This window comes from Crocuta crocuta, unplaced genomic scaffold (genome assembly GCF_008692635.1).
Source record: "Crocuta crocuta isolate KB4526 unplaced genomic scaffold, BGI_CrCroc_1.0 scaffold19, whole genome shotgun sequence".
In the NCBI taxonomy this organism is placed as follows: domain Eukaryota; kingdom Metazoa; phylum Chordata; class Mammalia; order Carnivora; family Hyaenidae; genus Crocuta; species Crocuta crocuta.
The window spans coordinates 2,818,562-3,106,919 of NW_027551565.1; the positions used below are offsets into that span (position 1 = coordinate 2,818,562).

Here is a 288,358-nt window from a genome sequence, read left to right on the forward strand (position 1 = left end):
GTCAGGGACTAAATGTGTTCTTTGTAAAGAACATTTACTAGTTGTGTAGTTGAGGAAGTTTTACCTGAATTTTCTGTGCCCCAGCTTCCTAAGGTATATTTGGAATATTAATACCCACCTTACAAAGATTAAAATAATTAGTACAGGTATAGCACTAAGAACTAGTGACTGACACATGGGAAGCGCTCAATAAATGTCAGCTATTATTAGAAGTATTAACATTAATTTAAATACGAGTTAAGTCTCTTAACCATTGTTACCCTGACCTGCAAGGTAGAGTTTTTTAATTCATATATTTTTTTCTTCTTCAATTATACAAAGAAACATTGGTTTAGGTTAATAACTTTCATCTCTGGCTGTAAACCACTCACTGACGTTTGGCTCACCAAGTGACCATTTTCAGAATGTTGTCTAACCAGTTAATAGATACCCACATCAGCAGTAGCTGTAATTGTGAGCTGTAAAAATAAAAGTTGCTCTTATGACTAAAAATAAGCTATCACAAGTGTTTGTTCCTTTTTGTTTTTATCTGTATTCATGTTTCAAATTATTGCTTAGTCAAAACCTCAAAGTATTAGTCATTGATTTCTGTGCTTACAAAGGAAACCACTGGAGCAAGATATAAAATTCACCTTTGACGTTGTCCAAAGTTCAGAAGGGTGAGTTTAAAACTTTGCTTTATGATGGTACAGCAATTATTTGCTTATGAACTGCCTTAGGAATCTTGTGTGAGTATGTAGCCGAGCCTCGTCTACTTTTGTTTGGATCTTTAGTGATATATCAAAAAACAAAATTGTGACTGATCATGTCAAATGCATTGGCTCTCTCTTCTTCGATTTCAGAATCAAAATCCTGACCTTCAGCAACAACAGAACTTGATTTCTTACTTAAAATGAATTAGCCTTTTACTTTTATTTAGCCACATTAGCATTTGGAAAATTGTACATATATTTTCTCTTCTTTGTATCTGTTTGTTAATTTGTTATGGGTAGTATTTAAAGACTTAACAAATTTTTTTTTTCCAGAGTTTAGGTGATGGGCAAATCAGAAAGTCAGATGGATATAACTGATATCAACACCCCAAGGCCAAAGAAACAACGATGGACCCCACTGGAGGTCAGTCTGTCTGTCCTCGTCCTGCTCCTTACCATCATCGCTGTGACAATGATCGCACTCTATGCAACTTACGATGGTGAGTTACTCCCACACTTAGGCACTCATAAACGCTTAGGAGGGAGAAATCTTCATCTTATGCTTTTTTCGTCTACCAAACGATTGTGTTAAGGAAGAGAGACACTTAAGGATGGCGGTATAAAGATTCCTTCATAAAATGTTAACATCAATATGTCGAAACAATTAACTCTGACTAAAAGTACAATGTCTTTTATGTTAGAGCTAAGTTATTAATTGCCAAGTATATTTAGTGCACTCATGCTTATTTTATAAGGGTTCTAGTGTATAATTTTATTTGATTAAAGTGTACACCATTTTATGGCCAACTTCAATTAGCGAAAGTTGTTGTGTCATTGAAATTCTAAAGGGCTTCACAGGAATCTAAGAGGTCTAATTTGAGTCTTAGAAGTTTTCACAATAAGGATTAGAAAAGATTGGTTCCTTAATAGGAAAAAAAAAAGATTACCATACTAAAACAACTGATTATTTCAATTTAATAGATCTAGGGCTTAGTGAGTAGAGATAAAAGAAAGTGCTTCATTTCATAAAAAAAATTTTAAACTTAGGATTTACCTATTTTATTTCCCTATATTCTTTCTAAGTATTGGCAATGATATACAATACTCAGGTTTTAGTTTTTGCTTTAAGGAATTGATCATTTAATTGGCATTTTTTAAAAGGACAAACGATAGGGAGAAATTAGAAAACTGTATTGCAAATACTTATGCACATACCCTTCTTTTTCTAGATGGTATTTGCAAGTCATCAGACTGCATAAAATCAGGTAAGAAGATGGTTTGTAAATTTAATAGTTTTATATGTAACATATTAACATTTAAAAATCAAATGCTAATAGAAAAATATCTCTATATTTCCTTTGTTTATACTTGTATTTATTATAGATCATTTATTTATAGTCAGGGAAAATCTAAATGGCACTTAAGTAGTAGATTATTAGCTAGTTTATTCTAAAAAAGAATTTACTCTTTTCAGCCCTGGACTGTATGGTAGGGGTGATAGAGAACTATATCTCTAGCTTTATGGAGCTTGCCAGATAGTTGGAGAAAGACAGTCAACACATTGAAAAGGTGAGCATCATATCATCATGGTAAATTCTCGATGCAGGTCAGCAGAGGGGTCTGAACTAAGAAGGGAGTGTCATGTGCTCTGTAAAGCTAGATGGAGAAGGCAGATTTGGGAAGGGCCTTGAAACAGGACTAACGTTTGGAAGTGGAGGTACAGATGAGGAAATTCCAAATAAGAAGAAAGAACAATGGGAATAAATCATGTTGTTGAGAAGGAGTGAATATATAGGCCTGATAGCTAGGGCCACATTATGGAGAGCTTTGGAAATCCATGCGTTAGCCTTGATGCTGTCATGAAGGAGAAATGGATATGTTCCAGGAAAGATCATTCAATAAGGCAAAAGCTGAAAGATGATTCTGGGAATGCTAGGTTGGGTGGGTTGAGTAAAAAGTGATGAGCCAGAGAGGGTAGGCAGGTAGGGGCTGCTGCTGTAATACAGTTGTGCCTTGAGGAGCAGCCTGCAGTGGTACGAGAAAGCTGTGTGACAACGGGAAGGGAGAATTGGATGACCAGTGGAATAGTATTGCTAAATGAAGAATATGAATGATTTGAAAATAATGCCAAGTTTTGGGGCACCTGGGTGGCTCAGTGAGTTAAGTATCTGACTCTTGGTTTCGGCTTTGGTGGTGATCTCAAGATTTGTGAGTTTGAGCCCCGCATCCGGCTCTGACCATTGGTGCAGATTTTTTTTTTCTCTCTCTCTCTCAATCCGTCCTATGCCTTCTCTCTCTAAGTAAATAAATAAACTTTAAAAAAAGAAAATGATCCTAAGTTTTAAAATCTATGGGACTCAGGAGAATGATAGCAAGGTGCACAGAAATAGAGAAGTTCAAAGGTACATTTGTTTTAGGGAGAGATGTGATTAATATGGATTTGGACAGGTTGGGTCTAAGCCAGGGATGCACAAGAGGGTATAGACAGCAGGAGGGTAGAGATGGAGTGTAGGAAGATCTCTCGTGGGACATTTAGGATCTGTCCAGGGGTGATAGGTGAAGCCTGGGAGGGTATTTGGGTTCTTCAAAGGAGATGAGCTACAAGGACTGAACTTAAGAGGACATCGAGAGTTAGAGTAGAAGGAAAAGAAAACTCATAGAAGGGAACTGAGAATGTGTGTGGAGTCATAAACTGTCACATCAGTTAGAGGGTGGCGAAAAAGAGAAGAGCATTTGACAAGGAGAAGTAAGCTGGTAGCTGGGTGTGACCACCTGGGATATGAACACAGTATTTACCACCTGTCTCCTTTGTCAGGAAATTCTAGACCTCTTTTCTAATGTCCCCATGTCTTCCAAGAAATAACCTGTCCCGATTATTTTGAATCATTTCCTATTAGATGGTTTTATCTGGATTTTGTTATGCATTGACCTTTGCAAAATAATGATGAGAAAATATCTTGGGATTTTAGGTGATAGTCTAATGTTCTGAATGTTGGCCTTTTTCTCTTCTGTATATTGCTTTTTGAATGTGTTTTGATCCACATTCTGGATCTCATGTGCAGTGATGGGATACCCGAGTTATGATGGGGGTGACTGGAGGGAGGCCTGACTGGGACATCAGTCACTGGCTGCTCAACATACTAATAGGCACTTGCCCCTCTAAGGGCTTTCTAGAAACATAAGAGGTTTCTTTATTCTCCAGGAAATGGCTGCACAGATACCCTGGCTGGGAGATGTCCAGGGTCACTGTGCCAGAGTTGGTATGTGCCCAAGTTGTCAAAGTGACCATCTGCTCGTCCCCCATTTTTCTCTTATTATATGCTCATTCCTATCCTGTTTTGAGAAACTCCCACTTATGTATCGACCTTGAATTGTCTCCAAGTTTCTCTGTCCTTAATACACTTGACATGTCTTCTAAGTCTCTTAATCTATAGGTTCTCTTTCACACTTACTATCTCCTTCTCACTCTGTTTCTCTCTCTGTGTTTCTCTCTCTTTTTTAATTGTTTTTGAAGAAATGGAATTTTTTAACTAGGTAGGCATAGAGATCTAGGCAGGTTCCTCTAGTGGTACCTACCCCAATTAGCAGTGTGCTATATGGAATCTGGAATCTCAGATGTGACTTTACTGTTTAGGGATAGGGCTTTGGCTTTTTTAAAAATAGTGTTTGGGGAGGTGCCTGGGTGGCTCAGTCGGTGAGCCTTCGATCTAGCTCAGGTCATGATCTCGCCCTGCATCAGGTTCTGTGCTGACAGCTCAGAGCCTGGAGCCTGCTTCCGATTCTGTGTCTCCCTCTCTCTCTGCCCCTTCCCTGCTCACTCTCTCTCTCTCTCAAAAATAAATTAACATTGGGGTGCCTGGGTGGCTCAGTCGGTTAAGCGTCCGACTTCAGCTCAGGTCATGATCTCACGGTTTGTGGGTTCGAGCCCCGCATTAGGCTCTGTGCTGACAGCTAGTTCAGAACCTGAAGCCTGTTTCAGATTCTGTGTCTCCCTCTCTCTCTGACCCTCCCCTGCTCATGCTGTCTCTCTCTCTCTCTCAAAAATAAATAAAATATTTTTAAAAAATAAAAATAAATAAAAAATAAATTAACATTAAAAATAAAACAAAATGAAATAAAATAGTGTTTGGGAAATCTCAATTCATTAAGACATGTTTAACATGTATCCTTTCATTGTAGCTTTGAAATCATACCAAATGTAAAACACCTTATGGAATTGTATCTTGGCAGAGAAATGTATATGATAGAAGTAGTGTCAGTGGTAAACAAAGTTGCTGAATAACTATGTGTTTTTCTTTATTTGGCTCTGTTCATTTACAAGCTGTTAAAATACTCTCATATTTATAGTCTAATACTATCCTTCCTGGGGGAAAAAATAAAGATGAAACTCATCCTTATGGATACAGTATTCACACTCATGCCTGCTTGCACACCCACAGTTCCCTACCGGTTAGTAAACCTTTTCTGCCATGAAAGATATAACTACTGTTTTTAGAAGTTGCTGCAAATCGGGGTACCAGGGTGGCTCAGTCGGTTAAGTGTCTGACTCTTGATCTCGACTTACAGTTTTGTGAGCTGGAGCCCCATGTGGGTTCTGTGCTGATAGCACAGAGCCTGCTTGAGAATCTCTCTTTCTCTGCCTCTCCCCTGCTTGCACTCTCTTTGTCTTTCTCAAAATAAATAAGCTTTTAAAAAAGTTGCTGCAAATTAACAAAATTCTAGGGGAACTCTTAGACAGAAAAAAGTATTAAAGAAAGAGAATGAGCAGTGAATGGAAAGGAAAAGAAAGATGGGGAAAATGTTGAGAAGAATATAGATTGCTTTAAAAAAAACTGGGAAAGGGGCACTTGGGTGACTTAGTTAAGCATCCGACTTCAGCTCAGGTCATGATCTCACGGTGCATGGGTTTAAGCCCGATATTAGGCTCTGTGCTGACAGCTCAGAGCATGGAGCCTGCTTCAGATTCTGTGTCTTCCTCTCTCTGTGTGTCTCCCTTTCTCTCTGCCCCCCCTCCACTCACACACACTCTCTCTCCCCCTCTCTCTCAAAAATAAATAAACATTAACACTTTTTATTTAAAAAAAAAAAAAGACTGAGATAGGGGTGCCTGGGTGGCTCACTTGGTTAAATGTCTGACTTTCTTGATTTCAGCTCAGATCATGACCTCATGGTTTATGAGATTGAGCCCGACTAGGGATTTGTGTTGATAACATGGAGACTGCTTAGGATTCTCTCTCTCCCCCTCTCTCTGCCCCTCCCTCTGCTTGCACTCTCTGTCTTTCAAAATAAATAAGCATTAAAATACATACATACATACATACATACACACATACAAAAACTGGGAGAATTCAAATCTGAGCACAAAGATTCCTAAGAGTTAGAAAAGTAGGTATTGATAGCTGGGGTGCTTACTATAAGTGAAAATTGGTTCTAACTTAAGTCTTTCTCCTGATAGATGAGGATGTTATGGCAAGTATACTTCTCTGATCCTTTGAAGCAAGGGATAGATATCAAGTCATATGAAGGCAAAAATGTAGATCATCTTGAAATTTGTTTGGTCTTTGATACTTTAAATCTGAGCATCTATGAGTTTTATTTGTAATATACATAAATGATGTTTATAATACATCCTTAAAGATAATTTATGTGTATATAAAATACATTAGTATGAAAGATTATACCAAACCTAAAATAAAACAAACACTACTTAACAAATAACAAGTTAAGGCAGTATTCAAAACCCTACTACTAAAGCATGAGTAATATTATTCATCTCTTATTTACTATATCAGATTGTCAAAACAGAGCTTGCTTGTGATTTCTCAAACTTATCCACATAAATCTAAATCCTGAAACTGGCTTCCATTGCATTGCAACCTTAGTAGCTCAGAAGATTTCAAGGAATCACATGCTTTAAGCCAGGGTTTCTCAACTTCATCACTGTTGCCATTTTGGCCTGGATAATTCTTTGTTGTGGGGAGGAGGCTGACCTATGCATTATGAGATGTTTAGTGCCATCCCTGGCCTCTTACTTACTAGATGTCTAGTACTATTCCTTTCCCAACTTGTGACAACCAAAAAAATGTCTCCAGATACTGCCGTCATCCCCTCGGGACATCAGAGTCACCTCCAGTTAGGTACCACTGGCTTGAATGATCTCAAGGATCATCCAGTGCTTTTCCCATTATGGTAGGTGGAATAATGCCTCCCTAAAGATATCTACTTCCTATCCCTGGATCCTGTGAATATATTGCCTTATATGGAAAAAAACGGGGGGACTTTGCAAATTTAAGTTAAAGATCTTGAAATGGGGAGATTGTCCTGAATTATTTGGATGGCCTTATGTAATCACAAGCGTTCTTATAAGGGGAAGGGACCAGGAGGGTTGGAATCAGAGAAGGGGATGCGACCACAGCAGTGCAGGAAGCAGAGTTTGGAGTGATACCACCCCAAGCCAAGGAATAAGTGCCGCCTCGAGAAGCTGGAAGGGGAACGGAACAGTTCTGTCTTACAGCATCCAGACAGAGCAGGTGCTGCCAACCCTTCTTCGAACTGTGTGACAGTAAATTTGTGCTGCTTTAAGCCATTACGCTTGTGGCAATTTGTTATAGCAGTGAGAAGGAACTTCTAATATGCCCTCCCTCATTCCTTTATTTTCAGACTATCTGTTAGGAATTAAAACATGCACATACATACATGCACAAGTGTTTCCCACCAAGCTGCTGCTTTATTACTAAATGGGGGTGTGTGATATAGAGGTACAGGGAAGGAATGTTAAACAGATATATAGAGGAGTATAATAATAGAATGTAGGAGAATAATAATAGAATAGAGTAGAAAGAGACGATAATAAAATAAAGTAATAATAGTTAACGCTGAAGCGTTATGTGTCTGATGCTATTATAAGCAGTTCATAAGTATTAATACATTTGATTCTTACAATGACTCTGTGAGGTAGGTACCATTATATCTTATTTTTATGAATGGACAAACTTGGGCTGGAATGCGAGCCCAGGTAGCCTGGTTCTGGAGCTGGTCCTCATGGCCATCCTTCATGTTGCCTCAAAGGAGACTAGGAGTCTGTCAAACTTTGAATACCCAATGTCTGTACATTGTCTGAAAGCAGATTGCCTCCCCTTCGGCTAGAACCTGATGCTAAGAGGTATAAGATGACTCTCAGAGAGTTGAAATAATTAAATGCAGACTGAGAAGGAGAAGAACAAATTATCTCTTCAATCCAGAAACCAGCTCTTCCACTGAGAACAGTGAGCAGCTTCATCCGAGATTTTAGTACAGCAGATACAACCTGGAATTGAGGGGTCTTAAAAAAGCAAATATTAACAATGTTGTCTCAGACTCCTCAGGGGCTCAAGAAGCCAAGTAAAGATACATGAGGAATATAATGCATAAGACAGAGAGAAAGACTGTACAATTGTGCAGGTTATATACTGCATAATCATGGTAGCCCTGAGAGACACCGAGAGACAGGTTCATGGAGCATCAAGGCTTGGATATAACCCCTCAGAACTATTCATTCCCTTCCCTTTAATTCTCTACTCGCCAGGCAAACTTTTTTTTGCAAACTTTTGATAAGTATTTAATTATTAATAGAAGGAAAGGAGGTATTCTGTTCACTTGAAAGATATAGTCAGCATGGTGAGATAATGTATTCATATTCTGAGTATGAACCTTCAAATTTCTGCTCATTTTTGTAAGGGTCAGATTCTGTTAATGCTCAAAGTGAAGAATTTTGGCACCAACTGGCCTTTTCCTGGCAGCAACAGGAAAAGGTCTCCCACTATTGGCCATGATCTCTCCTTTCTTGCCTGTTAACACCCCATGAAGACTCCATGAAGAAAAATGGCACAACTAGAGAACTACAAGAAAGACTGCAGACTGACTCTTGAGGGCTACCAGGTGTGTGGCAACCTTTCTGAGTAGGAGATGAGGCTGTTTTATTATGTAATTAAGTTTGAAAAAAATCCTTCTGGCTAGCAGGTATCTTAGTAGAAAGCTGGCTGAGGACACCTTTGTTAATTTAAATGTGGCATGTGACAGCTTGCTTTGGGCAGGTTTCCTGACACCATTCTCCTGACAATTGCTTAGCAATACTTGCTTGAAAAATTCTCCAGTCAAAATTAGCATCTGTCAGTCAAAAATCCTTTCCAAGAGGAGAATCAATTATGTGATAAATACAAACATATGTAACATATTTTTCTTACCTTCTGGGTAGAATTTAAGCAGTGGTACACCATTATTTTATTTTTTTTCCTTAATGCATGGCCAAGGTATGGAAAACATAGATGATTTGAATGAAATGCTTAAAGGGAAGGAAATTTAGCAATGCCTGGTAAGCTTATTTGGAATCCTAAGGTTTGTTCTACTGCTGTGAACGTTACCAATCTGTAAAGAAACGTGGATATGAACTGTAGCTTAGGCTAGGACGAGGACCCTAGCTTTGCACTTAACATTGCAGAGTGAGAGGGAGGGGAAGACTCCTCTGTAGTTCAAGGGTCTTGCTTTGTTCTGTTCATCACCAAATCTGTGGGGGTAGCAAGGTGCTTTGTAATAAGACTTTGATGTAAACTGAAGATCAAGTTGATAATATTAGTAGACTGTTTAAGGGAAGTTGAAAATAGAGAATTAAAAATTCATAAAGGGAAAGTTCCCAAACCCTTGAATCCTGAAAGATTTCATTCTCTTTGGTTGTTCAGAAAAGGAGATACAGTTGTGGTCGTAGAGTAGGGGAGGGGGTGGGGGGCTAGTTTTTATCCTATTTCTGCCTGACTGAAAACCAGGACATATTCTCTCTATTCAACATACCTTCATCTTATACCCATCAGAAAGACAGTAATAAAAAAATATAATAAGGGCTCTTGGGTGGTTCAGCTAATTAGGCATCCAATGCTTGATATCAACTCAGGTCATAGTCTCACAGTTTGTGGGATCGAGACCCGTGTTGGGCTTAGCACTGATGGCATGGAATCTGTTTGGGATTCTCTCTCCCTTCCTCTCTGCCCCAGCCCTGTTCACTCACTCATGCACGTGTGCTTTCTGTCTCAAAATAAATAAATAAACAGTAGGAATAAAAAAGAGTATCAAGTGAAGATATGGAGACTGGAGCCATCATACGTTGTTGGTAAGAATGGAAAATACTTCAGTACATCTCAGCCAAATATGTAAATACCATTTTGGAAAGCATTTGGTCATTTTCATAAAAAACTAAACATACTCTTTGCATATGACCCAGCAATTCCACACCTAGGTATTTACCTAAGAGAAATGAAAACACATGTCTTCACAAGAATTTTTCTCTGATTGTTCATTATGGCATTATTTGTAATAGCCAAAACATGGAGACAACTCAAATGTCTATCGACAGGTGAATAAATGAAATAAGGTATAGCTATAAACAGGAATACAACACAGCAATAAAAATAAATCAACTATGACACATACAACAGTATGCATGAACCTCAAAGACATTATGTTAAGTGAAATAAACCAGAGACAAAAACATGCATATTATACAATTCCACTTACATGACATTTTTTAAAGAAGGCAAAATTAAAGAGGCAAAAGGCAGAATAGCTATTGCCCAGGGCTGAGAGTGGGGCAGGAATTGCAGCAAATGGGCCCAAGGGAGGCTTTTGGGTAATGGAAGCATTCTTAATTTGGATTATAGTGATGGTTTTGTACAACTGTATACTTTATAATTTATTAAAAAGTATTGGTGGCTGGGACGCCTGGGTGGCTCAGTTGGTTAAGTGTCCGACTTTGGCTCAGGTCATGATCTCCTGGTTTGTGGGTTCCAGCCCCATGTCGGGCTCTGTGTTGACAGCTCAGAGCCTGGAGCCTGCTTCGGATTCTGTGTCTCCCTCTCTTTGCCCCTTCCCCAGCTCATACTTTGTCTCTCTCTCTCTCTCAAAAATAAATAAACATTAAGAAGTTAATTTAAAAAGTATTGATTGAGTTTTTGGTATGCAAATTGTAACTCAATAAAGCCATTGACAGACAAAACAAAACCATCCTCATCCCTTTTTTCATCTCTCCAGTGTCCATCTGTAAATCATTATTTTTTTTAAATTGCTTTTAATGTTTATTTATTTTTGAGAGAGAGAGAAAGCGTGTGAACGGGGTAGAGGCAAAGAGAGAGGGAGACACAGAATCTGAAGCAGGCACCAGGCTCTGAGCTGTCAGCACAGAGCCCGAAACGGGGCTCAAACTCACAGACCATGAGATCATAACCAGAGCCGAAGTCGGACGCTTAACCTACTGAACCACCCAGACACCCCTAAGTAATTATATTTTGATCTTCTACTTGCCATTAAGTGTTTAATCCCATTTTTGCAATTAAAAATGATTATCTGTCCTTTTAAGTGTCTGCCAAATCTTCGCTAAATAACATGAGCTTCTCGGTTTGACTATCTGTTATTGGACTTTATTAGGTTAATATTGATGAAAGTCTATGGAAACAAAAAATCCAAGCAGGAGGTTAAAATTCAAAATTGGACATTGGAAACATGGTTTGCATGTGCCCTGGTTTCACTTTCAGAGGGAGTCAGAGCTGCATGGGGTGTCACAGGGCAAGGTAAACCAGACATTTCTGAAACAAAGTCAGAATATGGGGTGTACTTCAGAGCAATTACCCTGAATAATCCTCTTTTGGAAAAATTGTGTTGGTTTCACATCTGGGTTCTGTGCAATGTGTCCCTTTTCACCTTGCCTGCTAGTAAGTCAAGAGTCAAATTTGTTTTCACTTTGTAATTGTAAGACCTCTTTGTATACCATTTGATTCATTAGCATTATTCCTATCTTCGTTTTTCTTTCTCATCCGATGTATATGAGTTAGTTTATGTATCCCTGTAAGGCCACTTTGAATTCAACAGATTAATAATGGGATGAATAGAACATAGACAAATTCCAGCAGTAGATATGAGCAGAAGAAAGGCTGTTAAATAGTAAGCTTTATTTCAAAGAGATACAAGTGTTAGGAATAATTAAGGTACAATCTTTTGAAAGATTACTGCTTTTTTTTCCCATTAAACCAACTTAGCGTGGGAGAGCGAAGATGTAAGTTTTGGCCACATCCTGTGTTGTTAGCATGTGATCTTAATTAAGTCAGTTTAGCTTTCTGCATTTTATTTTCCTTATCTACAAAATTGGAATTACAGTGTCTCATTTTACAGAGAAACAGCAAAGACTAATGATAGCCCATTTCACATTACACATCTTTCGTGGAGATGCACCATAGGTATAATGCACAGACATATTCCATTTAATGTGTTTTTTTTTCATGCAAGTTACAGATGCCCTGTTTAAGCTATTTATTGAGAATCAAAAAGCAGTCAACATATTTTTTTAATTTTTTTAATGTTTGTTATTTATTTCTGAGAGAGAGAGAGACAGCATGAGCAGGGGAGGGTCGGAGAGAGAGGGAGATACAGAATCCGAAACAGGCTCCAGGCTCCAGGCTCTGAGCTGGCTATCAGCACAGAGCCCGACACGGGGCTTGAACCCACAAACCGTGAGATCATGACCTGAGCCTAAGTTGGACACTTAACCAACTGAGCCACCCAGGTGCCCCGTCAACTTATTTTTAAAGATGAAAGCATGGTCAAAAGAAAGGAAAGGAGAGGGAGAGAGAGAGAACATTCTATATAGTCTATATATTCTCAGGTAAAATTTGTCATCCCTTATTAGCAATTTTATTGACTTCTGTGCTCTACTGTAGCACAAGGGATGACAGGTCAGCCTGTGAATAAGTTAAAATGTGCACAATCAGAAATGGTCACTTAGATCCATGTTTCCTATAGAGCGAAACCTACCAACAGGCACACTGATTTGAATCCATAGTTACTCCATGCTTGCCCTTGCACACTCTCTGTTAGCCCTTCCCTCACCACTGATTGACCCCTAAAAGTAAATAAACCAGAGACCTGTGGCAATAGGAGAAACCTAGATCCTTGCTGTTTCAAGTGTGGGCCACAGACTGGCAGCATCAGCATCGGCATCAGCTGGGAAATTTGCAAAAGTGCAAATTCTCAGGCCCCACCTCAGACCTATTGAATCTGCAGCTGCATTTTCAGTGTGGTCCCCAGGAGAACAGTGTGCATAGTAAAGTCTGAGAAGTGCTGAAGAATGGTGATTCTCAGCTATGGCTGCTTATAGGGATAATTTGGGAAGCTTTTAAAATATGCTCATGCCAAGCGATCTCTCCTCCCTGACACACAAAGTTCCTGTCCTTTCAATGGAGTGGTCTCTGTTAGGCGTCAGAAGAAAGCATGTTAAATACATCGGTTGACATTAAGGTATATAGGAATTACTTGGATGTTTGCATTTTTAAAAGAAGTATATATATTAACCAACTAACTACTTTAACAGGTGCAATTTCAGGATGTGCTACCCAGTGAAAACTAAGGTAGAGTGGGTGAGGCACTGGCCTCTTTGCTAGTAATGGAGAAGCTGAACCTGGAATGTCCTCCAGAATTTCCCTGGAATAATGTGGGCAGGAATGTTTTCACAGAGAACAGGACAACTTCTTTCCTCATCCATCCATTCATTTATTCATTCACCTCTCCATTCATTTATTGATTTTTTTCCAAAAACACTAAGTGGGCACCTTCTAAATGCTGAGTGCTTTTCTAGACACTCAGGAACGTGAACTGATACCCCCTGTCCTCAAGAAAGTGGTAGTCCAGGAGCGCCTGGGGGCTCAGTCAGTTAAGCATCTGACTAGAGCTCAGGTCATGTGATCTCATGGTTCATGAGTTCGAGCCCCATACTGGGCTCTGTGCTGACAGCTAGCTCAGAGCCTGGAGCCTGCTTCCGACTCTGTGTCTCCCTCTCTCTGACCTTCCCCTGCTCTCTCTCTCTCTCTCTCAGAAATAAATAAAACATTAAAAAACAAAGAAAGTGGTAGTCTAATCAGCATGACTGAGCAATAAACAAAATGATCATATGGTGTGGATAAGTGCTATGACGGAGATAGCAGACTATTCTATAGGCACTCTGAGAAAGGAACACCTGAACCAGATCAGTCATGGGGATGGGCAGCTAGCGTGATTGTGATGGGGCCAGGAAATCATTATCAAGAGGAAATGTCCCCCACTAAGTTCTGAAGGATAGTCAGAGATTGGAGACCAGTGGAGCAGAGAGCGGCATGTGCATAGGCTAGCTGCAACATGCAGGCAAAGGCTTGATGGAGTTTAGGACCTGCATGAGATTCATGATGGCTGGAAAAATGCATCAGGCTTGCAAAACATGACCTTGGAAAAGCTAATGGGGGTAGGTCATATACTACATGGGTTGTAATTCCTCCTAAAGTCTATAGAAAATAAATATGTTGTAGGTAGAATCTGAAGGATTTAAGTAGAGGTATAGTGTTCTCAAGCTTGCCTGCTATCTAGCTCACACCCGGTGAAGTGGAGGCAGAGATTTACCCATACATACAAGGGAAGAACATTTCTGCATCTCAGATGTGAGGGAGAGCTTGGCCATATGGAGGAACTGAAGGAATTGCTGTAAGGCTAAGACATAGAGGGTGTGTATGAGGATGTGAAAGTGGGGATGAGGAGGGGAAGTGTTGAGTGTTGGCCCAGAGATGAGCAGAAGTTGGATCTTGTAGCCCCTGGTAAAGTATTTGGACCTTTTACTAATAGCCTGGAGAAGTTACGGAAGGAACAGTTTTAAATGAAGCATGACTTGATCAGAATTGTTGAGAAGGATCGCTGACTATCACTAAAGAATGGCTGTAGGCAGGAAATTAGGCTACTGCCCACTTATCTGGATGAGAACGAATAGTTGCTTGGATTTGACTGGTAACAGAGTGGAGAGAATGGATAGATTTTAACATGCAGTGAAAAGTCCCTTTTGAGGCAGTGTAGATTTGAGATACTCATAAGTCTTGCATGTGGCAGTCAGGGTTGGATATAAGGATTCAGGTACCATCAGCATATGGATGGTGTGGTTGAGATTTCCCAGGAAGGAAAGGAAGACTTCCAAAAGGGATGGAGGAGGAGGATCAGGGAGGTAAACAGTAAACCTCAGTGAGGTATAAAATCACCAAACCAAAAGGAAGAGAGTATGTTAAACATTAAGATTGTTGGAGTTAAATGCAGTGGAGACGTTGATAAGAAGTGAGAGCACAGAGGAAGAAGTTGAAGTTTCAGGTGGAAAGTGGGAAAACTGGAAAGTCTAGTTCCTGGGGACATAAGAGAGGATATATCCAGGGAAAGGGTGGTAAGACTCCTGAGACAGAGGAGGGGCGCCTCTTCCTCTCTTACCGGGAGGAGGAGGCAATGGTGGTTGAGGAGGCTGGGAAGGATAGGAAGATGTGTCACTTATCGTCCAGTTGCTTCAGGTTTCTCTGTGAAGTAAGAAGCAAAGTCTGTTTCTGGGCGTGTGTTGGCAGAGAAAGACTATTGAAGGCTGTAAAGGGGCAGGGGACAGAGGGTAAGGGAAGGCCAGCCAGGGCCATGTGTGTAGGAAGACTGCACAGGGTTGGTAACCCTGTTGAAGCTTAGGGCCATTATTTGAAATGCTATTAAACCAGGTAGTTTTGGGATTTTCCCAGCATCACTGATAATATCTTCAACAGATGTTGAGCACTGCTCTAGTTGCTGAGGGTGTAGAAGTGTTTAACACAAAATCTCTGTTCACGAGAAGCTCACAATAAAAAGGAGACAATCGGGGCGCCTGGGTGGCTTAGTCGGTTAAGCGTCCGACTTTCACTTGGGTCATGATCTCGTGGTTTGTGGGTTCGAGCCCCGCATCGGGCTCTGTGCTGGCTGCCAGCTCAGAGTCTGGAGACTGTTTCAGAGTCTGTGTCTCCCTCTCTCTCTGACCCTCCCCTGCTCACGCTGTCTCTCTCTCTCTCCTAGAAATAAATAAAAATATTAAAAAAAAAAAAGAAAGGAAAGGAGACAATCATGTAGCAAATTGGATGGAACTCGAGGGTGTTATGCCAAGTGAAATAAGTCAAGCAGAGGACAGATACCATATGTTTCCACTCATATGTGGAACAGGAGAAACTTAACGGAGGACCGTGGGGGAGGGGAAGGGGAAAAATAATTGGGGAGAGGGAGGGAGGAAAACCATGAGAGACTCTTGAATACTAAGAACAAACAGGGCTAATGGGGGTGGGGGAGAGGGAAAGGGGAGTAATGGGCATGGAGGAGGCCATTTGTGGGGATGAGCACTAGGTGTTATATGGAAACCAACTTGACAATAAAGTAGAAAAAAATAAAAGAAAATAATTTAAGAAAAGAATGGCAACAAAACTTACCTGCAGAAAAAGATGGGAGAAAATGCTCTCCAAACTGTTAATCCTGACTCTCTGGGTGGAAAGATTATGACTGGTTTCATTTTATTCTTTTTCTAAATGTATTTCTCTAATTTTCTATGATAAAAAATGTGTAAGGTTTTTGAAATTTAAAAAAAAGGGAGACAATCAATGAATCAATATATAAAATACATTATTTTTATGGGTTTTTTTTTTTTTGAGAAAAAGAGCATGAGTGGGGGAGGGGCAGAGAGAGGGAGGATGAGTACAGAGGATCCAAGGCAGGCTCTGCACTTACAGCAGAGAACCCCATGTGGGACTTGAACTCATGAACTGTGAGATCATGACCTGAGCCAAAGTCAGGTGCTTAACTGACTGAGCCATCCAGGTGGGCCTACAATACATTATTCAATATCTTAGCCTAGAGTTAGTTGTAGGGGAAAGGAAGGCAGCTGGATAGATTCAGGGTAGGCTTATTTGCAGGGGGCAAGGGAATGAAATACTTTTAGGAGATGACGGTTTAAATGATAGCACTACAGAATGTAGGCTGGATAGAAGATAAATACAAAGGGAAAATAGAGTGGGTGCAGGGTGAGTTCTCAGTTAAGTTCAAAAGCAGGTATAGAGGGAATAAAGAAATGGAAAAAAAAAAAACTTCTAAGGATCAGAAGGTCGGCGCATAGGTTACTCAAGTCTAAGATTTCAAAGGTAGAACTGTTCTGGGTGATGACAACCTCAGGATGTTACCATCAAAATGCACGGACTGATGTGGAGTGAAGGAGAAGGTCATGACAGTTCAGAGAGTTAAGAAATTCTAAAGCTGGAGAGCAGCAGAGGTGATCCCTATAGTCCCTGATGTTACCTGGGAAGATGGTAGAACTTTCATGGAGGGGAAGACTGAAGAAGGTGTTCATCTTTAGTAAACAGTGAAGAATGTCTAGACAGTTAAAGAGGTAAGGTAGTTGACAGAATGGTCAACTGGCAGAAGCCTAAACAAGTGGTGTGGAGAGAAATGATGTGGATGCTACCTGTAGTGATAATAGAAGGCTTATTTTGTCTCTCAGTGCCCCAGAGGGCCAGAGAGCCAGGGGGCTTCTGGAGAAGGCTTTCTGGTTAAAGCAGAGAGCTGTGACTGCACTCTGTGAGGAGGCTTAGAGTTTAATACTTAAATACTTAATTTAATACTTAAATACAAAAATACCTTCCTGTTTCACATCCCAGACCCTTATCTTTCCTTCTCCAGAGAAAAGTTCTTAGGAGATACCCTTTTGAATAGAGGTAAATGTTTACTGACAGGAGTAAGATTCTAGAGTCTTAGGATGTGCCACTTAATTAGAAACTAGTTCACACCGGTTAGGGCTTTTGGCTCACGTGTTGTCATATGTAATTAAGTGGATAAGCAGCCACCAGCAAGAGGACATGGTGGAGGACCACCTGTCTGGCATGTTGTTGTTGAATTCCATTTGACAGAATTACTAATGAATTCATTTTATTTATCTTTCCACTAGCCTAGGTAGAAGACTCAAAGTGAATCAGTGAGTTCCTATCTTAAAACAAAATGTTTGTTTAAATGTTTCTCAGAGGCACCATCTTCCTTCAAAATTAAAGAAAAAGGAATTGTCACATTTTTAAATTTATTTATTTGGAGAGACAGAGAGAGAGAGCAGGGTAAAGACAGAAAGAGAGGAGAAAGATAATTCCAAGCAGGTTTCGCACTGTCAGTATAGAGCTCTATATGGGACTCGAACTCACAAACCGTGAGATTATGACCTGAGCGGAGATCAAGAATCAGATGCTAAACTGACTGAGCCACCCAGGTGCCCTGTGATTGTCACATTTTAGAAATAAAAATATCTTGTTGAATTTTTATTTATTTACTTGTTTTCTTTAAAGATTTTGTTTTTAAGTAATTTCTACACTCAATGTGGGCCTCAAACTTAGAACCCTGAGGTCAAGAGTAGCATGCCCTACCTACTGAGCCAGCCAGGCACCCCAAAATATCTTTCTTAAAAACTTCAGTCAGCAGGAGTCTAACAGTAGCAGGACTTTACCTGTGAACCTGAAAACAGGGATTTGGTCCACAGCACAGATTAGACGATTGGGAAGTCCAATTAAAATCAGTTAGCAGACAACCAATAGCCTGCAATGCGTCTGTTCCTCTGGGCTTGATGCTTAAAGCTGAAATAAGCACGCTGACTCTAATATGGTGGATATGGCCTAGGCCATATCCTTATAAAGTTTCTTTGGTTAATCAAGGCTTTCTGAACTTCAAAGAAATTCATATTTAAAGAACTCCCAAATCATTAAAGACTTATAATAAGATGTCCTTGAGGATCCAATAGTTACTTAAAAATAGTCCCAGAAAAGAAAGCTTTTGTTAAATCCATGGACTTAATTTTCTGGTATAATGAAATTAGCTGAGTGAAATTAAGATGTTTTGATACCTCTGCCTGTCTGAAGCCAGATGAATTCATTATCCCCAAACATATGTATATAGCAATTAATGATTTCACTAACTTAGATATTGCCAAGAAGCAAAATATTAATAATTGTATTTGTTCAGAGAAATAATTTAATTATATTTGAGGGGATTAGTGAAGGAAGCAATATATAAAAAGTCATTCACTGAACAGAAAATTTCTCAAAGCCCTGTATACACTATTCCGTAGCGAGGATATAACAACATGTTGAGAAGAAATGGCACAAGTGAACCCTTGAAAGTCCCCTTAAACTCATATCCATGCAAATAGGAATCTTTTAAAAGAGAACATAAGATGGTAGCAATAATTACTATGAAACTTGACATGATGTATTTTAACTATGATAATAAAATGAAAACCAAGAAGAGAGCTGAGAAGATTTAAAAAGTTTACAAACTCGTTGGGTTCCAGGCAGGGTCTCTGTTGCAAGGTCAGATCCATTTCAGGCCCAGCCACTCACGAAGGTCATGGTCAGTGGCTCTGGCTCCAAATCTAGTCTGTCTCATGCCTGGTGAGCTGCCTCTGACCCCAGCTCCAGTTACGTAGGTTCCTACCTTGTCCCTTGGGACCTCATTTCTGGCTTGTTCCCCGCTTCTGGAGTCTGAGTTTCCACTTTTCCTTTCCTGTCTCCTGAGACTGAAACCTAGCTTAGCTCCTAACCTCGTTACTTTTTGCCAGACCTTGCAGAACTTTTTTGGATTGGCACACTGCTGGTTTCAGCTCCTTTTCAGAACTGCCTGCGGGTTCTCATCCCTGCATTGCTCTTAGCTGGAAACTTCCTCTGTTGCTGACACTTGTAGTCTATCTAAAATAGGACAGATACCATATGTTTGCACGTATAGGAGGATTAGGAGGAACTAAACGGAGGACCGTGGGGGAGAAGAAGGGTAAAACTAGTGGGGGAGAGGGAGGGAGGCAAACCATGAGAGACTCTTGAATGCTGAGAACAAACTGAGGACTGATGGGGGGAAGGAAAGGTGAGATGGGCATGGAGGAGGCACTTGTGGGGATGAGCACTGGGTGTTATATGGAAACCAAATTGACAATAAACTATTAAAAAAGTTTTTTTAATAAAAAATAAAAAAAATTCAATAGGATTCGGTCTCACTGGACTGGCTCAGACCACTTCTACCTGAGCCCAGGTTATGTACATGACAAATATTTTATATGGAACAAAACTGTTTCTTCGTTTACTGAGGGAGGGACAGGCCACTAATTTTGTATATCAATACAGAAAGCCAAGGATCCTGCTTTTTCTCTCAGACATCAGCTACCGCACGTATTGATTTTAAAAATTTAGCAGGAAGGAATCCATTTATTGTCTTGTTTATTTAATACAAGAAAATCTAATTATGTGTGAAAAGTTAAATTTTTTTCAGATATTGCCTACTTGACTTTAAATGAACAATAAAAATCTTTTTTTTTAATTTTTAATTTTATTTTAGAGAGAGAAAAGGAGAGAGAGAGAACAGGGGAGGAGGACAGAGGAAGAGAGAGAGAATCTCAAGCAAGCTACGTGCTCAGTGCAGAGATCATAAAAGTCATTTTTAAAATTTAATTAATTATTTTTAAAATTTACATTGAAGTTAGTTAACATATAGTGCAATAATGGTTTCGGGAGTAGATTCCTTAATGCCCCTTACCCATTTAGCCCATCCCCCCTCCCAAAACCCCTCCAGCAACCCTCTGTTTGTTCTCTATATTTAAGAGTCTCTTATGTTTTGTCCCCTCCCTGTTTTTATATTATTTTTGCTTCCCTTCCCTTATGTTCATCTCTTTTGTATCTTAAATTCCTCATATGAGTGAAATCATATAAAATTTGTCTTTATCTAATTTCACTTAGCATAATACCCTTTAGGTTCCATCCACATAGTTGCAAATGGCAAGATTTCATTCTTTTTGATTGCCAAGTAATACTCCATGGTATATATGTGTGTGTGTGTGTGTGTGTGTGTGTGTGTGTGTCTCTGTGGGTATATATATATATATATATATATATATATTTGAAAATATATATATTTGAAATTGAAAAAAAGATTTTCAAAGCTTTTAAATAACAGATAGTGATAATTTACTCTGAGGAGACATACTTCATTGAGAAGGAAGGATTCTTTTGGAATGTTCATTGTGGCCTGGTTGTGCAAAGTGTTGGGATTAGATCCCTTGCTCTGGGAAGAGCGTGTACCTACAATTATTATTTCTTCCGTATTTTGTGGGGTACCTGGAAATATACTTTGAGTTATTTCTCAGGAATTGCACATCTCATACTGATATATCATTGTTGATGATCTGAGTCTCCATCTCTCATCTAACCATGTCATCATACAAAGGATACCATGATGTATGAAACTTACAGAAGAGGTCAGCCCACAGCTTAACATCTGTAGTCCACAAAACTCTGGATTCATGCAGAAGACCCATCTAAACTAGGGCTCATGAAAGCATAAGTCCATTTGGCAGGGCATGTGTCCAAGAGATGCCTGAGAACTTTGTGACCAGCCATCAAGGTAAAAAATAGAGAAAGCTGTCTCCACGAGATGCTCATAATGGAAACTTATAGGACAAAGCTGGCTGTTTCCTGCAGCCTCAGCAAGAGTAAATCCTCTTTCCCATCATCATATATCCCTCACCTTCACTGGACAGAGTAATAAAGGCCAAGCCCTTGCATATTAGTTCCCACAAGTCTGCTTCGACCAATCAAAGACAGGCAAGGCTCTTCTGGGATGCTGAAGCTTTGGGAATATAGCTCTTTATCCTTTATCCACCCTTCATCCCTTCTTCAGAGGTTGGCCTACCTTTACACACCTACAGACTCTTACACTCCACTCCTCATTTGTCAAGGCCATCACCCACTGTCTCAACCAGGAACACACTTGGTACGTGACTCAAATATTTATTGGTTAAACAATGAATGAATGATTGAAATGATCTTCTCCTCACCTTTGCCTAGCTAATTCTTCTTTCATTCCCTACATACCCATAACTCCCATCTCACTTGTAGTTAGTTGTCCAAACTTGTCTAATTTTGCCCACTATGGTGAAAGTTTCAACTTTTTCTATCTTATTTATCATCCTATTTACAGCATGTAGCAGGATGCATGGTACATAGTAAGTTGTCCATACATATTTGTTGAGTAAATAAAGTTTTCACTTACGTTGTATATTTATTCTTGGATTCCTTATCTTGAGGTCACAAAACGACTGTTGTCTAGGCAAAGTGACCTGTCAGGGCACCTGATCCACAAATATGGCAGCAAAGAACTGTTTTCATTCTGGCTTTGTCCTGCTTACGGAAGTCAGATTTCTCAGTTCTGTGTTTCTCTGTCAAGTGTCCTAAGTTAACCCATTTTCGGTCCGATTCATCTCCTTTGCTGGGGGCAAAGCCAATGACTGTCTTCTCAGCTGTTTAATTTATTTTGCTAGTTCTGCCCTCCTAAGCTAGAATTAGGTTAAAAAAAAACTGTTTCTGGAGGTATTTCAGGGAGAATTTTCAATGAATTTCTTACTCAGGTGAGCATAACAGCTCTCTAGGACCCAAATCACCACTAGCCTGGCCCTTCTTGTCTGACTCCAGTTCTCTCCGAGCTTCTCCCTTCTCCATAACCCATTTCCACTCTCGTTTAATGAAGCCCCTGTGCATTCCTTCTCTTGGATGCCCCGAATTAGCTAAGTGTTGCTGGTTTTCAACCATCATCTCCTCAGGCTCCCTATCCCTGGTCGCTTCATTCACAGTGTGCTCATTCAAATTCCTGGGCAGCTCACATGTGCAAACACAGGCACACAGAAACACCGCATGTGCCTCCTTATCTCAGGTTGCATGTAAAATAAGAGCTTTACTTGTCAGCTGAATACTGGCGAAGTTTAGCAATTGAGAATGCATGTCTAGATACAGTGCCAGTATAGTTTATGTCCATTATGAAAGAACCAGTCTCGTTTCAGAGGAAAGCCTGCAAGTTCTCTCAGGGCAGGTGTGTGATACCCGTTTATTCAGCCTGGTGTATTCAGGTCTGAATAGTGTCAGATATGATAGGGATACTCAAAAATACTTGTCAAAATGAAATGAAAAGTTTTCTTATGCCCCACAAGGAGAACATTTTTTTGGAAAAGGCAAATGACTTAGCATGAGCCTCTGTGTCTTCGATACTATAAAAGAGCTATTCATTAAAAAAAATTAAACCTTTGGAGCCAAACACGACCTCGTGTCCACTAAGTGCTTAATTTGTTAGAAATACAGATTGATGAGTGCTCACTAGAAAAGAGCTGTTTTATGATTTGGACTTCAGTATTCTACAAGCACTGATGACTGGCTTATCTTCCTGCTGTAATTGTTTTGCAACACCCGCCCCCCCAACTAAAATTGATGCAAAGGCAGAATGGTTTGAGTTATTCTCAGTAATTACCTATTAGTGAAGTTGTCTGGTCATTCTTGTTCAATAACATGGTCTAAATTAACACAGTGTTTCAGTGGGAGAAACGGGTATGCAAACTCACTGATTTCTCTTCAGAGACCTCTACCAGTGTTTAGGGAGCTTGGGATCAACCTGATGAGAGTTACTGAGGGACCATAACCTTCTAGATCTTTCCTCAAAAAGGAGCATTATTATTCATTAACATTATAATCAACATGCAGCCCTGATAACTTATTTTAAGTGATATATTGTATTTAAATTGCAGTTTAATCTCTAATAGCTTTTTGTTAGCAAAGAATCTTTCGGGATTCAAAATGCAAATTGAACCTGGGAACGAAAAATTATTTTTAGACATATGGCACTTTAACTTAACAGTAACACAGTGTCAGGGCTTTTGGTTATTAACAGAATATGTTTTGGGTTTTGGAAAATTATTGACTGTCCTCTCTTGTCTGTGGGCCATTCAGTTAAATGGACTATAAGATAAGGCTGATGAATTTCACTAATTTGAGGAGAACCAAAAAAGAATTATTATTCTGAGACTATTAGTCTTGAGATTTCTGTGATTATCTTGACAAATTCTAAAATTCAGGGCCAAATGAGGTGAAAAAAAAATTCATGTAACTATGCTCCCATTATAGAGCAATCAAAACCTTAATTTCGCATCAAAACCACCCTCCGCCGCCCAACCTGGTTGCTGTATAATTTAATTTGGATTTTCTTCCTCTTTCTGTGTAGCTTCTGAAATTTCTTTAATATTATTTGGTCATGGCAGAATGATACTGTATAAAAACCAACAGCCTAAAATTAGACCAACACTCTATCGAAAGTCATCTTGGTGATCTTGGACATGTGATGACTCTGTGCTTAGACTTCCTTAAAATAGTACTAATATTTCTTACTGTATAGAGTAATTATAAGAAAAAAAATTAACCAAAAAGGCAATTTAGCATTACTGCTTGAGGTCAAACCTTAGCTTTGTTGCTTCGCAACCATCCTCAATTTCTATAGCTCTAAAATGGGGACAAAAATGTAGTTACCATATACAGTTTAATGGAAACAAATTTTAAAGAATTAAAAACAGTACTTTTCACGCAGTAAGTGCTTGGTGCCTGACACATGTCAACCATTGGCTGCTATTACTATTACTATTATTATTATTATTATTATTACATAAGAATCTGTGGCTGAACCCAAATGAAGTCCTACAGTTTACATTCTGTATGTGAATCTGATAGTGAGTTTATCTGTAAATCTGATAGCAAATGGATACCAGGTTAACTGTTTGCATTGCATGCATGCACAAATGTGTGTTTTTGTGTGTACATTTAAGGTAAATTGATCACATGCATATATAAAATATATTTATAAACTAATTACATCTCAAGTTAAAACGCAGAATAATAGGTCTCCTTTCTTGAGAGTTGCAGCTCTACAGAGTAGATCCCCTGTGCTTTCTTCAGACTTACTCGTATAAATCCACAGTTTCTGAACAAACGCATAGTGATGGCTTTTATTGATGCTGATCAGTTAGACTAGTGTAAGACTTGACCTTGGCTTAGCTGGATCTTAACCAGTGATTGACAGGGAGTGGCTGATTAAATGATAGACTGACAGTCTGGATTACATTCAGCATCAGGTATTTCCCCATCACGAAGGTATTGCAAGAGCAATTTGGGGACAAGGATTTCATTTAAAAGCGCAGAGTGGACTGTGGAAGAATCCAGAATGTTTGCAATGAAAACCATTTGGTTTTTATTAGCATGAGTCTGTGTGCTTGCTAATTTTCAGTCATTTTCCCTTCAGGAATGGTCCTCTAGAATCCAGTTTCCACGTTACTGCCTTTTGAATGGAGTCCTTTGTGACCCGTTGTGATTACATTGCATTTTCCTTGTGTTCTTTCAAAACGTTCTGACTTTGCCTTAATTTTGGCTGAGGGATGGTGGGAGGAGGGTGGCAGCAGGGGAATAGGTCAGCAATACTTTCAGAATGTTGTCAAAAGAGATTGTTAAGTTGTTAAATTTGCCAAGTAAGTAATATCAGGATTAGTGTCTATTAATAAAGCAAGCACTTAGGACAGAAGGTTGGGTCAGAAATGGGTGTCCTAAGGTCTGTATAAGAACATTTGCACCTCTGTACACTAACTTTTCTCTGACCTCTTCTGGACACTTCCAGAACAGTCATAAGCCAGGAAGATTATAGTGGTTTTAATATAATGAGATGACAATGTTGTGTGGTTGGGGTCAAAAAGCCAACCAGTTAGGCTGATTTGGAAAGAACAAGCTGAAAGCAGTTTTGCTCATATACCATTCCCTGAGCGGTAGTCCCATGCAGGGTAAGAATGGTCAGGGAAGACATTTTTTCATAGAATCAGATGTGTGGCACTTAACATTGTAAATAGATGCCTAACCTATTCAAACTCTCTGACACTAGGATGCAAGTTTGGTAATTGAGGATGAAATTATTTGACTTCATTCCCACTTAATTTTGTTGCCTGTTTTGTACATTTTCTGGATAGTTAAAAAGCCTCAAAGAAAAAACAGACAAATGTATAGTTGATCTGAATTATTCGAGAATTCCCCTTTGCCAACTCACCTACTGGCTGAAACTTATTTGTAACCCCAGAAGTCAATACTTGTGGTGCTTTTGAAGTCATTTGCAGACCTGAGCAGATCGGCGAAAGATTTGAGTTGCCCTACACGTGTGTACCTGGCTGAGGTCTAACAAGAACTGTAAGCAAGGGTCCTTGGTCTATTTAGTGTCATATTTGTCATTTTTTTGTACTTTTTGTTGGTTATTTTCCTGTTTAAAATGGGTCCCAAACACTGTGCCGAAATGTTGTTAGTGTTTCTAAGCAGCAGAAAACTGTATTGTGCCTTCAAAGAAAATACCAGTGTTAGATAAACTTTGTTCAGTCATGAGTTATAGCACTACTGGCTGTGAGTTCGGAATTAATGAGTCAATGATATATATTAAATAAAATGTCTTTCAATTAAATAGAAACACATATAACAAAATTATGTATTGATCAGTTGGTGAACATGCTCTGTGGTCAGAAGCTGGTGAGAACCTAGCCCTGTATTTCGTCAATTGTCAGTGACTCTGTACTTGATAATTCAGTGATAGTTGTGACTTTAGAACAAACTCCATCAAATAAAAAGAATAGACCATATTCATAATTCCTCTGAATTCATTCTTATGGGAAAGCATCAGTGATTACTAAGTAAGGTAACTAATCCACAAAAAAGTGCCACAGCGCAAAGCTTTATGCTCTCCAGTTTCTTTATTTGCTTCTCATGGCAGTCTTATCTACTTCAGGTTTCCCTTATGTTCCTGAAAATTTCCCCAAGACCACTTGACACATGTCGATTTTTTTTTAAACACACACACACACACACACACACACACCAGAAAAATAGTCTCTAGGGAATGTACATGTATAAACATTGAAATAGTTCTTGTGCATAGTGCCAAAAGTCGTATTTTCAGTTAGCAAACTACAGATATTGTTGGAAAGCAGGGTATATAGGTAGGAAAGGGGGGACGTGTGGCGTGGTCGCCATTGGTGACATGTAGTGGAGTTCCGGTGAAGCTGGAGCTTCATCATGTCTAATCCTGTCTGGCGACTGGTGGAGTAGTTATGCCTCAGGTCTATTGCCCGAGAGGTCCGGGAGGCCCCTGAGATTAGAGAGAGCTCATTTTATAGGAATAGAAAGTCAAGCTCAACAAAAATGTCCCTTGAACAAAGCCTTGCCTGTCAGAGAAGAGAAATAATTCTGAGTAGAGTGAAGGTTTTGCTATTATAGTCTCCCCCAAACCAGACCTGTTGGTCCGTGTGGTTCTCAGGAGAGGGAGGCATGACGGTAAAATGTCAGACAGCTATTTACCTGGAGGCCCGAGGAGCCTCTTTGGGACTCCTCCAAGACAATGACAGATGAAAGAAAGGCATTTTCACACAGTTCCTGCACCAGACCATGGGTCATGGATGCGGTCTGGGGCAAGAGGTTGTGGAGGCCAAGAGCAATATAGTAGAGTGAAGGCCTGGAAGGAGTGGGCTTGTACACAGGAGACAAATGCATGACTTCCTGCAATACAGGGCCAGGGATTTATATAAGGGAGTGAAGTGCACATAGAAGTATAGGTTGTAGGGGCACCTGGGTGGCTCAGTCAGTTAAGCATCCGACTTTGGCTCAGGTCATGATCTCACAGTTCGTGGGTTTGAGTCTTATGTCGGGCTCTGTGCTGACAGCTCAGAGCCTGGAGCCTGCTTCAGATTCTGTGTCTCTCTCTCTCTGCCCCTCCCCTACTAGTGCTCTGTCTCTCTCCCTTACTCAAAAATAAATATTAAAAATTTAAAAAGGAAAATAAAATAAATATAGGTTGTCATGATAGGAGCCCATTTACATAGGCTGGAAAAGTGAGAAGAAATATATCTGATTTATCTAAGTATAAGACCATCTTTACTGCCTGACATTGGATTCTCTTGTCCGCATTTTCTATGTTCCTCTGTTGTTTAATCGGATGAATTTCCCCTTGCTGCTTATTAGAACCACTCAGGAAGCCTTGAGAAAATGCCTGGACCACCTCAAAGATTTCAATTTAATTGATCAGAGGTGAATCCTGGGGACCTGTATGCTTAAAAGGCTTCTAAGGTGATACATATGGTTAGCCAGTTGAAAAATACTGCTTTAAAACATATTACTGAGAATTTTCACTCTTCATAGCCCAATGGATTATATCCAAAGATCTATTAGGCAGGAATCCTGCTACATGCCCACCTCAAGAAGATGCACTTCTTAAGGGCCACCTGGGTGGCTCAGTCGGTTGAATGTCCGACTTCAGCTCAGGTCATGATCTCACAGTTTGTGGGTTCGAGCCCTGTGTCAGGCTCTGTGCTGACAGCTCAGAGCCTGGAGCCTCCTTTGGATTCTGTGTCTCCCTCTCTCTGTGTCCCTCCCTCACTTGCACCCTGTCTCTCTCTCTCTGTCTCTCTCAAAAATAAACAAACATTAAAAATTCTTTTTTAAGGGGCGCCTGGGTGGCTTAGTCGGTTGAGCGTCCGACTTTCGCTTAGGTCATGATCTCACGGGTCGTGGGTTCGAGCCCCACGTCGGGCTCTGTGCTGACTGCCAGCTCAGAGCCTGGAGCCTGTTTCAGTCTGTGACTCCCTCTCTCTCTGACCCTCCCCTGCTCACGCTGTCTCTCTCTCTCTCTCTCCTAGCAATAAATAAAACGTTTTAAAAAACATTCTTTTTTAAAAAAGATGCACTTCTTGAGTACACATGGGCTCCATGCCACTTTCCTGTCTGCTTGCCCTGCTGTGAGGAATTCATCTGTTTGTTTGTTTGTTGGGGATTTTTTTTTTTAATTTTTTCCTTCTTCCTGGCCACTGCAGACCTTCTAAGCCCTGGTATTTTCTCCTACCTTTGACCCAAGGCTTGTTGCTGGTGATAACGTTAGGAAGCTGTGGTTACAGGGTGGCAGGAAGGGCAGGGGGTGGAGGGCAAGGCAAAAGAAAGGGTGACTGAGAAGAAGAAAAAAGGGAGGGAATGCAAGTCACTGCTTCTCACACACCTCCCTCTGGTCTATCCAAAATACAGAAGGAAGAGGGTGGTGAACCCGGGGCCCCAACAGCCTAAGTGCAAGGCCTGTGGCCCCATTGTTTACTAGCTGCTTGATCTCGGGGAAATTTCTTAATCTTATACAACTAAAAAGTGATGAAGCTCAGGGATTCAAAACAGGTCTGCCTGATTTAAGGACCCCAAACATTTCCCCAGCTTCTACAGCATCTTCCAGTCCATTCCCACACAGTAGACCCTCAGTAATGAATATAGTAATTAATAACTTCCCAAATGGTAGTTGAGCTTGCTTTAAAATTCCTATAGTCAAGCAAGTTAGGAGAATGTTACAAGAAGATTAGTTAGGAAAAAAATGGTGTGTCATATATTATCAGCCTAGAACATTTGGAATTGTCATTCATAAGAAATAAGCTCATTATTAATAGAAGATTACTTTTCTTGTCTTTATGTGACTATTTTCTTAAATTAAAAATGCTTTTTTTCTTCTTATTGCAAAAGCAATGCATGTTCATCTAATACAAATTGGAAAATAAAGATAAGCAACTAATACAAAATTAAATACACTCATAATCTTCCAACTCATATGTAACTGCTATAAATGTCTTTAGACTTTCTGTGCTTTTATGTAGAGTTTTAAAAGTAGCATAAATACTGCTTCTTTCGCTTTACGAACATGTGGTCAACAACATTTGCCTTTACTACATCGTTCTTTATGTCTACTTATGAAGATGAATAATTTTATTTGTTTTTAAATCACATTTGTTTACTCAGGAGTCAGAAACACACAGATAAGGAAACATCTGAAGAGCCCAGGTGTGGCTGTGTGGAGAGGTTGAGTAATTCAAAACAAAGTGCAAAATATAAAAACAATTATGACCAGTTTGACAGTTGAGCGTCTGTTTCCTACAGGCCTTCTACCCGCAGGTCTACCGCTGACTTCAAAGAAAAGTCAGCACAGAGGAGGTCTGGGCGGTAAGGTGCAAAACGAGAATCAAACCCACGATAAGAGATTAAAGGAAGCTTGATCAAAGACCCCGCATAAAAGTGCTAGCCCATGACTTGCCTTGGCCCATGGCCCCAAAATATTCAGCAGGACAGAAAGCTCTCTTTGAAGTGATTGGAAGCACCCATGCTCAGATGCGCTCTCTGGTCAAAGGGAAATATAAAAAGTGTCACAGGAAAGGGTTTGCAAAGTTGCCTCTTCCTATCTCTTGCCTGCTTGGCCCTCACAATTGTTTGAATTCTGCTTCTTTGGGTTGTTTTCCAGATGTAAATAGTTGAACTGAGTGTCAAGCGACGAAATGCCACCTAACAGGGGAAGGATCCTACTTTTTTCCTTTGTGGGAGAAGTGAGACATATAGAGCCATTCATGTGGCAGTGGGTTTGTGCTCATGAGCACAGAGCTGCTCTACTGCTCCTCTTCTTTGTTCAAGGTGTTTAAAAGAGCATGTGGTATTTCCCAACAGGCAGTAAGGCCTGTTCATCCTACGGACTCAGTACTTGTTCACTGCTCTTCCCCCTCGGAGTTTGTTGCTTGCTCCTTGTGATGTTGGGGACATAAACCTTCCATTTCCCCAGGGAGGGGAAGAAACTAGAAGTGCTCCCCAAATGGCAGTTACCTTTACAACATTCAGTTTAAATAGTTAAAAGTATGTTAAAAGACAAAAGTTGCATCAAATTGCTAAAATGTCTGCTTAGAACGTGGTTAGCTCTTTCAGGCTCCCAATTTTCTGGTTTTTCACTCTGATAATTCTCCAGGCATTTAGGGTCTTTATTTTCACCTCCCCTATTATATTTTCATTTCCCTCAGCATTTAAGGGAGTTATTTTTTCCATCTTTTTGAAATCAATTTCCACATCTTTACCTGAGGTTTTAAGTTAAGAGTTTTTACTGAGAAATCTTGACTGACTGCAACATCAGAAAACACGTCCCCTTCTTTACCAGGCCGCACAGTCCAGGTGAGGAGATAATGGTTTTTTTCCAACAAAAAAACTGAATATGATGGCAGCTGATGTAGATTTTGTGAGGACAGTCCTTGATGAAGAAGGAGGATTTGAACTGAGGCCTTGAAAATGCCTGAAATCTCTAAACATGAAAATATTAAAAAGGATATTTTAGTAAGGCTTGATGCAACATGGTCAAAGTTACAAAAGCAGAAAACTGTAAGGTGTTCACAGCAGAAACTGACACAGCCATTGAATTGGGGCAGAAGGCGCGTGTGAGGCAGTGATGAGAGAGAAGCTTCATGAGATATAGCAGAATGAGAATGTGCTGGGGAGTCTGGATTTATTTTAAAATTTCTCCCAGAGCCATTTATGCCATCTGTGATTTTATTTGTTTTCTTTTTATTCATGTAAAATTAACGTACAGTGTTACATTAGTTTCATGTGAGGATTTTATGATATATTCGTATATATTTATATATTTTTCAAGATTTTATTATTAATGCAGATGGAGTATTTTGAAAATCTCAGAGAGGAAATGGCATGCTGAAATATGATGGCAACATTAATCTGACTGACCCACATGATGGATCGGAAGGGGGAGGGGCCTGGGACAACAGCTTTGGCAAAAGGGCATGGGTAGATCTTAAGAGGGCCTGAAAGAGAGCAGAAACAGTGGGCGTTGAAAGCATGGGATGGACTGGAGGCCAGGAGATGAGAACTGGTCTGATGTGCAGGAGCGGGGGAGGGGGTGTGTCAGAGGAAGGAGTAGGGACTCACAGGTGACTCAGTAAGGTCATCACACATAACCATTTGTGCATGTCTTTTATGAGGTGCTAGGTGATGGGAATACAAAGAGGCTAAGTTCATTGACAGAATGATTAGGAAGACGGTGTAGGTGTCCACAATGAGCATTAGGAGCTGAGGGAGGCAATGAGCTCTCAGGAAAGAGAAAGAAATATTTCCTGAAGTATGGAGTCACTGGAGCCTCAGGGAAGAGATGGGCCACATCCTGAACCTTCAACAGTGGGCAGCATTTGGGAAGAAAGGGAAGAGAAGTTAGAAGGGTAGGGTGAGAAGGCTGCTTCTCAGAGGGACTGAGAAGCACCAGCACCCAGTGGAGAAACACAGGAGTGTTTGTGGCACATGGAGCAAGGCTGTCTGGTTGGAGCAGAGTTTGTGTAAAAACACAGAGAGGAAAAAAGAGAAGGTAGAGACTTTTGATTCGTAAAGATTTAGAGGCCAAATTAAAGAATTTTGTATCTTCCAGTGAGAGAGTGGCTCCCAAAAGCATAATTGAGAAAGTTTAATCTATGAAAGATGTGTGGAATATATGCAAGTAGGGAGATGGTACTAGCAAGATGAATAGTTGGATGACTTCTAGTCAAAAGAGAGTGAAAGGGTAAACTGATAGTGGCGAGTATAAGAAAGAGGCAAAGGAGTTACCAGTAAGCCTAAGCAGGAGAGAAAAATAGAGAGTGTTACCCAAGGCTCATACCCGGGAGGCCATGGTAGGGGGTGTGCTGTGTACCAAGGTGCACGAGTCCAGAAAGGACTGGTCTGGAGACGACCCATAGTTCAGCATTAAAGAGTTGGAGTCTGAGGGGGCAGCCAGGCAGACACGTCCAGAGGATGGTCAGAAGTGGGGGCTTGAGATTCCGCTGGAAAACAGACTAAACCATTTGAGGTTGGAAGACTGTCCACACAGCTCAGCAGTTGTTTGAAGTTTTTAATTAATTAATTATTTAATTCAGAAAGTGAAGTCTTTTCAAAAGCTCATTTGAGAACTTATACTCTCCTGATACAGATGAATGCTCAATTGCTCTTTTGTTTTTGCTGCAGAACAGTTCAACTTGGATGAGAAAGAACGTGGGGAAGACAGTGGGCGGGCTTTCTCTCTCTTCCACATGTAGGAACTGTGGGCGTTGGGCCTCCTGTGCATAATATCCTTTTCCTCAATGGCAGTAATTCATATTTTATACATCCTTCTGTCAGCTGCAGCACCTAGCACCGTCAGGGTTTTGCTCGTTGCAAATACTCAGTGTTGGCTCATTTGTATTTTCATCGTCCATTCTCAAAGATAAAAGAGTGGATGTAAGAAAAGCTAAGAAAAACTAACGAGCTTACAGCCAATTTTGTAATGACAGACTCTACATAGACAAATGCAAATCGGATGTCACATTTGAAGTGCAAAAATATTGTAAGCAAGGTCCAAGAAGTAATAATGGTAAAGTGATAAAATGCACTCACAATCCCACAGGGGCACCTGGCTGACTCCCATAGGTGGAGCATGGGACTCTTGATCTCAGGGTCGTGAGTTCACGTTACGTATAGAGATTACTTTAAAAAAACAAAAATCCCACTTCCCTTAGAGTCTCAGAGACATTCAAAAGTCACAGACCCTTGAAAAGTAGAGTCACCGGCTAAAATTAATAAAGTGAAAAGCTACCTGTGTCAGCCCCAGGTTCAGGCCTGCTAAGGCAGACCTGTGTTCTTTGTTGTCATCTGAGATAGGAGTTAACAAGGACCTCAGTTATTTGGAGGTGGGGGTGGGACGTAGGATGGGAAGACCAAGACCTGTCAGAATAAAGCTAACCAATGACAGTAAAGGAAAGGAGGTCTATATATAGCTAAGAGTCTTCATCCCTCCTCAATTGACCGTTATATAAGAAAAAGGACCATCAGTCCAGTTGACTTGACCATAAAGGAGAAATAACATGGCTCTTTCCCCTGCTTCCAAACTACTTAAGACATGCACCCTTCATTTGATCTCGTTCGTCCTCTGGTCTTTCAGCCGCTCGACTGATCCAGAACATGGATGCCACTGCTGAGCCTTGTACAGACTTTTTTAAATATGCCTGTGGAGGCTGGTTGAAACGCAACGTCATTCCTGAGACCAGCTCCCGTTACAGTAACTTTGACATTTTAAGAGATGAACTGGAAGTCGTTTTGAAAGGTTAGTGGAGTTTGTGTCTATGCATCAAAGATTTCTCTCTTAATATATCCATTTTTTAAAGATACAACGCTTAGCCATTACAGAGAATGTCACAGAAGATTAAAGTTGATAATCCCTCCAACTTTTGTGGCTCACCACCAAGCCACTCTGAGGGTGGTAACGCTGAAATGGAAATGTTGGCATCTCAGCATTCATTTGCGGGCACACATACAAAACACCCCTGTCATCTCTAGAGATGGCATCTTTATGCCATTTCACAGAATAAGAGATTAATTGGGGCACCTGGGTGGCTCAGTCAGTTAAGCTTCTGACTTTGGCTCAGGTCAGGGTCTCGTGGTTCAAGAGTTCAAGCCCCATATGGGGCTAACTACTGTCAAAAGAGAGCCTCCTTGGGCTCCTCTGTCCCCCTGCCTCTGCCTCTCTCTTCTCAAAAATAAATAACATTAAAAATATTTTTTAAATAAGTTAATTGATTGCCACTAACCACCACCTCCATTGTTTTCCCACCCTAGCCTTGGGTTGATGTCAATATTGAGCCATTACTGTGTTGAAGATGTTACTGACATTTGTATCCCTAAATGGGTATATTTATTCTAACCCAGCTAAGATGCTCTCCCTGGGAAGTTGAAGTCTTGTCTAGTCTTCTGCTATCCTCCATCTTCTGTTCCCCTCTTCTAGAAGTTACTTTGTAGAAAAACAATTTTTGCTATTTGCAAACATGCAAACAAGTACAATTCTTCATTCAATTCATTTGGAGCATGAACGGTACAATCACACAAAGATAATTATTTCCAGCTACCAAGAAGACTTATCATCTTAAATTCTGTATTCCTCTGCATTATTTCTTTTTAGTCTTAATTTAAAAAGAATAGAATTTATGTATGGCAGAGCAGAACACATCGCTGTTCACAAAAAAAGAGAGTCTAGTCAAAAAGACTTTCATCTAACTTGGCTAATGAAATCAACTCCCAGTTCTGCACTAGGAATAATGATCTGGTAAGGGGTTTAGTTCTTCCTGGAGGGTTTTAGCGGGGAGGGAGTGAACATACATACACAAAAGCAAGCTTTTTTCTGAACCTGCATTGCAAATGTTAATTACAGCTGCAAACGAGCAAGTGTATTGATGGGTTGTACTCAATGATCTATTTCAGATGTTCTTCAGGAACCCAAAACTGAAGATATAGTAGCAGTGCAGAAAGCAAAAACACTATACAGATCTTGTATAAATGAATGTAAGTGCTCTTCCTTGTACTCCATTAAGAGTGTGCCAAAATATGCAAAGGTTTCATAAGGAATGTGTTTTCTTTGTTTCCAAAAGCTGCTATTGATAGTAGAGGTGGAAAACCTCTGCTCAGTCTACTACCAGAAATATACGATTGGCCAGTAGTAACAGAAAACTGGGAGCAAACCTATGGTAAGGCGATTTTCATTCTTTTTTAAAAATATAATTTCCATGTAGAATCTGTGTTATTATAGTATCGCATTAATGCACTAAAACTTCTAAAAGTATTCTTCACCTTTCTTTGCTTTAGGTCCTTCTTGGACAGCTGAGAAATCTATTGCACGGCTGAATTCTAAATTTGGGAAAAAAGTCATTCTTAATTTTTTTGTTGGCACGGATGATAAAAACTCTGTGAACCATATAATTCATGTAAGTTTGTGTGGCTGACAGCCAAGTTATCTTTAAATTGTTAATAAAACTTCTGCGTACATTGTTGTTGATATTTAGAAATGATGCATATTCTCATTTGAATTGCATGAGCAAGATAGTAATAAAAAAATCTGTGCTCTGTTCCTGATACCTGCATTCCCAATTTTGAAAGTATTTTCTTAATGCTGTGGTCATGTGTCCCTTCTGCTACCTTAGGTTTGATACTGCTTTCTTCATAAAATAAATTAAAGAAATGAAAGGGCCTCCTAATTTGAAACAGCACCTGATTTCTCTGTATGTTCATGAAAGGAGTGTGGTTTGGTTTACATTAGTAATGTAAATCTGGAAACCAGAAATTTCCAATTGCTTCCCAAAAGAACACAGAAAAGGGATTTGGTGGGAGTGGGGGTGGGGTGGGGGAAGTGGTTTGGTTTTTTTTTTTTTGCTTTTTGAGAAAAGGATTTTGAATACAGTTTTGGCTGTTACTAAAGAATATCTGAACTTTTATCTCAGTGAAAGTAAATAAAAATGCCATCCTTTTAAAATCAATTCTTTAGAGTTTTTTCCCCTCATGTAAGCCATTCATTTTAGGTTTACTTAAGGTGTCACCTAAGATGAGATTAATACTTAATGAGTATGTTGGGAATGGACTAAAATATTTATAGAGCTTTTATCTGGTCTACTGTAAAAGAAAGTACTCCAAAGTTTACAAGTCACAGATTCATATTTATGTCACTATTGCATATATCTTTATGGCCATTTTTAGTAAAATCATGAAAGAGATTGAACCTAGCTGTCTTCTACAGTGGACCCGCCCCGCCTTCTGGAATTCACTCCTTTGGCTCTTCAGTGCTAGCTATCCTGTATGATCACCATGATCACCATGAAGAGATTTCCTAGGGAGAGTTGGGAGGTTGGAAAAGGGGCAGAGCCCTACCTGTGGTGACACCTTCTGGCACTTTCCATACCAGTCTTCTGGGTTCTGTTTCTTTTGTACTGTCCTGGGCTCTTTACAGCTGCTGGGGTTCTCACTTACCCCATACGTGCTCCAGTTTGCCCTGTACCCATCAAACCATGCGGTGCCTAGGAAGCAATCTCCCAAAGCTGCACTGGTGTGCACTGGCTCACTGGAACACAGGGACCAAACCCACTCAAACAGAGCCTACTTTCCTCTTTCACACAACCAGTTGTCAGCTGGATCTACTCAAGTCCTGAGCAGAGTGGGAGAGCCGGGAGGAGGAGTCTCTCCTATCCCCTCCCCCTCCGCCCCCGCCCTCCCACTCAGGATAGGGCATCTCAAAAAAAATCTCTGGCAAGATTTTCACTAGAAAAACAGTTCTAGAGTTACCACAGAAGTTCCCACTTTTTGTTTTTTTCCCATCCCAGTTAAGGGTGGGAGAGGAGAATGTCCGCCAGGAGAGCATATTAGAATCTCAGGAAGCTAAGTGTCCTGTAAGTGTATAATTTTAGAAACTTCCAAGTCCTAGATTCCAACATGTTTTTGTCCACCTGCACCTTCTGTTTTGCATTAAAAAGTTCTTCCCGGTGTATTTTCATTCAAATTTCTTTGGCTTTCTTCAAATACCTGCAGCATATTCTTCCAGATTACCTAACCACCCATCCCTGTAACACTTCTAAGTAATGTGGAAACCATTGCTGAATTTGTACTCACTCATTGTCTGGATGTTACCCTTATAAACAGCAAGAACACTAGGATCTTGCTCATACATACGTAGACTTGCTTGTACTTTGTCCCGATGTCCCACATCAACTGAATGGTTTATTTTCTTTGTATATGTTTTACAGATTGACCAGCCTCGACTTGGCCTCCCTTCCAGAGACTACTATGAATGCACTGGAATATATGAAGAGGTAAACAAACAAACAGCAACAGAAAACTATAGAAACAATTGGTGTAAACTTATAAATACTGAAAAAGACTAAGGCCAAATTTAAACTTAACCTTCTGTATTCTTCACACAGGACAGATACTTATTATCGTATATACTAGTGAGCTTCCTTGGACTGAATGCATATTCTCAGAAGAATGAATGAAAACCTTTTTTGTTTTTGTTGTTTGTTTATTTTTGAGAGAGAGACAAGAGTGTGAGCGGGGGAGGGGCAGAGAGAGAGCGTGAGACACAGAATCCGAAGCAGGCTCCAGGCTCCAAGCTGTCGGCACAGCACAGAGACTGACATAGGACTCAAATTCACAAACCATGAGATCATGACCTGAGCCGAAGTTGGACGCTTAATTAACTAAGCCACCTAGGCGCTCCATGAAAGTCTTCTAAGGAATTAGGAAACTTGAAATTTCTTATTTGTGTCTTGATTCTTACTATTTAAGTCATATGGCCCATTTTGAAAAGTGAGTTTTAAGTGTTTCATTTCCTCTTTAAATTGAGCCATTTAAAAAATAAATGGAACTTCCTGGGTGGCTCAGTTGGTTAAGCATCCAACTCTTGATATCAGCTCACCTTGAAATCAAGGTGGTGAGTTCAAGTCCCATTTTGGGCTACATGTTCCATGTGGAGCCTACTTGAAAAAAAAAAAAAGAAGAAGAACAGATTAATCATGGTCTAGGGCAGTGCTAGTGAGGATCAAGGAATGGTCCAGTGTGGGAATGAGACACATCATACTTTATAGTACCCTTTCAGAACCTTTGGATGTGACTTTCAGAAGACTACTAAGGTAGGAGCATCAGGTTCAGACAAACGTTTGCAGCCACTTTCTGACTCTAACATTGATCGGTGAGCCAAGCAGCCTCATACGCCACAGAACAGGGGCCAGTCTAGAATGCTCTGTGCCATGTCACGGCCTACTGCCCTCGCACTGATGTTTGTGCGCCTGTGCTTATGGATGTAAAAAACAACACAAGACAAACCCAGCAATGGGATGTATGATTAGATATTTGGGGAGGGTGTTAGTTATAAATGTTTTCCTCATAATAATTTAGTAACTCAGAAGTAAGTTTACATTTGATGATCCTGATGGGTTACAATGTAGTGATGTGGCTGACATTGCTTCATAGCTAAAATTATTAGCTAAATGTGTTTGTGCCAAGCATTTATTTTGCCCAATTATTAAGTTCAGATAACATGGAATAAATTCACTGGAAAGTATCTTTTTGAGTGACTACGCAACATTGAAATGAAAAAAGATATTATAAAAGGCCACGATCAGTAGCACAGACAGTCAAACGGAGGTAGGATATTTGAGTTCATAATAATCTAGTTACTGTGTGCGCTGCAGCTCCTATAGGCTTTGCACGCTACTTCCTGCTGCAGAGTTGAGGGTGATTGAGGAATTTTGGCTCATGATGTCACACTGTCATCATCATGAACTGGAATGTTTTTGTATTTAGGATTGTGTCCTAAAAAACATTAAATTTTTCCAATCCTAAACATATGTCTGTTTTTCTGTACTCTTACGTCTCTGATATCAAGGACTACCTGGCAGTCAGTATATACATTCCATGTGGCAAAGTTTATTTTCCCCCCATAAAAGTGGTTCTTAGGATGATGGTGTATCTGTGCGTTTATTCAATGCTGTCTCATAGTCTAGAACAAGTCACACCCTGGCCATCATAAGCTTGAGTGTGATAAGGAGGCATTTTTGTTTAACCCTCAGGTAGTTTTGGATTAGTTGCCAATATTTATAGCAACTGTACGACTTGCAAACCCAGATTTTCTTGATAAATCGGTAGGGCTGGAAGCCCTAGGCCTGTGTTCCCAGGGGGCAGCTGCTGCGCAGAGCCGCCGTGGCTGCTGCTTCCCACTGCGTACTTGTTCTTCAGCCTTGAGCAGTTATTTAGATGATTACTGGTTTATATTGACTTCCTGGTCCCTGTATGTCCTTGAGTTTGTAAATTAGTTGGGTCCTGGCTACAGTAACAGAGAGACCTAAAAATACAGATGCTCCAACCAGAGAGAGGCTTATTTCTATCTCCTGTTTTAATACGGAAGGAGGCAGGCAGTCAGGGGAGGAAGGAAGTGCTGCTCCAAGGGAACTGCTGAGACCACAGCTTCTCTGACCACTCATTGCTCTAACATCAGCTCTTCTCGTGTTTTATATTAGTCTATTTGGTCACAGTTGGTTCACCAGTGCTCTGTTCACATTTCCTGCCGTGAGAAAAAGAAAAGATTTCTTTTTATGTAGGTGATGCAGAAGTCGCATACATCCTATTGGTTAGAATGCTGTCATGTGGCCACAGCTAAATACTAAGTATTCTGGGAAATGTAGTCTTAAGCTGGGTGGCATGTGTGTGCCTTTTAACATTTGGTTGACAGGGAGGAAAGCTCTGTTACTAAAGAGAAGAAGGGAATCTTGGATACCAAAGACATTTAGCAGTCTTGCCACAGTTTGCATCTGCTGGCCTGGGAAATACTATGTTTGTAGTCAAACAACACATTGGTGACCAGATCTAGAATCAGTAATATATTTATAAAGTTTATGGGAGAGAAATCTGAGGCCCAGAAGTTTGCCCTAAAACAGTCACCAAATCAACAGTAGAACCTGCGGTAGAACTTTTGTCCCTGTCTATTGCTCTTTCCATTATATCATTCCAACTTCATAAGAGTAGTACTTTATACTAGGAGGGTTCTTTAAATGAGCAAATGATAGGGAAAATCCAGCAGCACTGGCATTTACAGCCAGGAAGTCACTGGTTCAAATTAGGTGCCCTTCAGTGATCTGGATTAAACAAGCAAACACACAGCGTGCTTGCTGCCTTGCCTCGCTTCCATAAATAGGGCTGTTGGTAACTGTACCCTTTCCTGCTAACCTCAGGCCTCAGAATACTTTCTCAATTTGGTGCTACAGCTCCAACCAACCTGTTGAAGGAGGTTGGCATATGGGATAAAATCTAATTGCATCCTGGAAATGGGTAATTACTAGAATATTTGTGGACCCTCCCCTGTTTTCAAATCCATTAACTGCAGCGGTGGGGGGAGGGGGGGCAGGTATCAGGGGGAGAAGTGTGGCCACAGAAGAAATTCCAAGTTTTTCCTTTTTGCCCCCATGATATCTGCTACTCTTTCCCAGTCACTCCTACCTGCAATCCCTCACTTAGTTTCTATTCTGCATCCCTAGCCAGCTATCAAGTAAAAGTTAATTCTAGTTTTTCCACTACCTTGCTATCTCTGAAAAAGTTAATCCCTATGAAAACTTTTCTCTTAGTGGTGTATTGCTTCATGAAAAAAAAATGATGAAAAGGATAGAGTAATGAAATAATATCTAGTAGAAAAGTTATAAAACTGGAAGAAACCTTAATATCATTCTATCTGTGTATCACTGGTCTTCATTGATTTTCTTACTTCTAGGCTTTGATGTACCTTTTCCCTTGCCTGGAACGCTCCACACATACATACCACCTGCCCAGCCATCTTCCTTGTCTCCTCACACTTTCAGTCTAAGTTTAAATTTTACTTCCTCATGAAGGCTTTCCCTGGAACTTGTAACTAGATGAAAATACTTTTATCTTCCTATAGTACATGGATTTCTGGATACTTTTCTATTTAATGTCACCTCCCCCTCCTAGGAAACTGTAAAGTTGGTGGCAACGGTGGCACGTCTCACTTATTCTTTGCTTTATTTCCAGTATCCAGCTTGGTTCCTGACCCTTACTAGTTATCAAATGAATACTAAGTGAATCAGGAGATGAACGGAATCAGTAGATGAACGGTTGAGGTGGAGAAAGGCAGGAAGAGAAGAAAGAAAAGGAAGGTAGAAGCACCCAATCTCTTAGAGGTCCCTCCTAGTTCCTCACCTTGATTTGGGGGCAAGTGTGAGCTCTAGAACATCAGTGGCTAATGGACTATATTTCCTAAGCATCTTACAAACATCTTATAAACCATGAATCCCTCCTCTTTTTAATGTCCAATTCTTTCTCTGCTACATTCAGTTTGCCTGAAATATATTCACATAGTCAGTGGGTCCCATACTTTTGCATTTCACATTATTTTATTGGAAATAACCAAGGGAAATTTTGAGGATTGACATGAGGACACCAACTTTTTAACCAAGAAAGGTGCTCCATCTTTGACTAGAGACGCCTGGCTTCCTTGACTGTCACTCTAACCGATGATTTTCAGACTATAGGGTGGAGTCTGATTCTGCAGCGATGCCTTAGGGGCCGGGGTTGAGGGAGGGTCACATCCCCTCTTTGATCAAAAGGATCCTAAACATAAATCTTGATCAGATCAGTACCTAAGTCCATTTCCCCAGATCCTTCTTGACTCCTCTTTCAAGATATCCCGCTCATTCAGGAAGTCTGCCTCATAATCCTAAACTAAACTTCTCATGAACAATGAAGACAGCACCTACTATGAAAGCTCATTCTGCTTCATAGAAGCGTGCTTCTGGTGTGTGTGTGTGTGTGTGTGTGTGTGTGTGTGTGTGTGTGTTTGCTTCTGATACCTTCCAAATGGAATTTTTGTGTTGTGATAATTGTATAGCATTCAAAACAGTAAAATGCCTTGTGTCATTACACTGCTAAGTAATGAAAATAGATGATGCATTTCTCTCTCTCTCACCTCCCTCCTCAAAGACAAAACCTATTTTTCTCTTGTTAAAAAGCCTTCTGGCTTTCAAACTTATTATGTGCTTTTATTCTGACAGTTTTAAATATTATAGTTTGAGAAATGCATGAAATGCATATTATATTCCTCTGGTTATTGTTCTGAACTTAACTACCTCCGTTCCTTTTCATTTTCTGTGCTTTCCATCTCGCTTAGAGAAGGGAATGTGCTTCATGACAATAGAAACCAAAGATTTATATTCTTATATTTCGTACATGACAGGATCATATGTTTTCTTAATAATTAAGGTTACTCATGCACAGACTTTAAGAACTAAATGGGACATTAGAGGATTTAGTCCAAACTCTTCTCTTACAAATGAGGAAACAAAGACTCAAAGAAGTAAAATGACTTGAGTGAGCTTGTTTAAACTCACTAATTAAAAAATCCATGTGTCAGTTAAGAACATTAATTGTAAGTAATAAAAACCTACTCTGGTGAACTTAAATGACACTCTATTACCTCAAAGGACCAGCATAGTGAGAGTTGAAACAATTCTGTCCATTCCAAGGGTGTATGTTTCTGTGCAAGGAAAACAATAGGAAAGATATATGTTAACCATAAAGAATAATCATCCTATTCATGAAATTTTTCATTGGAACCAGACTTATGTGAGAAAGCTCTTGTATATTGATTGAGTCCCTGAAAGGAATGATGTCCTGAATTTTCTTAAGAAACCACTCACCTTCAGAAGAGTCTCTGGACTCTATTTGGGGATAAACTGGAACTGTTTCAAAGCTTCCTTTTCTTTACCTCTTTAGATTATCAAGGCTAATTGTTACCTTGTCCTGTTTTGTAAAGAAATCTGTAGGTTAGCCACCCCAAATATTTGAACATAATTGGGTTATAGATATGTTTATACTCTGTGCTTGTCTGAGAAAGTAGAAAAAGCCAGAGTAGCGATTTTCCAAACCTAAAACCTCTTCATGCGTGTCAGTAGCGCTCTGTGTAACTACACCTTCACGTCCACATGCTTCAAGACAATCCATCATGATTTGTTTTACTTGCTTACACATCAACAAAATATTTATTTGAACAGAGTATTTCAGGGCTTTTAGCCCTTTTCTTTTAGAAAAGTGAGCAAACCGCTGGACTAGCGGATAAGAACCAGAGGAGGTGGGGCAGAAATTGGAAATTAGAAGCCATAGGGTGTAGTGCTATGGGGCCATAGCAGGGAACAAGGAGTCCGGAATCATGAACAAATTCAACCTTCTTAGAAAAACTGGGGGCTCATAAAAATGGAGATGTTTGAGGGATGAAGTTGGAGGACTTGGAACATGATCAGGATGGTTGGAAGCTGGAAAGACATGACCTAGGGTCTGTGTGTCTGAATAAGAGAAAATGCAGACTAGGAAAGAAGAAAGGAACAAAGCTGAGATTTCCAGTCCTTTCGATGAGCAGGTACAAGCTGGAATTGAGTGAAACCTAGTGAAGATTTTGTTTACCCACTCACCCAAAATACAAGCAGAGAGAAACCGTGCCAGACTTGGGCTGGGAATAGAAGTCTGATGACATAGGAAGTGAGGGAAACTTACTTAATATACTTAAAATTTAACTTCATTTATAATTTATTTTTTAATTTTTAAAGTTTATTTATCTATTTTGAGAGAGAGAGAGAGAGAGAGCACATGAGCAAGGTAGGGCCAGAGAAAGAGAAGAAGAAAGAATCCCAAGCAGGCTCTGCACCATCAGTGCAGAGGCCGACGCGGGGCTCAAATCCATGAACCATGAGATCATGACATGAGTGGAAACTAATAAGAGTTGGACACTTAATTGACTGAGCCACCCAGGCTCCCCAAACTTCATTTCATTTTTTTAAATCAGAATTTATTTATTGAGCTTCTACTATGTGACAGATATTTTTCTAGGCAGCAGATATACCAACAAATAAGGCAGACAAGGTCCTGTTCACCTAGAGCTCATGTTCTAATGTAAGGAGATAGAAAACAAAGACATAAGTAAATAATATAAGAAAATAAGAAAAATGCAGACAAGAGTGTTATAGAGGAAACAAAACAAGGTGATACAAGGTGAGTGACTAGGGATAGGGGTCGGTGGAGAATTTAGATGTAATTGGGTTTGGTTTTTAAAAAGATCACTCTGGCCGATGCTTGGCTGACTTGATAAAACAGATCGTGCAAGGGAAACTGCTGACCTCATTTTGTCCTTTCTGGGCACCAGGTGACTAACAGTCAGGAGGTTGTACCCAGTCCGGGTGTCTGTATTTAACAAAAGACAAAGGAGCTTTTAAACTTGAGACTTAGTGACTATGACAAGACTTGTCTTGGCATGTGTGGCATTGAGGAGAGAACTCTTTGAGATGGATCGAACTTGGTTTATAAAAAGAACTACATGCAGCTTCTCAAACATGTGCAGTAACCTTAGAAGTTACATAATAAGTGCTCACATCAGTCTCTAAGTTCTCCCCATTAAGAACCTGATGAAAGCCCCCAAAGAGCCTCCATGCTGATCCACAGTGGATCCTCTTGAGTCTGATGTTTCTCCTGCTCCGATTGGCTGCTCTTTCTCAATTTTGTCTGCAGTCCCTGCAGGGGAACGGGTCTCCAGTGCAACAGGTGTGTGCTCCCTGACAAGGATGTTTAAGCTGGAAAAAAAATAACAAGACTTTTGATAGGAAACCTATCTTTCCCACTTGGTGTCCCCTGTATGTTCCTTCAGGAAACTTTCTGTGTAACATTATTAAAAATCCCTGGGCATCAGTGGCTAGGAATAGCTGTTCTGTGACTTCTCAGTCACCTCATGCTCCACGTGCCTCCCCTAGAAAGGGAAACGCAGAAAATTGGTAAGAGCTGGGTATCCTGGGACAGAATCTTTGGAAGTGAAACCCTGATCCTTAGGTGGTCGTTGCACTGAGGTACCCAAATATCAACCAATCTAACTAGAAAGCTATCTCTTCCTCCCTGGGTCTTGCTGTTGTTCATACACAAAGATGCTAAATTTTGAAGGACAATAGTAATATGTCATTGCTCTTTTTCTCTTTGGCAATCAACAAATACCAGCTTTGTTCGAAGCAAGAGAAGCCCAATTTCTATACAGAGCTAATTTATAAGTACCATTTCTTGGTCCTGCAAAATGAAGATAGTTCTAATTAAAGTGACAATTCATGGTCTTGGATGTTAGTAAATATCCTCCCACTGATAGTATGTAATTTAAGATTTCACAAAGCTGTAATTATGAATTTTACCATAAAACCATGTAAAACCAGTGATCATCTCTGAACTTGCTATTATAGGAGTTGGGATTTACGAAGTTTGTTTGTTTTTTTTAAAAGAAAGGCTACGTAGATACTTAGGTGGATTCTTTTTCACATAAAGAATTCACTGTGTGGAGACTTTGACAAGGCTACCTTATGACTATTGGCTCTGACCCTTGTCCTGGTAACTAATTGCTCTCTGAGTGACCAAAAAGAAAACTTGAATTTCAATTTGAAAAATATCCTGGCCAATGTACTATTTAAATGTTAAAATATATGTTGATTACTTTCTCCCCAAATCATGACAATTACTATCATTTGGCATATTATGTGTCTATAAGTATATCAGGGAAGAAAATTAAAACCTTAGGGTAGAATCATATCTTGTAAAAAGGATTTAACAGCAGGAGTAAGCCTGGGTTCTGACAGCTACTAGATAAATTTGGAAGCCAGGAAAGATAATCAAGATACTAAGACACACATTTTAATCAGTCACATTGGAGTAGTTGCCAGGTAATGGAGCTCATTAAAGGAAGTGGTATATTCCATGTAGCTGTATGAAATAGTCAAGCATCCCAGAAATTGGTGATATCCTATGCTTCCAGTGTTCTGGGAAACCTTAACAGCTCAGCAGACTGGAAGCACCATCCAGAGTTCATGTGCTTGCCTTATGCCAAGTTCTAGAGTCTTTAAATGAACCTGTAAAGACAAAGATATTGGAGGAGAACCAGTTTGCTGCATCAGTCAAGTGCAGGAGAGCGTTCTTGTTACTGCTTTCTTACCTCATTAACAAAAAAGCATCCCACAAAATAAAGAAATCTCAGCAGACTGATACTGTAAAATTCAAATTACCATTTCCTTCATAGGCAGTGGTAATTCCCTGCTGAATGCAGATGAATTTATATGATTAGAAATACAGTAATTCAAAACACTGCATGCTTATACTTTGGAATAGTTGGTCCCGTGAGACATGAACTCAGACATATTTGTTTACTTCAAAGGGAAACAAGAATTCTGATTACTTTTTAATAGGAAAAGAATGGACTTGGTGAGAATATACATAAAAACATCCTTTTATCCCTGTTACCTTAGTGATTATGGTTTTAATACAGGTTTAATACAGGTTTTTCACAGTTGAAAAAATAGTTTGTTCTATTGAGTGGCAGTTCCATGGATAGAGGCCCTAGCTGGAGAGCCCCAGCATCATGGGATATCCATGAAAAGACAAACCTGGGGAACTGTTTACTTAGCTTTTAGTGAAGGTCATGGAATGCCAGTAGCTAAACCTTACTTTACGTGGTCCTCTTGATTTTCAAATTGATAATACCTGTTCATCTTGCTTGATAAAATATTTTTTATTTGCCTATAGGTTTTATGTTTAATCCTCTTACTGAGTCACTATAAAGTCAGATGCGCTTTTCCTACTCACAGTGAATATAAGTGTGCCCCTTTCACTGATAATCAGTAAGTAGGGATATAAAACCCTCTTGAAGCTACAAAGCATTAAGCACTGTATAACCTTCCTTCGTATTTACCCTGTGAGTGACTATGTGAAGCACAGAAGTGCCCGTTACCCTCAAACTTGTGTGGCATGACTTCCCTAATCATGGTTGTCTGTTTGTCGTTAAGCTGGTGCTGAGAACTTGAATTTTGAATAAATTTTAAGGGGGTGGGATTATAATTTATTTTAATTGCTGATAGATAATAATGGCTGAATAGCAATAGGTTGAAATTTACATAAGTGGTATTCAATTTCCTGGTGTTGATGCCACTCTGAATTTGAATAAGGCATTTATATATTCTGTAGAAGGTTGATAATATAACTAGTTTATGGCTTACCTTCTCAAAGTTAAAATGCATGTGAGGATAAAATGGAAGGAATTTAAGTCTTTAGAAAAGAGCAGATATCCAAACCTAGAAATTTTACATTGTGAGCCAGCTGTGGAATTAACTAAAACCCTAGGTTTGTGGAGCTTATGAGCACAGTCTCATCTGCAAACAACAAAAAAAATAAACAAAAAACAACTGCTTGGCCAGAAGAGAAGATCTAAAGATGTTCTGATCATGTTATATGTTTGTGGCCACCACTTCATGAACATTTAGACTGCTCGGCCACACTACCACACTCACCTCTTCATGAAGATTTAAAAAAGGCATACATAAGCAGAGAAAACCTGAGAAATGGAATTCAGTAAAAGAATTTATTATTATTCAAGAAAAAAATACTAGGTTATTGCTGATCAAATGTTTTTGCAACTGTGTTCTTAGTAAGGCAATTTAAGATAACTTGATTAACAAATAGAAAATTATAGAATTCCCAAATCAAATGGTGATAAATTACTTAGTACTTTCAAAGTGATACTTTTTTGTTCTGCTCTAATTCAAACACTTGATGACTTTCTAAGAATGTGTGCAGGTCATTTCTTTTTGTTGTTGTTGTTAAAAAATTTTTTAATGTTTATTTTTAAGAGACAGAGAGAGAGTGCAAGTAGGGAAGGGGCAGAGCAAGAAGGAGACAGAATCCAAAGCAGGCTCCAGGCTCTGAGCTGTCAGCATAGATCCCATGTAGAGGCTCAAACTTGTGAACCTTAAGATCATGACCTGAGTCAAAGTCGGACACTTAACTGACTGAGCCACCCAGGCATCCCTGTGTAGGTTATTTCTTTTAGAATTTAGGAAACGATATGTATTTTACTGCGCTTTATGTGTTTCCAAAAATTAATCAATAAATTTTAAGTTAAATCACCGTGCTAAATATTTAGAATGTTCTCCAACAGTTCATTATTTATTTCTTGCAGGCTTGTAGAGCATATTTGGATTTTATGATTTCTGTAGCCACATTGATTCGTAAGGAGAAAGGACTGCTCATCAATGAAAACCAAATTTCTTTGGAAATGAAGAAAGTTATGCAATTGGAAAAAGAAATTGCCAATGTAAAACACTTTTTCTTTAATACACTGAATAACTTCACCACCCTTTTCTTCTTTTCTCCTCTCTATCATATTTTAAAGGTAAAAGGCACAACTTTTTAAGCAACTGGTAAGAATGCATAGCTCAGTAATGAAATCATTGACTTTATGAAGACCTTTGAAACTGTAGAATTTTGTAGTAAACTGGGTTCCTGATAGCCAGGAGACATACTACATTTGGCAAATATTAAACTAGATACACTTAAATGGATTATACCAAAAGCCTATTTGCAGTCATTTGTTGAAATGGCCTTGTGACTCAGGGCACACTTGATTGCTGTGTACAGTTTTCCTTTGTTTTATTTTAAAGTTTAAGGTGATCATAGTGATTGACTTTCCCTTTTCTTGGAAGTATTTGTCCCTGAATATGGCCACCTGACAGTGTGATGTTACTGAGTTCAGACCATCTGGTTAGCTCAAAAGATCTGACAGGCAGGGTTCAGCAGCAAAGACCATGGGGTGTTTTCCTGAGTTTCCTCTAGCTTCAGATGAACCTTTGGAGTCTGAACTGGCACTTTCTTGTCTGACTTTCCTCTGACAAGAGTCTGCAGTCTCCAGGAGTGAACTCTGTCAAAGTAGTATCAAGGTTATTGATTAAATGCATGGTCAGTTTCAGTCTAGAAACTACAGACCTCTCTGACATTGCAAACAACAACCTGTGCTCCTAAATCCCCATGTGCTTGACACTGTCATCAGAATCCTGAAGACTAAAGATCTTTGAGGGCAATTTTAGCTTTCCTTAAGCTACATGCAACCAAAAATCTCCAATCAGAACCAGACTTTGCCTGGAGCTGCAGCTAGATGAATGGCAGTTTGATGGGTTACATGTGGTTCCGTGCTGGACACAGAACAGTTAGAGGAGAATAGTTTATTGCCTTGGGTTTTCAGTACTTGGCCCTTCCCAGACCACATCCTCCTTTGATCAGCCTTAGCTCTCTGATAGTTGTATCTTACCTCAAAATTATTCGTGTCTTTGTTTTTCCTCCTCTCTTAAACTCAGGTTGGGGTGAAGTCTTAGTCTCCTTTGAATCACGTGTGTATCTCTAACAGAATCCAGCTTATTATTGCATTCAGGACATGTTTAATAAATAATTTTTTAAGGAGTGAATAAATAAGTACCTAAAGGGGAAATTGAAGTCATTGTCACTGAGAAATAATTCCCATATTAAACTTCTACCTTTTGTCTCTCCTCACTTAAAACTAATTTTTCTTATTTCAACCACTAGTTGAGGAGTTGTTACTGCAGTTTTTTCTTTTGATTCAGTGAAAAATAAATAAACAAGTAAATAAAACTGGATGCTGTTGAGTATAGAGTACTAAACTAATTAGGAGGGATAAGAGTCACAAATATAGATGGTGCTGGCTCTCTCCCCAGATGACTGTGCTGTGTACTAGGAATTTTCTCTCTTAATTGTTTTAAATTCTTGCAGAAGTCATTATGGTTTGGGGTATGTTTTTGTTTTTCCTGTCTGGATTTTACCTGTGACACTGGATGGTGGCAATGAGGAGGTAGGAGAGAGTATTTGAGAGATGCATTGGACAAGATTGTATTTGAGAAAGTTCTATAAAACAACCACGGCGACAATTGTGCTGGCCATCACCTTTAGAAAGAAAAAGGCCTGCAGACACTATCTGTGTGGTTCATCGGTTGTCAAAGTATAAAAAGATATTTGAAAAATTTTATATTCGACGCAGCAGCCAAATAGTGACGATTATTACTAAATATACTTAAAAATCTCTTAAATTTCACTTTTTTTAATATCAATCTATTTTAATCATAAAACAAGTATACAAAATACAGCTTGAATTATGTTGTACCTATCCCATATTTCTTTTTCCCTCATACAGAGTGATATTTTCCTAAGTATGCTTAGTTCTAAAACAATGATCAAAAATTAAATCCATAGGCTACAACTAAATCTGAAGATCGAAATGATCCAATGCTTCTTTATAACAAAATGACATTAGCCCAGCTCCAAAATAACTTTTCACTAGAGATCGATCAGAAGGTAAGTACTAAGTTTTATGGCCTCTGTTACTGTGCCATTTCTAAAATTATAACATTGTAATATAGTTGGTTAAAGTTTGGTGTTTATTTATTTTTTTGAAATAAATTGAATTTCGAAATGAATTTAGAGGACACCAACCATTTGACTTCATGACAAGACTGGAAAAAAATTATATGAAATCATTGTATAATATCTAGAGTGAATTTCAAAGGTAAAATTCCTTTCAAGGCAGATATGCAATGATATTAGAAACTGTTGTAGCAAAGGGTTTGTAAAACATTAAACCAGAAAATCCTTTTGAAAGACAACTATATAGCCATTGGACTTGTTCAGCCAAATAATAAAGTCACTGAATTTCTTTTTAACCCTATAAAGGGTAACTTATTTATTGAACTTGCCATATTCTCATCAAGGCCATCTGTTGAGATTTTCCAAGTAATAGTGGAGAAATAAAACACAAGAAATAAGAAAAATCTGTCTCATAGATTCCATTTACAAACAGATGTAATTCATTAGCTAGTACATAATAATCTCTTTTGGGGACTATGCATGTATCCTTGTGTGTAAGTTCATACACATGATTGGGAAAAGAAGCAAGATCCATGGGAAAATCTATAAACCATCATGTTTAGTGATAGAATTCTCTTTGGCGCTAATTACAATTAAAAAAGGGAGGGGGAATACTTTGTAAAGGCATGACCTATTATTAGGAATTTCTCACTTAAATCTGTTTAGTATAATAAGTGTTAAGGGTTTAATAAATATGTTTTGAAAGAATGGTCCGAACCACCAAAGAAAATCAAGAAAAGTATATAGCACCTCATACTTAATAAGTGATCTGTATATTTATGTACTTCCAAGTGTATAAACTTCACAAACACTGAAATGTGGTATTTCAGCAATATTTGCATAATCTCCACATCTGTGTTTTTTTCTTCTATTTATTGGTGGTTGAATAACCACAATTCCCATTTAGAGAATATTGGATCAGATTTCATCTCTTAGTAGCTCCAAAGTGTAAACATTGTATGCCTATAGACCCAGTATTGATAGTTTCAGATGTGTTGTTTGGCTTCTTTGGACCATTTGTGTTGTATATATGACATTTCTGTACCTCTGCTATGGCAATAATATGCTTTCATTTATAGCAGAATCTCCACTGAGATGTATCACTGTGTTTGAATGGATTGTTCAATATCCACTTTTAAAAGATAAACACTTTATATCCATTTAAATTTTTGTGTAAACATAGGAAGCTTCATTTTTTTAAAGCTAAATTTCTTTTTCTTTTTTTTTTTTGTTTAATATAAGTTTGACCAAGAAGATGACATCGAACTTAATTTCTGTCTGTATATTCTCTATGCTTAGGGGATTTGCTTTTGCTCTTCAATGGTTGGTTGAATGTTGCTATCTAAATAATCATGCTACAGAACTAATTTCTATTCAGGAACTGATTGAAACAATGGAGGAAAAATCCCACACAAATATCAAACCGGCCATTGTGGTAATTCCATAGTGATGCAAATGATAATCTAACCATGTCTGACTCTATAACTGTAATTGAGTCTTAGAACCTAAAAGAGAAATACAAAATGACTGAATGTTTTATGCCTGCTTTTTTTCCAGCCATTCAGCTGGTCAAATTTCACAAATGAAATCATGTCAACTGTGAATATTAATATTCCCAATGAGGAAGATGTGGTTGTTTATGCTCCAGAATATTTAACCAAACTTAAGCTCATTCTTCCCAAATATTCTGCCAGGTAGGTATATCAGAGTGCCTGTGTCCTCAAAATTTACATTTAATATCACTCTTTAGAAGCTTTGCAGCCTCATCTTTTCTGTTGCTGGGTGGTGGGTTTTTTTATACAGAGATCTTCAAAATTTAATGTCCTGGCGATTCATAATGGATCTTGTAAGCAGCCTCAGCCGAACCTACAAGGAGTCCAGAAATGCTTTCCGCAAGGTGAAGAAAAAATCTCTCTTTTCTTAAGACTTAAAGCATAAAGAGATACATGGTTATGAAGGCTTGCCATGTACACTGCTAGAATGTGGTAAACTTTGTGAGGAGTCAAAATGTTGGTTATTTCGCCCATATTTTGGTGGTGTTGCTTAGGAAAGCCAGCTTTCATGGGCTTTGCCATCTAATGATTGTCTACTCTGGCACTTTGATTGAATTGTCCTGGAAGGAGATGCATTTGGTTCTTTGAGCGGTTCGTGAGAGAATACTGGCTTGGTTTTTTTGTTGTGTTGAACATAATTGCAAGGGTGACTATCTCAATTAACTTCATTTTCAGGTGCCCGTAGCACACTAGACATACAGACAGGTGAACTACATTGATGTGGACAATCCACTGAGAGTACACCTACCTGTCCACTTAAGGACAACCTTAAGGCCTTTTACTAGGCTGAACCTGCATTTTTTAAACAATCATCCTATTAGTGCCGTGGTGAGGGGGAGAGGGCAGGAGGGATTGAGGAAGGAGAAACTCTGGCAAATATATTGATTGGTATTATGGAAAGGAAATAACTGTTTATTTGACATTTCTAGCATTTACCCTTTGAAAGAAAATGTAAACAAATTTTTTCAATTAAAGCCTGTAAAAATGGTGTTTTGCTCAATTTCCCTTACCTCAGTGAATCCCCTCGTTAGTACTTAAATTTATCTACATACAGTTCTTCTAAGTACTGGAAGTTCAGCAAAAATATTAAAAAAACGGAATGTGTTCTCTTGTATACCAGATGTCTCCCTTGTTACATAAATTGAACATTACTTCATGTTTATGCCTATGCAGTCATAACTGGATTTTTTTTTGTTTTGTTTTTTTGTGTGTTTTTTTTGGGTTTTGTTTGTTTTGGTGGGAAAGGGGCCATTTTGTTGTTGTTTTCTAAAGCTGTCTAGAAGGGTATTCACCTGTAACAGCAAAGGTTCCAATGGAACATGCTACTGAAAATATACCTTTTTTTCAGATTATTTGTAAGTAAACAGTCCAGTTGGATTACATTTTTTCTTGGGCAAGGACAACATGCTTTGTGAGGAGAAGCAGTGAATGTTTGCACGAATTTAGGGGACATGAAGAACAGAGTCCCTGTGAAATATGTGTTCTGCCTTGCTCTGGCCATCTTCTCCTGGTCAGATGCCATTTCCTTTCTCTCGCCCTTAGGCCCTTTATGGCACAACATCAGAAACAGCAACGTGGAGACGTTGTGCAAACTATGTCAATGGGAATATGGAAAATGCTGTGGGAAGGCTGTACGTGGAAGCCGCATTTGCTGGAGAGAGTAAACATGTGGTAATGTTTTCAGCACAATACTCTTATATCAGTTCATTGTTTCCATCGGTGGGCAATTATAATAGCTCATAATTGGGCTAAAGTTTATTAAGTGGCTGGGCATCTCTGTATCACAATTTGTGGTTTCTCAACGAATCTCCTCCTCCTTCCCCCAAAGGGTCTACTTATGTTCCTGATTTTAATGTTGTCCAGTCCAAAATCAATCATTCCCCTTCCCAAAGCAATGTATTCAGAGTACTTAGTCACATGTTCTGCTGATACAGTTAATTGTAAATTCTCCTATTAGCAAGATTGGCCAAGAATTAGTGTTTTCTGAAAAACTTTGAAAGTAAGATTTTAGGGTTTATTTGAAGTATTTTAAAAAGTACTCCATTTTTCATTGTTATTGTAATGAAGACCATGGAACCTAAAGATTGAAAGAAACTATTTCATTGTTATTGAAATGAAGACAATGGAACTTAAAGACTAAGTGAAAGAAACTATCAAAATGCTACTTCATGTTTAATTGAACTACTAACAGTGATGACAGCTACTATTTTATGTGTTCTTTTATGATAAAGGAAACCATTACGTTCTTTTTTTTAATGTTTATTTTTAAGAGAGAGATAGAGCATGGGTGGGGGAATGACAGACAGAGAGGGAGACATAGAATTCAAGCTGTCAGCACAGAGCTTGATGTGGGGCTCGAACTCACGAATGGTGAGATCATGACCTGACCCGAAGTCAGCCGCTTAACCCATTGAGCCACCCAGGCGCCCTGAAACCATTATGTTCTAAAGATGATTTCTTCATTAATGCACATGTAAATCCTATTTCATCATTAGGGTTGATAGTAGCAAGATTCCTTTGAAAACATAATTATCCACATATATCCATTTGTTTAGGTTACAGTTTGTCTATAAATTTACATGTATTAACATATTATTGAGTTGCATAAAGACATCTCAAAGCCCTGTTTGTTAAAATTTGTACAAAAAATTAATTTGTGGCCTAAATTTGTCTTCTGTTCCTTTCATTTTAGGTTGAAGATTTGATTACACAGATCCGGGAGGTTTTTATTCAGACTTTAGATGACCTCACTTGGATGGATGCTGAAACAAAAAAGAAAGCTGAGGAAAAGGTAAAAAGAGACACAAAGCTAACTCTTAGTTAACAGTTGCTTTACAAGATCAACTATTAAGGAAGTTCAGAAGAAAGATGTTCAAGGATTGCATAAAATTAAAGCAAGCTCCTTCAAGGTGTCATGTTTCCAGGAACAGTTTTCATGGATAAAGATTTGTTTCTATGATTTTTCACCTTTTCTTATCCCAGTGCAAGCAACTCCTGCTCTCCATGTTCAGTTCAAACTTTTGAAAGATGTCTCATTTTCCTTTTTTTAAAGGAATTTTCAGGAAACAAAAGGAAAAATCTTAGATGAACAAGTAAAGAACTGAAAGATACTATCAGTGGTTCATATTTCTCCTCTTTTCATAAAACATATGCAAGGGGACTCCACTAAAACCTAAAAATATCCCTTAATGTTTAATGCAGATTTCCAGCTCAATTTTTATTTTTATTTATTGTTATTTTTTAAATAGTTTATTGTCAAGTTGGTTTCCATATAACACCCAGTGCTCATCCCCACAAGTGCCCTCCTCCATGCCCATTACCCCCCATCCCCTACCCCCAACAGTCCTCAGTTTGTTCTCAGCATTCAAGAGTCTCTCATGGTTTGCTTCCCTCCCCTCTCCCCAACTATTTTTCCCCTTCTTCCCCCCGACAGTCCTCCGTTAAGTTCCTCTTAATCCTCCTATACGTGCAAACATATGGTATTTGTCCTTCTCTGCCTGACTTATTTCACTCAGCATAACACCCTCAAGGTCCATCCATGTTGCTACACATGGCCAGATTTCATTGTTTCTCATTGCCATGTAGTATTCCATGGTATAGATAAACCACATCTTCTTGATCCATTCGTCCATTGATGGACACTTAGGCTCTTTCCATGTTTTAGCTATTGTTGAGAGTGCTGCTATGAACATTGGGGTCCATGTGCTCCTATGCATCAGCATTTCTGTATCCCTTGGGTAAATTCCTGGCACTGCTATTGCTGGGTCATAGGGGAGTTCTGTTGTTAATTTTTTGAGGAACCTCCACACTGTTTTCCAGAGGGGCTGTACCAGTTTACGTTCCCACCAACAGTGTAGGAGTGTGCCCATTTCTCCACATCCTCGCCAGCATCTAGAGTCTCCTGATTTGCTCATTTTAGCCACTCTGACTGACGTGAGGTGGTATCTCAGTGTGGTTTTGATTTGTATTTCCCTGATGAGGAGGGATGCTGTCCAGCTCAATTTTTAAAAACATGGCTTACTTAGACTTTTTTATGACCTAAGGAGAAAAGTACTAAATTTCTGTCAAATAAATGTAACGTGATGCATTATTTGAGTATTACATGGTGATCTACAGTTAAAGGGATGTTGAAGGAGCCTTTTTATAACTATTTCTATCTACCCTCATTGTGCACCTGTTGCTGGGACTTCTCATATCTTGCATAGGAATAAAGGTGTCAGGGCGCCTGGGTGGCTCATTCAGTTAAGTGTCTGACTTTGGTTCAGGTCATGATCTCACGGTTCATGGGTTCAAGCCCCTCGTCGGGCTCTGTACTGACAGCCTAGAGCCTGGAGCCTGTTTCAGATTCTGTGTCTCCCTCTCTCTCTCGGCCCCTTCCCCATTCATGCTCTGTCTCTCTCAAAAAATGAATAAATGCTAAACAAAAATTTTTTTAAAAGAACAACGGTGTCAGACACCTAAGGAAATCTTAGGCTTAACCTTACTATGATCATTTGTCTTGATAACTATATAAAGCTAGAAGGAATATGCCAGGTAGAAATTCTATATGCTTTGGGAGCAAAATTCATATGCAACGTGATAATTCCTCTGTAGTTGAGGTGACAAGAAGAACAGACCATTTTTCAAACTGACGCAGAAAGAGTTTATGAACCTAATATCATAAGAAAAAAAGCTGCAGTCTAGTTCCTTCCAGGATTATATCATGTGGAAGGCTTATCTTACTCAGTTCTCCCAAAGCTGGGGATAAGGTAGGCCTAGAATTTAGGCACCAAGGTATATGTCTTTTATGATGGACTAAGTCCTCAGAAATTCAGGCTGGATCTACTCCTTTCATGTTCTAGCTATCTGTGACCTGAGTCTATTTGATGTAGCACAACTGGACTGTGCTAGGTTATCATGTCCCAAGGCTGTATCACAAGCCACTGGACCCACAAAAGTAGTTCTATGAAGAAAACTCCCACGGTCAAAGAATTTAGGGAACCTTTCCCGTGGGAAGGCTTCCCTGATCCCACCCTAGACTAGGTTACGTGCTAGGGGATGATTTTAAGGCACCAGGCCTGATACTCATTATATTGCCTGTCACTGATCTTTATGGTAAGCTCTCTGGGGGGAGAATTTTTTTTCCTAGCATTGTATTCTCAGCCCCTTACAAAGTACCTGGCTCATCATAGATGCTTGAATATATTGAATGAGTAAATAGACAAATTAATTCCTTATGCTTACAGTTGGGCACTTAACAATTACCTCATTTTAAGCTGCAGTAAAGAAGCCTGCTTAATGTTTTTCTCACAGTATTTACCCAAAGTATTTGACAATAAATCCTTTTTATGTAGAGTTTGTGTCCCTTAGGACACCTTTAGGGATGTGTCTTCTAGAAAATAAAAAACCTCTGAGAAGAGGCTGATGGTAATGGGGAGTGGTGTGGAAGCCTAAAAGAAAATGGGCTTGGCCTAACAGACTTATTGACGCATATCCTTTCTGATCCAATGCGGAAATCCTGTGCTTAAGAAACAGATTTGTAGCATGGTTAAATTATTTTTCTTACATTTTTATTTATTTATTTTGAAAGAGAGAGAGAGTGGGCAGGCGAGGGACAGAAGAAGCAAGAGAGAAGATACCAAGCAGTCTCCACAGCATCAGCACAGAGCCCGAAGCGGCGCTCAGACTCAACGAATTGTGAGATCATGACCTGAGCCGAAACCAAGAGTTCAACCAACTGAACCCCCCAGGCGCCCCGCATAATTAAAATATTTAAGGGCAATGTAATATGATAGAATCAAAAGTCAAACATCTGTGAAAAAATGAGAGAAATAAAAAATGGAAAGATATTGCAAGTAGTAATAATGAAAAATAAGTAAACAATTTTAAAATAATACAAAGAAACATTAGCAAGGGTAGGAAGCAAGTGGTAAACATGAGATAGTATAACAAGGAAGGCGCTGTTTTCTACTTATTTAAATATTGCCATTCATTTAACTGTGAGAAGATAGGTACATTGGCTTTGGAGACCGAAAGAGAACATACCAACTCCAGGACTCTGTATTCAGAAAGAATATTAGCACTAAACTTATAAGCCCTTATCTGTTTTCTCAGCCAAATCAGTGAAGTGGAAAGACAATTTTAAGCTGCTAGAATGGAAGCACTATTACTTATCCCTCCTATAAAATGAAAGAAAAAGCCTTTCAGAGAAAAATTCTGTAGAAGAATAATACATGTGGAACAATGACTTGTCAGTTTTCATTTTGGTTTTCTTAGGAAAGCTGGAGCCTATGAGAATAGGGTATTAGAAGCTAAATTTCAGAACTGTTTTTTGTTTATTTTGAACCCCAGGGAGAAACCATTGCAAAAATCTCTATTTAAGTACTGTCAAGGGGTGCCTGAGTGGCTCAGTCGGTTAAGCGACCGACTTCGGCTCAGGTCATGATCTCACAGTTCTTGGGTTCCAGCCCCGTGCCAGGGTCTGTGCTGACAGCTAGCTCAGAGCCTGGAGCCTGCTTCTCATTCTTTGTCTCCCTCTCTTTCTGACCCTCCCCTGCTCATGCTGTCCCTCCCCCCCCTTTCTGTCTCTCTCAGAAATAAAACATTAAAAAATTTTTTTTAAAGTACTGTCAGATGCAATTTTTGTAAACAATAGGGACTAAGTTATTCAAACTCCAGTCATGGGCAAGTTACACTGTTTGCATTTGAAAGCTGTATAATTATCCTTATATTCAATATTTTAATTTCATAGGCCTTAGCAATTAGAGAACGAATTGGCTATCCTGATGACATTATTTCAAATGAGAACAAACTGAATAATGAATACCTTGAGGTAAGTCTCCATGAACACTGTGCTAATGATACCTGGGGCTGGTGGTGATGTCATCTGCAGCTGTGGGGTGCCCGAAATTATGTGAAGTAGCCCAAGGCCAAAGGTCTTGTTATATAAAGCCTTTTCCACTGAAGCCAGAACTTGTGTTTTAGGTTTAGCCTTTTGTTTCATTAGCCTGGTTCATATTTGGTTTTTGTGATCTTGTCTCCTTATGTTCCACTGAGCAGTAGTGGGAAAATCTGGTGGCCTTTAAAGAGCATCAAGGGGTAGACATCAAAGGGATGAGCAACAGGCGGCACCCAGGCTCCTTATCTCCTGTGGGACAGGCCTGAAAAGTCACATCTTCAGTTCCCCTCCACTTTCCGATTTTTCCTCCCTGGATAAAAACCAGGTTTTGCCTCTGTATTTGAAAAATAAAACAAAAACCTACCATTTGAAAACCAGAAACGGTTTTATTCCCCTCTGGTAATGTGACAATGAAAAGAGAACAGAATTGATTGAAGTCACTACACTATTGATTTCAGACCCAGCTGAGGATCCTGTTGCTCATCTCGTGGTCCCTGCAACTACTTGAGACCCTGGTGACAACAAGGTGATCCTTGCCCAGAACTGGAGATGTCAGTGATTCATTCGTAATCCATCGATTACTGGCCTAACGTCGTGGTTTGCAAGCCACAGTGTCCTCTTCTCTCTTTACATTTGTAGAAAAGCTTGACTATTTCATGTAAATGAGCTGCCAGCAGCAGGAGTCCTGGGGCCCTTTGTGGCAGGAGTCTGATGGCTGAGAGCATAGACCCAGAGGAAGCTTCTTGGGTTCAAATCCCAGCTCCACCATTCACTAACTTGGGCAAGTGACTTAATTGTCTGCCTTGGTTTCCTCAGCTTCTTTTGATTAGCTACAGAAGAATAGACTAAAGTAGTGATTCAGTTAGAGCGACAGTGACCTGTTATATAGAACTAGGGTAAATGGAATTAAATCCTTCTTTGGTAAGTTTTAATGCTCCCTGTTAACTTTATTAACTGATAGCATTTAAGAAAATATCCCCTATGTTGTTTCAGCAAAAATTTTGACTATTTTTCCCAAAACCTTTTATGTAATATAGTTGAACTACAAGGAAGATGAATACTTTGAGAACATAATTCAAAACTTGAAGTTCGGTCAAAATAAACAACTAAAGAAGCTCCGAGAAAAGGTGGACAAGGATGAGTATGTATATTCCAGTTTCTTACATGTTCATTCAGAAAAGGGGCTTTTCCCCTCTCGTTGTTGGGTTAAGAAAAAGAACTTGACTTAATGTTAATGTTTAAAAAGTCCAATATCCTCCTTCAATGGAGTGAGTACCTCTAAGAGCATCCAAGAATATCATACTAAAGGTAGGTCAAAGATTTAACCAAAATTTAAATTTTTTTACTAACGTAGCCTCAGGCTACCTCATTTCTTTGGTTTCCTCTCATATTATTGACTATTTCCTCTACTTTTTGGACAAGTTTCTCAAGAACCCAGAGCTCCTACAAGCCTTCTCTGAGGCCACGCTTGCACAACTCAGAGTTATCTTGTGCCCACAGCCCCACCTGTTTTCGATGGGTCAGTCATCCCATAGCTCCATCCCCTTCTAGACTGCTCCGTGTGACACTCCTCTCAACCTTGTGGCAGCCAAATAGAGATAATGGGAGTCGCCTTGAAATGCTCTTAATCTCTGCTTATCAGTGGCATTGGTACTTCATGTTAATATCAGTTTAGTGTTTATTTTTCAACTAAACGGATGTGTCTAACGCAGTATGTCTAACACACTAACATGCATCAAGACGTGTGCTAGTGCACTTAGAGCCCTAGAACTGCTTATGTTCACTTTTTCTTGCTGAGCTCTTCGCTTCCAGAGAACAGGGGCTATTCCTTTTGACTGTTGAGCACCATGCTGAACACGTGGAAAGTTTTCAGTTAAAACTGAGTTAAAGAATGAGTGAGCAAACAAACAAGAGATGTGCTAACTTGATCCATGTGGTAACCAACAAAATAACATGACAGTGAGGTGCTTGGTTTATTCATGCAGTCATTTACTCTTTTATTTATTCGTTTATTAAATTAATATTTTAGAACACTGACTAAGTCCAGGTGTCATTGGGAACTGGGAGAATCGCAAGTGAACTTTGATTATATTATATTACATTACAACGGCAGATGGTAAAAAAAACACAATACAATAAACTCTATCACTAAGGGGGAGATGTGCCAGGAAAGGTACAAAGTGATGTGGGACTGTTTGATGACAGGCTGTTCTATTCTCCGTTAACTAAGTACAGGTTGGACAAAATTCTTAAGTGAAAATGCCAATACATTTTAATCCCTGAACAGCATTTTGAACCCGTGAGGTGCCCTGAAAGAGAGATTGATTTCCTTTGCCGACCTCTGGGTTTATACCGCAGTAAATGTATTGGCTGGTGCTAACAACAGAGCTGCAAATGTCAAAGAATGTTTAGTCTCCTAGCTGGCAAAGAAGGAAGAAGAGTGGGTACATATGGTTTGTGCTGTAATTGGTTGTGAAGCCCTATTTCAAGAAACCCACAAAAAAGTCATCTAAAAATATTATTCAGTGGGTAAATTTATAATCTGAGAAGTTTCTTACAAGTCTGAATTTTGTTTCTTTAAAGAAACGTATACTTACATTTAATCATTGTTAGTACTGTGTGAAATATCTATGGAGAAATATTGTCAAATAGTGTTTCTGAATATAGCTAATATAACCTGCACCCATATGACACCAGAAGATTGTTTTATGATTTTAAAAATAGTTGTTGAATTATGGCTTGATGTTTTCTTTTGGACTTAATGGAGTCCAAAGTTCTATACTTAATTATTTTGTAATATAGGTTGCATTTTTCTTTCCCTTTCATTGTATGTGTTGCTTTTCTCTTGAGTCCTTTTCCCTGACAATAATCACAAGTGAAAGCTGTGTACACCGTTTTAATGAATGTTTGGTCAGCAGGGTGCATAGCTCAATAGAACGTTTTGGGTTCTTCCCATGAGCTTCTGATAGTCATCATAAGTGCAGCTATGGCTTCTAAGGTCTCCTCTGCCATGTCGGGCTAGTTTCTTTTCCTTTCTCTTCTTCTGCCTGTGTACCAGGTACAAGGTTTCTAAACTCTGGCCGCACAGGAGAGAAACCTGGGGATCACTAGAAATAGTACTGAGGCCCCAATTTCACCACCCTTGCTTGTAATGTACTTGCCTGGGGTGGGGCCCCAGGTACTGGATTCTTTTTAAGTAGCACCCCCAAATTCAAGTGAGAACCTCTGAGTTAATGTTAGTTCCTTTTTGTTAATGATACTCTTAATATTTGGTTTTGTGCCATTTTTTTTTACAGGGTGATGCTTTAATTTGGCAGTTTAGGTTTAAAATTTATTTTTTGTTTTCCAAAATATTGGAAACGCTTTTGACAGTGATCACATCAAATCATTATGACTGTGGGATACAACATAATGACAGTTCCTCATATTTTTTTCGAGGTTTCTTGTAGTGACCATTTTAGACCTATTTTGTAATTGTTTAATAGTAATAAAGTCACTATGTTTTCCCTCCTTTCTTATGTATACCGAGTTCAAATCTTTTCTGTGCATGTTCAGGCAGACACATCTACTGCTTCCGCTTTTTTCGTGTAGTTTATAGTTACCTCTCAGAGAACTACGTTTTCAGATGCTCAAGTCCTCACTCCTAAGGTCTTGCAGGAGAAATAGGTGCCCATGACCACAGTTGATGGGATGGAGATGGGAAAAACTATGGATTATGTAGCGTTTATATTATAGGGTATTGTAGAGAAATGATGCATTAAATTCTCAAGGCTGCAATCAATTTGAATAATTCAGTCAATTAACCAAATAATAAGCTTCTAGACCTTTTTTTTTTTTTCTCGATGACAAACTCATATGCTTCTTGGCATCTTCTACCATCATCATGACCACTGAATATTTGTACCTGGCCCAGATTTGTTTCCTGAGCTTCCAACCCACATGGCTACCTATGAAACATCTCTATGTAGGTATTCCACAGACCCTATAAACACAGCATTGGCCATTTGGGACAAAATCTGATCATCTTTCTCCCCATATCCTTATATTTCCCCATATTTTTCAGCAAATTTCATCTTATTGCTATCAAGACAGAAATCAGGGACTCATCATTCTAGACTGATCTCTTTCTCTCATCTCTGACATCTATAGTAACATCTACTCCAGCTCCCCATTCAAAAACACAAGTTTACATCTACCAGCTGCTAATTAAAGATTATGTAGATATTGCCAGGGGATCTCCATCTTACCATCTCCATGCTCACTGACTAAATTCAGGCACGTCTCATTGTTCACCAAAGTTATTACTAATTTTTTCCTAATCTCATCAACAATCATCTTACTCTTCTTCAGCTCATTCTCCTTACTATCACCCTAGGGATTTTTTTTTTAAAGACACAGAATGAGTCATGTTATTTCCTGATGAAAACCTTTCAGCATATCCCTTTTGCCTGTCTCATGGTACAGGGGGCTCTTCATTCTTCCCACTAGCTCTCCAGAATTCCTTTAGATTCACCCTGCCCCATCCCCTGCCCACCCCAGCATTGCCCAAACCTCTAGCCGGAGGAATAACTCTAAGTCATTACTCCATCTTTTCTTCCTCATTTTCCCTTACCTTGGATCACCCTTTCTGCTCTTGTTCATCTAACAGAAACCTACACATTGTTGGACTCAACTAGAACATTCCTTCCTTATTCATAGCACCCCACTGCATTTTTCTCTTCACCTTGTGCCTGCACTAGCCCTTGTCAAAAGCAGAAACCACATATTTATGTCACTAGAGCCTGAACACTGGTGAACAGAATGTAGACCCTTCCTCAGTGTTTCTGGAGTTACTACATGATACAATAACAGTTTGTGATCATAGTGATGAAGTTAACTCAACTACTAAGGTAGAGCATGTCACATCCAAGTGTCTCACCATCATGATCGGTGAAGTTATATAACAGCTCTCCGCTGCTCTTTCTATTTAGCAGATTCAAAACATTGAGAAAAGCCAGAAGTCAGTATGCAATATACTTGACTTAATCATTTTGCTAAAAGAGCCTCTGCCCATTTGAGCAGTCGACACTGCAAAGGGCAGGGATTTAAATTTGAAAAGCTTGGTTCATGGGGTTTCTGAGTGCCTAGTGTTTCCAGAATTATCCCAAACATTACGTTCTCTAGGTTTTTGGTACCAGTTTGGAAACAATTTCAAATACATAATATCATCAGGTAGTAAGAGAGAGAAACTGAGAATGTGATATCCTTTGGCAAAATTACTTAGATATATATCGATAGTGATTTTACTGATTATTCACTTAGAGTCAATAGAACATAAACCTCTAAAGAGAAAAAAATGTACAAGAACAACAACAGAAAGAATAACTTTTCTTGTTTCTTAGACTTGATGTTATTTTGTTAGTTTCTCAGGACACAACTCTCTGTAATATAACTGTGACGTGGCCATGTTTGTAAATCATGACCACTGAGCCGTGGCGTTACTTCTCATAAACTACAAAGACTTATTTCATTGCTTCATCTTTCCTGCTGTTATGCTTCAAAATAAAAACACAGAGACACTGACAAGAGTCAGTTCAATAAGCATCTTATTGAGCAGCTGCAGCGTGCAAAGCACTGTGCTAAGTAAACACTGTAAAGGATATAGATGAATAAGATGTGGCCCTGGACCCAGGAGCTCACAATCTAGAGAAAGAAGCGAGTAACAGTTAAATCTGATAAAAGGCTGAGTTTGCTTGATGCTGTTACAAAGAAACAAAATGCTAGAACAGCACTTTTTTAAAACCACCATTAAACCTTTACTTATTAGTAGAAGATTCTCTAGAGGCAACATGTCAGCATTTAAATTAATATTGACATGAACAGAAGATTCACTAGAAACAAAACAAAACAAAATGGTTGGTTCATCTGTCTTCCCCTTCATTGCTTCAAGCCTGCTGTTTTTTCTAACCTGGGCTCACTGGGCGGTGGCAATCCCTGGCAGCCCAGCAGCTGTGGCTGTGTTGAAAGGCCAGCACCACCAAAAATGGCAGGGAGGTTGGTACCTTGTGAAGTGACACCATGGTTTTGCCACTGCAATGAGTCACTGACTCCCTTTCAGTGTCCCAGTTCTGCCACTTACTACCTGTGGCCTTTTATAAAAGGCATGTAGTTTTCTTATTCATAAAATGAGCAAGTTGATTTAGACTGTATGACCTCTCTAAGTTTCCAGTATTCAAATTCTGTGGGCCTAACTGTGAAGTTTTGAGAAGAGCCAAGAAGCTTCCCTCCTTGGTTGCTACACATCACGTGACTCAAAAGAAAAAGAACATGCTCTCCAGAGGTAGCGAAGTAGCTTGCTTCTTTCTAAAATATACCTTCTGATTTTTCCCCTTCACTGATATTTCCAGAGCCAGTCTTCTTTCTAATGCAGTCCTGTATCAGTGAGCTTGGTTATCAAAAGAAAAATAGTGGGGCGCCTGGGTGGCTCAGTCAACTAAGCATCCGACTTTGGCTCAGGTCACAATCTCACGGTTCATGGGTTCGAGCCCCATGTCGGGCTCTGTGCCAGCTAGCTCAGAGCCTGGAGCCTGCTTCAGATTCTGTGTCTCTCTCTCTGTCTGACCCTTCCCTGCTCACACTCCCTCTCTCTCTCTCTCTCTCTCTCTCTGTCTCTCTCAGAAATAAATTAAAAAAAACATTTAAAAAAAGAAAAATAGTATGCAGGGGTATTATATATAATAAAATATATCCACATATATAATATGCTATAATTTATATATTACATGGGTGAATGCAGTGGTATAGAGGCGGTGTTGGTAGGAACTGTCCAGGGTGGGTGTGCAGAGTGCTGGAGACTTGAGACACAAGTCTCCACGAGCGAGACGTATGAGGAAGACTTACAAAAAGATCTTTCGGCTCATCAAGCACAACTGAGCCAGGAAGATGGAATAACAGGTAGACTAAATTTGGACAAATCGTTCTAGTTCCCACATACTGCCATAGAATGCTCGTGTTCTACACGTGTTGCAATAGATGAAAATTTTGGATTTCCATATTTTATGCTCCCAGTAAACTGCCAGGCTTTGCGGTTTTCCACTGTGTTTGGGAGCTATAAACAAAACATATTAGATCAGTAAAAACATTTCTGCTTTTTTAAATTAAGTTTTTATTGCAATTCCTGTATGGTTAAAATATGACGTTCTATTAGTTTCAGGTGTACAATATAGTGATTCAACAATTTTATACATTACTCAGTGCTCATCATGATAAGGGTAAAAACATTTCTGCTTTTTAATTAGCACTCAAGGAAGGCTTTGGGTTTTTTGTTTGTTTGGTTGGTTGGTTTGGGGTTTGCTCTTTTTTTTAGAGAGAATAGGAAGTAGAGAAAGGAATTAAACAGTTTAAAGGTTGAAGTTTTAAACTAAGAGAATTTGGCAGAAGAATTCCGGAACTTTTACACTAGTGTACCGTCTTGAAGGGATGATATTTCAGTTGGCTCATGACTCTTGGTGAGCATGGCTCTCTACAGCCTGCGTAGAAGCAGAGCCTCACCTAGGCCTAGTGCCTTTCCCTTTCCCAGAGTCCCAGGAGGGGAGTTGCTCTCTGGAAGCTTGGAGGACCCATTCATATGCCAAGGCCCAAATACGCATTAAGTGCCTATCATGTTCCATAAGCCCTAGAGATACAATTAAGAACAAAGCATAAAATAACAAGTGAGACTGTATTAAACTAAAAAGCTTCTGCACGGCAAAGGAAATGATCAACAGAATGCAAAAGCAATCTATGAAGTGGGAGAAAATATTGGTTAAATCATATTTCTGATAAGGTGATAATCTACAAAATATATGAGACCTCTAAAATTCAGTAACAAAAACAATAATAAGCCAATTTAAAAATGGACTTGAATTCAAGGACTTGAATAGACATTTTTCCAACGAAGACATACAAAATGACCAACAGACATGTGAAAAGATGCTCAACATCAGCAACTGTCAGGGAAATGCAGGTCAAAAATCACAATCAAATAACACATCACTGCTCTAAGGGTGACTATTATAAAAGAGAGAGAGACAAGTATTGGTAAAGGATGTGGAGAAACTGGAGGCTTTGCACACTATTAGTGGGAATGCAAAATGGTACAGCTGCTAAGGAAAACAATATGGAGGTTCCTCAAAAATTTAGAAATAGAACTATTGTATTACCCAGCAAGCCCATTTCTAAATATATGTATCCTAAAGAATTGAAATTGGTATCTCCAAGGGATATTTGCACTCCTCTGTTCATTGCAGCACCACTCAGAAGAGCTAGATGTGGAAAAAACCTGTTTCCACTGACAGATAAATGGATAAAGAAAATGTGGTATATATGTACAATGGAATACCATTTAGCTTTTAAAGAGTAGGAGATTCTGCAATACACAACAACATAGATGAACAAAACAGAATGCTGAGTGAAATAAGCCAGACAGAGAAAGACAAATACTCCATGATTCCACTTATATGAGGTATTTAAAATAGTCAAATTCATCAAATCAAAGAATGAAATTGTAACTGCCAGGGACTGGAGGAGAGGGGTAAATGGAAGATATTAATCAAAAGACATAAAGTTTAAGTTAAGCAAGATCAATAACCTCTAGGGATCTTCTGTACAGCATTGTACCTGTAGTTTTCAACGTGTTAAAATGTGTTAAGAAGATATAGCTTCTGGTAAATGTTCTTACTATAGTTTTTTAAAAAAGGAATATCACTGCTTCCATGGGGTTACTGTCTAATGAGCTAGGCAGACAATAGACATGATGTCAAGTTATGTCATTGCTAGGTGTTATATAGGATGGAAGAAGTTTCAGTTCTTGAAAGATCCCAAGGTTATTCTAAATCAGGAAAAAAGTCACCAAAAGAAAATTCTGACAGAGCTGATTCACCTACCCATATACTTCCCCATCTGGGAATTTCTCTGAATTTGGCACATCACATAAGTGAAGGTGCACACATCTGTGCATGTACACATAGAAACTTATCAAAGACTAAAAAGATTGTGCCTTGTTGCCAAACTTAAAACTACATGCCACCAACTGATGGCTTCTAGGAAGAAAATCACGTTAGTGGTTTCTGTGGCATTTTGTTGAAAGAGAAGTGGATTCTCCCAGTTTCACATCAGAATCGGAGCCCTGGTTCCCACCTCTCAGGTAATCCGATGAGTCACTCAGAGTACTTCAGTTACCTTAGCAACTCTTCTGCAACAATGAATCGTTTGAAGAGGCTCCTTTGTCTTACTGCGTCTTTATCTTTGGGTAAAAAACCTTGCACTTTACAGAACAGTGGAAAGAAGTTGTGCTTTGCAGTCAGGGAGGGATGGTGGGATGGTGGAAAGTAGGACTCAGAATGGGCAGCCCTGAGTTAAGGTTCATGTTCTGCCACTTACTGTATAAACTTAGACAACCTCCATAATATGTCTGAGAATCAATAATTCCTTTATAAACTGAGAAAAATAACATCTACTTTTGCCTTATGGGGTTGTTGTGTTATATATTGTACAATGTGCCTGTCATATAACTTAGGTAGGTGCTTATTAAAATAGTAGCTGCTTTTGTTATAGTCTGGTCTTCCAAAATGACTTCAGTGTAGTATAGAGGACAGCATCCTAAAGTGTATTAGGGTAAGGGGAAACAGTCCAGAATGGCAGCCTAGGAAGTTCCTGAACTCCCCTCACTCCATGGACTGAATCTATAGCTACATGCTGAACAATTATTCTGATAAAGACCTGAAAACTAGCTTAACAGCCTCTTCACAGCAAACAGTAAAAGGGCCAAATTGAGATGGGTGGGAGAGGCAGATTGGTGGTCTTGCCAAACACGCCATCCCTGGTGCAGCCACCCACAACTGAGAAGGGGGGATTTCACTAATCCAGGGCTTCTTCCTGAGGACTGAGGAGTTTGCGCCCCACATCAGGCCCCCAAACCAGTGGGACCTGCAGTGGAGAGATGTGTAAACCAATGGGAATCAAATCCAAGAGACCCAAAGGGATAGAAAGGATTGAGATAATTATCTTAAAGGGCTTGCATGCAGACTCCATTCACTCCAGGGACCAGCACAAAAACAGCAGTAGACGGTGTGTGAAGGAGATTTATTTACTAATCTGAACATATCTGCCAGAAGGGCATGGGCCTGTTGGGACTCTTTGGGGATAGAGGCATGGGTGGGCACCAACTTTGCTCTCTCTCTCTCTTTCTCTACCTTGATAGCATAGGTAGGAGTGCCTCAGCTCTGTGCTATGCTGCTGCATTGCTGAAGTGAGCGAGCATATGCAGGACACACAGGGGATGCTCCTTAATTACCCGGCTCCGGTGGCCAGGGGGCTTGTGTCCCTGATCCCATGGACTGTAACAATTTGAGAATGCTTTTTGGCAGGCAGCCACCCCCAGGGCACTACACAGGCTGTAGCCTGAAACACACCTGCAGTATTTCTGTGTAAAAGACCTATTTCTTTGTTCAAGAGCTACAGTCTGAGGGGCAGACTTCAGGTTTGCCACAAATCTAGAGGCTATGGAGATACTCTCAGGGAACGTAGGCTGGGGGATACCATCTTTGTGCTCTTCCTCAGCCTCACTACATCTCCCAAGTACCTCCCAAAAAGGAGCTTATACATTCTTCAGAAGCCCCAATTTTTATAACTATAGGCCAGGGACACCTGCGGATCAATTGGTCTGGAAGCCAGCAGGAGTTACAACTGTGGTCTCTCAAAGCAATATATTTGCATACTTCAGAAGCTGCTGTCTCAGGGGCTTCCAGTCAACTTCAAACTGGCTGCTAAATGAGATTCCTCCCTCTGGAACACTGACAAGTCTTGCCACACCCTAAACAACTGGAATCTATGAAGAACAAATCAAGTTGCTTTGATACCTACAAAGGTTGAGAGACAGGAAAGACCTAGGGCAAGGTTGAAAGATAAGTTTCCTTTCCTACACAAGGCCACTCCTTTCATACTTCAAGAGGTAGTTGTTTTGCCTAATACATAGAAACAAGCAAAAAGAGTCAAACGAAATGAGAAAGCAGACAAATATGTTCCAAATGAAAGAGGATTAAAACCTCAGGAAAAAAAAAAAACCTTAATGAAATAGAGTTAAACAACTTACCTGAAAATGAGTTCAAAGTGATGGTCATAAAGATGTTCACCAAACTCAGGAGAAAAATGGAGATGAAGGACCTGTACACTAAAAAGACATTGATGACGGAAGTTGAAGAAGACACAGATAAATGGAAGGATACTCCATGCTCCTGGATTGGAAGAATTAAGAGTATTAAGATATTCCATATTACCAAAGCAGGCTATAGGTTCAATGCAATCCCTATCAAAATTCCAATGGCATTTTTCACAGAAACCGAACAAACAATCATATGTTTGTACAGAAGCACAAGAGATCCTAAATACTCAAAGCAATATTGAAAGAGAAGACAAAAGCTGGTGGCATCATGCTCCCTAATATCAAACTATATTATTAAGCTATAGTAATCAAAACAAGTATGCCATTGCCTTAAGAATAGATATATAGATTAGTGGAACAAACAAGGAGCCCAGAAATAAATCTACACATACACGGTAGTTAATTCATGACAGAAGAGGCGAAATATACTGGGAAAAGACAGTCTCTTCATTAAATTGTGTTGGGAAAACTGGATTGCCACATGCAAAAGTATAAAACTAGAGGAATGCACCATACACAAAAATGACCTCAAAATGGATTAAAGACTTGAATGTAAGACCCGAAACCATGAAACTCCTAGAAGAAAACCTAAGCAGTACACTCCTTGACATTGGTCTTAGCAATTATATTTTTGGGTCTGACTCCAAGACAACAAAAGCAAAAATAAACAAGTGGGACTACATCAAACTAAAAAGCTTCTGAAAAGGAAGGAGCAAAGAAAACCATCAACACAATGAAAAGTCACCTACTGAATGGGAGAATATATTTGCAAATCATATACCCAATAGGGGACCAAGATCTGAAATATATATATATCCTACAACTTATCAGCAAAAAACAATCCAATTTAAAAAATGAGCAGAGGATCTGGATAATCATTTTTCCAAAGGAAACATACAAGATGACTAAGAGGCACATGATATGATGCTTAATGTTACTAATCAGAAAAATGCAACTCAATCACAATGAGACATCACCTCACACCATTAGAATGATTATTACCAAAAAGAAAAAATGGCAAGTTTAGCAGGGGAGTTCTTGTGCACTATTGGTAGGAATATAAATTGGTGCAGCCACTATGGAAAACAGCATGGAGTTTCCTAAAGATGCAAATAGAAGTCTACTATATCATCCAGCAATTCCACTTCCTGGTATTTATTTGAAGAAAATAATAATGCTAATTTGGAAAGATGTATGTACCCTTATATTTATTGCAGCATTATTTCCAACAGCCAAGATATGGGAACAACCTAAGTGTTCATTGGTGGATGAATAGATAGAAGATGCAGTATGTATGTATACGTGTGTGTGTGTATATGTATACATGTGTGTATATTTATACATATACATCATATACACACACATGCACACCCAGGGACTACTACTCAGCCATAAAGAGGTGAAATATTGCCACTTGTGACAACATGGATGGAATTTGACTGTAAATGCTAAAAGAAATGAGGCAGACGGAGAAAAATAAGTACTGTATGATTTGCCTCATATGTGAAATCTAGAAAACAAATGAACAAACATAGATACATAGAGCAGAATGGTGGTTGTCAGGGCAGAAGGTGGTTTGGGGCTGGGTAATACGCATAAATGGGATCAAGAGATACAAACTTCTAGGTATAAAATAATTAGTTGTGGGAATGTAATGTATACAACATGGTGATTAGAGTCAATAATATGTAGTGCATATTTGAAACCTGCCAGAAGAGAAAAAGAAAAATGTTTTTCATAACTTTATATTGTGACAGATGGTAACTAGGCTCATTGTGATGATCATTTTGCAGTGTAAACAAATATTGAAGCATTATATTGTACACCTGAAACTAATATGTTATATATTAATTATATCTAAGTAAAAAATTAAGTTTTATGATCCATGAAAGTGTCATATCTTTTCCAGGTTTTTAAGTCCTCTTTAATTTCTTTCAATGTGTTTTGTAGTTTTCAATATACTTTCCTTGCCCTTCTTTTGTTAAATTATGCCTAAATGTTTTATTGCTCTTGGTAGTATTGTAGATGGCATTGTTTTCTTAATTCATTTTTGGATTGTCATTGCTAGTGTATATAAATAAAATTGGTTTGGGGCGCCTGGGTGGCTTAGTCGGTTAAGCGTCCGACTTTCGCGTAGGTCATGATCTCGCGGTTCGTGGGTTCGAGCCCCGCGTCGGGCTCTGTGCTGACTGCCAGCTCAGAGCCTGGAGCCTGTTTCAGAGTCTGTGACTCCCTCTCTCTCTGACCCTCCCCTGCTCACGCTGTCTCTTTCTCTCTCTCTCCTAGAAATAAATTTAAATAAATAAATAAAATTGGTTTTTTTCATATTGAAGATAAGTAAATAAAAATGAGCACTTTCTTTCTTAAAGAGTTTAGCAAGGAAATGGCATTCACCATCGTACTGAAGCTTCTTATATAATACGGACTGACAGCTCTGAAATAGAGGATTTGGATGGAAGATGAGAGGGTCCTCTTTCTCCCTCGCTTACGTATTCATGTCCCAGTTGTATCGGTTAGTTTTAAAGTGCATTAGGAGAAGGTCAGAAAAGCACGCTGTGTCTTAGTTTCTACACCTGAAAACTAGAGGTGTCATCTATCTTATATGACTGGTTTGAAAGTTGAATGAAGGTTTATAGGAAACTCCGAAGTCTTGATGAAAGAATATTAATAAATGTAAAGGGTTCCAGTGGTTATTGGAATTGCAAAATGGGAATTCTCCTTTCCACGAGGACTTGAGGAAGATAGAGAAACCCATTGTTTCACACTGCTGATCTTAAAGGAGTTGCTTTGGGACCACTAGATGCTGGGGAACGGAACACTTTCAGGGAAACGGGCATTAACAATTTTGTTGTTTTAAGCTTTAAAGTTACACATGAGTGGGTGAAAGAGGAATTAAATTCCAGGTGCTTTTGCAATCCAGTGGGTTTATTGCATCCAAAAGGCTGCAGGATCAGGCTGTCGACTTCTGCCTTTCTTCCCTGCTATAAAAATGATGTCTTTGTGCTTTCATTTCATCACTGCCTGGGTTCTTCAGGGTAATAAGAGGAGAAGAGAAACACCTGGTCCCTGTCTCAAGGGTATTTCAGTCATATTTCCCGTCCACACTGTTAGTTCAGCTTTGAGGGCTGTGCTGCTTAGAGTGACCCGTCTTTGTTCTACCGTTGAATGCCCCAAAACCAGGATCCGTTCACCTGACAAAATTACGGCTCCAAAATTAAAAATAAAGTTTTCCTCCTTCTTGCTTTCCCACTCGTCGCTTAATACCACACACACCCAAACTCCTATACCGCAGACCATTGGAGGCAGGAAGAAAAATCAAAGACCAGTGTGACTTGATCACTCAGGTCTGACAGCTGCTCCAGGACGCTGCTAGTGTCTGGACTTCACTCTGGACATTAAAGGTATTGTCAGGTAACCTGCACTATCTATTATTTTAGGGCAAGAATCACCTCCAGTTGGTTTTCTCTTCTGATGTGCATTTTCTCTTTTCTGTGCTGCTTTTCAGCATCAAATGTGTCTCTGTTCCCTAAATGGAAACTTTTACAGAAACATTGAGGCTGCATCCAAATCAAATGAACTTATGGTTTCCATTACATCACCTTTAACTTGAAAAATATTTTATTTGCCCTAATTTAGCTTTTTACATCAACATACTGAGATATTTCATGACTGACCACACATATTAGACCTTGAACCTGTAACTGTTATCATCATTTTATTTGAGATGTAATGATCCAATCACAGTATTTCAAGTTTCACTGATGTTCCCCCGGACAGTATGCCCCGTGCTTTTGAATCTTGGTTATCACCCATGGGTGGTCTGAGGATGCAGTTGTACAAGTTCTCAAGGAAGGAAAGGCAAATACTACACACTACTTCTATGTGAGCCTAACCATCATAATTCCAATTTTATTTGAGAGTTTTGTGGTTATAAATAGCTTCGTATTTTCTGGAAAGTATAATCACCATGGATGTTTTAATATATAAAGCATTCCCTCCTGGAAAGTTACAGACATGAATCAAAATGCAATCATAAACCCCTCAAAGCCATGTAACAGAACAGCAGAAAAGCACTCAAACAAAGGTAGGACATTTATTTTTACCAAAGCGGTAAACATGAGGAAGGTCTATCAACTTTATTCATCAATGTCCTCCTTCTGACACCTGTTGCTGCCTGAAACATACTCACACATCCAGCTCCTTTCCTCTGTGCTATGCTTATTTTAAGAAAACCTTTTGGATTGGCACCTTCTGTCTTTCATTTGTAGCACGTGCCTGAGTCCAGAACTAAAAAACTGGCCTATGATTCGTGATTACCCAAAAAAGTCCATGCGGAGTATACCATCACTGAATCAGTTCATAATTGAGAAACTGAACCTTAAAACGGAGACCTAGAAATGTGTTACATCAGTTTTATAACAATTAAAATGAATAATCTCAAGCTATTTGTGCATAAAACCTACTGCCATAATTGGTATCAAAATGTTGAGGACACATGAAAAATACCTTTGTAAAGAGTCGCTGTAAGGAGTGGTGTTTCTCCTTAGGAGTAGCAGGAGCACATTTTCCATTTTGTCCCTCCTGCCAGACAACTGAGAACCACACTTGAACCTAAGTTGTAATAACTATGTGAATATATGCAAACATAATCCTAATAAATCATTTTTCCTGATCATGGTTTTTACTTAATATAAATATTGTCTTTCCTAATGCCTTCTTGGTCACACAAACAAAATCAACCTGCTCTGTATGGTTCCTGATCTCTTGATTTTAGTCTTAACACTCCTGGATTTATATGTTTCTGTTGTGAGTCATCACAAATCATGTGAGAATAAAGTGGAGTTTAATGAAAACAAATACAATTATTTGCTTGTAATCCCCAGCCTGCAAGAAATTAACATACTGATGACTCACCTAGGATGAAATTAGGAAAAACTGATATATCCGTCACACCATCCTGTTTGAAAATGTTTTTCTCCATTTAAAATGACATCAAACTACAAAAATATTGACCAACCATCCCCCCTCCGTCTTTAGATTTACTTTTGTTCTAAAGAAAAATTCACAGAAGTTTTATCTGGACGTTTTTTTAAATTTCCAAATATTTTTCTCTAAACGTCTGAGTCGTGTTATTGGAGATAAAACTCATACTTAATTAGAATTTATCAGACAGTTGTTATATATGGCTTTCACTCAGTTCTTTTTAAGAGATCAAAATAGGAACTCACATCTGACATCCCACAATAGTTACTGAAATTGTAGCTAAAATGTTGATTTGGACAGCTGACTTTATACTGCTTACCTTGCAAAGCAGGGTCTGGAAACAGTTCTGATTTAACCTCATTGTACTAATTACTATAAACTCCGTCCTTGAGTAGGATAATAATTGCCGCGCTAATTGTTGCCCTGAAAGTGGCATAACTACAGTGAAACCATTAGCTAATGACATATGATTGTCTTGAGGGTATGCGTTTGTGCTGACATTAAAGGGTTATCTGAAATAAGCATTATCTATTACTCAATGACTTTATACATTTATTTATCAATCTATCTATGTATTTATGTATCTATCTATCTATCTATTTATATAGCAGTCTTTTTAAGATGGGATATTACTCCTGCTGCAAGAAAGTGTTGAACAATCATTTTGTTTTTAATTTTATTGAAGTATAGTTGACATACAATGTTACATTAGTTTCAAGGGTAGGATATAGTGATTCGCTGGTTCTATACGTTATGCTGTTCTCACAAGTGTAGCTACCATCTGTCACATACAATGCTATTATAATACCATTGATTATATTCCCTATGCTCTACCTTTCATCTTATGACATTCATTCCCTAACTGGAAGCCTGTACCTCCCACGCCCCTTCACCCATTTTGCTCATCCCCCTACACCCCTCCCCTCTGGAAATCATGGGTTCATTCTCTGTATTTATGGGGTCTGGTTTTTATTTTTGTTTGTTTGTTTTGTTTTTTTAGATTCCACATATAAGTGAAATCATGTGGCATTTGTCTTTCTCTGCCTAACATCTTTCACTTAGCATTAAGACCCTCTAGGTTCATCCACGTTGCCACAAATGGCACGATTTCATTCCTTTTTAGACCTGAATAATATTCTAATAATGATTATTGGGTTCTTTTAATGTTCATTTATTTATTTTGAGAGAGAGCACGTGCACAAGCAGGGAGGGGCAGGGAAAGGAGAGAGAAAAACAGAGACAGAGACAGAACCCGAAGCAGGTTCAGCACTGTCAGCACAGAGCCCGATCTGAGGCTCAATCTCACAAACTGAGAACATATGACCTGAGCCAAAACCAAGAGTTGGACCCTTAACGGACTGAGCTCCCCCAGGTTTCCCCAACAATGATTACTGTCATGTGGTTTCTGTAACATCAGAGCAGAGAGCCATGGGAACATTGGCATCTGTTCTTTAACTTAATTCTGCCCTTAAATTATTGTCTGCGAGCTTTTTTTTTTTTCATTTTCTCATTTAGTCTTATGGTAACTTCTGCTTCTTGTTCATCTCTTCAACTAAACTAGCCTTCTGAAGTCAGGAATTGTATTTTATAAAATCTCTAAATTCTGTATGGAGACTAAGTCATGGTATATGTAGACAAATAAATCCACATAAGAACCACCTGGGTTTCACTTTGCAGTCATTATCCAAAAATATGCCTTTGCTCAATTAGCTGGAATGCTTCATTTAAAAAATAATTTAAATGGCAGTAATCAGAGGCAGATTACCTGAAACTTACTATCTGAGAAGGGGATATCCTAGTTTCAAAATAAACGAGGAGATTTAAAAAATTTAAATGTATTTGAATCTGAAGTTTCAACAACTTATACTTCAGTATTCTGTCAATTGCTCCAGAATTGTTGGTATAGTTATCTAGTATCAGCAACATAAAGGTAAACAAACATATTTCAATGTAATGTTCATTCATTGCAATTTCCAAAAAAGTACATCTGAATAGGTTTTGTGCTGTGAGATGCCTCCACAAAATTCACACAGGTGAAATAACGGATTTGCAGACCACGGTATATTCTGATTTTTCAAAAGGTAGAAGTATTTTCAAATAAGCTGTCTTACCTAGTGAACTAATTTTAATTTGTTGATCATATTCCAAAGAGAAAGTTAAGATTCCTCTCGGAATAGTAGTGATCCTTTTATTGTGTTGAGCAGACTGAATCAGACGATAATAGCATAATTTGTAATGAGTTCTTATGTTTCCATAGGTGGATAAGCGGAGCAGCTGTAGTCAATGCATTTTATTCTTCAGGCAGAAATCAGATAGGTAAGGTCTATTCCTAAATAATTCTTTAATATTTCTCTGTTGGTACCAGCTTGTAGTGAATCGCCTGACCAATTTAAGTACTCCCCATAAAAGCACAGCAGAGGCTGTGTTATTGATTTATTGAATATACTCCTTGAAAGCAAATGCATCCATGTACCTCTTTTCACTGTAAGAGCAAATTTTAAGTTAGTACAAATTACATTAAGTGGTTTTCTTTTGCAATGTTCTCATCTATGACTAAATGGTTTATCTTATGTCTAAGTACTTTTATTTTATTTCTGAATATTTTTAAAAGTCTCTCATGTCTCCATAAAGTTATACTGACTTTAGGACTTTCTAAGCATCAGCATAAGTTTAAGGCTGCATGAACCAGCTTTGCAGAAATCCCATCCTCCTGGCAATTATGTATGCCAGCTCTGGTGGGGATGGTCCTGATCTGTATCACCCATTGTTCTAGAAGACTCCAAAGGTCTCAGAAAGTTGAAAAATTAGGTTGAACCACGTGAAATTATATTTGCTTACCTACTTTTAATCAAAAAAGTAAAAAGGAATATGTTCACTAATAGTAATATTATAGGAATATGTACAGAAATGAATACATGAGTGAGTGATATAATGATTAAGTAAACGGCTGAATATAACAAAGATATATATATTTTTTTCCTGGAAAGACTTTGAAATCTTTAAACTTTTTCTTAAGTATTACATAAATGGACCCATTTTTTCCCAAGGGTTTTAAGTATGTAGAAAGGCACCCAACAGATTCACTACTGCCAGAGGTAAACAGTACAGTCGGTGTCTCCAGGTGTACTTCGTCTAGCTCTTCATTTCTAAATGTGGTCAAGAATCAAGAGAGGAAATCATTTCAGCATTGTCCTAAAATAAAATCTCATGCCTTAAACCTCATTTTTCTTGAATTCTGTTACAAATTAGATTAGAAATAGTGGGAAATCCTGTAGATTTTTACCATTGGTTGCAAAACAAACTTTAAAAGAAATTATAGCCCTAATTTTGTTGTAAAGTTTGATTATACCTTTCCCCATCACTTTTAAACCAAGGAAGAGTTAGCTAAGAAATTATCTTCATTTTTTTCTGGTCTGTTTATGGTCTTTATTTTTGGGGTAAATAGTTAACCTTCTGGAATTTATTTTGGTATATGACATGAAAATTAATTATATAAAATAATCAGAAAAGTTGTGTGCTTTTTTGTTTTGTTTTGTGTTTTTAAAATTTATTTATTTTGAGAGAGAGAGTGTGTGTACATGAGCAAGTAGAGCCAGTGGGGGAGGGGCAGAGAGAGAGAAGAAGAGAGAGAATCCCAAGCAGGCTCTATGCTCAGTGTAGAGTCCAACACAGGACTCAATCTCACAACCATGAGATCATGACCTGAGCTGAAATTGAGTTGGATGCTTAACCCACTGAGCCACCCAGACGCCCCAAGCCTTGTTTTTTATAACATATAAATAATAAGTACGTCATGTGCACCTGCTTAAAATCAATTAGCTCAAAGTCTAGTCTAAAACATTTGCTAGCTAGTACAATGATTACCTAAACCCAGACCAGAACCTGTTTAATGATCAACTCAGAACCCATATAGTCTACCCTTTTCAATGTATTCCTAAAAACCATTCAGTCCTTTCTTAAAAGTGCCTTTCTCTCTGGAGAGCCTTCTCTTTGAAGACCTCTTTCTGATATTAACTAGTTCTGTCAGTATAAGATCTAGTTCATTATAGACTTGGACTTAAACAAGATAATTAGCTTTTATGGTATTCTAAGGCAAAGTGAGGCAGCCTGGACTTCATTCTGTATTCGAGGAGACTAAAAGATACAGGTTTATTTTAATCCAGCTCAGGAAGGACCCTGGGTCCTATCAGACCTGGTGCTGGTTCATTCCAACAAGAAGACCCAAACAGACCCTTTGTAGAATGAGTCTGGCATGGTAATCCCTTCAGCCCCTCTCTAGAGCACGTCTACATAGTTTAGGTGAAGACAGGACCTTTTTAGGCTCTGAATTACCCATATCCCTGGAGCTGGCTCAAAATTGGTTCACTTCAGAGATTCCCTGATCAGAGAAGACCAGAGAATGTTCTCAGTTTGAATTTAATACCCTCAAACCAAAGAAGCACACAGCAAAAGGAAAAAGAAGGTAAAAGTGGCCTCACATTTCACAGAGTACTCCGTCATCCTCTGAATTGGCTGCAATAAGCATTCTTAATAAGAAAGACCTTTAAAGGATTCTCAAGATAAATTCACCAGATAGAAATTCAAAATCTGAAAAATTAACATCTTTTCATATGCTTGTCTTCTAATAACAGCAGTTCAGAGGAAAGGAAAGTGTCATGCAAGAAGAGAAATCTTTGACATATGTATGTTTTCTCTTTAACAATTCATTTAAATCTTCAAGATGGAGATTGTCTTAACTAAAAATAATTGAAGGGGTGCCTGGGTGGCTCAGTTGGTTAAGCATCCGACTTCAGCTCAGGTCGTGATCTAGCAGTCTGTGAGTTCAAGCTCCGCGTCATACTCTGTGTTGACAGCGCAGAGCCTGAAGCCTGCTTTGGATTCTGTCTCCCTGTCTCTCTCTGCCCCTTCCTCACTCACGGTCTGTCTCACAAAAATGAATAAATGTTAAAAATGTTTTTAAAAAATGATTGAAAATCCAGACCTTCATCTTTCTTCTAGATAGAAGTGTGTGTTTATACATACATAGATATACAACGTTTGATTTTGTTATTGTGCATTACATTATTAGAATTGATATAGAATAGCATCTTATAAATGACCCTCCTACCCTCACACAAATACCTTAAATTAGATCACATATAATCTCTCATGGGATTGGCCTTTTTACATTATGGTAAAAAAGAGCTTGTTTTATTATCATTTAGGGAGTTATTCATATTAATAATTTCTTCTTTTTAATTCAATTCCAAGCACTTTTTGTTCTAACTCACACAGGTAGACTATATTCTAAGTCTTATGCACCCCTGCCAGTTCACATCAATTAAAAAAAAAATCAGCTTCCCAGACAGGAAGGCATACTGAAACTGTTTAATTCACTGGTTCTTATTCCCCACACATTTGCTCCACAGAGCTCCAGAAACTTTCCATGGACTATTTAGTATATTCAACGTGGGTGGTGTATGATGACCTTGAAATAATATATTTTCTAAAGTTACCTGACTTGTTCTTAGATTCTTATCTAATTTTCAGACTTGAAAATTAAGAGCAAATATTTCCAAACATATTTCAATTAACCTAAAAAATAATATTTAACTTTTGCCACTCAAAATTGATTTTACCTGATATCATCAAGCTTTATATCAAAGATTCTAAAACTGGCTTGCTTGCAGCTTTAAAAAAAAAATAAAGCAGCGAAGCAAATGCATGGGAGGTAGGGAGAAAAACAGGGTTTTTTTTTTGTTTCAGGGACCAGTGACTTATCTCATTAACTAGTTGACAATCATGAATGTAAAAAATGTACAACTAAGCAATTAGTTATTATTAACAATTGTAAAGTCTACTAGTAATAGCGATAGGCTAATGGGGAAAATCCTCATTATTGAGATTTAGCTGATAATGTATAAGGAGACATCATAATTTGCGAAACTGAACTTGAAGACTAAAGTTTAATATGAGCCATAAAAATCTTATCACTTGCCTGACGAATGACATATCAAGGTATAATTAAGGCAGCAGGATCTTTACAGTTAATGTTTAGTCTTGATAGCACATTTCATAAGAGCATTTTATATAATGGGTGGGTTTTAATCAAAGTACATAGTGTAGGAGATAGTATTCACTCTAAGTTAATAAAGTACTGCACATAATTTTAATACTTTAAGCTAAAAATAATTTCTTGGCACTGTTGCTAACTCAGGCAGCTACATGTGAGGTATAACTTTTCATCCAAATTCTCCAAGGACAGAAGTATTTATTTTCTAATTATTTTGTCATTTTAGATGTTATGACAACTTTCCAGATTTTTTTAAAGGTCTGGAGAGCACTTAAATTGTCTAGCATATTTTTAAAGTCTCCTCTGTAAACATCTAATATTTATCCTTGAAATCCATGCACGGCTATGCCGTATTTGCCCCACCCAAAAGACAGAAACAACATATGCTACTCTGTGTAACTAGATCTTAGATTTTTTAAGGTCAGGGCCCTTCTCTTGAGTGTTCTTAGAATCCCACATAGCAGCCGCCTAGGGCTTTACATGCAATAGGTGTTGATACAAAAGATTTTTTTATTATTATTACAGGACATAATTCAGTAGATACTAGAATTTTAAAACATGTAAGATAAAACTGCTAAGTTACGGGCATTATGAGGAAAGGGAGGGCATGAGGGAGATAACGTAGGAGAGGACCATGGCGGCAAAGGCCAGGAAGAAGGTGCTGTATTTAGTTAGAAAGCATTAAAGCCATCTAAGGACTTTTCGCAGGTTAGTGATAGTGACCAGAGTTGCGTTTTAATCTGGCTGCAGGATGGATTAGATTTAGGATAGATTATAGTTGGGTGAGATAGGAAGTGGAAAAATCACATAGGAAATTAAATAATACTTTTTTTAATTTTTCATAATGGCTATTTATTTTTGAGAGACAGAGCACAAGCCGGGGTGGGGCAGAGAGAGAGAGGGAGACACAGAATCTGAAGCCGGCTTCAGGCTCTGAGCTGTCAGCACAGAGCACAACACAGGGCTTTAACTCACAAACTGTGAGTTCATGACATATGCCGAAGTTGGACACTTAGCCAACTGAGACACCCAGATGCCCCGTGGAATTTAAATAATTGTTAAGACAAGGAATGATAATATGAAGTAGGATGGTGGCAATAAGACTGATAGGAGAAGATAAACAGAAGAGATACTCCTGGAAGGAAGGTACATGACCTGGTCTTTTCCTAAGTAGACTGTGTAAGACTTCATAAAACAAACAAATATATATATATATACACATATACATATATATGTATGTATGTGTGTGTGTATGTATAGAGAGAGGCATTTAAGATAAATATAAAATGTTAATGTCAGATGATTGAGATCCTTCAAATGCCATTAACAGAAATAAAGTCAAGACAGTAATGGCTTAAAAGGGAAAATGGGGGCANAAAAAAAAAAAAGGGAAAATGATGAGCTTGATGTTTGACACATGAAATTTAAAGTTTATAAGATTTCTAAGTGTAGAAAGCTAGCAAGTTAATGTAGATGTCAGGATAGACATAAAAATAGGTTATTTATTTAGTAAAGTCTTCAGTAAATTCATTTGCTCATTCATCACTGATTATTCACCTATTCAATATATTTCTTAAGCATCTGTTATGTTCCAGGCACCTTGCTAGTTTTAGGTGCTGGAGATAATGAACTCACAAAACAAATGGACTCAACAAATAAAGAAACAAATGTACCTCCAGACCCACAGATCTCTGCTCTCAAAGGACTGATACTTGAGGTGTTAGATCAGGTGAGAGTGATAAGATAAAGAAGGACAACAACCAAAAATAAGGAAATAAACCATCATAGTTGCCTTGTTAAAAATAAAATAGAGCAATGTAATTGGAGGATGCCTTTGATTGAGTGGTTCTGTTTACTTAACAAGCTATTGTAGATGAATAAAATATTAGAGATGACATTAAAGGTAATACTTGTGTTATTAAATAACTGTTTCTCCCAAATATTTGCAGGGGGGAAAAGACCTTTTGAATGAAGATGATTATTTTCCCTTGCTCTAAACTCTTTATAGCAAAAAACAATCTTAGAAGAGTTTGTAAGGTGAATAGTGATTATAAATCATAGATTACGATGCTGCTTTGGGATGAACTCTCTGTCGTCATCAATAATAAAAGACCTACATATGTTTCATCACAGAAGATTTTTATGTACAATTAAGTGAAACTGACATACTGGAAAATAGCTTAGCAGGCAGAAAGCCAGCCCCGGGCCTGCCATCACAGAATAATGCCAATAATCTTCAACCATCTTCTTTCTTTGTAGTCTTCCCAGCTGGCATTCTGCAGCCCCCCTTCTTCAGTGCTCAGCAGTCTAACTCGTTGAACTACGGGGGTATTGGCATGGTCATCGGACACGAAATCACCCATGGCTTCGATGACAATGGTAAAGTGTAGTGGACACTTCCTTTTGGCTGAGATAGATCCTAATAAACCTGATTAAGAGTTATTATACTTGATCAGTACAAGAACACATTTATTCATCAGTGTATCATTGGCTAATAATCCTCTGTTTAGTATTCCTTTTAAGTTGTTGCTTAGAAAGATCGGAAATTTCTAGTAGTGAGGTAAGCAATGTGTGCGTTCCGCTCTGACAGAATAACACAAATACTCTCATTGAGAAGGCACTGATGTTTGTCAACACCAATGATAAATGTCTGGTCTTATTTCATGAAAGTGTCTATTAAACTCAACTCAACGATTCAGTAATTTCATAGGTAGGTACTAGTATCATTTCTATTTTTTTTAATGGAAAAAAGTAGAGGCACATGAAAAACTTGCTTGAAGTTAAAAGCTAGGAATTAGTGGAATCAGGATGTGAGTTCAATCCTTTGTCTTTGTAGCCCTTTCCATATTCACTCCATCATCAGTAACTATTTAAAAGGATAAGAAAATGAAGTGTTAAAACATGACATATAAGAAATGCCACTGTAGCTCAAAAAAGGGAAAGACCACTGAATTTCGGGTTAGTGGGAAAGCCCCAGGAGGAAAGCAACTCTTTCTTTGTGCTTGGAGTAGAGGGAAACTGAGTCCACAAAGTTTCATGAGGTGTCTAAGATATGAAATGAATGCAGAATAAAAATAGTGATCATTTTAAATCTCAAAATATCAAATTACACAGACTTGGTCAATATGAAAACCCTCCAAAGAAAGAAGGCACGGTCTCCGGCGCGGCTTACCTGGTGGCGCCGGCTGAGGTATCAGGAGCCAACACTAAGGCACATCAGCAAAGCAGGCCCTGGCAGCCCAGGCTTCATTGGGGCAGGATGAGAAAGGGAGCCGTTTCTCTGATCACCTACCTCTCCAGCGTAGGATTCTCTCACATAGTAGTATTTCGGACCTTGCCTTTCAAATTAAAGATACCTTCTTTTAATTCTTGATGTCATGAGTTCCCATTTTGCTTAAATCATTATATTACAGGCAGAAATTTTAACAAGGATGGAGACCTGGTTGACTGGTGGACTCAACAGTCTGCAAATAATTTTAAAGAGCAATCCCAGTGCATGGTGTACCAGTATGGAAACTTCTCCTGGGACCTAGCCGGTGGACAGCATGTATGTCATCAGCACTCTCTGGAGAAGTTTTAGAGATACTTTATCTTTTTTATTGTGGTTGTTGTTGATGTTTTATTTTATTTGAGGATAGATGACACATAATGTTACATTAGTTTCAAGTATACAACTTAATGATCTGACAATTTTATACATTGTGCTGTGTTCACAAGTGTAGCTACCATCTGTCTCATGACGTTATTACAGTATCCCTGACTGTATTCCATATGTTCTGCTTTTGATTCCTGTGCCTTACTCATCCTGTAACTGGAAGCGTGCCCAGTCTTGTCTTCACCTATTTTGCCCATCTGCTATCACCTTCCCCTCTGGCAACCATCAGTTTGTTTCCTATATTTATAGTTCTGATTTTTTTATTCAATTTTTTTTAGATTCCATTTACGGAAAATCATTTGTTTTTCTCAGTTGGACTTATTTCACTTAACATAATACCTTCTAGGTCCATCTATGTTGCCTCAAATGGCATGATCTCATCCCTTTTTATGGCTGTGTAATATTTCTTTTTTTTTTAATATTTTTATTTATTTCTAGGAGAGAGAGAGACAGCGTGAGCAGGGGAGGGTCAGAGAGAGAGGGAGATACAGACTCTGAAATAGGCTCCAGGTTCTGAGCTGGCAGTCAGCACAGAGCCCGACGCGGGGCTCGAACCCACGAACCGCGAGATCATGACCCAAGCGAAAGTCGGACGCTTAACCGACTAAGCCACCCAGGCGCCCCGGCTGTGTAATATTTCTATGTGGTGTGTGTGTGTGTGTGTGTGTGTGTGTGCACGCGTGCAAACTTCTTCCTTACCCATTTGCCTATCCGTAGACACTTAGATTGCTTCTATGTCCTGGCTGTTGTAATGCTGCAGTAAATAAATATATCTTTTCAACTTAGTGTTTTTGTTTTCCCTGGATAAATACCCAATAGTGAAATTATTGGATCGTGTGTTATTTCTATTTTCAACTTTTTGAGGAATAGATATAGTCAATCTTAAGTGCATTGTTGATGCCTTTTTAACAACCCAAATACAGGGAAGAATCCTTAAGCATCTTTTGTTTTTTAACAGCTCAATGGAATTAATACACTGGGAGAAAACATTGCTGATAATGGAGGTATTGGCCAAGCATACAGAGTGAGTGACAATATTGTTTCCCACTTTAATGGTTGCAGTATATATTTATCATATTCAATCACTGATGTAAAACCTTTTGCAAAAGACACATATAATGTAGGGATTATGCAATGAATAGAAAGTAGAAAATACATGGGGGAAAAAGGGATTGTAAGTGTGCTAACCAGAAGGAGCAGTACAGTTATGATTGAGCTAAACACCAGTCCAGGCTCCCAAGAAGCTGAGGAGAAGAAGAAACATGGAATGTTACATCAACAGAAACAAGGGGACATGCATGTTCCACAGAGGAAGCAACATTTTTCTAAGAAATAATCCCTGAAATAATTTTTTTCAAAACGGTGCCTCATAAAAAGCATTATTTCAGTCATTAATCAGTGTACTAAACAGGACCTTCAGTTTTACAGCAGGTGAAGCAGTTGGGAACCATAATCAGCATAAACCAGTCCAGTTACAACAATACACTGAGGGAATGAAGTGATATGGCTCCAGCATGTGGCCCCGTAGTCATCCCAACTATTATACCTGGAGGGGTATATCCATGGATCATCCCTTAGAATCTCACTTAGGCTTCCATTCATTCTTGCATTCAACAAATACTTGTTGAGGACCTTACTGTTCTCAGTGCAGGAGATGTAACTGCAAAGCGTCCATGAAATATGTCATTATTTGATGGTTAGAGCAAGGTTTGAAGGATGGTCTAGTCGATGCCATGGGCACAAGAAAAAGTAAGGATTTTCACAGGAGAGTAGGGGGATACTGGTCTGGGAAGCAACAAGAAAAGGGAGAGAGGGTAGTTTTGAATGCTTCTTCCAACCCTGAAGTAGCTCACATGTGGAACAATGAGCAGCATATACTTGAGAAGGGACAAGGGACAAGGTGCTCCAGGACAGAACCAGGCTTCTTTAAAACAAAGACGGATGGAATGTCCTCTGCAATGGATGAGGATGTAGGGTTATTTTCTCTAACTGGGTTAAGGGGAGTAGGAGGGCATCAGTGGTTGGGCCAGGAAGAGGGAAGCAGTGTGGGAGAAATGACTGGTAGAGTCTATGTGTGAGGCTGGAGAGATTAAGCTGCCTGCAGTTTCCAAAAGAATGAGTCCCAGCAGAGTCCTGGCGGATGGTAGATTGCTGCTGCTTGGAATACTTGTTAATATTTTGACTGGATGCCAGGCAATGTGCATTTCACCTCTTTGGATGCTAGGTATTTTGTTTTCGCACAAATATTCTTGAGCTTTATAGTTGGACACAGCTAAATTCTTCAGAAATGGATTGATCCTTTTGGATCTAGCTTTTACAACTTGTTTGGTGGGATTAGGGTAATATTCAGCCTAGGGACAACTCTCCCCTGCGGAGACAAGACCCTGCTGTGCAAATCTCGAGGTCTCCATTTTCGTCTTGTGTGAGTACTAGGCATTTTTATCTCTAATCCTTTTTCATGGTTCCTTCCCTAGTTTCTGGTAGTTTGCTCATATGCATACTCACATACTCAGCTGAATACTTGATCTCTAGAGATATTCTTCTGTGTGGCTTTCTCCTTTTTAGCATCCTGTCCTTGGTGTCCTTGAACTCTCAGCTCTTTCTCAACTCAAGCAGTCTCTTAGGCTCTGATTGAGTTTCTCTTCTCTATGTTGTAGCTTGCAAATGCTTAAGGCAATAAACTGGGACAATTATAGGGCTTAGCCTATATGTTTACCATCTCAGAGAGGTAACTCTTCTTTTTGCCTGATGTCAAGTGTCATGCACACCATTGTTGCATGTATTTTGTCCATCATTTGGTTGTTTCAGCAGAAAGGTAAATCCAGTTCCTGCCACTCCATCTTGCCTGGAAGTGGATGGGATTGGCACTCTTAATACTCCCACGGTTATTCTAATATTCAGACAGATGATAAATCATTCCTGTAAAAATCTAGCCAAAATCTGGGTTAATGGTACTTCCATGAAGATCTTGACCTAAAACAAGTAAAGAATTATTATAATGAAGCAAATTACAAATGTGCAAATATTTTATTATATTTTAAATCATAGCATCTAATACCCTGTACCTTTGCCGTATTGGGAGCTCCCTAGGAGGAAGCAGGATCAAGTCTTCCCCATGTTCCTAGCATCTTTACAAAGGAGATACTCAGTAAATCTATGTCAGTGGCAAGGAAGAAGAAATGAAATATATCTTCTGCTTATCTAATTGATCACTTTCCTTTGTATTAAATTGGAAATAACACCTTTCAGAAAGTTGGCTGTAGATCTTTAAGTATATTTAGTCGAGGAAAACTACATTTTTAATAGTGTTCATAAGGCCTTAAGAATTAAGAACATTTTCTGACATTCAAGTAACCTAAATTCCTTCTTCCTAATGTAACTGAGGTTCAGTCTATTTTGCCCTGTCTTGCAGGGGGCCACAATAATTCCTCATCTTTATCCTTAGAACCATAGGATACTAATTTTTAAGAGATCTAAAGGAATTCCTTGACTTTGGCCATGAATCATTCAAACAAAGTATGATGAAAGTCTTTGCTAAGAGTAGTAACTGAGGTAAATATAACCATCACAAACTCCCTTAGCAATCCATTCTTCCAACTAGCTGTACCTATCCATCTATCTATAGAACAACATTTAGATAAGTTTTTCACCATTTATTTAAGTCATCCATTCATTCGACTGACATTTATTGATCATTGACATTTTCAAAGCACTTTTAAATAAATTTTGGGGTTTTTTTATTTAAAAAAATTTTTTTTATGTTTTATTTATTTCTGAGAGAGAGAGAGAAAGGCAGCGTGAGCAGGGGAGGGTCAGAGAGAGTGGGAGACACAGAATAGGAAGCAGGCTCCAGGCTCTGAGCTAGCTCTCAGCACAGAGCCCAACGTGGGGCTTGAACCCACGAACCGTGACATCATGACCTGAGCCAAAGTTGGACGCTTAGCCGACTGAGCCACCCAGGCATCCCAATAAATTCTGGTTTTCTTTCTATCCATTAAATAGTTGTAGGTTGCCATATGTAAACATATTATTATGATGATCCTGATATAAAAGGTTAATTACTTGGTTACATAGTCTTTTGCAAAGATTCATACATAAATTTCAAAATTATAAACAGCATGTTTCCATTTCATTAACTGCCTAGGCCTATCAAAATTATGTTAAAAAGAATGGTGAAGAAAAACTACTTCCTGGACTTGACCTAAATCACAAACAACTATTCTTCTTGAACTTTGCCCAGGTAGTGTATCTTTCTTGAATGATAGATATGAAAATCATTTTGAGTTATAATTTCATAGTAAGTTAAATACTGCATGCTGAGTTTTCCTGTTTTAATCAGTATGGCAGAGCATTTGACTTGACTGACTTTTCATTGTTTATAACAGACTATCACATCATATTAATGATAATTATGTTTCTGGTTGCCTATCACTGAACAATATTTGAAGAGTAAATGGTTGAGGAATGCAGAATTCCAATTTAATTTTTGCAGTAGGAAGTTGGCCTGCCCAAACAAATATTCTTAGACTGAACCTAAGCATGCTACTTTCCTTTCTCTGTTCCTATCCCTAGGTGTGGTGTGGGACCTACAGGCCAGAGTATGCTGTCAACTCCATTAAAACAGATGTTCACAGTCCAGGGAATTTCAGGTACGTGGGTTTGAACAGCAGTCAGGTGCCCCAATATTGATTCCATTCCTCCTAAATTTGGAAACTGGTTTTTTTTCTAACTCCGACTACACAATTTTGAAATACAATTTTTTTTTCTTTTGAGGGTCATAGAACAATCAACAGAACAAATCAGGATAAATGTCCTGTTTACATGAGCATAGCCTTGCCTGCTGTTATCCTCAGAACATACGTGACCTGTGCTCAGTGCTTGATGGACACCAACAAAGATGTTGCCTGAGTATAGTGGCTCTATTTCAGGCCAGCACAGACATCTTTAAGAGGCTATGAAAAGTTTAGGCCTAGCACCAATGAGTAGCCATTCCAAAGAAAGATTTCCACTTAACATAAAGAGAAATGTTCTTTAATTAGAGGTTGACTAGAATTAGAGGTTTAATCAGAGCTAATTAAAGGCTGTCCAACATAAAGTTAGCCCCCAAGCTCCAGGAGAAAACACCTTGAAGCAGAGGTCAGAGAAGAACTCATCAAACATGCTGGAGAAAAATGCTCTGTAGACTGGAGGGTTGAGTTAGAAGAAATCTAAAGTCCTTCTGAGACCAGAAAATATAAGAGAAATCAATACAGTGAAAGAGAATCAGTCTAACCAGCATTTCAGTGTTAAATCCTGGATCCCTATGTATCCAATTTAGGACTAAATTATTAACGCTCTCCCTTCCAACATACAATACCACTTCATCACTGATTTATTGATCAACAACAACACTTCTCAGGCAGGAACTCTGAAAAGCAAATTAAAAATTTTGTAGAGTGGTTGGGAAACAGTTTCAGAACAAAAGAGAATTAAGGGGCTGAGTTTTAAAAGCCCCTCTTAAAATACACATAAGCATACTGCCCCAATCATTTACTACTGGGGAAAAAGCATATTCAATTATGAAATAATAAATAGCACATTTACAAATTAAAGAATTTACTCAGCTCGCTCCAGTATCATCATTGTAATCATCATCATTTAGTATTTGCCTTAACAGTTCTTTCAAAATTCATTTACTCGGCAACTGTTTATTGTATGCCCATTATGTTTATAATCCAAGGTAAATTCAGTCTTGCTAGAATATTCAAATTAACTTCTTTTTTAGATAAAAAGCAGCAAAAGTCACTAGGTCAAGTCCCATGATGGTTTACCCAAGTAACTGTTTTCATTTCTAGAATTTTCTTTTTCCTACCTGAAGTCTTCAGAAGTGAAGATACAGGAATCTAATTCTTAAGACAACAGAGAGCAATTTATAAGCTCACATCAACCATGAAAGCAGTCTAATTGGTCAAAGTTCTTCCCTCCATATGCCCATGAACTAAAACATATATCCATAGAAACCTAAGTGAATTTAAGTAGTATTACTGTCGTACCTGATACACCTGGTATCATCAGAGCATGGGGCTTGCAAATTAAAGTTTTGGATCGCTACAATTTGTCCCTTGAGTGTTAATGTTTTCATCTTAACCACGGATTAAAATTTCTCTGTTTAAAATATATTTTCTACCCTGTTTCCTTATTAACACAGTATCCTCAACAAAACCTAGCCTTTTTTTTTTTTTTATAACGACAGCCTGTTGTTATGACTATTAGTTGGCATTTTAGCATTTATTAGTTAATGCTAGTGTGGGAAACTACTTATTCCTACAATATAGAGACACTGATGGGGATACAGTAGTGCTTTTTTTCACTTTTAATTTTGGCTTTTTATTAGGGTTTTTCTGGTTGTTTCTTTCCTAGTTCTCTTTTTCTGTTACTACATTGCCTGCCTTTTGCCATCCCATTACTTTATTCTGATTAAGTCAGAAAGCATATCTTTATACTACTCTTGAACTCTTGAGTTCCACCCATGACTTACCATTTGCAAGCTGTTACTTAATCTCTGTGTCTCAATTTCTTGATATATAAAATAGGGATTAAATTCTCATGAGAGTCATTGAAGATTAATGTTAATATAGAAGTGTCTATTACATATAGATGTTTGAAAATTAGTACGAGGATTATTTTTAGATAAGAAAAGTATAAACAGAATAAGAATTTCCAGGAGTAAATAGATGGACTTTGAAACACTTTTTATTAACTAAAGTCAGGGGCTCTTTGTTGCTTATTTCTTATGTCTGTATAGTTCAGAATGTCAGCAACTGATCACTGGTTAAATGATATGTAGGTAAATACATAACTGTTTTCTACCTTCAATTTTAAAATGAAACAATTTTATTATAAATACATAAAATTTGCTCTCTGTAAAAGCACATATTATCTTATCATAAAATGTGTAAAATTATTTGTAATTTTCATTTTCTCTGTTCTGGTGCAAAAGATGTCCCTTTGACTATTTTTCATTTAAAGCAAGAGAAGTATGTGTTGTTGTTTTTTTTTTCCAAAGGGTAAATGGAATGCCAACCCTTTGTCAAGGAAATTATTATTTTCTCTGGAGGTAAAGGGATTTCCTTGGCAAAAGGTTGAGGTTACATTTAGTTTTGGAAACAAGCTGCTTCCTGGCTGTACAGAGTAAAACATATTTTTTAAAGAGCCTTAAAAACTAATAGACACTGAATTGCTATTGAAAAATTGTGCATAGTGGGTTGTGTAGAAACATTTCTTAAATAAAGGGAGATTTTGTAAGCTTGCACTTAAATAGTCACAGTATTAACAACAAAAGGCAAAATATAATTTGATATCAAGCTGAATCTATAAAACAGTTTGTTAGGTCTGAGCTGTAATTGTTTTATTCTTCCTAACTAAAGTCTTATGTACTTTTACACAAACCTCAAAAACTTTAGTATTTAAAACAAAAACATTTCCCCTTGAGGTTCTAAACACTGAACTCACAATTTAAATGCCTTCTTTTTGGAAATTCAATTTTTCTTAGCCATCTGCAGTCACTTAGAATGGTTGTTATGCTGATATTTACCATATAAACGACAGATGTGTTTCCAAAGTTATTCAGATGTAATACTTCTAAACAGTCTAAAAGGGTCTGATACTTGTTTTAAACCAAATCTGAAGGGACAAAGTGATACCAATGTAAATAGTAAAGTAATAGTAATATAGATGCTTAAAGTAATATAGATGCTTAAATTGCTAGGGGCACCTGGGTGGCTCAGTCGGTTAAGCATACGATTTAGGCTCAGGTCATGATCTTGTAGTCCGAGACTTCAAGTGCCACGTTGGGCTCTATGCTGACAGCTCAGACCTGGAACCTGCTTCAGAGTTTGTGTCTCCCTCTCTCTATGCCCCTCCCCTGCTCACACACTGTCTCTCTCTCTCTCTCAAAAATAAATGAACAGTTAAGAAAAATTTTGTAAAATAGATGCTTAAATTGCTCGATAATTATCTTCCAGTCAGAATATAAGAGCACTTTATAAAACTAACACTACTAATAAAGCAAGAAATTTTTCCCACAGGTTAATTCCTAATACTTTTTGTAAGATACTCTTTATAGTGTTTTATGTAGACATTTCCAAGTAATATGGTGATTTTGTTCCCTATTATTCTATGATTTAATATGCAAATGTTAAATCCTCTTTGAAATACTAATATTTCCTCCATATACCTTAAATATTAGCATTGGTTTTTGATATTTTGTAAATGTCAGTTTGGATTTTGGTAAATCTTGTAGAATTCCTGTTAGCACTTGTTAATCCATAGTAGAGCATAAGCTGATCGATGTGACCTTATTGTAATAAAATCATCAACAACAGTTAATGATAAGTACTGGATAGTTAACTTATGAATGAAACTAGTCAACCTTGTAACCAAGTCATTCATTTAAAAGAAGGAACAAAGGGTTATCAGAAGACCAATTAATTGCAAAAAGTTCATTCAATAATTTAAAAATCCAGTTAAGTGTAGGCAGGAGTAGTCTTCTTGGTCACTTCTATCTCTTAAATGTTTTTAAAACAAGTGATTATTTGCCAAGGGAATAAACAACAGTAGTACAATAAAACATTTTATACAAAAAAGTAAAACTTTCAAGTAAATCACTTTAAGAAATAATTAATAAAAGTCATTTATCTTTGTTATTATAAACACATACACTACAGTTTTCATGTAGCATGAAATTCAGGTAAGTATTTTATATAGTATTAATGAAATAGGACCCCACTCTTAAGAGAAGGGATTCATTTGATTAATAATGTATCCACTTTCTGAAAGAGATTATTTATGTCATCCATCCAAAGATTTAACGTAAACAACAAGGCATTAATTAGAGTCGTAGGAAGGTAAGTGAAGTCCTGGTACATTGTTGACCTAATTATTCAGAATCAAATTGTCTAAGCGAAGCTTTGGATGCAAAGAGAAGAGCTAGAAGGGAAAGGAAGAGCTAAGTGTGCCTTAGGTTGAGTGTTGGTGCATTGCTAACGCCCATTGGTGTTTTGTGAAGACTTCCCTTTTTTGAGGTGTGTGTGTATGTGTGGGTGTGTTTAATTTCCTTAATATTTTTATGACAAATGTAGAATTAGGTCATGGATTTGGACATTTTACTGAAGTACTTGTCCCCATGTGATTATATCTAACCCACAATCCTTTTTTTAAAAAGGTTTACTAAAATGAAAACAAAAAAGAGCAACTCCTCCAGTCAGTGACTCTCAGATGATCTCCCTGTCCATCAGGGAGCTTCCTCCTCAGTTTGGGGAACAATCAGGCCACCATGATGACTGTCACTCAGCTAGGATATAGGGCTTCCTAAAGTAGAAAGGGGATTGAATTAAATGAATCAAAGCATCTCTCAGTCTCAGAACTGATGAGCCCAGAAACTTTAAAGACCAATACAAATTCCTGATGTCTAACATCCTTTTATTCTTTGGAGCACCTGGCTGGCTCAGTCAGTAGAACATGCAACTCTTAGTTGTGGGGTCATGAGTTTGAGCCCCACATTGGGTATAGAGATTACTAAAAATGAAATAAAATACTTTTATCCCTGCATATAATCACTTTAGACCACGTATCAAGTAAATTTGTTCTTAACTTTTAGATGTAAGAAATGACACATTTATTATTATTATTATTATTATTATTACTATAATAGTAAATTAATTCAATCTCCAAGCTCCAGACCTAAACAAGGAAGTAAGAAATTTAATTTCTGTAGTTTTCGGTGTACTCCTTTTTAGGATTGTACAGGAATCTGAAGACCCAGTGGTCACTGCTGATATTCCTACAGTTCAAGGGCTCCATCTGAAGTCAGGTGGCTCCATTTCCTCCGGGTGGTCACGGGCAATGGCTCCTGTGGTCACAGCTCTGGCTCCCACCCCACCTCAACTCCCTGCCCCCCAATACCAGGCAGATACCTAGTAATCTTTAGGACTCTTCGAGGAGCACTAAAAAACCACACACAGCCAGAAGAGGCTTACATTCTCCCTGAAGGATAAGGGAGTTGTGATGTTGGGGATTGAGAGACAGTTGATGTGATAATGGTTGACACATTAGGAAGTCAGACTTTCAGAAATTAGTTATCATTCAGAAATTCAGTTATCATTCAGGAATTTAGTTATCTTTCCTGGAATGGGGATAAGGAAAGCAAATGCTTGCTTTCTCACATAGTTGGTTGTAGCAAATCAACAAAAATGCCAAGCAGTGTTTCTCTTTATAATTCCCTATTCCTCATATACATGCAATCACCATGACCAGCTGACAGACTAATGTATTCAGTATGTATGTACTGAGTCCCACGGGGAGGGTCGCAGAGAGCAAGAGATACACAGTATTTTGCCCTCACATTACAGTGTAGTGGTTATATCAGGAAGTAAAGAAGAAGGACAAAGCATTGTGAACCGAGAGGGCTCCCACAGGTGGAAGGCACTAATCTGGACATTATTCGAAGGAAGTCTCTGAGGAGGGGTGTTTAAGTGGAGGCATAAAGGCTGAGAAGAGTGAGTCATGTAGTCACTGGGGAGTAAACTTTCCAGGGAGTATGGTCAGTGGGAGCAGAAAGCGCTGAAGAGAGAAAGACATTGGCTGGTTTGATGAATGGAAAGTAGGTCGGTGTATGAGAGAAACGGGAAGAAGAACAAACGTACTATGAGGAAGCCGGGAAGGTAGGCTGGAGCCAACAGAACATTGGAAGCCACGGAAAGGAAGCTGAATTTCATTCAAGACCCTGGAAAATTTTAAATAAGGGATTTAGGGGATTTCATTTAAATCTTAAAGATCACTCTGCTGTGTGGAGAATGGGTTAGAGGAGATAAGAGTGCAAAGATTTACACTTAGCACATCTGCCACGTAAGGAGATCTCAGTAATTAGAACATACTGTCTTGTCACTTGCTTGAGGTCTTCCCACCACCCTGGTCTGTTTGCCTCCCTGCCCTTCCTCCCAACCCAAGGTGGGTGTGGTGAGGTGGCCCCAGTGGGAAGAGAAGGGAAGGAGCTGGTTTGGGGTTGATGTGAAAACACCGCCTCTGCATCGCTCACTGTACTGACCTATCTCTCTCCTCAAATGTTGCTTGGTGCCGACTGTTGGGTTAGACAGTGTTGTTTTTGCCCATTGGGGTCAGAGATAAGAAGAAATTGACTTTCTGCCAGCCCTTTCCAGTTACTCGGGCTGAATCCAGTTTCTGATATCTATGGAGTTCTTTTGGAAAAAAGGAAAATAATTATCTTCCTTATTAAATCAAATCAACGAATATCTATTTGAAGTCTGCTAAACTTAAGTTATTGTGAGAGCCCTTCCAAAAGGTAACGAATACTCATGATTTTATTTTTGGCCAGACTCTTCGTTATATAACTGCGATTCCAAATATGAATTATTTATTTATTTTACAACATGTATGTCTTACCTTACATGTATACCCTCGGCAACCTTAAGATGCAGGTACTATTATTATATGCATTTTACAGAAAAGGGAAGTGAAGCACAGAGAGGTGAAATAGACACAACTTACAACCAGGATTCAAGCCATACTGTCTTCAAAATCTTTGCTCCTAACTCCTGTGCTTTGTTACCTGTCCATATAAAAATTCTGTTAATGAATAATGAATTTATTCTACTAGTCTCTTTATTATTATTATTCTCTTAAACTGTAAGTTTCAAATTCCCTCAATACAGAGAAATTTTGTAGAGGTCCTCTTATCTGGTATGGACATCAGTATCAAATGCTGATGGTGATTTTTATTTGTTTCACAGAATTATTGGGACTTTGCAGAACTCCCATGAGTTTTCAGAGGCCTATAATTGCCGCAAGAACTCATACATGAATCCAGAAAAGAAATGCCGAGTTTGGTGATCTTCAGAAAAAGCGACATGGCCTTTGGCTAGCCTTGCCAGCACCACGGAAAATGGGGAACTCTGTCCAAGAGAAAATGGGCCACCGAGGTCACTGTAATTACATGGGGGTAGTTAACAGAGATGAGAGAGCATCATTTAGAAATGAAGATAGTTTATTCTGGAAAAGGAATGGAGAGAGGAGGTGGGGGGGGGTCTGGTGTCTTATCAAATCAATCACTTCTCACTGTGTAAATAATGTTTTATGTCTATAGATATTACCATTTCTGTTTCTCATATGATCTGCCAGTTTGATGTCATCTCTTGAAAACAGTGTTAACCACTTGGTGTAGCCTGGGCTTTCTAATCAAAGGGAGAAAGAAGAGGTTGAAGACTACAGTGGGCTCTAAAAGCACAGCAGTGGCATGAGAGTTAAAAAACACATCATCTAATTACTTATTTTTATTTTTATTTGTAACATTTATGCTCCTGAAAAAATCTTCCAAAGAATTCTTATACATATTGGGGGCTTGGGACTTAATGTAATTTTAAACCAGTTTTGCCAATCATCAGTTATTCATCCTGAGATCATTGTATTTTAAGCTACTCTTAGGGCTAAAATGAATGTCTGAAACTGTTTTTCATTGTACCTGTTTTCACTGATATTGAAATTCTTAAGGCTCCCTGCAATTTTCTAAGCAATTTTATGTTCTCTCTCTCTCTCAAAACTTGATCTTTTTAAGAGATTTGTAGTAATGTATAAATAATAATTTTTATATTTAATTATTACATTTATGACTAAGTAATTATTATTATAGGTAATCATTGAATATCAAAGTTTTGGACAGTTATGAACCAAGATCTGTAAACTAATGTACAGATGAAGATTTGAGATTTTTAAACTTATAAATCATATTGATAAAAAGCTTTACGCACAAACTAGGGGGGAAAATGACCATTGGACAGTTGTCTAAAGATACATAAGACCTGTGGTTTCCAATCAGGATTTTCGGAATAAAATCTGTCCCTGAGGTGGCTCCGATAAAAGGGCATCTATATAGCTCTGCGTCTCTTTATCTTTTCGGGTTTGTCATCTGATGGAAATATTTTGATAATAAATTGAAATTGTGAGCTCATTACTCACTCAGACTACTGTGCCAGCTGTCTAGCTTTGGAAAGCGCATTTCTGAATATAAATGAGAGGCTTCCCCACCTCAGACAGACCTGCTTCTGAAATCCTAACTCACATAAGAGTTCTGGGAGGGGACTGTTTTGTCCCCGATAGGACCTCAGCTCTTGAGGCTTTTATGTTCTTCTCTTTTCCTGTCCTTTTGGCTAGTTTGGTTCATTTTGTTACTTGACAATATTTTACAAAAGAGGCATGCTTCCAACATCCTTATTCTTCCTAACAAAATGAAACTGAGGGAATTTTTGTTCAGAATATGAGTGTTGGTTTTCTTGCTTCTTGAAAGATGCCCATTGACTTTTTGGAAAAAAAAGTTACTGAAATATAACATACACAACAGTTTCATAAAGCATAAGTGCACCCAGCTCAGTGAACTTTCTGCTACTGAACACAGCCCTGTAATCAGCACCTTTAAGAAACAAAACATTACTAGTGCCTTACAAGTCCCTTCTTCCAACCACCATTTCACTCCTCCAAGGACAACTACCATCTGACTTTTAATATCATACATTAGTTTTAATCAATTAGTATGTATTCTTTGGTGTCTGGCTTCTTTCACTCAGTATTACATTTGAGATTCATCTATGTTGCTGCATTTGACTGTGCATCTTTCGTTCTCATTGCTCAGTAATATTCTGTTGTATGATGATACAGTTCACCCATTCCATTGTTGATAGGCACTTGAGAAGTTTCCAGTTTGTGGCTGTTACAAACGGTGCCATCTTTTTTAACTTGAGATCATTGTAATGGGCTCATTTCCACACATATTTCTTAAAGTTATTATAAATATTGAAAATACAGTTTTAAACTAGCCATGGATATCCTTATCTCTTCCTATATCACTACCACCTTTATCATGGACAATTCAAAGTATACTTACGGGTACCTTTCTTTAAAATAAACTGAAAACACGTTTAAGTAGTATTGGCAATTGGAGCAATAGGAGTGTTCAGTTCTGAGGAGAACAACTATCTTTGAGTCATTTAATATCTATCCCAGCTGAAGAGCAACTAGTACAAATCATAAAAAGACACTAGACTCCTCACTCTTTAAAATGTCAGACTCCCATCCCTAAGGAAGGACTTGAGTGAAATTTTATTGGGGGGAAAAAGATACCTCTCTAGTGCCTGGATCTCCTGTGTCTAGAAATAGCAGATTTCCTGAGATTAAGGGATACACCAAAGTGAGAAGGCCAAAACTTTCCCCTCCCTCACGCATGAGGATATTATTAATCTTAAGTGGCACTGTTGAGTTGTATGGATCTCTCTCAAACAATCCCAATCCTTTGGAGTTGTTCTCTCAGGTAAGGCCTATCTAATCGCACACATAAATCCAATTTCACCATGGATGAATCCTGGTCAAGGAAAGAGTTTAGAAGCTGAAACATTAAGAGTTGGGAGCCAATAGGGGCGCCCGGGTGGCTTAGTCGGTTAAGCGTCCGACTTTCGCTTGGGTCACGATCTCGCGGTTCGTGGGTTCGAGCCCCGCGTCGGGCTCTGTGCTGACTGCCAGCTCAGAGCCTGGAGTCTGTTTCAGTCTGTGACTCCCTCTCTCTCTGACCCTCCCCTGCTCACGCCGTCTCTCTCTCTCCTAGAAATAAATAAAAAATATTTAAAAAAAAAAAAAAAAAAAGAGTTGGGAGCCAATAGAACTCAGGGATGAGGACAGAAAGAGTTTCTCAGCAGCCACCCTTGGTAAGGAGTCTGCCTTCATGCTGCAGTGTCTATGTGGACTCTAGCTGTAAGGTGGAAAGGGTCCTGTCCTGGGAGAAGAATCTTCTCCTAGTCCTAGTCTTCCATTAATGACAAGGTGGCTTTGGACATTGGATCCATTCTCTTGGGCCTTTCTTTTTCCCACCTGAAGTAAAAGAAAATTAGATGCTATCTGTAGTTCTCAGCAGGAGAAGGAGAATGTATCCAGCACTTCTCTCTGTGTAATTTATCCCCCAGTTAAGAACGATTGTGTAAGAGAATTTCAAAACCCTCTTGTAAACACCTGAATCCAATTCAACCACATTATAGTTCAAAGGACAAGGACCAAAGTTTTATCTAGTTAGGGTTTATGCGGCTCTTAATTGTTTTCTTGAATGGAAGACATTTTCACAGATGGAGTTCTCAAAGTAGAGGATAACTGTTAGTTTGGAAATGAGACCCCATCCAGTCAAAGGTGGAAAATCAGAAGGTTTCATGGGTTCCAATCCCAAAAATACAAAATAAAAACAAATGTTTTTCATAGTGTTGCTTTTACACTTAGTCCAGTCTCCCCTAACCCCCATGTCAACCCCCCACAGCATTTATGTCTTAAAAAATGTTGAAGCCAATGTTAGCTTTTATCTCCGTAATCTTACACTTCCTGCCAGCTTCAAACTGGATCTTTGAAAAATGAATGATATAAGCTATTTCACCAATATTTTCTTATGTATGTCACCCCATTCTTCCAAAGATACTATCATTTTCTGATCTGATTTCTTTCCAAATATTCAGTGCAAAGGTTTCCAGATGGCATAGGAGTCACAGGCATAACCATATGACTTAGGCAGAAACCAAAAGGGTCTTTGTGCACCTTCCCTGGGCCAAAGGATTTGACTCGTGTTTAATCAGGTGACGAGAGGAGCCACATGGGACTAGTCTCAAAGTGGCACGTGTGTATTGCATTCTATTCTTTCCTTTAACAATGTTGTCTTAATTTTAACTCCTTTGTATTTGGAATTTCCTCTAAAACAGGGAGGAATACTACTGTTATTTTCAAGTTTATAGCCAAACTACTGTGCTTCTGTTTTGTTGACAAAGCAGAACATCTCGGTTGTACAAGAGAATCCTGACAGAAAAACGAGCATTGACTCCGCCAGAAATAACGATGGGCTCTCAGCTTGAACAGCGTAGGAGGATTGGAAGTCTAGCAATTGTGACTAAATTTTATATTTCTGAATTTCCTTTCTACCCAGAAACTAACAATAATTTTGTTCAGGTATAGGCATGTTAACATCTGATTCTACTCCTATAAATACACTTGGTGTCATCACTGAACTGATCATCTCCAATTATAATGCACCCTAAAAGTCCACTATGTATGCAGGAAGACAAAACTGGGGTCAAGTACGGTATCTGGATAATCAATTACCTTGGTGGAAGTCTTTCAACACACATGCTATCAATGCTCTATGTCTCCTGAAATATGGCATCAAAAATGTAATGCTAAGGTGTTCATGGCAACTTTACCTTTAATATCAAAGCAATAGGGAGGGAAAAAAAGAAATAGCATAATATGTTTAGATTTGTTCAAAGAAAATCAGAAGAGGATGGAATGTAGGTATGCATCATGATTTCAATTATGTTAAAATATTATTGCATAGAGAGGCACCTGGGTGGCTTAGTCGGTTGAGCGTCCGACTTTCGCTTAGGTCACGATCTCGCGGTTCATGGGTTCGTGGGTTCGAGCCCCATGTCGGGCTCTGTGCTGACTGCCGGCTCAGAGCCTGGAGCCTGTTTCAGTCTGTGACTCCCTCTCTCTCTGACCATCACCTGTTCACGCTGTCTCTCTCTCTCTCCTAGAAATAAATAAAACATTAAAAAAAATATTATTGCATAGAAACAGAGTTGGAAGAATATATGCCAAAAATTAAGAGGGAATATCTCTGAGTGGTAGTATTGCAGGTGATTCTTACTTCCTTCCCCCCAACCCCACTGCATTTTAAATATTTCTAAAAGGTGAAAACGTTACACTTTAAAGTCCTCTAAAAAATGTTATTTGGAAGAAAAGAGGAAGTAAAGTTGAGAAGATGGAAGGGAGAGGAATGAGGAGAAAATGGGCCCCCCAAAAAAAACCTAATTCCTGTGAATTTAAGATGTGTTCATTTACTTAAGAAGCTATTCAGTTTGGTAGCTCAGACAACTTAGACCCAAGGAATCCAAAGAAGTGGATCTTGGTCAGGAGCCCCCTTCTCCCACCACAGGCTAGATCTACTTCCCAAGGTGGCTTTGACACACTCTGCTTCTTACAGAGTCAGGGAATTTAAAGGATCTTCCCCTGACTGTGCTCCAGGTGATTTACTGAGAACAAAGCATGTGCTTCAGAGATTTTTTGTTCTTTTCTTCTCCCTAAAAGTGCTAAAGGTGGTCTGATCTTGCCACTTTCTCCCACCTGGTCTCCCCCCATACAGAACCCTAACATTTGCCAAATCCTGGCCAAGGTTAAGGTTACCGCATGAGACTGAAACAGTAGTTAGTAAATTATACAGTGATCAGACGTAAATGCTCCCTGCTCAGATGTGTAATCACAGCTTTTGTTGTAAACGTGAAGATCACACTCATGCTGGTTTAGCTAAAACTAGAGAGCTTGTTGATCCACAGTACCAAATGTGGGACATGTATGAGTAACCAGGCCTTTCTTTCCATGCGTCTTCCTCATTGTTGCAGACTCCCTTTCTCCAAAACAAAGCCGTGATGGTCAACTCTGCCCAGGCTCAAAGATCCTCTGCTTCCTTTCCAGGGGAAGGACAAGATTTAACTATAGTCCACATTTAACATCTTAGAGAAAAACCCAATGAAAATCCTAGAGAAAAAGCTTATTTTGAAAACATGACTATCCCAGCGGATAGGGAATGGGGAAGTGGTGATTGTAGAAATTGTCATCATCGATCCCCTTAGCCTACCCTCAGAGAAGAACAGTTTTCCAAAAGAAGAAAAGCACCATTCTTAATAGTGAAAGCAAAAGAAACATGTGCAAAACACTAGTAATACTAGATGCTTCTTAAACACTTTATAAAACATCTCGATTTGGATTATATTGTGCATATTACATTTTGAATAAGTGTCAACTTTAATTTTGTGTAATCAAAATGAAGACATACATGCATTTTAGTTAAATTTAATATTTAAGAAAATTGAAACTAATAAAAGAGGGGGAAGAAGAGAAATAATACCTATTATTTATAGTGAGCCAGACACATAATACAGGTTGTTTGTATAGAGTTTCCACTTAATATAACTAACCTGTGAGGTAATGTTGTACCTCTGTTTTATAGGTGGTGAATTTGAGTTTCACAAAGGTTAACTAATTTGCCCATATTCACACATGTAGTGAATGATAAGGCCGAGATATGCTGAAGCCCAAAATGCATATAAATGTACTATCAAAACTCTCTGCATCACTATGAAATGCATTCTAGCCTATGAAGATAAACTCATTTGTAGCTAATTCCCAAAATATTCCTTTAAAAAAAATTAATGAAAATGATATATTTTCCAATTACATTTCACTTTATATAAGCCTTCGTGATTTTTAAAAGAACATTAAGTATTTTGAAGTCACGTCGGTAGACGCTTAATGGAGCATCTGCTATGCTCAAGGTACTCTATTAGAAGCAACAATAAAAGGAGCTAGAAAACAAAAACAAGACAAAGGAACAGTCTTCAGCTGGCACTACACTTGTCCACTACATCCATTCACTTATTCATTGATGAAACATCAGGCACCTTTTATGTGTGATGCACTGTATCACACACAAAAGGGCCTGTTAGAAGACGGTCTTTTACTGGGCCCACCAGAAGATAAAAATAAATGAAGACAGCTGGCCTTTTAATATAGTAGAGACATCAAAAATTCACACAAATAAATGCAGCTGAATATGTGATGTGCCAAGAGATACAAGAAAGCAAAATTTGAGACTTCAGAAAACTTCTCTCCCAGCATGCCAGGCATTCTGGAAGAACTAACATTGAAGTTGCACTTGATCGTATAGAAGGGATTTTGACAATTGCAGGAAATACATTGGTAAAGTATAAAATTAGTTGACAAAAGAGCAAGAAGTCCCCAGTTACTCTGTTTAGCAATGAAAGACGCAGCAAAGTGGAGTCTGCACTCTAAGACTGACACAGTCATTCATTATTCACTGTTGGCGTTTTGACATGTCTCATAAGCATTTTTTGGAAGAAAAGCTTCCCTTATTTGTCCAGATATCAGACTATTCTCAAAGTTTATTCATCATTACTCCACATTGAAAGAGGTCCTGTTTATTTCTTGCATTTGCTAGAAGTTGTGTGATAAGGATATTAGTCATCCCAGGTCTCCTGGGAATTTTGAATCCTACTCTTATTCCAGTCCTGTTGCTAAATCACTACACTTAGCAAATAACTATTTCTCTACATCTCCATTGTCTGAGAATTAAAATCAGAGTTAAGATCAAAGCCTTTTCAAAACCAGAAGGCAGGCAGATGGAATATTTTGCAAACCAAACTCCTTGGAGATGACAAAAGATATCATCGTGCAGAGGAACTAGGGCACAGTGTTATGGAAAAAATCTGAATCCAGAGAGAGCCAGATAGACCCAGGGACACACAGGGTCAGAGCAACGACCAGCCAAATGGCTACACGGCAAGCATTTGGCTCCTCTAAGCCTCAATTTCCTCCTCTTCAAAATGGTCATAATCACAAGCACCTCTCAGGGAATGATATTGTACCCCTCGCCAGCAAATTGTATTTTCACCGGAATTGACATTGAAATACTTTGATGCTTACCTCTGACTTTTCCTTGATGCTAATTAAGCCTGTCGGTCTTTAAAAACATGAGGGGTTTTAGCTAAAAGACTAGAATTTTGTTTTTTCTTTTTACCATGTTGTCTTTCATGTTGCTCTAGGTGAATCGTTTCCTTGATCCCTTTTTAAATCGCTTTCCTCACTAGACATTCTTGAAACAGAAAAGGCACAAAACCTGCGATCCTTTAAGTAGAAGAGGATTTCGTCAAAAGTAAAGAGCAAAAGCAATAACACTCGAAACAAAATCGAAGATTTGTGGATGACAATAATTTGCAGGAAAACAATTTAGGCAAGTTATCTTCACTTTGCTTCAACCCAGACACCGCAGAGAAGCTATATAACTTCTTTGAAACATAGTTTGCTCCAGTTAAGTGTAAAAATTTTTTATGTATGTCCACATACTAATTCCCAGGACCTGTGGATATGTTAGGGTACTGGGCAAAGGCGAATTAAAGGTTGCAAGAGGATTCAAGGCTGCTGCTGACCTGAGCTTCAGAAGGTGAGATTATCCACACAGGCCCAACGTAACCACAATGGTCATTAAAAATGAAAACGAAGGGGGCACCTGGGTGGCTCAGTCGGTTAAGCGTCCGACTTCAGCTCAGGTCATGATCTCATGGTTCGTGGGTTCGAGCCCCGCGTCGGGCTATGTGCTGAGGAATAGCTCAGAGCCTGGAGCCTGTTTCAGATTCTGTGTCTCCCTCTCTCTCTGACCCTCCCCTGCTCATGCTGTCTCTATCTCTATCTCAAAAATAAATAAAACATTAAAAAAAATGAAAATGAAGGCAGTGGAGATCAGAGTGAAACCATGTGAGAGTTCCCCCATCAGCTGTGGCTGACTCTGAAGGCAAAGGAGGAGAGTCATAAGCTAAGGGAAGCAGTTGACTTCTAGAAGCTGTAAAAAGCAAGGGAGAACAGATTCTCCCCTAGAACTTCCAGAAAGAACACAGCCCTACTGATGCTTTTTTTTTTTTTTTTTTTTGGCCCAGGGTGACCTCTTTCAGGTATCTGACCCACAGAATTGTAAAATAATGGATTTTTGCTCATTTCAACCATTAAGTTTGTGGTAGTTTGTTATAGCAGCTATAGAATATACATGATATAAATAAATATTCATTACATAATACTTCAGAATTATTTAAACGTTTTGAAAATTATGCTAAGCTCAGATATTATCCTCTAATAGCAAAATATATGCAACTATTTTAATATCAACAAATATTTACTCTTGTTCACTTACCTATTATTAGGTAGTGAAGTATATGGTATGACATCAATTTGAGATAACTAGATATGAATTTTCATTATTCTCCACTAATACAAAATTGTAACTGATTCGGGGCGCCTGGGTGGCTCAGTTGGTTAAGTGTCCAACTTTGGCTCAGGTCATGATCTCATGGTTTGTGGGTTCAAGCCCCACATGGGACTCTGTGCTGAAGGCTAGCTCAGAGCCTGGAGGCTGCTTTGGATTCTGTATCTCCCTCTTTCTCTGACCCTCCCCTGCTCACGTTCTCTCTCTCTCTCTCAGAAATAAATAAAAACATTAAAAATTTTTTTTAATTAAAAAAACAAATTGTAACTGATTCACACACAAGAAGACTAAAACATTGGTCTTCATAAAATAAACATAATTCATCTTAGCTAAGGTTAGGTATCTGACACTTAACAAGCCTTGCCTATCACCCACCTTTCATCTCAGCATGCAAACTAATTAACCAGCAACAGGGCCTTCCCTATCTAAGCACTAATATGTCAGGAAAATATTTATGGCTTTATCCACCAAAGTAGCTAAAATATAAATTGTTTAAGCAAAGCTTTGAGAAAATAGAAACCCAGGACCATGGAAATACTAATCATAAAGCAGCCTTGAGATTTTACTGTACTTGGCATATTGCATTTTCCTGAAAGGTTATTTATAGGTATTATTTTTGCCTTAGGGCAAGCTAATAAATTGCTGTGTTCTCAGGAACTTCTGTACTTCAGCCTCAGGAGTATGTCATAAAAAAGACATATTGCCCTAATGCAACATTAAAAATAAAGAGGAGATAGTCACCCTGAGAAGTGCATGCTGTCCTTGGTAGCAACACCAAGAATGTTCCTGATTTTTCAATGTATAACACCTGTAACCTCCACAGGTCCATCGTTCAGGGCTTCTTCAACTCTTACTGAGTTCTACAGATGGAAAAATAAATGAACAAAGCCCACCCTGTGGTATGCTAGAGCCAGCTATTGGCAGCTGATGAGAGCTGATTTTTAAATTTTTATGAGTTTTGTGAGCCATTTGATATCATTTTGGAAGCTTGAGATCAGCTAACACTACACATCAGGGTTGGCTCCTTGGTTGATTGCTTTTTCCCAGAGAGTCAGCTGTTCAGCATTTACCAGCATGCCCTTGGCATAACCAAAGGCAACCCACAACCTAGTAAGTGAAACCAGGGTAGCCATCGAAAGTAACACAACCTTGGGGCGCCTGGGTGGCTTGGTCGGTTAAGCGTTGGACTTTCGCTTAGGTCATGATCTCGCGGTTCGTGGTTTCGAGCCCCGCGTCGGGCTCTGTGCTGACAGCCAGCTCAGAGCTCAGAGCCTGGAGGGTGTTTCAGTCTGTGACTCCCTCTCTCTTTGGCCCTCCCCTGCTTGCGCTGTCTCTCTCTCTCTCTTCTAGAAATAAATAAAAAACATTAAAAAAAAATAAAAAGAAAGTAACACAATCTAGAGGACTTCTTATATGTCTTCGATATAACGGATTAGTGTATTTGTAACTTTTTCCACAGATGGCTATAATTTTCTAATTCTACAATGTCAAAATTTTCCAATAGATGAATGTAAAGTGTCTCGAGAAAGGGCTGCCTTTCTCCAATTCACACAATGGCAACATGTAAGCTAATGCCAATTCGAGGGAGTTGACTTAAGTCAGAATAATTACGATATAGGATTTAGTTATGATGGAAATGATAAGGGAGTTCAAATGAGGGGACTACATCCACTTGCAATCATTTGCAAAGACATTAGTAAGAGGCATTATTAAGCTAGGTTTTAAAGATGGACAGATTTTTAAAGAGAAAATAGGAAGACAGGAATTTCAAGACAAAAGAAAAATGTGAGTCGAAGTTGGTAGCTGGGACAGTTCTCACAGAGCCAGCTGAGTTGTCTGAAACTAACCAGAAGAAAGTTCACTTCTCAAAGTAGTTTGGGGCCAAGTTATGGGGATCTAGAGTTCCAATCCAAAAAGTTTAAATGTTGTAAGTGTCTTTGAAACTTAAAGCCTGATTTTCTGCCGAGAAAGGGGATTGTGCTAATGTGAAACCAGACAGCTGGTAAACAGCACAAGAATTCATGTCTGTTTTCTTCACCACTGTACCTTTTGGGCTTGGTACAGCATCCGGTACTTTGTAGCACTCAAATTCTTTTCTGTTTGGACACCATGAGCTGAGGAGTTTATGTCGTATTTAATTCTACCACCAAACACACCTGTCAAAATAGTTTCAATATATTCCAACTAAGCTAGTCTCCAACCATTTTTTTAGTCATTTTATAAAGAGGCTTTTATTTCCTTTCCTCTGGTAAGACATTTTGCTAGACTAAAATTAACAGGTTAAAGTTCAAGGCAAGACTAATGATAAACAGACATAATTAGAATAGAAAATTGTGGCAAAAGGCTAGAACAAGGAAGACTTTTTTAGAAGTGTGGTTTAGATTCTGTTGTCGAGCCTTGAATCAGAAGCTGCAAATAGTACTCAAAGGGAGGTCAAGGCAACACAAAAGAAACAGTTGAATAGAAGAGAGGAAAGGATAATTTAGTGAAGAGGTTTACTTAATTTCAGCCTCAGAATCACCTGGTCCCTGAATAGAATGTGCAGACTACCTGGGTGGCTCAGTCAGTTGAGTATCCAACTCTTGATTTCAGCTCAGGCTCTGGACCCAAGGTTATGGGATCGAGCCCCACATCAGGCTCCATGCTGAGTATAAAGGCTACCTAGGTTTCTCTCTCTCCCCCCCCGCCCCTCTCCCCCACTCATAATCTCTCTCTCTCTAAAGTAAAAAGTGGTGAATCACTAAATTCTACTCCTGAAATCATTATTACACTATATGGTAACTAACTTGGGATTAAATAACATTTTTAAGAAATATTTTAAAAATAATAAAAATTAAAATTCAAAAAGGAAGTGTGCTATGCTGGATCCCCTCCTTCCTGTGGGAATTTGGGCAAATCATTGAAAAAGTCCAAGGGCAGTGAGGCAGCAAGGCTTGGAGCTCTATTAGATAAGGCCACAAGCACTAGATACAATAGATCAAGAACATTAAATATTCATAAAGCAGGGAGAGATGGTAGATAAAGTGTCACAGTAAATGTCACCAAACAGTTTCCCTTTGTCTTAACTGCCATTCATTATGTAGGAACAAATTCCCGATCTTCTCAACTTCCTCCCAAAATTTCTGAGAGTCCTCTGGGGACCACATACATGTTCCATGTCAAACGAAGTTCGGTACTCTTGACCACTCAACAACTCCTTCCTCTTTGGTTCCAGTTTTCTGCAAATATTTTTCCTTTTAATGCCAATTCCAAATGCAGTAACTGTGCCCCAGTGCTCACAAAGGGCACTACTGCTGCTAATCCCTACAAAAGGGACAGCCACAGCTACCTGTTCCCCGTGATCCAGCTCTCAGAGTGCCCATGCCAGACAGTGAGGACATTGTCATCTGACCTGAGGGCTCTGTGTCTTATTACTGCCAAAGATGCCAGTGTAGAATCTTTCCATTGCATCAACTACCATGTTATTGACATCTTGTGTTCCCATATCCCACAAATATTTTTATTTTTAAAGGGGGAGAATTTATATATATATATATATAACATGCTATAATTATACAATATATGGTGCTATGTAGTATAGACTATATATATATTTACATATACACACATACACATATATATTGTGTTTATTTGCTTTGTTATTCCACACCTCTTAAGACTCAAATTAGAACTAGGGGCAACATCTTGGTGGTGATGTACTGAGCTAGAATCTCCTTTCTCCTAAACCAAACTTTTTTTTTTTTAATTCCAGTATACTATACTATAACATACAGTGTTATATTAGTTTCAGGTGTACAATATAGTAATTCAACATCTCCTATAACCATCACTTGTGCTTATGACCAGTGTGCTCCTCAGTTCCCATCACCTATTTCACCCCTCCCCCTGCCCCTTCTCCCCTGTGATAACCATTAATTTGGTTTCTATAGTGAAGAGTCTGTTTCTTGGTTTGTCTCTCTGTCTCTTTTTTCTTCCTTTGCTCATTTGTTTTGTTTAGTTTTTGCCAAACCAAACTTTTAAATCTCAATTCTCACTGTCCTTAGGATAAATACCTTCTGTTAGACTCCTCAGTTCACTGTAAACAAATTCCTGTTGAGCACACCCCACCTTAGGGCTGATACTCAGCTGGTAGGCACCTATATGAGTGTGACCTGTGTTCACAACTGGCACCCATTCTGATTGGGTGGTAGAAATTATTTTGGACGTCCCAAATCCTAGTGTAAATACAATGGAGGCTCACAAAATGGCACTTTAAATATATTGCAGGAAAGTGCATTTTCCATGCATTAGTTCCTTAATAGAAAAATATAAGATTGCTGTATAATAATAAATGTATTGATTATTATTTCAAGGGGAGGTAATGCTTTTCCTTTGCAGGGATATTTACTATAGAGTAGTACAGGATATGACAAATAGATCCCTTCTGATACTGAAATGTGGCCTAATGTCCCAATGTGGTTAGTCAGGTAAAAACAGCTGTGCCCCCAGGGCCATTCTCCTTTTTTTTTTTTTTAATAACAGAATTTCTTGAGTTTTGTGAGCACATGGCTACTCACCTAGAAACTATATTTTCCATCCAGAAGTGGTTGGACACGTATTATGTTTCAGCAAATAGAATGTGAACAGAAGCACAGGATACAACTTTTGGATCTTATTATTTAAGGATATTGCTTGCACTCCATAGTACATCCTGGAACATATAAATGTGGTTCTGATGAGCTAGTTTCAATCTGGGGTGGTAAAGTCACAAGAGAGATAGACTCTGGGTCCCTGGGAAAGCTCACTCTGAGCCTATTCTGGACTACTGAATGAGAAAGAAACAAACTTCTATCTTGATTGAGTCTGAGTTTGTTTTATGAGAGGGAAGGGAGTCTGTTACAGCAGCTCAATCTGTGTGCTAACGAATACAAGGAGTCATTATGCAGTCATCTTTCTGGAAGGAAGAAACAAAAGTTTAAATATTATATATGAATGACTAGAGAAACTGTATGATACAATCTCAGGGATCATGCAGCCAATGTAAGACTAACATCTATTGAGAAGAATAACTGTGGACTTAAGCTTTAGATTTTATACACTACAAACCATATGATGTTATGGAAGTCAATCTTATTCAGGATCTAATATGACAAAAGGGAATTATAGTAAAATAATCCAATACAGCTGGACAGTTTCCCTGGGTGTTCTTTGACCCATGATTGTTATCTGGCTCCTTCTAGCATCTTTATCCACCATCTGAGAATTCTTCACTTCCCACAATATTGATTGGGGGGAACATAGATATCCTGGAGAAATCCCATAGAACACCCAGGCCTAAAAGTGAGAGCCACAATTTTCACTCACACTTTATTGACCAGAACTCGTCAGAACACTGAGAAATGAGTCTGAAAAAGACTTAATTATCATTCATAAGTCATGACATTCACAGTTACTTCTGTAGCAGCCATTTTGACTGCTTTGGAAAGCAACAGCCTTAAATATATCAGTTATGATCTGTTGTCCCCTGAAACTTGTAGTCTTCCACAATTCTGTGAAATAGCCATGAAATATAAACTATAACATATGCCAGATAGGAAGGACTCAGAATAGTCCCTATTCTACAATATTGGCCCTAATTTTATCAAAGGTAAGAGGTTAGGGACACCTGGGTGGCTCAGTTAAGCATCTGACTCTTCATTTTGGCTCAGGTCATGATCTCATCTCGTGAGATTGAGCCCAGCATTAGGCTTCACACTGGGCATGGAGCCTGCTTAAGATTCTCTCTCTTCCTCTCTCTCTGCCTCTTCCTAGCTCGTTCTCTCTCTCTCTTTCTCTCTCAAAAAAAAAAAATGTTAAGAGCTTAAGATATATTTTCTCTTGTTCTTCTTCACCTGTTTTGCCCATCCCTCCACGCAATTTCCCTCTGGCAACCACCAGTTCTCTATATCTACGAGTTTTGTTTATTTTTTATTTGTTTTTTAGATTCCATATTTAAGTGAAATCATATGGCATTTGTCTTTCTTTGTTTAACTTATTTCCCTTAGCATAATACCATCAAGCTTTATCTATGTTGTCTCAAATGGCAAGATTTCATTCTTTTTATGGCTGACCAGTATTCTGTTGTATACACATATAACACACCTTCTTTATCCATTCATCCATTGATGGACACTTAGGTTGTTTCCATATCTTGGCTTTGGTAAATAAGGCTGCAATAAATATAGGGGTACATATATATTTTTTTAATTAACATCTTCTTCCTTCTTTCCTGCCTGTCTTCCTGCCTTCCTGCCTTCCTTCCTTCTTCTCTCTCTCTTTCTTTCTTCTTTTTTATAAATACCCAGAGGTGGAATTACTAGATCATATGTTAGCTCTCTTTTTAATTTTTTTGAGGAACCTCCATAGTGTTTTCCACAGGGCTGCAGCAATTTACATTCTCACCAACAATGCATGAAGATTCCCTTTTCTCCACATCCTCATCAACACTTGTTACTTCTTGGTGTTTTTGATAATAGCCATTCTAACAGGTGTGAGGTAATATCACATTATGGTTTTGATTTGCATTTCCCTGATGATTAGTGATATTGAGTATCTTTTCATGTGCTTGTTGGCCATCTGTATGTCCTTTCTGGAAAAAAAAAAAAGGCCATTCAGATCCTCTGGGTTTTTTTTTTTTCTTTTTCTTTTTTAATATTCTTATTTATTTCTAGGAGAGAAAGAGAGAGACAGCGCGAGCAGGGAAGGGTCAGAGAGAGAGGGAGACACAGACTCTGAAATAGGCTCCAGGCTCTGAGCTGGCAGTCAGCACAGAGCCCGATGCGGGGCTCGAACCCACAAACCGCGAGATCATGACCTAAGTGAAAGTTGGATGCTTAACCGACTAAGCCACCCAGGCGCCCCCTCTGAGTTTTCTAAATATAAAATCAAATCATCTGCAAATAGTGACAGTTTTATTTCCTCCTTTCCAATTTTGATGGCTTTTATTTCTTTTTCCTGCTTCATTTCTGTGGCCAGGACTTCCATACTGTGTTAAACAGAAGTGGAAAGAGTGGGCAAGCTTGTCTTTTTCCTGATCATAAAGGAAAAGCTTTCAGCTTTTCACTGTTGAGTATGATGTTAGCACTGGGTTTATCATATATGGGCTTTGTATTATGTTGAGGTACTTTCTATCAACACTCACTTGGTTGAGAGTTTTTATCATAAATGGATGTTGAATCTTGTCAAATAATTTCTCTACATCGATTGAAATGATCATATGATTTCAATCCTTCATTTTGTTAATGTAGTATATCATGCTAATTTATCATAAATCCTGCTGGCCTCCAGACCAGGGGATCTGGAGGTGGCCCCTTGGAGACATTTGTAAAAATTGGGGTTCCTCTCCCTTCTGAGGGGTACTGACAAACTGCAGTGAGGCCAAGGGACAGCAAAGATGATGTCTCCTGGCCTATATTCCCTGAAAATACCTCCATAGCCTCAATATGTGTGACTAACCTGATGTCTGCCCCTCAGGCTGAAGCTCCAAGACAAGTAAGTATGCTTTTTTCCCAGGAAAACTGAGGTGTGTTTCCATCTGCTGTCTACCCAGTGCCCTGGAGATGGCAGCCTGTCCAGAATTGTATCTCTGATTATTTCAGACACATGAGGCCCCAAAACACCATTCTGCCAGCCACCAGAGCCAGGCACACCAGGGGCATCTTCCCGTGTAAGCTGCTCACACCCAATGGCTTTGGCAAGACTCTGGGGATAGCACAGGGAGGGAACGGTGGCCCATTAGCTTTGGCTGGGCTATGGGAGCCATGAGGGGGCAACACCAAGGCATTTAAAAAGCTTCCAAGACTTTGGATATTCTTACTTTTAGAAGTTCTACCCTACTTCATATCAAACATATTGAAATGTACTTAGATTTCACATGAAATATAATTTATATGAGTTTACTTAAGTTTCATATTTTGGAGCCAAAAACATTTTTCAAGCTTAAAATATTTTATTGACCTTAACACTATATTGATAGAGTATTGGTCCTCCAAAGAATCATTCTCCAGATTCTCACAAAAGAAATTCCAGTGTAGCTCTGTGGTTCCGACATATAATGTTCCTTTGGAATGGAACATATGTTAAAACACTCTATTCTTTAAACACAGTGACCATATAAGTCACTACACTCACTTGGGAAACCAAAGAAGCTGGAATAGGATTGGTAGATAAGGGTAACCTAACATGATGAGGAGGCCAAGAGCCATTCACGCAATGTGGGTCTGAAGGCTTGATGGTTCTTGAGTGTTCTCAGAATGTGATTGTGGGAACAAGTTAGGCATATTTAAATGGGTCTAGAGATTTGAAAAGGGATTTAGTTTTATGTAGAAACATTATTTACACTAGTTGAGGTGTAAGTAAATGGGAAGTAAATACCTTAAAAATTACATGGGTTATTAAACTAATTGGTCTCTGATCCAAAGAAATTCCCTGGATTGAATCCTTTCTACAAAAGGTTAAGGAGATCACTCAATCAATATTTCACACTGTCTTCCATTAGCTCCCTACAGAGAATTGTTGCTAAAGTGTGTGTGTGTGTGTGTGTGTGTGTGTGTGTGTGTGCATACTCTATTATTCAGAAAAGCCATCCAGACAAAGATACTACTGAATTTGTGAAAAAAAAAACAGCACTTCTTCCAAAGGACTTTATGCCCAAGGATCCTTTGACCCTGAGTAGAGGGGAAGAAAACACCTGGTCCATTAAGCCAGACTCAGCCCAGCCAGGCAAGTACCAACTTATACTTCTCACTTCTTAGGATTCCAGGTCTTTCTTGATAAGTCATGTAGGGGTCAGTGCAGATAAACTGGTCCAGTGAAGATTTTGTCAACCCAAGAAATTTTTAATAGACTTGCCAATATGCTATGCAACAGCCAAAATAAAACAACATTTATGGCAACATAGATTTCCAAAATGTCTATCACCACAGGTTGACCTGGTAGTTAATAAGCTTATTTATTACTTGGTTCTATTGAAGAAAGATAGAGACTATTTCTTTCTTGGAACTAATAAAACTAGGCCTGCATGCAATAAATTCCTGTAAGATACTAGCTTCATTAGGAAATATAAAACTAATATAATAATTCTTTTGTTTGAATGCTGTGTCTTATGCACCATAAAAAACAAATTTAGAGTTATTTGGCATTCCCAACCTTGATCATTATGAGATAACTTCTTTTTTAAACCAAGATTACAAATAAAGTTGTCATATAAGGCCAGTAGTGAAAAATAGTGAAAAATATTTTTAAAACCATGCCTCATTCTGAAATCAACTGGATTTCGCAAGCATCTAACTAATTAAAACGTATTTTGTAATTTGAAATTGGGCCAAGCCATTAAAGATAGCCTATACAAAACAGTCCAGGCTAATAAAGAAGGAACTCAAAAATTAGGATGAACCCAAAATGAGCAGAGCAGCTGCCTAACACCTGGTCATTAATGAAAATCAAAATAAAATGGTAAGAATAGCTAGAGGAATGGTTGGAAGACATAGTAATAAACTATGTCAAGATGACTATTTACAGAAAAAAGAAGGATCACTGCAAGGAGAAGAAAAAAATTCAAGTTTCCCAAGGTAATAAACTGTGTTTCAAATAATCCAAGCTTAAACCACAGAGTATCTCAGAGCCAACAACAACTCAATTTTAATAGAAGTGGTGGAAAACAAAGCAGAAAAATCCATGTCTCACTTATATGTATTTAAAGAGAAATTGGCAGTTAGAACATCAAAATGAATAAAAATTGAAATTATTGCTGTTTCTTATTAACAACTCCAAAAGGAAAGGGAACAGAACTGGAGGTAAGGAAACCTGTCATGAGGGAGGCTGTGACCTTGGGCAAGTGACCTAGTCTGTAAATGCTTCAGTTTCTCTTCTATTTATTTTTAAGTTTATTTATTTACTTTGAGAGAGAGAGAATGAGAGCAACCACAAGCAGGGGAGAGTCAGAGAGAGAGGGAAGCAGAGAGAATCCCAAGCAGGCTCCACACTGCCAGTGCAGAGCCCAGTGCTGGGCTTGAACCCACGAACCAGGAGATCACGACCTGAGCCAAAACCAAGAGTCAGACGCTCAACTGACTGAGCCACCTGGGCACCCCACTTCAATTTTTCTTCTAAATTGAGGGAGTTGGAGAGATGATGTCTCAAATCTAACACTGCATGTCATTGAAACTTGAGAGGTCTCCATGTGACTAAATAAGGGCAATGGTTTGCCGCTGTGAACAATAAGAAACAGAGCCCAAGGGAAGTCTATGCTTTCTTTCTTATTGTTGAATGAGGCCCATTATAACCAGATTTTAAAGTCTCTCCTCATTTTCTTAATAAGACGTTGTTTCTTGGGTCTTTTTTCCCTTCCATCAGGAATGTCCTAAAGCATACGTGAAGTTCTTGGAGACTTTCCCTTCCCACCCATAACTTTCCTCAGTACCCTCCCTCTAACCTCAGCCAGCCCTCACATACAGAACTGTGCATGACAGACCCTTCCAGTGCACAGAAACAAAGGCTTACCATGGGAGAAAAAGGCAAGCTTTCCAAAAGCAGACAACTGGTTCATCACAATGCCTGGCCCAAGGGAGGAGCTTCGTAAATACCAGGTGAATGCCACACGTCTTTTTAGATGTAACAAACCCACCTGATTTTATCCCATTCCCTGAAACCCCTGCTGGTTCATCTAATAAATAGCCCCCTCAAGAGTCACTGGATGCTGTGTTCATGTGACAATCTCCCAGGACAGAGGAAAGTTATTTATTTTTTTCAATTTGAGAGAGAGAGAGAGCTTTGAGTGGAGGAGAGGGGCAGTGGGAGAGACAGACAGAGAGAGAGAGAGAGAGAATCTTAAGCAGGCTCCACACTCAGCTCAGAGTACAACACAGGGCTCGAGCTCATGATCATGAGATCATGACCTGAGCTAAAATCAAGGGTCAGTCATTCAACCAACAGAGCTACCCAGGTGCCCCAAAGAAAGTTGTGGGGTTCTTTTTTTTTTTTTTTTTTTTTTTTNATTTTATTTTATTTTTTGAAATTTTTTATGTTTTATTTATTTCTGAGAGAGACAGACAGCGTGAGCAGGGGAGGGTCAGAGAGAGAGGGAGATACAGAATCCGAAACAGGCTCCAGACTGAGCTAGCTGTCAGCATAGAGCCTGATGCAGGACTTGAACCCACGAACTGTGAGATCATGACCTGAGCCGAAGTCAGACGCTTACCCGACTGAGCCACCCAGGTGACCCCCAAAGAAAGTATTTTAAAGGAACTGCTGAAATGATATATCTTAACCCTCATGCCTAACCCATGAGTAAGAATGGGAGACAGAAGAGTTCAAAATCCTTCAATTTTTGCAATATATATGCTGCTTCATCCTTCGTTCACTTTTCTTAAAAAGTTGCAATATGATGCTCCAAAATCTCCACTTACTTAAACCCACTCATATGGGCGATTTTAGGACTTCAAAGAAAGAGGGAAAGAGCATGGAAAAGGGAGTAAGGAGAAGGGAAGACGTCTTTCTGAGCTCTGCTAAATTTTAGGTACGGTTCTGGGTACTTTTCATACAATGTCTCATTTAAGCCTCAAGCTATTGGGTCTTCTATTTAGACAAGGAAAGTGAGGCTTGCAGAAGGTGGTTTGCTTATACAGGATTACTTAGCTGGAAAAATGGCAGGCCAGGACTGAAATCCAGCTCTTTTTTTTTTTTTTTTTTTTTTTTTTTGGACTATCTCTTTCCGAAAAACCCTTCCATTTGAGTTTGGTTCAGGTATTAGACAGTACCGAGAGGAATCACAGTAAATCTTTATTCCCATAGCTTGATAGTGTTCTGTCTCTCTCCCTCAGGCCTTGTGCTTGGCCCCTTCAGGGCCCAGCTCAATGCTTCATAAAAATTTCAATTTCTTATTCAATCTCCCTTACATCCATCACTGACAATGTTATGCCACCATGATGGGCCAAATTGTGTCCTCCCAAAGATGTTGAAGCCCTAACCCGCAGTGCCTGTGAATGGGACCTCATTTGGAAATTAGGCCTTTGCTGATGATCAAGTTAAGATGGGTTTATTAGGGTGGGCCCTAATCCAATATGACTTGTGTCCTTAGAAAGGAAATTTGGACACCAAGACAAATACGCACACAGGGAAAACGCCACATGAAGATGAAGGTAGAGATGCCAGTGGGGCGTCTATGATCCAGGAACACCAACATTTGTCAGCAATCTACCAGAAGCCAAGAGAGAGGCATGGACCATACTCTCCTCACTGCCCTCCGAAGGAACTAAACTTAATCTTGATTTTGGACTTCTAGCCTCCAGATCTGTGAAAGAATAAATTTCTGTGGCTTAAGCTACCCTACTGTGGTACCTTTTCTGCATGTCCCAGGAAACTAAGACAGTCAATGCTAAGAGTATATAGGGCAACATGAGAACAGCTGCAAATTATATAACACAAAATTATTCAGAAAAATCAAATGAAAATTCAGAGAGCAAAAGTACTGCAATATTTGATCAATATGTATTTATTCTACTCTGATCATTACAGTTTTCAGAAAATGAGGCCATCAGATGTAACCAAGTATTTTAATTACATCAATTGCTCAAAAAAAAAAAAGCTTTTAGTCTGGTAAGTAATTTTAATGCCTCCTAGAACTGTATTTCTGCAAGATTCATGCATGTGAAATTGACAAATGTGTTTTCAATTCCCAGAGGAAATTGATAGTACCCGGAAACTGGAGGATATTTAACTATCGAAACTCAGTCACAAGTTTCAGGTAAGTGCAGGCAGGTTAGGATTTTGAAAACCTAGGGAATGAACAGCAACAGGCAAGAACACACTTCATAGATACCTTTTCCTAGGACTTTAGGAGTAGCCTCCAACACCCCAACTCAGGTCACCCTTTCATATGCATTTCTAGTTTGCTTTAAAGCACAAAGGATATAGAATTCGAAGAACACAGAAAGCAAGATTGTATTTTAGTGGACCCAATTCAATCTGTTAGCAAATATTGAAATTCATTTGCAAATTAATTGGAAAATCATCACACACGGATTTAAGATAACCATGTTTCCACTGTGTATCGAATGAGATTAACTGGCACCAAGAAAAGAAAAAGCAACCTTAAAAATAGGTTATATAGATCAGCACATTCTGTATTTTTCTATGTCGTACTTCTCATCAGCTGCCAGTCACCACATTTCTTCCAGTTCCAGATCACTAGAATGTGTTATTCAAGAAACTAGTTAAAAGTTTATAGATCAACTATTACTTTTTTTTCATTATTTTAGCAAATATTTATTCTGCTTATAGAGTGAGCCAAGCACTGTGCTTGGATTCAGTGGTAAACAGAACAGGTACAATCTCTGCCCTCAAAAACTGTACCTTCAGCTTGTTTGTAAACTTGCAATTGGTGCAAAGGGAGTACATAGAAATGTAGTGTCCGTCTCTGGGTTTGGTATCAGGGTAATACTGGCCTCATAGAAGAATTTGGAAGTTTTCCTTCCTCTTCTATTTTTTTTAATAGTCTGAGAAGAATAGGTATTAACTGTTCTTTAAATGTTTGGTAGAATTTGCCTGGGAAGCCATCTCATCCTGGACTTTTGCTTGTCAGGAGTTTTTTGATTAATGATTCAGTTTCATTGCTCATAATTGTTGTGTTCAAATCAAAATATTAATCTCTCAAATTTCTGCCCAGTTTCCTCAAACCATAAGCAAACTTCTCCCTTGACATCAGGGTACTGTGGGTTCCCACTCTGTAGAATTGGTGGGAATCACTAGCAGAAGATTAGAACATTGTTGGCAGAGGCCAAAGTGAGCTGGATGAGAGTGTGGCTGTGGTGATGGTAAAGAACACATGAACTTGGGAGCTATTTATGAGGTAGAATTAACAGGTGTTGGTAATCGAGTTCTTGTGGGAGATGAAGGTGGACAACAATGGATTCAACAGGAAGATTGCTTAGATGGGGAGAACTTCTGTAATGAGACATCCACCAAAGAGGAGTAGATACAAGTTTGGAGAATTGACAATAGTTTAACCTGGTCCTTGGGGGACAGATTTTATAACTAAGAAGTGCTGAGAAGGTCTAAATTTTAATGGTTTGTTTCTGCTGTATCTCTAAATTTTCCCCAGTTGAACACCCCAAAATATGAACAGAATCTTAACAATGGGAAGTCGGAAATGGGAGACTTCTAAGGCTTTGGGGTCTGAGGTCAAGTAGTTTAAGACAGATCTTTCAAGATAGGGATTCAGCAAAGTTTGTGACACAGTGGTTTAGAATCAGTGGGCCCAAAAAGGCAAGGGCCTTGAAGTAAGCCTTGATATATACACAGTTGTAAGTAAGAGTTCACCCAGGTGAGCAGACAGGGCTGTCTCCAATTAATTAATTTGTAGGAATTTTCTGAAGCAAATAGTAAAGTTATATATCGGTTTCTATTATTGATTTATTTCTTTGCAAGACAAAGTTTTTCCGGAATAAACAACAAATCATGTTGACTTAAGTTGTCCATAGTCTTATTGTCACAGATGGGAGGTCTCAGTTTTCATTCCCAACTTTCTAAACTTTCTTTTTTTTTTTTTTTTAAATGTTTTATTTATTTCTAGGAGAGAGAGAGAGAGACAGCTCGAGCAGGGGAGGGTCAGAGAGAGAGGGAGTGACAGACTCCGAAACAGGCTCCAGGCTCCGAGCTGGCAGTCAGCACAGAGCCCGAAGCGGGGCTCAAACCCACGAACCTCGAGATCATGACCCAAGCGAAAGTCGGACGCTTAACCAACTAAGCCACCCAGGTGCCCCTAAACTTTCTTTTACGTATATGCATCCACTAGAATGAAGTTTAGCCACCGACTATTTCTAGAGTTATCAGAACCTCCCTATCCATCTATAATAAGAAATCCCTCAGGTGAATACTGAGTAACCATGCCCACCTCTACCCCAGCACTGGCTGTGGAAGGGGACAGGAACTTTTATAGCAAGGCAATGGATAGAAATGATGAATGCTTTGGCAGTGACCGTGTGGATTGAGAACACCAAAGAAATTAAAGGCAGCGTGTTGTGAGGCCTGGTAGATTTAACAGCAAGATTTAGGCTGTTGGAGATAATCATGTGACACAGACTGTATAGTTCCCAACAGCACTGGAGCCCTCATAGATACCTGAAATTCTCTGACATTTTCTTAATAAGCTTTATTTCTCATTTTCTACAAAGGGAATTTCAAGGCAATTTCCAAATTTTTATATTTTCCTCAGACTTCCAAACCTACTATTCCCTTTCACTATCAGCAGATGACCTGGTTCCTACTTCCAAGATGAGAAAGGATCACGCAGTTTTGGACTCAAGTCTACTTACTGCATCTTAAATGGAAGCTTACACATATTTGCATCTATTCTTTTCTTCTTTTCTCCTATTGAATTGGAGGAACTAGCATGCCTCCTCTTTGATCTGAAGCCCACTTCTCATTCCCTCAAGTACATTGTTCTATTAATTATTCCCACTCTTCCGTAGTTTCTTCATCTCTCTTAATTGGATTCTTCCTTCTTAATACTTTGTCTTCCAGTTTTCTTCTTGTCAATCGGGCTACTTGTTTCCAGTTTTGTTTTGGTTTTATTCAGCCACCTAATCGTTTATTTTTTAAATAGTAGTGATCCTCATGGTTCTAACAGTGTCTTTTCTTCTTACTCTTCCTTTCACAATCTTTTCTATGATGTATGCTTCCAATTATCATCTAAGACTCTCAGCTTTATATCACCTGTACAGTTCTCTCTTTAGAGGTCTAATCACATAAACTGGAGGATACACTTCACTTGGCTATTATATATGAAACTCAATATGCTCAAAATTTTCCCTTGGAATCTGCCCCTCTTCATATCTTTGAGAATGGTGCTGCCATTCATATTGCCGTACTCACATTGTACCATGGTGTACCTTTCCTCCTTTCTATTACTGCCCACATTCAGTCATGAAGACCATGGATTTTGCCTTCCAATATGTCCTGTATCTGCTCACCATTTCTCTTACTCTCCTCTAGTTTAAGCCTCTGTTACATGGTTGTGGCAAGAGCCTTTCTTTATCCATTCTTGTCCTTTCTAATCTATTCTATAAATAGCAATTCTGTGTATCACTCTTTACATTTCCCTGTTTCTCTTGGGATGAAGTACATAAGGTACAAAAACAACCTAAGTGTCCATCAGTGGATGAATGAATAAAGATGTGATACACATATAAAATTGATTATTAAGCCACAAGGAAGAAGGAAATCCTGCAACTTCTGGAAATGTGGATAGATCTTGAGGGTATTATGCTAAGTGAAATAAGTCAGGTAGAAAAAGAAAAATACTCCATGGTTTCACTTATATGTGGAATATAAATAAAAGTCAAACTCTGGGGCACCTGGGTGGCTCAGTTGGTTATGCATCCGACTTGGGCTCAGGTCATGATCTTGGGGTTCATGGATTCCAGCCCCGCATTGGGCTTTGTGCTGACAGCTCAGAGCCTAGACTTTGCTTTGGATTCTGTCTCCCTCTCTCTCTGCCCCTCCCCCACTTGTGCCCTATCTCTCTCTCTCTCTCTTAAAAATAAACAAACATTTTTAAAAATGTTAAATAAAAAATAAATTAAAAAAATAAATAAAACTCAAATTCATAGAAACAGAGTATATAGAAAAATGGTTGCCAGGGGCGGGAGGAGGGGAAAATAGGGAAGAGATGGGTTAAAAAAAAAAAAAAAAAAAAAAAAGANAGTTTATAAGGTACTACTTGATCCTATTTGGTCTGCCCCTCAGAATAATTTCCTTTTCAGTTATGTCTTTATGTGAACTTCTAAAATATGTTCATAGCACCATGTCTTCCATCACAGAATTTACCACCCTGTTTTATAATCACTTTATTCTGCTAAATTGATGTCTAAAGGAGAATCAGTCACCTTTCCCAACTATACCTAATATCCAGGATAGTGCCAATGGTCCATAAATGTTTGTTGAATAAATAGTTGTGTGATTAAATGTTGAGTTCTTTAATCTCTTTAGATAGCTCTACTTTCTGATAAAATCCTCTAAACTTAAAGGAAATCTAGAACAGATCTATTCCCTGAAAGATCCCCCTCTTTCATCCTAAAATAAATCTTCCATATTGGTATTTCAGGTCCAAGAGCTCTCTGTAGAGAGATCTGGTTGATCATCCTAACACCAATGTTTAAGTCGCGGCTTGATCTAACCTGTTTGTTCTCATGTTTGTCTGTGACATCCCTCAGTAGTTTATCTCATCTTTTTTTCTTGTCCTTATCATGTTTGTATATTTTAATTTTTACTTTAGTAAAAGTTTAAAAATGTAAATGGTTTAAGGAGTTAAATAGTTTTACAAAACTTTTTATGAGAAACAACAATCCCCTAGCCTTCCAACCTATTTCCCACTCTCCAGAAGCAAAACTTTCAAGATTTTGGCTTTCTAAGTAGCACATTTGTACGGCTGTTCATTGATATTTTATTTTTAAACATTAAATCTTGATTTCTTATCATAGAAAAGGTAAACACAACTCTTGTTTGCATGCACACACACACACACACAGACACACACACACACACACCATTGCACACCTGTACAGTTACTTTCCCCTTCCTTCCCAATATTCAGAGTTCATGTAAGTTCTTTCCATGACTGAGCCACATAGTAGGCTCTGATAACTTTTTCTTACTTGAGTATTTTTTTGTGTTTGGTGGAGTTAATAATTTTCTAGTTTTTATATTTGCTTGGTTTCCTATGTACTTAGTGTCGGCTCAACACAAAACACCCCATCAGTTGTCCAAGTCTCCTCTCTATACTTTGCAGTAGATATTATTTCAATTTTGTCTATTAAAAGAAATTTCTCTTGTGGTTTTCCTACTTGCTCCACCATAAATGACTTGCACTCTATTCTCATTGTAGATCTTTTGTTTCAGAATCACTTCTCTATCACCATGGGGATTCCCTTCCTGTTTCTTGTTTCTTCTATGTCTACCTTGAATGTACATAAAAATCATCTGGGGAACTTTAAGAAATCCTGATGACTGGGCCTCATCCAAACCAATTAACACAATACTTTTGGAAGTGGGACCCCAAAATCAGTATTTCTTAAAGCATTCCAGTTGATTTGAATGGGTGGCCAAGAATGAGAACAACTACTCTATCTGTATTTTGTTTGTTTGTTTGTTTTCCAATTTTGGTGGCACACATTCTCCAGAAGTTCTGAGAAATAGTATTTGAAAGAAAAAAATCTGAGACTACTTATCTGAACATGCTTATATTCTGCTGTCCATTTGATTTATAACTTGCCTAATATAGAATTCATAGCGGAAATTTTGTTTTCTCCAAATTTTTTAAGGCACTGATCCACTCACTATATTGTAGCTCTCAGTGTTGCTTTTGAGAAGTCTGAAAGTGTTCCGATTCCTAGTCTTTCATATATCATCTGTGCTTTTCCTGCTATATTTTTATAGGGTCTTCCCTTTGCCTTCAGTATTCTAATTTTTTTATAATTGTCTTGGTGTGGGCCTATTTTCATCCATTTTCTTGCTATAAAACACTTAAAAATTTTTTTTTAAAGTTTTAATGTTTTATTTATTTCTGAAAGAGAGAGAGACAATGTGAGCAGGGAAGGGTCAGAGAGAGAGGGAGATACAGAATCTGAAACAGGCTCCAGGCTCTAAGCTCTCAGCACAGAGCCCGAAGCAGGGCTCAAACCCACGAGCAGTGAGAGCATGACCTGAGCCGAAGTTGGACGCTCAACCGACTGAGCCACCCAGGCACTCCTAAAAAATATATTTTAATGTTTATTTATTTTTGACAGAGAGAGAGAAAGGGAGGAGGAGGCAGCATTAGCGGGGGAGGGGCAGAGAGAGGTGGAGACACAGAATCAAGAGCAGGCTTCAGACTCTGGGCTGCCAGCACAGACCCCATGCAAGACTCAAACCCACGAACCATGAGATCATGACCTGAGCCAAAGTTAGACACTTAACCAACTGAGCCACCCAGGCTCCCCTATAATCTTTTAATCTTGCAAATGGCCTTAAAATTCTGGACATTTTTGTTAAATTCCTTCATTAATGACTTACTCTCTCTCTTTTTTTTTTTTTCTCTTCTCTTATTCTGGAGCTCATATTTTTCAGATATTGGATTTTCTCTCCTAGTTCTCTATCAGTCTTTACTTTTTCTCCCCAGTTTTCCATTTCTAAGCCTTTTTGGCCTAAGTTATATGCTGGATTGTGTTCCCCAAATATTCAAATGTTGAAGTCCTATCTGCCAGTACCTCAGAACGTGACTGAGGTGAGAGACAGAGTCTTTGAAGAGACAATGAAGTTAAAATGGGGTCATTAGAGTGGGCTTTAATCCAGCGTGACTGGTATTTTTAAGAAAAGGAAATTTGGACACAGACACACCCAGAGAGAGAATGCCATGTGAACACGAAAGTGGTTGTCTACAAGCTGAAGAAAGAGACCTCAGAAGAAACCAATCCTACTCATACCTTGATCTATAGCCTCCGGACTCCAGAAATGTGAGAAAATAAATTTCCTTTGTTTGAGCCACCCAGACTCTGGTACTTTGTTATGGCAGCCCCAGGAAATGAATAGAGTCTGCTTTATAGGATCTTTTCTCTACTTTATAGCATTATTCTTATTTTTTCTTATGTCTGGCTATAGTATTTTTTAAGTTCTAAGAGTTGGGTTTTTTAATTATAATAGTGTCTCGCTCATGCTACAGAGATGCAATATCTTTTCTTATCTCTCTAAGGCTAGTAATGGTAATTTTCCTTTCCAGGTTCTCATGTTTATAGTTTTGGGTTTCCTCAAGTTGTCCATTTTTTGTGTGTTTTTTAGCTTTTGTCTTTTATGCTAAGTTTTCTCATGCACTTGATTCACCTTTTAAGAAAAAGGCAATAAAAAAGCTGAGTTGAAGCTCTGAGTGGTGGATGGGGTGTGTTGACTATGAGCTCATGCCCTTTGATCTTCAACCCAAATGTGAAACAAATGTGTCTTTCAATCAGATTTCATCCTTTAACTGGAGATGCAACCTTTAACCACCTGCAAATCCAACTACTCCTTGTTGATTGAAGCTACTTACTACTTGTCTCTAGTCAAAATCTTGTTTATCCTTTAACACAAACTCAGATGCCTCTTCCTCAGTGACATCTTCTCTAATACAATACCCTCAGGTCAACTTCAACTTTGCCTACTCTGGGTCCTACCAAGTGTCATTTCTCCATTGGAGCTTTTGCCACAGTCGTCTTTCATATGATAGATATTTGATGTGTCTGTGGGATACTCCATGTGACTGCATACATCAGTGGAGGCAGCAACTCCATTTCAGCCATGTGTGTATCTCATGTAGTAGTTTTGGTAAAGGTTCAAGGAAAAGTCCCTTGAAAACCTTTATTCTCAGTGGGACAGGGTGGGAGAACAGGGGAGCATAATTTGATCTTCTTCCTGAAAAATCAAATTTGATACTCACCTCGGAGTATTCGATTATTAAAATCATGAACTACAATTCCCTCCCACACCCCCAAAGTAGGTAACATGCCATGCAAAGCTGCAATGTGGCTTTAATATCCTTTCAAATGATTTCACAGAGCATAATCTATTTCACATGATAGAACATTTCTCAAGCTGTAACAACAAAGAGAAGGAAAAACAAAACTCCAACATATCTAAATGAAAGAAGGAACCTTTCTGCATTTGAAGAAGTGATTTATTCTCATCTGTGATCATGTGCCCTTTCAGAATTCCATTCAGATAAAGTGTAAATCCCGGCACATCTGCAAAGGTGCCCATGTATAATACATCTTAGTTTGTGGCAAGTTTTTTGAAAACAGGTATCTGAGACTTTAGCATTTCTGCTGCTTTTATTTCACCGTGGCTTCAGTTGTAAAGTATCGTGGTGTTCCTACGTGGCATGGATTTTTGCCGTGCAAACCATCCGTTTCCTCTTAAAGCTTCAGGAATACAACTGCATTCTCATCCACGTGGCATCCCATCCATAACTGAACTAGTCTTTCTCTTTTACATTCAGCCTCTCATGTTTGCCCAATTAAATAGCATCAGCTAACTCTTTGTTCCTATTAATCTTTTCCTCTCAGGACAGTTTCAACATTGTGGTTTTTAAATTATTGAGAGCACCCTGGGAGTTACCAAATATAGACTCATTCATGTGAACAGTAAACAAAGCATGTTTGGATTCATACAAATTTATGATTCTGTAAAGATCTTGAAGAACCAGATGGGTTTATGAACTCTATCTCCAAGTACTCTTAGACCGGACATGTGGTTCAGGGGCAGAATGAAGCACACACAGCCCGAGTTCCCATCAAACCACTGCTTTGTACAAACGAGATGGCCTCAGGAACTATTTAGCCTCTCTGTAAACCCCAGTCCCCATCTGTGAAATGGGCAAAATAATCGCATCTACTTCAGATGTTTGTGAATGTCAAATGAAATAATGTTCTTGGCCCACACTCTATAAATATTAGTTGCTGTACTTCTTATTAACAAGAACACCAAGACTGAAACATGGTGTCATACAAAGAAATTGAAAGAACAGTTGTCCATAGTTTTGAAAACTGGTTGAGCCTCTATACCTGCCAAGTTCAAAGCTGGAATAAGTTGGTTAAATAAAACCAAGACCATTCAGAAGCTAATGTGTGAATGAATAATTTTTAATACTGCATTTGGAACAAGAATTATAAAGGAATTGAAAGCATATGGCTTCCATTTTTTAAAAATTATTATAAAGAAAACTTTAGGACGAAAGCAATAAATTGCCAGGTCAAACTAGTTTTATTTTTGTTTGTTTGTTTGTTGTTTTTAAAGAATCTTTTGCTTTAATTAGAAACCTAAATTTAATGGGGCCCTAAATTCAAATCCTTCCTTCTTCCCAACAGTGTACATCATGCCCTATATGTAGAAACCAGTTTGCTCCCAGTAAGGAGGGCCTAACTGGTAATGACAAAGGCCGCTCATAACCCAAATTGAAAAAAAAAGAATATATTTGTTTTTGTTTAAGAGAGAATTCACTTAACTGCTTTTATTTGAATTTCTCTGTCAAAACACACACACACACACACACACACATCATGATATTTTTAAAAGCCGAGAATTTGATAAAATGTAATTTGCTTTGCTTTCCATGTGTTCACTTTTGGGTTTGTTTTGTTTTGTTTTTTGGTGTAAGTTTGTAGTAAGTTGATATATACAATATGCAAGAATGTTTTTCTAAATATTTGGAACATTAGTTGATTTAAAATTAATCTAAATAGCATTTCCGTAACCATCATCCACAGAACATTGTTCCTGGAATGCTGATAAACATGCTAGGAGAAAAGTGTCCTAACACAAATAGTTTGAAATAGAGACATTCATTATACATATTTATCACCATGTCAAGTGCTAATTAGCATATTAAAAACTCTAAGATGTCCTGTGGAGGAGAAATCTAGTTCTTCTTTAATCCACATTTTCCCAAAATTATTTGAGCCTGGAATCCATTTTTCCTAGCTTTTTTTTAGATTCTACAGAACACAATTTGCAGAATTCCTGCTTGGGGATACATTCATTACATTTGGGCAGGTTGAGGGTGGCTGTACCCATCACCGAGGGCAGGCGTTGTGGGCTCACCTTTCCGGAACTTCCTACTTTCTGCTCCTGCCGCAGAAAGCGGCAAAACTACATACTCATTCTCCCAGCCCCGCCCCTTGCATTTAGGAATGGCCATGTGACACATTTGGACCAATGAGAGGTGAGAGAAAAGTGTGCTCGGGAATTTAGGCAAAGTTACTGTTTATTCTTTTTCTTTTTTTCTCTCTCGTAAAAGCAGTTCCTCCTTTTAATCCTCCTTGAACATGCATGCTTATGTCTGGGGCTTTAGAAGCAATTTTGTGACATTATTAAGTCTCTGAACCCACATCAGAGGCCCACTTCCTTCCGATTATGGCACTAGGAAAAGGTTCTTTTGTTACTTGCAGCCAAAACATACAGTTGGGGACTAATAACACCTTTTCTTCGTGGTTTTTAGTCTTTTTAAAGTAACATTTCACTAGACGGATTTCTCTCTTTGACGGAAAAAAATCTTTAAACACACGTGGTTCATGGCTAGTCCACTCTCACTATGGAAAAATTATCTGGAGGCCCCTGCAATCTGTTTTTTACACCACCTTCTTAGGGAGTTTTCCTCTTGTGTTTGGCGTGGGGTGGTCTGTAGTTTCCTTCACATTCCTCTCATCAAAATGTTATTTAAAAATTTTTAAAAAAATCTTTATTTATTTTTGAGAGAGACAGATGTTAGCAGGGGAGGAACAGAGGCAGGAGCCCCAGAATCCAAAGCAGGCTCCAGGCTCAGAGCTGTCAGCACAGCTGAACCCATCGTGGGGCTTGAACTCAGAACTGAGATCATGACCTGAGCCGAAGTTGGATGCTCAACCAACTGAGCCACCCAGGCGCCCCTCAAAATGTTATTTTTATTTAAAACACTATTTACCACATGTGATCTGCTCATTCGTGGTTTTCCATCAAGCCCTTTACATTTTGTATCTCAGGTGATACAGTCTTCTGGTATGTAAAACAAAACAATATGAAAAGGAATACAGTCTCCTGCTTCACTGGTAAAACCTATGTTAAAAACTATTGTCAGGGGCATCTAGCTGGCTCCTGCAACTCTTGATCTCAGAGTCAGGAGTTCAGGACCCACATTGGATGTAGAGATCACGAAAACAAAAACAAACTTAAAAAATAACTATTATCAGATATTTTTTAAATTTTTTTTAATGTTTTATTTATTTCTAGGAGAGAGAGAGAGAGACAGCGTGAGCAGGGGAGGGTCAGAGAGAGAGGGAGTCACAGACTGAAATAGGCTCCAGGCTCTGAGCTAGTAGTCAGCACAGAGCCCGATGCGGGGCTCGAACCCACGAACCGCGAGATCATGACCTAAGCGAAAGTCAGATGCTTAACCGACTAAGCCACCCAGGCGCCCCTATTATCAGATATTTTTGTTTCAAATAAAATTATCACCTTCATGGTGACTGCAAAACAAAAAAAGTACGCACTTGTCCTTGACTCCAAACTGCCCTCATTCTCAACTATCTTAATTTACTTATAACAAAGATTTTTCATTCAAATACAAAATATTAATGGATATGCACTCTCCTCCTGCCCTTCCTTCACAAAAGGAAGCCTAACAGGTTGCTCTGGGCCTTTCTTCTCTTGTGAAACCGTGTATCTTGGAGGCTTTCCATATCCGTGAATGGCGTCCACATGTTTACAGTGGCAAAGTATTCCATTGTTTGAATGTACATGAGATATTTAGCTAATCCTCTTTTGTTGGACATTTGGACTATTTCAACAAACAGAGCTGAAGCAGAAAACCCTCAGACACATGTCATCATGCACAAAGGAAGAGATACTGTAGGAGAAATACCCAGAAGTGGGCTTGCCCCGTCAAAGGGTAGATGCAACTGTAACTGTGATTGTTAGTGTCAAATTGCTCTCCACAGGAGTGGTACCAATTTACATTCCCACTAGCAACAGATGAATGTGCCTGAAGGCAAAGTTAGATTTTACCAATATGAGGCTAGAAATGGTATCTTAATATAGTGTTAACTTTTTTATCCTGTGGAATTTTGAACATCTCTTCTTAAGTTGTAGAGACCATTTACATTTCTTTTTTCTGTTTTTCCTATGCCTTGCCAACTTTTAAAAAGTATACATAGTTTTTCATTTAAAGGAGCTCTCTGCATATCAGGGATATTAATTCTTGTTTGTAATATCAGCTGAAGATCTTTTTCCCAGGTTACTGTTTGTCTTTTAACATATTTCTGGTGGCACTTTTATTGTCATGAAGAATTTTGGGTTTTTACCTAATCTTTTATGACATCTAAAATTCGAGTCCTAGAAAGACCTTCCTTACTCAAATCATATAAAGAAATCTATCCATGTATTATTTTAGTAATTGTATGGTTTTATTATTTTTACATTTAAATATTTGATCCATTTAGAATTTATACTAGTGTATAGTGTGAGGTAAAAATCTAACTTTTTTTTTCAGTTATTTACCAAGTTGTACCAATAGCAGTTACTGGTAAGTTCATTTTTTTAAGGATCTTTAAATAGAATCTTAGGGGCACCTGGGTGGTTTAGTTGGTTGAGCGTCAGACTCTTGATTTTGGCTCAGGTCATGACCTTACAGTTTATGAGAGACCCATGACCCTGCAGTGGGTCTCTGCACTGACGGTGAGGAAACTGCTTGGGATTCTCTCTCTCTCCCTCTCTCTCTCTTCTCCTTCCCTACTCTCTCTCATGCATGCTCCCTCTCTTTCTCAAATAAATAAACTTAAAATAAATAAATGTGAATTTTAGATATCTGGCTAAATGTAATGGTATCATTATTTTCTAAGCTAAAATTCATAAAAGAAAGGGGTTAGGAAATTACCCCTACTATGTGCACAATATACCTGAAGATGGAAGTGGAAATTTAGGTTTTGAGATTCTTTGAATCTATAGTAACTAGATTGAAATGGATATAGAAAGTCATATACGGAAAATGTTAGGTTATGTTAGGGAAATACTGCTATAGCGTTTTATCATTTTCCTTTTACAACTTAAGGGCAAATGATTAGCAAAATTACACCGGAGACTCAAAGGAGAAGAGCATTTTTATGATAAGTGAATGAACAACCTAAAATGGAACTGGGTACAATGCTGTCTCAGTGACATTTTTAGGCCCCACTCTGGAAGTGCTGAATCAAAATATCTAGAGCGGGCGGTGGGGGTTGGGGCAAAAATCTTGAGCTGGGACAAGGGGATCTATATTTATAACAAGTTCTCAGATGATTGTAGTGCAGGCGCTCCCACACAAGTTAGTGAACTCCCATCTAGGAAACTTTGACTTCTAGCCTGAAAAAGAAAGGGCAGAAGCCAAGTTCAGAACCACAGAACTTGAAAAAATGTGAAGGAATGATTGGACCCAGCCCATTGTCTTCATTCTAATTAAAGGATTCACATGTGCTTCCTCTCCCCAAATGTCTCAGTAATCCACAAACGCCATCAGAAGCTCAATTTCAAAGTCATCACCCCAACAATCAAGAATTCTTGTCTTTCCACAAATGATCTGTCTGGCTTTAGTTTGGATCACTTTCTTTTTGTTAAATCCTACTTTTAATATTCCTTCAGCTTTGAAAGTATGCCAGGCACTTCATAAACCTTAATGTTTTCACTTGGTTTCCCACAAGCCTTGCAAAGTGGGTATTATGGATCTAATGTTTACAGTTAAGAAAACTGAGGCTTGGAGAGATTGTATAACTAGTTTAAGGGTCCTGAGTAAGTGTATTCAGCTGTTTTGTGAAATCTTTCTATAAAGAAGAACATGATCAGCATCTCTTTCTATGATCCTCAGACAAAACCCATGATGGGTTGAAGATACAGTAACCAAGAACATCTTAATCTTTACGTATTTAATTTGCATTCTTTAGATACAATTTTGGACCTGAGAAGCCTATTTTAAAAAGCATCCCTCCTACAATAATCTCTTTCTGTCTTTTCACCTGCTTGGTCTTTCGTCAATGTATCCCTCAGTACCTGACAGTACGTGCACTAATCTACATCCATGTTGCCTGCCCTGGACCACCAGAATGAAAGCTTCCCCCAGTGCAGGCACTTGGTCTCCCTTGTTCTCCACTATATCCTCAGTTCTTGGAACACTGGAAGTCATCAATTTTTGCTGGAGAAATAACTGAAAGTGAATTCTTCATTCATACTGGCTTCTTTTCTTTACAACTGCCCAGGTTTGAGGTTTTGTTCTGTTTTCAAATTCTGAGCGTATAGCTGGGTGTTAGGGTTTAAAGCTAGTTTAATAACCCGGTAACTATAGTTTCTCCCTTCTATAACTAGTATCTCTGCTCCTTGGGAAAATAAAAGCCAGCAGAAAGCAGAGCTTTGAAAATCATTATCATCACAGCTGAGCCTTCTTTTCTCTGTGCCAACTAGTGTTCCTCTGCCTTTACTCTGCTGTTCTTTTCTCTATAATGTCCCCTTTTCTCCACTAGGCACAATCTATAACACTGTCACTTACTAAGGACTTCCTATGTGTCAAGGAGTGTAAATTGTATTTCATGAGGTACTTCATTAAATTCTCCCAGAAACTCACTCAGGTGTGTTACCTCCATTTTTCACATAAGGCATATGAAGTTCAGGGAGAGTAACTCACCTGTCTGAGGAAAAAGAGCTAGGACCCCAACCCAAGTTTATATCCACTTAAATCTCAAGCTTTTTTCACAATGTCTTCAGTGTGTGAGAGAAACCTGGTTAGCTATAGTGTCTCCATGAGCTCGAAGGCTACTATTTTCTAAAGACCCGTTAACCTAAAAGATCTGCATCGTGAAACAAAGGTAAGGGAAACATTCCATTTCTTTACTTTTATAAATCATGTTAAATATGGTTCATTTCATAATGTACTAAGGTCTGGGGAAAACACAACTTTTTGTCATTTTGTGGGGTATATCAGCGAGGAAATGCCTTCAGTCAAATGTAAATGAGACCTAGTGCGTCTTGAAGAAATAATGGTTACGCCATCTAGTGAAAGAAATCTGGAAGTCAGGACTCCAGATACAGCAGCTCCACAAAGCCATCTAAGTTTTAAGATCCTTCCAATATTCTGCTCTGCCATTTTTAGTGCATAATTTTCATGCACAGAGGTGTCTCATGGTTTATGATGATTGCTAGAGCTCTACTCATGACATCTGCCAGACAGACAGGAAGGAGGAAAGGTAAAGAAACATGTCCTATTAAAAAACTTTCCCAAAGGCCCAACCCATCAGAATCCTCCACCTTCTGTGCCAAATATGGCCACGGAAGTCTTCTCCGTGGCTCCCACTGACTGGAACTTGATGCTCAGTTTCCTAATAAGCACGCGGCACTCTCCCCTTACAGGATGCATTGAAGAAAAGTGTATCATGCAAGTCTCAGCCACCATGGTACCCACTGCCAATCCCTTATTCCCAATCTTAGGCAGCATACCTGTTTCAGTGATCTTTTGCAGCCTAACAAATAACCCCAGAGCTTAAATTATTTTAAGAACTTAAAATACAAGCGAATACCTCTCATCGTTCTTCAATCTGGGCAGACCTCAATGGGAAAGTCTCATCGTGGTTGCAGGTGGCATTTGGCTGAAAACCTTCATGCAACGGCTCTCAACCGTCAGCGCTCCTGGAGCTAGCAAGTCCTACTGGGTCCTCTCTCTTCCCTCACAGTCTCTCTGTGTGGCCTCTTATCACTTAGTCATCTAGTCAGTGCTTTTTTCCAAGGTGTCTGGATCCTAAAAGAAAGGGGTTCAATAAAAAGTTAGGGGAAGCTGTCCTTAAGGTTCTGGAGCTGACACTAGCAAGGCATCACTTCCTCCATATTCTGCTGGTCATAAAAAAGCCATAAAGCCAACCCAGACTCCAGGGGAAGGAAAGAACCTTCACCTCCTAAAGGAATATGACCACTGTAATCCACCATTCTATACCCTCCCTTTAAGGTTGGACCACTCTTTCTATAAACATCAGTTTCTCTAACTACATCCTTTCAGGACAAGTCAATGATAATCTCTTAATGGACCTAACCTTTCCAAACAAACATTTCCAGGCCTGAAAGATAAAAAGTTGCTAACACAATGCACCTGCTTCTCTCTAGACAAGGGAGTCTATAAGAATTGGCTTCTTGTGAAAGAGAAATATTCTTTTCTTTCCTTTTGGAAATGAGGAAACAGTGGCAAAAAGTCAAGAATGTATTATTTCAATAACATTCCAGTTACAGTCACATTCATATTTTTTAATATAGTTAGCTTCTAATTCCCTGCTGTAGTTTGGTAGAGCATAGACATAAGAAAACAAAACTTAATGATGTTTATAAAGATTTATTTTGACAGCTTCAATTTCATTTATATTCAAACCGTTATCCTATCCCTGAAAGAACAGAAAAATAATTGGGTTGGCTCCCATCTCCCTTTCCTTCTCATTGTTTAAGAAAAAGATAAAGTCATTAGTATATAAATTCAGCTCAAAGCAGAAAGAGATCTTATTGGTTCCAGAGCCTGGGAAATCACAAGTAGGTCTGGTTTCAAGTGTAGCTGGATACAGGTGCTCAAATATTATCACCACTGCCCTTTGCTTACATGTTCTTGGCTACAACTCTCAATTGTTTGGCTTCATTCCCTCCTGCCACAGATGAGCTTTGCCCAGTAACTGGAAAGAGAATTTCCAGCAGCACCATCATAATTTTCTTCAAGATTAGCCACTCCCATGAAAAATAACTTCTCCTCCCATCCTAATAATAATCCCATGGAAAGATTTAATTTTCCTGTTTAGGTCACATGTCCACTTTTGGATGAACTGCTTTCTCAGAAGAATGCTCTGGTATACAAAAAGTGCCCTGCCCCCCAAAGATGTCCACATTCTAATCTCTGTAGCCTACGAATATGTTACTTTGTGAGCCAAAAGGGACATTGCAAATGTGATGGAATTAAAGGCCTTGCAATGGTAGGATTATTCTGGATTATCCAGGTGGGCCCAATGTTATCACAAGGATCTTCAGAAGAAGGGGGCAGAAGGAATCAGAGTCTGAGAGGAGGAACTGAGAACTGTGATTACGGGAGCAGAGATTGGATTGATGTGCTTTGAAGCTGCAAGGAGCCACAAGACAAGGAATACAGGTGTAGAAGGTGGAAAAGGCAAGAAGCAGATTCTCTCCCAGCACCTCCGAATGGAACCAGCTATGCCAATACCAATTTGGGGCTCTGGCCTCTAGAACTGTGAAAGAATAAATTTTGGTTGTGTTAAGCCACTAGGTTTGTACTAACTTGTTACAGTAGTGAAAGAAATTCACATAAGTGGTTTCCTGATTTGGCTCCGTTTAGTTTGGATGTTTTGATCTGTGGTCAAGGAAGGGGGGTAGGAGTTGATAGAGAGGGGGGCAGAGCAGGAGCATGTGGTTGATGGTACAGCCAAGCCAAGACCACATAAAATCAGGCAGAACTCCCTCGGAAGGAAAATTCCTTTCCTGTATGAGGAAGTAGATAGAAAAGAAGGCATGATAAATATAGTCAACAATTAAACACCACCATAAATAGTAGCTATCACAATCTAGTACTACCATCTAGTACTACCCATAAGTAAAAAATGGTGAGTCCAGCAGAAGGAAGGAACTAACTAACTAACTAACTAAGTGTAGGACTTACCGTTGGGCTTGGATAATCATGATCCCACAGCAGCAACAGCTAAGGTCTCCCTGCTTCGATGTCCTGAAAGACAAGAATTATGAGAGATAAAACACCTCTTAGAATCAGTAAGACCTAAGTTCAAATCCTCCACTAAGAGTGAACACTCTCATCTTGATTTTCAACAGTAACATGGCAGAGTTCGTGATTCCTCAACTCTTCCAGAAAGAATGCAAATGTAGGAGAGGAAGCTGAATGCACACACTGAGAATTTCACAAGGGTCCCCACACAAATGAACCTTTCCTTGAGTATTGTTTTTATTATTTAAAATTCAGGCATTTGAATTTAATATAAAACTGATATTTTAAAGGTCCTGTGAAATAATTTATTTTTCTTCCCAAGTGTTTGAATTCATTGATGCTTCAGAAAGTTCTACCATTTTTACTCTGGGTTCAAATAGTCTATAATGTCAATGATGTACATAACATATGTAGCCTGTTTGTGGGATTAGGCCCAGGACCCTTCCAGACCTCCAAGTTCTGAGACAATCACCCATAGGCTCTGTGGGGGCACCAGATGATCACCAAAACTGGCTGGTGAAACAGTTTGGCTTTTCATGGCGCTCCTTGACTTTAGCATGTGGGAGAGGGCTTCCCATAGATTTGCACCAATATGGTTGCTTGAGGAAGACAGTCAGAAGGCCAGGAAATGAAAAGTCCTTTAGAAGGAGTCATTATGGAGAGGGGAAAACAATAGAGAGAGAGAGAGAGAGAGAGAGAGAGAAAGAGAGAGGAGAACTCTAGATGCACTCACTGTCAGACTGCAACAGGGAAGAAACCTGGAGCAACTTCTGTCCAGTTAGCTCACAAAACCAAAAGAGGTAATAATAGCAAGTTAGGGTTATTGTTTTACCCTGCTAAGTTTATGTACCAGTAGATAATCAAAACAAGGGTACTGTCTGGAGGAATCTCTGGAAAGGGAAAAAAGAATATGTAACTCAGGCACATAACCTTCTATATCCAGGACCCCTGATTCTACCCCAGCACCTCTGATTTCACTTTCCATGTTGGATTTTAAGGTGTTTCTTTACTTTTCCATTTCTCTGCCTGGAAGACAGTAAGTGCTTCATAAATGTATGGGGAGGGGCACCTGGGTGGCTCAGTCAGTTAAACATCTGACTTCCGTTCAGGTCATGATCTTGAGGCTCTTGTGAGTTTGAGCCCTGTGTCAGGCTCTGTGCTGACAGCTCAGAGCCTGGAGCCTGCTTTGGACTATGTCTCTTTCTTACTCTGCCCCTCCCTCCCTCACGTTCTGTCTCTCCCTCAAAAATAAACAAACATTAAAAAAAATTAATAAATAAATGGGGAAATGGGAGTGAGGAGACAGGGAGGCTGGGAACTAAGCCCAAATGATGGGAACTATAACCTCAGACCCTCACTGAAATCTTTCATGGGTTGAATTTGGTGGAAAGCTGCAAGTAGTACAACGTGGCCTGAAGGTGCCGTACCACCAATTCCATTACCTACCTACCCACTGAGTAACTATGTTACTTCGTATCCTAGGACACATTCTCACACTGGAATGCAGGAAATAGAACCAACAGGTAGTAACCACCAGAAGTACCAATTGGTAGAAAAGTAAGCAATTAAAAACAAAATTTTAAATTAAAGTAAACCCACATGTGTTGTGGGGAAGAATGCAAAATTAGCATGGATTTTTAAGGAACAAAGGGTGAACCCTCAAAGATTATTCACCCCTGCACTGGCATTGTGCTATATCGCCAGAGTAAGTGTTCTGTCTTCTCAGTTAGTAGGAACTCAGTTTTAGAAAATCCCATGTAAGGGATTATCAATCAAAATGTTGATATTGTGATGTCTTCCTGTACCACTGGTCAAAAAGTGGGGCACCTGCGTGGCTCAGTCATTTAAGAGTCCAACTCTTGATTTAGGCTCAGGTCATGATCTCACAGCTGGTGGGATCGAGGCCCATGTTGGGCCCATGTTGAGCTTGGAGCCTGCTTGGGATTCCCTCTCTCCTCTCTCTGCCCCTCCCCCTATTCATGTTCTCTCTCTCTCTCTCAAAATAAATAAGCTTAAAAAAAATTGACAGCTAATAGCTAATCTGCACTTGTCCTATCTGACGCACAAAGCAATTACTATTTTTTTTTTTTTACAACTTGAATTAGTGGCCAATATTTAAAGCTCAGGAGTATAATTTACTAAGCTGGATCTCTGGCTTCTGAAAGAAACTGGATGAGTCAACAACCTTAAGTTCGTCTCTTCATGTGGCGACAGTCAGCTAGTGCCAAGCTTCAGCTTCTCCCCCTTTTCTTTAGACAAGACCTGGTCCCAGTAGTTTGCCACGGTCTTCACCACTTCCTGTCCACCCAACCAGACAGACTACGGCCTGTTTCTCTTGTCTGTGGTAACTGCCTGAGCCTGGGAAGTTCAGTTCCATACTGTCATGGAATCGTTTGTGTCACTTTCCACTATTTGTCACTGACTTCCAAATTTAAAAAATTTTCAGGATACAGTCTTAGATCCAGAAGATGGGTCTTTATTTGCCCAAGTCCCAAATCAGAGAATCATAGAACTGGAATGGACCCATTTTTTTGATGATGGCCATAGCATCCTGAGGGCTGCCACTCAACCATGGGGATTAGAAAGACTCCCAAGATTGCCCGACTGACTCTCAAGGAAAGATTCAGACTCAAAACTTATATCTTCCCCAAACATAGAGTCCCAGAAGAACTGGGCAACAAAGTTAAAACTGGTTCTTTTTTTCTTTAAGTTTATTTATTTATTTTGAGACAGACTGAGACAGCACAAGTGGGGGAGGGGCAGAGAGAGAATGGGAAATAGAGAATTCCAAGCAGGCTCCATACTGTCAGTGCAGAGCTCAATGCAGGCCTCGAACTCTCAAACCGTGAGATCATGACCTGAGCTGAAATCAAGAGTCAGACGTCGACTGAGCCATCCAGTCTCTGCAAAACGAGCCCTTTTAAAGCATGCACTTTCCTTATGAGACACACAATCCTTTCCACAGTGTTCGATGTGGGGAGCAGTTCCCAAAATGTCTTTGGATTCTGTCAGGAACAGGTGAGGGTGGCGTCCTTACAGACACGTGGACAGCCAGGTAACAGAGTCCAAGTTCCTGTGGCATTCTGTGTGTGTGTGTGTGTGTGTGTGTGTGTGTGTGTGACTGTATCCACATCAGGAGCCGTGAATGTTCAGCATGAGTCATGGTTTTGTTTTCTGGGCTCAGTAGCCTGTGGTCTGGCAGGAATCAAGGTCTGGGATTTTGCAACAGCTGTTCATGTCATGTCACCTGCGGCAGCAACTTAGCGTGCACTGGCTTTTTATCATTTTTATCAGCTCATGAGCACTGGCTTTGATTGCCAAAAGGCCATGTTTCTCAACTAAAAAATAATATTCCTATCTGGAATGAGTGTGGAGTCTTAAATGGTGGGGTCTAAATTCTTATCTTATGCCACATGGTCTTAAATTGCTCAGGTAGTCTCTACTTTTAATTGAAGGTGGCTAACTCCTAAAGAAAACATCTACAACATCTATCCAGATGCAACCATAACTCGGAGAGGATCAATAGCGAATAGAGTGGAGATGAAGGCTCATTCTCTCTCTAGCTTATCTTAAAATGACTCTTATGTTTTCAAGGCACATCTGCCCTGTTGCCCATTCAGGAATTGAATACGCAAACTTCTCACTACCAGGCAACTGTTACAAGGTCCTTTCTATCACCTTGTAGCCCTGGTCTTTCTAGACTTCATTTTTAGCCCACCTTCTAAGGAAATCTCCCTAATCCCTGATCTTGCATTTGCCTGTTCCTGGACCCTTTCCAGCCACTCCATGGAGAAAGACAAAGTGTCCTTTGGAGTGTGGCCATGGGAAAAACACTGATTATGTGATGAACATAGGCACTGCCTGTCCCCTGCAAATAGCACACAGCAAAGACAGAGGGATGCCACAGAGGGTTGTGTCCCTGTCTTGTTGCGGAACCTGAATTAACCTATTCTGATAACGAAACAGCCAGTTTGGATGGATGTAACATAAAATCTTACCAAACGTACTTAGTCAGGAAGGCAAAGATCTAAGCCATAAGTCAGTCTTGGATGACGGGTAATGGTGTGAATAGTCACAATAGGTCTATCAATATCACTAATTGGGAACTCTTCAAAATGCTCATCAAAATGCCCTTAAAACATGATGCTTCTTTTGAAGGTAGTCTATTATTAACAAAGGGAGTTTTCAACTTAAAAAGTATTTGCATGTATGTAATATTAGAGAACAGGAAAGTGTAAATTTTTATTTAGATCATTGAAGAAGGAGCATAAGGCAAGCTGAGGCTGCAAACATGCCATCCCCACCCCCAGGTGGGAATTGTGTGGTATTCCTTGGGGACTCCTGGCTGCCCAAGAATAAAGGAAAGGGGAAAAATAAATGGTTAAGTCATAGAGATGATAGTCCTGCAGGACCTAAGTCTCCATCACCCCTCCATAGTGATGTGGGAAACAAAGGCAGAAGAAAATGGCAGATAGAACTAAATTTCCTTATAACGTGCAGCTCATTGACAAATACTTGAGGCTGGCAGGGTAAAATGTTTCTCCAGGAACTCCATACTGTTTTAAGTGCTAATGCTTTGCTAGAGGGAAAAACAACCTTAGCTTGACAATAGCTAGTTGTCCAGTAACCTGTGAGTCTTTAGCATATGAAAATCTCACTGGAAACTTCTCCTGCACTTTATCCCCCCCCCCCCCAACTCCATAGTATATAACCAGTCTCTCCTCCTTGTCCTGGGGCAGCTCTTCCTGCCCAAGGGTCCTGTCCCAGTGCTTCAATAAAATCACCTTTTTGCACCAAAGATATCTTCAAGAATTCTTTCTTGGTCATTGGCTCTGGACCCCACGAACCCCACTGTTCCCCCCCAAAACCTCATCAGTTATTATTACCTAATAAAATTATCTGCTTGCTATTTCCAGATCAGAAAGCAGTATTGACAGAAAATTCTAGATAAAATCTATTGCAGCAAATTCAGGTGATTGTTACTTCGATATGTGATCATTTATTTTTTTTAATGTTTATTTTTTCAAGAGAAATGGAGAGAGAGAGCACGCATGCAACACATACGAGTATGAGCAGGGGAAGAGCAGAGAGAGAGGGAGAGAGAGAGAGAGAGAGAGAGAATTCCAAGCAGTCTCCATGCTCTGGAGGAGCTCAGTCCCACAGCTGTGAGATTATGACCTGAGCCAAAATCAAGAGTGGGACACTTAATGGACTGAGCCACCTAGGCACCCCAGTAATGATTTATTTCTAATAGTGATCCATTGTGTTATCACAAATCTGTCTCTTATCACAAATATTAACACTAATAATTCTATTTATTTTTTTTTTAACATTTATTTGTTTTTAGAGAGAGACACACACAGCATGAGCAGGGGAGGGGCAGAGAGAGAGTCAAAGAATCTGAAACAGGCTTCAGGCTCTGAACTGTTAAAGCTTTTGATTTTAAGTTCTGTAGAAGATGCAAATAATACTGAGAGGGAGCATACCTTTTGTTATTATCAGTGAATGTTACAGAGAAAAACATAAAACCTTAAGAAAGACTGATTGTCCGTAGAGGATAAACAGGGCTCAGGAGAGGCCATGGAGAAGCAAAAAGAGACAGCAAGGATTGGAGTGTGTGTGTGTATGTGTACACGTACGTGTGTGTGTGTGTGTGTGTGTGTGTGTGTGTCTTAAAATTTGGAAGGGGGGGCCTGGGTGGCTTAGTCGGTTAAGCATCCGACTTTCACTTAGGTCATGATCTCATGGTTCGTGGGTTCGAGCCCCGCGTCAGGCTCTGTGCTGACTGCCGGCCCAGAGCCTGGAGCCTGTTTCAGTCTGTGACTCCCTCTCTCTCTGACCCTCCCCTGCTCACGCTGTCTCTCTCTCCTAGAAATAAACAAAACATTAAAATTAAAAAAAAAATTTAGAGGAAGTGGCAGGAGGAAATTCTAGAAAAGAATTGTAAAAACCCCTCCTCTCCCTCTTCTTCCTCCATTCAACTACTTAACAGTTTTGCCACAAAGGAGCTCTGCCTCAGGCTCTCTTGCAGCTTATTTCCATACCTACCTTACGCCTTTCTACTCAATTTATAAACTAAGAGGAAGGCCCAACATAGCTTTTTCATATACAAATCAAGGAAGATATATTGCGAATAGTAGACAAGGAAACTACAAATGGCTGAACATTACATAGGGACAAAGAATGATTAATTGGTTGTAAGAAACACTATGCCACTCAGATCAGAAAACTCTTGGGGTTGGGTACTCCCAGGAAGGGAATCATTGTATTCAATCCCGTGAGAAGCCAAGCGTGCCTTCCCAATGAAACAGCAAGTCAGCATGCCAGCAGATTAGGGTATTGTTCTGGGACAAAGCAGAACATACGTAGGCTATTCTGAGAAGTTAGAAAGTCATGATTACCCCACAAATTGGCCCAGACAATTTAATCACTGTGTGGGCAATACCGGAAGAAAACATTTTATTAATATAATTTTTCTCATTTAAAATACAACTGGCAATTCTCTTCTAATTATCATGAGTTGACCCAACAAAGAACAGAAGAAATATTTCCTTTTGATTGTATGTACTGTTGTTTCCTTAGGGGATGGGGGATGTGTGAATATTTAAAAAAAAAAAAAAAAAAGAAACCAGAAGTTATAAACTAGACCATATTCTTGGCTCCCATTTAGAAAGAGGCAGAATGTTTGGATCAATATCACAGTCATCTGCTAAACATCCATGCTCCTTGGTCTACCACAAACTGGTACTCTTCAAATCGTAAATATATACATGTTTTAACAAAAGAGGTGAATCAATACCATTGTTTTATTCATGCCATTTTTCTTAAAAATGTTGTCTCATCAGACAAACAATATTATGGAGAATCATTTTCAAGTCTTGCCAATTCTTTCTTCTATAAAAAATTGAGTTTGTTGTTAGGAGATTCTTCTGAGCTTTCTTTTTGAGGCAATGTCTATAAATAATCTAAAACATTATGTTTTGTGGATAATTTTCCTCTCAACTAAAACAGCTCATCCATCCATTTTGGTTGATATTGGCAAGAAAATATCCATTTGTTTTATCAAGATTAGTTATTTCCATAAACTGTGAAGACTGAAGAGTGCCTCACACAAAATAACTTCTGTCCCAGGAAATGGTTAAGCAAAAGGGGAAAATATACAAAAAGAATGCCATCTTGTGGCTGCACCAATAGAATAACAATAATACATTTATCACCCCAGAAGGTAACGTTATGGTCTCCAAACCAGGAGCTTTACATCATAATATGAGCCACTGAGAAAGTGGTCCACACTGCCCAAGCCTACATGAGTCCAGATGCCGTCCCATCCTCAGATCCCAAAGGGAATGATATTGTTTAATTTGTACCTTAGAATCAGATATTCCTGGGAAGGCAAATTATTTGGAGAGACCTGCCAAGGATATTAATCTACTTGGGAAAATGCCTCTGGGTATGATATTGAGTGGCCTAGGGGGCCAAAGAGAACTGATTTCAAGATGACTAAGGGAAGGTACCCGGGACCTCAGGTGTTTGAATTTAGAAGAGAGCTGCTTTGTGGTGGTAGCCTAAAACCAAGTGGACTTTTGACACAGCCTTACCCCAAGCACTGGAAATAAGAACTAAGAAACACAATTGAATGTATACCAGTTGTTTCGAGCCAAGTAGAGAAGAAGCAAGCTCAGTAAGCTTTTGTTATTTTAAAATGCTGATTCACAGCTAAAAGAAGGGTTTAGATAAATACATCGTTTATAGATCCATGATGCATCATCAGGAAAAGCTGATGATATTTAGTACAGATTTTGTGGTCGATGTCTACAAGGTTAATGATATCTTTCCACAAAATGGAGACTTAGTTCTTAGAACTTCAAAAGACCTGAAAGGTCATCTAGTTCACTCTCTTAATTTAGCAGAGGAAGAAAATAAGGTCCAGAGAGGCTAAGTGACTCAAATAAAATCACACGGTCAGCTAATGATTCAACTAGGTGCCAGATGTGGGGTACACAACTTTCTAGTGTGTGTATATATACATATATATATACACTATTTAAAAAACCATATATATATACACTATTTAAAAAACCATATGCATATATAAATGTATACATTTGTGTGTATTGTATATATTTATTTGTATGTAATATACTTATCTATATAAAATATATTTGAAAATATATATACACATATCTGTATCTGTTATCTATGTGTGTAAAGATATGTATACATACATATCCCTTTCTTAGAGATTCAAAATGTACATTATCATATAAAAAATTCTGAGCAGTCTTTCAGTAAAGAAATCTGTTCAACTTTATTAAGCGCAGCTTTTCCCAAACTTACTTGGCCATGAAGGCCTTTTTGCCATGCAACAATTACTAACATCCATGAAACTAAATCATGGAAATTCTGCGTAAGAACCTCACTTGGTTCTATAATTATTCTTTTTTGTCTACTAGTTCATTTTTTTCATTCTAGTTAAGTCAAGCTAGAAATATAGACAACAAATAAAAATAGGTGGTTGAATAAACCCCAGAGTTTCACTCACTCACCTAGTTTATTAAAATAATAGTGAAATCCCAAGGTTACCTCTCTGCAGATCTGCTGCATGGCACAGAACCAGTTGGGGCCTCTATATTTTCATACATTTGCAAACTAATACAGCATTGGCCTACTTTTTTCAATGCTGTATTTTTTCAACTTAAAAAAAAAACTTGGCAGGGCACCTAGGTGGCTCAGTCGGTTAAGCATCTGACTTCGGCTCAGGTCATGATCTCACAGTTCGTGGGTTTGAGCCCCATGTCTGGCTCTGTGCTGACAGCTAGCTCAGAGCCTGGAGACTGTTTCAGATTCTGTGTCTTCCTCCCTCTCTGACCCTCCTCTGCTCACACTGTCTCTCTCTCTCTCAGAAATAAATTAAAAAAAATTTTTTTTACATTTATTTATTTTTGAGAGATACAGTGAGACAGAGTATGAGCGGGAAGGGGCAGAGAGAGAAGGAGACGCAGAATCTGAAGCAGGCTCCAGGCTCTGAGCAAGTGTTCAGCACAGAGCCTGACATGGGGCTTGAACCCATGAACTGTGAGATCATGACCTGAGCCAAAGTCAGACACTTAGCTGACTGAGCCATTCAGGTACCCCAGATACCAACTTATTTGAAGAGAATTGCTTTCAGCATTTACTTATACATACTTTTTTTGGGATAAAACAAAAAAGTGAGTATCCCACACAACAAAGAACTGTCTGTAGACCTTAAATGTATCATAGCTTGGGCCATGAATCTTTATCTTTAAATTAAACAGAAGGAGATACAGCTTAATACCGGACAGAGACCTATAAAAAGCTTCATTCTGTTTTAAAACCTACTCATCCATTCTTATGGCATTGTTATTTCACTGTTGTGAACTGGAACTATTATGGTGTCAGATGGTATGAAAATTCTTATATTCTTAAGTGTTTGTATAATCTTCTGGCTTGAGGGAAAAAAAAACCTGGAGAGGCAGGGGCAGCCTTCACTTTTGCCAAATGTGGCACCTCTGTTGGGTGTACTGACACTACTCATTTCAGCCCTCATGGAAGAATAATTTCTAGTAGAATCATGCATTCACCAGTCAATATTAAGGAATCGTCTAAGTTCCCTTAGAATGAGCATATTTCACACACACACGTACACACAGACAAACACACACACACACCCCAAACTCACCAATGCCTGGAAAGCATGTGACATTGCTTTGGGCTTAAAATATATCCTGCAACCAGTATCTGAATGAGTAATTTTAGGAACCCTAAGTGCCAGTCAAAGCAAGATTCTGAACAAGCTTCATCTGTTAGCAGTCTGTATTTATGTTGATTCCCCACAGTCCAGGCCTCTTGAGATAGCTGCTAAACTAAATAGAAAAGTACCTAGATAAACTCATGCAATCGTCATAATCTAATACTGCTAAATTGTCACCCAAGGGTAATTTAAGAGGAAATTACATTTACATCTCCAATCAATGGACCGATGTTATGACTCATTTTGTAATCGGCAATTCTTTTGACTTTGCTGATCTCTACCCTGGAATGGATATTTTTAGACTGAAGTGGAAAGGATTATTTGTTGTAATCTTGCCCATAATACTGTTTTGTGTGTTTCCATACACATAATTGGCACTATGAGAATTGGAGGATAATAAGATTGTTAATAAGGACTAATACCTCTATAGTTCCGTAGAAAATGTGCTGAGTTTCAAAGAAGTGATAGAACTTGAAGCAATTGTTTTTGAAGAGTGCTTTCTCCCTAACTATCTCCCTCATACAATAGTCAAAATCAACTTTGTTTGCTTTATAGGTCTAGTAAATTGAGGAACTGGCTGCTTTGTGTTTTTGTTAGAACTTCTAAGACTGCTTGCGACCCAGAAAGTCGAACAAAACAGCAAGACAGTACGTGATACTAAGTCCAGGCCAAAGTCTAGTACTTCGGCAATAATCCATGCTTTTGGTGCTAATGGATTATAATAAATCTCAGTAGAACCAGGAGCTTGGCTATTTGGATAAATAATGAATACAGGTTTAGGGATATTTTCCCTCAATTTTCTTCTATAAGAGGCAAGTAGAAAAATACTGACTTCTATTGAGATTGAGAAAAATATTTTATTTGATATAATACTTTTAAGATGATATCCTTGTATGTTTTAATACTAAGTATTCTTCCTACTGGTTTTCAGTATCCATTTTAAAGTTACATATCCATCATAAAACAATCTTTTCAAGTCAGAGCTGTTCTGGTTTATCCTATTACCAACGCAGCTAAAATCCACCTGTTTAAACTTGCCCTCCCCTTCATTTTACTCTTCTTTACAATCTCTTAAAGCTGGAAAATGCTGGGACTCAGTCCTTGGATCTTTTCTCTATCTGCACTCACTTCTTTGGTGATATCATCCATGCGTGAAATGCAATCTATATGCCAATAGCTCTAAAATTTGAGCTGTATATCCAGCTCAAACTTTCCTCCGAAATTCTAAACTCTTATACCCAAACTTCTAGTCAATAGCTCCACTTGCATTTTAAATAAAATCTAAACCTCACCATTCTCAAAACTAAACTCTTGCTCTTTCCTACAAAAGCTGCTCTGCCCATAGTCCTGCTTTTCTCTGTTGATAGCAGCTTTGTTCTTCCCCTTGCTCTGGTCAAAAGCTTAGCTCATCCTGGACCCCTCTCTTCCTTTCATCCCTCACATCCAATCTAAATGTAAATTGCATTGACTCTATTATCAAAATAGATCCAGAGATCAGTATGAACCCATGTTTATTTTAGTATATGTAAACACAGGTAGATTCATACATAAATTTAGTAGCTGTTCATATGTAAAGTGGTAGGTAGCAGAATAACTCGTCCATAAAGATGTCCACATCCTAATCCTTGCAACCTGTGAATATGTTACCTTCCATGGCAAAAGGGACTTTGCAGATGTGATCACATTTAGAACCCTGCGATGGGGGGATTAACTTGTATTAGCTAGGTGGGTCCAATGTAATCACAGCCATCCTTAAAAGAGTCAGAGGAGGAGATGTGACAGTGTCACACAACAAAAGAAGAGTGTCACAGTGATGCGATGTGGATCTGAAATGCTATGATGCGGACTTTGAAGACGGAAGAAAAGGCCATAAGCCAAGGAATGCAGGAGGCCTGTAGGAGACAGAAAAGGTGAGGAAACAAAATCTCTCCTATAGCCTCCAGAAGTAACACTAACCTGTCAATATCTTAATTTTAGCCTACTGAAGTCTATTTTAGACTTTTGACCTTCAAGAGTATAAGATGAATTGGTGTTGTTCAAGTCACTTAGTCTGCAGTAATTCGTTACAGCAACATAGGAAACTTAGGTTAGTGATACACACTTAGGTTAATGATAGACATCTGTTTCCTAGCTCTGTCTGCAAGGACGGTCAAGCAGTGGCATCCCAGTAGTAATGGGGTATAGTGCCAAGATCCTGGCTTCTAAATATCATTCTCCAATTTAAGGTATCAGGGCTCCTTGGGGAAATGGCTAATTCTAGGTCTAGGGACAAGAAAATGAAAGATAAGTCTGGAGTATTTTATAGCACCAGAAAGTAAGGAAACACTATAAAAAATGAGGACACTTCAAAAAGTACAAGAACAAAACCGAAAGACTTTCCAATGGCCCAAGTTGGAACAATTTGAGTAACAAAATAATAGTAGTATTGGACTATAACTCAAAGAGGAAAAATCCATGAGTCCATAGTAACATAAATAAAAAATTAAATACATAAATCCACTGGTAAGAAGAAACAAATCCTTCTAACAAAAAATTCCAATTAATAAATGTGGAAGGAATGAAGGAAACAGAATATCACCATTAAAACTCCACAGCAATAATTTCTGCAGGCAACACCCACTGACTATTGCTAAACTTTAAAAAGAAACAGACTATTTGCCTAGCCTCGAAATACCTATCCCCTCAAATATTTATCAATTACTCTAGTGATTTTGCCATGTGTCCACAAATTGTTTGATAATCCTCCCTCTAGGAGGGGAAGCTTAATTCCCAACACTTAAGTGTAGGCCGGATCTAGTGACTCACTCCTGAGGAACAGAAGAATCCTGGAAGACACCCCCATCAACCAAGTGATCATAGCTGAATCACTGATAATAAGTCATGTTGAGATCACGTACCCCCTGGTGGGTTGCCATGAGAAAGCCCCATCATCTCTGTGGTGGCCATCTCCCAAACCTAGAATCTTAGCACAGTTACAGGAACACAGACAAACTCAATTTTAAATTGAGACAAAGCCTACAAAATACCTAACCGCTCTGCCACACAAGTGGCAAGGTCCTGAAAGACAAGGCACGACTGTCACATGTTGGAGAAGACTAAGGAGATATAACAGTTGGTTTCGATGTGGTATGCTGGATTGGATGCTACAGCAGAAAAAAGATACTTGTAGAAAAATTCTTAAAATCCCTATTTCTCTGCTTCTCCCTATGACAATGTAAATTGCCTTCCATGACAGTAGGAATCCTAAAATAAAAGAAGATATTTTATCTGTTGATATATGCCATGCACCTAGATCAGTATCTGGCACATAATACATGCACAATAAACTATTGTTAAGTTGACTTTAACCCGACACATTCAGCTCCCTTGAGTATGGATCAATCTTCAAAGGGTATCAGAATCCCTAGAAGCTTTCACAGAAATTCTTTCTGTTCAGGTCAATGTATGTATATTAAATAAAACTTGATTATTTAGGTCTAATAATTATTTTCAAAATTCATGATGTTACCATATTAAATTGCCATTTTATAGGTCAAAATAGGTGAATTTCAATTTCATGTAATTCAAACTAATAATTCTATGATTTTTATCAGTTCCTTGCTACTAGTAATTATAACTCAGTTCCAATGATTTTTTAAACCACTTTATTGAGGTATGGTTGACATACAAAAAGCTGTATGTATTTAACATAGACAATTTATTGAGTTTGGTGATATACACCCATAAAACCTTTACCATAATCTATGCCATAAACGTATTCATTATTTATATTCCCCCTTTTATTTATTATTATTATTTAGTGTGTGATAAAAACATCTAACGTAAGATCTACCTTCTTAGCAAATTTTTAAGTATACAATACAGTTTTGCTAACAATAGGACCTATGTGATACAGTATGTCTCTAGGACTTGTTCATCTTGCATAATTGAAACTTTGTACTCTATTACTAGTTAACACCTCCCTGTTGCCCCCTTCCCTTAGCCCCTGGCGACCATCATTCTACTCTCTGCTTCTACGACTTTATTTATTTTAGATTCCTCATCTAAGTGTTAGGTAGTGTTTGTCCTATGTCTGACTTATTTCTCTCAGAATAATGTTCTTCAGTTCATTCATATTGTCATGAATGACAGGATTTCCTTCTTTGTAAAGACTGAATGATATGACATTGTATGTGTATACCACATCTTCTTTATCCATCCTTGGATACTTTGGTTGCTTCTATGTCCTGGCTATTGTGATGATAGCCATGAGAGTGAAAATTTCTCTTGGAGGTAGTGACTTCATTTCCTTTGGATATGTACCCTGCAGTGGGATTGCTGGATCATATGGTAGGTCTATTTCTAATTTTTTGAGGGAGCTCCATATTCTTTACTATAGTGACTTTACCAGTTTGTGTTTCCATTAATAGCATACAAGCGTTCCAATTTCTTCACATCGTAGCCAACACTGGTCTTTTTTATTCCTTTTTTTATTTTTAAAGCCAGTCTAACAGATTTAAGGTAGATATCTTATTGTGGTTATGATTTGCATTTCCCTGATGATGATTGATGTCGGGTATTTTTTCATATTCCCCTTGGGTATTTTCATTTCTTTGGAGAAATGTCTATTCAGTTCCTTGGCTCATTTTTTAATTGGGTTATTTGGGTTTTTTGCTAGAGTTATGGGAGTTCCCTGTATATTCTGAATAGTAACCCTTTATCAGATATGTGGTTTGCTCCCATTCCATAGATATCCAAACTAAGGTCGTTGGTCACTGTGATCAATGCCCACATGAAAGTGTACTGAAGATTTCAAGCTATAAGAGTTCAGTCTCTGCCAGGGATATCACACCAGCCAGGTCTTCCGTTCAAGAGCCACGTGCCAGTAGGTATCTAGTTAGGTAACCCCAGGGAAAAAAAGATGTCTCAGGGAATCATGGATCATGGATCAATACCTCAGAGAAAGGCCCCATCCTGCACCCATCATCCCTGTAGCCACCAGAAGAAGGGGTGATTAAGGCCTTGCTCTGAGGACACAACCACAGAGCACTGTGCCTGACCCAAATACTATTTTTTAAAAAATTAATAGACAGCACTTTAAATGCAGATTTCACATTTTAAAAGTAGATATGTTCATGGATGAACATCAGAACCAGCAAGGTCTCTCACCTCCACTACCTTGCTGTCCCCAAAAGCATGTGAATTTGTGACCTCTGAATTATCATGAAAAATGGGAAGATCTGGTAACACTGGTCTTAAGTTCTTACATGCCAAAAACCAGTTCCAGCTGAGTACCAGCTTCATGCTTCGGGTGGGCATTTGTTTCCAAATCATCATAGTCTTCACCTGACCCTTTCCTTCACCTGGCATTCGAGGTGAGAACCCATGCTTTAGTTGAAAGGGGCAAAGGCAGAAGGAAGACATGCTTCAGAAATGAATGATTCAGATTTCTGCTCTACAGGTGGCCAGCTTCTCAGGCAAACTTTTAAAATTTATCTACTTCATGTTTGAAATACCATGGTATAAAGAATTCCACTGTCATTAGAATATAACAATGAGTTTTAAAACATAGACATGATCTTGTTTGGAGAAAGACAATGAAAGAGAGCCTATATCTAAATTTTACTTCATCTTTATAGGATAGTCTCCAGAAACCCAACAAAGCAAATATGTTCATTAAGCTAAAAGGAAATAAATATTTGTTTTTCAAGGTTTGAGGTGAAGTATATGCTAACTAGTAAGATAATGTCTTCTCTTGGAAGAGGGGAAAAACAGAAATGCCATTTCTTTTTCTAAAAGGGAAATCAGTAACACTTGCTTTACTTACATTAACTTTTTATCCAAAAGCCCGAGAGTCCTGTATAGCAGCGATCTTAGATCAAAAAAGCATATTTTTATGTTAGTTTCTCTGCATCTCCATGCTTTGATTTCTTTTCAAGAGGCAGCTGTCTTGAATTTGCTCTTGCATATATTTCTCAACTTAATGCTAAGTGAAATCAGAGAAGGAAATAAAATCAAGTCATTGTAAAAAGATTTCAAATCCTGCACAAGTCTTTAAATCTAGTTGTAGACCTGACTTTGGTTTTCCTAAAGTCTAACACAAAGCAAACAATCTTACTGTGCTATACATTTTTATTTTATTTCTTCTGGGGTTCATATATATTTAAATAAATGTAATTTTAACAGCAATTGGAATTAAAGACATTCTTTATAAATCTTTTCTTGACAATATATTTAAAATAGATTTTTAAGTCTTATTAACTATAATGTTGTCTGTTTTATCAGATAATATTCTTTTAAATATGAATTTCAATGGATGAAAGCAGGCAGGAGTGAACTAACCATTTTTTCACATTGTCTTCACTGTTCTCTATTTTTGGTTTTGTGTCTCTCACCTCCACTACCTTGCTGTCCCCAAAAGCATGTGACTTTGTGACCTCTGAATTATCAATGAATGGACTAATGTTCATTAATATTAAATTAAAGCCAGATTCAGAAAGAGAGAAAAAACTGTACTTTAAAAAGAAATTCACTATGGGGCACCTGGGTGACTCAGTTGATGAAGCATCCGACTTTGGATAAGGTCATGATCTCACGGTTTGTGAGTTTGTGCCCTGTGTCAGGCTCTGTGCTGACAGCCCAGAGCCTGGAGCCTGCTTCAGATTCTATGTCTCCTTCTCTCTCTGTCTCCTCCCCTCTCGTTTTGTCTTTCTCTGTCTCTCAAAAATAAACATTAAAAATTTTTTAAAGAAATTAATGGATTTCACAAAAAAGACTGTGTTAGGTTGCTGCTGATACATGCCCAAGCTGAGATGATATTTTAGAAATTAGCCTGGAGACAGAGCTTCCCAACATGAGCATGTATGCATCAGGATCACCTAAAAGACTTGTTAAAACACCACGGCAGGGCCCCACCTCCAAAGTTTCTGACTGGAAAGATCTGGGGTCCCAATATGTGCATGTCTAACAGGTTTCCAGATGATGATGATGCTCCTTGTCCAGGGACCAAATTTGGAGAACTACTGGAATAAGAATAATCCAGACACTTGAAATAGTTTTAAGAGGAAGGAAACTTCTTTATCAAATTTATTTTTCAGGTTACACACACACAATTATACCCACGTGGACTTTATTTTCTTTACTACGTGGTTAAAATTCGTTCAGATAAAACTTAGTAGGATCAATAACAATAGTAGTGAATTACTGCAAAGCAATAAGTAAGATTTGGAAGGATGTAGGAAGATGGGTTGGAAAGCTAGTTTAAGGGGGGTGGGCTTTATAAACACAAAGTACATTGACTTGAGAGAAACCAGTCTCTATCTCGATGACAATGAAAGACAATGTGGTTCTGGACACTTATTTGCAAAGATGTTTCATACCACAGAGGTCTTTGGTCTTGTTTAAAAAAAAAACAAAAACTTTATCAATTTGCTGGAACCAAATCTCTGTTATAATCTTTTATCAAACAATGGATGGTCCAGACATGGGTGGAGGGGGGAAGCATAACACATCAAGTACTTTTGCTGGAAATCAGTCTAATTAACTGCAACACGATTGATGATTACTGAGCCTTTAAATTTTCACTGTTCTTTAAGTTTTTCTGTAGACAGTCACCAACTCATTTATGAGTCATGAGTCATAAACTCATAAATGATCTATCTCAAGGGAAGTGGGATTCCAACCATTTTTCCAGGGCTGAGTAGTGAGTTGGGCTTTCTTTTTACTATTTTCTTAGACTGAGATGATTAATCAGAAGAGCACAATCCTTTACCTGGGATACAGCCTTCTCCTAAAAACAGAAATTCCAGCTCATAGGCAAAATTACTTCAGGCAGTGAATTTCAAATGCTTCTCAGTAGCTAAATTTCTTAATGTGATATCAAAGAGAAGTCAAATGTGGTTTGACAATGTAACACTGAGTTCTGCCCCACACTTGACCCTGATCTGCTTTCCTGGAGATAATGGGTCACAATGCCTTGCTTTCTACTTGGACTCTATTTCGCTTTTATTACCTGATGTGTTCACCCACCAGATCACTTTTCTTCTCAAAAGTTTTCGTTGTCACTATCTGTAGATAAGCTACTAAGAGTAATGAGCTGTTGCTGCTGCCATTCTTTTTAAACCTCTTTGGATTCCTGGATGGGAGCCATCACTAAAATGCCACTGATTTATTTTGTCTCTTTTCTCTAAATTGAATTTACATAGATGTGAATTTTTAAAAAAGTCTTATAAAGAATTACTTTTTAAAAAGTGTTTTAATTCCAGTATAGTTCATATAGTGTTATATTAGTTTCAGGTGTATAATAAAGTGATTCAACAATTTCATACATCACCCAGTGCTCATCACAAGTACACTTCTTAAAACCCATCACCTATTTCACCCATTCCCCCATCCATCTCCTTTCTGGTAACTATCAGTTTGTTCTCTATAGTTAAGAGTCTGGTTCTTGGTTTATCTTTCCCTCTCTTTTTTCTTTTACTCATTTGTTTTGTTTCTTAAATTTCCCATATGAGTGAAATACATGGTATTTGTCTTTCTTTGACTTATTTTGCTTAGCATTATACCATCTAGCTCTATCCATGTTGTTACAAGTGGCAAGATTTCATTCTTTCTTATGACTGAATAATATTCCATTGTATATATACACCACCTCTTCTTCATCCACTCTTCTATCAATGAACACTTGTACCATTTACATACCTTGACTATTGTAAATAATGCCGAATAAACATAAGGGTGCATGTATCCCTTTGAATTAGTGTTTTCGTATTCTTTGGGTAAATACCCAATAGTACAATTGCTGGATCCTATGGTAGTCCTATCATTCACTTTCTGAGGAAACTCCATACTGCCTTCCACAGTGGCTGCACCAGTTTCTTTCATCAATGTCTTATAGCTTTCAGAGCACAGTTTTTTTCACTTCTTTGTTAAGTTTATTCCTAGGTAATTTTACTATTTTTTCGTGCATAAAGGATTACTTTTGTGGACATTCTGCCTCATAGCTAAGCCCCAGGACTATGAAGCAAAGTCTTTTAGCTTAAAAATTTTTACTCTTTTTAAGTAATTTTCTTTAAATTATTTATTTTGAGAAGGGGTGAGGAGCAGAGAGAGAGAGAGGAAGAGAGAGAGAATCCCAAGAAGGCTCCACACTGTCAGCATGGAGCCTGACAATGGGGCTTGAACTCACAAACTGCCAGATCATGACCTGAGCTGAAATCAAGAGTTGGACGCTTAACCGACTGACCCACCCAGGCGCTCCATCTAAACTTGAAAAGTTTTAAATCATCACATTGCAGAGACATGTACCAGACAACCAGACAATCAGACACATCAACTTCACTGTATACCTCTATCAAGATTGGTAGGAAAATGAATACATCAGCCTCAGCCTTAGTGAAGAAGAAGGGGGTAAGGGAGGGATTTTTGAGCATCTCATAGCAAGCACAGCTGTTCAGTGCTTTAATTACATGAAGATACAGGCTAATGTAATATAAAAATGTAAGCAATATAGATACATGCCACACCATAAATAAGACAAAGTCATTTATTGTCAGAGTTCAATGCTCTTTCCCTTTCTACCCATCTTAAATACACACACTGCTAGTTGGCATCCGTTATAGCAGAAAGACTATATACAAGAGCCCTGGGTTAAGTTCTGCTGAGCTGGTGACCAGCTGTGGGACTTTGACCAAATAAAGACTCATTTCACACATTTGGATATGCCTACCTTTCAGGAGAATCAAGTGAGATAATGTGTAAGAAAGCACTTTTACAACCATATCACATAAACTATCTTGTAAACACATTGCAATGATTTTGGATAGATACCCACTAAGTTGTTAATAGCGGTTACTTCTAAGGAAGTGAGCAGCACTGAAGATAGATGAAGTGGATCTGAGCTTTTTATTTTTTTTTGTATTGTTTGAGGTTTTCAGAAGAGGTCCATTATTACATATGTCTCTTTTAATGATAGTCTTCTTCAAAGTAGAACTATGCAAGCATCTAAAAACCCTTGCTATCTAGGGTTTACATGTTTATTTGCAAGCACTTACGTGAATATTGCTACAGCACTTGCAACATGAAAACTCTTAACTCACCCTCTCTATCTGTAGATACAGAGAAAGCTTTAAGTGTCCATCTCCCTTTGCTTCTTGGAGGAGGCTCATAATTGAGCCAAAATTTAAAGTCTAGAATGAGGCAGTTATATAAATTTAGGTGTTGGGAAATGGGGTGGAGTATGCCAGGGACAAGAGTAGTTATTTTCCAGAACAGAATGTGCAAAGTTGGAGCTAGAAATTAAAGTAGGCAGCCCAGCTATACCTGGTTAAGAACCTTAAGTTCTATGGAACAAAGATCCTTTAATGTCAAAGGACTGACAACAGAAATCTAAGAACTTGACAATCTTACATTGAAAGGGACTGAATAGAAAACCAAAAGGAGGTTAGAGAAAGAAGATAATGGAGGTTGTGCCATGGGACTCAAATGTGGAGACCAAGAACATGAAAATAAAATGTCACCTAGAAGAAACAAATGTAGTTGTTAAGTCTTTAAATATAGATTTGAGACTTCCTTCCTCTGAAATTTGGTACATCTTACAGTATAGAATCTCAGGGGCACCTGGGTGGCTTAGTTGGCTGAGCATCTGACTCTTGATTTTGCCTCAGGTCATGATCCCAGAGATGTGGGATTGAGCCTTGTGTCGGGCTCTGTGCTAAGCATGGAACCTGATTGAGATTCTCCCTCTCTCTCCCTCTGCTTCTCTGTCCCGCTGTGTCTCTCTCGCTCTCTCAAAAAAAAAAAAATAACAAAACAAAAAAAAAGGAGTCTTATAATTTGGTGATCATACAGTATAGTAGGAAACAATTTGTAATTTGAAATCAGAAGATACGGGTTCAAGTATTGGTTGCACCAATCACTAACTATATAATCATGAGCGAGTCTTCAATATCTCTGTACTCCAGAGTTTGCTTATTTTCAGCATGGAGTTCATGATCATTTCTACTCCACAGAGTTGTTCAGCAGGATAAATAAGAATGTATGTTAAGATGCAATAATGTAATAAGGAAAATTGTGATATTAATAAACTAAAATAATCTCTTATATTAGTTGTGCATGTAGTAAGTGCCAGACACCGTGCTAAGAGCTTCACTCTCTTAATATATCTCATGAAGCTGTTTGGTTAAAGGTAACACTCAGGGATTCATTCATTCACTTGATATATATCCATTGGACACCTTTCTGTCATGTCTAGTGAATCCTACATTGTCACACATCCTACATTGAAAGAGTTTATTATACTTATCATGGTGAATATTTTGTAATCAATATAAATGTTGAATTGCTTTGTTGTAATACCTGAACCTAATATAATATTATATGTCAACTATACATCAATTTGAAAAAGAAGGCTTGCCATTTAGTGGGGAATGCAAAGGGGAAAATGTCTTACTTAGGAAGAATAAAGAACCCTATTTGCTTGTGTGTGTGTGTGTGTGTGTGTGTGTGTGTGTGTGTGTGTGAGTGAAGGTATGGGTGGTCAGATAAGCGCTTACCAAGATGATAATGTCTAAAAACACTGAATTCTAAAGTACTGCTCTTCCAATGGTTAATCAATCGACTGGTTTTTAAATCTGTTTGGCAGATTGAGATGAGACCAGTATTTTGTCTTAATTACCAGTGACCCTACTTATTTGTTTCAGAAGACTCTTGAGAATCGAGATGCGTTACTAAAGTGGCAGTGAGATCCGACAACTCTCGGCATGTCTGGCATCCTGACATGGCAAATAAACTAAAGCCTGCTTATGTAACTTTGAGGAAGACTCCTGGGAGAACTTCTCAAAGAAGTCAGGCTTGAGGAACTTGACCCAGTGATTGTGAATTCAGTGTGGCAGGTGTCACTTGAGTCTGTCTGGCCCTGCCCTGGATGTGTGCCTGGGCCTTAAGGAGTGAGAGGGGAGGCTGAAAATAAAAAGTAAAAGAACTATTTAGTTAAGCCCTGAGGCACACACGACATTAGGCAGCACTGTTTTAGAACTCCACAAACAGCAACTTGCCCACAGACCAGCATACAGGCCCAGTGAGAGCTGCCGTGGCAGAGATGGAGGAAATGGGAAAACACTCACAGTGCCTTCAAGACACGGCTGGGTCCTGGAGAGGAGACGTGGTGACTAGAGCAGGGGACATATTCATAAGCCCATGTGAGCCACACAAGACCTTCCTGGCTTCCTCAGCAGCAGGTTGCAAGAGCCAAGAAAGTTGGAATTATTGATATTAAGGTGATGTCATTACTCCCCATGTACTACTGAGACCAGAAACGTTGGTTACATATAACAGGGAAATAGGAAGAGAGTGAGAGAGAGTATTAAATAAAGATAAGAGCAGAAAATGACAGGAAAAACAAAATTGAGCTTGTCTGGCTATATGCTTGAAGAGGTCCAAAGCAATCTCTCCATCTAATGTCAACGGGCTCCAAAGCAAGTTTCTACCTTTAGCAAGATAAATGAGGAATATGCCCAATGTCTATAACATCCTGATGAGATCACTGTGTTGATAAGACTAAGGGACTGCATTTTCTAAATGCAAATACATCCTATCCTGAGTATATCTTCACATGGTAGACACAAGAGAAAACAAATGAGATGCCAGGTTAGAGGCTTTGAGCACATCAATATGCAAACCACTTTTTAAGCCTGTTTCCATTTTCTCTCCATTTCTGAGCCAATTTTACAGAGCAGGTAACCTATAACTCAAAACAATCTCTCCATGACCCTATTTCATTCAGCATCAAGATTCTAATCAATATCCTATTTCCTTTAATAGTCACAGGCATAAGCTCTAAAAATAACTTCATCGGCTCTATATATGTGTCATTTGGAATTTTGAATGTATAAGGGTGTGTATGCCCAGCCCAGGGAAATTACTGAAAATGGTCTTAAATCTCAGTAATGGCCCAAATCTCAAGCCCTGGGATATTTCTCTCCTTCCAAAAAAAAAAAAAAAAAAAAAAAAAAAAAAAAAAAAAAAGAAAAGAAAGAAAAGAAAAAAACCCCACTCTGTGCCCACTCATGATTTGTTCAGATGATTTGTAAGAAATTGCACACCTATCTCACTTTGCAAAACAAGAAATCACTTTCAAAGGAGAGCGGAATAAAACATCTATCCATCTCATTCTCTGGGAAATTACCAACTCAAAATATTCTGCTTTTGATGTTCTTCTTTCTTTCCTCTAAAGGAACCTCAGGCTAATGTATATTTATGTTTTCAGTGGAACTATTGTGCTTGTCCAAAAAGAAAAGTGGGGGGGGGGGGCAGGGAGGTCTGAGAAACTGCAATAAGCAAAAATAAAGGACAGTAAATAAAACAAATAATAAATAAGTAAAAATAGGAAATTTCCTCAGGAAAAAAAGAGAAATTCAGATTTATCTTATTATGAGATCGATAGATGCATATTACTTGGAAACCTGTTTGTGCACAGGGACCTCTCCTCCAGGACTTATCCTTGGGAATTTTCTCCGCCCTACTGGGCTTGGTAGCTCAGAAGGAGTTTCCTTCAACGTTTCAAAACTCAGAGAAACTTGTCACCTTTCCCAGACACAGAGAAGGATAAACAGCTTTCTTTAAAGTTTTTTATATTTTATGTCCTAACAGGTATTAGGAAAGGAGTATTTCTCAGTTCTGATATCAATACAGGTTTTGGGGTAGAGGAGAGGCTTAGGGTGGGTGTTGTGATGATGTAAGGCCGGGCACTAATTTAATCAAAATGTCAAGAAACAGTTAACCCTTCATACTCTTCTTCTCAAATAAGTGTAACTGCACTTTGACAAAATGTAAACTGAAGATTTGGGAAATTTAAAAACATATAAGCAAGCTTCTATGCCTTGTAAGGTCAGTACGCAATCATCTACTTGGGTGTATTATTCACAGCTCACTAGTCACTTCTCTGAAAATTCCAATTCCACTTAAATTGCTTCAACATCTTTAAAGTTCAAACTTAGAACATCAACATTGTGTATTTAGGAATATTGTAGGGGGGAAGTAATTACCCGTTTGGTTCATATTTAGTAGTTGTCTATTTTGAACTATAGTCTATAAGTTGTAAAGGTAAGAAATGGATTCACCTATAAAGGGCTTAGGTTTAATTAAGAAAATAAAATTCACATATGTGAAAATAGTGGACAAACAGTATTATGTATCATTATACTTCATGTAATTAAAAAATATAATATAATAAGTGCTAACTTTTTGCTGCAGCAATAAACAGAAAAGTGGTTGGGACTTACCAATATAAGCTGTCGTGGATCAATGTCTGTATGTATCCAGAGGAATGCTTATATACACACATACATTATAAGTGTGTCTTCCAAACTTCTGTGATAATAAAAATCACCTGGAGAATTGATTTTTTAATAGGCTTTCTCAAGACCTACCAAAATGAGCTCTTAGAGAAGGGGCTCAAGAATCTGCATTTTTAACAAATGACTCAGTTGATTCAGATCAGGCAGGTTTAGATCCTTGGTCCTCAAAACAATTCCATGAGAATATTATTATCCCTCTTTTATAGTTGAGAAAACTGAGGTTAGAGAGATTAATGAACTATTCAAACGATTTCCAACTTAGGATAAAACAATCTGACTTCCAAAATTTTTGTTCTTTTTTACTGCGCTAAGCTTTCTTTGTTCTCTGAGAAAATGATCTGGTTGGATGTGGAAACATGGAAATACAGAAAAATTCATTTCTATTGCTCCTTTAAAACATTACCTTCTGTTTTAAAGTGCTGGAGAAAAGAACATTGAGCCCTTGAATAAGAAAGTGCATATTGATATAGCCCTTCCATTTAACAGGAAGGTAGCATAAGTAATTCTGTACCTGGCTTTTTTCACTCAACACTCTGACCTGGGGATGACAGCACATCGGGATACAGAGACTCCCTTCACTCCTTTTCACAGAGCCCAAGTAACACATTATGTAGCTAGAACTCAGTTTATTCAGTCAGTCCCCTATTAATGGACCCTGGGCTTGTTTCCAGGTTTTTGCTCTAACAGATTATGCCTTAATGAATAGGCCTGTGCAGAGGCCATTTTGCACTTTCACCAGTGTGCATCCATGGGAAATCCAATATTCTTAGAAGAGGAATGGCTGAGTCAGAAGTTAAACACATATTTAATTCTGATAGACACTGTCAAACACCCCTAAAAATTCTGTACCATTTTTAATTTCTAACGTCAGTATATGAGCATGCTTTATTCCCCATAGCCTTTCTCACATATATATCATCAAATATCTTTGTTTTGTCCCAGCTGCGAGGTGAGCAGTGGTTCTGTGGTGCAGTATTAATTACAGTTCTTTTATTATGAGCAAGAGTTGAAGGGCAAGTTTATATTTCATCTGTTTTTTGTGAATAATGATCTCTACTTATCTCTAGCTCATTTTTTCTATAGTTTTTTTGGGGGGTGGGCATCCCCCAAAATTTTTAATGTAATTTAATTTACCAAACTTTCCCCTATTGGTTATGCATTTTTAGTCAGAGTTTGGAACATTTTTCCTATTCCCAAGTTATAGGGAAATTCATTTATACTTTCTGATAGTTTTTATTTGTAGTTGGAATTTTAAAAAGTTCCTGAAGAGATTCTTATGTATACCAAAGTACCAGTTTAAAAATCTAAGGTTAGAAAGTGATGTCAAACATTGCAGTTATTTACATGAGAAATGTTTAATAATCTGTCATGTTCATGTTTTTCTTAATTCTTCTAGATGAAGTCAGTCTGAAGTCTTCTTGCCTGTATGATAAAATGTCCCATTAGTAAAACAGAAAAAGATGATTTCTGGAGTAACGTATGGTCTTTATGAATAAACATAGTTGATTTTTGAAAACTTTACCTTTCTAAGAGAAGACAACATAAACCATTATGATGCAGCCCACAATCCAGCCAATCAAGAGAAGAATTGGGACCAGAAGGCGTGATATTGTAGATTCTGCTTAAAAATAAAGAAAAGAAAATAGTAGGTAGGTCATTTTGGCATAACATCGTCTGAATCAAAAGAATAAAAGGAATGTGATCATATCAAGAGAAAAAAATACACTCTTTAGTCATTGTCAGATATGATTATTATCTTCTGTTTTACAAAGGGTATGTGGGACTCAGCTGGGTATTTGAAACGAAAGATCTGTGTTCAAACGATAGGCCTTCCTTTCATAGTTATGTGACCTTGGGCAACTCTGAGCTTGAACTTCCCTATTTGTGGACATAATGAAACTTGTGATATCTACCTCCCTGAGTTGTTGGGGGGATCAAATGATACTGTGCATGTGTAAGGGCTTTGCAAACTCTAACCTTCCTGTGTGTGTGCCTAGTATATACAGAACACATCCCTGCATTTGTTCAAGAGCACAGAGAGCAGCTGTTTACAAAGAAATAATCGATAATGACTCTCGAGGCAATTCCCTCTAAACTAAATAATCATAACATAGGGAAAGTTTTTGAAAATTGTTGTTAGCCTTCATAGCTGACTTTAATCCTAAGTATCATAGGAAAAGAAAAGCATTATACTTTATATGATCATTCTTGATTAGAGAAGAGATTCTATTTTGTTAACATGTTCAATGGAGCAACCAACACTGATCCAACATACATAAAAGACATTGTAATAACGATTCCCCCTATGTCTATTTGTACCCTTCTCTGAAAAAAGCAATTTATAAAATTATCATTTTTTAAATATTACTTGCACAGGCACACCACACAAAAAGATCCAAAAAGAGCACAAAAAGGCATCATATAGAATTAACAGCCCTGTGTTAAGGACTCAGATATAGTCTTGATTGAAAAACACAATTAGTTTTGTGCCACCAGCTAACAAAGAGAACACATATTCTTAGCAATTGCGTGTTACCATTTCTATCACTTAAAAAAAAAGTGAAGTGTTTTTTTATATGTGCTGTTAAAACAAAATCATCAGGAAAAAAGACGCTTCTAAAATTAGGAGGCCCTCTTATAAAAGCAAACTTTGTGCAGTTAAAATGAATTTTAATAGTTTAAATCTATCTTTCCAGGAATGTTGGAATGTCTCTTAACTCTCACAAATTCAATGGGTTTTCCTTGCTTCTCCATCTCTCTGTGACCTTGAGCAAAACATTAACCACTCAGTGAAAAAACCTTTCTCTTTACCTATCTTGTGGTATCACTTTAAGGATAAGGCAAATATTATGATATGCCCTTTACTCTCATTTGGATGAAAGCCTTTATGAATTAAGGTGCCATTACAGTGGAAGTACATAGCAGTAATATTTTTGAACTGTTCATATATGTGATTTCACATTTTTTCCCAGTTTCAAAGAACTTAAAAATACCAATATTCTAGTTGAGCATTTGTAAGTATCTTATACAAGCATATTCTAATACAATTCTAAAATTTACATATAATAAAGCCCTAAAGGTATATATCTCATTATTTATTACTCATTGTAAAACAGTACAATTGACTGTGCATTTCAACACTGAGTATGCCTGCATGTGTGTTCTTTTAACACGAATATTTTAAGTTTTACCATAATCTGTAGCATTGTTTTGAAATAGGAATATATAGGAACACAACATACTTTGCATAGGTCACTTACATTATGGCACAAACAAGTACAAAACTTCTTTTTAAATATGAAGAGTGATTTCAAAATGGTTCTCTCTGTCCAATTCTGAGCATGCCCAAACGGTTATACCTGGAAGTATCCTTAAGGGCACTGTGCTCTGAAACAAGACTGTCTGCATTCAGAATCTGCTGCCACCACTTTCTAGTATGTGATCACAGGCAAGTGACTATACTTGGCTATGCCTCAGTTTTCCTATCCGTAGAATGGAAATGATGACAATACTGCATATCTCGGTGTGCAGATGAAGAGCAAACAGTTCCTATGGGTATTGTAATAAAGTGTTTCTTGGATACAATATACATTCAGCCCCTTTTGTCATATTAGAGTTAATCATTTTTCTTAAATATAATACACATTTTAAAACCAGAAAGTAAGACATTCAGATCTGAGGCATGTCAGAGATGACTAAGTCCATTTTATTTATTTTCATTTTAGAGTCAGAAAACAGTCCCAGAGAGGTAGAGGGGCTTCCCCTAACTCACATGGCCGTTCAGTAGCAGATCTGTCCTCAATTCTGATCCAGCACACCACAATACCTCAAATCTTGTACAACACTGGAGAATAACTGACTTCTAACTCCTCTTTCAAAACAAGCATGAACAAATTAAGCTCTTTTGTTTGTCTGATCTTTTTAAAGTATACGTAATGTATAGACATGATCCATAAACTGTACATTGAATGTCTTTTTTGTAGCCATGCTAACGTATATGATTAAGGCCCATTTAGCAGAGATGCCGCATTCTTAAGAATAACTGAGAAATACTAAATACGGGGGAACATAAAATAAACCAGAGAGCTTGGACCTGTTTTGCCAAGAGGGTCTGATGCCTTAAATCTTACCTTTTTCAGCCATTCTTCCTGTTGCTGGGTGGGTTGGTCAGGGCCACGCTCACCTCTTTGTTGTTGTCATGCAGGGTCTCTTTGAACTTTAAATAGAGAGATATCTAAAGAGTGTGGCAGCTGCCTCTCTCCTGACTGCCAATTGTCTGCAGAGTGATGTAAGGTGTTGGAGGACAGAACTCCTCTGGCTCTTCTTTACCCTGTTATTGTGGAGGAAACAAGGGGCTACATAAGCTAAACAATTAAATCAGCTGAGCTATCCTAACCCAGAGATGAACAGATTTTTAATTCACCCAATGCCTTCAGACGACATGGAGAAAATGTTTAGGAAAAGGGGTGTATGGAGGAAAAATGGCATTGCAATTAGACAAGTTCTATCAAGGAGAGAGGGTGATCTACTGGGGGAAAAGAACACTTTGGCATTGGAAAGACACGGCTTCAAATTCCAACTCTGCTATTTCGGTAATGAAGGCCAAGCTGCTTAATCTGAGCATCAGCCTCTTGAATTTTAAAATGGGAATAGTGATACCTATCCACAGCGGAGGGGTCGAAAAGTTGCGATGAAAAAGCTATGTGAAATACAGATGTGTATTACATTACAGAATGCAAAAGATAAAGTAAATTAAGTGGTGCCCTTTGCTGTGAACCATTCTAAAAAGAGAACATTTTAATACGAATGTACTAGAAACTAAAACAACGAAAGGCTGGGGTATTGCCTAGAATTTTCAGAGAGCAGTCATAAGCTTGTTTTTATTAGCAATGTATAAAAATAGGACATTCCATTTTTCAAAGTCCAACCTGGTTTATGTAATATGACCCAGACTGTGCTCCAGATTCTCACCGGAATAACTTTAATTTTCAGGTCTGGATGGAAAAGTTAGGCAAAATGACCCTGTGACCAGCTTCTCAAAAAGTCCACCACGAGATTAAGGGTGTCCTCCTTGAAAAGACAAGACTTGCCTGATCAAGTCCACCTCCACAGAGCTCCGAGAGGGAACACATCACACCACTGACCAGGATCCACCCATGGTTCTCCATCTTCTAGAAAAAATATTCTGAGCTCCTCATTGAGTACCTGAAAAGCTTCATCTTCCTACTTTCCCACCTGCAGTGATGCCTCAGCTACTGCGAATCCTTTGTGATGTATGAATTCGGGATGAATTGATTTTCTACTTCAGTCATATGCCTATAGATTAGGCTGTGCAGCCAATAACCTGGTAAGTTTATTACATGATTATGCAATATCACTTATGTTATATCACTTAAGCTAAGTTGTCATCTCTCTTTCTCTATATACAATTTAATATTTTTTTAAAAAATGCCTGAGTATACCAGATAAGAAGAGAGACATGTACTATCTATGTAACAAAATCCCTGGTAAAGTCCAATTTTTTTTAATATTAAATAATTATATATTTTAAAAAGATTTATGAGGCAAGATAAACAGAATGAAAAAGAGGTGATTGACTCTCACTTAAATACTGATTTTTTAAACTAAATAGATTCAAATAAATACCCTATCTTAAGACAAAAAAAAGATATTAAAAAGAAACAGTGAGGTATCCTCCAAAAAACAAATATATATACATATATACTAGTATTAAACAATTTGCCTAAAGTGGTTAAAAATGGACTGTATGAAAACATTTCTACATTAAAATTACCTTAAGCTTTCTTTTTGACATAAAATTGACTTATTAACATTATTGCTATCAATTTGAATTTTGAGGAGGAATTACTTTATAACCCATCATTTACTTTTCTTTGTTTTCTACAGAAGATGACAGAGAAAGAGGGAATAGAAAACTAATTCAATGAACATGAATTACCCAGATCTCAGAAAAGCGCTCAATCTAGAATCTCATTTCTTTGGTAACCCATCAGTAAATTTTAAAAATAATTATAATGTTTATTGAGGAAAAATTTTTTTATTCATTAATAAACTAAATTCACTTTGGTTTTTTTTGTTTGTTTTTAGATTCAATTATGTTTTATTTTAAATTTCACAGAATTAATTATTATTTGTTTTGTGTAGCTTTTTGTTTTCCTTACGGTTTCTTCATTTTTTCTTAGTTTATTATCAAGTTGATTTCCATATAACACCCAGTGCTCATCCCCAGTGCCCTCCTCCACACCCATCACCCCCTAAATTCACTTTGAATTCACAAATGCAAGGGCCTATATTTGACAATTTTCTGATCTTCCTCTTAGGGCAAACCATTTAGAAACGTTTTACATTTCTACTTTGCATAAATTACCTCAAGAGTTAGTTCTCAAATCTCTTATTATCAAAGTGGCACTAGATTCTTCTAGGGTACTTAAGCTAAAAAAGTCAAATATTTGGCTTTTTATTTAATATAAATCATAATTCTTCATTTTTCAAATTTTTTCTAACCAATAGTGTCTGGAATTATAGTAGATAAATCTGCACATGAGAGATTAAATGGACAAATTCCTCTTAAGACCTAAGCTTACCCAAACTGACTCAAAAAGAAATAGAAAATTTGAATAGACTTATAACAAGTAAAGCAACTGAAGTTATAATAAAAAATGTTTCACAAAGAAAAGCCCTGGGGGCGCCTGGGTGGCTCAGTCAGTTAAGGTTGGGACTTCAGGTCATGATCTCACAGTCTGTGAGTTCCAGCCCTACATCAGGCTCTGTGCTGACAGCTCAGAACCTGGACCCTGCTTCAGATTGTGTCTCCCTGTCTCTCTGCCCCTCCTCTGCTCACAAAACTGTCTCTCTCTCCCCCCAAAAATAAATAAAAATTAAAAAAATAAGTTTTTAAAAAAGCCCTGAAACAAGTATCTTCACTGGTGAATTCTACCAAACATTTAGAGTTAGCACCAATACCTCAAAAACTATAGAAGAGGAGGGAAGACTTACTTCCCAACTCATTCTATGAGGCCAGTATTACTCCAATACCAGGACCAAAGCTTTTATAAGAAAAAAACTAAAGACCAATTTCTCTAATGAATGTAGGTGCAAAAATTCTCAACAATGAACTAACAAACCAAATCCAGCAACATACAACATCCGGAAGTACATCCCAAGACCAAGTGGGATTTAACCCAGGAATGAAAAGTTGGCACAACATTCAAATACCAATTCATGTAACACACCATATTAATAAGTTTTTTTAAAAACCCAAAACACAAAAACACATGATCATCTCATTAAATGCAGAAAAAGCATTTGACAAAATCCAACACTCAACAAATTGGTAATAAAAGGGAACTTCTTAAACCCCATAAAGGGAATCTATAAAACACTCACAGCTAGCATCATACTTAATGGCAAAAGATGCTCCCCTCCCCCACCAACAGCATGAACAAAACAAGAATGTTTACTCTTGTACTTTGATTCAATATTGTACTGGAAGTTGTAGCCAGGAGAATCAGGCAAGAGGATAACATGAAAGTCATCCAAATTAGAAAAGAAGAATTAAGCTGTCTTTATTTGCATATGACATGATCTTATATATTAAAAATCCTAAAGAACCCCTTCTGCACACACACAAAATAACTCTTTTAGACCTAATAATCAAATTCAGCAAGACTGCAAAATATAAGATCAACATGCAAAAGTCCGTTGTATTTCTACACAGTAGCAATGAACAGTTTGAAAATTAAGAAAAAGTAACATTACAATATCATCAAAAAGAATAAAATATTTAAGAATAAATTTAATCAAAGATGGATAAGCCTTGTAACTAAAGACTAGCAAAAGCTTGCTGAAGGAAATTAAAGAAAATCTAAATAAATAGAAAGACATTCAGTATTCATGAATTGAAATATTTAATATTGTTAAAGATGGCAATATGACTCAAAACAGTCTACAGGGTCAGTGTATTCCTATCAAAATACCAATGGCCTCTTTTGCAGAAGTGGAAAATCTAATCTTAACATTCATACGGAATTGCAAAGGGCCCTGAATAATCAAAACAATCTTGAAGAGGAAATAGAAGGGACTCACACTTACTGATTTGAAAATGTACTACAAAGCTACAGTAATCAATAATGTGTGGTAGAGGCATAAGGAGAGACCTACAGGTGAATAGAATAGAACTGAGCATCCAGAAATAAATCCACACACTAATGGTTAATTGATTTTCAACAGGAATGCCAAGACATTAGATTAGAGAAAGAATGGTCTTTTCAACAAATGGTGCTGGGACAACTAGTCTTCCACATGCAAAAGAATGAAAGTGAACCCCTACCTCATACCATATACAAAAATTAAGCGAAAATGAACCAAAGACCTAACTGTAAGAGCTAAAACTATAAAATCAGAAGAAATTATAGGAGTAAATCAGGCAACAGTTTCTTAGATAAAGAAACATAAAGTACAAGCAATCAAAAAAAAAAATAGATAAATTGGCCTTCACCAAAATTTAAAACTTTTGTGTATCAAATACCATCAAGAAAGGAGAAAGATAATCTATGGAATGGGAAAAAATATTTGCAAATCATTTATCTGACAATGGTCTAGTGTTCAGAATATACTAAAAACAGTTATTTTTTAAAAAAAGTCTTACAACTCAACAATAAGGAGACAACCCAATTTAAAAAGGGCAAAGCATTCAAATAGATTTTAATCCAAAGGAAATGTTTGAGTACTCAATAAGCATAAGAAAATACACTCAAATTGTTAGTCATTAGAGAAATGCAAATCAAAACCATAATGAGATACCACTTAACCCTCACTAAGATGGCTAAAATAAAAAAGTTGAACAATAACAAAGGTTGACAAAGATGTGGAGAAATTAGACCCCTCATGCAATGCTGGTAGGAATGTAAAAACAGTTTTGTAATTCCTCAAAATGTTAAATACAGAACTACCTTATGACCTAGCAATTCCATTCTTAACGTGTATACCCAAGTGATTTGAAAATGGGTATACAAAAACTATATACAAAAGTTCATAGCAGCATTTATTCATAAGGGTCAAAAAGTAGAAACAAGCCAAATGTTCATAAACTGATTAATAGATAAACTAAATGTGGTAAAACCACACAGTACAATATTCAACCATTCCTACAACATGGTTGAACCTTGAAAATATCATGCTATGTAAAAATGTCTTCTTGTATTGTGTGATTCTATCTGTATGAAAAGTCCACAATAGGAGAAACCATAGAGACAGAAAGTAGATTAGTATTGCTCTGGACTGGGGGAGATGGGAATGGGGAGTGATGGCTAAGGGGTATTGAGTTTCCTTGGAGAGTGATGAAAACGTTCTGGAAAGTAACAGTACTGGTTGCACAACTTTGTGAATATACTGAAACTATTGAATTGTACACTTTATTATTTTTTTAATGTTTATTTATTTACTTTTGAGAGTGAGAGAGACAGAGACAAAGGTGGGAGGGGCAGAGAGACAGGGAGACACAGATCCAAAGCAGGCTCCAGGCTCTGAGCTGTCAGCAAGAGCCTGATGTGGGGCTCAAACCCACGGACTGCAAGATCATGACCTGAGCCAAAGTCGGGAGCCACCCAGGCGCCCTTGAATTGCAGACTTTAAAAGAGTGAATTTTATGGTATGTGAATTATGCCTCAGTTTTTTTACAAGTTCAAATTAGTTCTTGAAACAAGAAAGTCTTAGAAAAGAATCCCAGACCTCCAAGGCAAAAAATCAGACACAAGTGAAACAGGATTAGAAAGGACAAGGAGTTAGTGTGACTCCAACATGATGAGCCAGGCGGACAGCAGTAAGGGAGGAATTCAGGTAGTAAGGAGGCTTTATCAGCTATTGTTAGAATTATGTTTTTTCCCTCTGAGTGAAACAAGGAGCCAATAGAAGGTTTTGAAGAGAGAGAGAACATGATCTGACTTCTGTTTTTGAAGTATCATTGCAGCTACTGTGATTGGGAACAAGGGAAGAAGCAGAGAGACTTGTTAGGGACTATTGTAAGGATACAGACAAGAGATGGTGGAGACTTGGACCAGGGTGTTGGGTAATTCTCATCAAGAAAGATGACTATTAATGAGGGCAGAAAGTAATGTGGCACATTACTTTGGATCTGACTAATATGGCTTTGAGGGTTGGGTGGGACATTCCATATTATGAACTTTTGTTGACCAAATTGCCGTGTCAAGAAATTTGTGTGTTCAAAGTCCAATCAAAAGGTTCACTAAATTGCAATAGAATGTATTGAGCAATATTTATCTATCTGAGGTGTCTAAAATATGAAATGAGATGGGCGCCTGGGTGGCTCAGTTGGTTAAATGTCTGGATTCAGCTCAGGTAATGATCTCACAGTTTGTGGGTTCGAGCCCCGCATCAGGCTCTGTGCTGACAGCTAGCTCAGAGCCTGGAGCCTGTTTCAGATTCCATGTCTCCCTCTCTCTCCGACCGTCCCCTGCTCGCATTGTCTCTCTCTGTCTCTCAGAAATAAATAAAACATTACAGTTTTTTAAAAATATGAAATGAATGAGATTAATAAGATTAATGAGTAAGAGGCAACAAAGGATTACAGACTACTTTATCTTCTTCCCTGGGACTCCTTACATGTCATAGAAAAGAAAGAGTGGCTCAAGGCAGCAGACACTATGATAGTGGAGAAGGAGGGACTCAGGATCAAGTTTGAATGCCAACTCTGGCTTTCGCTGTGTGAACTTAAACAAGTCATGTATACTCTGAGTCTATTTCTCATGTGTACTCTGAGTCTATTTCTTCATTTGGAAAATGAGAGAAATAGCATGCCGGGTCATTGCAGAATTAGAGATAAATGAGTACTATATGCTCAGTGCTAGCCTAACACATACTAGATTCCCAATACATGGTATTTGTTATCCTTAAATCATGATAAGCAGAGATAAAGAGGAATGAGAAGCAACATGTATAAAGAACTAGATGTTCCCTGATAAATGTAGTCACAGTCATTCCTGAGGGTTGTTTTAGAGGAACCTTATCTCTTGACCCTCGGGCCACAGCATAAAGGGAGGTTGCAGGAGTCCATTTTTCAACACCCACTCACTCCCCAATGCACTTCTGATTTAGCTTCTGCCTGCATTTTTCTATTAAAACAACTTGTTCCTATGATCATGAAGATCTATTATCATGTAAATTCCACGTGGGTAAAGTCCATGGAAAATTTTCAGTCTTGATCTTACTTACTGATGACCTCTTAGTGTCACTTGGTTACTTTATTCTTCTTGAAATTCTCTCTCCTCTTGGCTTCTGTGGCATCAGATTCTTCTGACTTTTCCCATTTTTAACTGTTTATTTTTAGTCTTGTATGTTTATTTTCATCTACCCAAACATTAAAGATTTGTTTCTTGGTAAATATATCAGCACAGCTTTCGGGACATGAGAAGACAGTTTGGAGAGAGCTGATAAGTGAACTCACAAAGTCATGTGCATTTACAGAGCCCTGAGTGTTCCTTTCAGGGCCAGCTTCTCCGTGTGTAACCTGTACAGTCATCCAGGACTCCATGCCAAGAAGGCCCCCATGCATGGCTTAATGCTCTGATGTCAGTGTCTTGAAATTCTTAATAATTTTATCTTTGATCTTGGGTTTCATCAGAGTCGATGAAGCAACGGAGCATGTGCACAAGCAGAGGGATACTCAGGAGACCGTGTACGTGCGCTGTAGCGATCCAGCCAGCCACCGCTAGCTATGCTCAGGCCCAGGCTCCAAGTCCTGTAACAGCATCCACAATGCAGTGGACGCTGAGGGCAGGCCAGAGCCTCGGACAGTGCAGATCTGAGGGGAGCATGGGTGTGGGGCCAGGTTGGGACCTGGGCAGAATGGAGTCCGTGATGGCAGCAGGCATGCCTGGAAAAGTAAAGTGACTTCCAACTTCAGAGTCAGCCTCCTTCCAACCTCTCACCTTCATGCTGCTTTCTTAGTATCCATGACCTCATTGGTGACATAGCATGTTCAGTGATTTTTACATGATTCATGACATGATGCATTCAGTGATTATATATGAGAATCCCTTATTAGCCTACTTTGAAGTATAAACGAAGTTAAGGAAGAAGGCTGATAGATTCCCAAATGTGAGCATCTATATATCCATTTCTTATTCTAAGACATATTCTCTAAACTTCAAGCCACTGTCACTAGTACCCTCACCTTGCAAAACAGTATATGAAATATGCTTTCAGCCTGAATCTATTTCTTGAATGTTTTCATATAGATAAAGACACAGGGAAAAAATAAAGTACTTTTTCAGTGTCATTCTTAATATAGTACTCCTGTTCTTGGAGTCGTAGCCTGAGCAATTTCCACTAACACAGACACAAAAGGTGCTATTACTTCAGATTGATGTTTATTGGCTGAGTTGGATGGTTTTACCACTCAGAGAATCTTTGTGTTTCAAAGATGCATTGGCTATAAAAGGGAATTATCTGCACAGATCTGACAGATTCCAACATTCTTAAAAAATTAAAAGAAAAAACTCATTACTGAGTCATGACAACAGGTTGAATACATGGATAGTAGAGTCACAGTGTCAGGGGTTTGACTCTCTGTTCTACTACTATACTATTTGTGGGACCTGGGACCAGGTTACTTATAGGAAAATTCTTCAGACTTGGAAATAAGGCAGACAGATGGGGGCAGATCCTTTTAGTATCATGTAAGGGCAAAGGCCAGTCAAGGACTGTCAAGACCTGTACTGTGTTCACCTCATTTTTACTATTGGTTGAAGTTCCCATACTTAGGGAATTTACTTGCTAACTTGTAAATTTCTGTCCAGTAGAGATTCAAGTAATTTATGTCCAACGGAGCAGATAACCCCAAATCTCAATGGCCTGCAGGACATTAACCAGTTCTATATCTAGTTTGTCAATCTCATTCTAGCATTTCTTTGTTATGTTGAGGATAAATATAGCCTTAACGCTCTTTGAACTGATCATAACACCTTTTTCCCCCCTTATGAGTTCAATAAAATATTTGATACAGATTCTTTTACATTTGTCTGAGCGTTCTGATTTTATCTTTCTGAAAAGCATGCTTTAACCTGACTTTACTCTCTTGGCCTCAGTTTCTTGATCTGTAAAACAGAGATGATAAGACTAATTTGTAGGATTATCATGAAAGTTAAGTGCCAAATGTGTATAAGGCACTTTGCACAATCTGGAGCTTTGAAGGTGAGTTTGTGAAGAGAGTACAAAGCAGCTGGAATTGGGGATGTGGTCCAGTTGTCACTGAACACTCTAACACCCACATTTTACATTCTTCCCTGAAATGATTTTCTGCTTCTATAATCACATTCTTAAAAACCTTATTTGCTGACCCTTTGCTAATTATACACTTTATACCTCATGGAAATAATGTCCAGTGGGAACTATGTGTGAGAGCTGGGTGACCTTCATCACTGAAAGCTTTCCAGTGCTTGCTTCCAATAGTGCTCAGGCAGGTGTAGGGTTTTAAAGGCCCACAATATTGTCATTCAAATAAATTTAAACCAAAAGACAAGGTTTTTCCCAGAGACCATGCGTTGGCATTTCCGTATTCTCAAATGATAATTTTTCAATACAAAAAAGGGAGACATCAAAACTGATATTGTCAATGAAGGATATGCTGAGGAAACATTCAGTTGTAAACATATTCTGTAAATGGATTCTTTAACACTTGCCCCTCCCTAAGAGCTATCAAAACTATGGAATCAAGTTTCTGATATTTCCCTTTTTAAAAAATAATTTATTTTTATTGAAAAAAATTTTTTAACATTTATTCATTTTCGAGAGACAGAGAAAGACAGAGTGTGAGTGAAGGAGGGGCACAGAGAGAAGGAGACACAGAATCTGAAGCAGGTTCCAGGCCCCCAGCTGTCAGCACAGAGCCTGGTGCAGGGCTCGAACCCATGAACTGTGAGATGATGACCTGAGCCAAAGTCAGATGCTCAACTGACTGAGCCACCCAGGTACCCCCTGATATTTCCCTTTTACTACCCAAAGATATACACCTCTTCCACCCGCATACCCCAAGTAATAGGAGCCCCAAATTTACCCATCAGAGCCAAAGGCCATTTTGGGGGTTGAGGAAGTGTGGCTGGCTCTCTCCACATGGTGGCAAAATTACTCCTGCTGGGGGCTGGGCTGTATACAGAACAGCAGAATAATGCTCCTCTCCCAACATTCATCCCACACAACCTTCGAGAACTGTTAATATAGGATTAAGCAGCACAAAACCACAGCAGACAGATAGTTAAATAACTGTACTTTATGAACTACTCAGAACTCCTGAATAAACTGTTCTAAATCCTAAGGCTTTAAGCTATAAAAGAGCAACTTAGCACAAAACTCAAAGGAGTGAATAATCAACATGCTTGAAGGACAGAGCCATCCTTGGCCTGCACATTCGCTCTGGTACAGTGACTACATTTTTCTCCCAGGCCTTTGACCATGTGCTCTCCCAGAGGACCTATGGTCCCCTTGCTGGCCAACATGGCTCCCAGGGGGAAAGCATTCACCCCACAGACAGCGCTCATTGGAGGCTTCACACAGCCTCACAAGTTAGAACCCCAGGGAACACTACAGAATCTGTGAGAGCCACCCCAGGAGTAATTCTGTTCCCTAGACCCAGCTCTTCCCACCAGCATTCTGGTTCCTAAAACTATTATGATAGGAGACAAAATCTTTTATTCTATAGTAAAGTCATAACCAAAAGATTTGTACTTTCGTCTTCATTGTATTCTAAATATCTATACATTTAAACTTTTTTTCCAACACTTTATTATGACATTTTCAAGCACATGGCAATGTTGAGATAGTTTTATAATTACAAAATTTCCCATCTATACAACTCTGTCATCAATCCATCTGATTTTTTTTTTTTGCAAAATAAATTGCAGATAGCAGCACACTTCCCTCCGAATAGTTTAGTATGCATATCATTGGACAAAAGTCCAATACTTTTTAATAGACTTTTCTTTCAAAATAAACGTTACATACAATGAAATGCACAAATCTTAACTGCACATCAACTGAATTTTGATAAATGCATACACCTCTGTAACCTAAAGTCTTTTTTTTTTTTTTCATTTAAATCCAAATCAGTTAACATATAGTGTAATAACGATTTCAGGAACAGAATTTAGTGATTCATCACTTATAACACCCGTGATCATCCCAACAAGTGCCCTCCTTAACGCTCATCACCCTCTTAGGCCATTCCCCCCACACCTAACACCCCACCAGCAACCGTCAGTTTGTTCTCTGTATTTAAAAGTCTTTTATTGTAAACTTAACTCTTAACAGGATAGAGACCTGAATCTATTTCTTGACCTGCTAGCTTTTATTAATGAGCTGTGTATTCACCTACAAGTAACAATCTGTTTTAAATATCCTAGCTTTAAAATATATTTTAAAATCTGCCTGTCTCATCCCCCTTTATTGCTCTTATTTTCAGAATTATTTTTGCTATTCTTAACAGATTTTTTCTCTTGAATTTTCAAACCACTTAGTTCCCACAAAAAAGAAAAAAAAATGAAAATGAAAGCAAAAAGTCCTTATTTTTAATTGACTTGCATTAAGTTTAGGATTAATTTGGGGATATGTGAGACTTCATAATATTCTATCTACCCTTCCAAGAACACAAGATGCTTTTCTGTTTAGTCAAGCCTTCTTTTATGTGTTAGAATTCTTTTTGTAAAATTCTTACACATTTCTTCTTGAGCTATTCATAGGTTGTTTTTGTAAATGTGGTTTTTCCATTATACTTTTTTATGTAAATGTTGTATACAAACATCCAGATTTGCTTATGATCAACAGGAATTTTCACTATTTTCTTAGGTTTCAATATATAAATCATTATCTAGAAACAATAATTTACCTTCTCTTTTCCAATTTCTATATCTCTTCCTCCTACTACATTTATAATTGCATCAGTTAGAGCCGGGCTCTCATTAGACAGGCATTAGTGCTTTGAACAACTTTTATATATCTCTTTCACAGTAAATAGCCTCTGAATATGGAAAATGGCCTTCCTTTTAGGGGGGAGTGGGTGGTTTTAGCAATTTCCACTTCACCCCAATACTGAGTCAATCAAGAGTCAATTATTTCCATTTCCTCAGTATCCATGGTCATTTCCCCATCTCCCTCCTTATTTTGTAAAATTATGCTTTTCTCCTTTTCACTAGTTTTTCAAAGAGCCAGCTCTTGAATTTATTTTTCAGGTTTATCATTTTCCTATTTTATATTCGTTAATTTTTGCTTTTAAATTTATGAGTTGCTTCCTTCACCTTTTCTTAGGTTTATCTCCTTGTTTTTTGTCTAATTGTTAAAATTTGATGCTTACTTCATTAATTTTTGTTCATCTATAAAAACATTTAAGGTTGTGTATTTTTCCTCTGAGCACAGTTTTAGCTGTATCCCATGGGTTCTGACATGCCATGCTTTAATTAATAATATTTTCTAGATATTGTGACATATTACTTTTGATTTTCTCTTTGACAAAGGAATTGTTTGAGAGAATTTTTAAATTTCCAAGTGGTATTTTGCTTTTAAAATGGATCATGGAGGAGTGCCTGGGTAGCTCAGTTGGTTGAGCATCCAGACTCTTGATTTTGCCTCAGGTCATGATCCCAGGGTCATGGGATCCAGCCCCCCCTTGGGCTCCACACTGAGCATGGAGCCTACTTAAGATTCTCAATTTCTCTCTCTCTCTCCTCCTCTGTCCCTCTCCCCTACTTGCTCACTCTCTCTCTGTTTCTCTCTCTAAAATAAAAAATAAATAGGGGTGCCTGGGTGGCTCAGGCAGTTCAGCATCCGACTTCACCTTAGGTCATGATTTCATGGTCCGTATTGCGCCCTGCATCTAGCTCTGTGCTGACAGCTCAGAGTTTAGAGCCTGCTTCAGATTCTGTGTCTCCCTCTCTCTCTGCCCCTCCCCCACTCATGCTCTGTCTCTCTCCATCTCTCAAAAATGAGTAAGCACTTAAAAATGTTTTTAAATAAGAAGTAAACAAAATGAAACATGGAGTAACTCTTTTTATAGGACAAAAATTTTAATATATGATACTATGTATTTATGCCATCTGTTCAGGGAGTGTTGTTTCCTATATGTTGTATATTTTTCTACAAAACACTCATTTAATGTATGCATATATATACATATATATATACATAAAGTGTGTGTGCTTAAATATACCTTTAACTAATATGCATCAACAGCTAAGTGCTAGCATTGTATTTGTGACCCAAATACACTGACTTGTTTATCCCTTAATTAGCTTCTTTTATTACAGAAAATCAAGTCTCACAAAGATTAAGCAATTAATCAAACATCCACATAGTAGATCTCAGAATCAAAATAATAGAGCAAGATGCCTGCCCAGGTATGGCTGATTCCACTGCCAATACAATCCTACCTCCTCAGACTGCATCATTAGAACCATACGGGGAAACAAAGCACAAAGTACTTACCGTCTAGAGGAGATACATGCACAACACACCACCATAAACGTGCAATCAATGACGGTGTCATGGATGCCTACTGAGGAATGCAGGTGAGTAACTGCACATTGCAGACGTACAAGGTTTTTAGAGATTTCACATGCTGGGAGTGCGCCAGGACAGTTATTCTGCTTTTGAAGTTCTTTCAGACTTCAAGGTATTCCTTGAAGAGGTTCCTTTCTGAGTTTCACTCTCACCATCAGGAATGCTTTCTCATACCCAACCTAATTACTTCATGCTGAGGGTTAGCTCTCTCTTCAGGATTCTTCAGAGATGGAGACCAGCTGGTCCCTATTCTCTGCATAGTAATGCCTTGTAAACTCGAGTGAGGCCTTCCACAGTCATTGTCTCTGAGATAAATAATCCTAGTCTCTAAATACTACATTTTTGCAAAAATATTTTCTAAAACTGTGGTTATTTTTCTGCCAGGGAAGGACAGTGTTTATGCAGTCCACATACAGTTGCTAAGTTGTGTTGACCATTCATGAGCTACTGCATGGTGAGGTGGTGAAGGTCATTGCAAGATCTTTCTGGTGTCTACAAGTCTGTTCAGGCCTCCTGAGGCCTTTTAACCTAGGTCATAAGATTCAAAGCATTTGCCATCCACCTCCTACACTTAAGGTGCTGAGGAAAATTGAGAACGCCTGGGTGGCTCAATTGGTCGTGTCTGATTTCGGGGCTCAGGTCGTAATCTCACAGTTCATGAGTTCCAGCCCCATGTCGGGCTCTGTGCTGACAGCTCAGAGCCTGGAGCCTGCTTCAGATTCTGTCTCCCTCTCTCTCTTTGCTCCTCCCCTGCTCGTGTGTTCTCTCCCTCTCTCAAAATAAACATTTTTAAAAATTAAAGGTGCTCAGGAAAATCAAAATTGCACATGATGAAAAGAAAATATGAGAAAGCATGTAGACAGCAGAGAAGTATGAAAATATGAGAGATTTGTGGTGATTTGTTGAAGTGCATTTATTCTTAGTTTTAAAAATCATGAAAACTTATTTGATAGAAAGGAAATAAAATGAACACCCAGGGTCTGTGATAACAGAGTAAATTTTTTTAAGGCAAGAAAAGAAAGATAATCCATCCAAATCTCTTCCCATTCCAAGACACTAGAATGATTTCAGGCATCTCTAGAAATCATATGATAATGACAGAAATCTAGCTGCATGTTAATGATAGAAAAGTGGAGGGATTTATTGAGATTGAGTTACTGTATGAAAGAAAGTATCATATTATAGAAGTGATTTTTATAAAGATAAAATCATCAATGCCTATAGTATATTACTTGAAGGAATAATTTCTATAAGGTATCACAAACAAATATTTTTATATTTCTTTAAATAAAAATAATTATCAAGAGCTTTATTCATCCAGTGGCATCACTAACCCATAGGGCTTCAAAATCCTTCACTAGATCTTTATAGGAAGTAAAGACATAAAAGCCATTACGTAAATGAATGAGAGATCTTCTGGTTTCTCCCTAAAGGTGTGTGTCAATCAACCCACATTCCACTGGCCAGAATTCAATCACAAATCTAAAGCGAAGGAAGGGGAGTGTCATCTACCTGTGTGTTCAAGTACCCATCTAGTCTCTGCCACTGTATTTATCTTTATGTCTAATAAAATACTTTGCTCATGGGTGCTTAATAACAAATTAATATTAATTAATACAATAAAATTTGTATTAATACAAAGCTATATTTCCTTCAAGAAACAAAAACTGCAAATGACATATCCAATAAAGGGTTAGTATCCAAAATATACAAAGAATTTATAAAAGCCAACCACCAAAACACAAATAATCCATTTAAAACATGGGCAGAAGACATGAATAGACATTTCTCCAAAGAAAACATACAGATGGTCAACAGACACATAAAAAGATACTCAACATCACTCATCACTAGGGAATGCAAATCAAAACCTCAATGAGATATCACCTCACACCTGTCAGAATGGCTAAAATCAAAACACAAGAAACAACAGGTGTTGGTGAGGATGTGGAGAAAAAGGAACACTCCTGCACTTTTGGTGAGAATGCAAACTGATACAGCCACTCTGGAAAACAGTTCCTCAAATAGTTAAAAATAGAACTACCCTATGATCCAGCAATTACACTACTGGGTATTGACCCAAAGAACACAAAAAACACTAATTCAAAAGGATATAGGCACCCTTGTGTTTATAGCAGCACAGCACTGTTTACAATAGCTAAATTCTGGAAGCAGCCCAAGTGTCCATCAGCTGATGAATGGATAAAGAATAAATAGTATATATACACAATGGAATATTATTCAGCCACAAAAAAAGAATGGAATCGTGTCATTTGTAATGGCATGGATGGGGCTAGAATATTATGCTATGTGAAATAAGTCAGTCAGAGAAAGACAAATACCATATGATTTCACTCAGATGTGGAATTTAAGAAGCAAAACAACCAAGCAAAGGAAAAAAAAGATAGACAAATCAAGAAATAGACTTTTCATTATGGAAAACAAACTAATCGTTACCAGAGGGGGGAGTGGGTGTGGGGATGAGTTAAATAGGTGATAGGGATTAAGGAGTACACCTGTGATGAGCACTGGATGATGTATGGAACTGCTGAATCACTATATTGTACACCTGAAACTAATACAACGCTGTATGTTAACTAATTAGAAAGAAAATAAAAATGTAAAATAAAAAATAAAAATAAATGGGCACCTGTATGGCTCAGTCGATTAAGAATCCAACTCAATTTTGGCTCAGGTCATAATCTCACGGTTTGTGAGTTCAAGCCCAGTATCGGGCTCTGTGCTGACAGTGTAGAGCCTGCTTAGAATTCTTTCTCTCCCTCTCTCTCTCTGCCCCTACCCTGCTTGCCCTCTCTCTCTCAAAGTAAAACAAATAAACTTAAAAACAATTAATTAAAAATTAAAAACATTACAAATTTTAAAAATAAACTAAAAAAATAAAAACTAGAATAATCAAGAACTAGCACTTAATATAAGGTCATCTACAAATTTCAGTTTAAACACTGCATGTCTCATACTTTATAATGTATAATGAAATTTGAGGGTTGGCTAACCAAATTTTTAACCAGGATTTCTAAAATAAAATAATTTAAAATTTGAACAAAAGAAAAGTATATATATTACTTGATTTTTTTCATACTCAGACTTTTCTAAATTTTATTATTATCTATATTAGCTAATATAATATATGTTCCTTTTCTAATTCATTTTTTAAGTTTTCTTCTTTGTGAAGATTTGAATTGCTTGAATTTTAAAATAAAAAGCATACAACACTTATACAAATAATAAAATCATTATTCATAAAAAAATTCATGTAAAATCATATATTGGCTTTCTCTACAAAGCATTCTAACAAGGAAGAAAGACAAAACAGCAATGATGATCTGTTGATCAAAATGTTTTAGTGTTGAATTTGACCTCTGACAGCTTTAAAGAGATATTTTTAAAGCAGTTATTTTCATATGCTTCTTTCTTAGGAAAAAATGGGGGAAACACGGCTAACTTGACTGTGATGAGTCTTGCACCATGTCCCAATGCTGACCATTTGGAATTTACCAAGACCAATTGAATGTTTGTTTCTTTCTGTAAGAAAGAAAAACAAATGGTTAATACCATCAGCAGATCAATTAAATTACCAGGCATCTACTTCCCAACTGCCTATACTGACATTGTTCTAAAATTAACTATTAGACTTAACTTTAGCAATTGACAGTATATTGCTCAAAAATAACCAGTTTCAACAACTTCTATATTTTTCCCTTCATTGCTTTCTGAATGCCAAATTCCTTCCACTAATGGATTGCTTATGATATGCTAAGGAGTCCATCACTAGAATAGAGTAAGGGTAGAGATAGAATGTGGTCATGATGAAATTGCTATATCCCATTGCGGAGGTGATAAAATTGCATGGTGCCTCATAAATATTTCTGACCCGTTTGCTTACAGGGATGGGAGTATTTATGGTTTGGAAATCTCTGGCTATAAAAAAGCATTCCAGTTTATTCTATGCCATCAAGTAGCCTTTTGTTGAAGTAGAGTTTTATGGGTGAGTTATTACTGGGAAATCTGCCTTTAGAACATTAGTAATGCAATAAATTCCAGCCAGCCCATCTAGGTTATTTTGAGCAGAACTATGTCTAAATGAGCCAACTGCATTTCACCAAAGATATTATATTCTATTCAGAGCCTCATATGTGATCTTCTTGGTCCTTGTCTTTTTGAGACTAGGAATGGCAGAAATAGTCATGCATGGGAGTTTCTTTTAGAGAATTTCAATCAAAAGATGACATAAAAAATTCACTCAGTGAAAATTTGTAGTTAAACCAAGTAAGTGAACTGATCATTAACATTGCAGCTCATGAAAATAGCATGTGAGATCCATGAAGATATTTCTGTCTTGAATATGAAGATTATAGCATGTTCTTTCAGATTTGCACGAAGACTATGAAATCATAGTTCTATAGCTATACCATGTATATCTGTTTTGTTTTCAAATCAGACTAAAAAATGCATTGATATAAGGGATGGCATATAAGAGGCATTTCAACTTTGGAGTCAGATATCCTGTGTTTCAGTAATGGCTCTGCCACTCAGCTGTGTGGCCCTGGACAAATTACATAGCAATTCTGTGCCTCACTGTTCTCCTCTGTAAGAGGAAGACAATAAAAATGTCTATTTTTTGAGAGTTAAATAAGTGTTTTCTCCTACTATTCTTCTTCTTCTGTTACATTCTCATACATAGCATCCTGCAGAATAGTGGGAGCGCAGGAGGCACTCAGTATATAGTCATTGAATAAACTGGCCCTAGTAGATTTTTTTATGGCTATAGAGGCATTTAGTAGTAGCCTAGTGTGGGGTCAGGGTAGTCAGGGATTGGGAATTAGGGAGAACTGAAAACCCAGCTTATTTGAGATATAAACTTTACTAAGCAATTGTCTTAGTTTTCTCATTGGTAAAATGATGCCAAGAATATTATCTTAAAATATCACTGGAATTAGGGGCACCTGGGTTGCTCAGTCAGTTGAGCATCCGACTTCGGCTCAGGTGATGATGTCACGGTTGATGAGTTCGAGCACTGTGTCAGGCTCTGTGCTGACAGCTCAGAGCCTGGAGCCTGCTTCAGATTCTGTGTCTCCCTCTCTCTCTCTCTCTGCCCCTCCTCCGCTCATGCTCTGTTTCTCTGTCTCAAAAATAAGTAAACATTAAAATTTTTTAAAAAAATCGTTGGGATTAGGAACAATATTTGGTGAGCATTGGCAAAATATCTACCACTCAATAAATGATAGCTATCACTAGCTAACACTATGGTTTGTTTCTACTCACAGAACACCTTTGACACTAAATGTCAAGGGTGGGAGTAGGTTTCCCACACCAACAACAAATTCTCCAACCCTTACAATTGAATTGTAATTCAATTCTGACACTAGCCGGAATTAGCACACACCCACTAGTGAAGAGTTTAGTCCCTCAAGACTGCCACCAGTTCACACACCAATCTCAAAGTCCGGGCTTCCTGTACTTCTGACCTACTGGCTATAAATGGAGGGTTCCCATGACCCTCTCCTCAGGTTTGATAATTTTCTAGAATGGCTCAGGAACTCAGAAAAAATAGTTCACTTACTATGACTCGTTTATTCTAAAGGATATAATTCAGAAACAGCGAAGTGTAAAAAATACATAGGGTAGGTAGGGGAAGGGGGGCAGCACACAGCTTGCACACCTCTCTGGGTACACCATTGTCTCAGTGTATTGATGAATTCACCAACCCAGAAGCTCTCTGAACTCCACTGTTTAGAACTCTTGTGGAGGCTTTATTACTTCATTATGCAGGAATGATTGATTAAAACATTGGTCATTGGTGATTAACTCAATCTTCAGCCCCTTTCCCCTCCCTGAGATCTGAGGGTGGGACTGAAAGTTCCAAACCTCCAATCACAGGGGTTGGTTCCTCTGGCAACCAGTCCCCTACCTCTAAGGGTCACCTCATTAGCATGAACTCTGGTATGGCTGAAAGAGGCTTGTAATGAATAACAAAAGATGCTCCCCACATCCCTTTTAGTCAGGAAATTCCAAGGATTTTTGGAGCTCTGCCAGGAACTAGAGAAGACCAAATATACATTTCTCATTATATCACAATATCACACAAACATGTGCAGAATGATGCTATAAAGAATGACAACACTGACCTGCAGACATGATCTCACCACATTTTATAAACGTCTACCTTGCAAAACACTGTGCTCGTGACATGGGATTGAGAGAGATGGAAAACACATGACTTCTGTTGCTCACAGTCTGTTGAGAAGCAGGATTTTAAGAAGATGGTAAAATACACCATTTTTGCAAAGGCAAATGACAAAACTAAAGTTAGTAACACATTTATTATCCTTTGTTCAAGGGAAAACAATCCATGGATTGAGGAAGGTCGGTGTCTCACAAGCAGTGGAACACCCCCCCTGAGGGATTTGGGGCAAGAGTGAACTTTACACAGCATTAGAAGTGGTAACAGGGAGGGGCGCCTGGATGGTTCAGTGGTTAAGAATGACCAGTTCAGGTCATGATCTTACTGTTGGTGAGTTCGAGCCCCAAGTTGGGTTCTGGGCTGTCAGTGTCTGCTTGGGATTCTCTCTCTCTCCCTCTCTCTCTCTGACCCCTCCCCGACTCACTCCCTCTCAAAATAAATAAATAAACATTAGAAAAAAAAAAGTGGCAACAAAAACAGGGCATGATTGGCTGGTGCTGAATATCTGACCTCATTTAGAAAGATCAAGGAATAAGGAAATCATTGGCAGACTGGATATACTGTTGTCTCTGGTCAAGTAGGAAATTTATAGAAACACAGAGATCGGTTTGCTGATGGAGCACCCTGGGCAGGAATGGCTTCATCTTGGACCTAAAATTTATTTCCAATGTATGAATTTTCTTTTTTTTTCTTTTTTTAAAATGTTTTATTTATTTCTGACAGAGAGAGAGAGAGAGAGCAGGGGAGGGCCAGAGAGAGAGGGAGATACAGAATCTGAAAAGCAGGCTCCAGGCTCTGAGCTGTCAGCACAGAGCCTGACGTGGGGCTCAAACCCACGAACCATGAGATCATGACCTGAGCCAAAGTCGGAGGCTCAACCGACTCAGCCACCCAGGCGACCCCCAATGTATGAATTTTCAAAAACTTATTCAAGAACAAGTAGAAAAAACATAAATATAGATCAAAAACCATACTGTAGTAAAACATGACCAGCCCTGTCTTATTAAAGCCCTGAGTAGGTAAAATAGCACAGCAAAAAATTAAAAACTAGGTTATATATAAGATGCCTTGTAAATGTTAGGTACCTCAGTGGTACAAAGTGGTACCCAAAAAAATTTTTAATCTGGAAATCAGAAGATGAGTCTGGGCAACATGGTTTAAGTAAAATAGAAATGTAATTTTTCAGTACAGGTCCCTGAGATTTGATATACATCCACCTACACTCCACCCCCTGACCCCCCACCCAGTATAAGAGGTGATATCAGGCAGTCAGCTGCCAGGCATGGATTCTCCAACCTCACAGTCCCTTGTCTTCATGTGGACTGCTAAAGTCACTAAAGTTCAGCATCCTTCATGAAAAGCAAGGGTGGTTCCAGAAACCCAATTTACTCACACCATCATTAATCTTTGATCTCTTTGCATCCCCTGAATTGACTGTTTGCTGGTTAGGAAGTCCAACATAGAAAAAGTTGTGTTGCTTAAGAAAGCTGTGTTTATTTATTTAAATGTTTATTTATATTTGTTTTTGAGAGAGAGAGAGAGAGAGAGAGAGAGAGAATTCCAAGCAGGCTCCATGCTGTCAGCACAGGGCTCCAACTCACAAATCATGCTATGAGCTGAGCTCAATCATAACCTGAGCTGAAATCAAGAGTCAGATGCTTACCAACTGAGCCACCTAGGGGCTCTAAGAAAGTTGTGCTTAAAAAAGAAAAAAGGTGGGACTCTTGGGTGGCTAGGTCAGTTGAGTGTCTGATTTGCAGGATTGATCCCCCTATAGGGCTCTGTGCTGATAGCACTTAGCCTGCTTGGAATTCTCTCTCTCCCTCTCTTTCTGCCCTTCTCCCATCCTTAAAATAAATAAATAAAACTTTTTTTAAAAAAAAAGTATAAAAATAAAATTGTATTACTCAAAAAATAATTCTCACGGATCCTCAAATGTGGGGTGACTTTTGTTATCTGGCCCATTTTACACAAGAAGAAATTAAGAGTTACAAATCATTACAATTTTTTGTAGTGACTTGCAAAGCATTGGGGGATAAATTCTAAAGCTTCCGATTTATTTTACAAAGTTAGAAAAACTTTCTAAAATGTTAAAATAAAAAAACAGAACTAAAGTCAGCATTTTCAAAACTGATCCAGAAATCCTTCTTTTAAATATACATTAATTAATGAATGATGCACACACACACACAAATGGATTTTGTGATCAAATTATTTAGATAAGTGACATTTACTATGATATTCCTTTCTTGAAGACTCATAATACAGGATCTGAGAAGCTCTGCATAAACAAATCAGTTTAATCAAGAATTTCCCCAACTGATCTGATTGTAAGCAATCACTACCTTTTTGTGGACCAAAGCCTTTCCCAAAGCAAAGAAGGTACCAGATGCCAAAAACAATGATGACCAAAACCATTTGGAAACACATCAGACAAGAAACATAAGGCCACATCCCTTACCCCAACTATTAATAATGAATTCATTATACTTCATAAGTCTGACAAATACTTACATGATTCTCCATTTATACACATATATTTAACTGCTATTCAGATCTTTCAAAGGGTATCGTATTCCCTGAAATATCAGCATCTGTCCAATTTGTTTTTATATTTGTTTTCTGGTTTTTCCACCCATTGTCTTTGAGAGACACAAGTGAAATTTGGAAGAGCCAGAAATAGTCCCAGAGAAAAAGGCTGAACAACCCAGTTAGAGAGAGTAAGAAACAGAAGTTATTTTCTGAAACTTCTAACCAGAGTTGTCTTTAACTCTGACACTCAAGTAGAGGCATGGATGGAATAGAACAGGCTTCCAAGGCAGGTTATGGAAATCCAGTGTAATTCTTTTTACCAGATTAGTCTCTCAATTCTATAAATAGCATATGTGTCTCATATGCTATTTGAACATTAGGCTTTATTTCACCGTGCCCACAGCCATGATGTCTCTCTGCCAACTCCAAGATGGCAGCATCAGGCTTTAACTGGAAACACTTATATAACCTGCATGGTGGATACTAATGATCCAGGGCTTTCTCTGCCCCTGCCTGAACAACCCCTTGACTTTCATAATATCAATCCACAAAGACAGTGGTCATTTGATACAGAATTGAAAAGCATCCATTCTGTAAACTGTATTGAGCTATGAACACCTTGAGCTTGAAAAAAACCAAACTGAAAAATGTCAGATATTGCATTCCATGCACGAAAAATTGGGGAGCTTTAGCCTAAAATAAAACTTTAAATACACCTTGATTTTATTACTAAAGAGCCAGATTTTGTTTCATAAAAGATATTACAAAGTCTCGAATTCCTCTATTTACTAGAGATATAGAATTTCTATATGTTGTTTATATTCTTGATACATATGTCAATTGAAATTCCTAGGTGCCATTTTGATATAAAGTCTACTTTGTTTCATTTGTTAATTTCTAAATCTGGCAAGAGATCATTGTAATAAAAACACAGTATTTTCTTTAAGAGGCAAATGTCAACAATTTCAGTTGAATATCTCTTGTGGCTTAGTTAAAAGGTGGACAAAAGTTACCAAGTTCAATTATGACTCCCCCCAAAAAAACCCTAAATATTTGTAAAAATGGATTTTTCATGCAAGACACGAGGCATGTGCATATAAACTGGTACAAATTAGCATGAGTTTAGGCTATTTCTTTGAAATTTTCATTGTTAATAATGTTTGTGGTTTGAGTCACAACAGTGAAGAAATAATCATAAGGAAAAAAATCCAGTTCTATGCGTGTTCAGCTCCACTAATTATTTCTTATGAACAATATCAAGCATTTTAATTTTTCATTCCAATGAAGCTGGAAAAGACTAGAGGATAAATCATATAAAGACACTTCATTATTAAAAGAGGCCCTGATTACCATCCTGAACAATAGCTTGGAATTTTTTAAAGACAACTCCAATATATCCAAACAGGGAATATTTGCATATTCTTAAACATTTTTACTCCTGAATCATAAAATTGCACCCATTTATTTTTTATTTTAGAATTGTCTATTAGATACTAGAGTGAAAATACAAACACTAAATTTTATGAATTAATATTCCAGACAGTCAATATTAGCATTTCCAGAAGAGTTTATCTTTCTAGGACTGAGATGGACACTGAGGAAGTTTACACCATTAAATGGGAAAACAGTTCCCATTCAGTCTATTTGCAGGGAAACAGACTGTGAGGTTAGCACACAGGAGACTTCCTGGGGGGCTCTGAGGAATGACATAGTGAGGTAAGAGGAGACGTGGGACTAGGCAGAGGGCAAGGTTGAACTGTGATGCAGCTGTGACCAAGGTCTCAGTCAGCTTCAGTGAATCCCGTAGGAGGCCATGGAGTTGGGATGGCCCCCTGGGGCCATGCAAGCTTGAGACAAGAGGGGCAGGCCTTTGTACCTCCACATTGACCAGTTTTTGGATGTAGGCCACCCTAGGGAGGAGATGGAAACTGGGGCAAGGTCATCCCCTTAGGCTAAGAGCAATGCTTAAAAAAGGGCTCAGCTGTGAACTGGCAGCCTGCAATTCTTGGGGCATCTGGTAGATTGAAGGAGGTCTGGGCATTGCACAAAATAGCCACTACCTGTCCCTGGTGTGGTGGACCATCACCAATCAGCGATATCAAGCTGCAAGAATTCCTGACATTAGTAAAATGCAAAGAGAACTCATTTCATGCTTGTCTACTCAGGTAAAATCCAAAGAGAAAAAAATCACCAGGCCAAAACAAAACTAAACAAACAAAAGACCCCATAAAGCTGGAGTATAAGTTTGGTAAGAGCAGAAATAGATGTCATGCAATTCTGAAATAACTAACATCTGAAGAAGTCTGATACTGTTATGTATTTAGATTCTCTCCCCCCCACACATGCACATACCATACACAGCATGATCCTTGAGTGTCAAGAAAATTTAGTCTAGCAACAGCTCCTGGCCAGACAAGTGTGACATCACTCTGATGAGCAGACAGCAAGTGAAGAACTCTGTATGCCATTAGATACTCAGGCCAAAATTCAAAACATGCACTCATAGATAGGTAATATGAATGCACAGGGGACATTGACTTAGCAAGAACACTTTATTTCCCCCATTACAGCATTTCTGCTGCTGAGGAAGTTCTGTTTCCAAACACCTAATCTCAATAAAATGTAAAATGTAAACTCCCTATGTCCTTTCTCAGTCTTCACTGCTTCTCAAAACTAAAATGGTTCACACCAGCCACCCCACCAGATTCCTGGAAATTTTTTTCCCAATTAACAAAATATAATATAGACAAGTACATGTGCTGTCAATGACATTACTAAAATCAACCTGAAAACAGGAAAATCATTAATTATTTTGAAGCCAAACATACAGAATATTAGAAATCGCACTGACTTTTTTAGTGGCACAGTTTGGGGTATAACAGACGAAATCTGTCTTGCATTTTTCCTCAACCAGAAGCCTATCCCTTTTTCAAGGTTAATATACACGAATAGTTTCAGAACCATTTCTACACCTAAGATATATTAATAAGCTATTATATGTGAAGCATACAGTTGGAGAGCAAGAAAGGATCTTACGTCGCCTAGTTCGACCTGTTTTACAGATCAGGGAACTGAGGCCAGAAATGGGAAGACACTCACCAAAGGACAAACAGCTAATGAGTAGCCACTGACACAAGGGAATCCAAATCTCAAAGTGGGGTTCCTTCTGTAGTAATAGCTTCACTAACATTTCAGGAAGTTTTGATGTGTTCTTGTTTTCTAGCAACACTACAATCAATTCACGCTGAATCTAGTAGGGGATTGTAGTTCCAAATGTGGTAGGTAACACTGATGTTTAAACCCTTAAGCTACTTCAGTGTTTAGTGTGCAATCCAGGAAACTGCAGCCAGATTTTGTATCTTGAATAAACATGGTATGTCTTTTGTCTGGCCCTTAAAGCTGGGAAATGTAGTCACTGAGTCACAAAATTCAAATGCATCTAATATATGTTCTTTACCTCGGCCCTAGGCCCATGCAGAATAACTGAGTCTATGAGTGCCCTGTGTTATGGAGCTGGCGTCTCTAATAGCTTCCAGCAATGTTCTGCCTGGCAAGAGGTTTCCAATTTAAGAGGATGCATGGCCTACAGCCAGCACCGATCATATAGCATGAAAAAATCAAAACCAGAAAATAGTTTCAAAATCTGTAAGGCATTTTGAATGCCTGGCTAACCGTGCATTGCAATTTTCATTCTTCGTACTTTATGCAGAACAGGATTTTGTGTTAGAATGTTTTAACAGACTACAGAGGGAAAAGAATCCATAACCACACATCTTCCCATACCTTTAAACTTCTCTTATCATATTTCACTTTTATTCTAGGTCTTTCAAGAAAGAAAAAAAAAAAAATATATANAGATTAGCTCATTCTGTGCTCATGGAGCCAAGGTTAAAAGTTCACTTGCAACAAGAGCTAATGACCTGCCCTCTGACATATGGCCCTAGACAGTGTTCCAGAACCTAATTACTTCTCTAATAAAAGATAGGAGGAAAACCCGATACATGAGTGAATGGCCTCCTCTCAGAACTGGAAAATATCTTCAATGACACATCCTCCCCTGGAGGGCAGTATCACCATTTTTACATAAAAAGAGCAGCAGTGCTGACACTTTTAAAAAATGAATTGCATTCCAGACCTCACCCTGAATGCTGGGGATGCAGTAATGAGGAAGTCAGGCACAGTCCTGCCTTCTCAAAACTGTATTCTAAATTCTGCCTCTTCCAGGAAGCCTGTTGGAAAAGTTCACCCAACCCTGATTCCTTCTTCTCGGAACTTCTTTAGTAGTTAGGGTCTATAATTCGACATTGCCAGAATATTGGACTGGCACTGGCACTCTGCTCATTTCACTGTCATTCATTCCTGCAACACTCTTAGTGTCATTTCCCCAGCTAGATTACACAATCTTTGATATCAAGAACCATTGCTTTTTATTCTCTGTCTTGCTTAATACAAAAGCGGTCACTCCACTGATATTAATTAGGTGTTGCCTTTTTTGTCTCTGTTAAGCAGCTGAAAAAAATTACAGTTCAGGAAAATTGAGTGGTTTCAGACAAAATTTGGACTGATAATTCATTTCCTTGAAAATTAGCTTTCAAAACTTAGAGAATAATCTAATATTGATCCACATAATATGAAAAGCCTAGACACAAACTGGTAATATATTCAGACATGAATGTTAATACACATCTCTGTATAATATCAAGTGGAAAAATAAATTATTAACACTTCATAAACATAGGAAGAAAATAAAGATAGACACCAAAATACTAAGTTAAACCATATGAAATTCTGGTTTGTGTTGCTTAAGAATGTTCAGCTTCCAGCAAGCCTGTGGTTAAACCTGTTATTAATCATGTTTGGTTCTCAATGTGGACTTTATAAGTGAATTAAAATGTTCTTCATATGTTAGGGTATCTCTATTACTTTTTGATTTTTCTCCAGTGAACATCAACATTAAAATTAGAAAAACAATTTAAAAATTATTCTGATTTACTGACCATACTAGCAAAGGATCCTTTTTTCAAAACCTATGAAAAGACGGCTCTGTCACAGGAAGTCTGACATCTATTCTCCTGAGTCTTGGTCAGACTGGCTGACTTGGTCGAATACTGGCTGTATTCGATTCAGCTTAGACCTCCTTGAGAAGGCAGCTCTTTAGTGTCTAACACCCTCTAGTGAGCGGATGGCAAACCCGCGGTTCATTCATGTAATTACACTTGAAAACGGAGGGTCCCTATAGTTGATGCCAGCATGGTTACTTACAGTTTTTAACTGCAGAGAATTGCAAGCATGGCTTACTAAATGAGCTCAGTTTTTATTTTTTCAGACCATGTGAGTCCAATATTTCTGTTCTTAATGGGTCCCGCTCTTATCTGACTTGCAGACTCAGAGCAGAGCATAGTATCACAACGTTTAGGAGATCAGGGTGATCTAGATAACCCACGACACTTCTAACTTCAGTGCAACCTACCTCTATGACCCAGTGCACCCGCTGTAGGGATAATTCCCACATGACTGACAGGAAGACTTAAATTTGTAGCCAGTATAGGAGGGCTGGTGGGATTATTAAATACCACATGATGGAGCTGAGCCCAAGCCAAACATGGCTTTCCATAGTTGGTATTTATTCAGAAACTGGATAAATGTCACTTATACAATTTCAATTTGCCTTCTGTTGCACTTAAACTGTGGGTTTACATTTATTGTGAAAACCTTCATTTGGTGCATCAAATAAATAAATGAACATTTAAGTGTATGTACTCATTTATAATCTGTACTTCACTCACTTCCTAAATTTATTACCCATTGCATTCTGAGGTTGAATTTCTTCTTGAAAAAAGTTTTTAACATTTATTTATTTGAAAGAGAGAGAGAGAGACGGAAAGGCAAAAAGAGAGGGAGAGAGAGAATCCGAAGCAGGGTCCGTACTGTCAGCAAAAGGCTTGATGCAGGGCTGGAACTCATGAACTGTGAGATCATGACCTGAGCTGAAATCAAGAGGCCCATGCTTAACCAAGTGAGCCACCCAGGCACCCCACTGAGGTTGAATTACTTCTGGTGGAGACTTTTTCGCACATCTACAGGATAACTTCCTTCTTCCCCAGAAATGTCTCAACCAGAGAGTAGACACATTCTCACCTCCCTTTGCACTGGGAGGTTTCATTCTTTGTGAGATACAAGCCTCGGGCCGAAACCCAGCTCACATCTCCTGTTTTTGTTTGTTCAACAAGCATTTACTATTACACGTAAGTCATACGGTGCTTTTTGTGATGGGTGGGATAGAAAGATGATTTTTTTTTTAATTTTGAAAATTGAAAAGTCCCCCAGAACAGATTATAATCCAGAGTAGTTCTTACCTGTATGTAGCACCTCTAAGTAAGGCAGAACGTGACAAGTGGCCCCCGGGAAAGGTGCAGATAATGACGGGTCATGAGGAGGGAGTGGGACCGTCGTCACAGCTTCAGGGAGGAGGTGACACGAGAGCTGAAACGATGACCCAGCTCAAAATCTTTCTTGTGCCTGCTCCCGCCCCACTCACCTCTGCGCCAGTCTCTCCTCTTCTGAGTGTTGGCTACTTTTCTTGCCAATCACCTGTTAGAGCTAAGTCATGGCTGAGGATTGGTCAGATGCCAACGGGGAGGTAGACCTGGGAAAAGGGAAAAAGAACAAAAAGGTCAAGAGCCAGGAGAATGAAGAGAAAGACAAAATGGGTCCCATGAGGACCGGTAACACACTTCAGGACTCAGGGTGACAAAAACCTGCTACCGGTCCCTCATTTACCATGCAGCTTGGTGCAGGCCCAGGGGCAAGGGCATCATGTAAGTAAAACACCTATGCCAGCAGCTGTAAGTGCTTAGGGCTCCAGGCAAGTACACCCCTTCCATCTGCCCAGCCACAGCCATAGCACAGGAAAGAAGAGTTTCTTTCACTCCCATGATAGCCAAGGGCCATCCAACCCAGAGAGGAGACAACACTCTCCTCGAGTTATCCCAGCAAATTTGAGGCTTTGAGTTCAGGTTTGCTTCGTTTGGGTCATCCTGTTTCATATGTTGAAAAAGCAAGAAAAGACCCACACTTCTTAAAAGGAAGAATAGGATGCACTTTTTCCTCAATGTCCTCAATAGTCTCCTGCTATCAGTAACAGATAGGGTGGAACAGACCAGGGGAAAGAGTCCTTCAGGGACACAGGCCCACCTTACCTCCTCACAGAAAGATGAGGAAGGATGAGTAAAGTTAGTGACTATATACAGTGTTAAGGGTAAATAGGCAGATACTTCCAGACAGTTTGTCATAACAGTAGGATGAACGCGTTAGTCTGTGAGTAGCTCGGGTCTCCACCTCACACAGGACACCATGGGCTCACGCGTGCCCAGCACATACACAGCATCAGTCATGGGGCGCCAAGCCTGCTTCCCTCCCAGCTTTGCTCTCCCACCAGACAGTTGGGAAAATAGCATTCTCTCTGAGTTCAAGGATCACAACCATTCACTATAGAAGCTTCCACTTTTCCCCCAGAAGTGAAGGCAGCTGAGCATGAATAAGTGTCTAAAGAGATGCAGACCTGGCTAGAATCCACGCCTCCTCGTTCCCACACCCCTGCATCCACATGTCTCCGGGTGGCATCTGGCCTTTAGCCTGGGGTCTGGAGGGATAGGAGTTCTGGCGTTATTAGCCGCATAAACTGTTTTAAGGGGGAAGCTTTGGCATACTGTAGCAGTTTGGATTTAGTGCAGCACTGACTCCAGCAGATGGCAATGAAGAACTTTATAATTCCTCCGTATGGGTGAGGAATCCGCTTCATGCTCTTAAATCATTACAACAGTTTTTGTTCTGTTCCAACCAGCATTTAGGTCCAAAAAGAAAATAAGAAGGACATTTATTTTTTTCCTTTTTGTCTGTAAAAAGTCTAAAATCTAAGTTTATTAGTTCATCTGACCCAAAGTATGTTATGCCGTGGCTCTGAACAAGGCACGGTGGAGGCTCTGTGGGAGGATATTGAGATGAACAGGACATGATGCCCCATCAGATAAAAACCCGATCGGTCTGCTCTGTCTGTGCAAGGACATTCACAAATAGTTCAACAGCCAGATGTTGGAGTTTAACAAGACCTACTCACTTCTGACTCTAAATATGAAGACTTAATGAAATCACGAAGGCAGCTGGACCAGATCAGCTATCCCCAGATCTGGCTGATGTTTTTCAAGTTCTTCTGCCAGATATTCTGATTTACTGAGCCTATGTAAGGACTGAGATGGATGTATTTTTAAGCTCCCCAGGTGAATCTGATAAATGCAATGTCAGATGTGGGATCTTCTTGCCACTAGCTGACCCTTGATGTCCCATCCAAATACCAAAGGCCCTCATTACTGTGAAAGATAGTCAAAGGCAAACGAGCCCACTCCTGCTGGGTCACTTGTCTGTTCAGCTGAGCAAGAGCTGAGGGTTCTGAGAGTTTTAAAAGCAGTCCATTTGGAAAGAGAGATGGGCCTTTTATTCTGCATATGGATCTTACACTGTGTATTGTAACCAAAGGTGGTTATCAATATGCCAGTAATGCCATTTCCAAAAAAGAGCCACTATTTCAGTCTTTCAGAAAGCAGCATATGTGGTGAATACATTTTTGAAGAAACATGTCAACATTTATGATTACTGAACAGAAACCGGCATGATGCATGATATTGCTATTCTGCTTTACTTGAAAGTAACTGGAGCATGAGCATTAGCATATATTCCTTTTTTCAGGGAGCCAATTTAACTAAGAGCCAAGGAGACAGCACAAAGCTTTGTAACTTAGACAGAAATAGTTATTAAAACTGTCAAGAGCAACACACTTAAGGATGAAAGTAAACTGTAGCTGACGTCTTCTTGTTATTTGCTCATATCCATATTTCCCTTGGATCCGTGCCTGTCAATTCAAAATTATTAAGTTCCAATGAGTAATTTATTTTGTTCGGATGGAAGTGTCGGAGATTCTTTTGGAGGGGGGAGGTACTTATTTCTGAAATAAAAATAATGCACCCCTACTGGTTATTAGCAGAAATGCATATACATTTAAATTTATATTTACATAAATTTCAATTTACATATAAATCCCCAAAGCATCCACTCCAGGAATATGCTATATTTATAAAGATCTTAGAATAAGGGTCTTCAGTTCCAGAGTTCTCCTTCCAGTTCCCATAGCCATCATCGTCAGTACCATTCTTTTGACATTTACCATCTATTCCCGATTTGTGACAATGTGTCATTCTGGTCTTCCTCTTTGCAGGAGGGGGTTATGCGGTGATAGATAGAGTCCACTGGGTCTGTGGACCCACCAAATAAGATTTACCTTGTTCCTAAATTCATAATTGGGACTGGTAGGCTTGGTCAATGCCTTAGTCAGTGGTTATAATACAAGTTGGGGCCTCAACTTGTGAGATAAGGGCTATCATGGTGGGGAAAGTCGAATTGAAGCCTCTGAAAATGCCCACTACCAACTTTAAAAAATATCAGGTCCCAGGGATGGGGAGATGGCAGGAATCAGTGCTATCCTTAAGGATCTAAATTATACAAGATGGTGGTCCCCATCAGATCTTCATTTCATTCTCCTGTCTGGCCCATGGAGAAACCAAACAGGCTCTAGCGTGGATTATTGAAAACTCAACTAAGTAATAGCCCAATTTCAGCCACTATGCCAGATGTTGTATTTTTCTAGAGCAGATCAATGCAGCTTCAGGTACATAATACGTGGCCATTAATTTGGCATATGTTTTTTGCTAATCCAAAAAGATCAGGGGCACCTGGGTGGTCTAGTCAGTTGAGTGTCTGACTCTGGCTCAGGTCATGATCCCATAGTTCATGAGTTCAAGCCCCTCATCAGACTCGTTGCTATGGATGCAGAGCCTGCCTGGGATCCTCCACCCGCCTCTCTCTCTGCCCCTCCCCCACTCACTCTCTCTCTCTCTCTCTCTGTCTCTCTCTCTCTGTCTCTCTCAAAAATGATTAAACATTTATTTAAAAAAAAGAAAGGAAGATCAGAAACAGTTTGAGTTCACATGGAATAGGTAGGACTGTACAAATCCAGAGCCATGTCAACTCCCCTTCCACTGGTAATCATATAGTCCACAGATATGTGGACTATGGGATATCCCACAGAGAATCACACTGATGCATTACGTATATAACATGATGCTACTTGGGCTGGATAAGTTGAGAGGTCTAGAATACTGGAAGCCTTAGGAAGACTCATGTGCTCTAGAAGGTAGAAGATAAGCCTTACAAAGATTCAAGGGACTTCATCAATAAAAATCCTGGAGTCCAGTGGCAAGAGGCATGCCAGTAAATCCTCTCCAAAGGAAAAGACTAATTATTTAATCTTACACCTTCAACCTTGAAAACATTAGTTCAGTGCATTGAGGTTCTAAAGATAGCATATGCCACACCAGGAAATATGCTCCAGTCTCCATAGCGGGTGACACAAAGTCTGCCAGCCTTGAGGGGGGCCCAGAGAAGAGAAGAGCTCTACAGCAGGTCCCAGCTCTGGTTCATGAGGAGCCCTGTCACCTGGGCCTATGAGCCACCAGTCCCGATAAATGTCTGAGATATTAGTGGTGGGAAAAGGTGCTATGTGGAGTGTGTAGTAAGCCCCAGTGGAGGGTGACAACACAGGCCCTGGGGGTCTCGAGCATGGCCACGCCTCCTGCAGGAAAGAATTAGCGACCTCTTGAAAAACACCTTCTCCGGGCACCTGGGTGACTCAGTCGGTTAAGCATCCGACTTCAACTCAGGCCATGATCTCACGATTCATGGGTTCGAGCCCCGTGTCAGGCTCTGTGCTGACAGCTCAGAGCCTGGAGCCTGCTTTGGATTCGGTGTTTCCCTCTCTCTCTGTTCCTCCCCCATTAATCCTCTGTTTCTCTCTGTCTCTCAAAAATAAATAAGAGTTAAAAAAAATTTAAAGAAAAACACCTCATTTGCTCCTGGGCTCTCTGTGAGATCAAGTGCTTGGCCATGGGACAGTAAGCAATCATGCATCTAGAACTGCTCAGCACAAGCATGGGCCGATTATGAGACCCACTGAGGCATAGTGTCGAGTGAGCCCAGCAGCAATTCATCATAAGATGGAAATAGTATGTCTGGGATCACAAATGAGAAGTTCAAAGGCATAAGCAAGCTGCATGAGTGGCTAGCTCAGACCCCCCTGGTCAACCATGTGACCATTCCCTCAGCCCCAAGCCATAGCCATATGGGGGATCCCTTATGAGAAGCTGACCATGGTTTGGGGATGGGGTGGCTCAGTAGGTGCTGCAAGCTGAAAATGGATGGCAGCTGTTTCAGCCTCACTCCTATGTGGCCAAAAAAGAATGGTTTCAAGTCCTCCGAATGCCAGAAAATAATCTGGCCCATGGACGTTAAACACCAACATCTGACCCACCCTGAAGTTATTTATTTTCCAATTGATTGACACTCAGGATACAATGAATCATAGGTATTCAATATCCAGCAGATACTTTTTCATGGTAACTGACAAGCTAAAGTCAGCCAGCAGAGCTACCCTCAAACTAATTGCAAATGATGCTGTTCAGAGTCCCAGAACCCTTCAGTGCCTGATATCATCATCTTTACCTGCTGAGGGTATAAGGCTTTGATATTGGGTCACTTTATATCACAATACAAAACAGGTTTTGCCAGAAGCCCATGGGTCAGATGCAGACATGTCCCTAGGAATTTCACAGGAACAAATGCAAAGCATCTCCTGTACTAATTATATTAAGATCAATGAGACCTAGCTGCCACATACAATAGACTAAAAATAAAAAGTCCAGTTCTTTAAAAGGGGGCAATTAGACTTTATTCCTTCTTGTAAAACCTATTTAGAAAAGGCAGCACATTTTACATATGGGAAGACATGTACAGTCATTTTAATTACACCACATTCAGGAATCCAGCCTGGCGCCTACTTTTACACCATCCCAGGAACTTAATTAGCTTTCTGGTTTATGACTTCATTTTGCTGCCACACTTTTGGAATGACCACCATTCACACACAATCATGCTGACATGTAATGTGCTGCACTGTGACATGGTCGTTGCCATGCGGCAACGCTTTCTGCCAAGTGTGCTGTGTGCTGCCTCCTCTGGCTGACTCATCTGAACCTGACAGAGGCTGCACAAAACCTTTCTGTTACCTGTTTGGAGGCAATGCATGCCAGGGGGCCAAGTCTTTCTGCTTTCTTAACCCTGGATTCCCTCAGCATATGGAAAGAAACAGGAGTTTTCCTGAACTGGCCTTGGGCAAAACTGTCAACCATTCAAGAGAAACTTAAGCCGAAAAGCAGCTTAGAATTCACCTGGACTAATCCTCACATTTTGCAAACTGAAGAGCCATGTTGTCAATAGTGGATGGGGCTCTGGCAAAGGCCACTCAGCTAGAGAGCAGGAAACGCTGGTGGGAGTGCCATTATGCCCGCACACTCTGCCAAAGCTGCGTCATCAACTGAACTGGTTAGACTGCCCTCAAATTCCTCCCTCTGGCTCCTGCCCACCACACAGCCCCAGCTCCTTCTCTGGTTACTGCCCCTCTGCTCTATCTGGCATTTCTCTGGTCTGGTCTGTCCCAGCTGTTTCTGCTGGTATACGCTATCAGCTGAGATCTAGTCAAGAGAATGGTTATGCTAGGTATTTAAAAACAGAGGGGATTTAACTCAGGACTTGGTTGTACGGTTGTTGGAATACTGAAAAAGCAAAAAGTTGCAGGCTAAAATAATCTGGATGTCCCTAACTGCAGGAAGCAGCTACCACACCACAGGTGGGTGAACAACAGGAAAGAAGTGGTGTGACCAGACGCCAGGCATTCGGGGGGGGGGGGGGGGGCCCGGGGGGCNGGGGGGGTGCCCCAGGGTGCAGGTGCCCAACGGCCAGGGCTATAGCCCTCAGCTGGTGCCTTGAGGCTGGAGGCTAGCTCTATGAAGAAATTGTCATATGGTTGTTGCTGGTCAAGTCATTCCAATAGGATTTACACTATCGCTAAAGAAGACAAACTGCTTATGTAAAGAAACTGTTTTATACCAACTGAAAGCCTGTTAGGCTAATAAAAGATCATTTTATGTAATCATTAAGGCTCAGTCCCTTAAGGATATATACTGGGCAAAACTTTGTTGCCTGGTTCAAATTACTGCATGTAGTTGACAGTAATCAAAAGCCATTTCTTCAAAAATATTCTGTAATTAAGACTGCTCACTCAAATTTGACTTGCTCCCTATCCCAGCTTCTCTGAATTGGTAAAGTTCTGATCAAGAGCAATAAATCAAAACCATCATAATTCTACTAATTTTGGTCAGCCTCATCTACCATAGGTCTGTCATAATTCAATCTGCAATTGCTTTTGTCATTGCCTCAGGTTTATTAACAAAAATACTTGCTAGTCATTAATAAGAGTCAGTTATATATCAGGTAGTTTATAAAACTTTCACTTGATCATCACAACTTATCTGTGAGGTAAGTATTATTATTCCCATTTTAGAGGTAAGGAAGGAACTATGAAAATTTCCATGCCTCTCATTCACAAAGTTTTTTAAGGGGTTACTTATGCTTTATAATATTTATCTCTGTCCTCTATGCTATTCCAGAGATTAGATGAAATTATATAAAAAATAATTAATCCAAAAGAACACATAATAATAAAAACCATCCAAAATGGAGGCATGGAGAATTAAAAACATTTTTTAATGTTTATTTATTTTTGAGAGAGAAACAGAGTGCTAGCAGGGAAGGGTGAGAGGGAGAGGAAGACACAGAATCCAAAGCAGGCTCCAGGCTTTGAGCTGTCAGCCCAGAGCCCCACACAGTGCTCAAACTCTCAAACCTCAAGGTCATGACCTGAGCCAAAGTCAGACACTTAACCACCCAGGAGCTCTGCATATGGAGAATTTTTATCATAGTTGTTGCAACATCTATGTCAACTAATTTCATTATCTCAGTAGTTTGTACTCTGTTTCTATTGATTTTTTTTTTCTGGTTATGGATTTCATTTTCCTACTTCTTTGCATGCCTGGTGCTGTGAGTTGAATTTTGTTCCCCAAAAAGATATTTCGAAATCCTAACCCTTGCTACCTCAGAATGTGATCTTATTTAGAAATAGGGTGTTGCAGATGTAATTAGGGTTGTTGCAGTAGATAAGGTCATACTGGAGGAGGGCAGAGCCTTAATCCAGTAGGACTGGTGTCCTTACAAGAGAGAAGGACAGAGACACACAGGAGGATCCACATGATGACAAAGGCAGAGACTAGGATGCCACAGCTACAGCCAAGGAACACTGGGGATTGATGGCCACCACTAGAAACTAGGAAGAGGCAGAGAGGGATTCTATCCAGGGGGAAACGACACTTTAATTTCATACCTCTGGCCTCCAGAGGAACTGTGAGAGAATCCATTTCTGTTGTTGTAAGTCACCTAATTTGTGTGCCTGTGTTATGGCAGCTCCAAGAAACTAATATACTTGCTAATTTGGATTGTATGCTGTCTGGATACTGTGAATTTTACATTTTGGGGGGCACTGGATTTTGCTGTAGCACTTTGAGGAGTGTTAGACTCTATTTTAGCATGCAGTTACTTAGGCCCAAGTCACTTAGGAACAGTTTCATCCTTTTGAAACTTGCTTTAAAGTTCACCAGGAAGGGTCAGGAGAAACTGGTAGTCTCTCGCTAACCCCCTTCTTCTCATCCTATTCAGTGTCCACTGTGGCTTGTGGGGAGATGATCTACTCCCAACCCAGTGTGAGCTCCGGGACGTGTTTGATCTGCTGCTGGCTGAGTGTCTTCTCACACACTCAGATGAGAGCTCAGCCAGAGACTAGAGAGGACCCATCTGCATGTGTCAGAAACTCTCTGTATAGCTCTCTTCCCTGGTATTTTCTTTTTTCTTTTTAATGTTTATTTATTTTGAGACAGAGACAGAGCATGAGCAGGGGAGGGGCAGAGAGAGAGAGGTAGACACAGAATCTAAAGCAGGCTCCAGGCTCCAGCTGTCAGCACAGAGCCTGAAGTGGGGGCTTGAACTCAGACCACAAGATCATGACCTGAGCCAAAGTCAGACACTTAACCGACTGAGCCATCCAGGCGCCCCTCTTCCCTGTTATTCTGTCCCTCAAACTCTAGACACATAGCCCCCAGAATTCCAATTTTGATCTCTTCAACTCAGCCAGACTTCTGGACTCTGCAGCCTAGAAACTGCCCCTGGGCCATAGTTTGGGCCACTTCCAGAGCTCATCTTATTGATTTGCTTGTCCTTTCCCTCAAGGATCACAGTCCTGCATTGCTCCATAGCCAATGTGTGGAAACCTTTGTTTCCTATACATTTTGTCTGATTTTCCTTTTTTTATATTAAAGAGTCAATCCAATCTCTGTTACACGTTATCATGACTAGAAGGAAAGTATGTTATTTTACAGAAACAAGAATACGGTGTTTTGAAAAGCTTCACTTTTTCCTCCTTCTTAGGATCTGGACGGCACATCTCACCTCACTACTCTAGGTCAATGCATAATATATCATGTATATTTTTGGCACCAGCAGGTTTTGCTGTGAAGTGTCCATGAAAGAGAAATCTAAAAATTGAATCAGATACTGACAGGTCAGACCCTAGGAACCCCAAATTCAGTAAACATCTTGCATTACTAATGACTGTTAAAGGCAAATTGGTGACAGAAACTATGTTTTGCCCTTAAGTGATTTCATACACTAAGCAGATGGCACACTCCCTCACTAGCTAACAAGTGCAAATTTCCTGATGCCCGCCATTGAAACAATCTTTACCTCAGCGCTCTGCTGGACCAGGGACAGGGCAGGGGGTTGTGAGGGAGACAAGAAGCAATCAGAGCAAATAAAAGCAGACTTCTTGTGCAGGGTGTGATGTGATCATCACAAACCAGGAAATTCACATAAGAGTAAGATAGGCAAAAAGCAACACTCTTCACTAAAACATGCTAAATTACACGGACTTCATAAACATGCCAAATTCTACAGGCTGGCATTTTTATAGCAGTTGTGGATTAGAAGACATTCCCATATTTATTTATTTCCTTCAAACCTACTTCATCAGGCTTCAATTTTTCAGCTAATGACAATTCTATTTTCCAGATGCTGAAGCCAAAAGGGGGTCATTGTTGGCTCTTCCTCCTCATATAACTTCTACACAATCCATCAGTAAATCTAGTAACCTCCAACTATAAAGTAGCTCTAGCTACAACCATTCCTCGATAACCTTGATGCCTGAGAGATTGTCATCTCTCTCCTAGATTCCCAAAAAAGTGTCCTCACTGGTGAATCTGCTTCCAGCCCAGCTCTCAAAGACTCTTCTCATCAGAAAGATCCTAAATAAATCATATGATGTCAGTTCTTTGCTCAAAACCCGGCAATGGCTCCCTATTTCTTTCAGAGGAAAAGACAAAGTATTTAGAATAGATAAGACCCGAGAGGACTCAACTACTCTGCCTTCACACCTGCTTTCTCTTACCTTGCTCTATTTTTTTCCCATAAGACTTTCATCATCTAGCATGCTATATAATTCAGATATGCCAAAAAGCAATCCAGTCTAGTCAATCAGCAATGTTGACTTTTAAGATGTTGACATGTATTACCTCAACTAAGCCATTTGACAAAGGCAAGTTTATATACTGTTACTAACTAACCTCAGCTAGCAGGAGCTGATCATAGTAGGAGCCTATAAAGCAGTTTGACATAGATGAGGGTGAGCTGCGGCCCCACTCTTGCTATTTAGGCTATAACAAAAGCAAAGGTAACATGTATACAGGTATATGTTGACCAAACACTCATTAGCAAGCAGCACAAAACTCCGTGTATACTCAGAGAAGTCCCATCTTCCTGGATCCCTTTAGGTTTCCTGACAAGTTCACTCAAGGCAGACACAATAGTACATAAGAGGCAACATTCTGTTAGACTTTTAGGCATCAGCAAGCAATCATCTTACACCCAGGGGACACAGGACCATTAGGGACTGAGCGCGTAATACCTTCCTTAAGGACGTAGACTGCACGCCTTCTCCAGTTTTTACATCTTGTTCATGCAAGAAGTACAGCCAATGCTTGTATGTTGACTACCTCATATTGCTTACAAAGGAGAGCCCGTTTCTAACATGCATGATGGATGCAACAGGTCCCCCATTTTAACAGTAACACAGCTCTGACATCTAACTCTAATCGAATGCCGAATTACCATAGCCTTGATCTGATCAAGGTACAAACAACAAGGCATGCGTATGAGGTTGCTCTTTCCTAGTAGTCTAGGCGGCTCAGTGACTTAAGTGTCTGACTCTTAATTTCAGCTCAGGTCATGATCTCCTGGTTGTGGCACTGAGCCCCGCATCAGGCTCTGCGCTGAGTGTGGAGCCTGCTTGAGATTCTCCCTCTCCTTCTGTGGCTCTCCTGAATTTGTGCTCTCCATCTCTCTCTATATATAAAATAATAGTAAAAATAATAATAAATACAAAGAAAGAAGAAAGAAAGTAGAGATTCTGTAGCACATGGTAATGAGTTAACAGGCACTTCCAGTGACAAATTGTTCAGTGCCTATTATTTTCACCATTATATTTTATTATATTGCATGTATTATATAGTTATTATTTATTAAATATAATAAGTAAATATATTTTGTATTTGTTATAGTTATCCAATCATAAAGAAAGAACTCCAAAGGGCAGGAATGTCACATCAAAATTTCCTAAGCATAAGTAACTGCCTTCTCCACAGCCAAAAACTTCTTAGGTCTGTGGGAAGAAGAGATGAAAGAAAAATGGCTTTTTTACAAAGTCAGAAAACTCTTAAGCTAGAGCATACATATAGTGTCAGGGCAATCAGAGTCTATAGTGTCAGGGCAATCAGAGTCTGAAGTGTCAATCATTTTTATTCTTTTAAATGCTTTTTTGGATGTTTTATAATTTGAATGATTCTGCTGTGAGTGTAAAATAATTGGCTTTTCCATTTAAAAAAGCAATAATGTGTTTCAAGTAAAAATGCTAGATTAAAAATATGTTCTTGTTATATGCCAATATTTTTTTTCATTTTTATGTTTGCTAATGTCTCGAGGCAAATAGAAACATCAGATAAGTTAGAAGTGAATTTCAATATAAAAATTATTCATTGTACATGAGTCAACAATATTCTCCACAGAAAGCTCTGCCGAGTGCTATCAATCTAAAAAATATTGCTCTATCAAGCCATGCATCATCCAGGGAGATTTGTAAAATAAAATCATTCTTGATTTCTTTATTGAGTTTTGCCAAGCAGTATTTCCAATGTTTACGTCTTTCAGATCACAAGGTGTCTAAAATGCAAGATTTAAAAAGAGATCTTACAGTGTTTTATGGAAAACCACCGGTCTTTCCAAATTTTCAGTTATTGATGAAGAAAAACAGAACATGTGTTGATCCTGGCAGGGCCAAAGTGGGTTTAAAAAATGTTCCTGCCTTTGCAGGAGGCACGATTTGGTCTGGGCCTTAGAGAATTGCTGGAATTTGGCTCATGGAGAGAGGAAGCACCATTTCAGGTGAGAGCCAAGTACAAATTTGTCATGGAGATCATAAGAAACATTAGTCGGTGTGAGAGGGAGGGCTGAGGAAGGAGAGCAGCGAGGGAGATGGTTATAAACAAGGCACTGAAGCAAATCAGTTTGGCAACTAAGGTGCATGATCTAAGAAGCAAACTTGAGTACTTGTTTAGGGAATGAGTAAGCAGAGGTCTCCGAAAAGGAGAAATATTGAATTGGCCAACTTTATCTAGAATTTTGCAAACCAAAATTCTACAAAGGGGCTATTCACCTTCCAAAGTAGATGTAACCTGTGTCTTTTATGGGTCAGAGGATGCTTTACTTTGAATCATGTAAGATGAATGATGAGGGGTGGTGACACCATCATTCCTTAGTCCGGGGCCCAAGATCAGGAAGCTTGGAAAGGTAAAAGAAAAAAATTCACTGTCTCAGCAGGGGAAGAGAGCAGAGCCTTGCAAGGATTAATTGAGCCGTGCTCTACAAGGTGGAGGAGAGCACAGTGAGAATTGCTACGTTCCAGGCCTGAGGTGATCAGGGCACTGCCAGAAGGACTAACCCCTGGATAATTTTGGAAACGACATCATTCACCATTACAAAAAAGCAGGGTTGAAAGTAGCATAATGCATTTTCATTCTATTTTTGTATGGCAAAGTTATCCTATGTATGTAGGTTAAATTCAGCTAAATCTGTTAATGCTGTTTGTATAATAATCTCCCTATAATAACATAATATCTTATAAAATAAAACATGCATATACAGAGATAGGTAGATAGATCTATAGATATAGAGATGGATAAAGTTGGTTAACTTACTAAAGTTATTTTAATTCACAATAGAACTAAAAGATATTCCCACAAGTTTCATGTATTATTATTATTATTATTTTAATCTTTATTTATTTTTGAGAAAGAGAGAGACAGAGCACAAGCAGGGGAGGGGAAGAGACAGAGGGAGACACAGAATCCGAAGCAGGCTCCAGGCTCTGCGCTGTCAGCACAGAGCCAGATGCGGGGCTCGAACTCACGAAACGCAAGTTCATGACCTGAGCCGAAGTCAGACGCTTAACCGACTGAACCACTCAGGTGTCCCAAGGTTCATGTATTTTTAATACAAGCTTCCTCATATACTCTGAATTGTATGGATAATGAAAAAAAAAAAGTTCAATTTTGCCTTAAGTCTGACTTAAAATTAACGTTTTAATTTTAACTCTTTTAAAACCTAAATATAATTTTAAAAAATTACCTGAATGATCTCATGTCACTCAGACAGATATTTAGAGAAGATTCTGCTACAGGATTTTCTTTCTGATATTCTTCAGGAAGCAAGAAGATAAGGCTACTCCAATCAGTTAGCCATTTCTAAAAATAACAAGCACTTCTCACTTCGTGCCACTAGATGGCACACCTATACATAAATAAACCAGGAAATGAATCTAGGTTAAAGTAAGCCTTATAAAATCAACACATCCATGACATTTGAAATGGAAAGTACTGGAAAACGATTATCATTGTGACTATTTGGAAATGATTTGAAAAATTAATTCCACAATAGTACAGTGTATCAGTTTCCTGAGGTGTTGTAACAACTGAGTGACTTAAAACAACAAAAATTTATCACTGCATAGCTGTGGAAGCTAGATATCTGAAATCAAATGCCCACAGGGTTGGTTCCTTCTTGAGGCTCTGAGGGAGAATCTGTCCCAAGATGCCCTCCTGGCGTTGGGTGGTCCCCAGTAATCCATGGTGTTCCTTGGCTTGAGGACACATCCCTCCAATCTCCATCATCATCTGGCCTTCTCCGTGTGTCTCTGTGTCTTCACGTGACCTTGTCATTAGGACACCAGTCATTGGATTTAGGGCCCAGTATTGACCTCATCTTAACTAATCATATCTGTAAAGAATCTATTTCCAAATAAGGTCACATTCTGAGGCTCCAAGTGGACTTGAATTTGGGGGAGACACTATTCAGCCCAGTGTACAAACAGCAACACACATGCTGGGTAGCCAGGTTTGAGCCCAGTTTCACCACTGCCAATTTGTGAGACCTATGGATAAGTCACAACCTGTTTAAGCCCCATGGCTTCTTATTTAAAAAAAAAAAAAAAAAAGGAATAATAACAGTATGTGCCTCATAGCCTTGCTGTGAGGATTAAATGACATAATAACATGCAACGTACTCAGTGCCTGGCACACTGTAATCAGTCAATAAATATTAGCTATTACAACTGTTGTGATCGTTATTACTGCAATTCAGAAACAGGGCCTCCTATCTTGTGTTTTCACCAGAACCTGAAATAAGAGGTTCTCTGGTCTGAGTTTGACAAAATGAGGAAGGGGATGAAATTCATTTCCTGAAAGATCAGGCCTTGTTTCTGTACTGTCTACCCTCCCAGGAAAGGTCCCTGGACCTCCTATGTTTTGATTTTTTTTTTAAATCATGCATTTATTTAGATTATTGGGTCTACTTTCCAAAAAGGCTCTGTGATAGCAATGTCCTAATGTTGTCTCTCTGCTTCCTCAAGTTCTAAATGTGCCCAGGAAAGGTCTGTACTTAGAAGAGCTAGGGACTCTGCAGTGTTTTGGTAAAGGAGTAATTAGGGAGCCACAAGAGGCAGCTGGCTATCGAACCTGGAAGCACATGCAGCTGGGGACATGCAAGCCAAGTCCTGCCTGAGCACATGAAGAGAGGGACAGGCTGGGTCCAGGCAGGACAGTAGTTGTGACAAAATAATCATGCTTAGGGGCTGAAGCCAGCCATGGCCCTGGTGGATAAAAGTGGTACTCCTGGGAGACCGCCTCCAAGGCCCTCAGGGAAAGGGGTCTGGAGATGGCCTGAGAATGAGCCAGGCAGAAGGAGAAGGGCTTTCAGATACAAGTTGATACCAAAGGAGAGAGTGTCACAAGAAGAGATCTCTTTCCAGAGCCACGGGCTCAAGGGAAACACAGATTCTCAGAATCCCCACCTAGATGCCCCCCTGGCATCTCCCACTTCCATGCTCCCCAAGCAAAACCATCACCCCTACCAGGTGATGCTCTGACTTCTGCATTCCCTTTCTAGAAGAAAGCCCCCCCGGGCTCACCAGCCAGAAGCAGGGGGTAGTTCTGGAGCGCTCCCGTGCCCTCACGGTACATGTCCTGTGGGCTCCACGATCCACATGAATCCATCCCCCATGCCTCCGCCTGTCCTATTACCTGCAGAACAAAATCTTCGGTGAGGAACACAAGGCCTCCATAGTCTGAATCCTCTCTACCCGTCCAGTCTCACCTACTCTGGCCTCCACTGGCACCTTACACTCCCTTTGTAATGAACTTGTGTGATTGCTGAATGAACGCAGGGATGAATAAATGCATCGCCACAAACAGGAGCAGGTCTGTGGTTTCCAGAGAGGTGACATATGTTCACAAATACTTTGCTGTCAAAGTCTACCTTTTAATAAATCACTGAAGGATTTTCTTGTTAGACTGACAGTTCATCATGGATTAAAAGGGACCCCATCCATTGTGAGAATAGAGACTACATCTTCCTCAGTCCTAGTAGAGTACCTTACACAGTAATAGCTACTGAATGGCAAGAGCTAATTTCCAGGCCCTGGGGCTTCAATATGGAGTTATCTTTCAAGGATGAGTCTTTGACATAGATCTTGATAATCTGTCTTGTACAAGGTAGAAGCAGAAATGACATGGATTAATGCACCCTCTTCTGCAGCAAGATACCTATGGCAGGTGACTCTGACACAGGGGCAGGAACTAGGAGGGGGAGCTGAAGCAATGTGTGTAGGGTGGAGACAGGTAAAGGGCTAAAGTTGATTTGTGGATAGGGACTCTTAGAAAAGCCCAGGAGATGAATCCCAGAATGGATTAAGTCAGATGATATATGAAGATATCAGTGCTAGAGCCCACAAGGGGCAGACATCAATTCAGATGGGTGTTCCACATGGGTCTTCTTATGGACTGAAGTGTGTATCCCTTAAATCCATACAGTGAAGTCCTAACCCCCAGTATGATGGTTTATGGAGACAGGACTTTTAGGGAAGTAATCAAGGTTAAATGAGGCTATAAGGGTGGAGTCCTAATCCAATAAAACTAATGTCCTTAGAGAAAGAGGAAAGAGACACCAGAGCTCACTTGTGTGCTCTCTCTCTCTGAGCTCTCTCTCTCTATCTCGCTCATTCCTTGTATGCACAGAAGATGGGCCAGGTGAGAAAAACAGTGCAAGAAGGCATCTGTCTGCAAGCCAGGGAGAGAGCTCTCACCCGAAACCAAATTTGCTGGCTCCTTGGTCTTGAACTTTATCTTAGTTAGTTTGGTATATTATAACAATCTAAATTATATTATATAATTTATCTAATATTTATAATATATCTAAATATAATATATCTAAAATATATTATATTATAACAATATAAATATATTCTGTGGCTTTTAAGCAACAGAAATGTATCTTTGCAAGCTGGAAGTCTGAGATGAAGGTATCAATGAGATCAGGTGAGGGCTCTTCTCTGGGTTGGTTGCAGACTGCTGACTTCTCATTATATCCTCATGTGGTAGAGAGAGAGCTAGCTTGCTCTCTAGTGTCTTCTTATATGGGCACCAATCCTATACATGAGGGCTCCACCCTAATGACCTAGTTACCTCCAAAGGCCTCACATCAAATACCATTACACTGGCATTAAGGTTTCAACATATCATTGGGGGTGGAGGGCACAAACATTCAGTATGGGACAGATTTCTTTTTTTTAATATTTTATTTTATTTTTTGAGATACAGAGACAGAGTGTGAGCAGGGAAGCGGCAGAGAGAGAAAGAGACACAGAATCTGAAGCAGGCTCCAGGCTCTGAGCTGTCAGCACAGAGCTCAACGCTGGACTCGAACCCACAACCATGAGATCATGACCTGAGCTGAAGTCGGATGCTCAACCGACTGAGCCACATAGGCACCCCAGTATGGGGCAGATTTCTAATCTCCAGAACTGTGAGAAAATAAAGGTCTGTTGTTTAAGCCACCCAGCCTATGGAATTTTGTTATGGTGGCTGAGAAGGCTAACACAGGTTTCTTGAGGGACCAGCTCCTGCCCTGTGTAAGCAGCACTCTGGTCTTCCCATGGAAGACACGCAGTATGGTGGCTGCAGAAGACAGCTCCCAACAAACACACATACACTATGTGAAAGAATGAATCTGTGACTGTGCTTTTAGCAACCAAGCAAAGCAAAGGAAGATATTCTGAAAGCAAGCCTACACAGTTCATCCATAAGGCCAGATCTCTCTCTGAGGAAGAACTATTTAGGGACCTCACAAAACAGGGCATTAAAGCAGGGATTCAAGTAGTTTTGCAACTCAGAAATATCAAGATGGTTGGTCACACTGTCCCTAAATGATCGGCTTCAAAGTACCTGTCTAGGTTCTTTCTTGTTCTTCACCCATTTGCTGACACCTGGCTGGACTGCTCCTATTTCAAGGTCAACTGTCTTACCTCCATGACCCTAAGGTTCCCTGGTTCCATGTATGTTTCACTTGGGAGACTTGGGAAATTCTAGCCACTGTGACACAGACACCTCTGGATCTCTGACAGGTCTGATAAATGCATAAACTCCTTACACATTTTTCTTTTTGCAGAAAAAGTTCTTTAATAAAATTATTGCTTCAACTCCATGACGATGCAATTAGGAAAACTGTTTCCTCCAATCAATCTTTTTTTACTATTTCCCCCCTGTAATTCAAAAAGAATTTATTTATATGTCTGCTAAAAGTGAATAAAGCCAGTTGTTAAAGCAGTTTTAAAAATGGGCCATCAAATATACACGCTGGTGTTTGCACCAAAAAGTTCCCCCAACAATAGACACATATAAAATAATGCTGCAGTTAAGCCCCCTGTGTGTAGAAGACGGGAAAAGCTCTCCTCTGTGTCTATGGGTAGGGATAGTGCTTCACTTTTTAACCATACTAAAAGCAAGTATATTTTCTATTGAAACCCACTGGACACCTCATTTCTATATTCACTGCAAAAGGAATATTTTGACACCTGGCTCTCATGGCCCACGTGATCCTTGCACTGAAATAATTAAACTACTATTACATAAACTTTCAAGAATGCCACCTCGTGACCACGCTTAACGTGGAGTTTTGTACTCTCAAACACAGTGTGGGGTACACTTATCATGAAGTTAAGCCATAAAATTCAGATGTTGGGGGTCAAGATGATTTCTGCAAGCTTTAGGGTATGCAATAGAGAATCTGTGAGCCCCATTGTGGTGGAAAGTGTCCAGAGCCTTATTATCTGGCCCTCCTTTGCCACTGGCTAATCCCACGGGATGACATTGGGCAGGTCTGTTTCCCTGCTACAGAGTTTTTGAATAATTTATTAAAATAACCAAACAAATGTTGAGTTATCAGTTTACTATGTACAACTACTTACAAACTAGTTAAACTTCTGTGAAAATCTCATTTTCTGGGAATTTCTCTTCAGGATTAAAAATAACAAAAGCAACGTATTAAAGAAAAATTTAGCTCTTTATATACTAGTAAAGTTTAGAGAAAATTGGACATATTTGCCCATTAAGACTGAAATGTATACCTCTGAACTATGTGCTAGCCATCAGCGGGATTCTGGGTTGCACTTCTTGCCTGAAACACCAGGGGTCTTCATTTGAGCTCTCTGGCAGAGACCAGAGCAAGCTGGCTGTGATACAGAATGTCAAGAGGGATTTTTCCTGGTGTCTCTGAATTGTGGCAAAGGTCCAAGGCCAAGAACAAAGGCACTAAAAGCCTTTTCCTGGTTCAGAGAGCTGACATCTGCCTGCAGCTGGAGTGGGTCGTAGGGGTGTGCAAACTCACTGAGAATCCCTGGAACCAACCAGCCCTCCAAGGACATCCCACCTCTCCAACCCCCACTTATTAAACACAAAGAAGAAGGGACCCTGTCTGTTAGGGAAGCGCAGTGATGGAAAGAAGCTAGGCCTTCCTTGTGGAGAGACAATTAGTGCTTACTCTCTCCAAAGTCAAGAGTGGAGGACCCCAAGAGAACCTCTCATTGAGATGGGGCATCTGCAAGACAGAGAGGAGGCCAGTTCTTCCCCTGACCCTTGTCTGCTTAGTCTCTGACTTGCCGGTGTGCTCGCAGCCAAGGACAAGAGGAGTGAGCTCGGGGCTGGGGAGCGGACAGCAGTGCAGTGGCCCACACTCCTGAGTGGCCATGGCAAGGATGCCACGTGTACCCACAGGTGGGGTGGTCATCTCAGACAGTAGATGAACTCACACCTGCCAATTCCTCACCCCAGGGTCCTCCAGCCGGGGTTGGGAACCCAACAAAGGGGACTGGGGGGCAGGCAGTCTTTGGAGGGCTTAGCAGGTGTGGTGGAGGAGGCCCAGCAGAGCCGGCTCTCCCAGGGCAGGGCAGGGAGCTCCAGCAGGGGGAGGCCTGCCACAGCGGTGCCTGCTGGAGAGACACACTGGACCTGGGCCGCTGCAGGGGGGGCATGAAGCCGGGCAGCCTGTATTAGCCAGAGAAACAACAGTGAGGGAACTATAGCCTGCCCAGTGGGAGAGTGACAGCCTTGCCCTGTGCCTCTCCTTCTCTTTGTCCCAAAGCACCAGAAGGGCTTGTCTTAGAAGAGAAGTAAGGATGGACCTAAATAGGCAAATGAGGAAATTAATTAATAACAGACCACATGCCTGCNAGTTTTAAAATGAAATTTAGAAATGAATGAAACTACATCAAGTACTAAAATAAAATTGTGATGCACTAATGTAAATATAATTTTACTGATTACCCCAGTGGTTGAATACACTTCCTAGTATTTTAGAAGAGTGTCTGCTCCCTCTCCCCTAACCTGGGATTACAGTGAACCAGATCATCCAGGACAGTTGGGTCAACAAAACATCTGCATGCATGCACATGCACAAACACATGCACGGGCCCACATACAAGCAAGCATGCACATGCGCGTGCACACACACACACACACACACGCATATGCACAGAGAGATCAATACTCCATGGAACGAGAACAACAAACCTTCAATATTACAAAAAAACTTTTGATAATAAGATTCCGATATAAAGTCAACTTTTTACGTAAAAGATCCACTCTAGCATAAACTGTATAGACCGTCATAGGGGTGTGGAGAAAGGTAAAGAGGGTGCTGGCTCTCATGGGGTAGGTCAGAGGGAACATATCATTACCAGCCCACTTCCTAACCTACAAAATATGGAACTTGGATTAGGCAGTCTAGGGTCCCTTACCACTCTCTGATTTTATAATCCGAGATCTACAGCTTCATTAAAGCACATCCTCTATTTCTCATGTCTTTTTTAAACCATTTAAACTGCACTACACTGAAATGTTCAGCTCCTGAAGAAAGGACAAACAAACTCCTATGTGGGGAGACTGCCGATGTACTCCCGCTCCAGGTAGGTGGGTGCCCCCTGTCTCCACCTCCAATCTGCCAATAGCACAAGCTCCCGAGGCTGTTTGCCAGTGAACTGCATGGAACGTGGAGCCCCAGAATAGTGCAGTGACTTCCCAGCGTCACATGGCTAGTTAATGGACTTGGACAGCACACCAGTTCCCCTAAGTGCCCTCCCAGAGCTGCAACTAGTCATATTCACTCACATAGGACACAGAGTAGTGAGGATGTTGCCTTCAGAGAGGGTCTCTCGTCCATAATCGCATCCAGGGCACTGGGAGGTCAGGCCGTTTCATTGCCATCGCCCCTGTCTGGACCATCTCTTTAGTTACATTTGTCTCCACTTGGGTCCTGGTGGACCAGCTCAGCTCACCTTAGCACCCAGTGTGTTAAGCCCCATGTCACCAAACCAAGGCTTAGTTACAGTTTTGGCTCCCCCAGAAATGGAAGCTTCAGCCAATCTATCAGAAATCTTCTGATCAGGACTAGTTAGGTGATATGCCTGATAGACCCCCGCCATTCCCCAAAGGGACATAACCTTGCAGTGATCAATTCACTCTTGCCTACTATAATATTCTTGTCCCTCGTCCCTTCTGCCTATAAAAGTCTTTTATTTTGTACAGCTCCTCAGAGCTATTTTATATTTGCTGGATTGGATGCTGCCTGACTTAAGTCGATTTTGCTCACATAAACTCAAAATTTTTAATATGTTGGGGGCGTCTGGGTGGCTCAGTTGGTTAAACATCCAACTCTTGATCCTGGCTCAGGTCATGATTTCACAGTGTGTGAGATCAAGCCTCGCAATGGGCTCTGCACTGCCAGCCTGGAGCCTGCTTGGGATTCTCTCTCTCCTCTCTCTCTGTCCCTCCTCCACTCACACAACACTCTCTCCCTCTCAAAATAAATAAATAAACCTAAAAAAATTTAAATATGCCTAGATTTCTTTTCACACTAGTAAATGGTAGTTGTGAGGATGCAGTCTCAGCCTCTGCATCTAGGAGTCGGGATAGCACTTCACTTTTTAACCATACTAAAAGCAAGTATATTTTCTGTTGAAACCCATCAGACATCTCATTTCTTGAAGATTGTAATTTAAAAAAATTTTTAAATTTACATTCAACTTAGTAAACATACAATATAGTCTTGGCATCAGGAGTAGAACTCAGTAGAACCCAGCTCTCATCACAATAAATGCCCTCCTTAATGCCCATTGCCCATTAAACCCACCCTTTCCCCCATGACCCCTCCAGCAACTTTCAGTTTGCTCTCTGTATTTAAGAGTCAATTGTGATTTTTCCTAAATAAAAAACTATGCTTTATCTGAGAAAACAGTATTTGTGCACTTAAAACGCAAATCATCTTCATCATGTGCTTGATCTTACTGTCCACCTGCTGATAATTCACCCTCTGAATACAACTTCACTGCTCTATTATAATTCACTTACGTCCACTGGAAAAGTGGGTCTTTTTGTCTTTTTGTTGTAGTTCTGTTTCCACTGACTCGAACAGTGCTTAATGCTTAGAAGAGGGTCAAGAAATATGAATTGAATGAGTGAATAAGCCAACCATTATAAAAAGCCAGTCTAGACTCTTTTAGAGTTAGAAACTTAGCCAATGGCATTCTTCCTTGTGCAGTTATTTTTTAAGTAAAATTGAATGATTCTACAAGATTAACTTTAAACCTGATGAGAATTATCATTTTTTTAAGAGGGTGTTCTTTTTCCTTTTTCCTTCCTTCCCCAAGCCATTCCCTGCATTACACAAAAGGATGCTCTCTGAGTATTAGTTTGGGGATAAAATGAGAGTGTAGGAATTTGTGAATGCTTGAGTGTGTGTGTGTGTGTGTGTGTGTGTGTGTATGTGTGTATGTGCGTGCACGTGCCCGTGCACATGTGTGTGAGCACAAGTTATAAAAGGGAGACCGAAGAGGAGGTGAGGAGAAAAAAAGGGAAGAGATAACCCCAGGAACCAGCCTTCCACCTCTATGCCATTTAAAGAAATTGATATGCATTCAGGAAAACTCTGCTCACACCACCAGCAGGACAAATTCCAAGACAACAAGGAAGAGCCTGTGAAGGTAGCACTCGCAGCCATTGGTCGGTGGACTGGATGCTTGCATTTTACAAAGAGCCTTCATCTGGAACCACTGCCTCAAGTGTCTTTCTGTGCATATCACACAAGCAATTATTCTAACATTGTCACATAAATTGATTTGGAGGGCAAAACTTCTCAGAGCTTTGCACTGCTGATTCTTCGTGAAGCCTAAACAAAAGCCTCTTGGCCTGAGATGTTTACAAAAATCATTTCCATAGTATGGGGCTCACTGAACTGAAAATGAATGAATCAGACTGAATTTTAAAATCATTTGATAAAAATAAATGGATTTGAATACAACCATGGTATTACACCCAATTCATTCGTTTCTTCAGTAAGAGTCTCTTTGGTACTGAGTCATTTATTTCCCATCTTTCTCCCTGACCCATCCCACCTCTTGAATTGAAGGATAGTGATATGCAAGTGAATACAATGACTTTGATTCAATATGTTTTTAACTCCTGCCACTCAGTGATGAAGGGTATGCTGGGCCTGTCACTTGGAGCACAATAGACAACTGCTCTAGGAATTAAATGTCACCACCGAATACATACAGAGTCTGCCTTCCAGCAAAGGCCACCTGGTAAAAATGCTGAGCTTCAGGACAATGGGATCAAATCACCATCTTTCATTTTATTTATTTTTTGAGAGAGACAGAGAGAGAGCATGCTCAGGGGAGGGGCCAAGAGAGGAAAAAGGGGGAGGGAGAGAGAGAACCTTAAGCAGGCTCCATGCACAGCATGGAGTCGGACATGGGGCTTGATCTCATGACCATGAGATCATGATCAGAGCTAAAATCAAGAGTCAGATGCTTAACTGACTGAGACCCAGGTGCCCCAGATTGACATACTTTTTTAAATGTTTTATTTATTTTTGAGAGAGAGAGCATGAGCGGGGGAGGTGCAGAGAGAAAAGGGGACAGAGGAGCTGAAATGGGCTCTGTGCTGACAGCTGAGAGCCCAGTATGGGGCTTGAACTCACGAACCATGAGATTATGACCTGATCCAAAGTTGGATGCTTAACCAACTGAGTCACCCAGTCACTTCAGCCATATTTTAGATTACTGAAACACACAGTTATCATTTTATTTTTTTTAACATTTTTTAATGTTTATTTTTGAGAGAGAGAGCATGAGCGGAAGAGGGGCAGAGAGAGAGGGAGACACAGAATCCAAAGCAGGCTCTAGGCTCTGAGCTGTCAGCACAGAGCCCAATGCGGGGCTTGAACTCACAAACCACAAGATCATGACCTGGGCCAAAGTCGAGTGCTTAACCGACTAAGACACCCAGGGGCCCCCACAGTTATCACTTTAGAGCACTGTTTAGGTAATGTCATCATTTCCACCATCATAACATTTAATATTTACACAGTGCTTCCTCAGAGGTGGTAAACTGTTGGTCTAAATATCACATTTGGCCAGATGTCAGGCTTTTGTTGAGCCCATTCAGTATGTTTATTTAGTTCCCATCATTTAAAATTTGGGGCACTCTACATTAAAAAAAAAAAAGGATTTCCAGTGTCTCTTAAGAAATAATAGGATCTAGGGGCACCTGGGTGGCTCAGTCAATTAAGCATCCAATTCTTGATTTTGCCTCAGATCGGGATCTCCCAGTTGTTGGATCAAGCCTCACATCAGGCTCTGCATTGACAGCACAGAGTCTGCTTGAGATTCTCTCTCCCTCTCTCTCACTACTCCTCCCTCACATGCGCTCTCTCTCTCTCAAAACAAAAAACTTTTTTAAAAAAGATATAATAGGATCTAGTTTTAAGACCATGCTTCTTCATGAAACAAAATCTCTGGAATTGAGTATCAGCTGACATTTTTAGACAGCTCTGTGGTATAATTTACCACAATCCCCACTATTCTCTATTGTATTATGTACAACCCATTACACCCTACTTATATATTCTGCCAGAACCATTCTGTTTTTCTCTCAATAAAAGTACTTCTGAGAGTGTGCTTTTTATTGCTAATTAGAAATCCATGTGTACGTGCCATTTATGAAACATTGTGCACCTACAATTTGTCAGTTAAAAATATTTTCACAGTTAGTGTCTTTGATGTGTACCTTTAGTCTTGAGACTTATAATAGGACATTGGATGGCATTTTTCTTTTTATCATAAAATTTTTTATTTAAGTCACAATGCTGAGGGCAATTAGTGATAATGTCCTCAAACCTTAAAGAGCTGCTGGACATGTTCTGCGAGATTTCCTGAAAGATACACAGGTCATCCCCCAGGCCTTCATTTACCTCTGTGTCCTGTGTAAGGAAATAATAGAAATCCAGAAAAAAGTCATCAAGGCAGAGGTCTGGAGAGGGCACTTTGGTCCCCCTACTCTGGATACTCTGGAACAAAAGGGAGAGGAGGTCAAAGAGCATCTTTTAGAGGGTCTAGATCTGCCTACAGGGAGAGGATCCTGGTGTCAGTCTCCTTATCTGGGTGCAGACAAGCGGCAGAATCTCACAGGCTCACCCCCTCTAAGGAGGAGCACAGGGAGGAGGCATGTAGGAGAACCTGCTGTACATTTTCTTGAGTGGGGGCATGCATGAACAGAGCCTGGGGCCCACTTCTCACCTGGAGACACCTTCAGGCAGGAGGCAACGGAAGCTGGTGGAAAACGCGGTGGTGGGGCCACCTGCACTCTCCCCAAGAATGCGCGAGCGTCATAGTGGGCTCTCCAGTAGGTGAGCTTCAGGACTCTTGTAATAGGGTCACTATGGGCTCACGTTCTTTCCCTTTACTTCACTTTCTGAAGGATCACAGCTTTTCAAGGCCGGCTCCCATCCTGATCTCAAGATGCCAACATTTCCTAGAGTTAGGCCTGCCTCAGCTAATCCTGAAAGTGGGTACGTCTCGGCTCCAGCATTTCAAGAAAGGATCCTGAGATGCACCCTGATCTCCCAGCTGAGGGCACACTCCAGCCTTGAGCAGGTGACTGTAGGCAGGAGAGCTGCTGAGAAGGTGAAGTTGTTGAGGCTTAAGCTGGCCAGCATTTATCTCTAGTGCTACAGCATTGGCGCTCTGAGGTCAGGGATGTCCAACTGAATGAAAATCCATTGGAAGCAGGGTGTGAACTGGGTAGGCAACCAATATTTGTTGTTTTCTACAGAAATAATTAAAGGAATTTAAGTAGAGAGTGAATCATGGATTTGAAGTCATTTTAGCTGCAGTGTGAAATTTGAAGTGGAGGAAGGCAAAACTAGAATGTATATCTTTCCTATAAATAAAGCCTTTGCTATATTTGAAAGTAAAATCTTGCCCTTTAATATGTGCCTTGGTACTTATATCAAAAACTTGGAGCAGTTAAGAAATGAAGGCAAATATTTTCCTGACATTGTCAAACATCTCTAAATACTGCTGATGTGCCTTCAACCTATTAAAATCACTCCTCTGAAACCTGTACTGTCAACATGAATACAATCTCCCATCCCAAGAACACTGCAAACAGGTGCATGTCGTAACTGGAACTGCAGAAGTTCGACTGGTTATCAAAAGAAATTAGTATCTCAACTCTTATTTTTACCAAAGTGCACACACATGCACAATACTCTAACATACGTACACTCACGTTCTTGCACTTATATGTCCTCGCACACTCATCACACACACACACATCCACACTTTCATGCACACACTTGCACACAGTGCACACTGTACACACATACACTTTGTTTTTAATTTTTTAATGTTTATTTATTTTTGAGAGAGAGGTAGAAAGAGAGTGAGAGTGGGTGGGGGAAGGGCAGAGAAAGAGGGAGACACAGAATCTGAAGCAGGCTCCAGGCTCTGAGCTGTCAGCACAGAGCCCGACATGGGGCTCGAACCCACAACCGTGAGATCATGACCTGAGCCAAAGTCAGATGCTCAACCAACTGAGCCACCCAGGGCCCCTGCACATGTACACTTTAAAATCCAAAAGCCAATGCAAAGAGCACCACCTGTTATACTCTGTAGGATCCAGAATGCAAGAAGGAAAATGAGTATTTATTTGGGTGCAACTTTTACATCTTGCTGGTTTACTTATACATTTCAAGGACAGGGGAGATCGGTCCAGGTTTAGGGATTCAGATCTTGGAAATTTCCATCTTCATTATGTATTCTAACTGTCTGGGAAAGGCTCTGCTCACATTTCCACTTTGGTCTGCTCAGTCAGGCTGCAACAGCTAGACTCTGAAAGAAAGGGCACCATCAGCTTTCCTAGAGACAAAACTGAGAAAAAATTTCAAACCTATGTTTGTACTATTGTGTTAAAAGGAAAAGGTGAGGATAATCTCATGTTACCAATGGAAATCATGGAACAACAGTAAAATAAGATGTGCTGACTTCTCAAGTACAGTCCTGGGGCCTGGGGAACTGAGCTCTTAGCCCCAGCTCGGGCACTGACTAGCTAAGACCTTTTCGTTAAGTCCTGGGAACTTTTTGAGCTAGCATTTTTTCATTCAGATAATATTTCTTTTCAGTTTCAACTTTTCCCAAATTTAATTGGGTCATAGTGAGGTAGGTAATTTTTCTTTGCAGAGCCTGGCCTTTACCAGCTCCTGGCCATTGTGTGCTCTGGGTTGCTACACACTAGTTCCAGAGAAACTCATTGCTCAAGCCCCTGACATGCTCCCTCAACCATCAGCACAAAGTCAGACCTCTCTCTCTGCTCTGCCACAAGGCTTTTCTCTCAGGGAATCTTGTGTACACACACTGAGGACAAAGGGCAGAAGTGAGGAAATGTGGTCGGTGTCTCTACAGCTGCTGCTTTCCAAGGCACTGTAGTAGACTCTGTCCTTTGAGACCTACTGTGTCAAGCCTGGCCTCAGGTAACAAAGACTTTCTATCAACAAAGAAGGCGTACTCTTATTTATTTATGTCAGAATTTGTCATCCTTGATAGATGATAGATAGATAGATAGATGATAGATAGATAGATAGATAGATAGATAGATAGATAGATGAGAGAGAGAGAGACTATGTTTTTGCACAGGCTTGAATAAAACCTGACAAGTTAGATGTACTGATATCAAATAACAATATAGCCTTGTGGCAGTTTTCATTCCAACCCTAGACAAACCTGAGAAGTAAGTAAACTGTATGTGAGCTTAAGGTCCCCCTACCTTAACTCCTTGGACTTCCAACCTCAATACTGAAGGTTTCCCCACTGACCCCCAGATTCCCAGGGTGTGCCACAAAACACTCCATAATGGCAAAAAACATCTTAAGCCTTTGCCGTTCTGTCCCCTTCCAACCCTGGAAGTCTTATTCCTGAGGACACAGCTCTTCCAGAAAAGCCAGTACAGCATGGGTGTATGCATATTTAACTTGTGCAAATTTAATTATGCATGGGTAGAAAAACACAGTGGAAAAATATGTTTATGTAAACACAAGCCAAGTAGCTCTCCCAGTGTTCAACAGTAGTAGCGGTAATCTATTCCAGCTCTAGATGGAAAAACTGCTGTGTGGGGCTTATCAAGAGGCAACAGAATGCACAGAAAATCGGGTCCACAGTATTTGTGGACCCAGCAGGATGCAATGCCACTGCAACTCAGGCAAAACATTTACGAGCAATGGAAGTTCAGTATTCTGCCCCTTATAACGCATTTTTATGTTTTAACAGGGCTGTTTAGTGTTCAGTACAAACTGGAGTTCCCGAATTCCCTATGAGCTCCAGGATAAGTAAGTGACCACAGTAGGGTGGCCCGCCTGCCTCATCTCTCTCCCCCAGCCCTCAGCTCCAGCTACTCTAGTCTTCACTCTGCACTTTTCTGATTTCTTATTTTTCAATTAAAATAATATAAACTCATGAAAGCTGAATTCAAATCCTGCAAACTAGCAAAATGCAATGATATGTACATTTTTCTTTCAGACTTTTATGTACATAAAAGATGAACTTATTCCATACAATCATATTCGCTTATTTTTCTCTTAACATTATAGCATAAGCACTTCCCCACGACATTAAAATGTCTTTGTAAACATCATTACAAAGGTTACATAATAGTCCACTGTATGAATATTTAGCAATGTACTTAGGCATTCCCCTGTGGTGTCGAGCATTTAAATTGCTTCCATTTTGCACTATGACAACGTGTACCGATCATATGCACTTTATGCCTCTCTGCTGTCATTATGTTGTCACCTGCTTGTCACATCTTTCCATCTGTTCTCTACCTGGTAAACTCCCATTTACCCTTCAAGTCCCCAGCCTCAAGCCTCACCTGTTCTGCATAGTAACCTATTCTGTAACTAACTCCTTACAGTCAGTTACTTTCTAGTCAGAGTTTCTACATCACTTTGTGTGTATTTCTAGTACAGTACCGCTGGTTGACATTGTATAATATTAAAAGGTTGAGCATCTCTTCCACCAAAATGTGAGTTCCTGTGTGTAGAATCATGCATTTTTCATCTTTCTAACTGTATCACCAAGCACAATGCCTAGCACATAGTAGGTGCTCAAAAGACATTCACCCAGGAGTGGTTTTTTTTCCCAGAATTTTTCAATTGTATCATTCAGAAATTTTGTCTTTTCATTCTTTCTCCTATATGTGCCAGAGGCCTGGTTGGTAGGAATAATGTGATAGACGCTGGAGAGGAAAATTATTGTATTTCAGGGAATAGAATCTACTTCATGACAAAAGCACCAAATGAGTGACCAAAATTAATACTGATAACTGCTTCTTAAGTAGAGGCAAATCAGGTTTGGTCAGTAGAACTGGAAGATATATAAAATTTTTTTTAGATCTTGGAAACCCCTTTAAACACAGAAACGGCATTATAACATCAGTCCAAGAAGAGTCTGCTTATACCCTAACCCCCATTATCTGTTGCCCTCTTGCTCACTGAAGGTTCTGGCTTATGTTCCTATTCATATTTTGCTTGCTGTCATCCAAAGCCTAGTGCAATTTTACAGCCAATATTAGTAGTCAACATTCAGAAAATAATTATTTCTGACTTACATGTGAGTGGTCTTTCTAACTGACTCCTAACTCACTTGTTAGGCATTCAGTCTGAGTGTTCTCATATAGGGAAAAATAACCACTTTTACTTAAGGCAGACACACTACTTCTCTCCAGAAGCATTAGGTATGCAGATAATTTTCACTTCCACTAAGAGATATTAATGTATATATATATTTATATAAATTTTTGAAAGATTTTACAAGTAATTTCTACACCCAATGTAGGGCTCAAACCTACAACCTTGAGATCAAGAGTTACACACCCCACCGACTGAGCCAGCCAGGCACCCTGAGATTAATGTATATAATCCTAGATATAACAGTTTTCAGTAGTGAGTACTGTGCTATTTTTTATAGAAAGAAAAAGAACTAAGGAAAATACAGTTAACAAGAAGAGGAAGGGGAGGAAGGGAAAGGACACCCAAACTTCCCTCCTACTCTAGTGGAGGAACAGAAACAACCAGACCCTAAACTTTTTGTGCTAATTAAGCCATTAAAAGATGGCATACACAGGTGTGGAATTGGTAGAGCTTGAGAAAAAAGGAGATTGAGGGAGAGACAGCATATTATCTGTGTTATTCTTTTTTTTTAATTTACTTATTTATTTTTAGAGGGAGAGAACATGTGCAGGACAGGGGAGGGAGGGAGGAAGGGGGAGACAAAGAGAGAGGGAGAGAGAGAGAGAGAGAGAGAGAGAGACTGAATCCCAAGCAGTCTCCATACTGTGTGAAGATCCCAATGTGGGGCTCAAAATCACAAAGCATGGGATCAAGACCTGAGCCAAAATCAAGAGTTGGACACTTAACAGCCTGAGCCACCCAGGCACCAGCACCCCCCACCCCCATCCCCACTCTGTTCTTGCTAAAAATCCACCTCCTCCATAAATCCCACCTTGAAAATTCTAACTCCTGTGACTCTCTTCTCTTTTACAATTAATATTCATCTGACCAAACTGCTATAAACTATCCTTTTAACTTTCACATTTTTAAAGTTATTTCTGTTTTCAAACTCATTTCAATCTTACTTTGAAAAGGACTCCAATTCCTTCCCTTGAGTCCTACATTGGACCTTGTGAAGTTTTGGGCACATATTTGGTAGGAACTTAAAATGTTTTAGATCTACTTTTTAATCACAGAAAATCTGCACACTTTTAGAATGTTCTCCAAAGCTCTCATGAAGAAAGCGTGCTAAATTGTGTCTCCTCAAAATTCATGCTATCAAAATCCATGCTAATCCCAGCACCTCAGAATGTAACTGTATCTGGAGATAGGGTCTTTAAAGAAGCAATTAAGGTAAAATAAGGTCATTAAGGCAGGCTCTACTCCAGCTCGACTGCTGTCCTTATAAAAACAGATTAGGACCTAGACACACACACACATACAAACACACACACACACACGAAACACCATGTGAAGACACAGGGAGAAAACAGCCATGTACAAGCCGAGGAGAGGCCTCAAAAGAAACCAATCCCACTGACAGCTTGATCTTTAACTCCTGATCTCCAGAACTGTGAGAAAATCAATTTCTGTTATGTAAGCTGCCCAGTCTCTGGGACTTGGTTTTGGCAGCCCTCATAAACTAATACAGGAGGTTTTCTCTCTCATTAATGATACAGAAGTAGTGAGAGATTTTGCAATTTGTGATTAACAAGATAAACTAACAAAGTGGGAAGTCTCATTTGTTTACTTTTCTTCACTGTGTGAGGAAAATTCAAAATTCTTACCCCTGAACCTTGGACATTTGCCTATAATGTTTATTTGAATACTTCTAATAAATATAATCTGTTAACTAGATGGACCATGGTTTTAGCTGTTGTTGTTGTTTTATGTTTAGTTATTTTTGAGAGAGAAAGAGAGCATGAGGGGGGAGGGGCAGAGAGAGAAGGGGACAGAAGACCTGAAGCAAGTTCCACGCTGTCAGCAACGAGCCCGATGTAGGGCTCCAACTCACAAACCTCGAGATCATGACCTGAGCCAAAGTTGGATGCTCAACCAAATGAGCCATCCAGGCGCCCCAGAGCTTTCATTTTTATTTCTAAAAGTCAGTAGATGAAGGAAGCGGGGGAAAAGGGGCAGAAGGTCAATCCTTAAGTGAGTAGAGTGCCTCCAGGATGACACTGCCTTTTGCTCAGGGTTTCTTGCTGACCGGCTTCTTCACAAGTAAAACAAGAGAGGGTCTGACTCTGTGGCAATTTTGTCACCGTAGACGTGGCTCTATTCCAGAAGCGTCTAGTTTCCTGGGCAATCACTTCCCAGCTTTGCCAACACTTCTCCTTCTCTCGGGTTTTCCTGGAGTCGAAGTCTCTTTACTGCTGTTCTCAGCTAAGGAGCCCCTGCTGCTGCTGTGACCTTCCACGGCCCCACAGGACCCACTTGACACCACGTGAGGTGCGCTCACACTGTCCACTCAGGAAATCGACACAGAGATTTCTCTACCTAGGCTGTGTGTGGGTAATTTAACATTATACTCAAGCAAATTACTTCACTCAGTACTATATCTGGAGAAAAATTTCTTTAAAACAATAGCAGGAAAGTAGTCCAGGCAATCCACTGAGACTATAGTAACCATCACAAATAAAGATTCAAATGTGCTAAAATAAATCACAGGGTACAGTATTTTTTAGTCACACAATATTCTCCATGCTCAGCTCTGTTTTCACAGAACTGTGTTGAAAAGGTCCACAAAGCAGGTCTATGTCAAGGGTCGTCACCTCTTCACTCTGACACACATACAGATGAACATGGGAAATAGCACTACCTACCTGACAAAATGGAAATATTTCAAGATATCTATCATGATGGTTTGCTCCAGTCCAGTAAGCTATGGACATGTCCAAGTAACCATAATATCTTTGTAAAAGCCAATATAATTTAAATTCTTGATTCATGATCCCATTCATAGGAGTTAACCTTAAAAATAAAGGTTAATTAATTAAGAAAAATCATCCAAAAAAAAGGATGGTAGGGGTCCCTGGGTGGCTCAGTTGGTTAAGCATCTGGTTCTTGATTTTGGCTCAGGTCATAATCTCACAGTTCATGAGATGGAGCCCCACAATGGGCTCTGTGCTGACAGTGCAGAGCCTGCTTGGGATTCTTTCTCTCCCTCTCTGCACGCTCGCTCGCTCTCTCTCTCTCTCTCTTTCTCTCAAAACAAATGAATACACTTTTTTTTAAAGAAAGGAGGTAGATTACACATGTTTATCTCAGCATTATTTGGCATGGAGATATAATTATCAAAAAATAGGAAAATGACTAAAGCAAGATATTTGTACTTTAGGGTGTTACAGACTGATTTCTGGAACCATACAGATTAAACAGATATTACCTGGAATAAATCAAAGTCTAGGAAAAATTGGTAGAATTTCCTATGCACATGCTATGGAGACGGAGCTACTATACTGCACCCTACAGTTATGCAGACAAATCACTAACTTTTGTATGTGAATGAACAGCTTTGTCAGATAAAAGCAGGACCCAGAAAAGGCTGGAGATGGTAGGCTGCCAGGATCCCATAAGATAAGGAAAGTGGGTACCATATGGCAGTCACAAACATTTTGGCCACTGGGAATGAAAGGCATTCTAATAAACAGTGAAGGAAGGCATGCGGTGACAGTTGCAGTGTCAGCTGGGCCACATATGACCCAAATGACCATTTGGACCAATTAGGAGCTGTCTCTGGACATGTGTATAAGGAAAAGAGCTGGGAAAGAACACAATAAATAACACTTGGGTTGTTAGCATAATTCAACAGACTTTAAAGAGCGGCACACGTTGGTTGATGAAAACACCGTGTTTCACACTTATGGTGTGGATCAGAAAGGGACTCCCAGAAGCAGCAATGGTCCAAATGTTCAGTGGCCGGGAAAGAGTCCTGTTTTCATTTATTCATAGTTTTACTATCTCCTGCCTACTTCTCTTTCTAAGGCACGGAGTCAGAGAAGTTGACTCTCCCACAGACATCTCATCCTCTCCCATAGCTACCTTGTGTCTCCTTTGCCATTCCCTGCCACACCCATCTCAGATCTTAATGTAGCCTGTTGTCGAATCCAAACAGCTGCCCCTGCTCCAGCATTTAGGCCAAACTGTGTGGTCTCAAGTTCTCTCTGTACCATTCCATTAGGGACATTCCTTTGGTGAAGTCCAAGGCATGCCTACTGGTAATAAGCGTCACCTTACTAACATAAACTCTCCTCTCCTCTAAAAACATCTTGACACAGAAATGAGGAAGAATAATTCTATTAACCTCATCCTAGGTTTTATGCCAGTAGTCTGAACTCTGGGAGAGTGAGCATACTGACCATACTTCTCTATCCATCACCGTCTTAGAGCATTTGTTAATATTAATATAATAAAATACAAGCATATTATTTACTCAGTTAATATTCATTGAGACCTGCCATGGATCCTGAGTAGAAGCAAGCTGAGACTGAAGATCCTGGAGCTCCTGCTCAACACATCCCACCCTCAGCCCAGAGTGAGGACTCTGGAGAAGGATAACAACCCCTGCACTCTTACATGCAAACTTAGAGTCAATGTGGGTGCACAAAGTTCCCTGTTTTCTCCAAAAAAGCAGCCTCCCAACCCTCCCTGCGTCTGTACTTCCCATAACCATCAGCTAGAAACCACCCTCCATATATGTACCTAGATTTCTATTTGCTTTTAGCTACAACAATAAAGCTCTCCTTTTGAGGAACTGCTTTCAACAATTGTGTTACCTACTTTGCACTTGCTTCTCCTAAGCCATCGGCATTTCTCTCCCCCACTGTGAAATTGACTGAAAACAGCATGAAGCTGACAGGTTTTTGTATAGAGGCCAGACATAGCATTAAAAAATGACTGCAATTTTTTCCCTCTTTTAACAAAAGGCATCTTCCAGCACATCTTATTATTATTATCATCATCATCATCATCATTATCATTATCATTATTCACCCAAAGCTTTTGTTTTCCTAAAAGACAATTCAGAACTAGGGACTTCATTCCACTGATTGTTCTCAAGTGGAGCTCTCCTGGGGAATGACTTATACACTAAATACAACATTAAACTGCTTTGCTGGAGAACAGAGTAAGCAAAGATGGATTCTTCTGATTTTCCTTGTTCATTTGAGTTTACTCAACCCATAGCAATTTTTCAGTAAGAAGTGGCAGCATATTTACCCTGTTTCACTCAGAAAGAAAGAATAATAAAGGAGGGGGATATAAAGTTTTGCCAATAACATCAATGGCAAAAGCAGACACACACCTAGGGAGCTGTGGTCATTCAACCTCATATCCCAAGACACACACAGTCCCTGGCACACAACAGATGCTCAGTACATGCTTGCTAGATAAAGGAGCGAGCAGATACTGTGCCCCAACCATCTCTCTGTTGGCGAATGACTGGGTAGAGGGGCTCCGTGGAAGGCCTTACCACGTTCATGGCCCTGGCTGGCTGAACGTACAGAGGGTGTCCTATTTAAAAAGCCACTTAACCCTACTACTCACACCCGCTGCAGAGTCAGCCTCAACAGGACTCTGTCTGGACATGAGGGTCTTCTAAAAGCTATGTCCAAAGAAAGCTCTAGAGTTTTAGAGTCCTGGAGTTTCCCAGACTACCTCTAGGATCTGGGCTGGATCCTGGGTCCACACTGAAGCTCTCACAGCTACTTCCAGAGGTTGCTACACAGATGCCCAGGCACCTTCCTATCTAACCATATGCTTTGGTTTCCAAAATTATGTCTCCAGTCAGACAGCTCTCCTGGAATTTAAATGCATTTCACTTTTTTTCTTGAACAGCACCGCAGATCATCTTACAGAAACCCAAACTCAAGCCAAAAACTTTCCCTTGAAACATGCACTACTTTTTGTGTGCACTAATACCAGACTCATTGCTTGTGTACCCCAGGGGTACCCCATCCTCCCTCAACACTGAACTCCCCATAATTCTTTGAACACTTCCATGCTTTTGTGATTGCCATTTCTAATGGCTAGAATCTTCTTGCACCAATATCTTGCTTGTAAAACTGCTCACCCTTCAAAAGCCTGCTCCATGTCACCTCCTCTGGTTCCCTTTCCCCACTCCTCCAGAATGGAGTGAGCTTTCAGAGAAATTTGTTCAGGGGTTTAGCTGACACTTGCAACTGATTTTCTAGCATATGTCTCACCTCCTGACTGTAGCTGCTTACCCCCTAGGTGGTTCTCAAACTCAAGTGAACATCAAAATCACCTGGAGAGCTTTGAAAATGAGATTTCCAGGCCTCCTCACACCCAGAGATACAGACTCGATAGGTCTGGGGTGAAAGCAGGGATGCTGTTTCTAAAAGCTCCTAGGAGGATTCAGAGAGCAGCCATGTGTGGGAGCCTCATCCTAGATAATAGCTCCCGTGATTTGTTCAGCTTTGTCATCCAGCACACAGCATCATAGAATCAGCAGTAGTAGAAGATCCTTCTTTGTTGGATGGGAGTGTGGATGAGTGGATGGACAGGTGTCTAGTGGATGCTGAGGAAGACTGAGACATTCTGAACAACTGTAAGACTGAGAGGAGCCTGAAAAAGATTTCAGTTTAGTTCAGATTCTTTGGGAATGGGCAACAGAACCAAGCCCCATCCGCATCTCCAAAGAGCCTTGGCTACTCTGAAGAGCAGATTTATCTGCCTTTAATTTCTGGCAGATTCTCTCTTCTCACTCTGTGCATTTCCTTCCTACCATCCCCACAGGCTTTTATAGACCGGGAGCTTCTCCAGTCTTCCCCAGGTGCCAGATCAAGTGTCTCCAAGGCCTGGTGGATGTTGCAAGATACAAGTCACAGACCTGAATTAGCTGGCTGGACACCAGCAGCCTTGCATGTGGCTCACAACTGAGGTCCAGCTACCCAAAAGGCCTAATGAGATCTCTGAGTCAACCCTGGGCAAGGAATTCCACCGAACACAGAAAACAATTTTTGTAAGGTGAGGAAAACCTTGAACTGGAGAGCTGTGTGGCTGGTTTTGCACAGTATGGAAGAGAAAGGAGCCTCCTGTGGTGTTATCTCTATTGGAGGCAGCCGCTGCTGGCTCCCCTTCATGGCTCTCCTGCCATCTGGCAGCATTCAGAGCCCCTCGGGTGCTCTCTTTAAGAGCCATTTGAATCCATAATTCAAACTCAAGAGCATTTTCAATGTAAAAAATAGTAATGCTTGATTTAATTTTATTCCCTTGGGCTTTACCAGGAAATGGGAAGTGAGGAGGGGAGGAGAGGCTGCACTCTTCCCCCACAAGTGGTGACATCTGCTGCTGGTGGCGAAAATGCCCAGGGCATCGCCTTTCCGTGCAATTACTCCTGGGCATGAAAATGAAAACAACCCACATTTTCTCCCCAGTCTGCCAGCCTCTTTGCATGTCTGGAAATAAGCTCTCTGCTATTGGGCGACTTGACAGGCTGCCCTGGAACAAACATCAGCTGTCACATGCATAGTATAAGGAGAAGGGAGGACCCCAGGGCCAAGAAGAAGCCTTCTAGACAGCTCAAATATGGCCACCAAAGGGACCCTACAGATGAGCCTGAGAGAGCATCAGGGTAGATTAGAGTCCAGCAGATGGCTCTCTGGGGTCTGCCTGTGTTTCTGTCTGCTTTTACAGGCGCTATTTCTATACCTGAACCTCACTTCCTTGGAAAAACAATATGGTTAGAGCAAAAACTTACATTCTAAACTGGTATCATTGAAATCCTTAATAGGGTGGTAGAAATCCCAGCACCCTCCAAAGGTTGCTAGCTGCTGTATTTCCCATACTCAAGTTGAGCCAAATGCAGGGGAGAGGTCTCTTGTAGGTGGAGAGCCAGATAGTTTTTCCCTGTCCGTTGCCACCTGCACACCCTAGAGTGGTCTGGCCAGAGCCCTGTGTCTCGCCCAGCCCAGAGACCTGGTTTGTGAAGACCAGGGTCCTCTGGGAAGGTTGGCAACATGAGTTAGTTTGTACTTCGCTGAGGACACCACATTTCAAGGTGAAGGAATTAATCATGGTATAGCATGTGGCAGTAAGTAAGTCTTCCAATGGTTTGTACACATATATGTATGTACAAATGGCTAAGCAATCTGCCTACCAGACTCCTCACCCACTCAGGACTTCAGCCACACCTACCTAGGGGCTATTTGTACCACATAACCCTGAAATCCTGGTTACAGCTGGTTGCACCAAGAAGGCATGCCTGATTAAAGAGCAGCCTGGCTCACAGATCCTGCCAAACAGGCACAATTGTGACCTAATTGAGCTGAGCAGATCTCATTGCTTAGACTGTTTGAGAAGCTGGCATTAAAAAAAAAAAAAAAAGAATTAGCAGTTTGTAAGGGGGAATAAAAACATTCTGATTGCCGAATAGGCAAAGTTCATATCTAATCACCAGAGTGCCAAAGGAAGTATTATGGAAATAACTGATATTTGTTTTATTTTGAAAAGCATTAAAATAATCATAACGGGAAAAAATCAGAACGTTTTCTGGACTTATTTATATTTATCATAAAACTTCACATGGCATTTACCTTGAAATTCAGGGTAAGTAGGAGTGGGGAGAGAAGCCTACATATTTTCCAGTCTACATATCTTAATGTGAATCTGAAAAACATACATAGAGGAGCAGGAAGAAGCCCAAAAGCAACAGAAGCCGGAATAGGCGAAAAAAGAATATGAAACAGCCAGAAGTCAGGAGCAACAGGTGCAAAGTGGGAGACTGGCTGAGTCCCAGTAGTGACCAGGCAGCAGAGAGTGAACACACGGAACCCATTTCTGAGCGGACATCTACTGAAATTCCTGTCGTGCCCCAGAGCTGCTGCTGTGGCCTCAGTGTGGCCCTAAGGCTCCCTTATTTCCCCATGTGGCTTTGCTGCAAATCTCTATCTCTTGAGCTTATCTTTGCTTCCAAAAACCTAAAAAGGCCTAACTTTGGCATCATATTAGTAAATAAAGAAAAAACATTCAGGGATGCCTGGGCGGCTCAGTCGGTTAAGTATCCAACTCTTGATTCCAGCTCAGGTCATATCTCACGATTTGTGAGTTCCAGCCCCTAAACTGGGCTCTGCATTGATACCGCAATCTGTTTGGGATTCTTTCTCTCTCCTCTCTCACTCTGTCCCTTACCCTGCTTGTTCTCTCAAAAAATATCAATAAACTTAAAAAAAAAAAAAGAAAGAAAAAATATTCAGATATTATTACCAAAGCCAAAGGTAAAGAAGTTTAAAGGACTAGATAGGAGGATATCATGATTCATGCAGTTCAATCACAAGGTTTAATTGAAGAAGAGCTTCAAGTTGAAAAACAAATTTGCAGAACATGGAATGCATTCAGACAACAGAGGCCAGGATGAATACATGTGAAACCATGTCTTATAAGGTTTAAACAAATCCTTAAATAATCAGGAGGCTGGGTATATACAACGTGGGGAAGAGAAAACTCAGGAGGCTTATGATAGACCGTGTCCTGTGTCAGGAGGACTTTCAGGTGAAGGAAAGACTAGAATTGTTTCATGCACCAAAGGGAACAAATAAGAAAGTGGAGAAGAAAAGCTCTTAGTTAAATATTTAGGAAAAGCTTTCCAAAAATATGAACTAGGTCAGAAGATGGGATGTTCTACTTCGTAAGGTTGTAAGTAGTTTATCATTGAAAGTGTTCCAGGAGAAGCATGAAGTACTTGGGCAGTGATATTTTAGAGGAGCTATTAAGAACCACTTCGATTCTGGGAATGTTTGAGAGACAGACCCCTTCCATCCATGACCATTCCAAAGATTCTGGAGTCTGATTACCTGGGTTTGTATCCTGGGTGGCTCTAAGCAAGTTACTTAGCCTTTCTATGCAAATTTCTCACTCTAGAAAATGAGAAAACAGTAGTACCTATGGCCAAAGATGTTGTGAAAATTAAATGAGACCATCCAAATAAAGAATTTAGAACAATGCCTGACACCTAAGAAGCACTAGATACATATGCTGGTTGCTGTTGTCAAAAACTTGTTCTCCAGGACTCACTTCCAAGGGATCGTGGTCAAACTAATTCTAACAGTGAATCGAATATATGCTCATTATTGAAGGAAACCAACATCAGAACTGTTTAGTTTATGTGTCATTAAATTAGTAAATAAATGTGAATAATGGCTCTAGGTTTTCTCCTCCTTTAGAAAGTCATGGATGACTAAACAACAAAGGAATGCAGCCCAAGGCTAATCATAATCGCAATCCACCACTGGGTCAGTAAATATATGGGGGGTGCCTACCATGTGCTCAGCTCTGTACTAACACAACCAACAAAAACAAATAAACAACATGCTTAAGGAGCTTACGTCCATTAAAGAAATGAATAAACAACCAAGATCATAACACATGGGTGCAGAGAATACACAAAATAGTGTGATGGGCAATGGGGGGGAAAGTGAGGGTGGAATGCCTTGTTGTGGCCTGAATCCTCAGGAACAGACAGGGACCTTATTCTACTAAGGGAAGATGCAGATGGCTAAAGCAAATCCCTGTTACCACAAAAAGGAGAATTGAAGATAGGCAAGGATCTCTGTTCAATGTCCCAGCTTTTCTGTTAAAAAAAAAAAAAACAGACTGACCATTTTTATAGGCAAGACAAGCCTTCGCAATGATTTAGTCATGTAGCCTCAATTTAATTATCTATTCCATTCCTCTGAAGCCTCCTCAAAAATTAAATTTCTCACTTTTCTGATGGTCAATTTCGCTTCTGAGTAATAAGATCACATTGATAACTAAAACTAATACAGAAGCCAAGAATTTCATTTTAGTCAAAAATATCCAATTTCTGTAGTAGCCAATATATCTTCTGATGGACTGGAATAAGAGGAAACCAGATACTAAAGGAGACTTAAAGAGATCCAAATCATACTCCTTTTGGGCCTTCAGCTCCCACATAATAGACAATTCTGGTTGGGCAGTTTATGAATCAGGGTAAGCTGGACTATTCTAAACAAAAAAGTAATCCAAACCTCCAAATCTCAGTGGCTTAACACAACAGTAATTTATTTCTTTGCTCATGTAAAGACCAATAAGGACAAGCAATTCCCTGAGGTAAATTTTCCTTCACATGGTGACTTAGAAATGCAGGTTCCCTCCATCATGGTTTCTAGGATGTGTGGAGCAGAGCAAGAGAGAGAAAGAGAGAGAGAAGAGCTCACACTTCTTCTTAATTGCCTCTGATTAAAAGAAAAATATATCTTTTCTTTTCACTGCCTGTTGGCCAAAAGCAGATACAGGACTTCAACCTCCACCTAAGGAGGCGAGGAAAGGTAGGGGAGCACATGGAATATCTGGAAAGCATTACTGCCTCCTGTGGCATATGCAATTCTCACCAAAATCAAATTTAGGCTGAGGGTGTTTGGATACCTTGGAAATTCAACCTCAGTCAGATCTAGGCACCTCAGCCTTGACATTCCACAGTTTAAGAATTTCTACCTGTGTATGTTTAAAACACAGGTAAGACTTCCTTATAAGGAGAGAGCACCCTGGCACATGACTAAGTGTTAACAGAAAGCAAACCAACTCCCAGTTATTGCAGAAGATGGAACTTTAAAGATGGCAGTAAAATCAACACTGTTCTTATCAGTCTTGGTCCAAGATTTGGAGAATATCAAGTACTGTGCATTAGACATCATGCACATAAGCCTATCATTGGCTATAGATCATATAATTGACAAACTTTTGTTTTTTAAAATTATATCCACTATATGGAGCCTTTCTACTGTTCCATGAGTTGTTTTTTCCCCCCGAAATAATGTAGTTTTTAAAAATGTTCACTGCCTTGGGACATCTAGGTGGCTGTCAGTTAAGCATCCTACTTCAGCTCAGGTCATCATCTTACTGTTCATGAGTTCGAGCCCTGAGTCCAGCTCTGTACTGACAGCGCAGAGCCTGCTTTGGATTCTCTGTCTCCCTCTCTCTCTCTCTCTCTCTCTCTCTCTCTGTCCATTACCTGCATCCATTCTCTCTCTCAAAATAAATAAATAAACTTAAAAAAATCTTTTAAAAAAGTGTTCACTGCCTTGTGACACTAAGATAATCTAAGATAGTCTATCCCTCTGTAGGAGAACTGTTTTTTGTTTTCTTTTTCCTGGGGCTGAGTGAATAGAACTTATGCAGATCAACCCTCACTCTGAAACTGTTTACTGCCAAGTCAGTGTGGAAAAGGTACATCATGACTTTTTTTCTAGTCATGTTACACTGGTTATTCTTGGAAAAGCCTTCAGTTCTTGAAGTACGGATAGAAGAATGCCATTCGGGAAACAGAACCACTGTAGCAATCCTGACTCAGAAGAGATAGGTGACTGAGAAATATGAAATCATCCTAATAGCAGTGGGAGTAGCAACTTTACTGACCCTTTTATTGTCCTTTTTTAAAAACATGTTCATTTATCTATTTTTGAGAGAGAGATAGTGCGCATGTGAGCAAGGGAGGGGCAGACAGAGATGGAGAAAGAGAGAGAAAGAATCCTAAGCATGGTTCTTTTTTTTTTTTTAATTTTTAACGTATTATTTTTTATTTATTTCTGAGAGAGAGAGACAGTGTGAGCAGGGGAGGGTCAGAGAGAGAGGGAGACACAGAATCTAAAGCAGGCTCCAGGCTCTGAGCTAGCTGTCAGCACAGAGCCTGATGCGGGGCTCGAACCCACAAACCGTGAGATCATGACCTGAGCCAAAGTCAGCCGCCCAACTGACTGAGCCACCCAGGTGCCCCTCCTAAGCATGGTTCTAGTCACAAAGTGTAAGATCATGACCTGAGCTGAAATCAAAAGTTGGATGCTTAACTGACTAAGCCACCCAGCCCTCCCCCACACCCCAGCTTTTTTTAATGGCTATACTGATCTCCAGGTTTCTTTTCCATACCTTTATACTCCAACTACTTCTCCCATCAGCTGGACAACCTGAGTCCACAAGGGAGACTTATTCACCAGGGAGGCTCCCATCACCAAGACTTTTTGAACTTCAGTTACATCATTAGACTCCACCCGTTTCAATCACCCAATGTGTGTGGCTCAAATTCTGTTACTATCTAGAATAATTCAATTGGTCAAGTTTAAACTTTAAGACCTCAGTCTTCCAAGCATGATTCTCTGTTCTTATGGTACAATCGTTCCATCAATCCCTATGACCACATTTTTGTGGCATCCAGCCCCTTCATGCCTGCTTTGGGAAGCAGTGAGCTTCTTGTCTCCATAGATATTCAGGAAGAAAAAGGATCATCATTTGTCAGGGATACAAGGCACAGCTACCCTGGCCTTTTGAGAAAGTTATTTTGCCCTAATACTTGGTGGGATATGAAGTTCAAAAACATATTGCAGCTGTGATTTAAATGCTTGACTCTAGCAGTTACAGGGGCCTAAACTTCCACTAAGTGTTTTGTGTTTAAATGATTGAGCTTCCAATTTGGGCACCAAATAGTCACCAAATAATTTACATGGTAAATACTGAAAAACTGTAGCACTCTTTGTCAATTTAAATAATCTGTGTAATATTACAGCCAGCACCTTGCAAATGCAAGACATACAGTGACATAAAAGAGGTTACAATTAATGTAAAACCCAATTTGTAGAAGGAAATGATGTTGCTCAAAAATCACATACAGTGTTTAGGTTAAGACTTATTAAGGCCATGACATCAGCTTTAAATTTAATATGCTGAGGTAAATTGGAACTTCCCTCAGTTTTCAGACTCCATTTAAATTGGACTCAATTAGAAGAATCCTATTTGTTGTAATAAGAATGGAAAATACAAAAAAAATATTCTAAAGTTGAGAATTAAGTGAAAGCAACAACAAGGCAAATATATCGAATAAACGTGAGCAATCTGAAATCTGTAATGGTACTCTCCAGACAGCTGGGATGAAAGTAGTCTTGCATAGAAATTCTGCATTAATTGGACTTGGGAGCTTCTTATCAAGACAGGCAATCTTGATTTAACTATCCATCTTTCTTTAAAACTTTAAAACTATCCATCTTTATTTAACTTCCAAAGATCAAAAAAGGGAATCTTTTATGCACCAACGACTGTCATAGACGCTGGTTACCAACTGATACAATCAAGGTGTAGAATGTTAGAAGAGATGCTCAAAAACCTTAGGACAATCTAACACACCTATGTAATTATTTTTCTCTTCCCCAGGGAACAAAGGAAGTTAATAGACTATAACCACTGTTTGTAAGCAAGTTACAGGAAGATCTATGTGACTGTTCTCCAGAAGATAAATACACTGAAGGAGGAGAAATGTAATATCTGCCAAATACCTTGCTCAGAGCTCTTTGTTAGAATGTGCTAACTTGCTTTCTGTAATTCTTCTGGAAGAAAGAAAGGATCTCATCTCCCATGTCCTGAACGAGTTAAGACAATTATTATTGACAGACATAGTGGACCCAAATTTTTGTTCTGAAGGTTTGCAAAGGGATCAGACTACCTCTCTGTTACTACATTCTTCCTGGAACAGCCAATGCATTTCTGCCAAAGACTTGAGAACGGGGAGCAAAACTTTTCTCTTATCCCCTATCCCCTAGCAAGCTCGCCACCTTGGGTTCCAGAGCTATTCAGATCTTTAAATCTCACTTTTGATAGAAAACTAGAAGCTAGATAGGATAGACAACATTATTTAGCACTGTATTTGATAGTGGAGAAAAATGACAAAATTCTTCTGACTTAGAGCCCTAAAATAAACATTTCCTTGCAAAGAATGCAGATCAATAACTTCGAATCCTATCTTCAGAGACACCCTCTAATTTTGGAAGTTCTAAGACACATTGTTCAGTGTTCAACTAGACAAGTAACTAGTAAGCTTCCTTGTAACTCTAGAGCATTACACAGGTGCTTGTATAGCTAGCTTTTTATCTAGTCACTGAAATAATATTTCATTCAAATTTTCAAAGGACAGGAAAAGAAGTGCAATGAGAACACCTTTAGCATTTCCACAAAGGGGAAGTTGATCTTGATCACTTGATGTGCAATCAGACAGTAGACTGATTTATTTCACTTGTTAACTTTTCAGCAAGAATTCTAATTTGATGCTTAAGGACCACCACTATCATTGGTTTTAATCCCCCTTTAAAAATATTTCTAAAACTTTTTTAAGTAATCAAACCTGAAAACAACTGGGAAAATATTTCATCTGTTTGTATATTATAGAATATTAAGCTGATGCAAAGCTGTTCAAGTGGATTCAATGGTGAGAAATGTACTTAACTCACGGCTTTATTCAGCCTACCCCATCATGACCAAAATTCATCAGGAAAATAATTCAAGACAAAAAGCCAGTTTGAAACTAATGTCACAGGGAAAAATGGTCTTAAACCCTAAATAAGTTCAGTTTTAAAGGAAAAATAATGAAACCACTAGCTTAAAAGCAAAACAAACTTTAAAAGATAGAAATGCAGTGGAGACAACCCTGCATTTAAAATGACTAAACTATTTCATTTAATTCAAGCCAAGTATGAAGTTTATGTAAACCATTAGAAGTTGCTAGAATATATGAAGGCCTAAGGAATCTAGTAACACATGCTGTGTGATGAATCACATAATACTTTTGAATTTAAAATAGCAGAGAACACAATTTGGGATTTGAAATTAAAATAAAAATGAGATCTGACATTCTTGATAGAAGTGCTTGTATAATAATGGTACCTTGAAGTCTAATTTTTAAAAAAGAACAAGCAAGTTCATGTTCTTGTGGAATGCATAGAGCCATCTAAGAGAACCGAATAAGCTCACTGCATCAAATGGTATCTAAATGGAGTCTGTTCCAGGGCTGCGCTAAGAAGAATCCAGTGTTTATGACTTCCTGTCTCCCAGCCACATGGAGTTGCCGCGGTGACTTTCTCTCTCATATTGGTTTGTTCTCCAAAAATACAAAAAGCCAGATGCCTGTGGGTTCGAGTGTACCTAATTGAGCCACACTGAGCACCAAATGACCTGGAAATGTTTAATCCAGCTTTTGTCAGAACAAATTACTGGGATGTTCTCATGCCCCCTTAGGGACTAATTTATGATTGGATACCAAGTCCTGTGCAAAGCTATGGGCCAAGGCTGATGCCCACTTTACCCTTGCATGCAGAGTCTGGATATGCCACTCTGACGTGAAGAGGAACCACTCTAAAGCAATGGGATGAATAAGAGGATGGCCAAATAAAATACCATAAGGGTCACAGAGGGAGATGTGCATTTATTACTTCTCCTCAAAGAGCTCTTTTGTGGAAAGAGAGGCTGAGTGTGCTCTCTGCAAGTTGCCCTGCAATATACTGCCAATGAATCCATATAGCATGTGAATGGACTGAATGTCACTGCCCTCCCCCCAAACTGATACACCGAAATCCTACCCCACAATGTGACAGTATTCATTGGTGGGGCCTTTGGGAGATGATGAGGATTAGATGAAGTCATGAGAGTGGAGCCCCATGATGGAGACTAGTGCTGTCATAAGAGTCACGAGAGAGCTTGCTCCCTCTCTCTGCTCTCTGCCATGGGAGGATAGAAAGAGAAGACAGCAGTCTGCAATCAACTCAGAAAAGGGTCTCACTAGGACCTGACCGTGCTGGCACCCGAATCTTGGACTTCCAGCCTCCAGAACTGTGAGAAGTAAATTTCTGTTGTTTATAAAGTGCCCAGTCCATGGTACTTTGTTATATAGCACCCAAACTAAAACACCATGCCATGGCAGTGAGCACGGACCTAGCAATTCTAATATTTTTAGTATCAAATTATTCCTCTTTCATAAACAATTCACTAGGGTGCACACGGCTTACAGAAAGAACCTTGAAAACCAGTTTTGAGTTTGGTATATACTGACGTCAGGTGGAACAGCCTAAGCCCTTCTGCGCTCTCTCTCAATTCACCATCCTGCACAGGGCCCTGAAACGGCAGGATGCTGGCTTTCAGACCCTGGGGGACTCTCTCTACAGGGCACTTTTCACCGCACTCAGATTCCTCACTCAGCCCCACAGATTTTTGTGCTGCATGCTCCTTACTTTGTTTTGTTACTGCTCTCCTTTTGGACTTTGGACAAAGAGTGTTGTGTACAATATTCTTCAGTTTCAGGCTATCATCATCAATCCATGCAAATCCCTTTTCCTGTTTTACTTCTATGTTTTTCCCCATCATAACCCACATAAATCTTTCCCTTGCCCTTGCCCCATAGGCATTAATTCTAATGTGCTTAATGTATATCATCACATCTACAGGTGTCTTGGAAAGATAATGTGAATGCGATTTCAGTGTATACAAACAGCATTGAATTAGTAAGTCATTCCATTGCTTCTTTCTTAACATATATACTATTAATATGTATATATCACTGTATCCATCAATATAATATTGTTACCTCTGACTGCTATGTAGTATTTCATAATTGTGAAATACTTCAGAGATTGTTCCTTTACATTCCCAGGAGGGATGCATGAGAATTCCTGATTGCCTGCTTGGGATTTTCCAACATTCACCAATCTGATGCTTATAAAGCAGACTGTTTTCATTTACATTTCTGATTACTACTGAAATTGGACATCTCTTCACATAGTTGTTACCCATATAGACTTCTCCTCTGGACTGCTTATTTATTTCTTTTGAGCATTTTCTTTTCTTTATTGATTTGTTCACTGCATATCTTAGATATTAATCCCTTATTGATATACAGTGTATATCTTTTCCAAGCTCATTCTCATTCTGTTAAGTGTACCTATAGTCTTTATTAAATAGAAATCCTTAATTTGTATATATTTAAATCTAGTACTTTTTACCTTATTTTTGCAATTTTACTATCATGTTCAAGAGAATATCTTCCACTCTGACACCACAAGAACTTTTTATTAGAATTGTGTTAAGTTTGTGGATTATTTTGAGGACAAGTTAGATCTTTACAACATTGTCATTCTGTCATTAACATGCTATAGCTTTCTAATCATTCAGGCCTTATTCTATTTTATGTCTCTTATATGGTTTAAATTTTTTATCATAGTAATTTTTTGCATTCTTTGTAGGTTATTCCTAACTATGTAATATGTAATTTTATATGTAATTTTGTTGTTATAGTGCCTGTTTTTCTATAGCATTTTCAATTATTGCTATGGTGGATTTTCCTAAGTTTATCTTTAACTAGCAACCTTCTGAACTCTCTTATCATACTAAGTTTGTCTGCTTATTGTGCTGTGTTTTTTATGCAGATGATTATGTTGTATGCAAATAATGACAAGTTTGCTCTTCCTTCCAATCCTTTTTCCCTCTCATGTCTACTTCTTGTCTTTCTTCATTAGCCAGGACCTTTAATTATTTGTAGGTCAGTAAGCAGTGCTGATATGCCATGTCCTTCTGTTGTTCCAGATATAAAAGGGAGTGAATTTAAAGTTTCTCCATTAAATAAATAAATAAATAGATAAATAAATAAATAAACAAACAGTTTCTCTGCTAAATATTTTCTGGAGAATTTTTGTACACAGTATTTATCAAGTTTAAAGAAGTTTCCTTCATGTCTTAATTTACTGTGAGGTACTTTATTTTCCATCAAGAGATGTTAAAATTCATCAAGTTCTTTCTCTTAATGTGATTCATTTTAATGACAGATTTTCTGATTTTCAGTTAGTCTTGTATTCCTGGAATACTACTAGATCATATTATATTTCTATAATATATGATTGACATCTATTATCTAAAATTTTACACTGGAATTTTCTGTCATAACTGGATTTAAACTTTTGTTTTATTGATTGTTTTAAGAATTAAGGTTATGCTATCCTCAAAAATGACTCGTTTTGCTTTTAGTCTTTGCAATTTTCTGTAATAATTTACTTACATGAGAATTATTTGCTCTTTGAAATTCTATTAGAACCATCCATTAAAATAACTAGATTGAGACTTTCTTTGAAGGTAGGATAATTTCCATTTCATTTCCTTCCGTTAGTAGGCTTTGATCCATCTGGAATTTCTGCGTCTAAATCTGAGAGTGATGGTTGCTTATAATTTTATTATTTAAAAGTCTAACTTTGCTTGTAATTGTTTCCCCCTCATTAAATGTCTTATTTGCATATTCTCTTTTGTCCTTGATTAATCAAAGATTTGTCTAACTTTTTAGGTATTTTAAAAACTATGATTTTGAGTTTTCACTTTGCTTTCCTGTATTTTTATTGCTCTTTAATATTTTTGCTCTAATATTTATTATTTCTTTTCCCCATTTTTCTTTGGCTTTTGTTTCATGTGCTTCTTCTATCTTCTTAAATAAAATATTTTATTTTTTATCAAACAGATCAAAACTATAACTTTTCCTGTACAAATTAATTTAGCCCTGTCCAATAAATCTTGACATTATTACTGTCAAGCAATACTACTTTCATTTTTTCAATTTTCCATCTGCAAAATTTTATTTTAAATTTCTTCCAATCTCAGAGTCTTTTATTTTTGGTTTAGTCTATTTACATTTATTGTAATTACTGTTACATCAGAATTTGTTTTTGTAATTTTACTTCTTGTTTTCAGTTTATCAACATGTTTTTAATTTACTGTATACTGGGTTTTGTTTCTTTCATTCTAAACTTCCACTGGATAAATCAATATATTTTTCTGATAGTTTGAAAGTTACATATTTTATTTTTGTACTTTGGTTGATTATTCCCTAACTTTTAAGATCTATACTTTGGGGTTTTTTTTCCTATTAATTTCTTAATATTAACATTTTTATATTCTGAGCAAAGAAGTCAAGGGTGAGAAATACTATAGATTTACACACTCAACAGAGGTTTGAACCTTATACCAGCATTCAGAGACTAGAAAGCTGAAAATCACATTTCTTTGTTTTAATTTTTTAAATGTTTTATTTATTTCTGAGAGAGAGAGAGACAGCATGAACAGGGGAGGGTCAGAGGGAGAGGGAGACACAGAATCCGAAACAGTCTCCAGGCTCTGAGCTAGCTGTCGGCACAGAGCCCGACGCTGGGCTTAAATCCATGAACCGTGAGATCATCACCTGAGCTGAAGTCAGATCCTTAACCGACTGAGCTACCCAGGCACCCCTGAAAATCATATTTCTAAGATTTCTTTGCAGCTAGAGTGCAAGATATGACTTAGGTTCCCTCAATCTAATACATGCACACTAAATTTTGATTCAGAACCAAGTCCTATGGTGAGAGAAGCAGATAATTCTGGCTTAGATTGTGGCAAATACAGCATGATTCAGGAGCTAACCATCTACTGGTGGCTCCTTAATTCAGCCTTCTTCTGGGACTACAGTAGGAGAAACAGGTCCCAACCTGACTCAGTTCTGCCGTGAAGTTTTCAGAGAGTTTTTCCTGGAAGTTCAGCCTTGAAACTGTTTCATCAGGCTTTCCAAAAACAGCCTGAGTTGAGGTGCCTGGGTGGCTCAGTCGGTTAAGTGTCCGACTTCAGCTCAGGGAATGATCTCATGGTTCGTGGCTTCGAGCCCCATGTCAGGCTCTGTGATGACAGCTAGCTCAGAGTCTGGAGCCTGCTTCAGATTCTGTGTCTCCCTCTCTCTCTGACCATCCCCTACTCATGCTGTCTCTCTCTCTCTCTCACTGATAAATAAAAACATTAAAAAATTTAAAAAGAAACAGCCTGAGCAATCCATACTCTTTTTTACTTAAACTTTCTGGAGTGGATTCTGTTATCTGCAACCAAGACTTCTTGGTTGAGAAGATAATTTTAATTTATTTGCTTAATATTTATTTATTTTTGAGAGAGAGAGAGAGAGCAAGTAGAGGAGGGGCAGAGAGAAAGGAAGAAAGAGGATCTGAAGCAGGCTATGTGCTGAAAGCAGAAAGCCCCAAGCAGGGCTCAAACTCATGAACCGCGAACCGTGATTTATGACCTGAGCTAACTGACTGAGTTACCAGGTGTCCTGATAATTTTTATTTTCATTCTTTACCGAACATTGGTTCATGTAGAATTTGTATGTTTAAATTAAAAGCAATAATTGATTATCATTTTGTTTTCCTAAAATTTCTTATTTAGAATTATTTCCTCTTTTCACAGCATATTTTATTTGCACATTCTACCGTATCTTTGATGAGTCTTGTCAGACTTGTCTGATCAAGATCCTGAACAACAGTATCTTTTTTTTAATAGTTTATTGTCAAGTTGGTTTCCATATAACATCCAGTGCTCATCCCCACAAGTGCCCTCCTCTATGCCCATCACCCCCCTTCCCCTCGTCCCTACCCCCATCAGCCCTCAGTTTGCTGAACAATGATATCTTAACATGTTTTTACATCCATATGATATCTTTATCTTATAAGTATATTAGTATCATCATAGCTTTTTCCAGACTTGGAATGGATTTTTTTTTCTTTCTAAATGTATTGTCTGTTACCACAATAATGTTATGTAATAAACGCAATGTTTCAACAGCATACAACAATAAACATTTAGTTTTGCTCACAAGTCTATGAGTTACCCAGGCAGTTCTAAGGATCTTTGTTGGGCTTGATAGGGTTCACTGAGGCATTTGAGGTCAGCTGCAGATCAGTTAGATGGCTTTAAATCTCTTGGCTGGTTTGTATGCCTGGGGCCTTGTCTGGGATGACTGAGCCTACATCCCTGCTTAACAGCTCTATAATCTTCCAACACACTAGCCTGGAATTGTTTTCAAGGTGGTAGCAGGGTTCCATGAGAGAGAACACAGAAGTATACATGACTTTCCAAAGCTTTGACTCAGAACTGGCACACTATCTTTTTTACTACATTCTAAAGCAAATCACAAGCCAATGCAGACTCAACGGATGGATAAACAGACTCCACTTCTTGATTAAATAAGCTACCAACTTCACACTGAAAAGGGCAAAGAGCCAAGAAGAGAGGGAAAATCAGGGTCATTTTTGCAACCAAACTACTACTCAATTGTTTTAGCTATCTATTGCTTTGTAACAAAGCACCCCAAAATGTTGTGGCTTACGACAACACACTATTATCTCTCATGGTTCTATACAATGACCAGATTGATACAAATAGTTCTTAGTAGGGTCTCTACTGCAGTTCCACTTAAATGACAGATGGACTGGAGTCATCCAAAGGTTCGAATGGACCAAACATCCAAGAAGGTTCTTTAGTCACAGGTCTGGTGCCTCAGCTGAGATACTGAAATAGTTGGGAACTGGCTCCCATGTGGCTTTTCCAGGTTGTTAGCTTGGACATTCTCAAGGTATTCAAACTTCTTAATGACCATTCATTTTCACCAGAGTAAGCATTCCAAGAGATCAAAGCTGAAGCTGCATGGCTTCTTCTGACCTAGGCTCAACAGTCACACATAGTCTCTTCTGACACATTCTGCTGGTTACACAGGCCAGCCCAGGTTCAGTATAGAAAGGGTCTGTGTGAAGTTGTGAATACTAGGCATTTGCATGCACGCACATGTGTGTGTGCAGTATTATATGTGCATGCAACGCAATATCATCTCCAGCTGTAGTTCTAAATATTTAGTTGATTGTTTTCTGAGTAAATAAATAAATGTGCATTTATATTGCTTTTTAGGCAATACATTTTACATATTTATGTATTTCCTAGAGTACTGGGTTTATTTTTCTTCTTCCAGAATATATAAGTCTTTCAACAGTGTTGTCAAAACAGATACTTTTTGAGGCCTTTCATGATCAAGAATATCTTCATTTTATACTGAAATTTAATTTTTCAAAGTTCTCTCCTGTCATTATTTTGTGTCCAATGTTGCTATTAAAACACTTCTTTTCTGAAGTCATTAGATGAGGTTTCTTGGTCTTTAATTATTTTTTTTTTTTAATTTTATTCTCCTTTTGTCAATCTAGGCTCAATTACTTGCTTCATCCACCTCCTCCCAACACACTCATCAAGCAATACTGTTTCTCAAGGAATACCCGTGCCTCCTCCCTAGGCCCTGCTCCTTGCCAATTGTTGCCTCAGTGATAATCTAGCTCTTGAACTGGACAGTGGGAAAGGAGTGAACAGAGTCCCCAGCTGAAGGCTGCACCTGGTTTCATTGATATCTATGGACAGCCAGACTATGGTGCTTAATATTGTCCTGCAGCCTCCAGCGAAGTGGCTGGTCCTGCCACTGTCCCACGTCATGTGGCTTTGGGAAGGTAATGCTCTACTCAGGAAAATGTGGGGTTCATCAAAAACACTTGCCCAGCTACTTCTACTCATGATACCTATGTCTTCTCTGTTCCAGGTTGCTCTTTCTTCCAATCCCCACTATTTCCACTCCCACCTCCATCATAAAGAGACTCATAAAGGTGATTGAGTCCTTCCACCTTCTCAGGTGGTTCTCACAAACTTTATTCTGAGATTCAACCTTGCCCCTTGTAGCTCCATGTCATCCTCAGAGCCAAGATGATATGATATTGTCAACTGATCAAGAACCACATGTTCAATGTCACAGACTCTTCAGTTTCTTTTTAGATAACATATTAAAATATAGTATGGAAATTAGAATATGGAAAACTTCTGAACATAATATTTGAATAATATTTGAGATAAGTTTTCTCAATCCACTCTACTTGTGAAAAATTCCATTAGATATTGTACCTTACATAATTACCTTTAAAAGAAAACCTCAACTGACTAGATCAGCATATATTAAACATGATTATTTTCTAAGTTTGTTTAATCAATAAGGAATAAAAAATAGTAATTATATTCATCTTGGTAAAACTAAAGGACACAAGGGTCTCATTATAAATTAATTCATACTTCCCTCGTTTCCCTTTTTCCAGAACATTTGGCATTCTTTATCAACTAGTATATAAAGGAATAGATAAAGTTTCCTCATATTGTCCTTTGTATTTCTATATTAATAAACAAGTAGGAAAGTAGTGTATGGCTTCATTTATAGAAAGAAAAAGATCTGGTTTACCATTCTGATAGAGCCAAAGGCAAGTTTTTTTTGTTTGTTTGTTTTTGTTTTTTGGCTCAACCTATAACAATCTTTCATTTTAACTGTTTTGTTTCAACTATTTTCAATATGGGATGTTTTCACCTACAAAATTCACTCAAATCAAAACCCTCTTGTTGTTTGGAGTTTATTGTTTGTTTGTTTTGTTTTGTTTCTGCATTTGGTACATGGTTTGTCAAGGTCGTCATCTCCACCTCTAGCTTGCATTTAAAGCCTTCTTTACAGATAAGAATGCATATCTTTTAGCAAAACAGAGTTGTGACCAGGTAAACCTAGTCCCAACTGCATCATAGTCTTTTTCTCTATATTCTTAAATATAAAATACATCAATAAATATTTCCATGTTTAGATTCTAAGATCTCCACATGTATAGCAGTGCTTTTTTACATCTGCTTCTTTTGGATGTTTATTGATGTGAACCTACAATAAACATCTTTCATGTGTCATCTATTCCATGAGCACTTGTTCCACTGGAACCTAACATATACACCTGAAGAGCATTCTTGAACCAGCACATTGGAAATACTTTGTCTCCCACCTAGCTGAGCTTTTGGAAGCCTTCTTTCTTTTTTTTTTAAAAACCCTTTAAGCATACGTTTTGTGAGGAATAGCGAAAAGTCATATAGTAGTTAATGACTGCTGTTATTTCTTTAATTTTGAATTACTTCCTTGCCCCCTTTGAAAAATTTTGGAGGATGAAGAGATATTTTTCATCCAAATAAAAGTACAGTATTCACTTCTAAAAATATATCATTGACATGTTTAGATTTGTATGGGGTTCAGCCAGAAGTGATCTTTAGAGGTAGTGACTATAACTCAAGGAGTAATTTAATTCTTGAACTCTGTATAATTGGTATGTTTTCTGGGGTGGGTCTTCTTTGACACTAAAATATATTAAACAATCTTAAAAGTTGCTATCTTTTTAAGTTTTTTGATTATTTGTTTTATTTTGTTTTCATGAAAAATTTGGAAGCTTTTTTCCCCTAAAATAATTCCTACAGCAGGTGCCCATTCTCCTTCATGACAGCCCCCTGCTTCCTCGCCACAAAGAGCTAGAGTGAGCAGAGCCCACTCTCCATTGTAGTACAACTCCAGCGAAGCCCTCTGGTGCTAGGAACGTCATGGAGGCAGGGGGTGGGAAAGAACAGATGGGATCAAATCCTACACTCTGAGCCTTCCCAGCCCCAGTGGGATTTGTTGCTTTATCCAGACGGTTTTGGTTTCAGACCCTCTTTTTACTCTTAGCTCCCTGCTTGCTACCTACCTTCTTGTCCTCAACCAAGCCCACTCCATTCCCATACTTCATCTTAGTTCCTAGAAAGCTAGCTGTGTTCAATGTCCCAGGCCTATGCCTTGCCCAGGAGGGAAGTGAGACGCTTAAAGCCTCTAACTGACCAATGTGAAGTATAGTCATTATGCTCTTGTGAACTCTTGTTGGTAGCTGAGGATCAAAATGCTTCATCATTTAGGGGAAGATCAAAGAGAGGCAAGTTCATTCTTGCAAAGAATACAGCATGGCTAAGGTCCAAGATGCTATGGTCATTCAGTCAAATGAGAAGTAGAGAGGAACCATCTGTTTACTATGCAAAGTAAGCAAAAAGCAGACATCTGGGGAGACAGGTGATGAAGTGGAATAGAGATGAACTGAAAATCAGGAGGCTTGTGTGATAGTCCTAGCTTTGCCCATCACAGTAGCAGTATGACCTTGGGGGAGGTCAATTAACCCCTGAGGACATCAACTTCCTCAGCAACACATCAAGAGTATGGTACTAGATAACAACTAAAGTATTTATAAACCCAAAAGATTTTTTCTTGACCCTAATTGACCTCTCCTGCTAAAGCAGACACACATCAAACACAGCCATTTGCTCATTATAGGGATTCAATATGCTAAATTGAATGTCCAAAGGCAACCTAATTAGGCAAGCAGTAAGGCTGTGGCTGTTTCTGATGTGACTCCAGTGCCCTTGAAAATGTGTCCTTTGGTCTGCTCAGTCCTGCCCTTGACTGTAAGAGTGTTAGCATTCTCTGCTGACTTATGGAAAATAGTAGCTATGTTCCTATCAAATTTTTTTTTTGTTAACATAGTAAAATACATAGTATTCTTACACAGTAGTTAGCCCACTTTATTCCATGTGCAGAAAGTTTGAGGTTTCAGATGGTTTCTCTGTAAGCTAAAACGGAGTCATTTTTTAAAATTAGTTTCTATATATTTTGGTCATTAATCGAGACAGAGGCTGAGAGGCAAAGAGGAAGGGTCATATCTTAAACTAAGCATTTCAGTGGTGACAAGCATTTTAATTCTCACCTTAGATGGCAAGATCAAAAGGTTCACCCTATCATTTCCTGTGGTCTTTTCATCAGCTTGAACATTTATATAAATTAGAATTATTTTCTTCTAAATAGAAAAGCATTTAAGTACCATAAATTCATTTGTATTTTTCAGAATCTATTCACTGAGGGTTAACTCACCAAATAAGAAAACTGCTATTAACTTATGGGACAAGGAATATTACTGTGACCTACATCATGGGTTTAGAAATTTTATACACATTGCAAAGGCATAAAATACTGAACCACAATAACAGACTCATCTCATTTTTCACTGACCCAAATGGTTGGTGCCATGGAAACATTGTGATTTCTATACTATATCAATAATTCAATAGTCTGAAGTGGCATTAAGAATAAAAGCAGGGGTGCCTCAGTAGCTCAGTCAGTTAAGTGTCTGACTTTGGCTCAGGTCATGATCTCACATTTTGTGAGTTTGAGCTCCACACTGAGCTCTGTACTGAAAGCTCAGAGCCTGAAGCCTGCTTCGGATCCTGTGTCTCCCTCTGTCTCTGCGTTTCCCCCGCTTGTGCTCTGTCTCTCTCTGTCTCTCAAAAATAAATAAACATTAAAAATAATTTTTTAAGAATAAAAGTATTAATGTTGTTCATTTGTTTTACTGTAAAAAGCACTGGACAAACTCAAATTAAAAGGAGAATATCCTATGAGGATTAGTTTGCTGGATTGAAACTGTTTATTAATATATAAATAACCCACTAAAATAAATCCCTATTCAAAACAGTAGTTTGCATCTCTTTCTCTCTGCTCATTCTCTCTACAGTTGACTCTCAAACTGATGTTAAGGGCTAACTTGGCTCTATTTTAGAATGATCTAAAGATATATAATATTTTTGGATCCATTAGAGAATTTTTATTCTAGTTTTATTCTAGTTCTATTTTAATGGTATTCTTAATTCAAGTTTTTTCCATCAAATGTATTTTTAAATCTATTGTATCTATACTTTAGTGTCTTTTTTTCTAAGTTCTTATTATCAGAACTCTTTCATTTAATCGGTAGGTATTTATCTTATAAAGCATTTAAAAAATTTTTAATGTGTATTTATTTTTGAGAGAGAGACAGAGTGTGAGCAGGAAAGGGGGAGAGAGAGAGAGGGAGACACAGAATCTGAAGCAGGTTCCAAGCGCTGAGCTGTCAGCACAGAGGTTGATGCAGGGCTCCAACTTACAGACCAAAGTAGGAACACGTAACCAACTGAGCCACCCAGGCGCTCCCTAATTAATAGGTATTTATTGAAACCGCTATGTGTTAGGATGATTTTGTTTTCTTCATTCCAATATCAATCAATATGCAATTTGTTTAGAACAAGTTCTCCAAGAAATCTCAGCAATTTAGACGCAGTATTGTGGCTTTTAGTCTAAAATGATGGTTAAAGTACCAAAAGCCAGCTCACTCTTCTGTGGATTGTCTCCATTTAAAATATTTCCTTTATAGGGATGCCTAGGTGGCTCAGTTGGTTAAATGTCCAACTCCTGATTTCAGTTCAGGTCATGATCTCAAGGTTCATGAGACTGAGCCCCATTGTTGGACTCTGTGCTGACAGTGTGGAATCTGCTTCGGATTTTCTCTCTCCCTCTCGCTATGCCCTTCTCCTGTGGGTGCATACCTGCTTGGTCTCTCTCTCAAAATAAATAAATAAACTTAAAAAATTAAAAATATAAAATAGTTCCTTTATAAATTATCAAAATAACATAAAGTATATTTTATTAATCTTGTTGTTTTGACCCTATTGAAATTCTTTATGTGCCAGTGATTTCAAAAGAATTTTCTAATTTGACTATTCAGTTACCTATTGTTTGTAGCTTGGCTTTTGGAGATAATAGGATTTGGGTTTAGATTCTGATTCTGCTACTTATAAAATGTTCAACTTTAGGCAAGTTACTTGGCCTTTCTGAACCTTAATTATTTCAGCTCTAAAAACAGGATAACCCATGTCTATCTCACATAAAACACTGTTTTATGTCATAAATGTCACCATATATGAAAAGGCCAAGCACATCATCAGACAGAAAGCATGACTCAATGTTGCTTTCCTTCTTTATTTTTTTATTTCTTCCCTTAGTGGATGTTTTTCTTTAAGATATTGCTTACCAGACTCCCAAAATTCCTCTACAACTGTCAAAAGCTGATTAACCTTATTTAACCACATATCATATGCTGACAAGAGTGAATGAAGCATAGTATTTCTCTCTTCTGCTCTATTTAGAACAGCACATGGACTGATGTTAATTCAGAAGTACAGGAAAATCTCAATTAATCCAAATATTAAAATAAGAGGAAAAAGGCAGTGAAAAAAGTTGGGAAGAAGCAATACTATGAACAGAGGACCTACAATTATATGACACCTGGGCCTCCATTACCAGTATTATTTCTTCCTAACATTTTTTCATTTGAGTATAGTTGACACACATTACATTAGTTTGAAGAGTACAACATAGTTATCCATCAAGTTTATACATTATGCTATGCTCACCACAAGCACAACTACCATCTATTATCATCAATGCTTTTACAATGTCATTTGGCTATGTTTCTTATGCTGTGCCTTGTATTCCTGTAACTTATTTATTTCATAACTGGAAGTTTGTATTCTTTCTAACTCAGAATATGGGTAAACACTCAGGGTCTCTACAACAACACCCATGGCAAAGGGAAGCAATATGGGTCAATGAATGGGGGATAGGGGCAGTGGGCTAGGAAAGCCAAATGCATACTTCTACAGGCCCTCACCTGAGGCTCAGTTTTTTCCCATGTGACACTTATGTTATGTAGAGAAGGCAGGTTTACAAAAGTCTCATATCCATATTAAAGAAACAGCTACTGGGTTTGACTGGAAGCCATTTGAAAGGTTTGGTGTCCTCAGTAGATACCATAGGATAAATGCTGATTAGAAAAAAAAGATGGTTTATCTCAACGGTGGATGCCAGCCAAGGACACATTTCCCATCTATATAGTGCCCCATATAAACCACCCTATCATTCACACCCACAGAGTGTAGGTACAGAAACAGGGAGAGATCCTGAATTTATCTGAGAAAATCCCAGAAGTGACTAGGCTTGAATTATACAAGATTAAGTTTCAGATTAATAAGGTGAAATGAGAGTAGATGACAGATGTTAATTACTTTGGGATAAAATTATGTCCTCAACCATGGTTTGCAAGTACCATGACTATACATGATGATGCATTAGTAAAGGAACTACAGAGTTACCAAAAGACATATCTGTCAGGCATGGAACATTCTGGATGGGGGAACAGAAAAAAAGTAGGAGAGATAACAGTTCTCAGCCCAGGCATACAGCAGAAAACAGGTGTTCCTGGACTAAAAAGGGAAGAAATAAATAAGAAGTATTTAACCAAGTTGGGAATTATATGAATTTCCTCCAATTTTAAATTAACTTGTTTTGTTTATGCTTATAATAAAAATTGGGACCTGATGGAAAGGAAGAAATAAAATTATCTGTTTGCAGATGATATGATCATATGCATAGAAAACTCTAAAGACTTCACCAAAAACCTATCAGGACTAATAATCAAATTCAGTTAAACTGCAGAATACAAAATCAACGTAAAAAATCAATTGCATTTCTATACACTAACAATGAACCATTTGAAAAAGAAATTAGGAACGCAATCCCACTTATAATAGCATCAAAAAGAATAAAATACTTAGAATAAAAGTTTACTCAAGGAGGTAAAAGACATGTACATTGAAAACAATAAAGCATTAATAAAAGAAACTGAAGAAGACACAAATAAATGGAAAGAGATTCCATGTTCACAGATTAGAAAAATTAAATAAAATATTAAAATATTTGTTAAAATATGTGTACTACTCAAAGTGATCTACAGATTCAATATAATCTCTATCAATCCAATGGCATTTTTCACAGAAATAAAACAAAGAATCCAAAAATTCATATGGAGTTGCAAAAGATCCAAATAGCTCAATCTTAAGAAAGCAGACAAAGCTAGAGGCATCATATTAACTGATTTCAAATTATATTATAAAGCTATAGTAATCAAAACAGTATGGTACTAGCATAAAAACAGACACACAGAGCTATAGTAATCAAAACAGTATGGTACTAGCATAAAAACAGACACACAGAGCTATAGTAATCAAAACAGTATGGTACTAGCATAAAAACAGACACACAGACCAATAAAACAGAGTACAGAACCCAGAAATAAACCTACACATGTGTAGTTTACTGATCTTTGATAGGATGCCAAGAATACAAAATGAAGAAAGAATAGACTGTTTAATAAATGGTATTGGGAAAACTGGACAGCCAATACAAAAGAATGAAATTGGATCCCTATCTTATACCACACACAAAAGCCAACTCATAATAGATTAAAGACTTAAATGTAAGACCCAAAACTGTAAAACTCCTAGAAGATAACATAGAGGGGAAGCTCCTTCTCCTCAGTTTAGATAATGATTTTTTAGATTTGACAACAAATCTATCTATCGGGAACAACACCAAAAACAAACAAGTGGGAGTAGGTCAAACTAAACAGCTTCTGCACAGCAAAGGAAGCGATCAACAAAATGAAAAGGAAAATTACAAAATGGGAGAAAACATTTGCAAACGATATATCTGACAAGGGGTTAATTTGCAAAATATATAGCAACTCAGCAGCAAAAAAACCAAATAACCCAATTAAAATTTAGGCAAAGGACTTGAATGGACACTTCTCCAAAGACATATAAGTGGCCAACAGGTATATGAAAAGGTGCTCAACATCACTAATCATGAGGGAAATGCAAGTCAAAGCCATACCATACAAATGCAAGTCAAATCCTCATACCTTTGGGCTGGCTGTTATTAAAAACAAAAACAAAATATAATAGTGTTCTTAAGGATGCAGAGAAAAGAGAACCTGGGTGCACTGCTAGTGGGAATGTAAATTGTTGAAGTTACTATGGAAAAAAATATGGAGGTTCTTCAAAAAATTAAATATAGAATTACCGTATGATCCAGCAATCCCATTGCCGGGAATATTTATCAAATAATTGAAATCAGAATCTTTAAGAGATATCTGCACTCCCATGTTCATTGCAGTATTTCTCACAAAAAGGAAGATACAGAAACAACCTAAATATCCATGGACAGATGAATGAATAAAGAAGATGTGGTACATACATGCACTGAAAGACTGTTGAACCAAAAAGGGGAAATCCTGACATTTGTGACAACATGGACCTGGAGGACATTTTGCTAAATGAAAGAAGCCAAATACAGAAAGAGAAATACTGTATGTTATCACTTATATGTGGAATCTGAAATAAACTCATAGAAGCAGAATGATGGTAATTCCCAGTGGAGAAATGGGGAGATGATGGTAAAACAGCACAAAATTTCAGTTATTTAAGGTAAATAAGTTCTGGAGATCTGCTATACAACATAGTGCCTACAGCTAACAGTACTGTATTATATACTTAGAATTTTCTAAAATGATAGAAAATGTGTTAACTGTTCCTGCCACCAAAATAATAATAACAACAACAACAATAAACATAGCAACAACAAGAAAGGGGTTGGGAGGAATCTTTGGGAGGTAATGAATATATCTATGGTCTTTTTTTTTTTTTTTTTTACAAATAGTTTATTGTCAAATTAGTTTCCACGTAACACCCAGTGCTCATCCCCACGAGTGCCCTCCTCCATGCCCCACTCCCCCTCCCCCCCACNAATATATCTATGGTCTTGATGGTGGTAATGGTTTCACAGGTGTGTATTCTTCCCAAACTCATCAAGCTATTTACATTAAATATATATAACTTATTAACATGTCAGTCATGCCTCAATAAAGTAGTTTTAAAAACAAAGAAAAAGAATTGGAGCCTGAGATAAGTTAGAATTGAGAAGAAATTGCCCTATGACCAATTAAGGTACTATTTACACTGTAATCCATTATCTCACTGGGGCCAAAATGACCTTCCTAATCCAACTCTCAGTTTTCTGTCTACTGAATAAATCCTAATAAGGGTTCTAATAAGGCATCTACAAAGATCACATTATCCTCATAGGATAAAGTACAAACTTTTCAGCATACTGTGATACTCCTGCCTTCTTCTTCATCTTCATATTTTACAAAACACCATGCTCTTTGGTACCAGTTATGTTGAAAATCTATAGTTCTCTATCACACTCTTTTTCTTCATACTTCCACATGCTCTGATTAAATGAGCACAAGCATCGCCACCACCAACATTAATGCTAATGGCACTACCAGTATGAGTACATCATCACATTTAAATCCATTAACACAGTCATTACCATCACCACCACCACCACTAGGACCACTTCCACTGCAACCACCAGCACCCAGTTGGCAAAGACCCTTTTTATCTTTTAAGACTTGGTTTTAAGCATTAGCTCCTCTGTGAACCTACAACTTCATTCTCAGTGTCATCAATGAACCCTAATCAATAGCCTTTCCCAAAATGTGACCCCAAAAGCATTTTTTCTTTGGATATTAATATGTACTCCACACACTTACCTTCATTAATGACTACTTCCATATGGTTTGAATTAAGTCTTAAATATTCTTAAAAGTCCTGTTTTCATACAGTATAAATAACAGAAAAATATGATTTTTATGCATTTAATATAATAATTATGAATAATTATAATAGATTTATTATGCTTTAATAAATTTGAACTATGTTGTTTGGAAAGCCTTTATGTGCTAGAGTCATTTATTTATGTTTAAAAGAGGTATTTCCTGTTTTATGTTTTAGCATTTAGACTACATCATTAGGTAGGTTATATACACACACATATGTGTACACGTGTGTGCATGTATATGTAACCTCCTTAAACAATGATGTATCATATATATACAATTATGTGGTCACACACACACACACACACACACCTGTGTGTGTTAGAGGTGAAAAACAAAAAGCAATATGTAGGTGAATGGTCATATGGCAATGGTATTTACAAATACAATTCAATGCCAAGGGGGAAAATTTGCAAACCCAATGGAATAAATTTTCTATTTTTTAATAAATCTGTAACTTATGTGTTAAAAAATTCATTTTTTAAATTTACTCATGCAAGTAATATCTGTACAATGCCTGTTATATGCCAGGCACTGTGCTAAGCATTGAGAATCAATGATAAATAAGACTGACACCGTCCTTTTCCTCAGTGTAGACTCCATCCTATCAGGGAAAATAGATCTAAAAAGCAAAGGAAAACAAAATAATTGCAGTTTGTGTTAAGTGCTATAAAGAAGGTAGAAACGTAATTCAGGAAGGCCTATCTGCAAACTGAAAGATGAGAAGGAAATTAAGTAAGCAAACACAGAAGATAAGAATATTCTAGGCAGAGGGTACAATATATGCAAAGGCCCTGATGCAGAAAAAGGTTGAGCACGTTTGAAGAACTGAGAAGAAATACAGTAAGATGATAAGGTTCAAAAATCTCAGCATGTACTGGATTTGACAAAGCCTTATAAGCTGTGGTTTGTAGTCTGGATATGATTATATACCCATGGGATTAAAGGTTTAGGCAGTGGGAACATGACCTGATTTATGTGTTAAGATATACTGACTTCTGTGTGGAGAACGGGCCAAAAAGGGGAAAAAGTAAATCAGGGATAGCAGTCAGGTGGCTGTTGTTGGCCAGATGAGACATGATGGAGGACCAGCCTGTGCGGTGCCTATGGAGATAGAGAAGCCAATTAGGAAATTCTCTGACTTATCACCAACCCACAGAACCATCTTACAAGCATTGTTATCAGCACAGATGAGTGGCTTATTCTAACTTGTACAGTCAACCAGTGGCTAAGGCCTGAATTAATTTCACAACTGTCTAATTCCTGACTGAGCCCAGCTCTTTCCACTGTACTGCCTGCCTCTTACTGCCTTTCTGCACCATGTCAACCTGCCTGCCTGAATGACAGCTGAGATATTACTGTTACATCCAATAGGGGGATAGTCTTTCCTTTTTTCCTTCCTTAGAACACAGGTACTCATTCCAGTGTATCTGTGACCATTTAGCTAGTTCATAATGATTTGGAAAACAGCCCCCAGATTTCCTCCAGGCCCAGTTGTGACCCCTGTGATTTCTGCCCCCTCCCCTCAGTCAATGAGGAAGGGTTGAACAGAGACCAGGTAGCCTGTGTCAGAAGTTACTTGTCCCTGTCTAAGTCTCAAAATGACAACTGAGATCCATGAATTACAAGAGCACACAGCCAATGCATTGGGCCTTAAATAATCCCAGAAGATTCTTTTTTCCAATCACAAGTTGATTAAAAAAAAAAAAAAAAGAAAAAGAAAAAAGACTCCATGCTCAGTCACCTCTAAAAAGCTGTCACTGAAAATAAAGATTATCATTGTAACAGGCTTACTTTATGATTGTGATAAAAAAACACTAACATTTGGGCTCATAGACGTCCACTCTCCTTTCATTCTGCTTTTAAGTGAGTCTGAAATACTGGTCCTGGAGAGCCTCCTTCCCAGGAAACTCCTTGGGTTTAAAACCAGGTATATTAGTCTGCTCTGTCTGCTATAGACTGAATGGTTTACAAACAACAGATATTTATTTCTCAGAGTTCTAGAGGCTGGGAAGTCCAAGATCAAGCTGCCAGCTACTTCTGTTCCTGGTGAGAGCCAACTTCCTGGCTTGTAGATGGTCACCTTCTCAATGTGTCTTTCTTCCTCTTCTTGTAAATCCACTAACTCTATCATAAGGACCCCACTCCCATGACCTCGTCTAACCCTAATTACCTCCCAAATGCCCTCTCCAAATACCATTATTATGCCCTCTCCAAATACCCCACTTTTTGTGGGGAGACAACTTGGCTTACTGCACCAGATGATGCTACAAACTCAGAGAGCTTCAAATCTTCCCTTTGTCAAATTATCCTAATTCTTGTTTATTCAAACATTTCTGATGTCTAGGATGACTTTCAATGTAAGTGAGGCCCTGCTAGGTACACCCTTATTAGGGTTCATTAAAAGATGGGATTTCATAACATGTCGAATCAGGTACCACAACCAATTCAGAGGAAAAAGAAATGTCAGAGATCCAAAACCAGGCTAACTTACCATATTCTGTATGACTGAGATTTAAGCTGTCTTTAAGCAAGAGGTACACATAATCCCTGTGAGAAATGAAGGTTTCTCATCAATGGTGTTATTTCACCCTTCTCAAATAATGACATGGATTTAAAAATTGAGTCTATAGTTCTCACTGTTGAAACATGGTGAGTGAGGTGGAGCAGCTCTGGAGTTCCTGTCTGCCTACGATGCAGTAGAGTGGCCACACCTGAGTTCTAGCCTTGCTTCTGCAACATATTAGCTGTATGACTTGGCAAGTCACATTACTCTCCTGACTCAGTTTCTTGATTTTAAAACAAGGATGATAAAACATCCTCTGAGTATCTGACCAGAATACCAAAATGGACCAATACCCATGCTACCCATAGTGATTCTATGATGACCATACCTGAAACTTCTGAAAATCACCCTCTAGACACAGCTTAAGGCTTTGGTTTCCCAGAGTTAGCATAAAAATCACCGCTCCAGAGCCTGTTCTGTATTAATAATCAATCTTTTCCATTTGCATTTTGGATGTGGTTGCTCCCATCAAGATGCTAAATATGATGATCAGGGGAAAAGTGTGTCTCTAAAAACAGAGCACTCTTCCAAACTCAGTCACTTGTCTCAAATATCACTCAGGAGACTATTATCAAGAAACTTCATTTAGCCATTTTTCTCTTAAAAGCAAAGGTTCTTAAAGAGCTCTTTTTATTAATGTGTATTTAATTTTGAGAGAGAGAGAGAGAGAGTGCGCGCGCACGTGCATGGGAGGGGGGAGGGCAGAGAGAGAGGGAGACACAGAAATCGAAGCAGGATCCAGGCTCTGAGTTGTCAGCACAGAGCCCGATGTGGGACTTAAGCCTACGAACTGTGAGATCATAACCTGAGCTGAAGTAGGCTGCTTAACCGACTGAACCACACAGGTGCCACTAAAGGGCTCATTCTTTAATGACAGCGAAACAAGCCTTTTTTTCTAAAAGGTGAGGGTACTTGACAGGTAGGAAGAGAGAGAGAAAAAGAGAATTGACTTAAAACTTTTACCCTCTTCTAACTGCAATTGCCTTGTCTCTTACCTAGAGATGCTTAAATAATCAGTCTACCCCAAATTAAAAGTTGATCTTGGAAAGGTAGGCAGATAACAGCAGTTTAGAAAAGTTAGCTGAAGTAGGAGTTAAATTCTGTGTACATTCAGATAGCAAAGCTTTCAGGTGAATCCTAAGATGTCAGCCAAACCTTCAGACAACTTGCCTGACTCAGGAGCAGGTGGGCTTCCTAGCAAGAAATAAAAACGGGGCTACAGGAGAGAGTATGGGGAACCTCAGGTATGGGAAGGAAAAGAGCAGTCACAGCCCCACTCTGGGTAGACAAGGCATCTGTCAAAAACAAATAAGTCATAAGGTCTAAGATGGTGATCAAGTCATATTTAAAGCTACAGAAAGAGGTTCCACTAATAGCCAAGCCATTCCAGGAGTCCATACTTGGTCTCCAGCCCAGACTGGGCACTTCCTGAACACTAGACAATATTGTTATGAGCTGAATTGTGTCCCTCAAAATTCATGTTGAAGTCCTAACCTCCAGTAGCTTAGAATACAGCTGTATTTGCAGATAGAGCCTTTAAAGAATTAAAGTTAAATGAAGTCATGAGAGTGGGGTTCTAATCCAATAAGACTAGGGTCCTTATAAGGGAAGGATGAGACATCAGGGATGCATGCTCACAGGGGAAAGACCATGTGTGCCTTGATGTGACCCAGTGAGGTGCTAGCCATCTGCAAGTCATGGAGAAAGGTCTCAGGAGACACTAAACCTGCAACCCCTTGATCTTGGACTTCTAGCCTCCAGAACTGTGAGAAATAAATTTCTGTTGTTTAAATCATCTAGTTATGGCAGCCCTGGCAGACAAATATTTACTTGGCCACTAGTCTCAATCCGAATACAAAAACAAGAAGAAGAAAAAAAGCCAGGCATTCAAGAAATACTTTATTTTTCTATAACTCAATTTACAAGTAATTTCAGAATCTAAACCCCTACCTCAAACATTGTAGAACTTACCCTCAGCCATGGCATGCGGAAGGCAGGCAAGGACCCTACCTGGCCCTTGGGATTTATGACATCCTTTGTCCACAATGGTCCATTAGGTTGAAATTTCTGTGAGGCCACAATGGTCCCATAAACCTATATGCACCACGACATGGTTTTTCTTTTCTGAGATCACACGACCTCCACTTAACACAGCCAAGAAGCAAGGTCTGTGACTCTACTTATACACAGTGTGATGGATGTCCTCTCTAATAGAGCAGGAAGCTCAGTTTCCCATCCAACTTCTGGTCAAAATACTCTGTCTATAACCACAAACTGTACTGGGTGGGGTCAAATCAGAAGATAATCCCGATCCACAGAAAAGGCGATCATCTTTCCTAATTCTAGCTATAGGCTGGAGTGGTTTAGCCTTGCTACTTAAAATAAGGGCAACAAACCAGTAGCATTGGCATCACTTGGGAGCCTGTTAGCATTATAAAATCTCAACTTCTAACCTAGAATCAGAAACTCCATTTTAACCAAATCCTAGGTGATTTTTTAATGCACGCTGAAACTTGAGAAGCAGGAATCTAGCACAAGGATTCTCAAAGTTTACTAGGCATCAGAATCATCTGGAAGACTTAATGAAGCACACATCCCTTGTCTGCACCCTTAGACTCTGATTCAGTGTGTCTGGGGTGGGTCCCACGGATTTGCATTTCTAATAATCTCCCAGGTAATGGTGATGCTGCTAGCCTGGAGACCACAATCTCAGTAGAATTAGTACAGAACATATAAGGATATATTAATGTTTTATAAGTTAAGAGACCTTCGGTAACTTTTCCTGCTTATTTTATTATTAGTTGAAGTAGGGCTGCCATAACATTTGTGGAGCCCAGGGCAAGAATACAGAAGGACTTCCATGTACCATCCATATAAATATTTAAAATTTATAAATCAGACTGAAAGAAAAGGGGGTTAAAAATGTTCTGTTTTGGGGCACCTGGGTGGCTTAGTCGGTTAAGCGTCCGACTTTCGCTTAGGTCATGATCTCGCGGTTCGTGGGTTCGAGCCCCGCGTCGGGCTCTGTGCTGATGACCAGCTCGGAGCCTGGAGCCTGTTTCAGTCTGTGACTCCCTCTCTCTCTGGCCCTCCCCTGCTCACGCTGTCTCTCTCACTCTCTCTCTCCTAGAAATAAATAAAAAAAGAAAAAAAAATGTTCTGTTTTTGTTTTGACAAATATACCTTCATGATGATGTGGAAGATCAGGCTCAAGAGTAGAAATCTCAGAACTGTCTGTCCTTGTCCAGCCCTGCCCTTTTGCCTTCTTATTCCCCCTACCTTGGGAAAAGAATGGCCTCAGAGACTTTTGGACAGGGAATTCCAGTGTCCTGTCCAGTGTCCCAGGAACCCAGAGGAATGGATCCAGAAGGAAGACACAGGCTCCATGATGGCAAACCACTTGGCTTCATGGAAGCTTTACCCATGGGGAAATGTGAGGCCAAAGAAAGGCCAGAATGGAGTCCTTTAAGGTGCAGGACACACAGCAGGACTCAACATGGTCAAGTCTAAGAATGATACAGATTGGAAGGCATGGGCAGCCTGTGGCTTTTTGATAATATACTTAGGGTCATAAGACTATTTAGTGTCATCTAGGAAGTATGTAAGATAAAATATAACAGTCGGCCTACCAAGCTCTATGGTTCTCAGTGTGATCTCCAGACCACAGCATTGGTATGGACTAAATATTTGTGTCTCTCCAAAATTAATGTTAAATTGCTGTGAATACAATAGTCAGTAGAAATACAGATGGTAAAGGGCCATTCTGGTGATACTGCAGAGAGAAATGAGGGATAGATGATTGGAACATGGAAGAAAGGTAATCCTCATTATAAACTGGGAAATAACTTGGCTTAGCTGAACTGTGTTCTAGTATTTTGTGGAAAGTAGAACTTGCAAAGGATGCACTTGATTATTTAGCTGAGATTTCTCAGCAGAGTGTTGAAGAAGTGGCTTGGTTCCTCTTACCTGCTTATAGTAAAAGGTAAAGAAAGAGATAAATTAAGGAATTGTTAAGTGAAAAGGAACCAGAATTTGGAGATTGTAAAAAGATCAGATACTAGGGTGCAGCTCACCAATTGTTTGATAAAAAGATTATGCTGTGACTCATGGACTTAATCGGTTATTTCCCCAAGTGTCAAAATGGAAATGGGAAATGGGAAAATACCAGAAAAATATTACCAGCTGAGACTAAAGGGGAAGGAAAAAAAATGGGATAGAATGAAAAAAGACTGTCAGACTTCTGGAATTTTACAGGAACAAAGAGAAGGAATGAATACAGCTGTCTAGCTGCAAGCATGCTTTATTCTTCAAGGAAAGGGAAGAAATTCAGACATCATCCAGGCTACCATTCTAACAGGCTCAAGCCTGCTTCCTCCTTAATTTAAAAGGATGGGGCCCTCTCAGAGAACTCTCTCAGGGTGGTATTCTGTAGGAGCTAAAGGGGCAGCCACCTTGCCAAACTATGGGGGTGACACTGCCACGTCAGTGGGACTGGAGGGCAGAGAATCAAACCAAAAAGGATTATTCTCAAACCCTAAGATCTCATGGAATTTGTCTTGCCAACATTTGGGCTTGTTTGGGACCCATCATTCCTTTTTTCCTTCCAATTTCTCCCTTTTGGGAACAAGGATGTCTCTCCTATGTTTGTCCCACCATTGCATGTGGGAAACATAAACTTGCCTGGTTTCACAGGTTCATTGTTAAGAGAGGAATTTTGCTTCAGGTTAAATCGTATCTTAAGTCCCATCTGATTTAGATGATACTTAAATAAGACTTTGGATCTCAGACTTTAGAGTCAATGCTGGAATGAGTTAAAACTTTTGGGAGCTATTGGGATTGAATGAATGTATTCTACTTGTAAGAAATGCATGAATTTGGAGGAGCCAGAGATGAAATGTTATGGACCAAATGTGTGTGCTTCTCAAAATTCATATGTTGAAGCCCTGTTCCCCAAAATGATGATACCTGGAGATAAGACCTTTAAGAGGTGGTAATGGAAGTTAGATGAGGTCATAAAGATAGGCTCTTGTGATGGGATTAGTGCCTTTATAAGAAGAGATACCAAAGAATTTGCTCATCTATATATACACTATCTCTCCTCCATATGAGGACACAGCAAGAAGAAAGCTATCTACAAGCCACAAAGTCCCCACCAGCAAGTGAGTTAGCCAGAGCCTTGATTCTTAGACTTCCCAGCCTCAAGAACTGTGAGAAAATAAATGTCTGATGCTTAAGCTACTCAGTCTATGGTATTCTGTATGGCAGTCCAAACCAACTAATGCAGGCTTACCTCAGGGCTTATTGGAAATGCAAATCTCTGGACCCAGACCTACTGAATCAGAAACTTAGGGCTGGGCCCCAGCAGTCTGTTTTAACAAGCCCTCCATGGGATGCTGATGCTTGCTTTCACCACTCAAGGAACAGATTTTGTTCTTTTATTCCTCCATCAGGAACAACTTGGGAGACTATTTTTTATGAGAATTTGGCTTTGGACTGCTCAGAACTGAAAGTACCCCTTATTCCATTACAGGATCTCTATTCCCCAAGTTCATGAATACAAAATGAAACTGCTGATGTAATGTGTGTTAAATTGCTGTACCTGGTTACATACATCCAAAAAGCCAGTTAATATACTCTATTTTCAAGAATTTTCAGAGAAATCCTTTTGTTTTAAAGAAAAAATTTTTCCACATTTCTATCTTCTTTAAAATTATGGTGAAAAGGCCTTAGAAAAGCGTTACTAAAAAGCACATTTTAGAAGGACATCTCTTTGGTTTTTCAAATTTATATTCATGTAGGCATAAAACTCACAGGAGGGTACAACCACTTATTGCTTCAACCTCTTTCCTGAGCTTCTTGGGAGAGTCGTGTCTCCAAAGTAATGTTTAAATGGGGTGAGGATTTGGTATAAAAATGAAATTAGTGCTTGGATTTAGGTAACCACAAAACGGTAAATTTTTGTATGTATACCACAAGGAGGAAAAGGAAGTCATATGTCTTAATCTACTTATGAGTAACTATTTACATACCTCATATTTCATTCAACCATCACAGTATCTTGAGGTTTGTAGCATTATCCTCATTTTATACATGAACAAAATATAGACTCATACAGCTGGCATATGCATCTTACTAGGACAACCTGGTCAGTCACTGGAGGCCATGGGATTTGAACCCATGGCTGTCTACTTCCAAGGAAAACCTCTTTATTCCCCAGAATATCACTGCCCCTTATACTTGTGGAAAATGCATTACATCCTTAGAGTCTAACCTTCTCCAAAAAAAGACCTGCAATATAAAAGCTTCTTAGTTCAGGCTCTCATAATTTTTGCCACACTTGCTGTAAGAACCTCCTAATGAGTCTGACTCTCTACGTTGTTTGCCCATGTACCTCTGCTAGAAGTAGTTCTCTGAAAAGTAAATTTAATCATGTTGCTTCCCCCAACTAAACATTCTCACCTCAGCCTTCAAGACTAAGCCCAAACTCTTTGACAAGCCAGAGAAAGCCCTTCCCAAATGTCATCTGCCTATAAGGTCAACACCCTTTACACCTCCCACCATTCTATCCTCCTATAGGCAGCCTATGTTCCCCCCTTACCAAGCCACTTACAATCCCTGCTCACATCATGCGTCTTGCTTCTCTGCCCTGATACAGTCTTCCTTCCGCCCAGAATGCCCTTCCTGACCCTGTTTACTTAACTAGTTCTTACTTGCAGAATCACATGTTCTCAGAAGCTTCCTTTAACCTGCATAGTCTACTTTGAGTGTCTCTCTTGTGTCCCCATAGTGTCTTGGTATTCCTTCTGTATGTATTTATCATGGTATATTAGAATCAGATACTTGTACAAGTATTTTGCGCAAGGGCATGCCAGCCCAGGATCACTAACTAAATGAGCTATGGTTTTCTGGTCCTGACTCACTGTGGCTGGATCTCCTGCACCCTTGAAATCATGTTCTCACATTTGTGGGAGTCCTTGTGGGAATTTTCACATTCATTCATGAATCAGTCCCTTCGTCTACACCAGATATTGAGGTGCTGACTAGAGATTACTTCCAGTCTCCATTTCCAGACAGTGGTCCCAGTTGGGCTACTTTTATTTCTATTACCTATTGCTGCTTCTGAGCCTGATAGTACCATTTAACCCTCCATGCCCTTCCTCAAGGATGGCTGAATCCACACTGTGCCAAGTAGACCGAATATCTTGCTCCTGTCAGAGATTTTTGTGTGAAAGCAGTTCTTTCTATTTTATTTTGTTTTTCACTTATAGCTCTCTGCCAAAGGTTCAGTATCCAGAGAATAAATGAGATTCAGGCATCATCCTATCCTCAAAGCCACCCTTCCACTTTAATGACTGAGACTATAAATTTGGGCATAGCTTGTCTTTTTTTTTATCCCTCAGGAGAAATTCTTCTCCAATAGGTATCTTATTTCCACATACAAATAGACTGATCGTGGTCCTGTCATTTCTCCCTCTCCCCCAAGCCCTGTATTTTAGAGTTGCCCAGAAAGCTCCAAATCCCAGAAATAAACTCAGTTTAGGCTCAAACCAGTTTCTCCACTACTCTCTCACCTGTAAAGCTAGACACAAAGTATAAACAATAGGACACGGTTCTTATTTCTTTAAATTGAAGACACTATTATAATTTGATCCTTCACAGAAAGAAAAAATGCACACCTTCCAGATCCCCCTCTTTGATAAGAAAGAAAAGTCAGGAAATTCTGATTGTTCAACATTGTATATAAGTGAGGGTCCTGGTCTTGGCTTTCATCAATTTTCTTGCTTCTTTCAGCCCTGGAAGCCCAGCTTACAGAGGGAAGGGATGATAGATGGGCTGACAAAGTCAGAGCTGAACATAGTGAGCCAGTATGGAGGTCAGGTTATGGTTAAACCTCTCTGGGAAAAAAGTTGTATACATACAACTAAGCACCCTCAAAGAGCTAGGCATCCCCTGGAATCTAGCATTTTACTTAGACTTCTTATTTCTTGGCAGAGCTTATTTGGTCTCCCAGAAAAGACAGGTAAGAATTTGGCCAGTAGCCTCCCACAAAAAACCCTGGTTTTTAATGAATGGGATGTATTTCATCAAATTCCTTTCTTTCCCTTCAAAAGCGGCACTTTGCTAGATCCAGGGAATTCCCAAATGAGTGTCTACGTCAAGAAGTCCCAACCCAGAAAGTTCTACCCTACACATAGCCTAAAATGACAGCATCTGTCGGGCCAGCCAAGTGGAGGAAGTTGAGTTGCAGGATAACCACTGGCTAAAAGTAGGACTAGAGACTTCTGTGGCAGAATTCATGAAAGAGAAAGCATCTTTCCCCTGGTGTAGAAGGCCAATCCCTGGCTCTTAGAAAAACAAGCACATTTCTGGTGCTAGGAGTGTAGCTGTTGCCATGGCAACATGGCACCCATCCAGCCAAAACTTGAGATGCTGCAGAGGCTCCACAGAGACCAGGTCTTCAGAGCTGACAGCAACAGTAAGATGCATCTGCTAATTATATATTAAGGCAACAAGAAACCCCCCCTGACATGCTCCAGATGGTGTCATGTTCTGAGGTAAGCTCTTCGTAAGAACAAAGCTGTCATAAATAAAATTCTTGTTTGCCCTTTAAAAGTGCACAATGCTAGGTCATGTCTGGGGCAAATAAACCCAATCTATGGATCACTAAGATTATAGATCTCCTTTGGTTGTCCCTATAGTATACACTGTCATTCTGCCAGCACCACCACCACCCCCTTTTCCTTACCATTATCATTAGGGCACTATTTCTTTTCCCTCATGGTATGATCTTAGCATCCATTTTTCCAATTCCCTCATTTAACACACGATATATATTTCCTTGCTCAAGGGGGTTCACATAGCTAGTAAATGATGAAGCGAGGTCTGTCTGATTCCAAATAAAACCCAGCCTTCTCCTTATCAGTACACATTGCTTCCATAGACTAGTGAAAATTATATTACGTTCTGTATCAATTAGAAATGATTTTGGCTATAATTAACAACCACAACAATAAAACCAAGAGTATCTTTAACTATAAAAAAATTAAGTCTGGACATGGGTAGTTCTAAAACTCACTCAAAAACAAGACAGGGTCAGGACCCTGAGTCAGCATCTCTGCAGTTTTCATGAGTATTCACCTTTGGTCACAAGGTGGCCATTGCAAACGCAGGCACCAGGTCTACATGAACATGTCCAGGATGAGTGGATAGCTGCACAACAGGAAGAAGTGTGTGAAAAAGAACCATCATGAGGGTCTTCTCTCTTTTTATCAGGGAGTAAAGTTCTTCTTATACTACTCCCAGATGACTCTGTGTGGTCTCACTGGACAGAACCAAGTTATATGGACAACCATAGCTGTCAGGAAGGCTGGGAAAGAAAGCATTTGACTTTTCTCAGCTGCCAAAATGGGAGGCAGTTAATGGAAGTACATTGGAATGGCCATCAGGGAGCCAACCCAAAGTATCTGTCATGTGTTCTCACAGCCACCAGAAAGCCTTTGCTGTACAGCAATTCCTTGGTTCAATGCTCATAATCTTTTTCTAGAATTTCTCTAAGAACCTCCTAATTGATATTCCCTGCCCATACCCTCTCCCTTTAGTGGAAAGATTTGGCTAAATCTCAAATTGACTCATTCATAGCCTTGAGCTCTTTCCATCACCAAACCTAACTAGATCATCCATGCATTGAATAACATAAGCATTTTGAGAACAGTTGTTTAGATTTTCTACTCTGTGCACAAGCAGAAAATATTCCCAACAAAAATATAGCAGAAAAATCCATTGTCTTTACCTTCCTCCTCACTACCATTCTCACCTTCTTAGCCCCAGGGTCATTTCATATAGATTCCGCATGATCCAAATCCCAGATGAACTTGAACTGTTGTACCCTATCTGGAGGAAGAAAGAAACTCACATACTCAGATGCTAAAATCAGGAGTGACACTTAAAATCCTTATAGAATTACAAAATGACTACTTCGAAACTTAGAAGTTTTTTTTTCTTCCTTTCTTTCTTTTTAATATAATCATTTTAATCTGGTTGTTGGTTTTCAGATTTATTGACTTGGAAAATTAAGACTTTCCTAGGAGATAGTTTATGTTTGTCACTTTATAAAGTTGCTATTTGATTTTAAGGGCCAGACTCAGACAATTTCATCCTAAAAGCCGCAGAACAACATTTGAATTTATTTATTTTTTATCCATAAACAAGGCCTGGAATGATGCATCAATAAGAATACACAACAGCAGTCCCTGCACACTGCAAACTCCAAGAGGAGCCATTCACATTGCATTCTATGCAAATAGAGCCCCTGGAGTTTTACAGCAGCAATATTAACAAACAATAGCTGCTCACAAAACCAGCAAACAGTGTATACCTGTTGCCGGAGAGCTAGTCCCCACAAAATCTGTACTCTCAGATGAGACAGTCCCTTCCACTGTTGTCAGAGCACATGTGTGAAGGTTATGCATAGACATAGCTATCCTGCTCAGAGCCCAGGCTGACTGCACCCTGAGCTAAGCCATTGCTTCTTCAGTCTGTGTAGTGTGATATGTAGCTCTTGTTTTTAAATGACAAAAGGAAAGGAACCTCGTTGTTCCAAACTATCCTTCCCTTGTAGAGAATAAAGACAGACAACAGAATAAGGAATGAAGGTTTGGTGAGGGACAGAGGCAAATGACAGGAAGAGACTGGCAGAACCACGACACATAAGTTATTAGGTCTTTGAGAGAAAGATGCAGGTTATTTTTCAGCCAGAAAACATGCCAATTTGGGGGAGCCTAAGCAGAGTCTGCTGGAACAGAGAAGAGAAACTCCAGCAGTTAGATTAATCCATGGGGAATCCGATTTAGTAGAAGAGAGCAGTCACAGAATTTTTACTGTGCTTTTCATTCATTCAAAAAAATGTAGTGTGTGTCTATTGTGTCAGGCACTGTGCTGTGCCAGGCACTGGTGTGATCCAGCAATGGAGGCAGACATGGTTCTTGCCCCCAGGAAATTTACAGTCTGGTGGGCAAGGCAGACATTAAACAAATAATCACACAGGTAAGTGTGCAATTTGAATTGTGATAAGTGACAGGGTTCAGGACAGGCTACCCCAAAATATGCCACCTTGGCATGTTGACTATTCCAAGTTGAAGGAATCCGAGAAATAGCATACTGAGAAAAGACTTTCGGGGTGCCTGGGTGGGTCAGTTGATTGAGTGTCCAATGAGGTTTTGGAATGGCAGAGGGTTCAGAGCTGATGATCAGGAAACAATTCTTGAAGACACGTTTGGTGCAAAAAGATGACTTTACTAAAGCATGGGACAGGACCCACGGGCAGAAAATGCTGCACTGGGGTTGTGAAGAATGACTGGCTATATAGTATGGAGTTGGGGGAGGGGGAGTCAAAACGGAAGCCTCCAGAAGGATTTTGATATACTAAAGAGGTCTCCTAAGATACCCGAGGCCTTAACTATTGTCAAGCTAAGGTTGTTTTTATTCTAGTCAGGCATTAACATTAGGACAGTAAGGGGTTCCTGAAGAAATGTATATTCTGTATTTGCCTCAAGTATTTGTTAAGGGGCTGCAGGTTTTAAAGAAAGTTAATTTTACCTGCTATTTCCTTCTTGCCTTTGTTCCCCATATCACTGTGGAGGGAAGGGTGATACTGATAGGGAAAAGTCTGTTAGAAGATGGCTGACAGGAATGAAAGGGGAATTCCAGTCCCTGCCTTAAGACTCTCATTCCCGGTTTTCCTTCCCAACCAGCTTGCCTTGCAAACAGAATATAAATTGTTGCCTCTGCTTATGCTCTGGGGCTCAGACCTCTGGAGAGTGATCTTCTCTGAGCTCACCAATGTAAGATAAACTTCCGGCTTTTCAAGATCTCTGAATGCCACTTGGTTCCTCTGTCGGGTGATCCAGACCAGCTAGGGGCTCCAGGAAACTAAGTCTGTAGGTTTCTGAAGATTAGGCTATTGATAAGATTGTGAAGAACCAAACCAGCGCGATGACAGGCTTCAGAAGGCCTCAGAAATTAGAAGACCTAAGTCTCTGAGGCCTGACTCAGCAGGCTTGAGCCACCGCCCTTCCCTGTGTCCAAACCAATCATTGGAGGTTGGGAGGTACCGAACGTTCCAGCCACTATTCTGGCCCACCTTGCTCTAAATTCACCAATCCCTCTGCGCCGTAACAACCTCTGCCGTCACCTTGTCCTATCACGTTGTAGTCCCTGTCCATCACCCCTTTCCCGCCCTAGAATTAATAAAAACCCTACTCCTCCTTTGTCCGGGGCTCTCAGCATGGATTCTTTGCGTTGGTGAGGTCTGGGAGCCAGAGCTTAAGCCCATAATAAAGCCCTTTGCCTTTGCATACGTGACTCGGACTCCTTGGTGGTCTTGGGATTTTTGGGGAGATCGCGATCTGGGCATAACAATTGCCTTTTTTTATAATTTACTAAGATATGTGTAAACTGATGGAGATTTCTGTCCTGTATGACTGTGATCTCTATTAGTTAAACCATGTGTTTTCTTTCCTTTCCTTTGTTCTTAGGCAGCCAGGAATGCCAGAGGAATATCACACATATCCCACCCTGGTGGGGGTAAGGGGGTGGGGGTTATGCTAGCTTGTACTTTGCTCTTAGCTTGCCTTATGCTCCTTCATCATATGACTCTTGAAGCTCAGGTCATGGTCCCAGGGTTGTGGGATCAAAACCCATGTTAGGTTCCATGCTAAGCGTAGAGCCTGTTAAGAGTCTCTCTCTCTCCCTTCCTCCCTCCCTCTCTCCCTCTCTCTCTTTCTCTCTCCTCCCTCCCCCCACCACCTCTCTCTTCCATTCATGCTCTCTCTCTCAAATAAAAAATTAAAACAATTAAAATGTAATATTTAAAAAAAAGACTTTCTGACTTTCTCCTGAAGCAAGCCATAAAACCCTCATGTGAGAAGTGCCCTCCCTATACTAGAGGAAAGGAGCATCTTTATCTGTCTCCAAAGACCAAGAGAAATCTAAACTAACAGGCCTTGACAAATTTCCCCCAGTCGACTACACTTAGTTCACCTTTGTCCTATCCTATCACATCTTTCCATGACCTTCCAGTCTTCATCAAACCTAGCATAAAAGCACTCAAGTTTAGCCATTTCTGTGGGCCTTAATTTCCTTATGAAAGCTTCTGTGTCACATAAAACCCAAATACTGTGCATGCTTTTCTCCTGTTAACCTGTCTTTGTCAGTTTAATTTTCAGACCCAGCCAGGGATGCAAAGAAGGTGGAGAAAAACTTTTCCTCCCCTACGCAAGCATTTCAAAGGAAAAATACAGGGCACCAGAAGAATAAAAAACAAAGGAATATACCCTCAGACTGAGACAGAGAGTATCTAGGGAAATAAAGTTTAAGCACATGAAGAATGGATTGGATCCAGCTAAGTGAAGAAGCAGACAAGCATTGACAGCAGAGAAGAGCATGTTAGGAAGCCCTGTGTACGGAAGAACTTGGTAGGTCTGAGGACAGAAGGGAGGCCAGTGTAAACAAGGAACATGGCACCAGAAAGCTGAGCACTCAGCTTAGCATAGCATTCAGGGTATTTAAAGAAAAATCCTCCTTTTGGGTCCTGAAAGGTTCTGGGTCACATCTACTGCAAAGTATCCCACTGGACAGCTCATCAACTACCAAGCAGGAAGCCACCTTGCTTTGAAGACAGAGTTCCCTGCTCTGAATCTTTAGGAAAGTGTGAATGTGTGTCCCAAACGAATTCAGAGGTATTAGTAGAAGAAGCGCCAGATTAGATCGGGCCAACGGCTTGTGAAAAATGACAGAACTAGAGTATTATAAAATGGATCCAGAGCAGCCATTTCAGAGGCACTGCCTTGCATATCCTGTTTTGTGAACCTCTGAACTGGGCCAAACCGCCAACTTTCTAAGAAGTCAGCAAGAATAAGAATATCTTGTTTGAAAAGACTGAGAAAATTGAACTTAGACCTAGCGACTACTTTGCCTCACCAATTAGTCAGTTACAAATCTAGCCCTGCTTGCCAGCACCAGCAAACTCTTCATAAAAACAGCTTACCTAGGGGCACCTGGGTGGCTCAGTCAGTTAAGTGTCCAGCTTTGGCTCAGGTTATGATCTCACAGTTCGTGGGTTTGAGCCACACATCAGGCTCTGTGCTGACAGCTCAGAACCTGAAGCCTGCTTCAGATTCTGTGTCTCCCCCTCTCTCTGCCCCTCCCCTGCTCACATTATGTCTCTCTCTCAAAAATGAATAAACATTTTAAAAAAGAACCTCACATAAAGTTAGAGATGTCCAGCCATAGCTTTAGAAAACAAAACAAAGCAAAACAAAAACAAAAAACCAGCTCACCTAATTTTCCTTTTTCCTTCCCATAAAAACTCTGAGTCTACCTTCTATATAATCAGGCCACTGACCACTCTTTGGGTTTCTAGTTGATCTGTATACTCCAAATCACAATTCTTTGATCCTAAATAAACCCTTTCTTCTTGAACAGGTTTCTTGTTTGCAGGTTGACATTCCTGGTGGCAGAAACGAGATCTGAAGTGGTCTCATATTCATGGACCAGTGTTCCCTGGAATTGGGTGCAGGACCGCCACAAGCCCTTTGTCCTTGCCACTTCCCCAAACCTCCATCTCCTCTGACCTCCCTCCTTTTGGTCAAGGCTGTTGTCTTTGTTTGAGATCACAGAGTGGCTACCCCTGGGACAGCTGTCTCTTTGTACTGGATCATGGCCATTGCTGATCCAAGGGTTTCCCTGCTTGGTGAGTACTCTACCTTTTGTTTGTGCGCTTTTCTACATCATGAGACTCCCTTTTTCCAAGTCCCCTTGAGAAGTTTCTCCCTCAGGGACTCCAGCTACCTTTATGTTTAAGAACAATGGTCCCCCTCTTGTAAATTTTCCTCCTGGTGGACCAACAAGACCAAAAACAATTTGCAATTACAGTGGCCACTTTGGGGCCCTTTTGAACTCTCGAAAGTTGTCTTTATGCACATTAGACTTGAGAGCCTTAGATTTAGAACCAAACAAAATTGAATAGGCTGCTTATTTAAATTGGTATTTGGAACCTTCAAAACAAACTCAAGTCTCTAAGATTATCTCCCTCCAGAATAAGTTTCCAAGTTAACAGAGTAAAATTCTCAATTAGAAAAGAATCAGAAGGCCTTACAAATTCTTCTCTTCAGTCTCCCTCTGCTGCCCCAGGTTGCTCTTCCTCTACCTCTTCTACTCCTCTTTACCCCTCTCTGGCCAAAATCCTTTGTAGCCCAAGATCCTGAGGCTCCTCATCATCCTCCTGTTTTATCCACTTCCTACTATCCTGTTCCAATGTACCCTTTCAAGATTAGATCCACCTCAGAAGGTACACTTCTGAACATTTTATCATGTTCTCCATGGACAAAGGTTGACTTGAGAGCAATTGCTAAGGAATTTCCAAAGGTCTTTGAAGACCCTCATCAGTTTGGTGATGAATTTGTCATCCAAATCCATCAGCCTGGCTTCTGATCTCTATCACTTACTCCATCTACTTGTCAGAGAGGATTAAGCTCAACAATGGATGTCAGAAGCTAGATGGAACCACCATTAGACAATCTCCAGTGGGTCTTACCATAGGATAGGGAACTTAAGGGCGGGTTGCTAAAGCTTCATATGAAGCCATGCCTTCCCTAAGGCCACTGATCAGAATAAAATCTAGGCATGCACTCAGAAGCCTGAGAAAGCAGTTCATGACTACTATAATATGCTTCCAATTGTTTTTTTTTTTAATGTTTTATTTATGTTTTGAGAAAGAAAGAAACTGCGCAAGTGGGGAAGATGCAGAGAGAAAGGATCAGAAGTGGGCTCCATGCTAACAGCAGCAAGCCCAATAAGGGGCTGGAACTCAAAATCCACAAGATCATGACCTGAGCCAAAGTCAGACACTCAATGAACTGAGCTACCCAGGTGCCCCATGCTTCAAATTGTTTTTAACCAAAACACAGAGGTCAACAAAGCCTTCTTGGCTATTATAATCAGCAATTAGACCCAGCAGCCAAAAGACTTATTTCTCTTTGCATGAGAGCTATTTTCCACCATAGCAGCTCCTACAAATCAACAGAAAAGATAGTCATGGGCTCTCCTCTCACCATTTACGGTCCTCATGCAGTAGAAGCTGTATTTAATTCTCACCACACCCAACATTGTTCTGCAAGCCACCTCACCTTTCCTAACTTCTCCTTACATTACTCTTTTCACTGTAGCAGTCTTAACCTGGCAACTCTCCTCCCTTTATGTGTTGATAAGACACCCCACAATTTTCTAACCTTGACTGACTGACTCCTGACACCTAGAACTGACTTAACTGGATACTCCCATTATGAATACCAAACAAATGCTCATGGTGTACTGATGGTTCCTATTAAAAAAGCAATGGAAAGGGGCGCCTGGGTGGCTTAGTCAGTTAAGCGTCTGACTTTCGCTTAGGTCATGATCTCGCGGTTCGTGGGTTCGAGCCCCGTGTCGGGCNAGCAATGGAAATATTGTGCTGGGTACCCGATTACCACTACCTTTGAAGTAAATGAAGCAGCTCCTTTCCCAGTAGCTATATCTTCACAACAGATAGAGTTTTTTGCTTTAGTTAGAACTTGTATCAAATTAAAAGATACAAAAGGTATCAAATTAAAAATGGAGTTTTTGTCAATGAATTGTTAGATTCAGTTCAACTTCCCTCTGCCTTGGCCATTATGAAATCCCCTGGGTATTCAAAATTAGAATCAGATGCGGCTAAAGGAAATAATCCAGCTGATAAAGCAGCAAAAACAGCTGCCTTAAGTTCCACTGAAACTAAGAACCTTATAGCAAATATTGATTATTTTCCAAAAGAAGATTTCAATCTTATTGTTAAGAGTGTCCAATCCAAGGCATCCCATAGAGAAAAACTTTATTGGACTGACAATGGTTATATTTTCAATTTATTAACAAATTCAGGGTGTGATTCAAACAATAAACCAGTGCTATCAGAATTTATGGGGAAAAAAACAACTAAAAACCCTATCTGAAATGATCCATCAAATGACTCACTGGGCAACTGACAAACTTATAAGCTTTATGAAATACTAATGGTAGGGAAATGTCACTAAGGCTGCTAAGGAAGCACAGTTAACCTGAACTGTTTGTCTAAAATTTAACCCAAGGAAAATGATTCAGATAGCTGCAGGCCATTTTGTTAGTGAGCCATGACTTAGTGGGCCTTTGAGGTTTGGCAAATAAATTTTACCCAGCTGTCTTTTTCTCAAGTTTACAAATTCTGTATGTCCTTGTCATGATCTGTATGTTTTCTCATTGGGTTGAGGCATTTCTTTGCTGGCATGCTACTACTTCAACTGTTGCAAAAGTATTGTTAGAAAAGATTGCACCTGCTTAGGACATAGTCTTGGACTCCCATGGTGACTGTGAAATGAACTTTACTGGCCATATCATGAGGCAAATATGCTCTGTTTGGTCTATATTACAACATTTCCATTGTGTCTACCACCCTCAGTCATGTGCTGGTGGAAAGAACAAATGGCATCGTTAAAACACAGTTGGCTAAATTTATGAAAACATTGAAATTGACCTGGCCTACAGCACTTCATATGGTCCTGTTGAATTTAAGGGTCACTCTTTCAGAAAATATAAGCTGGCTCCCTTCAATATTGTAACTGGGAAAACTTTGCATCTGGCCCTGGCTGCTTTCAATGCTCAACTAATTAAAGAAGATAGTCTCTACTTTTTAAAGGGATTAATTAAGGTCACAAACAAAAATCATGCAATCTTTTCACAGCATGCTCCAAAGAGGCAACAAATAAAATGCCACAAATTACAACCAGGCGATTTTGTTTATTGAAAGTGACATCTCCAAAAGAACTCCTTACAATCAAGAGGGAAAGGACCATATCAGGTACTCTTTCTTGACCTCTGTGCTGCAAAAATCAATAGTATTGATTCTTATCATTGATTCTCAATGGTATAGATTCATATTTCCCACTTGAAGAAAGTTCCTACTCCTAGCTGGCTGCTGAATCAACAGGGTTTGCCATCAAAAGCCTCACTCTGCATTCAAATCTACACTAGTACATTTAATTACCAATCTCTCCACCATTCCTTCTCCAATACCTTGTGCTAAGTACACTGTTAAACCATTGTATTGTGTAAGTTCCACCTGGATACCTTCTAGAACTGCTTGCCTAACCAAAAGACCCTCCAGAGATTTAAGAGGTAACATTTGTAAAAATGAAATGTTAAGTTTGCCAAGCATTCTAGGTCTCAACAGTCTTTATTCTGCAACCCTTACTTCTATATGTCAATATAATTTTACTCCACCTACAGATAGCCTCCTTAATTGCTTGCATCCTTCAAATCCTTGGTTCAATCAATGTCATTACAATAACTTCATGATCTGCACCCCATTCAGATTTATTTTTACTCGTAGTGGCAGAAAGATTTGTGGGGAAGACATTGCTTAAATCTTTATCAACTTGGAGGCTATTACACAGTTGGCTTATTGGTTATGCCTATTGCATTACATAATCAGAGACTCAGACTTGATCATCTCCCATTAATCTATATCACACACTAAAATAAGAATTGCCAGAAGGTGTCTCTGACACTAAAGGAATAAGATTTTTGAGAATCTTATTTCCATGGTGGGGTGCTAATGCAAAGGCATACATAATCGTAAATTTATATAAGACTTTAGGGGATATTGCTAAATGTTCTGCTAAAGCAATGGCTGCCCAAGAATTCACCTGCTCAAGTTGTTTTGCATGACAGAATTGCTCTTGACTATATCTTAGCAGAGCAAGATGGCATCTGCTCCATTGCTAATACCACCTGCTGTACTTGGGTAAGTTTTTCAGGACTGAAACACAATTGCACAAAATTAGAGAACAAGCCCACTGGTACCTTGGAAAGCAGGTATGATAGGTACCACTAGAAAGCTCTTGGCATTTTGACCTGTTTTGTTGTCTACCCTCAGATAGAGCCTCATGGTTTAAAACTATTAAACAGTTTGGAATTTGTACCTTACTTGTGACTCCAGAAACTGTTATTATTATAAGACTCTGCTTCTATTGTTTATCACTGTGCTATAAAAACTCCATACAGGGCACCTGTGTGGCTCAGTCATTAAGCATCTGACTTCAGCTCAGGTCATAATCTCACAGTTCATGAGTTAAAGTCCCACATCTGGTGAATACGAGCCCCACTTTGGGTGAAACACAAGCCCTGGGTGAGCCCCACTTCTTTATCTCTCTCTCTATGGGATTTTTCCTTCTGCCCCTTGTGGGATTCTCTCTCTCTCTCTCTCTCTCTGCCTCACCCACTTGTGCCCTCTCTTGAAAACAAACAAACAAACAAAAACACTCCACACAAGTCATGGTAGCCCAACATTGTGAATTGATTTCCAATATTTATTTGGCCAGTTAAAAGAGGTTTATCGAACTTTATTTTATAAAACCCAACAACAAGCTTTCCTCTGTTGTGGTGTTCTTGTTCAAATGTGGCCTAAAGGTTACTAAAAAACACCATTTTCCCTCCAACCCAGGACAAGAAACACCAGGAATGAGCCTTCCTAGCCACAAGGAGTTAATGAGTCTCCTTGGCAATGAAAGACGGAATACCATAAACATTAGAAAATCCAATTTTAGTAGTTGATCAACAATGCTTTCAGATAAAGCTCTTGCTCAAAAGGGGGAAATGTGAAAAATGACAAAGCGAATCCACTTAAAAATAGAGCCAGAGCAGTCATTTCAGAGGAACAGCCTTGCACATCCTATTTTCTAAACCTTTGAGCTGAGCCAAATCATCAACATTCCAAGAATTCAGCAAGAATGAGAAAATACTGTTGGAATAGATTGATAAAAGTGAACTTTTGCCTAGTGACCACTTTGCTGACTAATCAATAAAGTACAAATCTAGCCCTGCTTATCAGCCCCAGTGAACTCTTCTTAAAAATAACTTAATCTAATATTTTTTTCCCAAAAAAAACTCTTAGTTCATCCTCTGTAATCAAGACATTATTTGGGTTTCCACTTAAATTTGTATACCCTAAATTACAATTCTTTGTTTCTAAAACACTTTGCCCCTTGAACTGGTTTCTTGTTTTTAGGTTGACATTCCTCTGAAATTACACCTTCTGTACTATGAGCTTCTCTCTTCCTCTTTCTCTCCCCTTCCTTCCCTCATTGTTAATGGTTTCTGTTCTCTAATACTAGATTTGGGGATTTTCAATATTATAAAAGCCTGTACGTTTTCCCTCTTTGAGGACAGATGTTGGTCTGGTGGGTCTGATAGCATTTTAAAAGAAATACAGTTTCAAGGTCAAAAGATAACACTTTGAAAAGGGAATTAAGAAAGCCTTGAGCTTGAACGGATCAGGGTTGTAATTAACCTATTCATTGTTTGAATGCAAATTCAGCCTCACAAATAGATGAGCAGTTCCCTTGTCTGTGCTCTTAATTCTATTAGCAAATCATATTCTCTTGGATGCATAAAATCCCATTACAGAGTAATATTCATCACAAAAATTAATCCCAGTTTCTCCCATAATTACAAATATTAATCCCGGGGACTGGCCCAGTGCTTTGTTCACATGATTACAACAAATTTTCCATACATAATAGCTTCATACAATAGATGCTGCCACAGCAACTGGGCTTCCCTCGCTTGTATGGCCCCTCATTCCTGGGCCAGCGGTTCTCAGATCTGAGGGTGATTCTGCATTGCTGCCTCTCCTCCTCACCTTCCCAAATATCTGAGTTGCTAGATCTGGTGTATTTCTAAGAAATTCCCAGCTTATGCTAGTACTGCTGATCCAAGGACAACACAAGGAAAACTACCACTCTAGAGGCTTCAGGGATGGCACATATTGAGCCCAGGCAGACCAACCCTCCTCCTCCACTGACATGCACTACCAAGTTAAAAGATTCCCAACTGAGATCAAGCCTCTTGTTCTTCGAAGACAAAAGGTAACCAAGGACTTCAGTTCATGCTAAGGTTCACAAGACTGACTCAGCTCCTACCAGATCCTACCTTCAGAGGAGGTTGAGGGAAGATGATAGCGAGTCAACTAAAATGGCAGGCCCAAAAGGGGAGGCTGAGAGCACAAACTGGGGTCCATGTCACCTTGTCATCCCCACCTGACTTTCTAAATGAAAACCTCTCCCCAAAAGGAAATGCCCGTTTCTGTTGCCTTTTGGTCACAAGCAAAATGAGAAAAGGACAGCTGAGAAAGTCAGGGTGTAGCCCTTGGTGCCCCAACCTGTCAGTGACCTAAAATCACCTCCTGTACTGAAGTGTTCTTATGGTTGTTTGTGTAGTTATCTCACTGTGCTACTAGGATCCAAAAGGATGGAAGTCATATTTGATATCATTGTATGTTTGGTGTAGATGTAAAACGAACTGGATAGACTTGTATTGGTCTACTTCACCTAGAGCTCTAAGAAGGCTTTGATTTCTAAGTGTCACCAAACTGCACTGAGCTCAGTAAAGCAGTAGAGCCAATAATAATTAGGTTCCACTTCTTTGGGCTGGTCTGAGGAATAAATAAGACAAGGCAATAAGCTCTTGCTGCTGAGGGAGTAACATGGGGTAGAAGGACCTATGAGGGAGGTGATTCAACAGGCTTGGAGAAAAGTGAGGGGCTCTAAGAAGAGGACAAAGTGCAGCCAGGACACCCAACTGCTGCCCATGCATTTCTTGCCTGTTCCCATGATGGGCTGAGGCTCTCCCTTGACTTCCTTGACTTATTCAGCAAAAAAACAAAAATAAAAACAAGAAAACAAGCAATCAAAATATATGCAGTTAGAGACAAGTCTCCCCAGAGTAGAAGTAGAGAAACATGAAAGGAAAGGGGAGAGTTGCTACTGCAGGGTGCTTTTTCTGTATCAGGGACTTCATAACAGACTTCAACATAAAGTGCTGATATCCTAGTTGTTAACACAGTAATGAAAGAATTTAAAAATGAAAGCAAGACTTCCTGCATAGGTTCATTCTACTCCTTCAAATATCTCTTTGATTCATTTGTCGGTTGGCAAAAAATGGAATAAGAATACATGCTACAAGAGAGTTTGTAGGCTGATTATGTGGGAAACCCAAGGTAATGGTCAAAAGGCCTAATTTATTTTGTTTTCTTTTTTTAAATGCTTTTTAATGTTTATTCATTTCTGAGACAGGGAGAGAGAAAGAGAAAGAGAGAGGAATGGGCAGAGAGGGAGGGAGACACAGAGTCTAAAGCAGGATCCAGGCTCTGAGCTGTCAGCACATAGACTGACGTGGGGCTCAAACCCACAAACTATGAGATCATGACTTGAATGGAAGTTGGATACTTAACCAACTGAGCTACCCATGTGCCCTAAAATGCCTAATTTCTAAGTTTAATAGTAAGACTGTAAGTGACCCTACGAAGAATTTTATTGAAAGTGGTAGGCAAGCAGATCCTAATGGATCAAATATAGGTTGATATGGACTTGGTTTTCTGTGACTATGTTTAAGTGTGGTCATGAGATTGTGATAATCACTAATACAGAAATGTACTTAATGTAGTTAATACTACAGGTGCTCATACTAAAATATCCTTAGATTTATGTCGAAAGTAACTAATTTGAAGTCAATTATATAACTAATACTTGAAAAATGGCCTCCTCGTCAATAAATTAATACATAAAGTAATCGTCACATGACATCTGGAAGGGGTCAACATCAGGCAGCAACTTTAAATCCAAAGAACTGATTAGATGTGAAGTGGAATTTTAGTTGACACAGGAAGCTTATGATTAAGGAGTGTTATATCAATAATTACATGCTATCCATGACGTCTTCTTTCTAGAAATTGTTGAGCCATAGATGTTGTCAGGGACAGTGAATCTCTTTCATAATATCCTGACGCTTGTAATAATGTAAACTCCTTAAGCAATGGTGATAAATACTGGTTGTAATGTCTGCTAGTGATTTCCTATTATTAGACAGTGATGGGCTCAAGTAATAAGAATGGCAGAAACTAGAAAGATTAAAGTGTCATCTAGAGGANTATATTTCTGTTGTTGGTCAGCATCTACCAAGTCCTAGCCCAAGCATTAAGTTTAAGAAAATGCAGAAAAATCTTGCAAAGAAAAGTGCTTCTAACACTTTTGTGTTAGAACACTTCATTCACTTCTAACACGTGAATGAAGAGGATTTTTCTGTATCAAAGTCATTTTATACAACTGATATACAACAATCTTAGAAAATACATTCCTATACAATGTCTTACCATCATTGGTATATTGTTAATGTGTTGGTTAATAATCCTAGTATTAACAGGCTAATGAATTGAAATAGAATCATAGTCAATCCTGAGATTATTAATACGTAATAGAATCAATACTGCTCCTGTTAATGGCTAATGGCTTCAGTTTCCTATATGGTAAATATACATTTGGTGAGTCTTGATTATTTCCTAAAAGAACAAAGATATGGGGATTAAGGCAACTGCTAACTCTAAAACTGTAAGAAGTACTAAAACAATAAGTTCTATTGACAGGATCAATGGACAAATTGACAATAGGGCTAATATTCTTCCCCCAAATTTGGTGAATTAATAGATGGCCAGCTGTAAATTTGTTCTAAGCTGCATGTAAGGGCTATTTGTTGACTACTAAAATAGGGATAAGTGAAATAGACATGCCTTGGGGTAGAAAATATACAATAAGGTTTTGGTTTATAATGAAAACCAGGAATAACTCTTCCTGCTTATTACAGCAGAACCACTGTTAGTAGGGTTATTGAGATTTGAGTGGTTGGGGTGAATGTCTGGCATGGCACCTTTAACAAGTTTGTAGTCCCAATAAATAAAATAAGTGATATAATTATTAGAGATCAAGTTTGGTGTCAATTAGTTTGTTGTTGTTAATCAGTTTATTGTTTATTAGTTTGTTGTTAATTCGTTATTTTTAAAGTTGTGAGACTAATCACTGTTGGAATGTAGTGAATTATGCAGTTTCTAATAAAACAGTTTGGGGAGAGAACAGAACTGTTGAAAACATAATTAAGATTACAATAGGCAATTCTAATATTATGGAGTAATGATAAAGGCAAGTACATTTTGCTTCATTTTGTGTCTCAAGGAGCTGGGCATTCTTGGTGTTTTCAAGTGTTTTGAGCAAGGTCGATAGTGTAAAAATACAATCAGGGGCACCTGGGTGGCTCAGTTGGCTAAATGTCCAACTCTTGATCTCAGCTCAGGTCTTGATCTCAGGGTTGTGAGTTTAATCCCTGCACTGGACTCCATACGAGGCATGAAGCCTAATTAAAAATAAACAAACAAACATATATTTGTGTGTGTGTGTGTATAAAACCAGAGACTGAATTGAAATAGCAATTGAAAATTGCTAAATGATGCTAGAATTCCTGATAAGACAGTGCTGTATCTCATTGGGCTGTGTCATTAAGGAGCAATTTAAATTCTCAATGTGTAACTGAAAATGTTGATGTTATGTGAGCTCCTCAATTAATTTATAGTATGCATGCATATCAGCTTTTAAAATATTCTATAGGTACCATTTCAAGCACTATGGACTAAATCATGATTTCAAAGCACAGTTCTTAGCAGATATCAAGTCTTGTGAATATTAATTTTGCATGATTTAAAACTAGAATAACATCGGTCATTTTAAATCTAAAGATGATACAGCTCATGAGTAGAGAACATCTTTTGATGAGATTAATATACAGAGCTAAAGTTTCATGAGTAGTACCATTTGATTATCAAATTCTAGCCGATGAAAGTTTCTAGCTTTTAAGTTAGTCTGTGTTGAAATTATGTATGAATCAACGTTAAGATTTCATACTCTGTATATTCATAACTTCAATATCTTTGATGTCTTATTGTTTTTGTGGTTAAGAACAGGTTATGAATTTTATCCATTAAAAATGGAATTAAGCAAAGAATTCACAAAGAAAAAATGAAAATTAAAATAACTGCAGATAACATAGTTCATACCATTTCTACTTCATGAGTGTCTATTGTGCTTATCTAAGATAATTTTGCACATAATGAAATCTAATTATAAGGACATGGTCATGGAAATATAACAATTTTTCTAAAATAAGAGAACTTGCATTTTGAAACTATAGTTGGAATGCCACACCATCATGGCACAGGACTTTGAATCAATAAGTCACTTTGACAAGGTTGTATGATAATTTTTACAAAGAATTTATCTGCTAAGAAAAAGTCTTAGGGGCATGAGATTGAAACTAATTTTGAGAAATTTGATTCTCAAGATGCTGGGTCTTTTGGTATTTCAAATGTTATGAATACTTAAGCTTTTATAAAAATTGGTTCTTCAAATGTTTGCTATGATGGAAAGCATACTTCTTGTTTCAGGCAAATGTCTCTCTAGTTATTAACTATTAGTATTACTTTTTTTAGTGAAATAAATGACCCTATAGATAAGACACTGTTTCATGCTGCATAAACATATAGCAAAGTAGAAAGACTATGTTTTGAGGGAGGGAGCTAAATTAATAGCTAGGAATATCATTGTAAAGTGGGCTTTTGGTTCATGTAACATGGTGTATATCCTGAAAATAATGGGAAAGTATACAAAGCTGCTCACTCCTCTAGACAGGACATAGTGGAAATGAGCAAAAATCTGAAATTTGAACGGCAATCTGGCAGGCTAGAAACTCAGACATAACTTAATGCCTCAGTCTTGAGGCAAAGTTTCTTCTACAGGAAATCTCAGTTTTTGCTTTTAAGGCTTTCCAACTGATAGGATAAGGCCCACCTCTAGTATCAAGGTTAATCTTTACTTAAGGTCAACTGATTGTAGATATTAACCACATCTACAAAATACCTTCACAGAAACACTTAGATTAGTGTTTGATTAAATAACTGGATACTATAGCTCAGCTGAGTTGACTAACCATCACACCCATCAACAGTAAAGAGGAAAGTAAAGTCTAAGGCTTGTTTTGTACCAATATTAGGTGAGAAATAATTATTGTAGAAAGTGTGAAGTATGCAATTGGTTCTAGCATCATTTCTATGGCAACTATATGGCATACTCACAATATATTCCAAAAATCCAATTAATGGTATTGCTCATATTATTTGTATATAACCAAAGGGCTAATCTGGTTCCCTGTTAATGTAAGTGAAATTATTCTGAACCCAGGTAAAATTAGAATAAATTTTTCAGGAAGTTCAAAGAATCAAAATAAACCCTGATAAGAAATTTGATAAAATAAATCCTGCTAGGGGCATCTGGGTGGTGCAGTTGGTTAAGCGTCTGACTTCAGCTCAGATCATGATCTCATGCTTCATGGGTTCGAGCCCCACATTGGGCTCAGTGCTGACAGCTCAGAGCCTACTTCAGATTCTGTGTCTCCCTCTGCTTCTGCCCCACCCCTTTCGCACTCTGTCTCTCTCTCTCTCAAAAATAAATAAACATTAAAATTAAAAAAAAAAGAAGTCATGCTAATAGTGGAGTAGTTAGGGGTGGAGTAGTTAGGGCTATAAGTACTGGAAGCAATTATAATAATACAACTACAGCAAAGTGGTATCTTGTTTCCAATATACCAGGTGGTTCATGTTAATAACTATAGTAATAAAATTAATGGCATCTAAAATAATAGGTATCTGTTAAGTGAAGGGAGAAGATAGTTTAACACATGAGGTAACTGCATATGCTAGATTTCCAGCTGATGGTAGGAAATTCCTCATCCTGATTCAGCTTTTCAGACCCCTTAAGGAGAAAGTCAAAGGCTGTAGGGTTACTCCAGTAGATGAAAAGACATAAGGCTCCTCTGCAATTCTGTAGGCATCTTGGAAGGTCAGCTGTAAGGAATTTATGTAGAAGCATTCTGGTGAGAATAATCTGCCCTGGATGTTGTACTTCAAACCCCAACTTTTGTGAGCTCTGGCTCTACATTGCAGGTGCATCTGTCCCTGAGGATCAGAGTGAGGCAGCAGCACTGTTCACTGAATGAACAGATCTGTGTCTCCAGCTCTACCCTGTTCTCCTTATCCCAATCAGTCCTGTGATTTTCTGTAGGGGCAACTGGGAATCTTTGGGTGTACTTTTTCAAGCTTATCTACTCTTTCTTATACATGCCCTAGAGGAATTTAAAACACTAGAATCCTTCCTTATCCCCCACCTTGAGAAAAACTTTTGGGTTCCACTCTACTGACTAAGTTATCTTCCTATGTCTTGGAGAAGATTATAGATTGGGAACCCAGGATTATCACTAAGAACCCTTGGTCTACCAGGCAGATAAAAAAGGCCCTTCATGATCTGGTGTCTTTCTACATTTCTGACATCATATCTTATCACTATTTTCCACTCCCATCCCCACACTCTAGCCAACAATCACACCATGCTCATCCACGCCCTTCACGCTTTTGAATATGCTGCTTCCTCTGACTAAGAAGACTTTTCCCTTCTTGTAATCTTTGGTAGTCCAGACTGGTTTTTTAAGACCCGGCTCCGTAAAGGCTGTGAAGTCTTTCCTCACCCTGTCCTAAGCAGAATTAACCACTTTCTTGCCTGTGCTTGTACAGCATCACACCACTGTACTGCTGGGCTTTTTCTACGTCTGTGTCCCCACATGGTTAAGCATCCTAATGGGAGGAACCATATCCCAATTACATTTGCATCTCTTAATCTTTCAGCCTCCTAATACATGGCCTACCACAGAACAGGCACCCAATAAATGTTTGAAAAAAAATAAAGACAGCAGATTATAATCCTCAACTGCAGGTGGGATGCTTGTCAAAGGGACCCACTACCTTCCCTTCTGCCTCACCCTGAGTCACTGGTGACACGTGTACCAGAGCTGACAGGGATGAGGATACAGGTCTTTTTCACGGGAAACTTCTCCAGAGTTCAGAGAGTTCCGTCGTTGGATGAATTCCAGACTTTCCCCTGGGTCCAGCTTTCTCCCTCTGAGGCAGGACTGAGATGCACTACACCTTACTGGGCTGCCATCCAACTAGTTATACTCCTTTCTGGCACAGTCAGCAAGCAAACTGCTAGCACACTTGCCTACAAACCCAGTGTCCTCTTCATAGCATCCCTTATAAGAATGAGAAGCAATTACATTAACTAAGTCCTTCCACAGGCTGGCACAAGCATCTAGCCTTCCAAATAAGCAATTTGCATTTTGGTAATGGCCTTCTGTCACATTTGTGGAGTTCTCTGTACTTATCAAAGCTATTTCACACGTAACAGTTTTGTTTGACTATTACCATAGCTCCCCGAGCCAAATAAACAAAGTAGATCTGGTAGTCCCATTTCACAGATGCAGAAGAAGAGACTCCAAGAGTCAGCCCCTAGGCGAGGACCCTAACCAAAACTTGACCTCAGTTCTTAAGACACCTAATGCCATGCTCAGAGCACCATACCACATCACAGAAATTTCAAGCTATCTCCAAGATCTGCTTATCTAGTTACAAGCTAACTCAGCTAACCATTGCCAGAACTAGTCCAAGGAATGGCCAGCACAAGAATTAACACTAACTGCTGAGTGGGTAAACTAAGCTAGAAATACTAATTAACAAAAGTAATCTTAACTGAAAATCTACATTAGATACTGTTGAAATTGGGGTGTGACCCTACTGAAACAGATTTCATTCTTCTTTGATTAAAAATTCCTTTCATTTATTCAATGTCTATCAAGTGGCATATGATGCCTGTAAACAGATGAGGAGAGATTGTAAATCTGAGCTGTCACCCTTGTATGAAGTCACCACTGTTCTTCCCCAGAAACTTCTTTCCTGAAATGTTAAAAGATAGCTGAAGAGGAGAAAGGGTAAATACTTTTCCAGGGAGCAATAGTAATATGTTATTTCCCCAGAATCTATTCTGCTTCTAATCTCCCCCCATGTCCTCCCATCCCCCACCTCTGGCTCTCTTCCCACACCCATCTCAAATTTAGCACTTAGAGAAAATCACTTTATCTCATCAAAATAAAATTAAAGGACAATTCATTCAAAGAATACTAATAAATGACATTGAGAAAAATTAAATATTCTAATGATTTTTCCTTGCTTTTCATAAGCATTCATCTTTACTTTAAAGAAAAAAATAAAGTACATGCTTTGTAAAGTTGAAGTGATTTATCTTATTCTTCCAAGGTGAAGTGACCTACACCGTTTCATCATTTCAGACTAGCAGTCATGTGAGCTTTCAAAATGAATATGATTGCTCAAAGGTAAAAACCAAGCACACCACAGCAAAAAGGCATAATATTCAACTTTTCATCCCTCTGGTTTGCATTTTTCAATCCTTCTTGCTTGCATCTGTTTCCAACTTGCCAGAATGAGGCTTTTTTCTTTTCTTTCTTTTTTTAAAATAAAACAAAGTGCTTAGATGTAGAACTGTTTCCTTCAATTTCATTGTATATGGAAGAGGGTCAGTGAGAAAAATCTTTGACCTTCTTGTACATCTGAGGACCTTGACTTTGTCCCTTAAGAATGGCCAGAGCCTGGTGCACCTGGGTGGCTCAGTTGGTTGAGGATCCAGTTTCAGCTCAGGTCATGATCTTGCAGTTGATGAGTTCGAGCCCCGCACTGGGCTCTGTGCTAACAGCTCAGAGCCTGGAGCCTCTGTCTGGAGTCTCCCTCTCTCTCTGCCCCTCCCCCACTCATGCTCTGTCTCTCTCTGTCTCAAAAATAAATAAACATTAAAAAAAATTTTTTTTTTACAAAAAAGAATGTCCATAGCATGGGGGCACCTGAGTGGCTCAGTTAGTTGAGCATCTGACTTTGGCTCAGGTCATGATCTCAAAGGTCATGAATTTAAGCCCTGCATCAGGCTCTCTGCTGTCAGTGCAGAGCCTGCTTTGGATCCTCTGTCCCTCTCTCCCACTCATGCTCTCTCTCTTAAAAATTAATAAACATTTTTAAAAAGAAGAAGAAAAAGCCACAGCTTGAATACTGTATTTTTTTAAGAACCATAATCCCAACGTTAGAACGGAGAATCATAAATTTGCTTATTGCAAGGTGGCATGGATTCCTCAAAGCATTCCCCCTAACTACTGAATTTTCTAGCTTTCTTGTACAAACAATTTATAATTGTACATATACTCTTTCATTGTTCCTCTTTTGTCCCTGGATGACTCAAGATTTAGTTTAGATGTAACATTAAATTCCTCTCTTTCTCTAAGATAGGTACTCCTTTCTGCTCCCACAAAAAAAAAAAAAAAAAAAAAAAAAAAAAAAAAAAATTTAAGGTGGTCTNACTGGTTTTTCTACTCATTAACTTATAACTTTGAGAAGAAAATTAAAAGATGGCAACCTCTCTCAGTCTGAAGTTTTCTTGTCTATAAAAACTCATGAAAGAAATTAAAGCAAACATAAATGAAAGACATCCCATATTTATGGTTTAAAAGGAGTAATATTGCCCAAGTGTCCATATTATTCAAAGCAATCTACAGATTCAATACCATCCCTATCAAAATCCCAAAGACAATTTTTACCAAATTAGAATAAAACAATCCTAAAATCCACAAAAGACCCCCAACAGTCAAAGCAATCTTGAGCAAAAAGAACGACATGAAGACATCAACTTTCCTGATTTCAAAATACATTACAAAGTTAAAGTAATCAAAATAGTATTTTACTGGCATAAAAATAGAGATATAGGCCAATAGAATACAAAAGAGAGCCCTGAAATAAACCCACACACATATGATCAACTGATCTTTGACAAAGGTGCCACGAATGCACAATGAAAAAGAATAGTCTCTTCGATAAACGGTGTTGGGAAAACTGGACAGCCATATCCAAAACATCAAAATTGGACCTTATCTTATGCAGGCGCTGAAACTAAAAGCTCTGAGAAAAAAACATGGTGCAAAATCTTTATTTATTTATTTATTTATTTATTTATTTATTTATTTTNTCTAGTTTCATTCTTCTGCATGTTGCTGTCCAATTCTCCCAACAACATGGTGCAAAATCTTGACATTGGTCTCTACAATGATTTCTTGGATATGACACCAAAAGCACAGTCACCCGAGTAAAAATAGATAAGTGGGAAACAAAGCTTACAAACAGAGCTTAAGTTAGCTTATTTTGCAAGGCTTACTTGACATAGATCATTTCTTGCTTATGTGTCTGGAAATGATAAGCAAAATCTGAACTGTTTCCCAAGGGTGATATGAGGTAACCAGTGAAAATTGTAATATTATAACCAATCACTGTGAAGAATATATAGTCACTGCCTTCCCACTATATATGCTGCTTTATAACAATATGTCCCTGAGCCTTATTCCATGTTCTGGAAATGCTCCTAGTTTGAGTGCTGCTGGTTTGTAAAC

General features: G+C 39.0%; 2 protein-coding genes, 1 long non-coding RNA gene and 1 pseudogene across 4 annotated transcripts in view; 1 reads left to right on the plus strand and 3 right to left on the minus strand.

Moving 5' to 3' along the window:
• Positions 1-1,025: 1,025 nt before the first annotated feature.
• On the plus strand, positions 1,026-97,146 carry MME (membrane metalloendopeptidase). Its single transcript, XM_077750092.1, has 22 exons — positions 1,026-1,192; positions 1,922-1,957; positions 33,183-33,344; positions 34,496-34,576; positions 34,663-34,758; positions 34,877-34,995; positions 36,802-36,867; positions 47,586-47,720; positions 49,664-49,765; positions 51,392-51,528; positions 51,638-51,731; positions 52,930-53,058; positions 54,080-54,178; positions 58,118-58,198; positions 59,302-59,405; positions 76,684-76,742; positions 82,738-82,857; positions 83,892-84,025; positions 85,092-85,157; positions 88,278-88,373; positions 88,706-88,782; positions 95,920-97,146. Exons 1-22 carry the CDS (start codon positions 1,036-1,038, stop codon positions 96,017-96,019), a joined length of 2,250 nt encoding a protein of 749 aa, XP_077606218.1. The 5' UTR covers positions 1,026-1,035; the 3' UTR covers positions 96,020-97,146.
• Positions 97,147-97,162: 16 nt separating this feature from the next.
• Positions 97,163-151,089, minus strand: LOC144219986 (uncharacterized). Its single transcript, XR_013331568.1, has 4 exons — positions 150,873-151,089; positions 135,235-135,297; positions 133,115-133,332; positions 97,163-100,730 (listed from the first exon to the last, which is right to left on the minus strand). It is a non-coding gene; the product is annotated as an uncharacterized LOC144219986 (long non-coding RNA).
• Positions 151,090-160,734: 9,645 nt separating this feature from the next.
• Positions 160,735-192,223, minus strand: STRIT1 (small transmembrane regulator of ion transport 1). The gene is made up of 4 exons (XM_077750093.1): positions 192,073-192,223; positions 163,530-163,729; positions 160,922-161,017; positions 160,735-160,821 (listed from the first exon to the last, which is right to left on the minus strand). The coding sequence occupies exons 2-3, from the start codon at positions 163,540-163,542 to the stop codon at positions 160,926-160,928; spliced, it is 105 nt and encodes a 34-aa protein (XP_077606219.1). The 5' UTR covers positions 163,543-163,729; positions 192,073-192,223; the 3' UTR covers positions 160,735-160,821; positions 160,922-160,925.
• The window catches only part of LOC144219983 (casein kinase I-like), a 112,883-nt pseudogene continuing 6,471 nt past the window's right edge, over positions 181,947-288,358 (minus strand). Inside the window, exons 2-4 of the transcript XR_013331567.1 lie at positions 192,255-192,362; positions 183,129-183,237; positions 181,947-182,122 (exon numbers count right to left, since the gene is read on the minus strand). The product of XR_013331567.1 is annotated as a casein kinase I-like (transcript). The remainder of the gene's footprint in view (positions 182,123-183,128; positions 183,238-192,254; positions 192,363-288,358) is intronic.

Coding starts and splice junctions, on each gene's coding strand:
- MME (XM_077750092.1), top strand. CDS start 1,036: ATGGGCAAATCAGAAAGTCAGATGGATATAACTGATATCAACACCCCA. Junction 34,996..36,801: donor CTGTGAACCATATAATTCAT/GTAAGTTTGTGT, acceptor TATGTTTTACAG/ATTGACCAGCCTCGACTTGG. Junction 51,732..52,929: donor CCAGAAATGCTTTCCGCAAG/GTGAAGAAAAAA, acceptor TCTCGCCCTTAG/GCCCTTTATGGCACAACATC.